This window comes from Natrix helvetica (genome assembly GCF_964273705.1).
Source record: "Natrix helvetica genome assembly, chromosome: 1".
In the NCBI taxonomy this organism is placed as follows: domain Eukaryota; kingdom Metazoa; phylum Chordata; class Lepidosauria; order Squamata; family Natricidae; genus Natrix; species Natrix helvetica.
The window spans coordinates 216,707,697-216,953,671 of record NC_138548.1 but is presented as its reverse complement, the minus strand read 5'-3'; the positions used below and the strand labels follow the sequence as shown (position 1 = coordinate 216,953,671).

Genomic DNA, 245,975 nt, shown 5'->3' with positions numbered 1-245,975 from the left:
GTGTCAGAAGCACTGTCAGATTATAGACATATAATATTCAACACTGAGCAAGTAAAATAGGCACCAAATAGGTCATATAAATCTACGATGCCATACGAGGAAAAATGATGCATTGTAAAGATCACTTGGAGGTGGGAGATACTTCTAGTGTAATCTACTAGGTGCCCTGCAAGGATCGCCCCTGTGATTCTGTAGGAGAGACGTGGAGGAAGCTAACCACCAGTTTGCAAGAACACAAGCGAGCAATCAGTCGAGAAGACCCAAACTCATTGGTAGCCTCACACTGCAATAAACAAGGACATACATTCAGTTTTGCAGTTGGCAAGATTGTTGGCCGAGCAGGCACAAAAACAGTCAGGGAAGTGAATAAAGCCTGGGAAATGGGGCCCTCATCAGTCAGCAAGATTTACTACCAGCTTATTAAGTACTTAGGAAGCAAGGACTTGATAGCAAAAGGAAAGAGCAACCAACAACTTAATAGCCAGCCATCAGCTAATGTTTAGCTTAATAGAAAGAAGGACTAGGGGAGACATGATAGCAGTGTTCCAATATCTCAGGGGTTGCCACAAAGAATAGGGAGTCAAACTATTCTCCAAGGCACCTGAGGGTAGAACAAGAAGCAATGGGTGGAAACTAATCGAGAGAAGCAACTTAGAACTGAAGAGAAACTTCCTGACAGAACAATTAATCAGTAGAACAGAAGTTGCCTCCAGAAGTTGTGAATGTCCCAACACTGGAAGTCTTTAAGAAGATTTGATAGCCATCTGTCTGAAACGGTATAGGGTTTCCTGCCTAGGCAGGGGGTTGGACTAGAAGACCTCCAAGGTCCCTTCCAACTCTACTATTGTATTGTATTGTATTGTATTGTATTGTATTGTATTGTATTGTATTGTATCAACACCCCAATCAACATCTGAAAAGCCACACACAACAGGCACCATATAAATACCCAAAGTACACACTTTGTTAGAAAGAAGTTATCTGAGGATGGGCTGCAGCAGCATGAGTCCGAAAGCTTGGAAGACTAAACCTCTGATCCCAGTAACTGACTCATATTGGATCCATAGAAATATAGCAGGTGAAAAAGGTATGTAAAAAAAAAAGGATTAACAATAAATGACATTCGCCTAGTATTGGGCCACATCGCTAGCATTTTCTCACCAGTACCTTCCTCTATACTTGTTGAAGGACATTGTATAAACTGCAGCATAAATGAGATGTTCTTCTCCATAGTCACACAGAGTGTCTTTTATTGGTAAACCCCATTTTCTTACATTGCCCTTTGATCTTCCTAAAAGTAAAGGTTCCTCTGGAATATACGTGCTAGTCGTTCCCAACTCTAGGGGATGGTGCTCATCTCTGTTTCAAAGCTGAAGAGCCAGCACTGTCCGGAGACGTCTCCGTGGTCATGTGGCCGGCATGACTAAACTCCAAAGGCGCATGGAACACTGTTACCTTCCCACCAAAGGTGGTCCCTATTTTTCTGCTTCCGTGCTTTCGAACTACTAAGTTGGCAGAAACTAGGACAAGTAACGTGAGCTCACTCGGTTACACAGCACTAGGGATTCGAACCGCAGAACTGCCAACCTTTCTGATCGACAAGCTCGGTGTCTTAGCTACTGAGCCACCACATCCCTCTTTCTACAGCGTCCCAAAACCATGCTGGATTGGGCCGAGGACCCACTGAATCCAGCAGTCTGTGTGACTCTGTGGCCAAATGGATATATTTGGGAAATATACCCATTCATTGGAAGCTGATAATTTTCCTTCCATCATCACTTCCTGGGAATCAGTATTTAAGGCAGGTTTCAGAAAGTAGGAACTTATAGGAAATCAATGTAAGGGACTATTAATATCCTGATACTCCATAAACTTGTCTAGGACTGGTCTCTTTTTAAACCTACCCAAACGGGCTGTCATTAACACAATCGCTGATTGCAAATTTCACAGTTTAATTGTGCGCTATTTAAAAACCAGTTTCCTCCTTTTGATCTTAAACCACCCTGCATTTAGTTTCAGGGGATGAGTTAAGGTTCTGACCTTGTCAGTGAGGCAGGGAAAACTTTTTCCCAGCGGTGTTGCCTGCTCTATATATAATTTTTTTTATAGCTCTGTCATGTTTACTCTTCCTCTCTTTTAAGTCTTCTTATTTGGCCCTGGTTTCTCCTCACTGCTTCTCCTTACCGCTTCCCACGGGGCAGACTACACCTCTTGGGCAAGATAGGCCCATGGGTGTGCCTACCTCGTTGGGTGGTGAGGATAGTTGTGTGCCTCCACATGGTTCTCTGTTTACCTAGATGCAGCTGCCAAAAATACTTTGCGGTAATTATAGCTTTGGGGAACCAGAATTCCAGCACCTGTGAATCCTGTCCTGCCTGCTTTGGAGTATGTAGCCTGGGAGACACTGGCTGTTCTATACTTTTTCTCTCTCTCTCCTTTTTAACATAGATACGCCCTTGCCTAGTGTCAAAATCAGATAGGGATGGGGTGATTCAAAGAGCAGTGGCTTTGAAATGTGACGTTCTCAGGAAGTGTAACTGACAGAGTGTGTACGTGTGTGTGTGTGAGGGAGGGGGGAGCTGATCAGGTTCATGAGAGTGAAGTGGGCACTCTAAGGTTGCCTGGGGCCTGCTTAACTTCCCTGGTGAAGAAAAGACAGGAGGTTGCACCATGGGCTGAGATCCTGAGTCACTTCTGCCAACAACAGATGCACCATGAATTCGCAAAGGCCGTTGATCTCTGCAGCTATCCGGGCTGAAGCCCGAAGGTATGAGGGGATCAAAGCGCAGCTCAACAAACTTTTCCTGCTGGCAGAGCAGGTTGATGATCCTCTGCTGAAGAACAACTTCAAGGTGTCCCTGAGCATTGTACGAGGTAGGTGACGTGGGCTTTCCATAGGATGGAGGGTAGGTGGCTAGCTAAAAACCTTTAGTGGTGCTTAGGACTTTCTTTGAAGCTACCAAGAGGGCAGATTTGAACTGATTCACTCTTCTAAATGCTTCAGGACCTTAGAAAAGGCCTCCTGCAGTTCTAGGGGGAAGGGACTTGCAATATAAAAGATCACATGAGGTTTAAAAAGTGGAAATGAAATTCTGACACCTGTAGGAAATAGTTACGGAACATTTTAAGAGTAAAAGCCTCTGCTTTTTACAACCTGAGAAGAAAAGGCATTTCTTCAGGAGGCATCAGTGCTTTATCATCTCCACTTGTCATGTTAAAGAAATGATGAAAAGCAATTTTGCAATCATTGGAGTTTTCCTGTTCAGTGGGGAAGAATTGGGGGAAGGCACCAAAGCCCCATGGAGGAAGTAGATCTCAAGGGCGGAAGGCAGGATGAGGGAGGCAATTCCAGTCAATGGGAATCTGCCTGGTTCTGCCATTCCAGAGACATCATGTTGGCCAATTAACTTCTCTGAATGGTTGGAGATTTATGGCATTGTGGGGATATATGAATGTGTATGTATGGTCCCCTTCGTCTTTATTTGCAGCAGAAGATAAATAGTGAATGACGGTGCTAAACTGTGTGCTGTTTTTTAAAAAAAAAGCTTCACTTGCTAACCGCTAACTGCTTATCTAGATTGTGTTAGAGGCACAGCTTCTCCTTACAACTGAGGTGGCAACCTATTCAACTGTAAGGTCACAGAATTCTCTTGCTTCTGGTCCGCTTCACATTAATTGGGTTAGGCAAGGAACTTTAACCATGAAAGTTGTAAGTGACCAATTGTACTGCCTTTCATAGAGCTTGGTTTGTCTTCATCTTCTATTAAAAAAAAGGAGGAGGTATGGTCAAGCCCAGGTGTAAGTGTGTTGAATTCCCAAAGGAATCAGTGGAAAGGCCTTAATCATGTGTGAGATGTTTCTCTATTCAATCGCTGGGACAACATAGAATGTATTTAATTCCGTTGAAGTAAACCTATATCTGGATTTCTCTGAGCAGCCCAGCCACGGGTAATTGCTTAATCCATTTTAAAATGTTCAAGAATTAGGCTGGTTATATTAAAGGCAGCCTGATCCCACCTTCTCAATACCTCTGGCTATCAGCGTGCATGGTGTAGTTGGAAGAAATGTCCTTCTGGGTTCAGTTCCAAGTGGGGGAAAAAGACACTGCATTTATGGAGGCTGATTGGAAAGATGGTTTTTAATGGTGGACAGGATCTCATGCCTTGAAGATGTTGGGTGAAGAACAAGAAAAAGGGAAGAGATGCTGGGAATGCCTGAGTTTTACGCCCTCACTGGGCTTCTGAATTTGAGCTTGTATTCTGATTGGTTGTCAGCCTCCCGTGGGGCCACACAGGGGCAACTCTGTAGGATGTCCTGAGTCCCAGGCTTGGCTGAGCCTTGCTGGATGATGTAATCTTCCCAGGTGCCATGTGGTGAGATGGGTGGAGGGCTAATTCTACTTTTGTTGGATCTTGGGTGAGGGCATTTGCCTATGAATAGACCTAGCTACCTCTTTATCTCTTACGTGCGGACATCTGCTGTGGGCTATTGAGGAGGGTGGGGGGGTATTAAGACTAGTGAGTCTGTTTCCTACTTAAAAACATGTTTCTCCACTTCTCATCCAAGGAAATTAATATTCTGCCTTTTTAATATTTCCTAGAAAAAAAATCATTTTTCTAGGAGAGGGGTGGGTGCTAACTTCCTACAGTGTCAACAGTTATGATACTAGAGCTTTATGGAAAATGGGACAGTTCTACAGGAAACAAGGGTCATATCCAGATCAAGGCTTTTTGCTGGTAAAAGCAGGCTTGACTTAAAAGATGGTTTGCTATCTAAGATATAGGACAAAATAATACATGCATCATTCATTTTATAGTAGGGGGGGTAATTTTATAGTAGGGAAAGTAAATTTTACTTTCACGTTGATGTGTCTTGTACCCGTCCTGAGAGTAGAGATTTACTCCGTAGCACATAAACTGGGATCCCTGAATATCACCTCAATCTTTCTCCTTCAGCGCCTTCCTACACACACACACACAAAACCTGCCTCACCTCAATACTTCCGTTGCTTTCCCCACTTCCTGCCTACGTTCTGAAATTCAGGGCAACTGGAAGGGGAGAAACAAAAGCCCCAGTCATTTTCACATTCACATTTCCAGATTGGCTGTATGTAGCTGCAGTTAGAAACGGTATATACACCCCTTGCTCCTTTCTGGTAGGCTAACCCTGCCAAATGATCCCCCTGAACTGTGGCAGGTTTCAGTCCCCTAAATTGCTCCCCAATTCCTTTTGGGTAATCCTCTGCTCACATTTTGTTAATGGGGCATACTAGAGTTAAAAGATACTGCTCATGCATGATGAAAAGAAGGAAGGGAGGAAGGGAGGGAGGAAGGAAGGAAGGAAGGAGGAAGGAAGGAAGGAAGGAAGGAAGGAAGGAAGGAAGGAAGGAAGGAAAACCAAAAGATATTTACGTAGAATCTGCATATGCAAATATACATTTACAGATGCCCACTTATAAGGACTTCTGGGGAAGAAATGGGAAACTGAAGATAGCTCTGCTAAAAGTGGAGCCAATTACCACCACAGAATAGAGAGCCTGTCAAGTACTTGTCTGAAATGGTATAGGGTTTCCTACCTGAGCAGGAGGTTGGAGTAAAAGATCTCCAAGGTTCCTTCCAACTCTGTCATTCTGTTACGTAGAGCGGCTCTTTGTGATTCTTCTCTGGACAAGGAGTGGAATTGAGATTGCCCACAAGTGCTCCATACGGTTGCCCCTTGTGATGAGACAGTGTGTCAGCAGTCTCTGGTGGGTTTAGAGCTCTGGGACATGAGAGAATAACCATCTTTTTGCTCAAACCATAGTTAGCATCTCCAAAAAGGACACTGGGTTTGCATACATTACTTTTCTAGTCACTTTTGGATATTGCTTGCTAACTGCTTTTCAACTATTAGGAATCTTGGGATTAACAAGTTTTATAGCACCAGGTGAGTTTCCTTCAAGGAGTTAAGCCCCAGGCTAGAAACCAAGAGGCCTTGAGCTCTTATTTTAGGGATGAAAACTGTCTGGGTGACTTTGAGCCAGTCATTCTCCCTCAACACAACCCACCTCATAAGGTGGTTGTTGTGGGAAAAATAGAAAGAAAAGGAATATTAGGCATCTTTACTATCTTATGTTATTTATTTTAAAAAAATTAAGAGTAGGATATAAAAAAGGGCTTAAATTATTTTGGAATAAACAGCAAAAGGATGTTTAGAACTTTGATTCTGGAATGTTACAATGGATTAAACATCCAAATGGATTAGAAATAAAATGTTGGGATTATTTGTAAGTATCCTTCCCCAAAAATATGATAGAATGAGACTTTGAAGGTTGGACACTAGAGGGAAGGAACTAAAGGTTTCAATTAAAGGAAAAGAGTCCTTAAATTTGACTTACAGCTCCATATAAACAATGGAACAAAATACTAAACATTGTGCATGTTGAAATATATTTTTAAACAATGGACTCAGAAGTTAACTTTAAGAGGATTAGGGTGTATAGATCAACTGTTTTTGTAATATGTTAAGGAAAAGGAACACGTTTACCAGACAAGACTGAGATTGATCTGAAAATGGATCTAAAAATGACAAGCTACAAGAATAATACATATGGAAAAAGAGGCTACAATGGATATACAAACTAAACTGGCAGACATTCTACTAATTTAAAGAGATATATAAATAACAAACCAAAAGAGTGACTTGGATAATTTTCCTTTATTGGATTTACAAAAGTGGCTTGTTAAAGCTTCGAATAATTTTTTGAGAAGGGACAAAGAAAAAAATGAAATGAAATTAAACTCTAGGACATTATTTGAATGAACTAAAGATCAAGATTGTTAAAAGTAAAAGGAAGCAATACAAACTTGGTTTATTTGATCAAGGTTAAAATAGTGTTGTTTTCCCTGGTAAGACTCAATGAACTTTTGCTGATTATGACTGAATGACAAGGCTTTGCAGGTTTTTTTTATAGTTAGATGGGATATGGAAAAAAATAGATCATTTGCTATATTTTAAGAGAAGTTGATGTTATTAACATGTTTATAGTTGTGATGAAGGGGGAAGTCATTTCTTTATACAGTATACTTCCTTTCTTTTTCTTTAGTATACTCTTTTTATCCATTTCCCCTGCACTTTCATTTTTTCATTTTTCTTTTGAGTTTAGTTTTTATCTTTTAATTGTAATGTTTAATAAAATTACGATAAAATATAAAGACCCATTTAATTTTTTTTTAAAAAAAGGGGGTATATTTTCCTCTTGTGGAGAAAATTGTGATCTGTATATTGGCCTGTTCTGCTGTGCAAACGTTCCCAGCAAACGGGCAAAATTGCAACCTTTCCCTGGTTGCCTTCTTTAAATCAGAGGATCTTTCAATTAGATTTTTTTTTTCCTATGAAGTAATTCTGGAATAGACTTTTTTTTAAAAAATCCATTTTTTTCCCTCCAGGATCAGAGTAGCTTATATGTATGCAAATTGATGGACTGAATGACTTTACTGTAAATGACTGTGATGCTGCCACACTCCCTAAAAAAAACCTGTGGTTTACGACAAAATGAAATTATAAAAATCCCCAATAAAGCAATACATCATAAAAATTTATAACCAGGTATCCCCAGATGACAGTGGTTTTAACCATTAAAACCTCTTCCCTAAATATTGGAAGAGATTGCATCATACAGATCTCTGAGGACAGGGCCCCCCAAAGTGTTGGGGCCATAACTGAGAAGCACTAGATTTTGCACCCCAATCTCCCACGCCAGGGAAGCCTCAGCATCTTCATCAAGATATGTAGGCCCGAGGGGTAGATTCTCTTTAACAATGCAGAGATGGACTTCAAAAATTTCAGCAACAGGTTCTCTGCCCGGTTGCTGGGTGGGGGTGGCCTAGTTGACCTCCTGCACCATTGCTGGGGGGGGGGAGTTTTCACCTTCCCCAGGCTCCGGAGGCTTTCCTCAAGCCTCTGGTAGGGTGGAAACTGCCTCCCTGGGCTCTGGAGGCCCTCTGGAACTTCCAGGAGGCCTGTTTTCCCCTCCCTGAGCCTCCTCACAGGCCCTGTACTTACCTCACGTCCAAAATGGGCCACGTGGAGACTCCCGAGAGTGGGGAGAGCGGGGTAAGCAAGGGGTGGGATTTGGAGGTTCTCCGAACCAGCTATAACGTTAGCTATGGGTTCTCCCAAATCTGGGCAAATCCATAGCAGCCCATCCCTGAAACAATGTGCATATATATTACAGTTCTCACTCACTAGGGAGGGGTTTGTTATATTTTGCATCAACAGAATTCTATTGCTTGCAGCTTTTATCCCACTCAGTTCTCAAAAGTACTGAGTATGTCTACCACTTAATCTCAAGCATCAAAAACTGATTGGAGAAGAGAAAAGTAAACTTATAAAATCACAGTAACTTAGATACATTATTCCATCCTGTTCTTCTCACTATTAATTTGTTAACATATTTATGAATATAACTCTATTCACTATTCTAAAAGGGGAGGAGGCTCTTTCCCCAAATGATTTCCCCAAAAGCCAATGTATTTGCAGCTCTTTTTGGAAGCCCAATAACGTAGGAGAAGTCCAGGTGTTTAGAGACAAACTTTCCCATGGAAAGGGAAAGCCCCTGTACATAGCAAGACCTCTGTTCCAAGTGTCACTGAAAGGGCACATTCAGTCCAGACAAGATGACTTCATAGGATCCAATCCCTGAGCTATAAAGGGCTTTAAAACTGACAACCAGCACCTTGGATTGTATCCAGAAACTAGCTCCCACAATAGCAGTCACATTGGAATATCTAGGTGCATCCATAACTAATTAGACTGCTGCACACTGAACTGATTTAGGAAGGGGACCAGGCCTCAAGGGCAGCTCCATGTAGAATGATTTGCAGTAGCCCAGCTTCTTCCCATCTGGATCCTTATAACCTTCAATAACTAGGCCAAATCTTCCACTGCATTGCCAGCTTAGCTTAGAGCAGAGAACAATGCCCCCAACTCCTAATCATTACGGGCAGACCAATAGGCAATCCAGAAAGGTAGCATGAATGGTGGTATTGTATACCACTAGAAGGTCTAAAAAAAATCAGGAGGGATGCTGTCCCTCTATCCATTATCTGATGTGTATGTCAATCACCTAGCAGCACAAACACAATCTGTGCAAAATTTATGTCCCGTGGCCAGCTCTGAAATGTAATTGAGAAGATAATCTTTTTCCACTAAGGAACCCTGCAGTGCAGTTCTACCATGCTCTTCTCCAGAAAGGGCATTTTGGGGACTGGGCAATAATTATCCAATGTGTTTGGCTCTAGGGAAGGCTGGCTGAAGACAGGAGAAACCACTACTTCTTTCATGGTGGCCGCCATCACTGGCTCTCTCCAAATAAGATGTTGCTACTAATCACTCTGAGCCAGTTACTAGTTTTCACTAACTTCATGATAGAGTCAAGGAGGGCATGGCACTAGCCTTTATGTGGTAGAACTAATATTGCAGAGCAAAACCACAGCCACTTCTTCAAAATCAACAAGATTAAGTGAAGCCATGTAAATGACTATCAAAGTCCCTTGCAATGCAGAGTCTGCAGTTCATTCTATGACTAAACTGTACTCTCAGCTCCTAATACAATTATTATATTTATAATACACTATTATAAGATAATATAGAAAGCTTTTTAAGTGTATTAGCCACATTAAAAGCTTTTGCACAAATGAAAAACAACTGTTAACAGAATAAATGAATACAACATTTGAAGTCAAGTTACAGTATATCTTGTTACTAGCTGATAACCCAGCATTGCCCGGGTATTTGTTTATAGGGGGAAAATGTCTGAACCAAACATAATTTCTAATGTTGGATTTTTCCCCTTACCACAGGGAGGCCCCTTGTGGAGTACTGTGATGCCATTACCATGGCACTCCACGGTACAGTAGAAGCCACTTTACGGCAGTACAGTAGAAGCCATTTTAAGGCACAACAGGCTGTATCTTAACATACCCGAGGGGTGTTAGGGGTGTCTTACCCCCACAGTATCTTTTTCCAGAGTGTAAGTCATCTGTGTATCAAGTTTGGTTGAAATTACTTGAGGCTCTCTCTCTCTCTCTCTCTCTCTCTCCCTCCCTCCCTCTCTCTCTCTCTCTCTTACACACACACACACACACACACACACACACACAGCCATTTTTATATAGCTAGATTTCTGTTTCTCTACTAGTCGAGGACAAGACTCACAAAACTATTTATGCCATGAGCATAAATTACAGTTACCAATTTTTGAAGTAATCACTGTATTATCAAAAGAAGAAGAAGAAGAAGAACCCTGTGCCAGATTTAGACTCCATACATATCTTACTTATTTTCCTCTACCAATTCTAAGCACTCCTTCCGTAACACTTCTGAAGTAATTAACAAATGATCTCACTCATCTTCACTTCCTCTTCTTCAAAACTAGGTATTTGTGACTTGGTTCCGGTTCATCGTTTTCTTAGAAGCAACAAGAAAGACATTCTAGTTGAAATTTCAGAGCATCTCCTTGGGGGTTTTAGTTTCCCTTATGGTAATGATTTACATTGACAATCCGGTATGTGTTGCAATCAGACAACACAGCTAAAAGAAAGCCACAAATAGTGGCAGCAGCACTGTGCTCCCCAAAAAAGTTAGTACTGTAGATTCTCATTGTTGTAGCACTTCTACACAAGTATTTTGTGTCCCTCTGAAACAATTTCTGGACCTCTGTGTCTTCATGACATTGGCTGGCTTTCTGATTCCAAAATGGGCTCTGCAGATTGTCCCAAAAGTGCTTTTTCAAGAGGCAACTGGAGTTTCTGGTTTTTCTTTGAAGATGTTTCGCTTCTCATCCAAGAAGCGAAACGTCTTCAAAGAAAAATCAGAAAGTCCAGTTGCTTCTTGAAAAAGCACCTTTGGGACAACCATGACCTGGATGACCGAGAATCTCCATAGACATCTGGCTCTGCAGGCTTGTGAGCAGAGTCCCACTCAAGATTCCTGGATTCAAAGCAATCCCCTGCTCCTTACATTTAGTGTATTATTCATTTAGAATATATCTTCCCTTGGAGTGGAACCAAAGGTTATGGGGAGCAACATCTGGTTGCAGAAAGGCCAACGTGCTTTTTCTTTCACCGTTATCAGGGTGGGGGGGCAGTTAAATGCATGGAAAAGTGGCGTGGTGATTTTACAGCTCCCCTGTTTGCCACTGTTCAGATTGAAATAAATATGCAAGGAATGAATTAAAATGTGGATTTGGAGGTAGAAAGTGCTAGCAATGTATTATCTCTCTGTTTTAAGTGGTGTTTGAGAGTAAAGTGGTTTTATTTTGTTTACACCTTGGTTGTGGTAAATTGGAACACTGACTGAATGATATTCTCAGCACACACACATTGGTCAGCTAGAGAGAGCATGGATAAGTGTGTTCTTGAAGCTTTGAGATAAGCCAAATATACAAGTGACCTCCTGGTTGCTCTGAAGCAGTGGTTCTCAACCGCAACAACTTTAAAATGGCTGGATTTTAACCCATAGAATTTTCCAGCCGACTTTGCTAGCTGTGGGAAGCCCACATATCTTAAAGTGGCCAACATTGAGATACACTGCTCTAGAGGGATTGGTGAAAGAAAGAGATAGCAATGTGAAAATGTCCCTACTTGGTTTGGTCATCCAGGCAGCCCCAGTACTTTTAATCCAAGATATTAATGGCCTTAAGATAGTAGTGCACAATCTCCAGGCTGCCTCATATAAATAATAACAACAATCCTACTAGTCTATGGAGATTCTTAGTCATCCAGGTCATATTTGTCCCAAAGGTGCTTTTTCAAGAGGCAACTGGACTGGTTTTTCTTTGAAGATGTTTCGCTTCTCATCCAAGAAGCTTCTTCAGCTCTGACTGGATGGTGGGGAATGGAAGGATTAATTCTCCTAACAACCCTACTAAAAATGTAAGTTTTTAATGAACAGAACACAAGTAGTTCTTGACTTATGGCCACAACTGAACCCAAATTTTCCATTGCTTAGCAAGACAGTTGTTAAATGAGTTTTGCCCTGTTTTACCACCTTTCTTGCCACAGTTGTTAAATGAATCACTACAGTTGTTAAATTAGTAATATGGTTGCTAAGTGAATCTGGCTTGCCCATTGAATTTGCTTGTCAGAACGTTGCAAAGAGTGATCACATGACCTCAGGAGCCCGCTACCATCATTAATATGAGACCCGTCTCCGAATTTTAATCACATGACTGGTTGTAATTGTTGAAAAACAGGTCACTTTTTTCATGCCGTTGTAACTTTGAATGGTCAGTAAACAAATGGTTGAAAATAGAGGACTATCTGTAGAGTCTCTGGCAAGTGTACTAAATGCACAATTGGCTTGTCCTATCAGGGCAACCACTAGAAAGCAGCAAAGCAGCAAAGAGTTTTCTCTTTCTTTTCCCTGCCACCTAATGGTCACCCACATCTTTGCAGATTGTTATCTGATAGCTACACAGTTGTCCACCCCAAAACTAAGAGTGATGTCTATCCTCTATTTATAATTTACACTGCAAAGAGAAAATACAGGTCACTAGAGGCTGAAAAAGGGGGGATTTAATTTACGTTTTCATGCAAATTAAATCAATATTCATTTATTAGATTTATATCTAGCCTTTCTTCCAAGCATATGTTGCATTACTGAATTTCCATAGAGGATTTTTCTCTCTCCCCCACAAGCAATCCTCAGGCGGGACTGAGCGATTGTGTCTGCCCTCAAATCATCTGCTGAACTTCCACAACTGAGGGTGGACCCAAGTGTCCCCTTATCCTGGTGGTTGTCTCACCAGAGATGGTATTCAGCAGGTTCTGACCATTTCTGGAGAACCGATAGCGGAAATTTTGAGTAGTTCGGAAAACCGGTAAATACCACCTGTGATTGACCCTGCCCCCATCTATTCTCTGCCTCCCGAGTCCCAGCTGATTGGGAGGGAATGGGCAGTATCCTTCCCCTGCCACGCCCACCAAGTCACGCCCACCAAGTCACACCACACCCATGATGTCTCACGGTGTTGCCAGGATGAAGAACTTGCACTTGGTGAAATGCTGAGCTCCACCTTATAGGCATGGGAGCCTTGTTCTGTTTTGCATGTGGTTATTATTCTTTGGTTGTACATAAAAGAATGTAGGAAGCCGTCTTCCGCAGCCACGTGAGGTTAGGCTTCCTTTGCAACAAAACTTCTTCTCTCTTCAGCAGTGCTGCTGAGAGAGCGTACTATTCCCCTGGCTTCAGCAGTGAGCTCTAAGAAGTGTCAGAGATGGGGAAATAAGGTTTCATCCTATTTCTTTCCCACCCACCCTCCCAAGTCCGTGAAGCTCAAGAACAAAGTGCAGGCTTCATCTGCAGCCCTTGCTTGGTGCCATTTTCACTACAGTTGTTTAAAATGTTATCTGAAAAAGGCACTCCCAATCCTAAAAGCAGTATTGAGGAACTTTCCTCCATAAGGGTTCACTGTGGCGATAAATAGCCCAGAAAGTAGATAGCTACCGCCTAATATCAGTGGCAAGGTGCTTATTTGAATCCCAGGCAAACAGGCCATAAACACCAAATTTGATCCAGTTCTGGAACGTGAGGTCACAGATGAGAGAAAGTAATAGACAAAAGGAAGAATTTCCCCATTCAGGGTATGGTTAAACAATAGGATTCCTTTAGGAAGGTGTACTAACAGCCAACACAAGGTACAGTTTTACAAAATGAAAAGAGGAATAAGGGAAATGTCTATCCGTAATTGTAGGCTATGTGTTACCTGCAAAATGAGAGTCAATAAATTTCTCAACACATTTAAAATCATTGCTGTCTAGGTGAGGTTATGCTGATCCCACAAATATTTATTGGGGGAAGCTGATGAATCTGAAGTAAATGACCTATCTGATTCAGTATTTTTAACTGGAATTGTTGTAAGCTGCCCAGAATCTAAAAAAGGTTTTGTTTTGTTTTTTAAAAAAATCTGTTTTATCTGGACTTGCTGAGAATAAGATGTAATAGACAAAAAATACCTACCCATTATCCTCTTTCCCTATGGTATGCAGTATCATGTTTCGACACAGAAATAGAGTAAGAAATGGTAAGCCAAGTGAATGAATAACTAAAATGAACTTATTTAATCTTATTCACCACATCTCTGCATATCTTTGTTTTGAATAGTTTATTCAATTTATTGTAATGCTTCTTTTAATTTAGCATAAATTTTCTTTTCCTGTTCATTAATTGTTGAAAAGCAAAAATCTGGTCTGAATATTAATGTTAAGGTTTTTGCGCTCATTCTTGCCTCCTTTCCCTTGATCTAGGGAAATGGTGGGGAATTCTGGCCCCTTTATGACTTGTGGACTTCAACTGTGGCTGGCTCAGGAATTCTGGAAGTTGAGGTCCACAAGAACCATAGTTCCCCACCCCTGATCTAGGGGAACAATAATGGTGTTCCTCTCAACCTTAGGCACAGATGCAGTCTTCAAACAAATTACACAACCACTTTAGAAACAACAACATCCATGTTTAGCAGTTCTGCAGTTACACCGACTACACCTGCAGCCTTACTATTTTTCAACATTCTTAGAGCTTTTCATTACATTTCTTCTTGGGCACATTTATAGCTTTCATTAATAAAGGAAAATATCTCTAGATCAGGGTTGAATGATGGGTCCTTGGTGTTTGCTGAGCTTGCTTGTTTTCTTGCAAACATTCCATTACCCTAACTAGGTAACATCATCAGTGATAGCAAGCAAGCTTAGATAGCACCAAAGATAGCATTAATTTTTGTTCTAAACTCTGCAATATGTCTGACATATGACATGTCTTATACAGATGTTTAATATATTCCTTCCAACATTTCCTCACTTTAGCTTCATTCCAAATTGTTTCATTGTTTTTATTCCATTCCTGATGGGGACTCCTTGTTTAGCCTTTATAAAGCTTCATGCCAAGCTCGGCAATAAATTTTAACCCTCTTGTAGTCATCTGATTTGGCAGAAGGTTTTCAGAAATGATTGTGCTAAATTAATGAACAAATAATTAAACAAGGACTACCTATATTAGTAAAGGAGTTGAAAGCTTGAGGAAGCTATGAGAGAGCTGTTAAGGAAGGAAGGTAAGAGCAAGCCATTCAGAACTTAGAAAAGAGATTATCCAGTCCAGAGATAGAAAGAAGCACAAGAAAGAAACTCAAAATTATTTTCCTTGATTTTGTTTAGTATAAGTTAAGACAGAGAGCAACTTGGAATAGGTTTTCAAGATTCTCTTACAACACCATACAGCAATAACATAGCATTTGTGGAATTACTGTGATGTGTCTTTCTAGACTTGTCTTGCTGTACCACAAAAGACTGACAACATTTCAGGATTTAAATTCTAGACTTTTTGCTCCTAGTTTTCCAGGTCAATAGATATTTGACTTTTCTGTTGATGGGTTGGAAGACATCTGACATAGCATGACATAATAATTCTCCAGAGGATGGAAAAGTACTGGTTCTTACTCTGCCAGCCATTTTTTTTACCTATTTTCAAACTGATACGGTATTTTATTACTATAAAAATGAACCACACTTTTTCTGCCTCTTTCAACCTTAACTTTGTCTCTTTGTCTACATTTTATGTATGTATCTTTTCTTCCTGTAACACATTATACAGTATCTTTCTCTCGTCCTTACAGTATTTTTGCGACAGTCATTCTCTGATACTCATTTTTCTCATTTACCTCTTTTACTTCATTCCTCTAAACATCCTTTTTCATACTTCCCTAATATAACTTTAAAGCTATATTAATAACTGTGCTTGCCATTAATTTAATAATCCCCATTACCAAAATATTGTACTTTAATATATTTGAATACATTAAATATATTTGTGGAACTCTGTAACAGAGTTATTTTCAGCTAGTTTACATGTCCTATTTCCTTTTATTCTAGTAGGGGATTGTTTTATCTTTTAATGGTTTTTGAAACATAGGTGTTGTATTTTTCTCTTCTTGCACTTATTTTATTTTTTAGGATTTTTTTCTCCTGCTCCCCCTCCCATTCCCCCTCATCCTTCCCCAAGATCTTCTTTTGACACTACTAAAGCCTGGTTTGTCCCACATTCAGAATCTCTCATTACTATTCACTACTTCATAGGCTTTCATCCTAAACAATAAAGCAGACATCCTTTTAGATTAGTATTCATTCCTTTGACGTGGGTATATATGAATAGTCTTAGGGTTAAATCTTGTTTTTAGAATACACATAACTTTCCGAAGCAGATATTCACCATAATCACCATTCTCATTCGTTCTGGCCTCTGAATTTGGCCAATAATTTTTTCTGCACCTTCTCTTTTCATTCTCGCCCACCCATTGATACCTCCCCCCCCCATTTACATACTTTGAGAATGTTGCATTGTTTTTCCAAAACTCATCCATGATTCTTACATTAGCACCATTTAGTAGAGTTTAATCTGCAACTAGCACCAATGCAGGATTCCTACTTTCATATGAACCCATAACAACGTGGGTGACACCAATTCATACTTTCTGACATGTATATATATTTTAGCATTTTCATCCTCAGTCAAGTCAACATCTTCATTTTCCTGCATATTTGTCAATTCCACCCTACAAAATCAGTCTACTTTCATGCAAAACTATTACACTGTACTCTTTCCTCTCTGTTTCACAAACATATCTATTTTTCCTTAATTTCATCTATTAACTGATGCTGTTTGCCATTGGCTCCTCTACTACTCTTCTATATCCTGTGGTTGTCATCTGATGCTGGTGTCTACTAGCCATCATGGCTCTGGTCAGTAGAAATTTTTCCGTAACACATTAAAGATGTAGTGAGTCGTATCCATATCACATATAGTGACAAGGAATTGTGATAGAGATGGGGGAAAAAACCTGAAAAAATTTCCAAAGCTGTTTGGAAAAAAAATGGAGATAGGCCTTCCTATCTCTAATTGCACAGCATCTGTCCAGAGTAAGTGAGACACTGACACAAACCTCTTGTCTTTTATCTAAATATAAATATATATAATATTCAAATTTACAGCAGACTTTGTCATCATCTAGAAAAGGAAGAATGTAAGAACACAGGAATAGCATGAGGTAAATCTAAACAGTATACAGAACACACAGAGGAAAAAAGGAGGGGGGAAAAGGAAACTCTCCCTTTTATACTTGTGGCAACCCATCATAGCATAGATTGTGTCATGCATGAGACAGCACTCTCTAACTCAAGGGTGTCAAACTGGTGGCCTATGGGCCAGATGCATGACGTGCAGGCCACACCCACCCCAGCTCCGTGAATGGGAAAAACATGGCGAAACATCATGTGATGGCAACATGACGTGACGAGTTTGACACCCATGCTCTAATTAATCAACTAAAACTGTGTGTTCTGGCCCTCTGTACACTTTACTGTTCCAGCTACTAAATTCAATGCCCTAAGACAAGGGTCCCCAATCCCTGGTCCGTGGACTGGCACTGAGCCGCGACATGCCAGAAACCAGGTTGCGCAAACAAGCGAAGCTCCATCCACGGGATGCAGGCAGCATGCAAAACCACACCCCCTCTGGTCCACGGAAAAACCTCTCTCCACGGAACCGGTTCCTATTGTCCAAAACATTGGGGGCCGCTGTCCTAACATATAGCATATCCTCGTAAAGGTAATTAAAGTACCAATCAGCTTCAGCACATGTTGGGCAGCATGCTACAAGCCCAACCATAACCCAGTTTTATGCCAAGTATGCTGAGGCTATTTTATGCAAGCTAGGATCTCCGCTCCAGAGACTAGCTTCCATGCCAAGATGTTATTGTTCATACCAAACCAAGCAGTTGGTAGACAGATGCAGTTTGCTCATACACACTCTGAAAGGAAGGCAAATAATTTTGCAGAAGCGTGCTGTGCTATTGACCTGTTACTGCAAATTCTACACGTCAAACTGCAGAATATGGAAACAGAGTCTAAGAAAAAAGGAAATGAGAATATGTCATCATTTCACTCAGGCCCTTTTCACGCATAAGACACACATCGATAGACTTTTTCCCTCCCCTCCAGATGCCAGAATGCAGCAAAAACAGTACAAAGAATAAAGCATGATCGGTTAATATATGAATGGGTGGCACAAAGGTAACCACAGGGAAGTACCTCAGGAAAACAGCTCACATATTTTTTCACCCCTCACATGCTGCAGATGCAGATTTCAATGGTTAACCATGTTTGTCTTTGATTCTTCAATTTGAGCAGCTTTTAAAAACAGCAAAGATCATGGTCACCAGTTTGGACCACTAAGCCTTCCACAAACCCAGCTTTTTGCTGACTCTGATTATGTAGTGTTTCTTTGCTTCATTTGTATCCACCCCTCTGTTTCTTCTAGCGACATCCTCACCAAATGCCTAATGACTGCTTCCCTGGATGCAAGCAGCCTGTGACTCTGTCTTTTAGGGAGATGGATACCATTCCTGCCAAAATTCTGTGCCGAAGGTACAGGTGGTCCTCGACTTACAATTGTTTATTTCGTTACCACAGCACTGAAAAAGTGATTTATGACATGACCATTGCAGCATCTCCATAGACATGCGATCAAAATTCAGACGTATAGTGACTGGCTCATATTTATGACAGTCGCAGTGTTCTTCGGGTCATGTGACCACCTTCCACAACTTTCTGACAAGCAAAGTCAATGGCTAAGGCAGATTAATTTGAAAAACTTTGTCATTAATTTAATGACTGCAGTGATCCACTTAACAACTGTGGCAAGAAAGGTCGTAAAATGGGCCAAAACTCACTTAACAAATGTCTCATTTAGCAACAAAAATTCTGGATAAGTCCTCGACTTATGACCAGGTGTGGTCATAAGTCGAGGACCTATATATTGAAGTGAAAATAACAGCTTGGGGAATGCTTAATATGATAGTGAAGTAGTTATTTTGATCGTGAAATAGTAAAATATTGGAATGGCTCTGCCGAGGTTTCTGGAAGAAATCTCTGAGCTTGAAATGGATCGTATCAGCCAGTGTGGAAGTATTTTAAGCCTTGAGCCCTTCTATTTAGGGTTTAAAATGGGGCATGTTGGGGCTATTCAAAATTCTCCAAGTAATCTGTTTTACATGAAAACCATTTAAAACACGAGAAAGGCCTTGCACAACCTCAGCATCTAGTGAACTAGAGTAAATGAATTTTAGGTTGCATCTAGTCTCAAAGTATTGCTCTAATGTTGGAATGAAAACCTGCAAACTTTCAAATATAGCTGAAACTGAACACCAAGCAATCCTGGCCAATATGAAGAATGGTGGTTCAGCAATCTAGACAGCCACAGGTTCTGTCATCCAGCACTCATACAAGAAAACAAGGGCATTGTGGGATTTTTAATTGGTATCATTCATCCAGTGCATATAGCTTGGGGAAGCAAGGGCTGTTGGTCTTTATTATTAATTTTTTGCAACTATTCATAGTGCTGCATTTCCAACATTTGGTGAAACTCTGAGGTAGCATGTAATGTGAGTCCAGAAATGATTTGCTCAGAGTATAGTAATGTATCTGGAAATCAGCAGGAATTTCTTGGCAGATGAAAACATGCTGTGAGCATGTAAACTTCCTTGGTTATTTTGCCAGTGGTGATTATCAGTTGAGCAGAGTGAAATTCAAATGGCCTGCTTTTGTACATCAAAGGACTCTAGATATATGAAATTAGCAGCTGATAAGATTCATCCTAAGAAGTGAGACATCTTTTCTTATTGTGTTAATATTGCAGATTGATGAGTTTGGTCCTTATTAGCAATGTGGTTTTGAGCAGATTCTTAACTGTGTCTTTAAAAAAACACATGATGTATGAACAACTTTTAAAATGTATTTGGTGTGTTTTAAGGTGGTTGCTGAATGTCATTGCCTTGGTGTTTAGCAGGGGACAATTGAAATGCATTTAATATGAAACTAAGCAGTTCTGTAATATATGATTGTGGGAGATGATCAGAAGATGCAAAGCCTGTTGTTTGACTGGTTGAACTATTTTGTAATGTAAATATTTGTTGCAGTAAATTATATCTTTCTTAAAACAACTAAATGAATAATAATATAATAAATCACATGAAGTGTTAATACCACTTTATAGTGCCTTGGTAAGGCCACACTTGGAATACTGCATTCAGTTCTGGTCACCACGATGTAAAAAAGATGTGGAGACTCTAGAAAGAGTGCAGGGAAGAGCAACAAAGATGATTAGGGGACTGGAGACTAAAACATATGAAGAACAGTTGCAGGAACTATGGACTATGGCTTTCTCATTAACATCCTGTTTTAATCTGCTCCAATACCATCTTGAACGCCTCCTTAGATATATCTAGCTAGTCGGCTAGCCCACCAACTTACCCTTTCCATCTAGGGTAAGGACAATTTCACGACAAACTATAATTCCATCTTCAGCACTTGAAATAATCTTGCCCCGTGATATAACTGTATGATTTTTGTATGATTCTCACGCACACAAGGTCTGACCTATTGCTACTGCGAGAGTCCCCCCTCTCGCAGGTTTGGCCTCCTGCCCTTTCGAGGGCCCACCTTGAGGACGGGTTCATTAACCCAGAGAGGTGGAGGAAGCGCACATTGAGGGGTTTTTTAATTAATAGCTTTTTAAAAATTATAAGGGGTTCCAGGGATGGGGGGGGAACAGGTCAGGAGGGATGGGAGAGCCAGGCATCTAGGTGTGGTCGAAGGAGGAGGGAGCGGAGTGGGGGAGGTGAGGGGATATAGCATTCCTGTGCAGGGCTTTTTGATACCAACGGTCGTGGGGAGGGGCAGGTGCGAGGACAGATCAAGAGCGCATAGTCGGTTGGGAGACCGGGGTTCTTGGTCATACCCGGTCGTTTGTACCAACCCCTGCATACTAGGTGGTCAGGATCTACAGACCCAAGGCCTGAGACTGCTGTTATGCAACGCGAGGTCCGTTGTCAATAAGGCCCCCCTCATCCACGATCTAATTTTGGAGGGGGAGCCGGACCTTGCAGGAATAACCGAGACCTGGTTGGGCCACGAGGGAGGCTTACCCCTCGTGGAAATGTGCCCGCCAGGTTATCGAGCATTTCACCAGCCTCGGGCCCAGGGAAGGGGCGGAGGGGTAGCAGTGATTATCCGGGAAGACTTGGAGCCGAGAGAGTTCACTGTGCCACAGACATCCGGGTGTGAGTCCCTTGTCGTGAGATGGGGCCCAGGGAGGCAGTTGGGCCTGCTGATAGTATACCTGGCTCCTCGCTATACATCAGCGGCCCTGCCTGAACTCCTAGAGCTGATCTCATCGGTGGCGGTTGAAACCCCCAAACTCTTAGTGATGGGGGATTTTAATCTGCCGTCGATGGGAGAAGCGTCTGAGGGGGCTCGGGAGTTCATGGCTTCCATGACAGCCATGGACCTGACCCAATTAATTCAGGGCCCTACTCACGAGGGAGGCCACACGCTGGACCTTGTTTTTGTCTCTGTTTTGTGATCTGGGAATAGGGGATCCAACTATTATTCCCCTGTCATGGTCAGATCACTCACTTCTCTGGCTGGACTTCCCCGGTGCTACCCCCGCTGCGGGGAGGCGGAGCCAGAAGGTATTAGATGGTTCCGCCCCAAGCGCCTGATGGAACCAGATAGGTTCCAGACGGAGCTTGGGCCACCTCCTGTGGACCTGACCCGCCACCGAGTGGAGGACCTGGTAGACGCATGGAATAGTGCGACTACCGGGGCCCTAGACCGGATGGCGCCTTTGCGGCCTCTCCTGCGGCGACGAACCACCCTGCCCCCCTGGTTTACCGAGGAGCTAAGGGTGATGAAACGCCACAAGAGACGCCTAGAGAGTCGTTGGAGATCCTCCCGTTCCGAATTTGACCGAGCACAGGCACGAGCCTATTTGAGGACGTACCTTGTGGCATTAAGAGCGGCCAAACGTCAATATTGTGCCGCCCTTATTGCGTCCGCAGATAACCGCCCTGCCGCCCTGTTTCGGGTGACTCGCTCCCTCTTGTTTGAGAGACCGCGGGAAGCCCCTTTACAGGGCAGAGCAGAGGAGTTTGGGAAATATCTACAGGACAAAGTCGCTCAAATCCGGATGGGATGGGCCCCTTTCAGTGGTCCAGCTGAGACGCCCGCGGCGAGTCTTGAGGGACCGCTTTGGGAGGAGTTTGACTCGGTTGCCATCGAGGGTTTGGACAGGTTGCGTGGACGTCTGCGACCTACCACATGTTTATTGGACCCGTGTCCCTCCTGGCTTGTACTGGCATCCTGGGAGGTTACACGCGACTGGCTCCTGGGCCTAGTGAACGCTTCGTTGGGTGAGGGGCTCCTACCGACCGCCTTGAAAGAGGCAGTGGTGAGGCCCCTGCTCAAGAAGCCTTCCCTGGACCCAATGGACCTAGTCAATTATCGTCCAGTCTCCAACCTTCCTTTTTTAGCAAAGGTTGTAGAGAGTGTGGTAGCACAACAGTTCCCACGGCACCTGGAGGAGAATGATTATCTAGACCCGCGCCAGTCCGGCTTCCGACCCGGGCATAGCACGGAGACGGCCTTGGTCGCATTGGTTGATGATCTCTGGAGGGCCAGAGATAGGGGCTGTTCCTCTATCCTGGTCCTATAAGATCTCTCGGCGGCGTTCGATACCATCGACCATGGTATCCTGTTGCACCGGCTAGGGGGGCTGGGAGTCAGGGGCACCGTTCTACGGTGGTTTGGCTCCTACCTCTCTGACCGGACGCAACGTGTGTTGGCAGGGGAGCAGAGATCGACCCGGAGGCCACTCACATGTGGGGTGCCTCAGGGGTCGGTGCTCTCGCCCCTCCTGTTCAACACATACATGAAACCGCTGGGCGAGATCATCCGTGGTTTTGGGGTGGGATATCATCTGTATGCTGATGATACTCAGCTATACATTTCCACCCCGAACCACCCCAATGAGGCCGTCGAAATGATGTCCCGGTGTTTGGAGGCCGTACGGGTCTGGATGGATGACAACCGACTAAAACTCAACCCTTCCAAGACGGAGTGGCTGTGGCTTCCGGCCTCCCGGTTCAACCAGTGGCTTCCATCTCTGGCCATTGGGGGCGTGCAACTGGCCCCCATGGAACAGGTCCGCAATTTGGGCGTCCTCCTAGATGCCCGGCTGTCCATGGATGACCATGTAACAGCCGTGGCAAGGGGGGCGTTCCATCAGGTTCGCCTGATGCGCCAATTGCGCCCCTTATTGGACCGGGATGCCCTACGCACAGTCACCCATGCGCTAGTGACATCTCGCCTGGACTACTGCAATGCTCTCTACATGGGGCTTCCCTTGAGATGCACTCGGAGACTACAGTTGGTCCAGAACGCGGCCGCGCGGGTGATTATGGGGAGGACTAGATACTCCCCTGTAACACCTCTCCTGCGCGAGCTGCACTGGCTTCCTGTAGTCTACCGAGTGCGTTTCAAGGTTTTGATTATGATCTTTAAAGCGCTTCATGGCACAGGGCCTAGTTACATGCAGGATCGCATCCTGCCCCATACATCCCTACGACCAATCCGCTCACACAGAGAGGGACTTCTTCGGGTGCCGTCCGCCAAACAGTGTCGGGGGGCGACACCTAGGAGCAGAGCCTTCTCTGTGATGGGCCCAGCCCTGTGGAATGACCTCCCCCGTGACATCAGGACTACTTCCGATCTCCGCTCCTTCCGTGTACAGCTGAAGACCCACCTCTTTCAATTATCTGGCCTGGCTCAACCGTAAATTTTTCTTACTCCTCCTGACAGTCCTTTTAAATCTTAAATTTTAAATTTTAAATTGTGTTTTACAATTGGGGTATTTTAATGGTGACTTTTAATTGTCCTGTGATGTAATTTGTTACCTCCTCCGTGCATGTATGTTCTGTATATATGTATGTTTTTGTGTTTGTATATGTTTTATATGCTCCATTGTACGCCGCCCCGAGTCCTTTCTGGAAAGGGAGCGGCTAATAAATTTAAATTTATTTATTTATTTATTTATTTATTTATTTATTTATTTTTTATTTATTTATTTATTTATTTATTTATTTATTTATTTATTTATTTATTTATTTATGTTTAGCTTAAGAGAAAGAAGGACTAGGGGAGACATGATAGCATTGTTCCAATATCTCAGGGGTTGCCACAAAGAAGAGGGAGTCAAACTGTTCTCCAAGGCACCTGAGGGTAGAACAAGAAGCAATGGGTGGAAACTAATCAAGGAGAGAAGCAACTTAGAACTGAGGATAAATTTCCTGACAGTTAGAACAATTAATCAGTGGAACAGCTTGCCTCCAGAAGTTGTGAATGCCCCAACACTGGAAGTCTTTAAGAAGATGTTGGTTAGCTATTTGTCTGAAACGGTATAGGGTTTCCTGCCTAGGCGGGGTTGGACTAGAAGACCTCGAAGGTCCCTTCCAACTCTACTATTGTATTGTATTGTATAATGGCATCTGATATTTCTCTTTGCTGAAATATACCTTTTTTAAAGAAAGTTAAAATTGGTGCCTTAACAAGTAACATAAAATTATAAGAATGTTGATTTAAATATATTTATTTGATTCAAGATTGGGTTTGGCCTGTGGATTAATAGAGATTGTTTTTCAACATATCTGCAACGTGCAATCTCCTATGGCTATTCAATGAATGAGTCTTTAATGCTTGCAGAAAATCTTATTCCTAAATAGAAACATATGCCACTCCCCTTGATGACATCCAAGGAATATAACAGCCCCGTACATACATTTAATGATTACAGTTTGCCTACAGAATTTCCTGGTCAGAGGTTTGGGATCACAGGACTAGCTTCTTTAATAGGAAGATAGCAACCATAATACACAAACAGGGGCAGTTTTAACTATTTGGCTTCTAGAGTTTCTAACTGATTTCTACTATATGCTGCTGTAAAGTCCTAGGATCTCTAAGCAAAGGGTGTCTGTTGTGAACCGTTACATACTTTGATGATGTGGAGAGAAATATACCATGTTACCAGGAAAGATAAGGATCCGGAATAAAAGTAAATACTGCTCAGCTATTTTTATTCCTTGTCTTATTCCTTTAAAGAAGTGGAAAGCTGGAAAATGTGGACTGGAGAACAGATCCTGATCCTGCTTCAGCTTTTTGATGCAAATGGAGAAATAGTCTTCACAGAAACTCAGCACGCATTAAACAGAGCTTCAGATCCAGTGACTACTTCCTGTTCCTGCAGTGGTTGTGTTATATTATGATATTTCCAGCGGCTAGTGGAGGACTCAATGCATATTACCAACTAAATAGAGAAAAAAAATCCAAACCAGGCTGGCTTTTCTCTTGAGCTTTTAAAAGCAATCTAAAATCAATATCTCCCATGATGAAGCATGATCACTTGATAGGACATCAAGCTGCTGTAAAAACAACCAAAGCAATACCCAAGCCCTTGTAATTCATGCCTCCAAATTACAGGTAGTCCTCAACTTACAACAGTTTGTTTAATGACTGTTCAAACCAGGGGTGGGTTCCGGCAGTCACTACTGCTGGTTCACTCATGGCCACGCCGTGTGCGCTTGATGCGCGCTGTGCACGCATGCGCAGTGCAATAAAAATTGTTCTGCACATGCGCAAGAGCAAAAAACAAGATGGCAGCGACTACAGCGCCACCCGGAGAACCTGTTCAGGGATGTGGCAGGCCTGGGTCGCTTCTGGTACCAGCGACCCAGGCCGTCAAACCACTACCGGTTCGGCTGAACCGGGCCGAACCGGTAGGAACCCACCACTGGTTCAAACTTACAACCACTGAAAACAGTCACCTAGGATCACTTTTCACACTTAGAACCACTGCAGCATCCCCATGACCATCTGACCATTAATCCTAATGCTTAGGAACCGGCTCATATTTTTGATAGTTGCATTGTCCCAAGGTCACATGATTATCTTTGGCGACCTTTTTACAAGCCAAGTCAATGGGGAAGCCAGATTCACTTAACAATCTGGTTACTAACTGAAATGCAGCAGTGATTCACTTAACAACTGTGGCAAGAAAGGAAAAAAACGGGGCAAAACTCCCTTAACTAATGTCTTGCTTAGCAACAGAAATTTTGGGCTCAATAGTGGTCGTAAGTTGAGGACTACCTGTATTCACATCTAAAGCCTGAAGGTTGCCAACATCTTACATGCCAACTAAAGAGCTCCTTCACCCTTAACTTCACTCCAAGGGACACAGATTAAACAGGTAAAGTTCCTGATCCCCTTCCATGGGGATCAAAACTGACAAGAGTTTCCTTCTTATAAGCGAGCAGATTTCTTCTAAAAGTACGGGAATGATGCCAGAGGAAAAATTGGCAAACGTCCATGATAACGGCTTGCTTATTTAACTTTCAGAACCATTCCAGGAATTCTTACTTCCTGTTTAACATAAAGCAAGAAAACCTGTTTTTCTCTGATCATTAAGCACATGATTTCATTCTATGTGAAGAAGAAGAAAATAGCAGGAAGTGGCTTGCTGACTATTGTGCAGTTAGGGGTATGGCAAATAGAGTACCACAAGCCCTCCGTTTTTGAGTTGCTGAGCACTGTGGTTTTCCTGCCAGACACAGCTCTCTGCATCTTGTACTACTGATCTGACAAGTTTTCTTACTTTCTCTCTCTCTCTCTCTTCTAAATTGAGCAGTTTATTGACTACCTTCCTCCTTTACCTTTCATAATAGGAAAATCTGTTCTTTTCCAGAACAACTGGGGAAGGGGAAATAACGGTTAGGCTACTATTTTGTTTTTTTGTGTGTGGTCATGCACAATTATGATTACTGGTGTTCTCTGTGCATTTTTATCCTTATATAATGGGCATCAACTATTTGGGATCCACTAGTGAAGGAGGAGGATACATGGCAGGTTACTGAACATCCAGATAAGCACCTGGTTCTTGTGAACAGCTGGATATTATATTTGTAATCCAGTTTTACTTTACCGTTAACATCTTTCAGTTGTCTGCTTTTTTATGTCAGTTTCCTTGTTGCTAATCTCTACCAAAACCAGAACTGGGTGATCTGTATAAAGTAGGAAACCTGAGAAATGTAGACTATCTATTGGTGTTTCTACTTGGAAAATACTGAGTGTAGGGCTTTAAGAGAAACAGTTTGGTGTCATAGTTATGGCACCAGGCTAGAAACCAGGAGACTGTGAGTTCTAGTTCTGCTTTAGGCACAAAACCAGCTGTGTGAGCTTGGACCATTCTCTTTCTCTCTTAGCCCTAGGAAAAAGACAAGGCACACCACACTAAAATCTATCTATCTATCTATCTATCTATCTATCTATCTATCTATCTATCTATCTATCTATCTATCTATTATCTATCTATCTATCCATCCATCCTTCCTTCCTTCCTTCCTTCTTTCCTTCCTTCCTTCCTTCCTTCCTTCCTTCCTTCATTCATTCATTCATTCATTTTGTTGTGTACGAGATAACAGGCCTAAGTATAAACATGGACACGCACAGGAAATGGGTACGAATAAATGGGGACAATAGGACAGGGACAGTAGGCATGCTGGTGTGCTTATACATGCCCCCTTACAGACCTCTTAGGAAAGATGTGATGTACATGCTAGACAGTTTAAGGTTAAAATTATGGGGGTTTGAGGATGTAACAACAGAGTCAGGTAGTGCATTCCAGGCATTGACCACTCTGTTCCTGAAGTCATGTTTTCTGCAATCAAGTTTGGAGCAGTTTACCTTGAGTTTGTATCTATTGTTTACCAGTGTACTATTGTGGTTGAACCTAAGGTAGTCATTGACAGGTAGGATGTTGTAGCAGACAATTTTGTGTACTACACTCAGGTCAGACCTTAATCGGCGTAGTTCTAGGTTGTCCAAGCGCAAAATGTCAAGCCTAGTGGCATAAGGTATTCTATTGTGAGCAGAAGAGTGGAGTACTCTTCTCGTGAAATACCTCTGGACTTGCTCGATTATATTAATGTCCAATATACAGTGTGGATTCCAAGCAGACGAGGTATATTTAAGAATTGGTCTGGCAAAAGTTTTGTATGCTCTAGTTTGCAGTACAGTGTTACCGGAGAAGAAGCTTCGCAAAATTAGGTTAACAACTCTTAATGCCTTTTTAGCAATGCTGTTACAAGTGAGCTCTAGCACTTAGATCATTTGAGATGAGTGCTCCTAGGTCTTTGAAAATTGCATGGACTAAGAAAATTGCACAGACTAAGCAGTCACTAGAAATCAGCACCCAGTTCCAACACCAAAACAAGGGCTTAAAGTTATGCATCATATTAGAATTCCTATCCCACTCTTCAGCCCCGCCCCCACACCTACCTATCTTTTTTCTCTGTCCAGATTCTCAGGGGTGTTTCAGAATGCTTACTTTCGAAAGACAATAATCTCCACTTTCTTGTTTTTACTGTTTCCAAATGGAAGAAACCAACAACATGTATTTTGAATCTTCCAAGAAGGTACATGTTTCTCACCAGGATTTAAAAAAATACCATCAATGGTTCCTGTATTTACTTTACGAGGCTTCAGTTGTTATTCTACTTTTCCGGAATGAGGTCCTAGAATTTGAATTACCTGTATTCTTAATGGCAGCCACTATTCTGGGTATTAATTGCCATACATATTTTTCATTGCCAGCCATAGCAATTCATATACTTTCTATGTCTTGGATTGCTTGAAGGGTGAGTGCAAAAATTATATATGAGAGTCACATCCTAGCTCTAGGAAAAAAAATCCATGCTGCATATTTTTAAATAGAAAATGGGGGCGGGGACAATTCCATTAACACTTAGCTGTGATGACTGGACAGCTTATGGGAGCCCTGGTGGCACAGTGGTTAGAATGTAGTATTCAATTCTGACAGACTAAAGGTTGACTCAACCTTTCATCCTTCCTAGGTCAGTAAAATGAGGACCCAGATTGTTGGGGGCAACATGCTGACATTGTAAACCACCCAGAGAGTGCTGTAAAGTCACTATAGCTTGCCATAGCTATTATGTGAACTGGAGTTCAACTGTGTCCAATATGGCTTAGGTTCCTAAATTTTGTCCTCAAATTAATTCAAAAGGGAAAGACTTGTCATGGCTAGCTTAACCATAGCAGAAGAAAACAAAGGGCTAAGCAAGAATCCTTTCCTTGATCTTCATTAAGCACATTTCAGTTTATTGTTCTAGAGAAACAGAAGAAATCTGCAGCTTTTGCGGCCACTGAACTATAATGATTCTGCTTTGATTTTTCATTGAAAATGGACATCCTGAAGTTGAATATTTGCTGGAATGAATTTTAGGGAGCCAGAGTGTTCTGAAATCAAGCACATCCATATGTTCAACGGAAATGCCACATTCCAGAATTAAGAACATTCACAATAACATCAGAGACATCTGACAAGCCTGACACAAGGCCAGACAAGTGGGACAAGAAGCACCCGCAAGATGCTATATTATAAAGTCATCCCTATTCATCAAAGCTGTAGTTAATTAGGAGTGCACTTGGTTCACATTGTATATGGTCCCAGTGTTGGGCTTTGGTTTCTTCGGCTAAAAACATCCAAAAGCAGGAGTAAGATAGATCTCTTTCAGCTTCATTTTAAATTGTCATTGTGAACTGCAATTCATGGAATGGGATTGAATAAGCCAATGATCTGAATCAGTTTAAGATACCTTATTTCTGTAACCAGTTTCCAAAGGTAGTCCAGCTGAACACAACAGAAAGTCAAAACTGGAGGAATAGAATAGAATAACAGAGTTGGAAGGGACCTTTGAGGTCTTCTAGTCCAACCCCCTGCCTAGACAGGAAACCCTATACCATTTCAGACAAATGGTTGCCCAACATCTTCTTGAAAATTTTCAGTGCTGGAGCATTCACAACTTCTGGAGGCAAGTTGTTCCACTGATTATCCACTGGAAGGAATGGCTTGGAATTACACCACCTTTCCCCATTGTTTTAATAGGATCCTCTCCTTGTGCATGGCAATCCTGAATGCTAAAAAAAAACCCACCCTTTTCTCACCTGGCATTTGGATTATCTGTATGTTATAGATAATTAATATCCATTGATTAGTCTTCAACAAACATCCATTCTTACCTAGTGGGTTCCCTAGATGTAGTGTCAGCATTTATTCTCCCAAAAGTTTGGTATTAATTGTTTAAATATGATATTTAAAGTACAAGATGTTTTGGGGTGTTTTCACAAGGGGAAAGTTGTACCATGGTGGCTTGCCCATGAATGTACCCTACTGAAGTCATGGGTTTTCAGGAATTTTAATGTAAGAAATCTGTTTCCTGGACCTTATTGTTTCAGCTAAGCAATTGGTTCTACTCAAGGTTGCCTTTAGTTTGGGTCTTGGCTTCATTTGGCTGGCAACCCACTTTCAACAAGAAAGACGTACCATGTGGCTGTCACTGCAAAGTCTTGGGCCAGAGTTACTATCTTTAAGTTCTTGATGTTGAAATCCCAGTGCATTTGGAAGATGTCAGATTGTAAAGGTTTTTTTCTCACTGGCAGAGGGCCTATACTAGGATTTCAGAGGAGGAGACATTAAGCACAATACTCAAGACAGATGCCCTGCCACTGACTTGTAGTTTTGTAGCTTTGCAGTACAGGTGATACAAATGTATGCATTTCTTGGTTTTGGTTCAGTAAAAGCTGCTTTAAAGACATGATCAGGAGGAGAGACTGAAAAGGGGCTGCCTATAATTTTTAGCTGTGCTGAAAGGGACTTGGGGAGATGGGTAGCAGGAAGGGACAAATAGCAGACAGTTATGTAAAGCAGAGGAAGAAAGATGTCGAAAAAGTGACAAAGAGACCATGCTATCAAGGTCAGGAAGATAGAGAACATAAAGAAAAGGACCACCAATTTTAAATTACTCTGCACTATACAACATCATTACAGAGGGCTACTGTTTCAATTTCCATGATTTGAAAAAGCAGACAACACAGAAGCACTGATTCATATGGTGAATCTGAATTCTTTCCTGTGGACTGGCTCCTTATTAATCAGCTTAGTCACACTTTATCAGGTTTCGGTGTGCAACAGTGTTCTCTAACCAGCTCTCTCAAGATTTTCTCAACCCAAATTACCATATTTTCTAGCCAGCAGAGCAGTATTCATTAAAATTTGTGGAAACTGTAGTAGGTCATATCTGGAGGACTCTATGTTGGAGATCGCTGCTGTGTGATAAGCTTTTGAAATTTATTTGAATGAGAGGAGGTGTGTAATTTATCCATGATTGGTATACATCCACCTGATACCTCTAAAAACCAATTGTAAATCTCCTGCACCTCACCAGACAGCTGTCTTTTTAACATAGTGGTAGTCCTCAACTTAGGACCATTTTTGGTGACTGTTCAAACTTATGACAGTGTTGAACAAAGGGGTCTTTACAACCACACTTGCACTTATAATCCTCACAGTGTCCCGCAGTCACGTGATGTCCGTTTGGGCACTTGGCAGCCAGCATTTATGTATGATGGTCAGTTGTAGAGTCCTAAGGCCATGTCATAGCCATTTGTGACCTTCCCAGCTGGCTTCCTACAAGCAAAGTCAATGGGTAACCACGTGATTCGCTTAATGACAACGTGATTTGGTCGAACAACTGCAGCAAAAAAAAAGTTTTCAAATTGGGTGTGATCACATGTTGCCTTGTTTAACAATTGCACCACTTACCAGTGAATTTTTCCGGTCCTTATTGTGTAATTGAGGACTACCTGTACTGTAATTATAGCTGACATTAATTTGTTTCTAATTCTTCAGCCTCTCAAATTTCTTCTCTCCTTGCTCATTTCCCAACCCCATGACTCACTCTGTGAGTCAAGACTACTGTCTCCCATATGCAGCTGTCATTTCCCTCCACCCCTCAGCCTCCAGCTGTTCTTCCAACTCCTGGCTGGCGCACTTGTTCTGCCAGTTTTGCGTTACACCATTTCTCTCATCTCCCATGGAAAGGAAGGCTACTGGGAGATCTGGCTTGTTACCCGGCCTTACACTTTTCTTACACCAGCTTCTTATGTCCAGCATATCATCCACCTGGCTTTTGGCTTCACCACAAAGAATACATATCTGTCACCCTCCCTATTTTTCCCTCCCTTTCTACCACCCCAGTCATGCTGCATCTGCTGTTCTAGACAATTGCTGCCATCTCCCACATAGCAACCTAATGTTCTGCTGCCATGACAACCGGACAGGGTGGGAAGGATGGAGGGTTGCTAAGAATGATATGTGGCACCTTTCTCAGAGGTGATTCAGCCATAGCCTGAGTACAGTAGTAACCTCAACATGACAGTGGAAGGTATCTTGATTAGAGAGAGGTTTATACAAAACATTAAATATATTTATTAGAAGTTTACTTTCCCTCCCAAAAGCACAAGGCAAAAAATCTTGTGCGTCAACTAGGCAAAAAACTCCAGAACTATCTACAATACACCTTTTAAAACAGGGTATTATGACATGGTAATCTCTAATCTTTGTAAACAGATTCAGGTTGTTCTCTCTGAATGCGATTGGCAGAACATCATATGAGGTATATATTTTTCTTTGTTTTTTTCCCTCTCTTGCCATTTTGATGTCCTAAAACTGATTTATATACAGATAATTCTAAGTGTAGCTTTTGCATCCTTTTTCAGAAAATTCTGTCTGCTGGAATAGGAAGTATTTCTATCCAGGTGGAACCTTTGAAAACTACTGTTGGTTAAAATCATGCCAGATCAGATGAACAGTCATGTATAAAGCAGTTTCTGATGTTCTAAGAAGATATGTAGAAAAGGGGTCACATAATGTCTCCGCCCCCAGAAAATGTGGGTGTGTCCTCAAAAACTCCTCCAAAATGCTATCAATTTTTCTTTTCCATGTGGTAAAAGGAAACATGGTTAAAAACATGGGAAGTCACACTGTTGCCTATATAATTCTAATTATAAAGGCTGCCTACTTGCCTTCACAATCAAGAATACTATATAAACCAGAATTGCTAGATTGATAGAGCAAGCCAAGCCATAACACTTTGTTTATATTCATTTTAAATGAAAACAATATTTTTGTCTTGGCCTTTCCCTTCTTTTTGTCTTAATCTCACCACATTTTCATTCTGACCTAGTCTGCCATTCAGGTGTATATTGAATACTTGTAAATGAATTTTCATGAGGAAGCTATGTCTGGGCTCTTCCATTCTGCTAATCCATAGTATAATTTGTGGCTTGTGGCCACTGTGGTTTATGAACCATGTTTTATAGTTTGGCATGCTGTGTGAATCCAGCAAGTAGTGGTTTAATCAGTAAATAATGATTATGCAAATCAAGAGTAGTGTGATGTGTAAACTCGGTCTGTTGGTCTTCTGTCAGCTGGCATAATGTTGACCTTGAAGTTAAGTAGACATGACTCTCTAATGTGCACACACACCTAGTCATTTGGATATTGTTACTTTTTCCACAAGCACATCTTAAAACAGCAGTTGAATCTTCCAGGTGTGGAGTAGATGGAAATCCCTGTTTTCATATACACAATATAAACAATCCAAAATTTAAAAAAATACAGACTAATGTATTTAATTTGCAGGTTTATTCTCAGTGCAGTTTCCATCATCCTCTCTTGTTCTGTACAATATGAACACGTATTTGTGCTTATTCATCATTCTTTTGAGGTCAACCTGGTCTTTCCCCATTATAGATAGCATTGCAAAATTGTCCTAAATCTCTTGGTAGGCTCAGCAATGGTTATTGTGCTGTACCTGCCGAGATCAAGGGTGTAAATCTGGATAACTCAGCCCATTTATCACTGAAATTTTGGGGAAAATAGAAGAGCAGGATAACTGGGTATATTCCCTGCTGTCTCCTGCTTGGAGGTGACATGGGAAGAGAACTTAGGACAATCCGTTCTTCCATTCCCAAATTTGAAATCTGATCTGCTTTCATTTTTTAAAATTCATTTGCAGTCCTGGTTTGCCAGATGGAGCTGCAGATCTGGCTTGCTTGGTTGAATCCTGAGGCCTGCTGTGCAGGCTTTGTGCCCTCCTGTGATTCCTCTCTTCTGCTACCCTCAAATGTGCCAGTGAGATGGGGAGTGGGGGTGGGTAGAGAAATGCCAGCCTGCTGAAAAAGAAATAAGAAAGAAAAAAGATCTGGAGACAGAATAATATAGTTTAAATTAATATCTCTAAAAACCAACAGCAAAATCAATGAGGTCAGAGAGAATGCCAAGCCTTCTAAGTCGTAGATTTCACCTAAATTCTGTCCTTGGATTATACATCTGGGGAAACCTTTAACTTGCAGCATCCTGGCTCTAGCTAGCCATACCTGAGGATGTACAATTATTTCCAGATTTGCAAATTAATACCAAGAGCCCGAAGCTGGAGTTTGAAGTACACCAAGCAGAATGGAAAGGCAAAAGGGCAGCTTTCTGGTATTTGTACTAGAACAAGCATACTGACCCCAGACTAGACTGCATTATAATTAGCATGTTGTGTGAACCCATTCACCTTGACTTATTTATTAAGTTGCAGTTAAACCAGCACTGATTTAATGCAGTATTTGAACCCAGTCATTGCCTGGGTTTTATTCTATTCTACTTTGTGTCTGAAAAGGTCTCTGAATTCAACAAGGGCTCCTAAACTCAAAATCAAGCAACCCGTGGTTGGTTGGTTTGTTTTGCGCCCCTGCTTTTTCTGATTAGAATTGTTGAAAAGCTTATCAGTTGTTTGGTTTTTTTTTTAAAGGACAATTTCCCCCAAAACCTGGAAAATAAAAATTTAAAAATCCCTGGCTTGCTTATTGGCACCATCAGTCTAGCCCAGGGGTGTCCAAACTTGGGAACTTTAAGACTTGTGGACTTCAACTCCCAGAATTCCCCAGCCAGCCATGCTGGCTGGGGAATTCTGGGAGTTGAAGTCCACAAGTCTTAAAGTTCCCAAATTTGGACACCCCTGGGCTAGCCACTGAAGCTCTCACTTCTCCCAGAAGAATTGGGATTCCAGTCACAAAAATCTTGCATGTTCCTGGTATAATCTCTCTTGAGAAAGCTGAAATTTCAATGCTGTTTTCCCCCCAGTACAGGTCCTTTAGAGTTATTTTGATATACTTTGCCAGGTATCCAGGAACTTTCCAAATAATTTTCTCCCTTAAATATCAGCAGGTAATAGAGGTTTTATAGTTAAGACCCTCACTCAGGAAGAGAAACAGCCAATTCTTATTCTATCTCTCTATAAGCTATTAGCTATAAGGATGGAATATACCAAATATACCATTGGGCATATACCCCAAACATGCTATCTCAAATCCTGATAGCAGTTTCAGAAGAGGGTACTTTAGACTGGGAAAACCATTGGAAGAGGAAATATGTTTCAAGCAAGCAAACATCATTTCATCTATATTGTGATCTTGATTGGAATTAGACAGGGCTCCAGCAGTGCTATCTGAAGAAAGATGGGTGTCTCAAACTCTTGAATTATTCTAGCACCGCAAATGACAACAAAAGAAAAAAAAATCTGAATGGACGGGTTACAAAAATGATTAAAACTAGAGTAGCCTCTCTTTTTTTGTGCTGGTTCTCCGATTTGGAATAACTTGTTGGCTTTCTCATAAAATGGCTGACACAGGAAACTTTGCCTATTAACAAAATGGCTGCTGATCAGCATAGCCGTCATAAAATAGAGAATTTCCAGAAGAAAAGAGCTGACCGTCTCCTACAACTTTTCCCATTTCCCCAAATTTTTTTTAAAGAATCTCTCTCTCCCTGTGTTTTTTTCTTAGCAGAAGGCACATTTTCAAAGTATTTTGATCAAAAACCATCTACTGTATGAATGTCCATAACTTTTCTTCTCAGTACCGCTTACTATAACGTGGTGTCCAAACGTATTCTTGTAAATATATATCATGCTACAGCTTGGAATTTTGTTTGCAGTGCACCTGCTTTCTAGTTATTTTCTACTTAATTCAAATAAACTTAACAAAAGAAAAATGGGCAGGGAGCCTAAAAGGAGTTATCCAGAGTCATCACATTGCATATTCCTAGTTAAGATGTCAAACTATTTTCCTTGTGACTTTTGGACCACAAATATGAATTAAATCTCATTGATACAATGTCCTGCTTGCAGAAAATGTTGCAGAAAGTGCCAGAAGAGCAACCAACCCTCCCCCCCTCCAAATAACATTTTTGAAAAGGTCATACCACACAGAAGTATAACTGACATTTTTAATGGGATGTAGCGGCTGGCATTACACTTGCCAACTTGGGAGAGACAAGTTTCTATGTATAACACAAAAACCTTCAAGAGGATTATAGAGCACATTATGCTTGTAAATCCCGCCTTGCTTTCTATCACTAGGTAGTCATGCGGAATGCCTTTCTTCTTGGCCATCACAATAGTTGGTGATGCGATGTCATAAACAAGTCTTTGTCACTTCATGGAAGACTGGAGGTCTCAAGTACACCTGGAGAACTTAGTTCAGGAGAGGTGTCAAATGCTCGTTTGCTGCCCAGAGAGTCTTTTTGCAGGAATGCATCAGGCACACAATCTTTCCCCACAACATTGCAGCCCCTTTAAGGACGTCCTTGTCTCGTGTGCGCGGGGGCGAGGGCTGTGCTTTGTTGCGATGCATGGTGGGGAGGGAAGGGAGGCGTGTGGCAGAGCGTGACTGAGAGTCCCATCCTACACAACTTGCTTCCTTACCTGTCAAAAGCTGACAGGCGGATGGGGAAACCAGCCCCCTAGAAGAGCTCCAAGGAAGGAGGGGTGGGGATGGAGGAGAGCAGGGAAGACAGATAATTCTCAGCAGGCTTTTCAGTGTAAAAGAATGGATCTTTTGCTTAGGGGGAGCAGGTAAGATGTGTCTGCTTTAAACAGGGCAGAAGGCAGGGATGAAGCAATCTGTTGCTGGAGGCTAATTCTGGGGGTCCCATTAAGGGCAACAAATAATTTGCCCATTACAAATTATTTTGTTGGTTGAATTTTCCATCTCAGTTCTTAAAAAGTCTTAGATCATGTCTGGAGATGTTCTCCAAGCTTTTCAGGTGTAGATCCATGGCTGAGAATTCTGGAAGTCCAATTGGGTTGGGAAAACACTGCTGTAGAGGAAGTTCTGTGATATGGGACTACAGGCAGTCCTCACCTTACAACTTCAATGAAGCTCAAAGTTTACATTGCTAAGTGAAACAGGTGTTAAGTGAAGTCGGCCCCATTTTACGACCTTTCTTGCCACAGTTGTTAAGTGAATCACTGCAATTGTTAAGCTAGTAACACAGTTGTTAAGTGAATCTGGTTTCCCTATTGACTTTGTTTGTCAGAAAGGTGTTCCCTGGTCACCGCAACACTGCAACTGTCGTAAATATGAGTCAGTTGCTAAGCATGACCACGGAAATGCCTGCAGCAGTCATAAGTGTGAAAAACAGTCCTAAGTCATTTTTTTCAGTGCTCCTGTAACTTTGAATGGTGACTAAATGAGCTGTTAAAAGTCAAGGGCTACCTTTATTTTTACTTACATTATCTTATTATTTACATTATCTAGGCATCTTTGAAATACTTTTGTTAGATGGGCCAGTTTTACCATTTCCATGTGCAAATGTCCATAAAACTCCCTCCCTTGTGGCTTTTGGAAGGCCTTTAAAAGGTAGTTTCATTTCACTGACACACACACACACACACACACACACACACACACAAAATCCTGCAATCCTAGTTAGGTTTTATTGGTGCCTGTCATAGGGAATATTGATACATGATTATTATGTTTTAAAATATAGAATTTAGATGTATTCTATTTATTCCACCATTAAAAGAGTTGAAGGATTTAGGAGAGCAACAGTAACCCAAGCTACATAGTAAATTGATATGCAAGATGAGATTCAGCAAAGTACAGTAAAATCCTGATCGTAGCTTGTCATATCCACTTCAAAATACAATACAGCCATAAATTCGCTGAGCAATATTAGACAAATCATTTTCTCAGCCATAATTCTGATTTTTTTTTTAAACCAGATGAGAAGATACATACATCTCTTTAAGCGCTTAACATTCTATGGGAAGTTCATTACGATGAAGTAACTTCTGAGTTTCATTTTAATATTCATACTCGGCTTTACACATTCTTTTAATGCATTTGTGTTCTCCAAGTGGAAATTGTAATAGGCAATGGTGAAGATGAGACGATGTCTTGATAATTTAATGGTGGGAAAAATCATCACATTTAAATGATCACTTCAGCTATAATGCTTTTGAATAGTGGCTCTTCACTATCTCAGTTTTGACTGCATATCATTGAAAAATGAATGCTGAAGAGATGAGAATCTGTATATGAGTCAGTAAGAAGTAGGAAAACAAGAATGGTTGCTTTCTGAATTCATTCATTAATGTGGAATAAAAATGCAGCATATTTTGTATATCCTGTATGGGGTGTGTGCTCTCCTTCACCTCACTTTCTAGCATGACTCCCTCTCCTCCTCCCCACTTTCCATTCAAACATGTTCAGTTCTCAGAGACTGCCTGGACAAGTCTTTATGTTTTTCTTGGCAAGGTTTTTCAGAGGTAGCTCGATATTTGCCTCCTTTCTGGAGCTGAGAGAGAGTGACTGGCCAGGATTAGAATTCACAACTCTTCCCGTTTCTCACCTGATGCCTTAAGCACTGCACCAAGAAGGCTCTCAGCATTATTCTATTTAATGGTTTTTTGCAGCCTTGCTATTCCTATAGCCTTGTTAGTTGCCTTGAGCTGAGAACTTGAAATGTGAGATCACAAACTCAAGTTTGAATAATTTGCTCAATTTAGTCAATCAAATGGAGCTTCCCTTCAGTTAGCAGTCCTAGCACCAATCTTCCTCACCACCATATCATTTAATATGTCTCATTGTAAGAAGGAACTATACTTGCCATCATGGATTCAGCCCAGGGGTGAGTTTATTACTGCTGGTTTACTCATGGCTGTGCCGCATGCACATGCACAGTGCAATAAAAATTGCTCTGCGCGTGCACAGAAGCAAAAAACAAGACGGCGCTGCCTAAGGTGCCACCGGGAGAACCGGTTCAGGGGAGTGGCAGGCCTGGGTCTCTGCTAGTTCCAGCGACCTAGGCCACCAAACCACTACCAGTTCGGCCGAACTGGGCTGAACTGGTAGGAACCCACCTCTGATTCAACCCTAGCTTGATGGGTTATCTGAATCCTTAACAACTTTTACAGTTGTTCTTTTGAACCTTTCCAACGAGGAAAATACATTTTTGTATTGTTTACTACACAATCATTTCTATACCACCTACTTTTAAAGACTCGAGAACCAGTTTATATAGCAAACCAAATAGCAAACAGGATGATGATACCAATCCAGGTGTACCATTTACATCAAAAGTTCAGCAGAACAATATTGTTTTTAAAGTCTTAATGAAAGTGAACAGAGATAGCGGGCGGGCAGACTGCAAGAAGCAGACTTCCATAATGGGGGGTTGCCTCAGTTGGGTAGGTAGGTATGTTTCTGCACCATCATTCTTTTCATCTCATATAATGTGGACAATTTAAGCAGACAGAGACTGGCCAGGCTGAATTTGGGCAGGACAGATGGTCCTGTAATTAATTGGCTGCCAAGTCATAGAGAACATACATTGGTAGTCCTCGACTTACGATAGTTCATTTAGTGATTGCTTGAAGTTACAACGGCATTGAAAATAGTGACGTGATAGTTTTTCACACTTACGACCATTGCAGCACCCCCATAGTCACATAATCAAAATACAGATGCTTTAGCAACTGAGACATAGTTATGACGGTTGTCCCAGGAGTCATATGATCTCCTTTTGTAACCTTCTGACAAGCAAAGTCAATGGGGAAACCAGATTCACTTAACAACCATGTTACTAATGTAACAATTGCAGTTATGCACTTAACAACTGTGACAAGAAAGGTTGTAAAATGGGGCAAAACCCACTTAACAAATGTCTCACTTAAAAATGGACATTTTGGGCTCAATTGTTGTCATAGGTTGAGGACTACCTTCAGGCTGTTAGCTATATAGCCATGGCTTTTTTGATTAACAAAATTCTAGGTTTTTCTTTTAATTATGCACCAGACTCATCACTCTTCCCCACCTTCCATCAGCACTAATAATGCAAGCTCTGTTTCCTAGTGTCTTTTAAACCTCCTGGATATGTGTAAATTGTGCTAGGCAAAGGCTTGCTTGTTTTAACCCTGATTTGTGAGTAAGCTTTACCTGCAGATTTCATATCTTGAACTTTTATGAACCATAATGGCTGTGTTTGCCCACCACTTTTAAGTTGAAACAAAATGAACCACAGTGTGTCATAGCATAATGTGTCAATCCAGTGATTTGGCTCAGATCTTAAATAAGTGGACAAATAGAAACTATCAAGTCTCATTTATCCTTTTCTTACCACTACCACCCATCCTAAGTATATTCCTAGGCATCGTGAAAATCTATTCTTTAGAGCGAGGAAAAGATGCTCTGAAGGATACAGAATGGATTATTCTGCAATATGGTAGAAGCAAATTATATTTCTCAGTGTGAAACTAACATTAGGTAATTTCCACTGATTCAAAAGTTCTCTGACTATCCAAAGAATTGCCTTATAATGGTTGTAAGGGAGAGCAAACAGTGTCAATGAACTTCAAATTATGACTTATATAACAAAAAATAATATACAGAACATATTGGACTCCATTACATTTATATACAAAAGGTCTGTCAGAAACAGCAATTTGTTGGAGATCTAATAAAGATAATGCTTCTTTAAAAGATGTGTTTTGACAATGTTCTATACTTACTAAGTCTTGAAAGAAAGTAGTGGATTATACATATATAATTGTATGCCAAAACTAAAATTTAACTTAAAAGTTTTTTTTTAAAAAAAAGCTGAATGTTTGGTGTTCTGTAGTTGCCAAACAAAATTACAACACCCTGAATTCTTTCCAGGTGTGGTCTGGCCCCACTAACAGTTCTTCGAACCACTTGCCACTGATGACATATCTGATCAATGGACAATAAAAAATGCCTTTCTTAATCTTGGCATCAACTATTCTTGGAAACATCTGTCTCAAATAGTGAAAACCTTCACCTTCCATGTTCATCGCTTTCACAATTTTTTTTTTCATCAGCTTGAGTTTTATTTGAAGCAGAGCAAAAGGTCTATGGAGATTCTGTCATCCAGATCATGATTGTCCCCAAAGTGCTTTTTCAAAAAGCAACTGGACTTTGTTTTGATTGAAGATGTTTTGCTTCTCACCCAAGAAGCTTCTTCAGTTCTGACTCAGAACTGAAGAAGCTTCTTGGATGAGAAGCAAAACATCTTCAACCAAAACAAAGAAAGCTTCTGAAAAAGCACCTTTGGGACAAGTAGAGCAGAAATAACTTCGTTGACTCAACCATTGGCTCATTTGCCATGTTTTCTGTTCTGGAACTAAATTCTGTTGGAATAGCCATTTCTTTTTGATGTGATGATACTCTCTTGCACAGCTGTCCTATTTCCATATATAAGAACAGTACTCGGTATATCTGAGCTGCATTCAAGTAGCAGAGCCACTACTTTTAGATCTCTACAAGTATTTTCAGTTGTACCTGGTGCCCTGGATGTATGTCAACAATTCCATGTTTTTGTATGCTTCTTTCATCAGCGTAGCCAACAGGTACTGAAGGGTGTACATTGCTGTTGTGTAAAAACAGAATATTTCTATTAAAAGGTACATGGTAGTTTAAATTATTGATAATTTTCGTGATTAGCAGCCACAAATCTATATGGAACACCCAAAAGTGTTCAGAAAGCAAAATCATTGTTGTCCAGTGTTTTCAAAGGATAATGTTATCTTGAATTACATACCTAGTACATGGAATTTGACAACCAGATAATGTAAATGTATTCTTCATGCCCTTACTGCTGTATAGCCAAAAGACAAATGTTGCAACATCAAAAAGATAAATGTATGGCCTCTTTTACTCAATGGATAGAAGCCCTGATTGCACTTGCCACCTAAGAATGGATTGCCTATAGATGAAGACTTCGTGTGGACAAGTGTAATGAAATATGGGACTCATTTATACAAAACACAGTAGGTTAAAACATTATTCAGCTATGTATATGTTTGTAATGCACATATAATTATCATGTGCATTAAAAATATGTACATACTTGAATAATGTTTGCATTAGATAAATACAGAAGTGTAACTGTTTATTGTTATAATGATTTATCATATTATGGGGTTTCCCCCCTCCTTGTCATATTTATTTGCTTTTTGCTTTTATTAATTGAAGAGCAATAAAATTAATTTTAAAAATAGTGGTTGTCAGGGAGAACAAACAGAGGAAATCTTTTTAGAAACTTAATTCCACTTGGATCTCAGGATCCAAGGCATATTAAAACTCTGTTGTAATTCTTCACACATATACACATTATGGTAATAAGTTACACGTGTTATTTCATGCATAGTTATATCTATATCTGTCCAATATATTCAGACCAAATCTTCAACTTTGACCATAGACCAGCATAAAATATAACCAGGGAGAATTACCTCCATTTCAATAATAATACTGAAGAGATAGAAGATAACTAAAAGCTAGGATTGCTACCACAATACTATAAAATCAAAATGCTATGATACCCCTATTAAAAATTCTTAATAGTAAATCAGTGGTGGGATTCAGCTAGTTCGCACCTATTCTGGAGAACTGGTTGTTAACTTTCTAAGCAGTTCGGAGAACCGGTTGTTGGAAGAAATCTCATTTTGTTTTTTTCCACTTTACAGGGCTAATCCTGCAAGGAAGGCAGGAAGGAAACATTCTGATGTTGTTTCTAGCCTAATCTTTATTGCCCTGCTTACAGAAACTGCCTCTCCGGTTAACCCTTATTACATTGTAACAGCTAAGGCGAAGTGCCCATCGACAGTGGTTATTAGGGCAGAGAACCGGTTGTTAAATTATTTGAATCCCACCACTGCTAAAACTATGGATTTAAGGAGGGCTTCTGAAGCCGGGGGGGGGCGGGGGGCGGAAGAGAAATTCTTTTTTTAGCACCCTTAATTATTTGTCTACAAATTGTAATTGCTACCAGGCAAAATCTAGTGGATGTTGTATACAATGAATGGTCCCTTACCAGGGAGGAGAAAATCAAGAAGAAAACTTTTATTGTGGCTATAACTTGTGTCACTAAAGGAAGAATGGAAGTTTCTCGGGTAATAGTAGAAGGAGTGTCAAAACACGTTTCTGATCTCAATAGCATTTGTGCAACATGGACGGGGTTCTCCTCATACACATGGGGACTCTTAGAATTATAGAGGATAAACATTAAGCCTAGCTCTGGGAAAGGCTCTTTGTTGTGCAGGAGATGCTAAGGACATTAATCTGTCCTGTTCCAAGCTGTATGAGATCTAATAGCTGCCAGCCCTTTGAGGTAGCTTAGACAGGAAACAAAGACCAGGAAAATTGATATCATCTTTACTGTAAGGTTTCAGTGACGGATGCTTGCCTTTTCCCTTGTCTTTATTTTCCTGAAAGCTAGGGAGCTTCCCTTCTGAAATGCTTTCTCCACCCCCATTCTGCCTCTGGGCTGAGAAATCTCTAGTCTGCTTGTTGCCTTGGTTGCGGCCCTTCCTTCTATTTCCCAAGGTTATTCTCACAGCCCATTACATCACCTCCCCTGTCAGTCTTAGAACCCTTTCCGAATTCCCAGAGGAATCTTAAGTGAGGCCATGAGAACAAAGTACGGCTGGTTACTCCCTTCTCCAGCTGGTAACTCGCCAAGATCACTCGAGCCACACGGTAAGGATACCTGGAAAGATGACATTGTTTTGTTTTATTTATAACCTGCCTTTATTACTTGTATAAATAGCTCAAAGCGGCGACAAGGCAGTTCTCAACGTACGACCACAACGGAGCCCAAAATTTCTGTTGTTAAGTGAGATGCTTGTTAAATTGTCCCATTTTACGCCCATTCTTGCCACAATTGCTAAGTGAATCGCTGCCGTTGGTAAGTTAGTAACCCGGTGGTTAACTGAATCGGGCTTCCCCACCGACTTTGGCTTGTGAGAAATTCGCAAAAGGTGATCACATGACCTGGGGACCCAGTCATAAATATGAACCAGTTGCCAAGCATCTGAATTTCGGTCACATGATTATGGGGATGCTGCAAAGGTCATAACTGAAAAATAGTCATGAGTCACATTTTTCAGCGCCTTTGTAACGTTGAACAGCCACTAATGAACTGTTGTAAATCGAGGACTACCTGTCTTCCTCCTCTTATTTTCCTCACAATAACAACCCTGTGAGGTGGGGTGGGTTGAGAGAGAGTGACTGGCCCAAGGTCAACCAGTAAAATTTCATGGGTAAGGTGGGACTAGAACCCGCCCTTCTCCTGGTTCTAGCCTCATGCCTTAACCTTAAGAGAAGAGGGTAAAGACTATTTTAAAACTGGAACAGCCAAAGATAATCTTAAACTGCCTCAACTATAGGCTGGTGATGAGTCGAAGGAGGACATTGGTTGAGGGGACACGTGGATGAGTGCAGAAACAAACTAAGAACAGGATACAGAGAGAGCTGTAGAATTTACAGAATTTATTTCGCTCACATAAATATCTAGTAAGAACAAAGCTGCAGTTCTGTCTATAAGGCACATGTCTGTGCGTTTCATCAAGCACAATGCTGAAATAAATAGATTTTTTTTTCACACATCTTCCAAACACCTTCTGGCCCTCAAACCTGTTGCTATCGTTGATGCCTAATTTTGCCCAGGATATTTCTTTATAGGGAGACCCTTCTTCAGGACTCTAGTGGGAGTGGAAATAGATGATAAAGTCAGCAGGAACCAGGGACAATGTGGGTGGGTCGCTATGGAAACTCCAGCAGCACTATCATTGCAGTAAAGGTTGCCATTCTTCAACCCTCCTCCTCCTCCTCCTCCTGATATGGCACAATACTGGTTACTGCAGGAGATCCCTGCCCTGGGGGGGAAAAAAAACCCTTAACTACTCTCCCCTTTCTGGAATATGAGATATAAATGGGACAAGGAACATTTGTCAGCTTCCCTTAGGTTTCTACCTTTCACAAGACTTGGATTTTCACAATCTGTAGAAAACTGTGGTAGCAGAAGTGGAATAACTTTTGTAATTAGGTAAATATTTGCCAAGCTGGTTAAAACTGATATTATATAGGTATTTCTCAACTTACAAACATTCATTTAGTGATCCTTTGGAGTTATAACAACACTGAAAAAAGTAACTTATGGCTATTTTTCACTCTTACGGCCGGTGCTGCATTCCCATAGTCACATGATCAAAATCCAGACACTTGGCAACTGACTCATATTTATGACGGTTGCAGGCTCCTGGGTCATGTGATCACTTTTTGTGGCCTTCTGACAAGCAAAGTCAATGGGGTAGCCAGATTCACTTTACAATTATGTTACTACTGTAATGATTCACTTAACAACTGTGGCAAGAAAAGTCGTAAAAATGGGGCAAAACTCACTTAATAACTGTCTCGCTTAGCAACAAAAATTCTGGGCTCAATTGTGGTCGCAAATTGATTATCTGTATCTACTTTTCAGCACTCAGGTTTTCTTGATGTTGGATCTAGATTCTATACAGCCAGTCAAACATAGATGCAAATGTCTGGAAGAAGCAAAATTATTCTTAGTTTTTCAATTTTCTGAGAATTAAACTAAAAGTAGCTTTGCTTATTGCAAACAAATCCATGTGTGGCTGGCTGTTTTTTCTTCTGCTCCATCATTTGGAGTTTGAGCCTGTAATCAGCAAGGTAAAGCAGATTTAGTATTAGGCCTAGCTGACATATAATGTTAAACCAGGTGAATGATTTGTTTTTGATTTAATATATCAACCACCCATTATGATGTGAATCAATCTTATTCCATGGCTAAAATCTGGGTTGTTTGGTGTGTAATCCCAGCCTGCCTGTAATGGATATAAAGGAATATATATCTTCATTATGTTCTCAAAGCATTTATAAAATCAACCTAATAAAACCAAGTTGCTTTAAATGGCAACATCCCATAAACTCTAAACTGTGACCATCCAGATTGGGATTATGGAAATCTAATCCAAAATTTCTTGTGGGTGCCACTTACCTATGTCTGCCTGAGAGAAACAGAACATTAATACTATATATCCTTGTGTGGTAGCTGGGTTTACTCATCATATAACACTATAACATGGATTGCTTAGTTTTTGCTTACAGTAGTATAATTGTGAACCTAGCCACTGCAGTTGTAAATCATGGGGTTTTGCTATAGCTTGTTGTAAAGTTTCAGCCAATTGTGGCTTATTAAACATGGTTATGACAATCCCATGGCTTGCCACAATGTGTAAATTCCTCCTAAGACTATATGTGATCCTATAAAAATGCATTTACATACGGAATTTTAGAATGCCCTAGTAATCCCATTTACCAGTTGCACAATCCCACAATCAGTGGCGTGAAAAGATGTTATTATCTAAAATAGTGTCTCTTTCATGTACAAGGAAGAAATTTGACAATCGGGATGAGAAGTATTGAATAAGAAGTGTGAAAAAGAGACTTCATTTTAATTCCACTTCTGCACTAAAACTGGATCCAAATCAGGATAATCTCTTTCAGTGTTTGTGAGAGAAGATTTGGCTGAGATCAGGTAAAGCTTTGTTTGCTGCCTGACGAGAACGATGTGCTAGTTCTGGAGGACGCAGCAACCTCTATCCTACAGACAGGGTGAAATCATTGTGCTGTCAACACAGAAGTGAATTGTCTAGCAAAAGAATGTTTTAACCCTTATTGATGTGGATATCAAAAAGGTAATGCAGGACATCCCCCACAGGTAGAATAGGACGTCTGTGTTTTTCATACTTTGTCACCAAGCTTAGGACTCCCCTGATTTCTTCTCTTTCATTTTAAATGTGCATGAACAGGTTTCCCAGCATCACCTATCCTTTTATCATTACAATATTGTCATTGTCTTCCATTCCCCTTCTCTAACAAGACTGTTATTTTACTCCGCATGAATATCTGAGTTGTTTGTATGATTTGCTGGTAACGTAGGCTTTGGAATTCCCATTTCCAAAATGTTTTATTATTTTTCAGAGCAAAATGCCCTTCCCCACCCAAACTGAGAAATCGGCTTGGGGAACAAGCAAACATGCCATATTATTAATGTCATATTGATTGGCATACAGCCTAGGCCTTTGGGGAAACAGAAGTGGTGTTTCTGTTTTATACTAAGTTGCCTTGCCTGCTAATTCCATTGTACCAGCTCCCTCTGAGTGTCAATGTTCAAGAGATGAGGGAGGGAGGGAGGTGCCTATAAATAGGACATCCAGAAAAAGTAAAAAGGAGGTGGGTGCTTGGTTTGGTCGGAAAGAAGAAGGTGAAGGAATAAAGGAATAATTTGCATTGATCTCCCAGTAGGAAAAGAGCTCTGTCAGATTAAAGAGAAAGGAACTTTCTGTTTTGAAAGAAAGATTATGAAATGTGCAGGCAAAAGGCCTACAAAAATTAGCAGAAAATCCCAGCATCTTTGGGGTTTTCTGTTTCGAGATGTTAAGGCTCCTGTTACTGCCTTAATTTCACCCACCTGTAATGAACATGTCCCCTTTTCAACGCAGCTGGGACAATGGAGGCAGGGCTGATGTTTTTTGTGGGACTACTCCAAGGGTGGTGCCAGTTGCTGCCAGTTCGGTGCGCACTTGCCTGTAAACAGGCCTGCGCATGCGCAGAACAGTAAAAATCTCAAAAATACATGCCGCGGCAACCGAGGAACCGGTTCGGGGGCGTGACGAGCCTGCCATCCCTACCGGTTTAGCGACCCAGTCACAATTGCCACTATTGGTTCATGCAAACCGGTAGCAACCCACCCCTGGTCTACTCCCTAGCTAAGTTGCTTTGCAAGTATTTTTCACAGTTAAGCATGGATATTCTTCCTTCTATTAAACATATTTGTTACCAGTAGTAGAACTTGGCTCCTTTTCCTTCTGGCTTTAATAGGTTCTGTACTTTATCACTTTCCATGACACTATGTGTACACAAATGGAACATCTCCACACGTATAAGAGAATATTTACTTGCATACTGTTATTTGACTTAGAAAGTGAGATAGAATTCAGTAGCCCACGGAGCATGTTCTTAGGGCACCCCAACATTCTGATTCCAATAGTTTAGTCTAACCACTGTTTCAGCAGTATGATTAGTTGCATTTTGACACAATAAGGGACATTCTTTCTATCCTTAAAGCCCTGCCAATTCTCTCCCTCGCCCCAGTAATGTCAGTCCCACCCATCATGGTGACATAGCTATGTGACTGGATATGCTCTTTTTTTATTACAAAACCTGCATGCAACCTGGAAATCTAAAAGATTGCTGAGCCCTGCGTCAGCAAGTCTTATGGGAGCCAGCTTGCTATTGAGATTGTACTGTGGTAATGGCATAAGCCAGGCCTAAGAGATAAGAATATCTCTCGGAATTGGTAGGTCCATCAGTACTAGGAATAAGTAAGTATAGATCACTGTATCTGTGTGTGTTAGATTAGAAGAAATAGGGACTGGAATTAAAATTGCTGGCAGAACCTTAAATTATGCTGATGATCCAGTTTGGGGTCTAGGATGCTGAAACACCTCCCCAACCACCCTTACTATTGATCGCATTGGCAGCTAGCTGATTGGCTGGAGGCTAACTGTGCTGGGCGGCGAAAAGCCCAGGATGAACCCTGCTTCAGCAAATGGGCTGTGGCGAAGTGTGTGGGATGGAGGGGGCTGTGGCCCACTAGCCAGGGCAAATGGATAGGGGCATGTCAGCTGAGGAGAAAAGCTAGAGGAGAATCCCCAAGGAGAAACCGTGGCGGAGAAGCAGGCGCAGCCAAGGGTAGGACCAGAAAAGTCCCATTCCACCACCTTGATAGCTGGAAGTGAGGAAGATTCGGGGAATCACTTGTTGAAGTTGTGGAGAGAGGGTGCACAAGCTGGTCTGCAGCTCATTATGCCCCACTTTAAAAAACTAAGACGTCAACAAGCTATGCTATGCCGTCCCACTCCAAATAAGTGGACAAGAAGCTGCAGTAGAAGCAGAGTTTTTATCTTAGCTCAAAAATATACAGGGATGGTGACACAAGATGTGAAATGAAGAAATAGCTGTTAGTCTAAAACTAACACAATGTTAAAGTGCAGAGACATCACGCTGTCCAAAAACAGGATGTATTCTCAGAGATAAAGTTTTTCATGTTGTAACAGATGGCTATGAAAGTGCCTATCATCAGGAAGGCTGAACGAAGAAGGCACTGATGCCTTGGAATTGTGCTTGAAAATATTATTGAAGTTTTCTTTGTAGCCCGAATTACCGCAATGAGATTACTATATGCACAGAGTTGGAAAGATTCAGCCCTACTCACTGTGGTCGGTGAAGTTGAAGCTTGCTGACATGGATAAATAAACTTCTTTGATTAACTGCATTTATTGGTGACTGGAAGAAGTCCTCATAAGGACTTCTTGCATAAACATGGAAAATGTATTTGTGATCTATGGCTTTGATGATTAGACTGGATAGGTTATAGAAAGAAGAGCAATATGAGGTAACAGAGAGAGGAGATAAATATATATTTGTACTTATAACTGCTGTGAAGAAAGTTGGAAGCCACTTCTTTATTTCTTTTTTTCCCTTACACTTTTTATATTTTCCTTTTGAATTTTTATTTTCCTTTTTTCTTCCTTACTTTATATTAGTTTTAGTTTTTATTTTAAATGTCTTACAATATATATACATATATGCATGTGCATATACACATACATATACAGTACATATACATATGTATATGCATATACATATACATATTCCTATGAAGCACCATGGGGGGGGGTACACAGGTTGAAGGATGGAAATCTCTACTTCTTCTGTCAAAAGTCTTCTGGACCTGCTCCTTCCTTGACCATGCCTTTCATAATGCAGCTGATATATTGTCCATGCTGCCAGCTATCAATTGGGGATGGTAGTAGTTACCTGTATGTGCACCCTTCCTCTTAAACCAATGTATGAGAAAATAGGAATCCCACTGGCAAATAACAGGGAAATAATAGTAATAATAATTCTACTTCTCCAATGGAACTCAGCAAATACCCGGAAGTAATTAAAGTCTTCTTGACTAAGATCCAAGCCCAGTCCTTTTTGGAGTTCAGTTGGGATCCTACAGGTCGAGTTTTTGTTTTTGTTTTCTCTTGAGAGAGTTCAGCCCAAGTTCTTGAGATCAATTTTTCAAGTACCTCGCTGCATTCCAAACTTGGTGCTTTGCCATGAAGCTGCCTTACTTAAAATAGAAACTTCTGCCTGGATTTTTATTTTCTTCTGTTGACTTAAGTTCTCCTTTATTTTAGTTGGCTTGGACCTTCTAATTATAACCAATAGCTTTCAGACTTCCTTGTGCTGGGCAACATGTGCCAAATTGCAACGTTATGGCTTTTCATGGCCAGCCATTACTCTGATGGACTATGAATGCACACTAGCTGACCTCAGACAATGAGCCATTGATTTAGAATTGCAAGCAGACGTATCAATTCTTCCTGGAAACATCTTCGTAAACTTCTCTGCACACCTTCTCCAACCAACCAGATACCTTAGCTGCATATACCATTTCCAAATTTAGAAGAACTTTATCCTTGGTCAGATTTAATGCCCTCTCAAACTCTATTACTAAAGTGGGGTACTGAAAGATCTCCTTTGAACAGTGACTGTTGTCCATGTGATGGGAAAACAATTAAAACAATGGAACACATTGTTATATATTGTCTCCTCTACATGGATGCTTGCTGCCAGGAATTATTATTAACATTCCTTATTAAATACCCTGGTCACTCCAATTGTTTTATCTTGTTATTATCACATAAATTTGATTTTATTTCTTTGACCACAGTCGAGCACTGTTCTGTAGTTTGCACAGTATGCTGTATTGCTTCTTTTAATCCTTTTTTAAATTTTAGAGCGATATTTTTTCTTTGTTATCCTAAATAATTATGATTTTTTTGTTTCTTTGCTGGTCAATGACCAAATAAAAATTGACTGATTGATATATCTGTGGAGATTCTCAGGTCATGGTTGTCCCAAAGGTGGTTTTTCAAAAGGCAGTTGGGCTTCCTTTGTTTCCCCCTGAAAATGTTTCACTTCTCATCAAAGAAGCTGCTCACCCAAGAAAATCCAGATGCCTTTTGAAAAACCACCTTTGGCATGGATTAATTCATATAATGGTAATAATACTGGTGCAAAAGGGCAGTATGTTCTGTTGTGCCAACTTATGGCTTTCAGCCTTATGAGATGGTCCAGATAGGAAGCATTCTTGGATGGTTAAATTAAGAGAATCTTGCAAATCTGAAAGTACATTTCTCCCCTGTTTTCTTTGCAGCCCAATAAACTAGGGAGGGTCCCTTCTGAGATGTTTGCCACACCCCCATTTATTTTGCAGGTTAGACTGCCTCTTACCTGACCATTCCCCTGGCTATGGCTCTCCCTTTCCCCCATCTTCCATCACCTGTCTCCCAAGGTCATTCCCATATCCCTTTACTCTGATCCTGTAGCTTTTAGAGAAGCAAGAACATTCCCCCTTTTTAGAGTCATATATACAAAGGTGTTGGAATAAAAATCTGGTCCGGTTCCAATCCAGGAGACATGGAGGCAGGCTGCATGGAAAGAGGGTCTCTGTTTATTAGTGAAGGCAGCATGTTTCTGGGGTGGCTGACCAAATATGGTTGGGATAGGTGGGCTTTTATACATTCTTTGGGGCTTTGTGATTGAGATGCCTGTTCCTGTGTAAGAAGGTGTAAGAAGTAAGTAAGTAAGAAGGTGTAAGAATAGTAAGAAGTAAGTAAGTAAGAAGGTGTAAGAATAGTAAGAAGCCATTACTATTTTAATGGCTGTAGTCAGATTCTTATGGGGTTGTGTAGGGGTCATGGCTGGCTCTTCAGACAAAAGGGGAAATGCAAATCCTACTTGTCTGTCTGAGCTAATCTTGTCAGCTTGCCTAATTGTGTTGCTTATTTGGAGTCTCTGTTTCCTCTTTGCTTCTGAATAGATTGGCCCAGTCTTTCTGAATGGACACAAAATCTCCATTCCAAAAAAATAGCCTCTTCAAGCTTCTGCTTGAAGCTGTTTTCCTATGGCAGGAAGACTGGGGCTGCTTTCTGCCTTTAAGAACATGTTTCTCCATTTCTCCTTTGGGGAAATATAATATTCTGCCTCTTTTTAAATATTGTTTAAATATTTAAAATATTTCATTCTCTAGGAGAGAGGGAGCTTCCCACAAAGGAAAATTAATTCCAAAAAATTAAAGCTAAACTTTCTTTTTCTACAAATGGGAAAGAGAATATAAAACTTCTTTGGAAAGGAAACACATGGAAAATATTCAGTGGTAAATAATATAGAAGTATAGTGTTGCTAAAATATAGCAAGTGACTCCAGAGAATCTCGCCCTCACAAAAATAATAGTAAGAGAAACCTAAAATTAGAAAAATCTCAGCAAAACATGAGATGGCATTAATTCACGAGAAGAGTACTCCACTCCTCTGTTCACAATAGAATCCCTTACGCCACCAGGCTCGAAAATTTTGGCTTGGACAACCTGGAAATACACCACCTTTGGTCTGACCAAAGCATAGTACACAAAATTGTCTGCTACAATGTCCTGCCTGTCAACGACTACTTCAGCTTCAACCTCAAAAACACATGGGCAAACAATAGATACAAACTCAAGGTAAATCACTCCAATGTTACATCCTCAAACCTCCACAGCTTCAACCTTAAACTGTCTACTGTGCACCTCACCCCATTCCTAAAAGGTCCGTAAAGGGGACATGCATAAGCGCACTAGCATGCCTACCGTCCAGGGGTCGGTTCCGGCAGGCACTACTGCCAGTTCACTTGTGTGCGTGCTGCCCACATGTGCTTGATGCGCTCTGTGTGTGCATGCACAAACCTAAAAAACAAGATGGCGCCACCTATGGCGCCACCCAGGCAACTGGTTCAGGGGCATGGCAGGCCTGGGTCGCTGCTGGTTCCAGTGACCCAGGCTGTCAATCCATTGCTATCCACCACTGCTAGCGTCCCTGTCCTACCGTCCCCATTTATTGGTACTCATTTCCTTTGTTCATGTCCATGTTTATACGTATATCTGTTACCTTGTATATGTTGGACAAACTAAATAAATGTGTTAATAATCACAGAGAGCTCTGTTACTTAGAGATTTAAAGGGGTGGTAAACAAACCTAAACACTGGATTTGCATAGATTAAAAAGAAAACCCTTCGGACCACAATCATCAAAACCAAAGGAGCAGATTTAAGTATACCCAGCCAAATTAAGTCTCCACATCTGGTAGATTTCTTGCTAAACCTCCTCTTATTGCTTGAAGGCAAAAGTTCCTGAAGCAAAGGATCCACTTTGCTTCCCTGAACCTTTTGAGGGTTTGGTAGATTGCAATCGTTTCGCAGGGCCTCCATTTCCTTGCCTCAGTTTTTCAAAGCATCTACTATGTTTAATGGAACAACAGGGTTTTTTTTTTTTGGCAAAAGAGGAAGGGGTCTATGTACAGTTAAGTATGAACTCTCCTACCTGAGATAAATGATGACTTCCTGACAGGCAGCTGACAACCTTTGATGAGAGGCCAGGAGTCTGGGGGAATGCAAGATAACTGAGCTCGCTTCACAACAACCTGAACACATGAACAACCAAACGTTCCATGTCAGATGAAGCACCAAGAGGGAAGCTAAAGCTTAGATTTTCTGAACACAGAATGAAAAAAATCAACAGTCACTGTGAAGCTTAGAAAAATGAAAGAATATCAAAAGGAGATCAACAGAAGAAAAGATGGCGAGATTTCCCACCAATGATATAAGCAGTTACTGTCCAATAACTGACAAAATGATGGTCTATCGGGTCATGAAGAATCAGAAGTAACTAAACCACAACAATTTGTAATATCAGTGCTCTTATTTTTAGAAAATCCCTTGTGAGTTTCTGTTTTAGTTACTTCCTTAGTTTAACTGTCATTATGTTGAAAAATATTTAAAGCATACCATCAGACCAGTCACCAGACTCTTTTGGAGTCTTAAATCGTTTTCTAATATTTTCCATCTTTTTATAGAACACACTTATAGAACATTGTGTTTAATAGAACACTATTTTATTACAGGTTAAAATAAACAAATGTGATATGAAAAGATTACAGAGAGCTTAGAGTGGCATGGCATTCACACAAGCAAACTCACTAATACAATCCTATATCAACTTAGAAAATTATTATTTAACAGGGCTATATTAAAGAGAGAGAGAGAGAGAGAGAGAGAGAGGGAGGGAGGGAGGGAGGGAGGGAGGGAGGGAGGGAGAGAGAGAGAGAGAGAGAGAAATGAAGGAAGGAATCTTATACTTCTTCAACTCAGAATTCATTTCATTCAACTGAAATAAGTGGCATTTTTTTCTTAAGGATTTTCTATATTTGATTCATTGATATTTTCATTCTATTAAATTGTGCAGGTAGTGCTTCCTCTATCATAGCAGAAGCATAGCTTTATGATAAATATCAGCTTGTCGTGTATCCTGTTTGATTCTGAAACCTGGAGAACAATTTCAAAATACATCACGACATAGCATCTTCAGATTCAAGCTTTGTTTTCAGAGGTTTTACAAAACTTATGGTACTGTGGGATACAGATGATGCTTATTTCCTGGATCCTTATCAGAATGGGAGTGATTAGCTCAAATGAGAATAGAGAAAGCCAAGCCAACAAGCCATATTCACAAAACTGAATGGCTGCTTCATGTTCTCCAGAATAGCATGAGATGTTCTGCAGCAGACTATGATTGAGGAAGCTGGATTGTGGCAGAGCACTGAAAAGCAGCAGGGAAGCTTCAGTTTATAAGAAGAAAGTAGCAGGAGGGAAAGCTTAATTCTCTGTGCAATGCTTCTCCCCTGCATTGCTTTTTTTTTTAATAAATAGGGTGACAGAGCAGGCTGCTAAACCTCCTGTTTTATATTCCAGAGTCAGAGCTGCTAACATAGATGATCATCTCAGAACACTAAAATATAAAGCAAAAGGGGCTTCCCATCCCCATGATTTTATATCCTTGGAGAATAATAGCTGTCTTGCCCGGAGTTCCCTTTTATTCCTTCAAATCACCACCAGATCTTGAACTTTACAGAATGATTTTGCAATTTACTGAGGTTGTCCCTTGAATCTGATAGCTAGACTGGGTCTTTTATCTTTGATGGCTGCCTTAAGGTGATCCCTGAGTCCACATCGTGTTAAGCCAATTCACCATGATTTAAAAACCACAGTTTATGTTTCATGCTAAATAGTAGGTAGCAACAGCGCTTAGACTTATATACTGCTTCACAGTGCTTTACAGCCTTCTCTACGCGGTTTTCAGAGTCAGCCTATTGCCCTCAACAATCTGGGTCCACAATTTACCCACTTCAGAAGGATGGAAGACTGAGTCAACCTTGAGCCAGTGAGAATCAAACTACTGTCAGTCTGCAATGCTGCATTATAATCACTGCACCAACATGGCTCCATTGGGTGCCAGTAGAGAGGTGGTGGTGGACAACATAAGTATCAGGGCAATAAAGCTATAACAGCCTACAAAATGAAAGTAAACAACAATGTAAACATTACTAAGTGGCTGAGATCTCATTGCCCAACGTTATTCAAGATATAACATGAGAATATTGAACTCTGAGTTGATTTTGTCAGGCCTCAGATAAAACAGCTACCAACATTCAATCAGCTTCAAGAGTGGCAATGGTCAAGAGACCTGGGGAAGTCCATTCTCATTGTGATGGAAGTTCTTGGGCTTCCAGGTTTGAAATCACAATGGGAGTTGGAACAGGTTTGAGCAGGGAGTTAGACTAGAAGACCTCCAAGGTCCTTTCCAACTGTGATGATGTTCTTCCAACTGTGATGATGTTCTGTGTTCTAAGGCAGTGGCCCAGGGAGAGAAGTAACTTGTGTTTTGTGGCTGCTGTGTGACCAGCCATTTGGAGCAGTGGTCACTTAGAGCTTTTGCCATCTTCTTCCTTGCTCTATTTCATGAACCTGAAATTGGACTGGATAGGAATCTGTCGTGCCTGTTACACTGGTGATTTTGAAGCGGCTCTTGGTTTCTGTGTCTCCAAGGATTTGTGGGAGAATTGTGGCTGGAGACTTGGATGTTAGATGGTTTGGAGAAAATATGTTGGAAAGAAGCCAGAACCATTTGCTCCTTTTCAGATGAAAGATGGGATGGGAGGATGTGCCTGGCTGGTTTGGAGGGGTGTGGGAAAGAGTTTTCTCCTCTGATCCACTGAGTAAGAGCAGAAGAGTTGTGGGATGGGAGGGTGAATGTATGAAAGAAGGTGTGGATAGTCAAACTGGCCATGTGTAGGGGTGCTGGGCAGAGGCAGTATTCAGCCAGTTCTCACTGTTCAGATGAACTGGTAGCGGCAGCTGTGGGAGGCTCCGCCCATCCGCCCCAATGTCATGCATGAACACTGCCCATGTGCGCTCACATTTGCGAACCGATAGGGAAGGTAACCACCGTTGGTGCTGGGAGTGGCTATTCTGCTGAACTATTTATACTGCAATGGGGCCTTTGACGTCCATGGATCCAGCTAGTGATCCTGTTTTGGGTGACTCGGTCTCTCTTGGGTAAGCTGAGTCAGTCCTTTGTAGTCAAGTTTTAAAATGAGTATCATACCAAGTTGTTTGGATTCCCTCAGAATTAGATTGCAGCTATGCTGGTCCTGTGAAGAAAAGTTACTAACCTCTAGCTTCACCATTTCTTTAAGCATGGTCAAAGGATAGCATTCACGGCACAGCCTGATTCACACACAAGTGTTAACCTAGTATTCCCTGCCACTAGTTAACACGCAGCTCCTGAAATCTCAAACTGATTCTCTAACACCCAGGATGTTTTTGAGCATGATTCACTAAATAAGGCATATATTGTTCACATATAAGAGTGGGATTTCTACGAAAGAAATTACTCATACAAGAAATCAGAACAGGCAATTCATAATTTGTGGTAACCGCATATCTCCCCCCCCCTCTCTCACACACACAAATTATCCTTTATGAACTGTGTAACATAGGTCTGAGCACAAGGAAGTCATCCTAAAATATGATGTGCAGGGCAGAATTGGATTTACTGTACCTTCCCTTACCTGTTTTTCCACCATCCAATGAGAGCATAACCTAGAAATCCCAATAAGTGAACAATGCCTGAGGAAAAGAGGAGAGAACACAGTAGAGAGGATGTATGCATTGTTTTATCCATGCTTCTTATCCCTCCAAAATTTTCCTCCTGCACCGCTCAATAAAGGTGTGCTGATGAAAACCTAGAAGTATGCAGATTTATGACTAGAATTTTTCACTGCTGTACAGGTACAGATATACTCAGAAGAGAGCCATAATTAACTAAAGTTCCCTATTAAATATATTCTAAATTACAAATTGCAATAGCTAAACACTCAAAAGAATGTCAAATATTGAGGTTTTGGGAGAGGAGAGAGACATTTTTGTTTTGTCCTTTAACAAAGATTGTTGTCATCGCTTCTGTTTAAAAAATGAGATTTTTTTAGATTGTAGATAAAGGAATTATTAATTTTGAAATGAGAGACAATACATACAGCTAAATGCTACGGTTATCACAGCCAGCGATGATTATTATAAAGACCCAGAGAAAGGTTACATTCATACATCATGCTTATCCACACTTAACTGAGCTATGATTTGAATTAATAAATTTGGATTCACGCAACACACTGAGCCATATACTAGCCAACCAGCTTGTAGGCTAACACATCAGGTGAATCCATCCAATGAGCTCTTCAAATATGATGTGCTGAATAAAACCAGTTAATTGAGTTTGCCATGGTAAGCCAAAATCAAACCACATTATGGCTTAGCAAAAAGTCCAGTTGGTTTCTACAAGCAAATGCTGCATTTAGGTAGCATCAAACTCCCCTAAATTCATCAGCTATTATCATCTAGTATAGGTATCAGACTTCTTCTTGCTCACCAGTAAGCTGAGCAAAAAATGCATATTTAATCAATGAAACATAAATAAAAGAGATGTGATTAAAGAGTGTAAAAGAATGCATACTTATTGCTTGGATTTAATTAGTTGCGCATCTCAACCTTGTAACTCTAGGCATCTCACAATGCAAAAGCATAAAAAGACAACATCATGAAAACAATATTATAAATTATATTAGTGCAATTGAAATCCTATGGATGTGATGCCTGGCTTCAAAGATGAGGTGAAAGCCATGTCTTCAAAGCTTTCTGGAAGGCTACCCAGATCTTGTGGAGTGGTAGGTCTTCTTACAGAAAAGTACAAGCTCCCTGGGTCCCACTAAATCAGGGGTGTCAAACTCAATTTCATTGAGGGCCACATCAGAGTTGTGTTTGACCTGGTGGGGGGCGGGGGGCATGGCCGGTGAGTGTGTGGTCAACTCGATGTCACTCATTTCGGGGGCACCTGTGGTGGCCAAGTGCTAAGGCAGGACTTCCCTCAGACCCTCCCTCCCTCTCATTATAATCTCCTTCCCTCCTTCCTTCCTTCCTTCCTTTCCTCTTCATTCTCTTTTCTTCTTCCTTCCCCTCTTTCCTTCATTTTCCTCCCTTGCTCTCTTCCCATCTTTCATTTTTTCCTTTGTCCTTCCTCTTTCCCTTTCTCCTTTCCTGTCCCTTCTTGGAAGCTCAAATGCAAAAGGGGAAATACTTCTCCATTTGTTTTGTTTTTAGTTTGTTTTGCTAGCCCTCTACCAGCGAAAACAAAGCCCAGGGGGCTGCATGCGGGTCCCCAGGCCACATTTTTGGGCACGATGACCTGCAGACCTCTGCCAGCAAAAATGGGGTCCCAGGGGTCCATGTGCACACGCACACACACACACACACACACACACAACATTTTTGTTGGCAGAGGCACCACAGGCCAGTCCTTCCCTGTTTCCAGGTCAGCTCTGCAGGCCAGATTTAAGCAACCCGTGGGCCAGATCCGGCCCACGGGCCTTCAGTTTGACACCCCTGCACTAGAAGATACCTTTCATGGGATGAACCCAGAGCACATTCACTCTGTCAACTCTAGTGGGATGGACAGTTCCAAACAAGGATAGATGATCATACAAATAAACTGGTCTTGGACATGTAAGCCTTGTAGCTGACCACAAAACCTTAAACTGAATCTTGAAGCCTTCCAGGGCTAAAGTCACCCACAAAGCATACTTGTTCGTGAAGTTTGAGCACCGAATTAAGATATAACATTTGTTCATTTATCTATAATTACTGATGGGGTTCGCACACTGTACAACATCATGGTATGTTTCACTAGGGTTTATTAGATCAATCCCAATCAATTTAGCATAACATGCTAAGCCAAAACCAAACAAAACCATAATATTGCTTAGTCCATCGCGTGGCTCCGAATACTGTAGCGGTTTCTTTTTTAAGAGCTCTAAAGTATAGTCTTTATAATCTCTGGCTTCTAATTTCAGCTGGAGCACATGAATATTAATTGGTAAGGAAATAGTACTTACCATAAAGTTAGAAGCGCTCTTCCTTCCTCTTTCTGATTTTGAATCTAATGCCTGGCATTGAAAGCAGGTCATTGAGATACATTTAGCTCATTGTAAATCCAGACATCAGTTCATAGAAGATATAGGACTATGCATGTGTTTAGTAGGTAAATCCACACTCCAGTTTTGCTGAAACGTGAATTATTAACTTGCTGATCTGAAGGGTACTAAGTAGTTTAAAATCATAACTTGGATGTGTCTGGATTAGTGGACACTAAGCAGCCATGTCTTCCCGCTCCTCCTGCCTGCCCCCCCTCACAACCTGCTCATCCCAATGCCTAGAACAAAGACCAGTTTTCAAAAGCCTAGCAGCCCTTAGAGTTGTATGTTGGTGCCAGTCCATCCTCTTTCAGGCAACCCCTACCAGCTGGCCTTGGCATCAAAGAAACAAAGAGGAGCAGCTGGATCTGTGCACCTGCTGCTGAGATTTTGTTTGCATGGCTTTTGTGGGCCTGCATCAGCCATTCAGTGTGCCGAACACACCTGACCAGCCAAAGGTATTCCCTGATGTGGGCTTGCAATAATAATTTTTTAAAAGCCCTCGACATTTATCGTTTCTGGCTTTCAGAAAAAAACTGCTGGGCTGCAGTTGCAAATTAACAAATCTTTGGAATAAATGTAGCTGGGTCCCCCTCAGCATGCTGGTTGAGATCTGGATGGCTAGTTGATGGTTCCATATATTTGCCTGAAGATTGCCTTGGATTCTTTAATTATCTTTTTAATCGTTGAATACCTGCCTACTCTTTTAGATTGGCTGGGACTTTCTTTTCAAGTAGACAGCTATTTGAAGTTACAACTGCCAAGACATCTCAGGGAGATATTTACGAGCGAGATTCGAACAGCTTGACACAATGTTCAGATACGGGAGATTCCATTCTATAGCCTACAATGAGCGTCTCTGCATTTGCAGGTAGAAGACCTGGCTCACATGCTATTTGACTGTTGCATGTGTAAGGGGTTGAGAGACAGGTACCTTGGTCCATATACCAAACGAATGACCCATTGGGATCCCCATATCAAAACAACTTACTTTATGGGCGGACAGAACCTGAAAATAACATTTAACACAGCACAGTACTTAAACAAAATGGTTCAATTGAGATCTGCATCTGTGAGAGTGAAAGGGGTAGATTGCAAGGGTGACACCAAAATATAATTTTATGTCATTTTATTCTATTTTATATATTTATGTATTAAACTATATTGTATCTTATCCTATAACTATTGTATTTTACCTTACTCTTATTATAAATTGTTTGTATAAGATTTTATTTGCGATGTGTGTTTGAACCTTGTGCTTTGATATGGCCTATAGGCTAGTCAATAAAGCTATCTCATCATATCATAGGCAGGGACTTTCACAATGCGGAGGGAGGTGCCATCATCCAGAAGGAAACTCGTGCTCCAAGAAGTCCCAAACTTTGGCAAGTTATCATTGAGTATAGAATAAAAACAGAAACTAGAAAAGACTAAAACCCACCCAAAGGAAGGTTGAATGTTTGAGGTGCTCTCGAAAAGGGAATGCAGAATTACTGCGTTATTTTTCATTTGGATGTACAAGTAGTCCTCAGCTTACGACCACAACTGAGCCCAACATTTCCATTGCTAAATGAGACACTTGTTAAGTGAATTTTGCCCCCATTGTATGACCTTTCTTGCTCAAGCCCGAGCTCTGAGGGAAGACACGGAGGCGGAGTTGCTTAACTGCTTTTAATAACAACTAGAACGTTAACAACAGGAATGGCCATTGCTCTCTGACAACGCTTTTATACCCCAAGCTGTCAGAGGATCAACCAATGAGGTGCCTTGGATTCTCCTGTCTAGTTGACAGTGCGCCGGAACCAATGGGGGTGCTTTCTGAATGACAGGCAGCACTTCAGAGGACTTAGCACTTCTTACCACAGTTGTCCAATGAGCCACTGCAGTTGTTATGTGGCTTCCGCATTGACTTTACTTGTCCGAAGGTCGCAAAAGGTGATCACGTTACCCCAGAACATGGCAACTGTCATAAATATGAACCAGTGGTCGCCAGTGTGAAAAATGGTAGTAAGTCATCTTTATCAGCGCTAGTGTAACTTTGAATGGTCACTGTTGTAAATTGAGGACTACCTGCACTGCAAGAGTAAGCTGTTTGGTGTGAAGACAGTTTCGGTAAACTGGTAGGAAGAATGTTGCTAGAGAGAAATAGCTAGAAGGTCATGAAAGAAGATTTTTTTTTTAAAAAGCCAGTCATTATATCCACTACATTGGAAAACACAATAAAAATATAATCCCAAAGCAATTATCAGAAAGTTGTGGTGATTTGATTTTAAAAAGACAAATAAGCCTTCACTGAGTACAGATGGCAGTTCTAAACAGGATGGCAAGCTCTCCCAGTACTTGTCACCACCAAAGATTTTCAAGGTTCAGTCAGGTCTCACATTCTGGATATGCCTACAGCAAACCATGGAAGTACTCTAAAAAGCATGAAAATAATATATAGCCCCAAGAATTTGTTTATGTGACTTTTGTCTCGGTATCTCAGAGACAAGCAACACATTGTTCTGAAGCTTCAACAAAAGAAATTGATGGGAAATTTTATGAATCTTACTCTCCCAACGCAGTTACTGTAACTGGATACGTCAGGGGTTAAGCTAACATATATTAAAATGGAATCCATTGACCCAATCAGCGAACCCTTGAGATATTAAATTTAACTCAAAACAAACCCAGTCAAGCACAGAATGAATTTGCAGTATCCTGACTCAATTGTGTTGTGAGGGCACAACTCAGTGGTGGGATTCAAATTTTTTTACTACCGGTTCTGTGGGCGTGGCATGGCTTGGTGGGCATGGCAGGGGAAGGATACTGTAAAATCCCCATTCTCTCCTCACTCCAGGGGAAGGTTACTGCAAAATCCCCATTTCCTCCCAATCAGCTGGGACTCAGGAGGCAGTGAATAGATGGGGGTGGGGCCAATCAGTGGTGGTATTTACCGGTTCTCCAAACTACTCAAAAGTTCTGCTATCGGTTCTCCAGAACTGGTCAGAACCTGCTGAATACCACCTCTGGCACAACTGTCAGTTGATTGTTTTGGACTTCCAGAATTCTTTCCAATGCTTTAATGACAACATTACCCCGAGTCATGTGATTGGGAAGGACTTAATAATGGAATGTTGGTTATCTAACTAACACTTCATAGGACACTAAAGTGTCACTACAACAGATCCTCCATCTTGGTGCCAGCCAGTTGAAGCTGGATCAAGGATATGTAGCAGGAAACTGACGGTTTCCATTGAAAAACCCAAAACAACCCGTTATGCAACTATTCTGACAGAGTAGGTGCCTAAGACAGGTTACTTAAATATGGTTTAATTAATTGGGATGAGTTTTTTTTTAATGTTATCTGTATTGTTAGAAAGCTTTAAGTTAATTTTGTTTGTGTAACATGAGTATATATGTATACGCAGGTATGCTGGGGTTTTTTAACTAATGCTGAACAATATTTTAAAGTCGGTAAAATATTATGGACTAGATTTGAAAACATGAGAATGAATGATATGTTCTTTCCCACAGCAAGGGGAGCTGAGATGTTTAAAATGTTTCTTTTATCCAAATAAAAGATTATATTTAATTTTGTGTCTAGTTCGAAATTGCTTCCGGATGTTGTGTTTGCAATGAGTGGGGGGGGGGGGGAATGAAACTTTGATTCTGTTTTTGTAAATTAGACAGGCTTATTGTTATAGAAATGGCTTGCATGTATTGCTGTATAAAAGCAAAAAGTTGTAGTCATGTTGTTACCTTTGACTGTGCCAAAGAGAGTCAGAAGTTGGTGCCTTTTTCCTCCCCCCCCCCATTATACTATACCCCCTCTTTTTTCCCTTCGCCTCTTCTTACTTTTCCATGTGTTTTTTTTCTTTGTATTTTATACTTTGACAGACTAATTAAAAAGTTTTAACTAAAAAAGAGTAGGTGCCTAAGACCTGTTTGCTGCATGACTTCCCTCTCCCATCCATTGCTGAGCCCCAGTGCCCCTGTGACCATTTCTGTTTGGGTTACCAGGGAGAACAGAACCTGCCTAACCACAAGACTCTTTAGTTTTCTTTGGGAGGAATAGGGATTCCATGAGGTTTCTATTCATATTTTATTTTATTCTTTTCTTTTATTATTTTATTTAGTTTGTCACTCGTGTACAAGATAACAGGAATAAGAATAAACACGAATGAGAACATAGGAAATGGGTACAAATAAATGGAAACATTAGGACAGGGATATTAGGCACGCTGGTGCACTTATGCACGCCCCCTTACAGACCTCTTAGGAATGGGCCGAGGTCAACAGTGGACAGTTTAAGGTTAAAGTTATGAGGGTTTGGGGATGTAACAACAGAGTCAGGTAGTGCATTCCAGGCATTGACCACTCTGTAGCTGAAGTCATATTTTCTGCAATCGAGTTTGTTTTGTTTGTTTTGTTTTGTTTTTATTGGATTTATATGCCGCCCTTCTCCCAAAGGACTCAGGGCGGCGTACAACATTAAAAAACACACATCCCAAAAGTTAAAAAGAAATTAAATACATATCCAAAAACAAAAACAAAAACCGAATGTATAGGACAATACATTTAAAAATGAGTTAAAATTAACAGGCCAGGCAGGCTTGCTGGAAAAGCCAACTTTTTAGGGCGCGTTGGAAGGACCGGAGGTCAGGGATTATGCAAAGCTCCGGGGGCAGCTCATTCCAGAGGGAAGGCGCTCCCACAGAGAAGGCTCTCCCCCTGGGAGTCACCAGCCGACACTGTCTGGCCGACGGCACCCTGAGGAGGCCAACTCTGTGGGATCGTACTGGACGGTGGGAGGCTACTGGTGGCAGTAGGTGGTCTCGCAGGTACCCTGGGCCTAAGCCATGGAGCGCTTTAAAGGTCATAATTAATACCTTGAATTTGGTGCTGTTTACCTTGAGTTTGTAACTGTTGTATGGTCGTGTATTATTGCGGTTGAAGCTGAAATAGTTGTTGATTGGTAGGACGTTGTAGTGGATAATTTTGTGTACTATGCTTAGGTCAGACCATAGGCGGCGTAGTTCCAGGTTGTCCAAACTCAAAATTTTGAGTATAATTACTAATTACAGTAATAACTTCTGCTGCCATTTCCTACCAAGTGGTTCCTGTCTCCATGGATTTTTCTCCTACTCAGCAGGCAGAGAGATTTGTTACGGGGGGGAGGGGCGGGGGGAAGGTGGGTAGGTTTTTCTCTTCTCCAAGTATAGATACTTCACACATACACACACTGATCTCCACTATATCTGTTTTTGTCTCCATTGCACCCTCTAGCAGTAGTAACAACCATTCTCACCCTTGTGTGAGGGCAGCAGTTTTCAAAGAGGTGTGCTCTCGCTGGTGATGTGGAGAAAAGCCTTCAGATATGGATGTTGTGGAAATAGGGTCATGCATACCACTGAAGACATTAATAGTAAAAAAAGGGGGGGGGGACGATACCTATCTCTTTCAACAATGATATTTCCTGATGGATTTCTATCTAGGAAAAGAACCTATAAAAAAAAATCTTAGCGAAAACATTTCCTTCCTGCAGTGAATCAATTTTAAGCCTTCCAAGATGCTGCAGTTCAATGGTTAAGTATGAATTGCACACTTGAAAGGATTCTTTCGGGAAGCCCTTAAATGTTACTTCATAACTCACCACGATGGTGACAATGAACTGTTTCACTCAGGCTTCACAAAATAAGAGGCACTGGTAGTCCATATAGAACCTAGAAAATTAGGCTAGCAAATGAATTCAAACTGTGTTCTGCATGCTTTCATACTATGGTTTAAGAACTTTAGTAGGTCACTTCAATGGAAGGAACCTCCAATCCACAGAACAGGATCCCTGAATCCAGTGACCTTTTGGTTCCTACAGCCAAGGGGATTCTCTTCCTGGTTGCTGGGTGGGTGTGGCCATTGTCGGTGTGGCCTAGTTGGCCTCCTGCACCATGGGGGGGGGTTCCCTCCCCAGGTTCCAGAGGCTTTCCTCGAGCCTCTGGGAGGGCGAAAACTGTCTCCAAAGGCTCCAGAGGTCCTCTGGAGGCCAGAACCTTCCAGTAGGCCCACCTTTCACCCTCTCCGAACCTTTGCATGCGTGCTGCACTACCTGCATCCAAAATGGGCCACGTGGGGACTCTAGGGAGGGGAGGGGCGGCTGGGTGGGGCCAGCCAGGAGTGGGATTTGGGGGTTCTCCAAACTCACAGAATCTTAGCTAGAGGATCTCCCGAACCACTGTGAACCCCATTAGCCCACCCCTGCCTACAGCATGTATCTCCATCAGAGGATAAAGCTTCTGGCCTGATCCTACGCACCTCACTTTCCCTTGTCTTTCCCAATCTTCCCATCCTTTCCAGAGGAAAAAGCCTTTCCAGGGGAAAACCAAGGACAAAAGAACATTTAGCGACAGGAACAGCTTAAAAAAAAGTTTGCAGAGGAAGTGGAACATTTAAAAAGGGATTTGGAGTGGCAGATTTCTGTCCCTTGCTATGATACATCATGTGGGCACCTGTTGGCACTTTGCATCACACTATCAATCATTTTGAGAAGAAAATAGGTATACTATCTGTCAATATTATTGTAAAAAACTTTCAGAAAGCAAGACTCAAAATTTGCTCAATTGCAGCTAGTCAGAAAGCTAGATATTGATCAATCAGTTGTAAACATCAAATTCTAAGGATGTTTCAGTGTATACGAAGCAAAAAATATCCCATTCTAAAAGTGGTACTTGTACCTGAACCTATAAGGAGAGTTGATTTGAATGATTCATTAATACTTTTGCTAGAAACACTACCTTTAAAAATGTATATTTGATAGATATACATGTCTGATGAGGAAGTGAAAATTTCGGCTTTGACACCAACTACTCAAATTGCATGGTCAAGATGCTGAGCGTGTCGATCAGAAAGGTCGGCAGTTTGATGGTTCAAATCCCTAGCGCCATGTAACGGAGTGAGCTTCTGCCAACCTAGCAGTTCGAAAGCATGTAAAAAATGCAAGTCGAAAAATAGGAGCCACCTTTGGTGGGAAGATAACAGTGTTCTGTGCGCCTTCGGCATTTAGTTATGCCGGCTACATGACCACAAAGACATCTTCGGACAGCACTGGCTCTTCAGCTTTGAAACGAAGATAAGCACTGCCCCTTAGAATCAGGAATGTCTAGCACATATGTGCGAGGGGAACCTTTACCTTTATTCAAATTGCAAGGTTTAACTGTTAGGCAATCTGTGCTTTTTCATTTTGTTAAATATGCTTTACATATTTAACATATCTAATGCTGTAATGTTCTCTGTGGAATTCTTCCAGTTTGGTTAGAAAAACCCACCTGGAGGAAGCTTCTTAGAAAATTCAGCAGCTCATGCTGCAGCTGTAGCATATGGAGAATACACATTGAAATACACATATTTACACCATTGCAGAACCAACTCTACCCCTCTGCATTCTCACACTATCATCCATGTTCAGCAGCTGAGTTGATTTATTTCTAGCTTGGCTGTGATGTCATCTAAACTGGAAAAAAGTAATATTTCTCTCTACAACAATGAAAGCTGGTAGGTGGCCAATGGTGCACTGAAATATTTATTTCCCTATTCCTGAGCCTGATGTGTTAGCAAACGGAATATTTTTTCCTGATTTCTTGACGCACGGAAGGTCTCTGATTCCAGAACAATTGTTGAGGTTTATTCAGCTAACCAACTTTTGGGGAATTTGCAGACTCTAAAGGAGACTATTTCAGCTAGCTGAAATGTTTCAGTGGTAATATTCAGTCATGATTTACTAAATAAACTATAATTGGCTGCTTCCACACAATGCATTAAAACAAACTGTGGTTTTACAAACCATAATGGTTGCATTCACATGCTAAGAAACAAGGTAGCAAACCATATTTTGGCACAGTGAAAATCAGTCTTTTCCCCCTCAAGAAATAGAATAGAATAACAGAGTTGGGAGGGACCTTGGAGGTCTTCTAGTCCAACCCCCTGCTTAGGCAGGAAAACCTATACCACTTCAGACATCATCTTAAAAACCTCCAGTGTTGGAGCATTCACAACTTCTAGAGGCAAGTTGTTCCACTGATTAATTGTTCTAACTGTCAGGAAAATGCAGCTAGTATTTTAAGAACAAGCTGTATATACAGTATATGAGTTATTTCTATTACTACATAATGTACTAGGCATTTATGTTTATTCAGGGATTGGAATTGTGTATGAGCCTAACCCAAGAGTCTTATCATTCCTTTAGGTAAAATGTAGCTACCCAATGTTGAACCTAGCTAATGTAGTTGTTTATGTTGTATGAATCCAACAACTAGATTAAATTATTAAAATGTGGTTAAGCAAACCATTATCCAGCATATTAAGTAAACACGCCTATTGTGGCATATACAGTATATCTTTAAATGCATGAGTGAGTGAGTGAGTGAGTGAGTGAGTGAGTGAGTGAGTGAGTGAGTGAGTGTTTGTTTGTGTGTGTGTGTGTGTGTGTATGCTGGTCTTGTTGTATTCGGGTCTTTTCCCATGTGAGATTGAGATTGTCTTGGCAACGTTTCGGCAAGGTCTCACTCGCCATCTTCAGGCAGGGTTTTGGCCTTAAAGCGTGGTCGGAGCTGCCTTCTTTCTATAAATCTTGGTGGGGTGTGTGTGGAGTGCTGGCTTTGTTTCAGTAAGTGGAATGATTGGTTGTGTGAGTTCTCGCCAAAACGTTGCCAAGGCAATCTCAATCTTACATGGGAAAAGACTCAAATACAAAACCAGCATACCTACACCTGTGAAAATCTACGAAAAACTCATATATATATATATATATATATATATATATATATATATATATATATATATATATATATATATATATATATATATATATATATATATATATATATATATATATATTCAGATAGTCTGGTGACATTTCTCTAATATATATATATGTGTATATATATATATATATATATATATATATATATATATATATATATATATATATATATATATATATATATATATATATATATATATTAGAGAAATGTCACCAGACTATCTGAATAACCTGCAACAGAACTATAGGACCAAGCAGAATATTACATGTTTGTGACCTGCCCCAATGTGTGCATCCAGCCACTACCGCAAACTACGATTGAAACAAACGATGGGTCAGTTAGATTTATGAATCTAATTTGAATCTTATAGTTTATGATCTTGGGAAATAAAATCAATACATTCAATGTAAAATAAAAAGGGCTTTAAAATGTTCTTTGGGAAGGGCAGCAGATTGAAATCAATACGCACACTATGAATATGCTAGGTCTTTTCTGCGTAAAACTTGAAGCTCTCACACACTTTCTTAGTTACATCTTGTTGCTAGGTTACGATAGTGCTGAGCACATATACATTTTAAGGCTGTAAAGAGAAAGTACCTTTTTTATTTACACTTTCTTGGTGTGATCCCTTGCTGTTACTGTACTAAAAAAAAATTGAGGACTGCAGGAACAAGGCTTCTGAGGCTGGATTTCACTACCTGCTGAACTCTTCTGATGGTATAAATCTTTTCGCCTTTGTAGTACTTGCTAGCCAGGATTTGGAGACACCGTAGTAGCTGTTGTCAGAGAGCACATTTTCCTGATGTAGCCTTTATTTCATTCTCAGCCTACTATGGAGTCAGTCCTTAGTTGTTCCAACAATGCTTTCCATTTTCTCCTGCCATGTGTCTTTATGCAAATGATTTCTGGGACTTTATGCATGAACTTAGTGATGACACAGTCAAAGGTTGACATATAGGCTGATTGAGCATTCAGGCATGGCTCCTCCCCCACCCCCAACCCATTCTTAGATGCTGCTTAAGGCTAGATTGGTTGGTCTCCTACAGAGACACCTTCACATGGAATGCATGACCTATGCTTTACAAAACGCTGTCAAATCATTACGCAGGTTCCTAACATATGCAATGGTGTGCACAGGCCTTTGAGAGGACTTCTAAAGCTGTTATTAAATAACATCTCAAAAGATCAGGGAATGTATCTATAAATGAAGAAAGATTTGCTGAATAATTTAAACTGGGAAAAGAAATGAATTGCTGGTTCTGTCCTAAGTATTATTAAACTTTTTCTACAGCACTTATTAACTTGGAGTATTTTGAAATTGGGATGAAACTGACAATTAGTCTATTTATATTATTAATATTATTCTATTCTATTATTATAGAATGGAATGGAACAGAATAGAATAGAATTACATACATACAACAGAATAATATACATATTATACGTACATAATATACATATTCTTCTATTCTATTGAATTCTATATTCTTGTATTCTATTGTATTCTATATTCTTCTATTCTATTCTATTCTATTCTATATTCTTCTATTCTATTCTATTTTCTTCTGTTTTGTTCTATTCTATTCTATTCTATTCTATTCTATTCTATTCTATTCTATTCTATTCTTTATTCTTCTGTTCTATTCTACTCTACTCTATTCAACCCTATTCTATTCTACTCTACTCTACTCTACTCTACTCTCCTACCCTATCCTCTATTCCTATTCTATTCCCAAAAATATTATATACTATTCTAGTTCAAAGAACAAGAAGAATGCTAAACTTGTTTACCAATCTTCGGGAACATGGGAAATGAAAAAATAACCCGAACAACAAGTTGGTAGAATGGAGGATGGGTAGGGTTCTAGGGGGGGGGGGTGGAGCTTTCTCAATGTCCTGTGGGAGCTCCTCCAACTTCATCCCACTCCCCTCATCCACTCTCCTGATCTTCCAGCAAGACTATTTTTAGAGACAGATCTCCTGATCTTCGAGAAGACTAGATGCCTGTTCAGAAATAGCCCAAATGACAGGGGATGAATGTAGAGTATCTCTGCATGGGCATCCTGTCAATTGGACATGTGAAAGTTGGCCACATTCTTCCAGGTTATCCTGCTGCACTTAAGATAGTTATTTCCTGCTGGCTACCGACTCTGGATGCGAGGACAAGCAAAGCCAGGGGACTCTACCGATCACTGTCCTTAAAAACTCCCACAACAAAACCATAATTAATTTCATTGTAAGAGATGCAACGACAATAAAGTACTACTACGTAAATATAGACTCCCTCACCTTGTTACTGAGCCTTGCAATTGAGGCTGATTACAACACGGTTGTCAAGGCAGCACACATTTTATCGGCATGTTTTCCTGTTGAGTCCAAGAGTGGAGGAATGTGGCTGCAAGGAAGATTCCAGTTTTTAAACAGATGTTTTAAAGACGTCTGCAGCTAGGGACACCATTGTTAAGGTTTTTGTTATTTGTAGTTTATCCCATTTCTAAAGTCTGGTAAATAACAATTTGCAGTTACATTTCTTTGGTTGTTTCCTTTGGCTTTTTTTTCTGGTGTTCTTGCCTGACTTGTCTCGCCTTTGCAGCAACAACTTTTCTTCATTCCGTACGAAGTACTTTGCACTGATGTTAAGTGCAGTAGAGGAATAAGGTTAACTCAAGGGGAGAAACAGCAGTGAAATACTACTGGAAACAGTGGTCCAAGTCATGGCTTTTGTTCTTTGGCTATCTAGGCAAGAGAAACCCAAGGCTTCTTAATTTTAGTGTGCTCCCCACCACTACCAAATTATTCTGGCCGCACAATAGTGAGCAGGCAATGTGGTTACTTAGCAACTATATCTACTCTACATACCTGTGATTCTGGCCAAAAGAACATGGTTGATCAGATGAGAGTAATGAATTCCCATGTATGGTGGAAAGTAGGAGTCAATAAATATCAACAGCGTCCTCCCTGGTGCTACTATTGCTCTGAAGAAGCAGGGGAAATGCTTATTTTGTTACCTGAGTGTGAAAAGTGTTAGACGGTAAGGCAATCGAAATTGGATTTGTTCATTACTGTACAGTGGGATATCCTGTGATCTCTCTATGACTCAGCACCCTTCTGTTCAGCCTGCCCTTTACCGCCTCCCCAGCCTGGAAATCTGATGGCCAAGCTCTTTGAAGGCCTGTTGCAAAGGCAACTGGGATGGGAGGGCACTTTTTACCTAGCAAAACAGCACTTTCCTGTAGACAGTTAGAAGGGATCTTGGAGGTCTTCTAGTCTAACCCCCTGCTCAGGCGGGAAACCCTATGTCTTTTCAGACAAATGGTTGTTCAATCTCTTCTTAAAAACTTCCAGTGTTGAAGAATTCACAACTTCTGGAGGCAAGTTGTTCCACTGATTAATTGTTCTAACTGTCAGGAAATTTCTCCTCAGTTCTAAGTTGCTTCTCTCCTTCATTTGTTTCCACCCATTGCTTCTTGTTCTACCCTCAGGTGCCTTGGAGAATAGTTTGACTCCTTCTTTTTTGTGGCAACCCCTGAGATATGGGAACACTGCTATCATGTCTCCCCTAGTCCTTCTTTCTATTAAGCTAAACATACCCAGTTCCTGCAACCGTTCTTCATATGTTTTAGTCTCCAGCCCTCTAATCATCTTTGTTGCTCTTCTCTGCACTCTTTCTAGAGTCTCCACATCTTTATTACATGTGGTTTTTTACATGCATGTCTGATTCCTACACTGTATGTTGTTTGCAGAATTTAAAAGGTTGTCCATGCTGGTTAGCATCAGTTAGCTTATTTAGAATGGATCCCTGATGGGTATCCATAAATCATCATTGTTTTACTAGTCAGGGAAGTTGAGCTGCATGCTGCTGTACGTAGACTCATTCATTCTTTTTTTTTTCCTTTCAGAATTCATAAGTCTAAAACTCTAATAGCAGCAGCTAACTTTGCATTAAATGGTCATGAAAATCAAGTTGCATTTTGGCATAGTGCAATACATGAACCCAGAAAACTTGGTTTTAAGGTTTGTTTATTCTTTGAGTCTCGTGTGAATCCAACCAACTATGATTTATTCAATTCAATAAACTGTTCCTTAGCAGGATGAATGAATTAGATCATAGATTGGATTTATTATGCTAGCTATAATGTGTTTAGGGGTGAGAATTGGCTTGAATGCTGTGAGCCCAGGCATTGTGGCTTATTCAGAACATCATAGTAAACTATGATTTAGCAGGCTAAGTCAACCCAGCATAGTTTCATGGTAAAATGTGTTTGTTTCTTCAGACTTCTCAAGCTCTGTATTTCTATTGCTATATTTCTTTTGTCATGTAAAGGCAAAAGATTCTCTGCTTTTGTAGCTGGCTTGATAGCTGTGCTACAATCTATTTAATTATTTAAATAGATCTATTTGATAGGCCTATTTTTGCCTTTTGTTTGGGGACATTCACTGTCTTTCCAGGCTTCCCACATATCACCTCCCCATATATTCAGTCTCTGTCTTTGATGATGTGAGTACCTTTTACTGTTCACATTAATGTTGATTTCACCGCTTCGTTTAATTATTCCTGCTGTTTCCCTACATTTTCACAGCTTTGGTTGCTATAACAACAAAATCTAGGATTTTTATTAAAAATCTAATGCATGTATTTGTTAGCTTCTCCAATTTAGAAAGACGGCTGGATTTAACAAGGATATAAGTGGTGGAAATGTCCGGGACAATGCATGATCGGCAGGACGTTCTTCGCAGTGTGGCTATTTATTTATTTCTTAATTTCTAGGCATAAATAGGAAACAGGTTTCTGCTCTTGGGTCTAATAGTCCCATCTGTAATCACTACTGCATGGGCTTTTGAAAGGCTCCAGTTAGCAGCACAAAAAGTGCTTATAAAAATCTGACCTGTGGTAAAAAAAAAAAAAGGAAGAGCTGCTTAAAGCTAATTCTAGTGTGGTTCTTATGGGGCGATTAGTTGCTTGAGAAAGAGCATGGTTCAGTGTTCTAACCTGTTTAATTTGGGTATATAAAGAGTCAAACCAAGACTTGGAAGCCCTAAAGCAGGGGTGTCCAAACTTGGCAACTTTAAGACTTGTGGACTTCAATTCCCAGAATTCCCCAGCCAGCTGGCTGGGGAATTCTGGGAGTTGAAGTCCACAATTAAAGTTGCCAAGTTTGGACACCCCTACCCTAAAGGAAAAGCCAAGACCAAGAGGCAATGGGTAGCAGAATACTAACTTTTCATCAATTGATTAGAACAAATTACAGATCTGTGGCAGAGCAAAAAATAAACCAAATAGAACCTCCGAGGTGCACTTAACCGTTGTGGTGGCAGCAGAACAGTGGTTAGAGTGCAGTATTGCAGGCAGACTCTGCCCACAGCCAGGAGTTCGATCCTGACCAGGTCAAGGTTGATTCAGACTTGCATCCTTCTGAGGTTAGTAAAATGAGGGCCCAAATTGTTGAGGGCAATATACTGTCATTTGTAAACTGCCCAGAGAGTGCTGTAAAGCCCTGTGAAGTGGTATAGAAGTCTAAGTGCTAATGCTAGTGCTATTCATGACAGATTGACAAGATCGGGTCTGAAGTTTCACTTTAACTTTTTCCTCCATTCATTCTGTTCTGTAAAGGAAAAAAAAACATGAAAGCTTTCCCAAAGGCAGTGATATCTAAGGTGTGCCATGTGGCTGTGGTTTATGGGTGACTTTCCTAAGCCTAATAATTGTACATGTGGTTTTGTTTGTTTGGAAGACTATAATATAATCTAGGAGGAGACTGAGTAGCTTGGGGAGGTGGTGGAAATTATCTAGCATTGTGTGTTTCTATCATAGCCAATAGTGTTGTACTACTTGGGATGGCATGAGGAGTGAAGAAACAGCAATATGTTTGACAATGAGATCTGGGTAGATTATTTAGTGAAAGCAAAGTGCCCTTCTACAGCTGTTCATTGAAAGTCTAAAGAAGCTGAAGCCCAGAAGATATTAAGAAGGCTTTGAACAATTGCACTTCTTTGCCCCTTTGACAAGCATTCATCTTCCTATGCCTAATGGTTATCGACTCCTTCATATAGTTGGATAAGTACAAAGAATAACAGAGTTGGAAGGGACTTTGGAGGCCTTCCAGTCCAACTTCTTGCTCAGGCAGGAAACCCTGTACCCTTTCAGACAAACGGTTGTCTGATTTCTTCTCAAAAACTTCCAGTGTTGGAGCACCCACAACTTCTGGAGGCAAGTCGTTCCACTGATTAATTGTTCTCACTGTCACGAAATTTCTCCTTCATTCTAGGTTGCTTCTCTCCTGGATTGTTTTTCATCTATTGAAATGTGGATCTGGTCGGAGATTCTGACAGTGGGTCTCAATTGTATTGAGTACAATTTTGTATTGTGTATCTCAAGCATTTTGTGCATTGTGTAACCATGGTAATCATCTAAAGAAGTGCTAGCTTACTTCTTGCTACACCAAGACAGACAGTAATATTCTTGTATCAGCTCAGTGGAATTCATGGGGTAGGCAGCTTTGTACGTAAATCTACCATTCTTGTGATTTGAGCTAGACTCTGAGCAGTTTTCAAAATTGTTGGCATCTTGATATTCCATCAGTTAAATATTGTTATACCAATCTTGCCTGTATACTCCATAAGGCCTTTGTCCCTTGCATCTAACCATGACAGAAACATGTTCTAACATCATTTTTTTGCCATGGCTCTGTGATATTGCCTTCAGCTTAACCATAACCTATGGGTAAAATATGCTTAAATCATCCTTAGCTGTAAGAATGTTTTATATTTTCTCCCTTCTTCCAATACTGTTGAAGGATAGCCTCAAGGTATGTTTGTCACTCGTTGTCTTGAAGAGGTGAGGTCAGGGGTGGGCTTCAAAACTTTTAGCAGGGGTTCTCTGCCCAGTTGCTGCGTGGGCACGGCCATAGTAGGCGTGGCCTAGTCAGCCTCCTGCACCACAGCAGGAGGGGGTGTTTTTGTCCTCCTCGGGCTCTGGAGGCTTTCCTTGAGCCTCCAGCAGTGGTGGGATTCAGCCAGTTCGCATCTATTCGGGAGAACCGGTTGTTAACTTTCTGACACTTTGGAGAACCGATTGTTGGCAGAAATCTCCTTTTGTTTTTTTCCACTTTACAGGGCTAATCCTATAAAGAAGGCAGGAAGGAAACACTGTGGTGTTGTTTCTAGCCTAATCCTTATTGCCCTGGTTACAGAAACTGTCTCTTTGGTTAGCCCTTATTACATTGTAAAGGCTAAGGCGAAGTGCCCATCGACGTGAGTGACATTGAGTTGGTCACACCCACCCAGTCACATGACCACTGAGCCACGCCTATCCAGCTGGTCATTAGGGCAGAGAACTGGATGTTAAATTATTTGAACACCATCACTGGCCTCCAGGAAGGGGAAAATGGCCTCCACGGGATCCAGAAGCCCTCTGGAGGCTGGAAACAGGCCTACTGGAAGTTTGGGAAGGCCGGAAACGTGCCCATTTCCAGCCTTCCTGAATTTCCAGTGGGCCCATTTTTCGCCCTCCCTGAGCCTCCACGCGCGCCCTCCACTTACCTGCATCCAAAACAGGCCGCGTGGGGACTCCTGTGAAGGAAAGGGTGGGGTGGGCGGGGCCAGCCAGGAGTGGGATTTGGAGATTCTCCAAATGGCACAGAATCTTAGCTAGAGGTTCTCCCGAACCCCTGCGAACCCCCAGCAGCCCAACCCTGGGTGAGGTGACTGGGAACAGAGTGAACACAGGTAGGAGAAGGATTAGTCATGGGAATTTCAAGGTAGTATAGTTTTTTTCCAGCACAAGAATAGATGGACAAGCATTTCAGCTCAGCAGTAGGAAAAGGCTCAAAAAAGTCTTCGGATTGCAGCCCTGAGTTTTAAATGACATTGGAATCTTGTGTAAATCCTGCTATGAGGGCAGGATTTAAAAGTGGTACTGCACATGTTCTCTTATGTAAGATTTCTTCCTCCAGCTAGTTGGGCAAACAGGATCCATTTGTACAGGTAGTCCTCGACTTACAACAGCTCATTTAGTGACCGTTCGAAGTTACAACCGCACTGAAAAAAGTGACATGACCATTCCCCATGCTTACGACCATTGAAGCATACCCATGGGCATGTGATTTACCTTCAGATGTTTGACCACTGAGTCACTTTTAATGATGGTTGCAGGGTCCCAGGGTCATGTGATCTCCTTTTGCGATCTTCTGACGAGCAAACTCAATGGGGGATCCAGATTCACTCAACCACTGTGTTAGTAACTTAACAACTGCAGTGATTCACTTAACAACTGTGGCAAGAAAAGTCATAAAATGGAGCAAAACTCACTTAACAATGTCTCACTTAAAAACATAAATGTTGGGCTCAATTGTAGTCATAAGCTGAGGACTACCTGTATTTTCATGACATTACAGGTAGACCTTGTTTAACCACCACAAGGAGGACAGGCCACTCAGTCATTAAGCAAAGCGGTTCCTAGGTGAAACTCCAACCATGCTTATGATCTTATTGCTTTGCTTTACTGTCCTGTGAAAATCGTATATGAAAAAAATAGTAACTTGGTTTTCAAGTTACTATTTTCATCTCCATTGTAAGCGTGGACAGTCACAAAAGGAAGACTGCTTGCACTTCATAGAAATGCAATGCAGAAAAGGAGTGAGAAATAGCGGACAACATAAATTGTAGGCAGGAGATAAGAAAAAAAATATTGACACAAACACTATTCACTAAAACTTTCTATATAACTTACTCTCCTTGCAAACTATCCTTATTTCCATCACGCTTACACAATGCTTGCTTCGTATATGTCTTGTGTTTTCTCTCTCTCTCCCTCTCTCCCTCCCCCTCCCCCTCCCCCTCCCTCTCTCTTTGAGAATCTCATTTATTTATTTCAGCCACAATTTTCCCAGGCTTCCACTTTCTCTCAACTCCTTCACTCACTCTTTATAAATTTGTTTTACAATTTGATTCTCATTCATTCTCTCTGTACGTCAAGTCCCTTCAACATAATTCTTTCATTCTGGCCACTCACTTTTCTATTCAATCTCCATTCACTCATCAACCTATTTATTTTAGACACTTTTTTTAATCACATCCCCACTCACCTTCTTATAGTAAAATGGACAGAACAACACTCCGCTATAAAGTCATTTTTGCTTTTTCGACAAACGTATATTCCTCACAATACATTATCGTTCTTGCAGCATTAGCATAGCTTAAAATTTCTTCATCTCCCCCCAACATAGATTTCACGAAAATAAGACCTCCCCGGATAATAAGCCCCATCAGGCTTTTGAGCACATGCCCTAAAATAACCCCTCCCCCCCCAAAAAACCCCTTCCCTAAAATATTTAAACACATGCGTAGACAGTCACCATTTCTGGGGGGGAGGGGACAACGTGCCCCACATGCCCCACATATACCTGCCATCAATGCAAATCCTAGCAAACCCCTTCTCTTAATGGTGGCTGCAAAAAGAGTAGCAGACCCAGTGATGCTAGGGCTGGCAAGAGTGTGCCAGAAACACAGACAGAACTTCTGGCCCTCTCTGGATCAGCTGATTCGCGGGCCGCAGGCCAAGGTTAGGGGGCCTTTTGCCCCTCAAAAATAATGTGACCTCCCCCAAAATAAGGCCAAGCACTTATTTCAGGTGTCAAAAGAAAATAAGACCCTGTCTTATTTTCAGGGAAACACGGTAGATACACAAATGCATCTACTAGCTCTAGTTATTTACCATATATGTAGAATTTACTGTTGTTTGCTCCCTTTTCCCTGACACAATTATCATGGTCTTCCTGTATTTCTTGTTACATCAGATAATCTATCTAATATTCCCTGAAAATCATTCAGGTTATATATTTATCCATAAATATGTTTAAGAATCTAATTATTTCTCATAGGTTTTTTCCCCCTGTATTTATTCTACTTTTGCTCTGGCTTTTGCTTCTTTTTGTTTTTTCCACATCTTTTTTTCTGAAAACCTATTCTCCATACTAATAGAAAATTTCTATCTCATCTTCAGAACTATTCAACATCCTTGTAACATTTAGTTCTTCGCAGTCTATCACATAATCAAATCAATCGTGTTTTTAGGTTTATATTTATTCTTTTGCCATGTGGCGAATTTGCCAGCCTGAATAGACCAGTGCTTACACTATATATTTGAAATTAACAGTTTCTTCTAAGCAAATATTCATCAATCGCTATTCTTATTCATTCTGCAGCTTTTGAATATCTCAATCATTCTTTCTTTACTCTCTAGCCTTGTTCCACCCTCCATTCATATCACATAACAGTTCCCCCCCCCCTCCTCTTCGATTACATATAGTCAGAATGTTCTGCAATTTCCAATCTCTGTCTGGTCCTTATATCCATACCTAAGGGCCCATCTGATGTTGAGCATAGCATATGGCTTGGAATTTAAGAAGAGTAAATTCTAAAGAGTATGAATTGATTATTGAAATTAAAGATATATTGTGTATGATCCAAAGAGAATTGGAAAAGACGTGTTAGATCTGAATGAAGCTGTCCGATCTTATGGAGCAGAGTTCATGAATATACAAGAAAGAGAAGGTGTAAATTACAAATTAAAAAGCAAAAATGTATATGAGAAACCATAAACAGATTTAATTTAGGTTGTTATAAGTTCAGATGTGCTGTAAACTGCAACTATCACAACCTCTGGATCCTTAGATTCATCTGAACTCATAACAACCTAAATTATATCAGTTTATGCTTTCTCATATACCATGCATTTTCGCTTCTTAATTTGTAATTTAAACCTTCCCTTTCCTATATATTCATTGTTCTATAAGATCAGGCAGCTTCATTGAGATCTAACACATTTTTTCCCAATTCTCTTTGGTTCATATCCAATATATCTTTAATTTCAATAATTAATTAATACCCTTTAGCCTTTACTCTTCTTAAATTCCAAGCCATATGCTATGGTCAGCATCAGATGGGCCCATAGATATTGGCGTCTGCTCTTCCATTATGCTTTTGGATATCATATCATTCCTGCTAGTGAGAAAAGGAAAGACTGAATTAATATCCCTTAGCCTTATGCTATATGTAATATTCCCCGCTAACTGGAAGAATAGTTAATTTTGGCCTATATGAGCCAGGATACAAAGTATAATCAAAGCTCAGCTTTACCCCAATGCAAGCTACGATTTCTAATTTATTTTGTAAACCACATACAGTGACCCATACCTAGCCTAAGATACATGCAGTGACTTAACATAAGTCTTTGTAGCGTTGTGGCAGATCACAATCGTGACTTATTACCGTTATATCAGCAATAATAGTTAGTTTAAGACACTAACTTAACTACTGGAAAAATCGCTATAGTTGGGAAGTGATTCAATTCTACTCAAATGATCGCCTTTATCTTCTGTTTTAAACCAGCTATAGAATGCCCCCATCACTTTAGCAAGGATATGTGAATGGCAAATTTTGAATAGTCGAGAAGCAAAATAGAATAATCTTTGATAAAAAGAATTTTTTATCAAAATATTACATCAAGCATATCAAAAAGCCCTAATGTGGCATTCCATTTAACAATGATTCTAATTAGAATAGGAAGGAATTCTTTTAAAATTAACATTGTTGTCTTCATATTTCACAATATGCAAGATGGAAGCATGCTATTTTTCAGACCTGCAAAGAGATCAGGATGCATCCAGTAAAAGGAATATTGGCAAGAAAAGAACAGTGACATGTTTTGTCAAAGTGTCATTAAGTGAACTGTGGTTTAAAATGCTATATAAATCTAATTTTTGATGCTAAGTCAAAATGTCATTGGTTTACTTTTGGGTTAGTATATTATATGATCTCAACTACTATGGTTTGTAGGTTGTGGTTTACAACTCCCAAAGGATGCATCAACTTAGCCCTTGAATCACTGTTAAAAAATTCTTACTTCCAAGCTGTTTTGGCTTCCTCGGTCACTCACACATCTCTTGTGCAAAAAAATAAAATTAAAAATAAAAATCCAGAAACTAGCATAAAGATTTCACATGGAATGCACAGTAGGTATTTCGAGATTTGAATACAAATGGTTTTGCCTACAGTAGCAACTTCTGATTCTGAATCCATTCTACATTGTTGCATACCTGCTCCTAAATTGAGCAGTGGATTTCTGTCCATGTGGAGATAGCTCCTGGCAGATTTCAGCCAAGCGTGTCAGGGGTGGTTTGCTGCCGGTTTTACTACTGGTTTGCAACCCGTGTGCAACCCTCACACACGCTCGTTTTGCACACACGTGTGCTGTTCAATGGAAATTGTTGTGCGTGCATGCGCAGAACAATTTACAGTAAACTGTGCATGCGCAGTCACTAAAATCCAACATGATGGCAACATCAGCGGCGGCGAGGGAACTGGTTGGGGGCGTGTCAGGCCTGGATTGCTACCGGTTCTGCGACCCAGGCCTGAATTCCACTACCAGTTTGGCCGAACCGGGCCGAACCAGCAGCAACCAACCTCTGAAGCATGTGTATGTAGATAATCAGTTTTTCAAATGGAGCACCATGTTGGTTTAAAGTAGAGTAAGTGTGCCCATATCAGCTGCTTCTGGAAGCAACCTCCTGGAAGAAAGTGTTTTCTGCAGTGGCAGCAACTATGTGAATATGAACATATCCATGTGAAAGCTTCCTCTCCAGCATAGTGAAATAACTTGCAACCCATGTAGAGAATTGTAGTGATTATGATGTAAGTACAATTGGCTAGAATTGCTCCCTCAGCACTTTGGAAAGGAAACAGCCAGTGCAGAGTAGAGCAGGCTTGCTTTTTCAGTATGAATAATTTTCAATAGTGCTGTCAATTGGGATATTTAGAGGCAATTAGCATTAATTGGCCCCTTTTTCTGGCAATATCATATTATCGGTTGGGCAAACACATATAGAAACTCTGGAAATGGACACATATCAGCAGGACTTAAGAGATAAGGAAGTGCTTGTGGAAAACATGGCCCTTTGACCTAAGGCTTCGGCATTGCTCCTGACATGGTGCCACACCCCTTGGTCTCAAGCTGGCATCATGGCAAAATGGCTTTCCTCTGGTTCAACTGGCCAAAATCTATGGTTGCAAAACTTCCACTTTTCTTATTATCCTGGCCTTTTTGCAATTTTGAACTACCTGTTGAGAAGGAGGCAACCCACTTATATACTTATGGACATGATAAAATAATGAAGGAAGGTACTGCTTTGTTGATATTTAAAGAGGCATTAATGATTGGCTCAGGTCCCATACAACATTAAGCCGTGTTAGGGTATTTGTTTGTTTTTTGCAGACTTTGGCAGATTATGCTGATTCAGTCACTGAGGCCTATTAAAATGGGCTTTTAAATTACAGCTAATTGAACATAGCCAATTATGGCTTATTATAAACCATGATTATTGTAAACATTTAGTGAACTAAGTCACTACTGGATTAGATTAGGAATAGGCAAAACGCTGCCCTTCACATATTTTTGGACTAACATCCATCAAACTAGCTGGCCAATAATTAGATTGTAGTGACTATATTACAAATATCGGGGGTACCTGGCTATATAACTCTGAAATAAGTTCCCCATAATAGAAGACTATAATTGGGTAATGGATAGGCACACGCAGGCTTAACGGTAACAACAGCTCTTTATTAAGTACAACAAATGAGAACAATCCAGCGAAGGTTGAGTCTGACAGCAGCCCTTTTATAGGGAGCTGTCAGACCCTTCAACCAATAGGATTAAGCCTCTGTTCCCGCTGGAACATAGGACCTTGGTTGAAACCACTGAAGTTAGAGCAAGTATCTAACACCCCTCCCCTCTTGGATGGAACAATCCTACTAGTTATGTAGTCATGCAGGCAGGCGGGCTTTTGAGTTGCTCTGCCTGACCTGTTCAGTAGGAGGGGTTTCCTTGGACAGGTCGGATGGACCTATTTGTTCCGCAGCTCCACTTGGTGGAAGCTCCTGGAACCTTTCACAGGCCGCGGCTGGAGCTTCTAGAGCTGGTTCGCTTGGAGCTCGCTGTGGGCCTGCAACAAAACCAGATAAGTTTCCTGGAACCCTCGGACTTCAGCTGGCCATGGGAGGAGTGAGTATTTGCTCCATTTGGGTAGGGCTTTGGCAACTCGTGCAGGAGTTACCTCTGGTTGTCTAAGAGTGGAGTTGGAGAGGCGGCCACGGAGTTGGTCAATATGCCTTCTCCAATTCCTACCGTCCTCGAGCTCTAGGAGGTAAGAGCGAGAGCCGGTGATGCCTATCACTGTGGCAGGAATCCACAGATATAGTTGTGGGTGTATACCGAATCCCCTATGCTAAAAGTCCGAATCTTGCTTGCGGAGTCTGGGGGCGATGAGGCAGAATAATTGGGGTGTAGCCGGTCTAAGTGGGACCTTAGCCAGTGACCCATGAGAAGCTTGGAGGGGCTTCTCCCTGTAGTGGCACTGGGTGTGATGTGCTGAATTAGCAAATAGTGGTCAACCCATGTTTGCCAATCTCCCGGACCCATCCTAGAGAGGGCCTCTTTTGCAAATATCACCATTCTCTCCGCCTGACCATTGGAGGCCGGATGGAATGGCGCAACCAGGGCATGCCTGATTCCCTGAGCTGCTAGGAAGGTCTCAAATTGCATGGCCGTGAATTGGGGCGTGTTGTCAGAGACCAAGATGTTGGGCAGGCCGGTTGTGGAGAAAAGTCTCCATAGCACCTTGATGACCACTTCTGCCGTAGTGGAGGTCATCAGGACTACCTCTAACCATTTCGAGTAGGCATCCATAACTACAAGAAATCTCTGGCCATGAACTGGGCCAGCAAAGTTAATGTGCACTTTAGACCATGGTGCTTGAGGTCGCTCCCACTCCTTAGCGGGCACCTTTGGGGGAGCTGGTCTGGACTCCTGGCACGGTGTGCAGGTAGCCACCCATTCTTCGATCTCCCTGTCCATGTTAGGACACCATACGTAACTCCTAGTCAAAGACTTCATTCTGACAATTCCAGGATGCCCTACGTGTAAAGCCTCTAATATTGCAATGCACAGTTTGGGTGGAACAACAACCCGGTCCTCCCACAGTAGACAGCCATTTACAACTGATAACTCAGCGCGTTTGGCAAAATACATTTTGAAATCATCCCCAACGGGCCCCTTGGGGCACCCCCTCCACACCCACTTCAAAATTTGCTTGATGGTGGAGTCCTTTGCAGAGTGACGGGCAATGTCACTGGACGAGACAGGCCCAGTCTCCAGGCAGTCAATGAGGAGGACTGGCATCTCAGGGGTAGGGTCAGTGAGAAGTTCAGGCAGCGGGCAGCAGCTGAGAGCATCAGCATGCCCCAAAGTGGAACGTGGTGGGTGGATGAGACAGTAGGAGTAGGCAGCTAGGAAGATGGTCCATCTGGTCATGCGAGGTGATAATGACACTGGGGTAGGTCGGTCCCCAGCCAGTAAGCCCAACAATGACTAGTGGTCCATAACCAGTTCAAACTCACGGCCATATAGGTACTCATGGAATCTCTTTACTCCAGCCACTGCAGCCAAAGCCTCACGGTCCAGCTGGCTGTAGTTCTGCTCGGCAGCGGACAAGGTCCTGGAGTAAAACGCAATAGGAGCTTCGGTTCCGTGGGGCATGTGGTGGCTGAGGACGGCGCCAATGCTGAATGGGGAAGCGTCGCAGGTCAGCACCAATGGCAGGGTCTAGTTGTACTGAACCAGGAAGGAATCCGCCGACAGGAGTCGTTTTACCGCGGCAAATTGCCTCGGCTTTGCCCCAGGACCACTTCGCACTTAGCCAGGAAACAGTGTAAGGGCTCAGTAACGGTGGCTTTCTGTTTAACAAAGACGCTGTAGAAATTAAGGAGCCCAAGGAACACCTGCAGCTCAGTTTGATTGCGAGGTGTGAGGGCGTTCTGAATTGCTTTTAATTTTTGTGTGGTCGGGTGAATCGCAGAGCCATCGATTAGGTACCCTAAGAATTCAACCCTTGGCACGTTAATTTGGCATTTCTCCTTTTTGAGACGGAGGCCTTTGTCTCTAATTTGAGCCAAAACTGTTCGTACACATTTTAAAAGTTGCACCTCGTTTGCAGCCGATACCAAGATGTCGTCGAAATAGGGGACGACTCCTGGAATCCCCTGAAAAGCTGGTCTATGATGCTTTGGAACAGTCCAGGGGTGATACTAACGCTAAAGTGCAGGCGGTGACATTTGAATGCACCCCTGTGCATCACAATGGTTTGGGCCTCCGCCATAGCACCATCTACAGGCAATTGTTGGTATGCCTGCGCCATGTCCAATTTAGCGAAAAAATTTCTGGGGCCTAATGAATGAAGGAGGTGCTGTACAATGGGTACAGAGTAGGCGCTTTGTTGTAGTGCTTTATTTATTGTGCAGTTGTAGTCTGCACAGATGTAGACAGACCCGTCAGATTTGACAGGTGTCACTATAGGGGTCTTCCAGCGTGCGTGATCGACCGGCTCTAGGATTCCCTGGCCTACAAGCTTGTCAATTTCCCTGTCAATTTTGGGGCGGAGAGGAAAAGGTACTCTCCTGGGCTTTAGCCTTATTGGGGCTATGTTAGGGTCCAAACTAAAGGAAACTGGAGTCCCCATATACTTACCCAGACTGGTGCCGAAGACGTCCTCGAACTCCTTAAAGATAGCGTCAGCACCGTCGTCTTTCAAGGCGTTGATACCGGTCACCTCTAGGCCCAGGGCTTGGAACCAGTCTAGCCCTAGGAAGCTCTGCAGGTTGCCGCTGACCATTGTCACTGGGAGTTTCCCACTGAACTGCTTGAACTTCACCTGGAAGGTGCCTTGGCCCACGATGGGGACCCAGTTTCCCTGGTAATTGCATAGGCAGATGTCAGGGGTGCGAAGATGCTGCTTCTTTAGGCTAGGGATAGTCTGCTTTAAGGTAGACCATGGTATGATGGTCAGTGATGACCCGGTGTCGATCGCCATCTCACATGGAGAGTCCTCGATGAGGACTGTGACCTTCAGCTTTTTTGGCCACCTGGTACAGACTTTGCCGATTGACGTGTGGTGGGTGACTCTATTGTCGCCCTCTGAGCGCCGTGGTGGCTTCTGCCAGGCCTCTTGTCTGGGCCTCTGTTGGTGGTTTGGTGCGCTTCTAGGCTGCCAAGTAGTGGCATGGAATTCGCTCTGGCAAACCTTGGCGATGTGCCCCTTTCGCTTTCAGTGCTGGCAGGTTGCGTCGTGGAAACGGCAAGCCAATCTGACATGGTCTCCTCCACAGCTAGCGCAAGGTGGGAGATGCGGTTTGAATTTGTGCGCCGGCTGGGCACAGCTACTGTGCATGTGGCAGCTGTCATCTTCTTCGCCTTCTGAGCTCTCGGGCTCTGCAGCCTCGCGATGTACGCACGTACTCTTCCGCGCATCTTGTGAAGCGCTTTGGTGCTGCAGAGTCTCAGTCGATTTGACAGCTGATTCGGACACCCTGGCTTTGTCCAAGGCGATCTGTAGAGTGAGGTTAGATTTAGCGAGTAACCTCCTCTGTAGGTTAATGTCTCGTATGCTGCAAATTACGCGGTCCAGAATCAGCCACTCCAGGTCTCGGAATTCGCAGTATGTTGCAGCCTTGCGGAGCGCCGCAACGTACTCATTAATTGACTCGTCCTCCTTCTGGTTTCTGATGTTAAATTCATGCCGGCGAACGTGCTTAGACGGCTTGGAGGCATAGTGAGTCCTTAGCGTCTGCTGAAGTACAGACCAGGTGACTGATTGTAGCGTTGTCGGCTCAGAGAGGTCTTTCACCGTCTCGAACACTTCCTGGCTACAGTACCTGAGCAACATGTTCTTCTTGCGGCCTTCAGAAAAGCCCATGAGGTCGTTTGCCTCGATGAAGCAGTCAAATCGTAGCATGTACAAGTCCCAGTGCTCGGTGACTGGGTCATGCGGAGTCGGTGGGGCGTGCATGGCCATTTTGTTTTCAGAGGGCGTTTTGAGTTTGTCGCTCAAAAATGGTTGCTCGAAGCCACGCTGAGCTCTGGGCTGGATGTACTTGCTGGATTGCTACGTTCTTTCAGTTCACCTAGTTGCCTTCCAATCCCATCCTCGTCACCAGTGTTAGATTGGGTAATGGATAGGCACACACAGGCTTAATGGTAACAACAGCTCTTTATTAAGTACAACAAGTGAGTACAATCCAGCGAAGGTTGAGTCTGACAGCAGCCCTTTTATAGGGAGCTGTCAGACCCTTCGACCAATAGGGTTAAACCTCTGTTCCCGCCAGAACAGAGGACTTTGGTGGAAACCACTGTAGTTAGAGCAAGTATCTAACACCATACACACACACACACACACACACACACACACACACACACATATATATATATATATATATTGTTAAAAAATATTCATTTCATATTAACATATCAGACATAATGCAACTATCCTGGCGTTATCTCCACCATACACACTAAAATGTAGAACAAATATCATATATACTCATCATACTTTACCAATTTACTAATACAATTATTCTGCCCATTTATATTCATTTGTATTTACACATATTACATTACATTTCTGGTCTACAAATCTTGTTTATTTCCTGTTCCAACTTCTACCTCTCTGTTCCAACAATTGGTAAAATCTATTCCATATATCATGATATTCTGTCTCTCCTTTATTCTTTAATTCTAACGTCAATCTATCCATTTCAGCACAAACCAATATTTTCTTTATTATCTCTCTTTCTGAAGGTATGTTTTCACATATATATTTTCACTATATATACAAGGCTTCTGTGTGGCTGGGTTCACAAAACACAAACATGCTAGGCTAAACTAATGTTCACTTTTGGGGGATGTTACTTTTTGGTATGAAACCAGCCAATGTGCTATGAAAATACAACCACAAGGACTTATTGCTACTATTTTGTATGTATGTACAGATAATCACGGGTTATTTTTAGGTTAAGATTAATTGTGATTGGTCTGGATTTCACTTGACGTGTTATCTACATAGACTTTGTAATATTCAGCAATCATTTATTGCTGTAACATGCATCTAATAAATCCAATAAAGTTTAATTTTATTTATTTGTAAAATTTATATGGTTGCCCATATAGCTATGGGTTATAACTCTGCATACTATGAGTGCTTAATAAACAATAAATAGAAGTCACATTAATTTTTGTTTAAAAATGCAATTTTTAATTTCATAATGAAGCAAAGTATATCTTAGTGTGATTTATAAAATTCAGGGTTTTGTTTGCATACCATTTTAAACCATAGTTAACTGAATTAATACAATTCTTCAGTTCATACCATTCAGACATCAACTAATTATTGGCTGGATTGGCACAAGACTTTCACTGTTTTTTGTTCATTTGTGACTTAGTATTGCATGAACTACTAATGTAGTTGATAAAACATAATACATGGATTAGTGTATTGGGAAAACCCACCCAACAATAGATTACAGAGTAGTTAAGGAAAATTGTGCAGCAGCCTATGCAATCGCACCCTAACTTCCCCTTATATCCTGAATGAGGTAATGTGGCAATGCATTCTAGGAACATGGTGAATCAAATGTCTGGAGCATTAAAAAAAACCTGCCAGCCATTTTCCAATGGTTAGACTTAGGACTATGTAGGGAAAAAAGAGGCAGAGTCTGGGGGCGGAGTCAAGAGAGGAACAGCCCAGTCATTACAATCCCACAAGTGAGCCAAGTCCTTGACTTCCATGATCTAGCACCAATTTAGAGCCGATTCTTGTGCATGAGCAATAAGTCATCTTAATTGGAACATGGGATCCTGATTCTCTGCACCTGACAGACTATTAGATCTGGCCAAATGACCAATGATCACGTAGTAGCCACTGAGATTTTTGCAGCCCAGATTTGGTGCTGCTGCTACACCCTGGCATATCCCAATGGATGAAAACGCACTGTTCCCCCAGGGCAATATCCCCAAATGTTGGATGTTCTCCACCGCATCAAACACTTGTTGTGGCTAAATCAATACTGCATTAAAAAGGCATTCAATTTAGATGACCAACTCGACACCTGAACCTGTCTCTCTTGCCTGATGGAGCCATCCCGCTTGTCTGTGAGAAAGGAAGGGGAGCAGGGCAGGCTCCTAGCCACCTGTAACTACACAGGCAACCCCCTTTCTCTCTAATTACCCCACCGATCCCATGGCAGGCAGGCAGGCAAGGTGCGAGTGCATTAGGCAGCGGAGGCTAACCTCCAGATGTGGGCCTTCCCAGCACTTTGCAGTAGATTTGACTGATGACCTTGGCAACCGAAGAAGTCAATTAGCGTGGCTAATTTAGCTCTGCGTCGAAAGATGTCACATCTGCGCTCGCCGCCCGTGTCCCCCCCCCCGCCCACCTCTCCTTTTGGCCAGCACCGGAAGGGCGTGTTAGGTTCAGACATGCCCTATCTTGAATAAGGACCCCGCCCCGTGTAATGTCTGAAGACTGGCTGAGAAAAGGGAAGAGATCTTGTGTGCTGGAGATCCAGTCCGGGATTTCCTTGTGTCTCGGCAAAGAAAAAAGAAAAAAAAAGCAGCCCTCACTTCTTGGCGTGTGTATGTTCAATGTGATAACTCTCCAGATCTCGTCTCTCCCGCCTCCCCCTCTTCCTCCCCTTTTTTTTAAAAAAATATTTTAAAAAATCCTTTTTCCTTCTCCTCCCATTCTTTTGCTCATCACTCGGGACCGTCGGATACAGCAAGCGATCGTGACACAGGGAAGAGCTTCCATCTTTTTGTTTTTTATTTTATTTTTCGGGAATCAGCCTCAGCGAAGGGGTTGGCTGCTAGTGCTGACATAGCTCTCTTTTTTTTTAATGATTTCCACGCGTTTTTTCCCCCACCCACCGCCGCGATCTCCGCAGTTCTGCCTGCCGCTAGCCGCTGCTTTCGCCAGGGCTCTAGAAGCTGCTTGCACGGAGCGCGTGCAAAGCAAAGATGCGCTAAAAAAAGTAGAAAACCACCCCAGGGGAGGGGGAACAGAGGACCCCCCCTCTCCTTCCAAAACCAACGGAAGGAGGGAATTGCTGCAGCAGAGGCGGGTGATTTGAGGGGGGGGAGTGTGGGGGAGAGCTGAAAGAAGGTGTCCGACTGGCCTCTCGCTCAGCTTGGGCGGATTACAGCAAGCTGGGAGGCCGACGAAGAGGGCTGGGCGTCGGGCGAAGGATGCACCGTAGGAGCGCTGCAAATGACAAGACCGGAGGGGGAAAGTGTGAAAGATCCTGGCAACTCGCCAGCACTATGAGGTCTGCACTGAGGGGCTATCGAGGTTGCCGCAGCACCACAAAAGGGGACTTGCTTGCATCGAAGCTGTGATATATTTTTTTTTTGCCTTCTCCCCCCACATCTCCTCCCTTCTTCTTTTTCTTCTTCCCTGCGCCGGCTTCCCTGCCCGGGAACAGCCACCCCCCCCTTTTTTTTTTTTTTTGCCTTCTTCCTTCTGCCTCTTCGGAAGCCACCGCATCCCACGCTGGGCTCGGTGTGGTGGCTGAGATTTCTTCCTGGAAAGAGGCTGAGCACCCCACCCCCTTTGCCCAGCTTTCTGGCATTTGGACTCTTCCGCTGGCAGGAGAGGGGGGGGCTGCTTGGAAGATGCTCCCCTTCAGGCCTTCGGCAGCTGAGCTGCAGAGAAGGGGATAAGGAAGGTTTGGGAGAGATGCTCCGGCTCCTGCAGCATTCCTCTGGAACTGCCCTTTGTGCATGGACAGAGCAGGGGAAGCGTTAGGGTTCCAGCTGGCGGCTGGCATCCGCTGCCATCCAGAGGGGGTGGCAACCACCCAGCCAGCGGCGGCAGCAGCAGCAGCAGCAAGAGGAGAAACGTCTGGCAGATGCTGGCTAACGGTGTGGGCACTGCCGCCGTCCGTTCCCCCAGGCACTCATGAGCAGAGGAGCAACCCTGCAGCGAAGGACGACCTACCTGATCTCCCTGACCCTTGTGAAGCTCGAGTCCGTTCAACAGCTCCAGCAAGGGGAACAGCAGCAGCAGCAGCAGCATCCACCACCGCCAGAAGATGAGAAGGCAAGGGCTGAGGATGGGGCTTGTCAGCCGGAGGGCAGAGCAAGCAGCCTCCCCTCCAGCCCTATGGCTTTTCCATCAGTTGCCGAACCCTCCGGGTTAAAGAGCCACAAGGAAGCTGAGGAGGCGGCCAAGATCAAGAGGCAAGAGCGCATCTTCCACCGGCAGGATGCGCTCTGGATTAGCACCAGCAGCGCCAGCACTCCCGACTACCTACTGCAGTTGTCGCCAGGCTGCCCTGAGACGCCTGGCCCATCCCCATCCCCCGATGGCACTGGACGAGCTGGATCTCTCTGGACCCCACCTAGCAGCAGCAGCAGCCAAGACAGCCCTTGGGATCCAAACCTCGGATTAACAGCAGCTGCCCCCAAGGCCAAGGCCACCATCAGCTTGGATGCACCAGCCATGATGCCGAGGTCTGAGGTGCTGGGAACTTCAGTGGCTCCAGTTGTGCCCCCCAAGCCTGACCCACTGGTGCTCCCTGTTGCACCAGCTGTGCCCCCCAAACCCGAGATGGCGTTGACCTCCAAATCTCAGCCAGCTGTCCCCTTTATTGCTCCGCCCCTGGCTCCTAAACCTGAGCCTGTGGTGCCCTTCCAGCGTGAGGCATCTCTGCCATGCATAGCCCCAGTTCTGCCACCCAAACCCGAACCAGCAATTCCCTCTATAGCTCCCATCATTCCTCCCAAACCAGAACCACCTGTGGGCATTATCTTTTCATCTGCTCCTCCCAAACCTGTGATGGTCGGCCCTTCGATCTCCTCCACTCCCCTTTCTAAGCCTGAAGGTACTTTTGTCCCATCAGCTCCTGCTGTAGCTCCAAAGCCCAAAGCCATTTTGGTTCCAGTCCTGCCCAGTGTGCCGCCAAAACCAGAAGTGGCTCTGATCCCCTCCAAGGCTGGCTTGAAGGAAACCTTGGAGATCCCTGGAGATGAGTTGCCAATCCCTCCTCCAACCACTGCCAGCTGCTCCTCCAGCGCCGCTGCACCTGGACGCCGGATGTTGGTCAGCCACGCTAGTTGGGGTGGCCCTGAGCCTGGGACCATGGAAATGACGGTGAGCCGGGTGGGTGTTTCTTCCTTCTCTCACTCGGGAGCCTCCTCTCCTCACCCCGCTGCTGGAAATCGGCGCCTCCGCTTGGCCACAAATAAGCCTTTCAAAACGGTGACCACCACAGGGGCTAAGGTGGGTATAGAGCCAAAGGCCAGCAAGGGGAGCCACAAAGGGGGTACCCCAAATCGCCTGTCGTGGCCGGAGAGTGAAGTCAAGGGCCGCATGAAGGTGGCAGTCAAAGGGAGCGGGGAGACTGTCCCCCGAGGAGGGTCCAGGGCGAAACTGTCACCTCATAAAAACAAAAGCAAGACTCTGGACAACAGTGATCTCAACCATGGCCCAGTCAGCTTAGCCTCATCTGGTTCTTGCTCCTCAGAGGCCGCAGTAGGGCTGAAGAGAGGCCGGGAGGGTGGAAGGGCCTCCACTCGTGACCGAAAAATGCTCAAGTTCATCAGTGGCATCTTCACCAAGAGTCCGGCTTCCACTCCCACTCATCCTGGGCCTGGCTGGAGTCTGAGCCATAAAGAGTTGCTTAGTGCTGAGCTGGCCAAGGGAGAATTACCCAGTAAGTATTGGATCCCACTTTCTGGATGAGAGCGCGGGGATAGGTGGGGCCCCCTATCCACCGATCTTGAGGGTAGATGCTCTAGGCTAAATAATAAAGAGGGCTTGAGGACCTGAATGTTTAATATTGTGATTGTGAAATGTTAGACTCCCAGATCTTGGTTTGGAAGATAGGAGGGGAAAGAGTAGACAGATTTCCTCAGCCTGTGAAACCTTCTGAGATGTTCCCAGAATTCTAACTACTGGGGGAGTTCTGCGTGTCATAATTCAATATAGGCAACAGGTTGGCATGCTATTTTTTTTGCAAAGAGTTGCAGTAGTGGAAACATAGGGTCCCCTCCCATTGCTAATCATGGTTCCTTTGTAGAGTCTCTGGAGAACCTCTTGTCTTACCTGATCCTGTATTAGATTTCTCACAGAAGACCCTACTGTTTCTCTGAGAAAGAAATTCTGGGCAACCTAGCCTTGTTGCCAAGGTGATAGTAGATCATGGCCACCAATAAATGTCTATACTCACATTGGGAAAGTGTTGAGGTTAGAAGGGATCTCCTGCTCCCAGCTGAATGCTACTGCAACTGAATCAGTTGGGGATATGCCCTGAGATTTTCAGATGACCTCCATGTCATCACCCCTGCGAGAAACTGGTGGGGAAATATTATTAGCACCTTTGATGGGAATATGTAGATGATGTGAAGGATTCTTTCTCAAGATTGCATGGAGTCAATCTGTATTAGACAAGCACATGGAGCAGGGGTCACCTCAGGCTCCTACTCACACCCAGCCTGGAACAGGTGTGTGGGCTACAAACAGTGGAGTGAATCCCTGGGTAATTTCAGGAGCAAATCTCAGGGTTCTGGCAAACCAGCTTCTATTTTCGCAAGCCAGAGTTGGTAGTTTTCTAAAGGATATGATCGTCTGTTTTTTTTTTTAAAAAAATCTTCCCCTTATGAGATTAACTGGAGCCATCTAGGATCCAGCTCTATTCTTTAGAGCTCTACCAAGGATGGATTTCATAGCAAGCTGTTTCTGAATTCCTTACCATGCCAAACAGATTCAAATTTTGCCAAGGCAGAAGTGGCAAGCACAATATGGAGTCTATTTCTACAGCAAATTGTTCTCTTGCTTGTTGAGTTCAACCAAATGATGATGATGATGATTACTACAAGTTGCTTCAAGAGAATTGTGTGAGAAAATGAGATGGGGGTGTGAGGTGTGTATGTATAACATAAATCTATACAGATGATGATGACGTTGTGATGCCAAAAAGTGTGTTTGACTGTCAATAAAAACCAAGTACCACATTTTACTGTTTTACACCAGGGAGAAATTATAGACATTCACCTTAATTAACAGGCAAGTAAAATAATTAAATATATAAATATCAGTGGTGGTGCTCAGTTGTTCGGTAGTAGAGATTTCCAGTGGAAACATATTATGAGCCTTCTGTAGGTTTATACGGGCATTAAAATCTATATGGAACTTGATTTGAAATTTGATAGCCTCTCAGAGGTGTGCTTTGCTTTCTTGTTAGGCAGGAAACATGCAATTTTCATAGGTGTGAAGCTCAACGTACATTGTCCCATCTCCCTTGTGCAAAAGGCCATTCCTTTGCAAGGCTCTTTGCTACTTGTGAGATAGCCTCCAACTGCATTCTTTTTCTGCTGCTCTTTCATTCATTCATTCATTCGGAAGGGAGCATGGCCAAGCAAGAGAGAGCATGCTTTCTATACTGAAGGTCCCAGATTCCGTCTCCAGCATTTCCGGGTAGAGAAATTGAATACCTGGAGATGTTCCCAGAGAGTTTTACCCCCTCAGAGTAGATTATACTAAGTGGAAATATTCATGGTGGACAGCAACTTCCTGTAGGCATGTTTTCGATTGGTTTAAAACAGAGACACAGTAGAAAAATCTGCTACAAAATAAATGAATATAGCTAGTTTTTTGGTTACGACCACAACTGAGCCTAAAATTTACACTGCTAAGCGAAACATTTGTTAAATGAGCTTTGCCCCATTTTACCACAGTTAAGTGAATCATTGCATTTGTTAAGTTAGTTACACGGTTGTTAAGTGAATCTGGATTCCCCATTGACTTTGCTTGTCAGAAGTGATCAAAGAGGATCTAATCACCCCGGGACATTCCAACCATCATAAATATCAACCAGTTGCCAAGCTTCTGAATTTTGATCATGTGACCATGGGGATGCTACAATGGTTGTAAGTGTGAAAATCGGTCATCAGTCATTTTTTTTTCAGTGCCGTTGTAACTTTGAACAGTTGAAATGAACTGTTGTAAGCTGCATTTGTAGGTAATATAGGAAGATATTTGCATCCGTTAATGTGTCATTTTCCCTTATTAAAGAGCAAGAGTAGGATTTCAGTTCCCTTGGACTGCATTTTGAACTTCGGTTTATATTAGCTCTGGCAAGCATGGACGGTGACAGTGGAATTTAGAAATGCTAATGCAAAACATCTGGAAGAAACAGGTTAGCTTTTGATTTCAAAGTATAAATCTGAAAATCACCACATTAACATCTAACACTTCTATCAACCGATGACTAGAAATACTGTGCTAAATCAATCCAAGTTTTTATATGTGCCATATTTGGTTAGGCTACCTAGTTCCCCCAGATGTGTTTCCCCATAATCCCCAACCAGAATGGCCAATTAGCTTGGAATTGGGGGTACTGAAGTTTAGTTATTTGGTGGAGAGCCATTTGAGTCCCTGGTGCTGGTTTTAGTATCCTCCCTCCTATCTGCTAACTCGTTTTTTAATAATTTGCAGAAAGCTAATAGAGTGCAAGTAGGCCAAATTTCTTGGGGGGGGGAGGGGCCAGGAGAAAAGAGCTGTCTACAAACCTCCACCTCATTTTCCTTCATGAATATTGGAGGGGCCTAAGCAATTTCTCCCAAGATGTCTGGTTGCGGTAGGCTGAAATTGGGTGGAGATGATGTCTCTGCAGGTGCTCCGGGACCACCTGCATAGGACTCTCAAAGTTAAAAATTGGCACATTGAATTGCACTTAGAAACTAATCTTGAAACACCTCAGGGCCTGCAGGAGGGGTATAATATGCTCACAATGGTATGGATCTACCAATAACTGGGCTGATCAATTGAAGCTTCCAAATGGTCCTCAAAGGCTGAAACGGCCTAGCAGAGGTGGGGAACTAAGGCCCCTTTATGACTTGCGGACTTCAACTCCCAGAATTCCTGAGCCAGCATGGCTGGCTCAGGAATTCTGGGAGTTGAAGTCCGCAAGTCATAAAGGGGCCTTAGTTCCCCACATCTGGTCTAGACAAATATTCATTGGGGCATACATTACTGCTACAAGGGTCTTTAACTTTAGGTGGGCCTAGTATTTCTAAGTGTCAGGCACAGCTTGATAAAATCCCCTGGCCATAGCTCCTACTGCACATTTAGCAGTGGTCAGAAGTTCAGGAAACCTGTTAGGTCATGAACCTATTCTTTCAAGGCCAATGCCTCCTCACAAGGAGACAATATCGGAAGCCTTAAGAAACCTGAATGAACAAACAGCAGTTTCAGTCTGTTTCATCCCAGCCATATCCTCTTTTTTTCATTTAAATATTTTAGAGGAGGAATTAAAAAAGAGATAAAAAAAACATATAAAGAGAAGAACTGTTTTTAAAATGTATTAATTATATATTTGGAACTTGTAAGCGCCCCGAATCTTTTGGAAAGGGCAGCCATAAAAATGTTATAAATAATAATAAAACAATAATAAAAGAGGATACAATTAATAAACTACCAATAAGTGAGCAAGGGAAGGGAATTGGAAAGTAATGGAGTTCTCCAATATCACTTTAATTATTTATGAACTATAAAATGTTATGTTATTTTAAAAATCTAGGAAGCACTCTTAAGCTTTAAGAAAAGAGTGTGCATAAGGAACCATAGTGAACAAAGTTTAAATCATGGAGTGAAATTATAAACTATAATTAATAATCTATTCAGACTGGATTATCTCATGAATTTAGATTTTATGCAAAAAACCCTCAAATTTAGGTTGAGGTACAGACCCATCTATTGCGTTATCATCCACAAATGGTTTCCAATTAGAATTACATTTTTACCACATTTACTTTTAAGATATTTTGGATATCAAAGCATTTTCCTATAACTTTGTTAACCATTTTTCCAAGGATGGAATCAAACAGCCTTTCCAGCAAGAAGCATTTAATATTATTTGGCAATTAACATACACAAAGCTAGTTCAGTATCCTTTGAAATAATATGTGATTTAGTAAAAATTAATAACAATATGACAGGTCAACGTGGGAATTTGGTTTTTAAAATGTGTTTCTAATGTAAATCGTTTTCCAAAACTGAGCTTTACAACTGTCAGCCTCCCAAGTAGACCAGACAGGAAACATGACAAGATAAGCTAATTCTACTTTAATATAAGGCTACATTAGCAGAATCTTTCAAGTTGAAAGTACAGATCTCCCACTGTCTCTTTTTACCACCTGATTAGTTGGGGGGCAGAGCTTTTCTAAGTTCCTTGCTGGGGAGAGTTGTGGGAACCTCCTCCTTTTATCTAATCATTCTCTAGGCAGCATCTCTCCCCTCCAAACCAAGATCATTCTCACATTCCATTACAACATTGCTACCACATATTCGGAGGGAGGAATCGAGCTTGCTCATTTCACTATTCAGACCCTCCCTGCTTTGAGACACCTCCAGGCTGGCCTAGCAGAGCAAGATAAAGCTGGGTGTCATCAACATATTGATCTTCCTCGGGGATGTCATATACTGTGGATATCAAAAAGCAAGGGAGAAAAGAGCAAACCTTATGATAGTCCATCAGAAAGGTCAGCAGTTCGGCGGTTCGAATCCCTAGTGCTGCGTAACAGAGTGAGCCCGTTATTTGTCCCAGCTTCTGCCAATGTAGCAGTTCGAAAGCACGTAAAAAATGCAAGTAGAAAAATAGGAACCACCTCTGGTGGGAAGGTAACAGCATTCCATGTGCCTTCAGCATTTAGTCATGCCAGCCACATGACCATGGAGATGTCTTTGGACAGTGCTGGCTCTTCGGCTTTGAAACGGAGATGAGCAGGAATATGTGCGAGGGGAACCTTTACCTTTCCCTATACTATGATAGTCCATAAGTAAGTAACCACTTGACTGATTCCCCCCCCCCCCCCAATTCTTCACCACCGTCTAGAACTGCCTATTGAAGAAAAAGTAGAACCAAGTTATACAGTACAGGTAGTCCTCGATTTATGGCCACAATGAAGCCCAACATTTCCGTTTTTAAGTGAGACATTTGCTAAGTGAGTTTTGCCCCCATTTTGCGACTTTTCTTGTCACAGTTGTTAAGTGAATCACTGCAGCTAGTAAATTAGTAACCCAGTTGTTAAGTGAATCTGGTTTCCTCATTGACTTTATTGGTCAGAAGATCACAAAAAGTGATCACGTGATCTTGGGACACAGTAACGGCCGTAAATATGAAGCAGTTGCCAAGCCTCTGAATTTTGATCACATAATCACGGGAATGCTTCAAAGGTCGTAACTCTGAAAAATGGTCACAAATCACTTTTTTCAGTGCTGTTGTAATTTTGAACAGTCACTAAGTGAACTTTTGCAAGTCGAGGACTGCCTGAAACAGCAAAAACAGCAAAACAAAACTGGGGCCATTAACAAATAGTAAACATTGACTCCAGTCCCCAAGTCCTAAAAGTGGCCAGAAGGCTAACATGATTGATGGTCTCAAAAGTTTGCTGAGAGTTCTAAAATGGCCAGGACAGAAGCATCCATATTTTCATCCATCGTACCACGACAAACAACCATCCACTGATTCCACCAATGCTACCTCCATCCCGAGCCCAGTTCTGAAAAGAATCCAGATAACCTGCTTCCTCTTGGGTGCCTTACTGGGTAGTTGTATTCCACTTGTGATCCCAATAACCTTCCCTAGAGAGGCTAGAGATCGTGCGATGAATTCAAATAAATACAAATCCAGAGAGGGCCTCTTAAGAAGAGAGTGAATTGCAGCCTCTTTCAAGCGTTCCTCCTCTCTTTATTCGGGACCACTTTTTTTGCCCCAAGCTCTCACACACCCTCCGGACCCTCAGAAGAGCCAGGAGATGCAAGGATCAAAAAAGACAAGTGACTAGGGACAAATGACAGCACTCTTCATCAGTTGCCATCACTTACTAAAGTGCTTTCTCTCTTATAGAGTTGATTGAGCGTTCAATCCTTCCGAGGTGGGTAAAATGAGGACCCAGATTGTTGGGGACAATATGCTGACTCTGTAAACCGCTTAGAGAGGGTTGTAAAAGCACTGTGAAGCGGTATATAAGTCTAAGTGCTAATGCTATACCTTTTGCCTTAAAAAAAAAACCCTAAATTATGAGATGGGCAACTCTTGGGCCTCTCTCTATATATGGACTTGCTTCTGGGTTTGTTCTTGTTGTAGGAGGAATGGAGGGAGAGAGACAGAGGAGATGCTACTCCAATTGCTCTCTGAAGTGAGATGTTAATTGAATTGGAAAGTTGAATTAAAGGATATATTGTAAGAAATAGAATTACTTCTCTCCTCTGATGAACTAAGGGAACTGCTCTGGCAGCATGAAACATCCCTGCACACATCTAGTCCTGCCAACAAAGAAAGTACAGTAATTGCGTTTTGTCAAAAAATGCAAAGTCTATCACAGATTATATGTTGACCTTTATTAACTACTCAGAAGTCACACACACAAACAAAGATTTCAGGTTCTTAATCTCTCCTTAATCAGATAAGAGGTGGGAGAAAATCTGAGAGTGATGAAATTTGCATGATCAAAATACTATTTCACCCGGACGTCTTGCCAAAAAGAAGTAGAGATTTTGTGAACGTCCATCATACAGCTTTCTCCCCAAGATAGAAATGCTGATTGAAAATGTTGAGCTTTTCTTAAATCAGGCCTGGGCAATCTTTGTTGTCCAGTTTGGCTCTATAACTTCCAAAGGTTCTTGCCATTAGCCAAGCCTCACAGGAGTTGATATCCAAAAAATACCCAAAGGACACCTGGTTTCCCTATTGGACAGGATAATTTTCCTCTGATTTGGTGTTTTTTGATAACACAGAACCTCTATCAACTGGGAGAAAATGGAGAAATGGCAGGGGGCTGTCAGAATACTGGTAATCCTCGACTTACAATAGTTCATGTAGTGACCGTTCAAAGTCACAATGGCACTGAAAAAAAGCGACAAGATGATTTTTCACACAACCGTTGCAGCAATCCCCATGGTCATGTGGTTTATATTTGGATGCTTGACAATTGACTCACAATTACAACGGTTGCAGTATTCATTTGATCCCCTTTTATGACCTTCTGACAAGCAAAGTCAATGGGGAAGCCACATTTAACAACCGTGTTACTAACTTAACAACTACAGTGATTCACTTAACAAATGTGGCCAGAAAAGTCATAAAATGGGGTAAAACCCATTTCACAGATTTCTCATTTAGCAACATAAATTTTGGGCTCAATTGTAATCATAAGTCAAGGACTACCTGTACTGAGCAATTTCTTGACAGAGGAAAGAATTTGGGATGCTCTTCTATAATGATATTTGTGATTGTTGTTGTTAGTTGAGAAGTTGTGTTCGACCCATTGCGACCTCATGGACAACATTCCTCCAGGCCTTCCTGTCCACTACCATCCTCTGGAGTCCATTTAAGCTCACGCCTACTGCTTCAGTGACTTCATCCAGCCACCTCATTCTCTATCGTCCCCTTCTTCTTTTGCCCTCAATCTTTCCCATCATTAGGCTCTATTTGTGATATTTTTGTGATATTTTTGTGATATTTCTGTGATATTTAAGTAATATTTAAAAGTGCTCAAAAAGTTGTTCCTTTCATTGAAACCCTAGACTGTAACTTGTAGGCCCATGATGGCAGGTGAGATTACCTACTTACACATTTTCAGCATCCTCAGTGAATTATGCTTCCCGAGGTTCTTTAGAGAAAACAAGATTGTCAGAAGAGATAAAGCTGTGATTAAAAGTTGCTTGTGAAAGTAAGGGAGTAGAATTACATTGTAAATTCTCATTTTTCTATTGTAATGAATCCAACTCATGACCTCCACCTTAATGACCTTAAAGCATATTGAAAACTTGGCTCATCTCTTGGGGCCTGGCTTAGTATGGTCATATGGTCTGACCATACTTTCAGTCTGTTTTTTGTCTCCACTACTGGGAGAGAGAAGTTGGGGGTTGTTCCTTCCAAGTGATGCTATCTGTTGGGATTTATTACTGTTTTTATAGCTTTTATATATGTCAAATTGATCAGTGTCTTGTGGAGTTGGGAAACCTAGATATCTAATAAATAGCAATAGATGGAAAAATAATAGTCATACTACTTCCCATAGGTTCCTTGTAGGTCTTGAAACTGTCCAGAAATTTATTTCATATATATTATAAAAAGAAACAACTTCTAATATTTTGGGTACGGTCTCTGTATTTGACAGCCCATTCTACCAAAATGTTTAAACCCAATTATAGCAAGAGCTGCTCATCCTGTGCAAATCTTGGAGAAAATTACCTTTTGTCTTTTAAGGTTTCCATTAGACAGCTCTTAGTATAATTGATAGTCGGTTGAGAGAGAAAAAGAGGCTAACAATAGTCCAAGGAATTGGCATGTAACTCACCCAACACAATACAGTCTCCCACCCAAGCATTCAGGTCTATTAAGTGTTTGTTGGTGCCTCCTTCCCATTTTTTGCAACCTCCAGGAGGCAGAAGCAGGAGGTCCTCTTGGCTTCCAAGAAACTACCTTCAGCTTGGTGAACTAATGATTGTCTGGGTCTTTGAGGTGCTTTCCATGACGAAGAGTATCATTTACCAGGAGCATGGTGGAGCAGAGATTAAAGTGCAGTATTTCAGGCAAACTCTGCCCACAGCCTGGAGTTCAATCCTGATGGGCTCAAGTTTGACTTAGCCTTCCATCATTTCAAGGTTGGTAAAATGAGGACCCAGGTTGTTGAGGGCCATATGCTGACATTATGAACTGCCCAGAGCATGCTATAAAACACTATGGAGGGGTATATAAGTCTAAGTTCTATTCAGTGGTGGGATTCCATTTTTTTTACTACCGGTTCTGTGGGCGTGGCTTGGTGGGTGTGACAGGGGAAGGATATTGCAAAATCTCCATTCCCACTCCACCCCAAGGGAAGGTTACTGCAAAATCCTCATTTCCTCCTGATCAGCTGGGACTCAGGAGGCAGAGAATAGTTGGGGGCGGGGCCAGTCAGAGGTGGTATTTACTGGTTCTCCGAACTACTCAAAATTTCCTCTACCGGTTCTCCAGAACTGGTCAGAACCTGTTGAATACCACGTTTGGTTCTATTGCTATTTTAGGTTTTTTTAATATTGTCCCCTTCCCATGCTTTTCCACATATGAATATTGTAAAGAAATTTCCGGAAATTTATGCTCTTCATTTCCGGAAACTGTATATTTTTCCATTGCTCGCTTTGTGTGCACATCACAAGGATTTAAGTGGAAAAGTCAATTGAAGTGCGAAAGAGCCTATAGGGCCACTACTAGCCAAGCTGGGATTAATCATGATGCTTGAGACTATTGCAGCCAGATTCATCCCAGAGCTGTGCAGCTGCTGGGAATTTCAAGGAAATTGTGAGCTTAAGTATCGAGCCTGCCTTGGTGATGAAAAGTCAGTGTCCAAATACTTGCTGTTTTAGGAAAGGAGCCACAATTCCTCAGCTGCTGTTTCTTGTTTTTGCTTTAAATATGTCAGCCTAGGGACAGTTTCTCCTGTCAGACCAGCCAATTCTTTCTGAAGCTTTCATCCCAGTGAAGCTTCTTAGGATTAATGGAGGCTGTTAGAGCCACAGACAATGATCTGGGTGCATCATTTCTTGTATAAGAATCACTGAGCCATTTACCAAGATTGACCATTATTATTTAAAAAATTGCCTCGTATGTTTGCTGCCTCATTTCATTTAGAGAAAACTGAGGCATGGACTCAAGACAGAGCCTTTGCCATTATTTCCTGAAGGTCATCTGGGGGTCATCTAGAAAGTGTAGAGTAGAACCAAGCAACCTTGCTTCTGCCCAGGGGTGGGATTCTAACAGTTCGGACTGGTTCAGGTGAAGCGGTTCGCCCTGACGATCAGATGGGGCCACTCGCCCGCCCGCACTATTTTCCTACCTTTATCTTCTCAGCTGATTCATGCGGCAGAACAGATTGCCATGCGAATCAGCTGGGTTACTCCTCCAAAGATACCCGGAAGTGAAGATTTCTTCAAATCTGCGCACACAAATTGTGCAATCACCAAACTGGTTGTTGGACCAGGGGGATCCTACCATGGCTTCTACCAATTTCTTTCTTGGAGTGCTGAGGTGACCCGTATCTGTTTCTTTTTAACCCTGGTAGTTCTTTTGTAAAAATAATAGGTTCTGAAGCAAAGACCCTGAAGACCCCAATGTTGGGAAAGATTGAAGGGAAAAAGAGAAGAGGACAGCAGAGGATGAGAAGGTTAGGTAATGTCATTGATGATGTAATGAATATGAATTTGGGTAAACTCCAGGAGACAGTAGAGGACAGAAGGGTCTGCCCCACAACATTGTTCATGAGGTTGCAAATTGGACATGACTTAGCGACTGAACAATAACAACAACAATAATATAAACTAGAATTCATAGACATCAGACTGAGGAGTCTGAAAATTATGAGGTATGAGCTGAAGTAGAATGTACATAATTCATCAGGCTGGTATGTGAAATGGGTTTGTCTTTACTAGACTATTAGGCTTCCTTTCTGTGATTGATGTGTTTGTGACTCTAAAGCAGGGGTGTCAAACTCAATTTTATTGAGGGCGGCATCAGGGCTGTGGTTGACCTTTTGGGGGGGGTGCATGGCCAATTGGGTGGGTGTGGACAGCTTGGTGCCACTCATGGGGTGTGGCTGACTGGGTGGGTGCGGCCTGCTCCCCAAACTGCTGGCATGTTTCCTCTTTACATTGGGGAGACCAGACCAAAGCCACACTGACCCGATGTTCCCTCTTCGCATTGGGTAAACCGGGCTGAAGCGATGCGAGTAAACGGGGCTGAAATGATGTGGGTAGACCAGGCCGAAGCGATGCAGGTTGGCCCCTTACATTTTCCAGGACAGCCCCATGGGCCGGATCTGACCACATTGCGGGCGGGATGCAGCCCACAGGCCTTGAGTTTGACACCCCTGCTCTAAAGAAAAGAAATTGCAATCAGATTATCTCTTTTGTACCAGGTTTAAGAAATGGTAGCTTTCATAACAGTTCATTAGATACTTGTTGCAATAGTCTACATTGGTGGTTGGGAGAGTTCGATGTCATTAAAGCACACATAAGCAACTTCTGGTGATCCAGACCTCAACTTATTCTTTGGTGGTGATGTTGCTAAATGGCCCTATATATGGAGAAAGTTGAGTGTGGGTTTTATCAAATGAGTAGGATTTTCTGAATGATGGAAGTCTTTTTAAATATTTTCCACTTCAAACTTCTGTTTTCTAGCAATGCAGTCAGAGATGGCTTCAAGAAAAAAAGCTTACGTGAAGTAATATGCTGGTTTTATTGACCCTTTTTCTCTTGTGTGGAAGGAGGCCAGTATTTGATAGCCAAGAGATAGTCAACTTTCTAAAAAGCTGCTCTCTATTTGTGTTTCTTAATCATTCCAGTTTTGAAACTATTGAGTTTTTCATCTACCATGAATTCCTAATAACTATGCTCCAAAATTATAGCAAGTTTGGAGGTTAATTATTATAGGATTTCTAAAGAAATCCAAGAGTCAGTTTTTTTTCAGGAATTTGGTTCAAAAGCTAAAGCACTTTGCAGTTGAAATCCCCAATCCTTCTGCCTTCCAATAACTGGCAGATTTCACATTCCCAGGATTAAATATGTATGGCAAGAGAATAGCTATTAAGCAGTCAAATCTTGTGCAGGTTTACTTGGATGTAGAGTAAGCCTCCCCCCCCCCCAGTTTTTCAGTTATATGCTCTTCCAGAAATCTGTACATAATTTAAATCTAGTTTCCCTGTAATAAAACAGTTTTGCTATTTGGTTAGTTGTACTGTGGGACTCATCAAAACAAAATCTGCTTTATCCATGAAAACAATGGGGAAGTTGTTTCAACACAATGTATGTTCTACCAATTGTGCAGTTTACCAGCTGCAACTCCTGTACCAAAACACATTATTTCCCGTAGTCTATCTTGGAATCTGCCTCCTTAAATGTTAAGGTAATACGTGAGTTTTTGTCCAACTTTCCAAACTGAGAATTTAAAAAAAACTACATTTGCCTTATTTTCTATAAAAGGATGAAAACTTGAAGTAACTGATTGACTCGTAATGATTATTTATCATGTGAGAACATAGCTGGATATATAGCGTGACATACAATGATTTAATTTAGGTGGGCAATGCAGAAGATGGTAGGTAGCCGCAGGTGAGTCAACAGGAGATAAGGGGCAAAGCTCAGCAACTAGACAATCTTGGAGTAAACCTTACAGTATTCTGTCCTGCTTTGTCTCCTCTTGCATTTGCCAAATTGGAGGTACAGAAAAAGTGCTTTCTAGAGCTATCAAAAATGCTGGAAGCAGTTCCTGGCAAATCTAATGGGTGAAGCTCTTGTTGTTGCTGGGACTGTTGTTCTCTTCCTAAATTAGCTTTCTCGGGAACATAATTGTTGACCAGGGAGCTGGACTTTGGATAATAAGCACGTTTCAGATTGATTTTTAGTTAACTGTACAGCTAAATGCTACCCTTTATTAATTTTATTCAATTATTATACAGTAGACTATTTTACTATAACCATGTTATTGTTGAGTTGTTAGTTGAGATTTGGTTTATTTTTTGCATCTATGCACCATGCCAGGGTTTTTCTCTTTTCAGGAATAGTGCAACGCAAATTAAAATTAAAATATGAAAATGTGCATCAAAAATCCACTTTCATTTGTTTTTCATTTGTTATGCTTTTAATCCCACTTTTTCTTTTTCTTTCTTTTTTTTTACATAAATCAAAGTAGCCAACAACATCCAACGCAAGGCAAAGTCATATTTAGTGTGGAAAGCAGGTCTTTCTCACTCAGAAATCCTGGAGCTGTTAAATTTGGGGAATGTGAAGAGAGAGGGAATAGTTGTATGCAGATAGTAGATGCATGTGTGTTGCTTTGATGAACCTGGAAACTCTGAGTGAATTCTTTTTCCTTTATGAGGCTGTAGTACTATTTTATAACAATAATAGTGACAACATCCATAAATTGAGAATGCAGTATATCCAGGGGTGGGATTGAAAAATGTTAGCAACCGGTTCTCTGCCTGGTTGGGGTGGGTGGGGCCATGGTGGGTGTGGCCTACCCAGCCTCCTGCACCATGCGGAGAGGGGTTCCCTTCACTAGGCTCCAGAGGCTTTTCTTGAGCTTCCGGGAGAGCGAAAATGGCCTTCCCGGGCTCTGGAGGCCCTCCGGAGGCTGGAAACAAGCCCGTTTTCGGACTTCCGGTACTTCCAGTAGGCCCATTTTTTGTCCTCCCAGAGCCTCCGCGCAGGCCCTGCGCTTACCTGGCATGATGAACTCCTGAAGACTCCTGGGAGGGGAGGGGCAGGGTGGGCGGGGCCAGCCAGTCCTTGCAACAACTAGTTCGGCTAACCGGATGCAAAATTAACATCTGGTTCTCCTGAACTGGTACAAACCGGCTGAACTCACCCCTGAGTATATCTCAGGTAGTGAAATAACCCCCTTGAGACCTGCTTCAGGAGGTACCAGTCCTTCAGGGTAGACCATGTAGGAATAGACTCTGAAAATGTGTCTGGGGAAATACTTAATAGGTAATCCTTGGTTAAAGATGGCAAATGGGACTGGGATTTTTGTCACTAAACAACACAGTCATCATAAAGCATGACATATGACCGCACTGCTTAGCTACAACAGTTCCAGCACTTCCATTTGGTGTTGATAGCAACCACCGCAACATTGTTAAGCACCATTTGGGACCTCCTGCTGGTTTCCCCATTGACTGTGTATGGTCAGAAGCCAGCAGTGAAGGGCACAAATGGTGATCATGTGTCTGGGAGTTGCTGGGCATTGTCATTGTGACTTTGTTGCCAAACCTCAAGAACATCATCCCATGTCTATGGAGACACTGTGATGACTGGAATTTTAAGGACTGGCTGTAAATATTAGTCATTCAGCACTGTCGTAACTTCACTGAGCAGGTGGTTGCTAAGGGAGGACCACTTGTACTTCTATAGGTTATAGGCATGTGTAGCCATTTGTCAGGGCATGTGAAGCGTTGCCCTGTCAGTGTGCATGCGCGCGCTGGCCAGCTGACTTTGGCCTTCTTTTAAGGCCATTTTTTGTCCTCCAGAGGCTTCCTTGAAGCTTCCAGAGTGCGAAAAACCGGCCCTATGGGCAAACCGGAAATTCAGGAACAGACTTCTGGTTTGCTCGTAGGGCCGGTTTTAGCCCTCCGGAGCCTTCAGGGACTTTCAGGAGGCTTCCCTGAAGGCTCCGGAGGGCAAAAAACGATTTGCTCTTAGGATCATTTTTTTGTCCTCCGGAGCCTTCAGGGAAGCCTCCTGAAGGCCCCTGAACACTTCGGAGGATGAAAAACAGCTCTACGGACAAAACGGAAGTCACTTCCAGTTTGCTCGTAGGGTCGTTTTTTGCCCTCCGGAGCCTTCAGGGAAGCCTCCTGGAGCCTTCTATAAAGCCTATGGAGCTTGGGGAGGGTGAAAAAAGCACGGAAAAAATGGGGGGAGCGCTGGTCATGCACGCATGCGTGCTGGGGTCCTGCACATAGCATGGGTGTGGCACGGCTGCACATGACCCCTCTGCGCTCCCCTCGCTTTTGGCATGTGAGCCAAAAAAGGTTCGCCATCACTGGGTTATAGCAACAGAATCTTGAAAGAGTGACTTGAGCTTTTCTTCTTAGGGAGGGGTTTGTCTTCTATTTCTCACATTTTTTCTGTTCCCGGGGCTTAGAGGTTCTTTGGGCAACCGTTGTCTCTGCCTCTTTCCTCCAAGATTATCACCTTGACTTAGTTTGGAAGAAGATATTGACTCTTGTTTCTGCTAAGGACTAAGCTATATTTTGGGGGGTCCAAGGAAACTCATGAGAATATATCTGTCTTGTAAATCCAGTGAAGATGTCTTTAAACTGGTGGTTATTTGTATGAGGTTTAGTTTCTACAGAGCTGACATTTGCAAGTAACTCTAGGGATGATTTCTCCTTTACCAAAAACACCCACCAGGGCTTGAAAATACGACCTTCTTGTTTGCAGGTAGTTCATATGCCCCTCTCCCATGCCCCATTTCAACAATTAAATCTCCGGCAAATTATTGCTATTGCTTCCAGTGGAGTTTGTTAATGGCCCAATTCAACTACATTTATCTGACAGTTTTATTGGCATGTTACATCAAACAGCATTGATTCCGTTTCTGAGAGATGAAAGCAGTAAATCATACCCTGTAACTTAAAACAAGCTGAAGATGTGGATGTGACTTTGGTTACAGAAGTTAGACTCTGGTCTTCACGATGGCAAAAAAAATAAAATAAAGTAGGCTAGGGAAGTCATGAAAGTAGCATGTAGTTCAGCCACATTCCCGGCTTTAGACAGTAGCAGATGCAATTTTACCAATTGTAAGGTAAAGGTCTCTGCCCGGTTGGGGTGGGTGTGGCGATGGTGGGTGTGGCCTACTCGGCCTCCTGCACCCTTGCACATATGTGTTAATCGTTCCCGACTCTAGGGGGTGTTGCTCATCTCCGTTTCAAAGCTGAAGAGCCAGCGCTGTCTGAAGATGTCTCCGTGGTCATGTGGCCGGCATGACTAAATGCCAAAGGTGCATGGAATGCTATTACCTTCCCACCAAAGGTGGTGCCTATTTTTCTACTTGCATTTTTACATGCTTTCGAACTGCTAGGTTGGCAGAAGCTGGGACAAGTAATGGGAGCTCACTCCATTACGCGGCACTAGGGATTTGAACCGCCGAACTGCCGACCTTTCTGATCGACAAGCTCAGCGTCTTAGCCACTGAGCCACCGCGTCCCTCAGCAATTGTAGATAGTAAAATAACCGCTTAAGCCATAGGGATCTTATTTGTGGGGTTCTTGGTGCTTTCTGAGCTTGGTGGATGGTGGCAGTCTTGCAGATGTTTCATTACCCAAACTAGCACTAGCACTGGTGATGTTACCTAGTTTGGGTAATGAAACGTGTGCAAGAAAACTACCAAGCTCAGAGAGCATTTCAACCCCAAACTACAAATCATCTCCTGTATTGATCTTATTTGTGAATTCCAAAGCTTTGCACAGTTCCAGCGGCGGGAACATATTTGCCTTTACATGTGGTAGACATCTCTGTTGCTTCCTACTAAGTAGCAGCAGTGAAATGAAATACGCAGAGATGTAAGTATACCCCCTCGCAGGTTCCTTTTAGGCTTAGATGTGTAGATCTGTTCATTGCATATACAAGCACAAAGACTGTACCTATAAGCGGAAACAGCTAATGAAAGGCCTCTGCGCTCGCAAATGCTTTGTCAGGAGAAGGTTCAATTCTATAAGACGTAACGTTCACATCCTGTAATTGCAATGTGAATATCAAATCATTTCCACATCCCCATTAAAGTCCTGGGGTGTTTCTGAACAGAATCCATTCGGTATTCAGAGCATCACAGAACGGAGGGAAATGTCTGTGAGGGTCTCTGTGGTTAGCCACACATGCAGGGAGAATGGCTCCATTTATCAGCAGCATGCCAGCTGTACTTTAAAAGGAGATGCATTTTGTATTCTGCTAGGAGATGATTTTATAGCTGTTATGGGATGCCAAATGAGGGAACCGTGGCATTCTGATAGAGCGAAACAGATACAGAAAGGATGCCCTATCTATGAAGTTGGGTGGTAATCTCTGTGGTCAGTCGGGGAGATTACACCTTGCAAAATGGTGTTCTACCCAAAAAAATCTGTTCCTAAGAAAAACCATACACAAGTGCTGGGGGGAGGGGGGAAACAGTTGTGAAGAATCTCAAAGAACAATGGGAAGAACAAGAATGGTAAAGGACTTTCTGTATGCTGTATGTCTACCATGTTTCCCTGAAAATAAGACAGGGTCTTATTTTCTTTTGACACCCCGAAATAAGTGCTTGGCATTATTTTCGGGGAGGTCTTATTATTTTTGAGATACAGGAGGCCCCTTAACCTTGGCCCACGGCCCACGGATCAGCTGATCCAGAGAGGGCCAGAAGTTCTGTCTCTGTTTTTGGCACACCCTTGCCAGCCCTAGCGTCACTGGGCCTGCCGCTCTTTTTGCGACCACCACTAAGAGAAGGGGCGTGGTAGCTAGGGTTTGCGGTAGCAGCCTTCGTAATGCATGTGGGACATGTTCCCCCCTTCCTCCCTGGAAATGGCATTTAAATGTTTTAGGAGAGGGCTTATTTTTTGGGGAGGACTTATTTTAGTGCATGTGCTCAAAAGGCCGATAGGGCTTATTATCCAGGGAGGTCTTATTTTTATTTTTTGTCATAGTCAATGCATTTAAAGCAGCCCAAATTTTGTCTGAGATGAAGGAGTGTCAATATGCTCACCCAGCAGGATGTATAAGAAAGTCACACATATGGACCAATGGTATTTTCAGAGATTAAAAACCTTGCTCCACCTGTCATGTCATGTAATTGATTTTGTGCTGTGCTATCCAGAGAAAGGCCATTCTGGATTTTTTTGGGAAGATGATGGTGGAGAGTTGAAACTATCTGGTTTTTGAATAACTTCCCCATGATCATTGTGTGCGCATGCTAAACCTTGGGTTTTGTGTTTCCAAATTGGAATTACCTTTTCTGTGAAGGAGCCAGTTGGGTCCCAGTGTCCTTACATAGAAATGTGGGAAGGTGTTCTGACCGAGGCTTCCCAAGAGCATGAAGCAGACTCCTCATCCAGACAAAAACCCCTTTTATTAATTTACTGAGAATTCTGCTCATTCACATCCAGCAAAGTCTTTCAACGGAGGATTTATAGTCACAGACCTTATCTGGCTTGGAGAGCTGCCAGGCCAATATGTGCAAAACTCAGCAAGGAGTCTCAGAGAGTCACCAACCAATTAAATGAACTAATTGTCTCCAGCAAACTCCACTCCCCTTTCGCTCTTCTTTTATTTCCTCTGGGAGGAGCCTTTCATCGCCCACCTGTGGTCTTACTCCCAAACCAACCCCTGTTCTTTAGCTGTTCCCTTCGTCATGCGCACACTGGGAACAGCTGTTTGTCTGCCTCACTGATGTCTGACTCTGAAGGCAGCTGATAGCTGGCATACGGCTCTGGCCCCCTCTCTGCCCCCAACACAGAGCCCTCATCAAAGCCTTCCCCAGACTCCAGGACTGGCCCATGTTCCTCCCCAACCTCCTCACTGTCCGAATCTGCTGCCAGCTCTGCTGGCCGCTGGTAAGCCACAACAGAAGGCTCCTTGGAAACCCTGAAATCTGTGGGGTATGTCAGAGATGGCTCCTGATTGAAAGTTATCTTCTTATCTCTCTCCACTCTTATTTCATCAGGCCCCACCCCAAGCCGATTCCTTTGCCTGCCTTGCAATTAGCCTGAGTGGCAGGCAGGCACTGTGCCAGGCAAGCCATCTTGCAATTTGCTGTCTTAGGTCCCAACCGACCTCTTGGTTTACAAGATAGGAAAGAAATACAAGCAGTCTCTTGGCAGAGTTCAAATCGCTTGGTTGGCATTGTGTTTGTGGACACAGGGTAGAAGGCTTATGCTTCCTGGAGAACATCAATCACACATCTGGCAATAGGAAATCAATGGAAAGTAAAACGCTTGCCAAAGTGGCTTAAGGTATTGGAGAAATTTAAGATAGGGAATGGGGGAAAAGTATGAACCGGTGGTTGGGTTGGTAGACCACACTGAGATGGCTTCAATGTGAATTTGCAGCCAGGCATTTTATAATGAAGTCCTTAAGTCCACCACAAGTAACAATAGCACTATAGCACTTAGATTTATATACTGCTTCACAGTGCTTTACAGCCCTTTCTAAGTGGTTTCCAGAGTCAGCATATTTTCCCCAACAATCTGGGTCCTCATTTTACTGACCTCAGAAGGATGGAAGTCAACCATGAGCCAGTGAGGCTCGAACTGCCAAACTGTAGGCAGCCAGCAGTCATCAGAAGTAGCCTGCAGTACTGCACTCTAACCACTGCGCCAGCACTGCTGAGCAATGCAGAGAAGACCCTTCAGTCTCCTTTACGGAGTTTAGAAACTGTGAAGCAGCAAAGATGTTATTTCTTGAAGGAAGATTTCTAGGTTATTTAAATAAAGCCATCTGCTGAAAAATAGAGAGGAGGTTATTTATTTTTATTTATTTCTTAGATTTTTAGACCGCCCCTCTCCCAGAAAGGGACTTTCTTAGATTTGAAGCTTTGTCTTCCACCAGTATAGTATCACTTCCCTATTCAATGTGCCCCTCAAAAGAACAGCCTCTGGCTAGAAGATTATGTAATTGTGAAAAGTTCTCACATACAGTTGGTACCTAGTATCCTACCTCAGCTTCTAGAATCTAGACAGTCCAATCCTCTGAGTGCCCCCCAAGGTAGTTGGATGTATAAAGCCTTGACTCTCCCATTTGGAGCAGAATAAAGAGGGAAAAACCTAATCAGTGAAATACAACAGAAAAATGTGTGTGCAGCACCCAGCAGTGTGCAGCACCCAGCAGTGTGCAGCAGCTGCCAAAAAAGCCAATGCAGTCCTAGGCTGCATCAACAGAGGGATAGAATCAAGATCACGTGAAGATAGAATCAAGATCACGTAAAGTGTTAATACCACTTTATAATGCCTTGGTAAGGCCACACTTGGAATACTGCATTCAGTTCTGATCGCCACGATGTAAAAAAGATGTGGAGACTCTAGAAAGAGTGCAGAGAAGAGCAACAAAGATGATTAGGGGACTGGAGACTAAAACATATGAAGAACGGTTGCAGGAACTGGGTATATTTAGCTTAAGCGAAAGAAGGACTAGGGGAGACATGATAGCATTGTTCCAATATCTCAGGGGTTGCCACAAAGAAGAGGGAGTCAAACTATTCTCCAAGGCACCTGAGGGTAGAACAAGAAGCAATGGGTGGAAACTAATCAAGGAGAGAAGCAACTTAGAACTGAGGAGAAATTTCCTGACAGTTAGAACAATTAATCAGTGGAACAGCTTGCCTCCAGAAGTTGTGAATTCCCCAACACTGGAAGCCTTTAAGAAGATGTTGGATAGCCATTTGCCTGAAACGGTAGAGGGTTTCCTGCCTAGGCAGGGGGTTGGACTAGAAGACCTCCAAGGTCCCTTCCAACTCTACTATTGTATTGTATTGTATTGTAAATAAAATTACTAGGGCATGCTAAGTGGTGAAGCCCAGGGAGAATTGTTGGCGCATTCTGGGAGATTGGTTGAGGTGCCAGATTTTTAGTTTTCATTATATGATTTTTATAGTTTTATTGTTGTTGTGAGCTCTGTGGAGCTACAGGTAGTCCTTGACTCATGACCACAATTGAGCCCAATTTTTTTTGTTAACTAAGACATTTGATAAGTGAATTTTGCCCCATTTTACGACCTTTGTCACAGTTGTTAAGTGAATCGCTGAAAGTGATAGGTTAGTAACCCGGTTGTTAAGTGAATCTGGGTCCCACATTGACTTTGTTTGTTGGAAGGTCGCAAAAGATGATCCCATGACCCTGGGACACAGCAATGGTCATAAGTATGAGCCAATTGCCAAGCCTCTGAATTTTGATCACATGACCATGGGGATGCTGCTAAGGTTGTAACTGTGAAAAACTATCCTGTCACTTTTTTCAGTGCCATTGTAACTTTGAACGGTCACTAAACAACCTGTTGTAAACCAAGGACTACCTGTATTTTAAGATGGGCAGCTGTATTAAATACATACATACATACATGGCTTGATGGGCGTGGCAGGTGAAGGATACTGCAAAATCCCCATTCCCTCCCGATCAGCTGGGACTCAGGAGGCAGAGAATAGATGGGGGCGGGGCCATTCAGAGGTGGTATTTACCAGTTCTCCAAACTACTCAGAATTTCTTTCTACTGGTTCTCCAGAACTGGTCAGAACCTGTTGAATACCACCTCTGATACAAACCTGTACTGTGTTTTGATATAGTATAGTATAATGTGTGCCCATTTGCTTTTTCTGCTCAAAGAAATGTTTAGCAATGTAAGGCATTTCTTCTTTTAAAATAGTTATAGTCTGGCCCTAAATTTATATTCTACCAGAGAAAGCCCAGCTAGAAGCTGAAGATTCTTGTTAGATTAATCTAGTTTTGTACATGTATGATTTGTCAATTGATAGGCGTTCCAACTTGACTCAAATGAGTATTTGAGAAGATTTCTGACAATGTGGAAAGAATGTGTCAAGGCTGGCCTGGAGCACATCTCTAATTGTGTGTGAATTGAGTGTGTGGAGGGCGGGGTGGAGAGTGTCAACTCTATATATTCCAAGGGCATGGTGCAATTTAATAACTTTACATTGGTTTATATTAATATAACAAATTATTTACAATAATAACTATATCATGCCAAATAGGTAATATCAGTCTATCTGAGGTGTAAGAAGTTTCCTGTGCCTCATCTTTGGATAGATATAACACCATCTAAAAAAAATATTTCCATAATTCCAAGCAATCCCTGATAGCATCTCATGCTGAAAATTTACCTTTCTACTGTATATACCTGTTTTCTATTTTAAAAACAGATGCAAATATACAGGAGAAGGCAGCTTCGCATATACAGAAGGCTCAAATCATTTAGGACTGTATAGATCAAAATAAAACTTTAGATCGTTCTACATGCAAATACTGATGAGCTACATGGATCTAAGCACTGGCCTGATGTATCTTGTACAACTCTACTAATTAAATGACCCTGACCATTTTCAGGTTACCTGAAGTGTTCCTAGAACTACCTAAAGGCCAGTCTATGTTGAATTCAGTATGTTAATCAATTGATTTGAATTGATTTCTACTCAATTCAGGTGACTGGAGAAAACTAAGCATTAGTTCAACTGATAATATAATGTATTCTGCAGGGTTATGGCCATTCTCATAAATAATCTCCTAAAATGTCTATTGTGTATTATTAACATAATATGAAAATTCTTTTTCCCATGAATTTTATCAAAACTTTTCTTCATTCTCATAATTCAAATACAGAAAAGACAAAATGTAGCAGCTTGGGGGGGGGAGGGAATTGCCCCTTCTAGGTATAATAATGGCCATTAGATTAGATGGCTTTTAAAAATAAATTTAGATGAATTGATAGATAAGTCTCGGTATATTAGCAGAACAATAAAATGGAGGAGTTCAGAAAAAGGAACGTTTTTTTTGTTCATGGACAAACAGGATATACAGTAGTCATTTCCTCCATATGTTACCTTGATTTATTTATTTTTAAAATTTTCAATTAGAACATGCCTGGGAACAGGAAGCTTAGCTGGATGGTCTGTTTTAACTGCTGCTCGTATGTTATAACTGAAGCTGTCCATTAAAGAACCCAATTCTGACAAAATCAGCTGATAACATGCCATGAATAATTATAAAGATTAGAAAGTTGATTTTCCTATGTAGCAGTATAAGAAGCTTATATATATGCATCTTGTACTATATATATAGACCAGTGGTGGGATTCAATTTTTTTTACTACCGGTTCTGTGAGCGTGGCTTGGTGTGCATGGCGTGGCTTGGTGGGTGTGACATGGCTTGATGGGAGTGGTTTGGTGGGCATGGCAGGGGAAGCATACTACAAAATCTCCATTCCGACCCCACTCCAGAGGAAGGATACTACAAAATCCCCATTTCCTCCCAATCAGCTGGGACTCAGGAGGCAGAGAATAGATGGGGGTGGGGCCAGTCAGAGGTGGTATTTACCGGTTCTCTGAACTACTCAAAATTTCCGCTACCGGTTCTCCAGAACTGGTCAGAACCTGCTGAATACCACCTCTGATACAGACATAGACATATCTTCTCTTCAAATTCCCTGCTGTTTATCTAAATAGCATTTCAAGTGTTCTTTTGGCTAAAAGTTTGAAAGCAACCCTGATGATATCTCCCGACTTTATAAATTCAGGAGATCATATGGAACTGAGTAAATGAAAATATGAGTGACGCTTGGGAAGAAGATAGTAAGAAGCTGTACCTCAGCCATTAGCCTGGTTAAATGGGAAAAGTGGATTCCGAATTCACTTCAGTGCTTAATTTTCCACTTGCATGGCCCCTGTTCTCCCATCTTTCCTGCTGACTGCCCTTGTTCAAGCAATGCACAACTGAGAAAAGCCAGATACCATTTCCCGAACTCCTTCTGAGTGGTTGGACTTCCTCAGGCAATTTCCACTTCTTGAATCTGATTTGATGAGACACACTTTCATTTTGCCAGCAAATATAATCACTTCTTAAGTGTTCTGTTCCCTGATGCTCGCTTGAAGGGAACTTTTGCCCTCTTCCAAAACTTGGCCAAAGCAGTCTAGAATTGAAGAGAGAGCTTACTACAGAGATGGTTTCCATAAAACCCACAAAATGTCAGGTTTGCATAGGACCCACCAGGATTTCATAGCAATCTTTTATATCTCTGCCATGCTCCCATGTAGAATAATAGCACAACCCATTCTTATTTCTCCTAACAGAGTTGTAAAGTTTGCTGGGAATAACCTGTGTGAAGCATTCTAAACATTTGGGGAGAAAATGTATTAGCATGCATGTTTCAACAAAAACTGCAGTCACATGCTAAGACATAAATATGTGGTCATGTGATCAGGTAATCACTTTGCTATGGATATTTTCAGCCCTGGAATGTCCCAAATAACATTTGTCCCTACAAATTGAAGAATAAAAAAAAATAAGTCTCAGTACCGAACATGTTTACAAGTCTTTTTTTTTATTTTGTTTTTTCAGAGAAGATGCAGCAGCTCTGCACTTTCTCTTTTTATTGTTTTATTAGTTTATAGTGTACAAAAATATAAAAGAAAATAGTAGAAAAATAAGGGAAGGAAAAGGGAAAAGAATGTGTAGGGCAAGGGGAAAAAAGAAAGTAAAGGCATTGACTTCCAACTCTCTTTGCTGCAGTAGAATAAGATAATAGCATCAAACCTCAACTTTTTACTTTTACATAATAATATAAGATAGGCATGTCTTTAACAACAAACCTATCTGATTCGTAAAATCCAAAATCAAAGTTTCCTTTTTTCCCCTACCTCAAGCACAAACTCCAGAAGTGATTTCCAAGTAGAAACGAAATTAATTGCATTTTTCCTTTGATAAAAGCAGTCAATCTGGCCATTTCTGCTAACCCCATCAACTTTTGCAACCATTTATCCGTTGTAGGGATTAAGGTGTCCTTCCAGTTTTGTGTTTAAAGTAATGTTGCTACTGTCAACATATAGAACATCAACATTCCAATTTTTCCCCATTTTTTTCCATTAACCACCCCCCCAAAAAAGTTTCTGATTTTATCTTTATATTCACTTTTAGAATTTTCTGTATTCTGAAAATTCACATCTGTGAACACACCTGTCTTAAGATGTGAATCCTACACCAATATTTCTTTATCACATCACCACCATAAATCATAAAAGGTCCCTTCTTTACATTTGCATTTCCAACATTCATTTGAAATACATTTATACATTCTTGACAACTTTTCTGATGTCAAATACCAAAGATACATCATTTATAAAAATATTCTTGTAAATTATAATTTAGTGTAATTTTTAGACCTTTTGTCCATATATTTCCCCATTGTTCAAGCATCATGGTATATTATATCCAAAGTTTCTTGTCTACTAAGTCATGCAATGCTTTATATATTCATTCTTCAAATTCAAATTCAGTAACAATTTATAGACCTTAGAATCATGTGTTTATCACTACCGTGCAGTGGGATTTCCAGTTCATTTTTCACAAAGTTAAACCCAAAACTCTTTCTCTCTGACTTAAATCTTTCTTTCAATTGTAAATATGTAAACCAATGGCAGACACATCTTTCTAATTCTACCTTCTCTTTAGATTTGAGGATAAGAACACCAAAATTAAAAAATATTATTTGACCATAAGTCCAGCAGTCTGGCTTCGTCACCATTTCCTTTCTTAAAAAAAACTTCTTGGGGGGACCCCAGGGAGGCATTTTCACAGAAAACCTTGTTTTGTGTTTATTCCAAACTCTTAGGATGACATATCTAACAAAATGGTTATTATAATCGACATTTACTTTAACCTTGTCATACCATAAATAGCTGTGCCATCCAAATCTTAATTCATGGCCCTCTAAATCAAATAACTTCTTATTCCTAAGATTAACCAACTCTTTTAGCCAGACCAAACAGCAAGGACCGAATTACAATTTCAAATCTGGTAAGCCCAAACATCCTCTTTTCTTAGCACTGATCATATTTATAAATCTCGAGTGGGAAATTGTACCAGTTTTACACCATAACAACATGTCAATATAGGTTACATTAAGAGTTAGGGCAAACTTCTTTCCTTGGAAGCTTTGCAAAAAAATTCTGAGTTTGCAGGTTTTTTTAAAGAGTTAGCCCATAAATATATTCCAAGCTATTTTTAAACATTTGTTATTTTGTGGTGTTTTCTTTTGCTATGTGTTAGTAAATTTAAGTTTTGCTTTTGCTTCTATGCAATCCTCAAGCAATTTCCCAGTCAAACATTCACTAGACATGGAGATTCTAAGCTTCAGCAAGTTGGCTGCATCATATGCCCTCAGGCCATGCCCTGGGTGTTGTCAAACAACTTAAATTTGAAGAGAATTATGTGCTACTTTGATTATGTTGGCCAAATTTAGGGAAATGCTAGAGTGTAATTTTTCCTCATTCTCTTGTAAAGTGGGCATAACCATCTTAAAGACCGCAGTGATTTCTTGGAACTTTCTAAGCATGATTATCTTTGTGCATCTTGTCATGCACAAAATTTAAAGGATAACAAATGTTGCCATAAATAATGGTTTTGAAAAAGTCCAAGATTGACTGTGAAAACAAGATGTGGTTAACAAATCCACAGTAGCTTCTATGAAACTGTATTCAACTAGAGATTCTAATGAAAATTGGCTTATGAATATAGTTAAGTCAAAAGAAGGCCAGATCCTGAAGATGAAACTCAAATACTTCAACCACCTAATGAGAAGGAAGGACTCACTGGAGAAGAGCCTAATGCTGGGAAAGATTGAGGGCAAAAGAAGAAGAGGACGACAGAGAATGAGGTGGCTGGATGGAGTCACTGAAGCAGTCGGCCTGAGTTTAAATGGACTCCAGAGGATGGTAGAGGACAGGAAGGCCTGGAGGAACATTGTCCATGGGGTCGCGATGGGTTGGACATGACTTCGCAACTAACAACAATGTCAAAAGTGTTCCTTGAATTCCTATTTGTTTACATGTTGTAGCCTTATCGACTGCTTCAGAACCATTTCGCACTCCAATATTTCCTTAGTCTGAGATTCTCTTTTCTGGGGAAAAATATTATATTTTATCTAATTTGGCTATACATGATGTTACTGAAAGCAAAGAATTTAATTTAATTTAATTTAATTTAATTAGCACTTCTAGACCGCCCCCTCTCCCAAAGGGACTCGGGGCGGTGTACAGTCCATATCAAAAACATCATACATAATAACAATTAAAAATTAAATACATAAATAAGAGGAGGATAAAATAGACAGAACTGTAATTGCTAAATAAATAATTTAAAATATACAAAATTTAAAACCCCAGTGTACAAGTCCCCTAAAAAACCAGTAGGAAATATATGCCAGGAGGTAGACGTTATGCCAGACCAGCCAGTCGGAACAGGTGTGTCTTCAGTTTCTGCCGGAAGGAGCGGAAGTCAGTGGTGGTTCTAATGTCGGGGGGGAGGTCATTCCAGAGGGTTGGGCCCATCACAGAGAAGGCCCTACTCCTTGGTGTCGCCCGTTGGCATTGCCTAGTGGACGGCACCAGGAGAAGCCCCTCCCTGTGAGAGCGAATTGGCCGCAGGGATGTATGTGGGAGGATGCGATCCCGCAGGTAACTAGGCCCTATGCCATGGAGCGCTTTAAAGATGGTGGTCAAAACCTTGAAACGCACCCGAAAGACCACAGGTAGCCAGTGCAGCTCGCGCAGGAGCGGTGTTACGTGGGAGTACCTAGTAATCCCCATGACTGCCCGCGCGGCTGCGTTCTGGACTAGCTGCAGTCTTCGTGCGCGTCCCAAGGGAAGCCTCATGTAGAGAGCATTACAGTAGTCCAGGCGAGACGTCACCAGTGCATGAGTGACCGTGCGTAGGGCATCCCGGTCCAGAAGGGGGTGCAATTGGCGCACCAGGTGGACCTGGTGGAACGCCCCCCTAGCCACGGCTGCCACATGGTCGTCCATTGACAGCCGGGCATCTAGGAGGACGCCCAAATTGCGTGCCCGTTCCACAGGGGGCAGTTGTTCGCCCCCTATGGCCAGCGTTGGAGTCAGATGACTGAACCGAGGTGCCGGTAGCGACAGCCACTCAGTCTTGGAGGGGTTGAGTTTGAGTCTGTTGTCCCCCATCCAGACCCCGACGGCTTCCAAACACCGGGACATCACTTCGACAGCCTCGCTGGGGTGATTTGGGGTTGAAACGTACAGCTGAGTATCATCAGCGTACAGATGGTATTCAACCCCAAAACCACGGATGATCTCTCCCAGCGGCTTCACATATGTGTTGAACCGGAGGGGCGAGAGGACCGACCCCTGTGGCACCCCACAAGTGAGTGACTTCAGGGTCGACCTCTGCCCCCCTGTCAACACACATTGCGACCGGTCGGAGAGGTAGGAGCCGAACCACCGTAAAACGGTGCCTCCGACTCCCATCCCCTCCAGCCGGTACAATAGGATACCATGGTCGATGGTATCAAAAGCCACTGAGAGGTCTAATAGGACCAGGATAGAGGAACAACCTCTATCTCTGGCCCTCCAGAGATCATCAACCAGCGCGACCAAGGCTGTCTCTGTGCTGTGCCCGGGTCGGAAGCCGGACTGGCGTGGGTCTAGATATTCGGATTCGTCAAGGTGTCGTGGAAATTGCTGTGCCACCACATTCTCAACAACCTTCGCTAAAAAGGGAAGGTTGGAGACTGGACGATAATTAGCCAGCTCCATTGGGTCCAGTGAAGGCCTCTTGAGCAAGGGCCTCACCACCGCCTCTTTCAAGGCAGTTGGTAGGAAGCCCTCACCCAATGAGGTGTTCACCAGGCCCAGAAGCCAGCCTCGTGTCACCTCCCAGGATGCCAGTACCAGCCAGGAGGGACACGGGTCCGTTGAACATGTGGTGGGTCGCAGCCGTCCACGCAACCCGTCCAAATCCTCGGGGGCAACAGAGTCAAACTCCTCCCAGAATGGTCTCACAAGACTCACTGTTGACGGCTCGTCCGGCCCACTGGAGGGGGCCCATCCGCTCCGGATCTGAGCGACTTTGTCCTGCAGATATTCCCCAAACTCCTCTGCTCTACCCTGCAAGGGTGCCCCCCGCGTCCCCTGTGACAGGAGAGAGCGGGTCACCTTAAACAGGGCAGCAGGGCGGTTATCCGCGGACGCAATAAGAGCGGCACAATGTCTACGTTTGGCCGCTCTCAATGCCACAAGGTATGTCCGTAAATAGGCTCTTACCTGTGTTCGATCAGACTCGGAGCGTGAGGATCTCCACCTGCTCTCTAGACGTCTCCTATGGCGCTTCATCACCCTTAGCTCCTCGGTATACCAAGGAGCTCGGGTGGATCGCTGCCGTAGGAGAGGTCGCAAAGGCGCAACCCGGTCCAAGGCCCCAGCCACCGCCGTATTCCAGGCGGCCACTAGGTCCTCCGACTGAGCGCGGGTCAGGGCTACAGGTAGTGGCCCAAGTTCCGTCTGGAACCTATCCGGTTCCATCAGGTGCTTGGGGCGGTACCAGCTTGGACAGGCTGGCTCCGCCTCCTCGCGGTGGGGGGTAGCGGAAGGGAAGTCGAGCCGGAGACATGAGTGATCTGACCATGACAGGGGAGTAATGACTAAGTCCCCTATTCCCAGATCACTTGTCCACTGTTCAGATACAAAAATAAGGTCCAGTGTGTGACCGCCCTCGTGTGTGGGGCCCTGAATTAATTGGGTCAGGCCCATGGCTGTCATGGAAGCCATGAACTCCCGAGCCACCTCAGATGCTGCTCCCGTCGACGGCAGGTTGAAGTCCCCCATGACCAAAAGCCTGGGGATCTCAACTGCCGTCTCTGAGATCAGTTCGAGGAGCTCGGGCAGGGCCGCTGATGTATAGCGAGGAGCCAAGTATACAATCAGCAGGCCCAACTGCCTCCCTGGGCCCCATTTCACACCTAGGGATTTACAACCGGGTATCTGAGGAACAGTGAACTCTCTCGGTTCCAGACCATCCCGTATAACTACCGCCACCCCACCACCCTTACCCAGGGCCCGAGGCTGATGGAATGCACGGAAACCCGGTGGGCACATTTCCACGAGGGGTAAACCACCCTCGTGGCCCAACCAGGTCTCCGTTATCCCTGCAAGGTCCAGCTCCCCCTCCGAGATCAACTCGCTAATGAGGGGGGCCTTGTTGGTTACGGACCTTGCATTGCAAAGCATCAGCCGCAGGCCCTGGCTCTGTAGTTCCTGACCACCTAGGCTGCGGGGGTTGGTACAAACGACCGGGCGTAGCCAACAGCCACGGTCTCCCAACCGACCTTGTGATCTCCTCTTGTCCTCGCATCCCCCCCTCCCCGCGACCGATGTAATAAAACAACCCTCTACCGGAATAATTTGTTCCCTCTCCCCCCCCCACCCCGCTCACTTCCCTCCTGGACTCACCTGTTCGACTGGCGCTGGCTTCCCTCCCGGCCTGGTTAACCCACCCCCCCTCCCTGGAACCCCCTAAAAACAATGTAAAACATTTGACTAAAAATCCCCTCAGCTTCCGTTTCTTCCACCTCTCGGGGTTCACAAACCCGTCATCAAGGCAGGCCCTTGTAAGAGCCAAGGGCCATACCTGCGAGAGAGGGGCCTCCCACAGGCGGAGCAGGTCTAACCTTGAATAAATTGATAGAATATTAAAGCCCAATTGGGTAAGGGTGCTGGTAGTAAAAGTCAATAGCCGGAGGGCTAAGGTCTTAATGGTAGTACTTGGAAAGAAGGCGGGGGGGAAATGTTCAAATATTCCCAAATAGTGAAGCAAGGCAGAGATGTCATAAAAATGGGAGACAGTCTAAGGTGGTTGAGGATAGATATAATCACAGATGTGGGATCCTTAGTGGGGGGGGGGCATTCTGAGCCAGTTCTATGCAAGGCTGGTACTTCCCTCACTCTAAATAGTCCCTTTTCCCTTCAACCTCCTTTCCCAAAGTACGTTTAAAAAAGCATCTTTTCTAGAAAGCAAAAAAGTGTATTAAAATAATCTATTTTGACCTGCATTAGAATTTCCTGTTTCAACTCTAAATGTGTACTGACTCTCTCTCACTATATGTGTGTGTGAGTTTGTGTGTGAATAGATTTTCACCACACTTTGTTTAGCATGGCAAGTAGTAAAACAAAGTGTTGATAAGAGATTTAAATGAGCATGAAAGTTAAATAATACACATGCTGTTATGTCTTTCATCTAAAAGTAAAGGTAAAAAAAAATGAATGCAGGTGACTGCGCTTTTTTTTTTGTTCTGTTCAATCGTGTCTGATTCTCAGAGACTGCCTCTGGACAAGTCCCTGCAAATTTTCTTGGCAAGATTTTTCAGAAGTTGTTTGCCATTGCCTCTTTCCTAGGGGTGAAAGAGAGTGACAGATGCAAGACAGACCTTAGGCACTAAGCCATCCCCCACCTGCCTTAGTGCCTAAGGCAGGACTAGAACTCACAGTCTCCTGGAAGAACACTGGGGAAAGAATCCAGCATGCCACCCCGTGTTTATTAAAAGAGAAGAAGGGGTTGATAATGAAGAAACTCTTATTCCGAGAATTAGAAAAAGAACATTTTGGGTTAGCTTCATTTTCCTTTTGGACATGCTTACTTTCCACAAGAAATTACCCAAACCTGACTTCTTTTTAACTGGGCACTTCACACATTACAGATACACAAAGCATCTAGGGCAGCACTCCTCTGTCTTGTGTATAGTCAACTTTCTTTTACGTAGTGCAGTAAAACTGCAGTTTGAGATGAAAAATCCATATAAAGGGGAGGAAGAAGTTTTTTTCCCCCACATCCCTCTGGGCAAACCTTGCATTTTCTGGAATACATTTTTAGAGTGCAAACCAGTTACACACAATAATTAACCAGGGAATGTAATCACATTAACTAGATGTAATTTTAATTTAATTTAAATGCAAATGAAATCAAATTTAGTTTTTGTCTTGACTCCCACCTACTTTTTTGAGCACAATCACAGGCATGGTAGCCAAAGAACATTTGTAGTTCTTGGCCCAGAAACGTTATATGTCCCTGTTTAAGCAAAGTGTGGCCTGCTGATGAAGATCCATGTGTCTAAAACCTTTAAAAGGTTACGTGGAACATTTTGTTCAAGCATGTGACTCTTGAATTTGTCAGTAACTATGAAGTTTCCCACAATTGTGAAGTGGCTTATATAATACTATTTATTATGGCTTTTAGTTGGATCAGAATGGGTTTCCTTTTTCATTTCTTTTCTTTATAGAATCCTAGAAATAAGATATGACGTGATCTATAAAGAAATAGATGTGTTGTACATTTACATTTTCCTAATTTTAAATGTGCTTAAATTGATTAGAATGACAAGAGGGCATGTTGTAGGGCACAACGTGAAGAAAAAAAAATAAGTAGCAGCTGACAACTTTCTCATTGTGGACAATTTGAGAAGCTTCATTAAAAAGGCCAAATTTTGAACGCTGACCACAATCATTTTAATCAGTCCTCTCCAATATATATGTCAGCATTTGGAAGAATTAAAAAGGTTTACTTCAAGGCAGTACAGCTAATTACTTAAAATATATCATCTCAATTGAGCTTTTACAGTATTTTAGGAACCAACACTGTGTAGCAGGGCATTGACCTCAGAGAATTAAAAAGAAAAATGGGGAGGAAACTTGCCTTGAGGTGTGGTAAGAAGAAAGAGAATGGGGAGATTTGAATGAACATTATACTCCTGAGCATCTCAGTGTCTTTAAAAGGGAGGTTATTTTAGGTTATGTGTGTGTGTGTGTGTGTGTGTGTGTGTGTATGAGAGACAGAGAGAGACAGAAAGAGAGAGGTAGGTAGGTAGCAGAACTGATTTTAACAGTACTTGCATATTCTATGCCAGTTTAAGACCAGCTCTGGACATCTGTGATTCTATAAGATCTGTTTGACATTTATTACTGACTTATCTGTAGTATACAGGTAGTCTTCGAATTACGACTACAATTCAGCCCAGAATTACTGTTGCTCAGGCATTTTTTACATGAGTTTGGCCCCATTTTATGACCTTTCTTGCCACAGTTGTTAACTGAATCGCTGCAGTTGTTCAGTTAGTAACCTGGCTGTTAAGTGAATCTGGCTGCCCCATTGACTTTGCTTGTTAGACAGTTGCAAACAGTGATCAGGTGACGCCGGGACATTGCAACTCTCATAAACACGAGTCAGTTGGCAAGCATCTTAATTTTTTTTATCACGTGGCCATGGGCATGCTGCAATGGTCGTAGGCGTGATAAACGATTGTAAGTCACACTTTTCAGTGCTGCTGAAACTTCGAACAGTCACTAAGCGAACTATTGTAAGTCAAAGACTACCTGTAAAAGTAAAACTGGTTTGTTTGTTTATAGTGGTAAGGTTCTGTAGAGATCGTGTGGAGGGCCATTTCCCCTTCGGCAGAAATTCCTACCTAGCCTTGCTTTCCACTCCCAGTTTGATTCTGTTCTGGATCTGATTTGTAGGAAGTCCAGTGCATTTTTTTATGCACAATATGCACATCTGCATAGAATGTGTCAACTCTGAAGCGAACCTGGCTGAAGCCATCTTGTGCTTCCTCAGAGTTGCCACGAAGCCTGAGAGGCGGAAGTGAAGGGGGAAGTAGATAGCCTGGCTAATAGTCATAATACATAATACATAATACAATAGTAGAGTTGGAAGGGACCTTGGAGGTCTTCTAGTCCAACCCCCTGCCTAGGCAGGAAACCCTATACCGTTTCAGACAAATGGCTATCCAATATCTTAAAGACTTCCAGTGTTGGGGCATTCACAACTTCTGGAGGCAACTTCTGTTCTACTGATTAATTGTTCTAACTGTCAGGAAGTTTCTCCTCAGTTCTAAGTTGCTTCTCTCCTTGATTAGTTTCCACCCATTGCTTCTTGTCCTGCCCTCAGGTGCCTTGGAGAACAGTTTGACTCCCTCTTCTTTATGGCAACCCCTGAGATATTGGAACACTGCTATCATGTCTCCCCTAGTCCTTCTTTCTCTTAAGCTAAACATACCCAGTTCCTGCAACCGTTCTTCATATGTTTTAGTCTCCAGTCCCCTAATCATCTTTGTTGCTCTTCTCTGCACAAAATGAAAAGTCAAAACGAAAAGTTTTCCTGTGGGAACCAAGGTCATTGTAACAGGGGGCTGTGGAAGGAGGAGAAGAGCCTGCCATTCATCTTCATTGGACAATGTGACCGGTGACACCTGGGAGAGGGGATTTTACTCTTTTAATTAGATGAAAACCGCAGGAACTGTTAGAGTTGGTTTTCATCGGCTGTGCCAATGCGATATATCCAATAAACATGTTCTTTGGGGAATCTACCTGCTTTGGAGTTCTGCTTTCAATGGGTGCGTTACTCGGAATGCTGACAGAATGAAGTAAAAACAGGTTTGGGATACAGCATTTTATTTTTCCTTTTGTGTGAGGGGATTTTTTTTTCCCCCTACAGGCTCCATGGCAACTCAGATTAGGACACTATTTGTTCTGACCACTTCGACACTTTTGAAGTGACCGCAGTTTAATTTTCAAGTCCTTTTTGAAAAACTGATGAATGGAAGTGCCCCAAAATTTTATCTGGCGACTTCCCTACCAGGAAGAGGCGCGGACTCCTTGCCCCAAGCAGGAAGCTGCAGCAGAATCAGTCACAATAATTTCTTGTGATGATTCCATAATTGCTCCCATCTACCCGGGTGCTGTTTTGGGTGCTGCTTGGCGTTTCTCTGCTTAAACTCCCACTCAGGGGCGTTCCCACCCCATTGTCTTAGCAGCCTTTAAAAAAAAACAGGAGCTAATGATGGACAGGGGATGAACAATGGTGGTGGATCACCCCCCCATTGCAGTTCCACCCTCCACCCGTTCCTCCCGGTGCCCTCGCTTCCACCGAGTTTGGCAGGGCCTGACACTATAATGAGCTGCTTTGAGGGTGACTCAGAGCTTTGGAGCTGACAGTTACTTTTCAGTTCTGAAACCAACGTCATCACCCACAATTGTGCCTTTGAAGGTCTCTTTCCTCCGCTCTTTTTAGAGGAGGTAAACAGCTGCTCTTCTGTGTACACAAAGTCCTTGATCATGCCTCATGTTCTAGGCTGCGTTGTGAGGAGATGGTTGCCGGCATCATTAGCCCACAGCCAACCACTCTATTTGTCTTCTCGCAGCTCTACCTGCCACTTCCAAGGGGGACCTTCTCTGAAAGTTAGAATGGTTGGGCAACCTTAACAAGATCTGGCACAGGGACTTTAAAAAATGGTTAGACTCCAGATATTGGCATTGGCCCTTCCCTTTTCTCTTCCTTGTTTTTCCTATCATTTGCATTTGTATTTTCTTTGGATGCATTATAAACTAATAAAAACTGAAATATAAAAATAAAAACAGGCATTGCCAAGCAATTCAGACTGCAACTCCTGTCAGTTCCAGACACTTGGGCGACCTCAAGAAATTGTGGGAATTACAGGTAGTCTGTTCTGACCTAGGTGTCCCCAAAAAGCATGAGGCAGAGTCCTGGTCCCGACAAAACCCCTTTTATCAAATGAATGTGAATTCCTCTCATTCACATTCAGCAAAGCCTGGCAAACCATCTTTCAAAGGAGTAATTATGACTACAGGCCTTACCTATCTTGGAAAGCTGCCATGTAAATACTTTCCAAATGAGGTGCTGTGCAAGGAAAGACTTGGCACAGAGTCTCTGAGATTCACGGACAGATCTTCACACTCCTGAAAGAAATCTAACGAAGGTGCCAATCACCTTCCACCTGTGACTTTACTCCAAAGTCTATCCTGATTTCTGAGTTGTTCTTTTTCTTCTGGCAGCTCTGTGCATGCTCACACTGGGAACAGGCTCCAGCTGTTCCTCTGCCTCACTGCTGTCTAGCTCTGTAGGCACCTCATCACTGCCAGACGGCCTTGGCCCCATCTGTGCCTCCAATGCAGAATCCTCGTCCAAGCCTTCCCCGGCCTCCAGGACTGGCCCACGTTCCTCTCCAACCTCCTCACTGTCTGACTCTGCTGGCGGGCCACAACATAGTCCTAGTACAAAGTGACAGTACAAAGTTACAACAGCACTGAAAAATGTGACTTACTGTATGACTGTTTTTCCCAGTATGACCTTTGCAGCGTCCTCATAATCATGTGACCAAAATTCAGTTGCCTGGCAACTGTTTCATATTTAGGACTGCTGTGTCCCAGGCTCATGCGATCACCTTTTGTGATCTTCTGATAAGCAAAGTCAATGGGGAAGCCCGACTCACTTAACAACCTGGTTCTTAACTTATCAACTGCACTTAACTACAGTGGCAAGAAAGGTTGTAAAATGGGGAAAATTCACTTAAAAGATGTCTCACTTAACAGCAGATACTTTGGGCTCAATTGCGGCCATAAGTCGAGGACTACCTGTATTCAAATTGGGATGGCACCGGACTGCTTTCTTTGTGTGCTAATTAGAGGATATTTATTGAGGGCATTTGGGTTTCATGTGATCCTCAGCTTCATTTTGGTGGCTCATAGGGATCCTCCTCCCAGCTGCACTGTCAAAATCCCATAATAAAACAACAATTTTGGCAGCAAAATTGTGGGGGTCTTCCCTTCCCCCCCCCCAAATTGAGCCCTAAAATAAACTCACTTGGCCTTTGAAAGGGGTTAATAAACTTTTTTTTCTCATTTTAACAATAGGGTTGTGCCAATTCCAGGGATGTTGCAAAATTGCCATGGCTCTCAAAGTCTTTAAAATATGTCTTTTACATAAAGTGAAGAGCCTGACCATTGATCCAAAATAACTGCCAAACTTTTGTATGGGGGATTTAAAGGCAGGGAAAATTCAGTAGCATCAGCTGTTACTGTGGAGTTTGCCATAGATTTTTAGTGCAGTTAACACCCCAACAGGATATCCTGCAAGAAGCTATTTCTAAGGTCATTGTAAACCCTGCTGGAAATTTCCCTCAATTACCAATTTTCACAGTTGTTTGAAAACAGCTAATATAATTACTCCTGATGAATAAGGATCATTTTACAAGCAGGGAAACATTTATGAAATGAATGAAAGTTTTTTTCCAAGTCACCAACGTTTGCTAAAAGCCTTATGAAAGCTGATAGATTTACGACTTCTCTAAATCTGTTTGGAAACTAGCGTGCAGCGCTGGAGGCAGGCGGGTGTTGGGAGAAGATCCTAGTGAAATATATAGGTGAAGATCACAATTTAGGTGGAACCTGCAGTGAGGTGATTAGGGCAGTAGGGAAGGAGACAGAGTTCTTATGGGGGTCATCCTATACTTTGGGGAGTACTGGAGAAAGTGTAGATTTCATTTTGTATGTGTGCATGTATTGAAGGATACGAGGGAAAAGGATTCTTTCTGAAGTGGGGAACAGGTAGTCCTCAATTTATAAAATGGTCATTTAGTGACCGTTCAAAATTGCAACGGCACTGAAAAAAGCAACCGATGACTGATTTTCACACTTACAACCATTACAGCATCCCCAAAATTCAGATCCTTGGCAACTGGTTCAGATTTATGATGGTTGCAATGTTCAGGGGTCATGTGATCAGCTTTTGCGACCTTCTGACAAGCAAAGTCAATGGGGAAACCAGGTGCACTTAATAACCGTGTCACTGACTTAACCAATGCAATGACTCACTTAACCTCTGTGGCAAAAAAAGTCATAAAGTGGGGCAAACTCACTTAGCAAATGTTTCACTTAGCAGCATAAATGTTGAGCTCAATTGTGGTAGTAACTCAAGGACTATATTTTTCAGAGTTATGTACTGTGTTTATTGAAATGGAAAAAGCTTCTTTTTAAGTCGAAGACTTTACTTTACTTTACTTTATTTGGACTTTTATACCGCCCCCTCTCCCCAAAGACAATGGTTTATATCAGGGGTGTCAAACACACAGCCCGTGGGCCAGATCCATCCCATGATAGGCTGCCGAATTGGCCCACACGCTGTCCTGGAGACAGCGAAGGACTGCTCCCTGCCACACCCAGCCAGTTGGCTGCAATAACCAGGCTATGCCTCCCGGCTCCCCAAGGGCAAACAAAATCCTGACGCAACCCGCAACGGGATCGAATTTGACACCCCTGGTTTAGATGGTCCTTCTATGAGCAGAATAGCTCCTTTTATGTGAAGGACTTTCCAAATTCTGGGACTATTTTACTGGCAGAGAATCGTTAAATAAGCACTAATTCCTTCTTCTTGCTGTCCCCATTCTCTTCCCCTCCCCCAGATGTGACCAAGAGTTAGGTTTGGGAAGGTGGCACAACCTGTTGAGAAGATTGTCATGCTGGTTTGCTTATTTGTGGCTTATTTGTGCTTATTATTAGCATGAGGTGAGAACCCAACACTTGGAAAGCACAGTTGATAGCAGAGAAATGGGCAATTTGAGGTGCCAGCACTGCATGCAGATCCCAGGGAAGCTTCCCAATAGACTTGCTGAAAAACCTACTATTTTAAGTTGGGAGAAATACAGAAATTATACTATAAACACCAAAATACAGTTCGTTTAAAAAATTAAAACATGTGGGGCAATGAAAATCCCAGAAAAGAACAGAAAATACCAACCTTACCTATGTGTCAATTCTAGCCTCATTTATTTTGCATCACTAGCCCAACCATAGTGTAACTTAGATCCATCACCAGAAGTGCAGCTTCTAAGCGCTTACTAAGCAATTGTCCAATTGGTTAGAATAATGTGAATTCAGGGAGTTGCATTCAGCAAACCAAAATGTTAAACATGCCATGGCTTAATATATGACCTAGTCACATGGACACAGCTCACTGCATTACATATAAAACCTCAAATATCTTTGTGCTACACATGGAACCATATTTTACCTCTGAAATGTACAAGTTCTTTTCTCAATTGAAAACAAGCCCTCCGCATTCTGAAACGAAATTAATTGGTCCAATTTTAAAATAAGCATAAATATTCATGTTAAATATATTTAATTTAAAAGTAAATGCTGCTAGTCTCACAACTTTTCTCTTTCATCACTTTAGAATTACAATTTGATAACAATTTTCAGAGATTTCTGAAGGCCTTACTTCTGCTTTAAACTCAGGGGGCATTTTACTGATTAATTGATTTGTTACACTTATAATCCCAAAGAACTCAAGAAGCACATATCACATTCTTTTTCCAATATTTCACTAAAATATAATTGTGTAAACCGGGATGGGCAGAGGTACAGTTAGTGGTCCCAGTGAGCTTCCAGGGCTGAGAGTGGACTCAAACCTGGTTCTTCATGGTTCCAGTTAATCTCAGGGCCACACAGATCTCTTTGAGTATATAAAGCAACAACATTATTCAGGAGAGAACAAATATGTGCTTTTGTCCCAGAAATGTAATATGAGCAAAGTGAAGTCCAAAGTGAATCTGACTCATGAACATACAGGAATCCCATGCAAAAAGAGCAGCAAGACAAACCCTGATGTCCAATCTCAAAAATATTTGAGGGAACAAGTAATGTATATATTTTCGAATACACAGATTTTGGAAAGTGATATTGTGCTGTGTTAGCTCTGCTGTTTTTGATGGAGGATACGGTTTTGTTAATCATACTTACATTCTCTATCATTAAAAAGTCTATTATGATAACACAGCCTAATTCGAAAGATCTTTGTTCAGAAATAAGTTCCCTAGTAAATGTGTACAATGGACCATTTAAAACAGAGAATAATAACTGACTTTAAGGACCCATATGTTGCAGACAACCAGATAGGAAGCTGCTTTACAAGTCCTGGCCTAATGAGGTGTTTAGCTGCGAAAGATTGAATGCTTTTCTTTATGTCCCTTAAATGTCCCCCACAAAAGATTTTTTTGAATGGGTGCTCAATCATAAACCAAGTTTCCATACATGAATAAAGTCCCATGGACTGTATTGTGGTATCTTCCATACTGTGTTTTTAACAGATGCCTTGTCTCTGTCATTGGAGAATATTATATAAAGATTGTCTGGGTGTAGCAGAGTTATCCAAGCATAATTTAATCTGTCCAAATATAACAGGATAGTAGTGATTGTGAAATAAATACCAAAAATTAAACAGAAGCAGCAAATAATGTATAACCAGGAGACTCTAATGTAAACAATATCTGCAAAAACAAAAACATTTAATTTGTATGATTATGTATTGTCCAGTCATTTTAGCAAGAATAAGAGATAAAGTCTTAAGTATGGGTGTGCCTCACAACTTCCTAGGACTGGCCCATATAGTATTGAAAAACTGACAAGAGTCTTTTCAGTACCTTGGAGAGCGCAACATAGTTGAAATTGGTCCGTGTTCCCCCTGGATGTATTGCCAAACCAGTAAGAAGCAATTTGTATCAAAGATACAGTACATACCCTGTTAACAGTTCACTTCCTCCTTAAGCCACTAGATACTCCCACATAACACCTTTGCTGCGCGGGCTGCACTGGCTACCTGTGGCTTTTCGGGTGCGTTTCAAGGTGTTGGTTATCATCTTTAAAGCACTCCATGGCACAGGACCTAGTTATCTGCGGGATCGTATCCTGCCCCATACATCCCTTCAGCCGATTCGCTCTCACAGAGAGGGACTCCTCTGGGTGCCGTCCACTAGGCAATGCCAGCGGGCGACGCCCAGGAGTAGGGCCTTCTCTGTGATGGGCCCGACCCTCTGGAATGACCTCCCCCTGGATATCAGGACTACCACCGACCTCCACTCCTTCCGTAAGAAGCTAAAAAGCCACCTGTTCAATTTAGCTGGCCTGGCCTAATTCCCAATTTTAGTCCCTCAATCCTGCGTTTTTAAGTTTTTTAGGGGTATGCTTTTTAGTTGCTTTTAATTTTTACTTTTCTGTACAGCTGTATTAGGTTTAATTCGTTTTTAAGGGTATAGGATATTTATCTTTTGTATTCGTTTTAATGAGACACCTGTACACCGCCCCGAGTCCCTTCGGGGAGAGGGGGCGGTCTATAAATCCTGAAAAATAAAATAAAATAAATAAATAAAGTTCAGAAATAAGAGGAGAGTCTGAAAAGCCCAAAAAATAATGGCAGTTTTACTAAAGAATCTAGAAATGTATTCTTATGCAAATAGGTTAAGATGGTGAGGAGGGAAATCCTAGCTTAACTGCAATGAAAGTTAATAAACATCAGTTTAGGGTGATGTGTGAGCCCATTTATGGCTCTAGTTAAATATCTAAATTTCATTTTCATCAGACTGACAATGGTCTTGCAGTTTGGGGTGCCTTATTTCCATTTTGCAGATGAAGAACTACCTATGTCAACAAGCAGACTAAGATTTGAATTTATATTATTGGTATTTCAAATATTTGTATAGCCTTGTCTGGCTCCCTCACCTCTGGAAAGTGGAATACTAAAATCTGGCCTCAACTGGGAATTTGGGGGAAAAAACCTTTTTGGAAGAAGAAAGTACCAGGTTGCCTACGTAGTACAGTACTGCAGGCTACTTCTGCTGACTGGCACTGTCCATAGTTTGATTCTCACTGGCTCGGGTTGACTCAGCATTCCATCCTTCTGAGGTTGGTAAAACGAGGACCCAGATTGTTGGGGGCAAGATGCTGACTCTGTAAATCACTTAGAGAGGGCTGGTAAAGCACTGTGAAGTGGTATATAAGTCTAAGTACTATTGCTATCTGAGTCAAGAACCTGCTGTGATCTGCCAGCGGCCAGCAGGGCTGGCAGTAGATTCAGACAGTGAGGAGGTTGGGGAGGAACATGGGTCAGTCCTGGAATCTGGGGAAGGCTCTGATGAGGGCTCTGTGTCAGAAGTAGAGAGAGGGTCAGAGCCGTATGCCAGTTATCAGCTGCCTTCATAGTCAGATATCAGTGAAGCAGTCGAACAGCTGGAGCCTGTTCCCAGTGTGTGCATGCGCAGAGTTCCTAGATGAAGGGAACAGCTAAAGAACAGGGCTCGACTTGGGAGTAAGGCCACAGGTGGAGGATGAATGGCCCCTCCCAGAGGAAATAAAAGAGGAGCAAAAGGGGAGTGGAGTTTGCAGGAGACACTTAGTTCGCTTAATTGATTGGTGACTCTCCGAGACTCCTTGCCAAGTTTTTCAGATATCACCTTGGCAGCTCTCCAAGCCAGATAAGGTCTGTGACTGTAAATCCTCCCTTGAAAGACTTTGCTGGATATGAATGAGCAGAATTTACAGTAAATTAATAAAATATTTTTTGTCAGGACAAGGAGTCTGCTTCATGCTCTCAGGAAGCCTGGGTCAGAACAGAACCATACCAGAGAGACCTACAGAAGGAAAATACTTATTTAGACTGTGCTGTTTTTAGTATATCAAGTTACAGCCAATGATAATCAATTCCTATGTCTATTCATACAGAAATAGGACTTACTAGACATCCCACGATCCATTATATCATTTCAAAGTTATTTCCATACTTAATCAGAAAAATAGAATCATCATGGATGGGAGCAACTTCTAATCTCTTGCCAGCTTTCCCATTTGACATTGCTTGTGGGAAACTCAGAAATCACTTCTCTTCCTCATCTTGTCTGTCAATTTGCTGAGGGGAAAGGGAACAAGGGAGTCATCAACCAAGAAAAAGTACAGTCCCAATCCCCATCCTGGCATGTCCTTAAGGATAACTTCCCTCCAAGGAGGATGGGGGCTCACCTGCTAAGCACTAGTGCTTCCCAGGCAGCCCAGCCTCACAAAGCAGCCAATCGCCATTCACATGATGGGTGTTGTTGTCAGCTGATTGGGCCCAGCAGTGGAGCGGAAGTGATTTCTGACTTCCTGCCAGCTTCCCCATTGAGTTTGCTTGTGTCAAGTTGGCAGAGAACATCAGAAACCACGCCTCCTCTTCCTCAGATGACTCATGGAACTCTAGAGGGAATAAAAGAAGTCAAAGACTACAATGAAAACTGCATACCCATTCCCAATCCCACCATGTCCCAAAGGGTCCCATCCCCCCAAGGGGGAAGAGGGCTCATCCATTGACTACAGGCACTCCCAGTAAGTCCTAACTCATCAGCAGGCATCCAAGTCACTCCCTTGTCCTTCCTTTGCTGCCCACCACTGTTAAAAGATTCCAAATTTCAGTCTCAGTTCCAAAGCAGCCAATTGCTGTTCCTCTATCAGGTCACGCTGCCCACCAGTTGGTTACAGGAACTAAAGGGAAAACGGGCAGACCCTCCCCTCTTCCTTGTGCCACATAATCAATGGGTTTCTGGGAAGCATAAATGGAAGGTCTGGTAGCTTTGAAGCAGCCACAGCTTCCCAAACTTTCATTCCCACGGGAGTCCAGCGTTCTGTAAATTAGCCCATTTGAGTTACCTTAGTAACTCAATAATTTCACACAATTGAAAATCATAAACAAAAAGACACAAGAGTTTTTAGTAATATACTGTCGGGACATTATTTCAGAGATATTTCCTTACCAGATTCCTCAATGCCACAATGGCAAAGCTTCTAAGGTACTGGAAAAATTCTTAAAAAATTAAGGAGATCATTAAGAGATATCTGTGCCTCGAAAGTACATTCTGTATGATGTCATAAAATACTTTATGATGGTTTTTATGCCATTAACTTTCTATAAAATTTGCCAAATTTCAATTCAACGGGAGTAATGGATTCTGGATGCATTCTGTAAGTTTCCCCATTGGAGCTATGTTGGTTGAAATATTTTGCTCTATAATGCACTATTTTACCCAGTTAAAGGTTACAGACAAAGGATTTGGTAGTACACAGACAGAGTTCAGTGGCAACCTAGTTCCAAATAAGGCTCCATAAAATTGTAGTTAATTTGATCTAAATAAAAAGTGGACTGGAGCAAGGAAATTATACCAGCTTTGAGAATCTTCTGTCTAGTTCAGCAACTTTATCTGATGTAAGCAGATTCATGTTTACATCACAAACCTATATTACTGTCAAGTCATGAACCTCTTAATCTGAAATTTGTCAAAAGTCCACAGGATACTCATTAGAATTTATCACAGAAGGCTTGAGATTGGGTTACATGGTCTTATGAAACTCTTATCTCTCTGCTTTTATTTTGGGTTGGAAAGCAACCCATCATTTTTTTGGGAGTAGCATAGCAGATTATTAAAAAGAGTAATTTTGTAAATTAAATGGAATACCCCCGGTTAATACTATTGTAGTTCAATAATACAAAGCCCACTTCATTTCACACTAAGGTGAAATAAACTTGTGGTATTTATTGGGGGTGAATTAAATTGCCAAGTGCAGCCAGTCACTGCCCTCAATTAAGAGTGCATCAGTTATATGTTGTATGCTTGTGGCATGTGTAGTTGTTTTCTTTAAAAAAAACAAAAACAAAGATGCATGCTTAAAATGATTGGTGGGATTTCTTTTCCTTTTCCTTTTATAGTATTGACATTCTTCTTGAGGACATTTCTCCACTTAGCAAGCTCTCTGAGTCTTCACAATCAATCTCTTCAGCTTAGGTCAAATTCCAGACTGTACATGTAGAATTGTAGTATTTATTTTTCATATTGGCTTGCATTACCTGGCAATCACTGACCCACCCTATAGAATATCCTCTATTTCTGTTTCTTCTCCTTACACTCCACTGCTGTTATCTCCACATAAGGACAATAGGCTTTCATCCTTCAAACAGAAGCCTGGGTACAATATCCAAATTCTGATGGCAGATATTAAACATGACATAGCTCTTATCATCCACTGCTCCCCTTTTCCAGCTAATGCTTAGCCATACCATATGGCTTTTTGCAAGACAAAGGGACATATAGACCAAGTAAAGAAACAAGAGACTGAGATCGGTGGTAGAAATAATATTCCCTGGACACATGTGCCAGACTGCTTTTGATGGCTCTCTTCCCTCCCCCATCCACCCCCATTTTCTCCCTAGCAATAAGCCTCTGTCTGAGCAGATGTGTTCATCAGGACGAATTATAAGGGTGTAAAATGACTTCTTCAGTTTTCTTTTTGATCCTCGCTGATTGACAGCTTAAAAAGAAAAAAAAGGAACCGGCCCGGAGAATCAGTGTGCAGCAAGCTTAGGAAGAAAAAGCAGGGGGAGGGGAAGAATCTATTATAAATACGCTTTGTTTTGAGTTCTCTGGCACCCAATCATACTTCTAAGCCTTTACAAACTGGCAACTAGCAGCTGTCAGCTCTAATCATCCTGCATAATCGACTGAAACCTGCACATCAAGCCGATGGGAAGGGCTGTGGAATGCGCTTGGCTCCCCAGAGTGTTTTGTGAGACAGAGGCCACAGATAAAAAATGTTTGGGTCCCCAGCAGATCTTACTGAGAAGATCTGTTGGGATTTCATTGGAGGCAGGCCTGGCACAAGTTCAGCAATTCTTTACTGAACCCCCAAATCATGGAATAACTGAAGTGAATATGGGTAGTCCTCGACTTAACAACAGTTCGCTTAGCGACAATTCGAAGTTACAACGGCACTGAAAAAAAGGACTTGTGGGACTGTTTTTCACACTTATTACCATTGCAACATCCCCATGATCATGTCGCTAATATATGGATGCTTGACAACTGGTTCATATTAGCCCTTAGCAATAGCACTTAGACTTATATACCGCTTCCCAGTGCTTTGCAGTCCTCTCTAAGCAGTTTACAGAGTCAGCCTATTGCCCCCAACAATAATCTGGGTCCTCATTTTACCCCCCTCTGAAGGACAGAAGGCTGAGTCAACCTTGAGCCTGGTAAGAATCGAATTGCCAAATTGCAGGCAGCCGGCAATCAGCAGAAGTAGCCTGCAGTACTGCACTCTAACCACTGCACCACCATGGCTTATATTTATGATGGTTGCAGTGTCCAGGGTCACATGATCCCTTTTTGCGACTTTCTGACAAGCAAAGGTATTGGGGAAGCCAGATTCACTTAGCAATCGTGTTACTAACAGCTGCAGTGATTCACTTAACAAATGTGGCGAGAAAAGTCGTAAAATGGGGCAAAACTCACTTAACAAATTTCTCGCTTAGCAACATAAATTCTGGGCTCAATTGTGATCATAAGTTGAGGATTACCTGTACCAAGGTCTGGTTTTAAAGGTAGTCCTCAACTTAGGAATCATAGTTAGGACCAGAATTTCCATTTCTAAACAAGGCGGTTGTTAAGTGAGTCATGCAGATTGTATGACCTTTTTTTGCTAGGGTTGTTAAGCAAATACTTGCGTGGTTAAGTGAAGAAAGTGGTCATTAAACATTAAAACTGATTTTTCCCTTTGACTTTGTTTATCAGAAGATGACTGGGAAGGTCGTATGACACACCACAATTGTCGTAAATACATGCTGGTTGCCAAGTGCCTGAATTTTCATGTGACTCTGGGGATGTTGCTGTAACAGTTAAAAGCAGCATTTCAGATGGTCACTAAAGAAATGGTTGTAAGTCAATTAGACTACCTCTGCTGTAGCATTCCCCAACCTTTTGGGTGTGGCCGCAGCTGGGGGGGGGCAGCGATAGTTTCGTGCCTAGATCCTGCACATGCGCAAATGAAGCTTTGCACACTCACCCACCACTTTGCATGTCCCGGTTCCCAACAGGCCACAGACCAGTACCATCTGTGGACCAGGGGGTATCCCTGCTCTACTGGATATACTTCTGCCTTACCTTTTTTGGCTCACGTGCCAAAAGCGGGGGGAGCGCAGGGGGGTCGTACATGGGCGTGCCACACCATAATCCTATGCGCATGACCCCAGCGCACATGCACGCATGACCAACACTCCTCCCATTTTTGACTCCAGAGGCTTTATAAGAGTCTGGGGAGGGCGAAAACAGACTCCCCCCTGGAGGCCTTCCGGAGGCTTCAGGAGCTTCCTTGAAGCCTCCGGAGCACAAAAAAACGGCCCTACGGGCAAACCAAAAATTCGGGAACTGACTTCTGGTTTGCTCGTAGAGCCGATTTTAGCCCTATGGAGCCTTCAGGGGCCTTCGGGAGGCTTTCCTGAAGGCTCCAGAGGGCAAAAAATGACCCTATGAGCAAACCAGAAGTTTTTTGTCCTCCGGAGCCTTCAGGGAAGCCTCCTGAAGGCTCCTGAATGCTCCAGAGATCAGAAAAAGGCCCTATGGACAAACTGGAAATCACTTCCAGTTTGCTCATAAGGTCGTTTTTTGTCCTCTGGAGCCTTCAGGGAAGCCTCCTGAAGGCCTCTGAAGGCCCCAGAGGGCTAAAACCGGTCCTATGAGCAAACCGGAAGTCCATTCCTGAACGTCCAGTTTGCCCAAAGGGCCGTTTTTTTGCACTCCGGAGGCTTCTGGAGGGCTAAAAATAGCCTCAAAAGAAGGCTGAAGTCAGCGCATGCGTGCTGGCCAGCTGACAGGTCAATGCCTTGCGTGGTCTGACAAATAGCTCCGTGTGCCACCTGTGGCACGTGTGCCATAGGTTCGCTATCACGGCCCTATACACTACCTAAAATTCCTATATAAATATATATTGGCCTTTGGTATTCAGTCATAATTTACCCACTGAGATTTAGGCAGAAAGACTTTCCAGTGCAAAGTTGAGACATTGAAACAGGGTTATTTAGAAACTAGTTGTGTGCTACTAAATTCTAATTCAGTAACCAAAAACATTTGTGTATACAGTAAAACGGTAAAATAGAATTCCTATAATCTTTGTGGTAGTTATTTCCTGGCTTGCTTTAAAGCAGGCCTGTCAAACTGGTGACCCATGCTTCACACGCAAGCCACGCCACCACAGCTTCCGCAAAGGCAAAAGCGTTGCGATACGTCACATGACATGATCGAGTTTGACTCCCATGCTAGATGGATCAAGATGCCTATCGGCACAAATACAACACACACACATATGTATGTATGTATGTATGTATGTATATGTATATGTATATGTATATGTATATGTATTTGTGTTACAACCCCTGGTATGCCCAAATATGGGAGGGAGCTCACTACTCCCCCTTTCTGTCCTTCGGCTCATTACAGAGGACCATCCAGGCAGAAAACCATATTTTTATTTTTAATGTTGCCTTTTTATTTATTTATCAGCACAAATACAACACACACACACACACATTTATATGTATGTATGTATGTATGTATGTATGTATGTATGTATGTATGTATATATATATATATATATATATATATATATATATATATATATACACACACACACACACATACACACACACACACACATACAGCTGTGTGTCTTGTATGTTCCAGCATAAGTGTGGAACTCCTTGAGCAATTGGTACACAGATGACTTAGTCTCTGGAGAAAATACTGTGGGGTAAGACACCCCTAACACCCCTTAGTGTGTGTGTTCTGTTAAGATACAGCCTGTTGTGGCATACTGCTGTGCTGGCTTCTACTGTACAGGGCAGTGGAGTTGCCATGGTAACAGCTTCACAGTACTCCACAAGGGGGCTCCCTGTGGTAAGGGGGAAAATCCAACATTAGAAATTATGTTTGGTCTGGACATTTTCCCCCTATAAATAAATATCCGGGCGACATGAATAGTATATTCTATACTGGCCTATGCAGCTTCTTCTCTTTTGGCATTTCTCAAAGCCGTTGAAACAATCCAACTCCACCTTGCTTTTAACCAGAATTGATAGCCATATTGGGTTTACAAATAGAATTGGTTTTTTTTTAAAAAATACTTTGGCCTCCAGAATCTGTAGATTTTGGCAGGTTGCCCAAATTGTTAAACAAATAAACAAACGGAGTTGATATTTTCAGCATGGGTTCTGGAGATTTGGGGCTGTTGATGTGGGGGTTGGATTCATACTGCACATTAAGCCAAAATAGATGAGACACACAGGGTTAAGTAAGTTATAGCACTCCAGATGTTATTGAACTATAACTCCCAACATCCTCCGTCATTGAGAAAGCTTCCTGAGAATGCTAGAGGTTGCAATCCAAGACTAAGCAGACGTGCCATGAGTTGAAGACTACAGATTTAATTAAAAGCAAGAGGATAAGTGGACCTTTTAGTAAGTAAAGAACTCAGAAGAAAAGATCTTAAAAACACTAATCTCCTTTGGGTCTAATCTTCATTTTAAAATGGTAATTAACTGGGTTTTTTTAAGCAAAAAAATAAAATAAAAGCAAAGCATTGTATATAAACTGAGCGGTGAATAAATAATAAATAATGCATTACTTTGTCAGTGACGCTATTTCACAGCAAATTTGGACTAAGGATTATTGAAGGAAGTTTTGGAAATGGAATTGCCTTATATCACACATCATGCTACAATTTGAGTGTAGACTGACCTTGGAACTTGATTTTCACAACAGATAAAATATTTCTTGATGTTTTAATTATTGACTTGTTGAATCTGCTGATGTAAAATGTAGCAATCATAACCTATTGCTTTCTTGATAACATGGGGCTGACTGCACTGAAAGGTTGTGACATGCTATGCACTGCAGGCAAAGCTACCAAGTGGTTGACTAGGCAGCCATCTTCTTCCATTCATACACGTATTGCCAAGACTTTGATGATTCAGTATCTTTTATAGCTCTGTTTAAGCTGTTTAATGTACGGGAACTGCCACTAATCTGGGAAAGATGGACTAGAAACTAGCTACTTCATTCCTATTGGCTAGTAGGAACTCAAGAGTAAATAAGAGGATAATTAGTCCCCTAATGGCAATAGATTGAAGACCTGCATAGTTCACCTGTGGTGGTTTTATTAGTGAGATTCATATGACCACTGATTTGAAATTGTTTCAGGCTTGTTCTCGAGATTTCCCCCACCACAAAAGGGTCCTCTTTCATTCCTTTGTTTAGATGCCTGCCTGTTGGTTTAAAGTGTGTAATTAACAAATTGTGGGGGGGCACTAAACTGGCAGCTTAAATCAAGGCCATCGTGTATCAAATGGCTCAGTGGTAGTTGATTTGTTTTTCTCGATTAAAAAAAAAAAAAGCCCTAGCATGAGATTTCCCCAAAGGGTAAGCAGAGATAGAAGTGCTACATCCCCACCAAACTGGTACCAACCCAGCCCTGAAGCCGAGCTGCCAAAACTGAGCTGCAAAACTATGGATGACTGCCAGATGCCCAGAATTTGAGTTTTATAGCAGTGCGTTGCTGCCATTTAGTGAGTGCCTATATTTCTGCAGCACAGATCTAATAGTCCTGCTGTAAGGCAAGATTATGTTGTTTGCCTTGATTGGCAGGATTTTGAGGCAGCAGGCCTCATTTTCGGGTTTCCGCTTTGCAAAAGGAAATTTTCCTGCATAACACCTTACATCCAGGGGTGGGCTTCAAAAATTTTAACAAGAGGTTCTCTGCCCAGTTGCTGGGTGGGCATGGCCATGGTGGGCGTGGCCTAGTCAGCCTCCTGCACCATGGGGGGGGGGCGTTTTTGCCCTCCCCAGGCCCTGGAGGCTTTTCTCACGCCTTCCGGTAGACCCATTTTTTGCCCTCCCCGCACACCCTGCACTTACCTGCATCCAAAATAGGCTGCGTGGGGACTCCTGGGAGGGGCGGGGTGGGCGGGGCCAGCCAGAAGTAGAATTGGGGGGGGGTCTCCAAATTGCACAGAATCTTAGCTAGAGGTTCTCCCGAACCCCTGCAAATCCCCAGCAGCCCACTCCTGCTTACACCTTCTCTCAGTCATACCAACAGTGTTGGATCTGAATTGCTCACTTGCTTGTCTGGTTCCTCTGGGCCTAATCCATAATTTGGAGGGAGACAGCTGGTGCTGCCCCTTGCTCTTCACTTGCTTGGAGGGTGGGTGATTAGAAAATGGGAGGAAAGAGAAAGAACGCTCTCTAAATATGGGTCTCTCAACATCAGTCTGACAGTATTAATCCCCGTCTCCAGTCCTGTGGGGATGCATTAATGAGTTGCAATTGCCAATTATCTCTGAACAGTTGGCACTTTCCCCACGTCTGGGAGTGTCATTTGGAGATTACACCTCAGAGAGCGTAAAGTCTTGGGGTATTTCTACTGCTTTCGCACCAGAGGATATTTGTCAATGAAAATCAGGCCCAAGAGGAATTCTAAGGCCAAAAGATGCATATGCAAAGAGAGCGGGTATCTGTACATGAAAACAGTTTTGGGTACAGTCAGGGTAAATATAAGACTGATTGAAAGAGCCAATGCCGCCCTGTTTTCTGCCCTTTTTAAAATTCACTGAAAAGGCAGTACCGTAAGAAGCTATTTCAGACAAGCCTTGTCAAAGCAGTTAAGCAGCTCCGCTTTTGTGGCTTTACTGATGATTTTGCATTCATTTGGGGATAGTTCCCTGTCTCCGCTGATATCCTGATGCCAAAATACAAAATAAGCATTTTTGTTCACTAAGTCTAACCTCAGAACAACTTGAAGTAGGCATATCTTCGGCAGTTAGGATGTGAGCCTATTACACATACAAATATTCTTCTCAGTTGCTAAATACTAACTAGGCCTTCTCCTATCTAAAATGGGCTTATTGGCAATTTTCCACCCCTCTCATTCAGAGGAATAAGCAGGTGGCTTGGATTTCCCTGATGACCATCTGGCAGGGACATTTTTGATCTTCCTTCTTCCACTTATCTCCTGCACAGCTTTGTGATATCAGTATTGGTGGGTCTTCTGGTGCTTTTCACTGGGTTTGCCTCCAGGTCTAAACCTCAAATCCTTGATGGATTTCGCTACATAGAACCAACAATATGGTTCCGACACTATGGCAGGGAGAAGGCTCATTCCAGCAAGGGTGGGTTGCTGCGGGTTTGCAAGGGGTTCGGGCGATCCTCTAGTTAAGGATCTGACCAGTTTGGTGAACCCACAAATCCCATCCCTGGCTGGCCCCACCCATCCCGTCCATCCCCTCCCAGGAGTCTCCACGCAGCCCGTTTGAGATGCCAGGTAAGTACAGGGCCCACACGGAGGTGCTGGGAGTGTTAAAAACAGGCCTCCCAGAAGTTCCAAATGGCGGTAATGGCCCCGTTTCTGGCCACTGGAGGGCTTCCGGACCCAGGGGAGGCAGTTTTCGCCCTCCTGGAGCTCGAGGAAACCCTCCAGAACTTGGGGAAGGCAAAAACGCCCTCCCCCCCGTGGTGCAGGAGGCCAACTAGGCCCTGGCACTATGGCCACGCCTACTCATCAACCGGGCAGAGAAGCCTTTGCTAAAATTTTTGAAGCCCACCCCTGGATTACAGACTTATTTTTTGTGAGCATTACTTGAGTGAAATGATGTAGACAAATTCATTGGAATTTAGAGAGCATGTATTGAGCATACTCCCCAAGTGCCTGTGATGAGAAAATTGTCTCTTCTGAACATAATCACCATGGTTACAACAATACAGGTAGTCCCTGACTTATGACTATAATGGAGCCCAAACTTTATGTTGCTAAACAAGACAGTTGTTAAGTTAGTTTTGCTCCATTTTATAACCTTTCTTGCCACAGTTGTTAAGTGAATCACTGCTACTGTTAAGTTAATTAATTTGGGGTTTTAAACGGGTTTTAAAATTGTTTTTTAATTATCTAAATTGGTTTTGGGGTTTTATATACAGACAGTGTGTGTGTGTTGTTTCTGCTCTATGTCTTATGTTATTTTCTGTTGTTTTGATTATGAATGGTCTGTACACCGCCCCGAGTCCCTACGGGGAGAGGGGGCGGTCTATAAATTAAATAAACTATAAACTATAATAACGCAGCTGTTTGTTGAGTCTGATTCCCCATTGACTTTCCTTGTCAGAAGGTCCCAAAAGATGAGTGTATGACCCCAGGGCACTGCATCTGTCATCAATATGAGCCAATTGCCAAGCATCAGAATATTGATCATGTGACCATGGGAACACTGCAACAGTCATAAATGTGAAAAAGAGTCATATGTCACTTTTTTCAATGCCATTATAACTTCGAATGGCCACTAAATGAATTGAGGATTACCTGTACATTTACCAGAAGATGAACAATCTCACCCGCCCCCCAATACTCTTTCCCAACCCAGTGGGGCCTTTGTGGGATCTCCAATCATTACTGCAGTTAAATAAGAGGCAAGTAGGTAGTGCTTTGCTTTGCAGTGTCAATATAATATTGGTTCATTTGAAAAGAAATCGTGTAGGATTTCTCTAATCAGCACTAAGAGAGGTAAAGAAGCATGGCTGGCTGGGGAATTCTGGGAGTTGAAGTCCACAAGTCTTAAAGTTGCCAAGGTTGGACACCCTTGCTCTAAAAGGTTTTTGAAACCCCTGTGGGTTTCTCAAAACCTGGAAGGAAAATGGGAACAAGGCTCTCCAAAGAGTTAACCAGAAACGAACTTTGGACTGTGTCCTGATATGAGTCGTAGCCCTTGGTTCTCCATATAAATGAAAGAGTAGAGCTGTATCCTTGCACAGAGAAGAACTGAACCCTACAAAGGTTAAAGGTAAGGGTCTCCCTGTCCAGTTGTGTCTGACTATAAGGTGCGGTTGCTCATCTCCGTCTCTTAGTCGAGGGAGCCAGAGATGTCTAAAGACATTTTCCATGGTCATGTGTCCAGTATGGCTATAGACTAGGGGTGTCAAACTGAAGGTCTGTGGGCCAGATCTGGTCAATGGGGTGCTAAAATCCAGCCCACGGGGCCAGCCTGGAAATATCAAAGAACCGGCTCGCGGTGCCTCTGCCAGTGAAAATGGGCCGAGTGAGGGCCCCCACATGGCCCGTTTTGGTCGGCAGTGTCCATCCCTTCTTCCCCCCACTGCCCCCCCTGGCCCGCAAAGGAGAACTACAATGCTGATCCGGCCCTCAAAGAAATCCAGTTTGACACCCCCGCTATACACCAAAGGTGCATGGAACGTTGTTACTTTCCCACAGAGCAATCTATTCAAATTTTCATGCTTTCGAACTGCTAGGTGGGCAGGAGCTCAGGCAGGAATGGGAGCTTACCTGGTTGCGCAGTTAGGGCACAGATATCTAGATAATCCACTAGCTTCCCTTCCATTTAATTATTCCTGTTCATACTAGTGGAAATGCCATTTGAGGTGTCCTGGATTGGAAAATACAGGGAGCTAAGCATGTGTTTGCATAGAAATTTATTGTCATGGTGATCTAAAATTATAAACAGCGTTCCAGCTTTGCACAAGCCTACTGAGCAATATTCCTTTCACAGCCAAAAAAGGAAGAAACAGAGGGTGTAAGAGAGGAGGAGGGTGGACATGTGAGTTGTCCCCATCACAGCCTATCTTTTTGCACATTTGAGTTCAGGTTTTGACATGGCATCCCCAGAAGAGAGACTATTGCAACTTTGAGGGGAGTGTTGGATGGAGAAAGCTGCCAGCCTCCCTGTCCACCCTGCCTGTTCTTCACTTACCTCATAATCTGAGAGAACAATGTCAGCCCCTGGCAGTCACTCCAAAGAGAGACCCATGTTTGAGTAGGACCTTTCCTTTGTAAGAGAATTATGTATGGACTTTAGGGCAGCTGTGACAGTGGATGATGCTTTCGTTATACCCATACTTAATGTTGCTACCAGGAGCTTCAATCACAATTTCTCATCCATCTCTCGGCCCCATCAACAGAATAACTATATTCAGGCTGAGTGGTAATTTTTTGTATAGTAAGATGAAATGTATTTAATGCAGGAGGAGGGTACTTTAAAGTATTTAAACCAAATAAGAATTATGCAAATGAAATTTACTGGTTAAAAAGATGATGGAACATGTGGAAATGCCTAAATTAATCTCTCTTTTTTTGGAAACATTTTTTTATTATTTTAATTAAACAAAAACAAAAAAAGAATCATCCTTCATTACATCTTGTAGAAAGCATGTCGATTGGTTACAAATAAATTTCGTTCATTACTATCACAATCATTCTTTATACCTCCTTCATATTTTTTGATTTACATTTTAAATCGATTTTTTTTTTTTGTATTTTGCCATCAATGTACCATCATTCTCATTTAGCTATAATTATTTAAACGTGCTGGAATCATTTGTATTTAAAGACACAACCATCTACTGGCATTCTTTAGCTATTCCTATTAACTTCCAATAATTACCCTTTTATAGCATAAATATCATTAAACGTTATCCATTAACATTTCCTTATTATTATTGTAGTTATCTAAAGAAAGAAGAAAAAAAATTTTTAACCGTTTATATCACATCTCCTCTCCTCCAACCCAAGAAAAATTACATCTTTATAATAAAATCTAAACAAAAGTTTGTTAGTAAAGTTTATAAGTACCCAAGAGAAATTAAATGTTTATAACAAGATCTAAGCAAAAATGTATTAGTAAAATTGATAAATCTTTTTCCCAGGTCTCGATTTACAATTTATATCCAAGTTGTTTTTACTAATTCAGATTATTATTTCATTATTATCATCATAATGAGTTATTAATTAACAAATAAACATTTTAAAGAAAACATTCTAAAAGTGTCTACAAAATCCTACTTATTAATCACCAAAGGTTAGCTAAATTTTGGATTATCAACCTTCATTATCAACCTGTGTCTTTCCAGTAAGAAAACAATCTTATCTCTTTAGCCAGTTGTTGTGTCAATTCTCTTATGAACTTCTTTATAAAGTTTTTTAAAACTTCTCTCCGCACTTTTTTGCTTGCAAGATCTCTCATATAGTCTCGTTGCCCTTGAACTGGTATTAAAATTAACATATCTTTGATTATCAGATGTCTTTATAAAACTGTTTCTCTTCTTAATTCCATCATCAAATCCATATCTTGACAGGAGGGGTAGAGCTCCAGATCATCAAGTGTATAATAATAATCAGGTTCATTTTTCCATGTTCCCTTCTTTCCACTTTCACTCATAGGTGCTCCATTATTAGGTTCATCTGTTATCTTATCTTTATCTTCTATGTCTTCACTCTCTTCTTTAATTTTTGAAGCTCCAGTCCCTTCATCTTTTATTGTGCCAAACAACAGTCTATCCAACTTCTTATCAAATCTCTCAAATCCGTCCAATATATTTAAAATTCCATCCCAAAAATCCTTGTAACTTAGGTTTTCTTCATCTGTATATAAATACATATTCCCCAGAAGAGAAGAAAAAGTTTTAAACCCACTGCCACTCTCGCCTTCAATGTCTCTTTTATGTATAAAAATATTTTTGTTTTAGATTTGCTTAAACATAAGATTCTTTTAATTTTTTCAAAAAAGTGAGGGTTCTATCTTTTCTTTTCCTTCCCTTCCCTTGTCCGAAATATTCCACAAAGACACCTGCAAGGGAACAGTCCATGTCCTTGAGACGTTATCAGTCTCTACAGATAAGCTGCAAACCCTCTAGTTACAATGTCAATAGAATCCAAGAAAATAGAGCAAATGATACATTATTTCAAAAAAAACCAAGTTCTGGCTTCCGAATGGCAGATTCAACTTTCTCTTATTTGTATCAGACTTAAATGTCTCTAAATGTCTTTAATAAAATTTAATAGACAGTAAGAGGAAGGATTATTAAAGTAAAAAAAGTTTTAAATCAACCAAAAAATAAAGTAGCAAAGAATAGGAGAAAAAATCAATTCATTCACTTAAGAGGAGAAACAGGAAGCGTTCCAATCACTTCAATCCACAAAACGTTGTTACATAGAAAAAGAGAAAAAAAAACTTTCTAAGGCAGTCCAATAAAGATAAATTTCGCTGCTTTATTCTTTTGCTTAAAGGACTAATTTATCTTAATAAACTAATTTTTAAAAAATTATTTGGGCAATCATTCTCAAAGAAAAAATCTCACCAGCTGGACTCACTTTCACTGCCTTCTTCCGCAACCGTCTCAGACTTTGTCAGCCTGGGGGCTGTCCGTTTACCGCCGGCTTGGAGAACTTCCCTTGGGTCGATCAGGGACTGCGGTGTCCCTGAGACCAGCAAGGATTTGTCTCTCTGTCACCATCTCTTCGAGAAGGTTTAGGTCCATATGGATCGTGCAGCAGGTAAAATAATCAATGGCGGTCTCGGACTTTCGAGACTGCACGTTGTGTCGTCGTGACGTCTGGCTCTCCACCCTAAATTAACCTCTTTGATTAGAGGGGGGGAACAATAATTACATTTATGGCTGACTGGAAAGCCCTTATAGATTTTTAACATAAAACAGGAGGAGGGGGGAATGCACATATGATTTTTGGGTTGGATGGGTTAGAAAAAATCTGGATAATAGAGTGAGTTCTCTTTTGTAATCATAGAGTAAGAGATAATTTTGTAATTGCACTTGTATTTGCTGCAAAGGAAATTGGAAGCTTTTTTCCTGTTACTTTTTACTCTTTCTTTCTGCAGTTTTTCCTTTTCTTTCTTTGCTGCTTTTACTTTTTATTAGTTTGTGTTGGTTCTTGGTAAAACTTTCAATGAGAAAACATTTTAACAAAATGAAGCAACATTAAAAATGGAAGACTATCAAGGGATTAAAATTGGGATTACCAAGTGGCACTGTTTGCTTTCAGAGGAAAAGCAACGTGGGTGGTAGAGCTGAAATCTTTACCAGTCAAAAAATGGTAGTGTACGGCTGTCACCAGATAAACAATTACGATCAAAAGTAAGCTTAATTGTCAGTCGGTGCCTGTATACATTCACTTTTCTCCAAACTTGTGGGCTCCCAGAGGTATTAGGCTCTCATAAACTGTAGCCAATAAGATCAATGGTACTGATGGCTAGGAATAATGAAAGTACAAATCCATAATCTACAGATCATCAAGTGTAGGAAAATTGCATTAAGGAAGGGTGTAGATCAGAGGTGGGTTGCTACCGGTTCAGCCCGGTACGATTGAACTGGTAGTGGAATTCAGGCCTGGATCGCAGAACTGGCAGCAACCCAGGTCTGCCACACCCCTGAACCAGTTCCCTTGCCGATGCTGGGCGCCACCATTTTGTTTTTTTAGTGACTGCATGTGTGCAGTTCACTGTAAGTTGTTCTGAGTATGCACAAAGAACAATTTACACTGAACAGTGTGCACACGTGCAGCATGCATCTGGCATGCATGCAGGTTGCGAACCAGTAGTAAGACCAGCAGCAACCCACCCCTGGTGTGGATGTATGTTATATTCAGAAGAAGCGAGAGCCTTCAACTTGGGTGCAGAATTACATTCCGTCATATCCTTTTTCAAAGTTGAGTCACCTTGGAGTCAAGCTTGACTCTTGCTGAACTACATAGATGCAGTGTCCTTGGTAAACATGGAAGCAGTTTGCCATTGCCTTATTTCAGGGTGTTGTTTTGACTTCTAACTTTAGCTCACAGCCCTGGATGGCTCCATCCAGGTACTAACCAGAGTCAACCCTGCTTGGCTTTCTAGATCAGCCAAGATCAACAAGGTACACAACCTAATTGGGCTTTCCCTTTACTGCCCCCCCCCCCAAATAATTTGGTGGGTCAATAAGGTAGTAAAAGGAAAAAGGCACTTTTGTTGCTGTTATTGGTTTTGAAAAGGGACACTTGACCTGCCAGTGGGTGTCAAGGAGATAGGTCAGATTTGCAGGGGGTTACATTGCTTCTGAATAAGTAGTAAGTGATGCCCTTTGGGGTTCTGTAGCAAAAGACTAGCAGGGTCTGCACTCCTTGTCCCCTTTTCTCTTTGGTTACCTTGGTGATATGCAGGGAGCTGTTGCTAAGCAACAGTTTCAAGTTAACACACAGGGAGAGCAAGAAAAGGCTTTAGCTGTGTTTTTGTGTATGGCCGTCTGCATTTACCTTGATGCTCAGATGCACAAGGTAAGAGCAGTTCTGTCAGAGAACCTTAAAACCAGGATTCAAATATAGGGAAACCGAAGGAGAAGAAAGCTTTCACTATTTTTTCCACTCCAGTATGTAAGGACATACTTTGTTTTAAAGGGGAAGAATCGGTTCATATATTACAAATTGTACTAATATTCCCTACAAGCCGTAATGTTTTGAATGTGTGCTGGTTTGTAGTCATTTCTATTATCATAGCAACTTCCCACGCCCCCTCCCCCCCCCTAATCCTGGTTTTAAGGTTGTTGGTTTGTCAGTGTAGGTCCCTCACAAACTTTCACATGTCCAATGTAACAGTAACCAAACCCTTCTTCACAGGAGACCACAGACAATAGCCAACCATTTTAATGGCAGAAATAACTCGTTAGAAGCAATATTTTGTATAAAGAGGACAGGGCTGGAATAAGGTTTCAGTTTGATTCAAGCCATTCAGTGAACTCATACTTGTCTTGGCCTTAATCCAAATCCACCATGTTACCTCAGAAATTTGGAAAGTATTGGATATATGGTCGATGTATTTGGGTTTATAGTAAGAGATTTCCTTTGCTTGACAGTTCACCTTCTTTCTGGTCAGGCTTGCTTTCAACTTCTCCTGATTCAGGTCTCATATTGAAGTTAATTTTTAGGATGGATATGATTGCAAGTCAATTTAGTGCCAATCTTACCGTTTCCTTTTGTAATTTAGGCATTCAGTACATTCTCATGAGAATTCACATAGCACCCTTGGACAAACATGAATCACAGTCCGGTTCTGCTGTTCTCATTTCTCCAACACAATAGCAATAGCCTTTAGACTTATATACCGCTTCTCAGTGCTTTACAGCCCTCTCTAAGCAGTTTACAGAGTCAGCCTATTGTCCCCAACAACAATCTGGATCCTCATTTTACCAGCTTCGGAAGGAGGGAAGGCTGAGTCAATCTTGAGCGGTCAGAATCAAACTGTCGAACTGCTGGCAGCTGGCAGTCAGCAGAATTAGCCTGCAGTACTGCATTCTAACCACTGCGCCACCACAGTTCAATCATTAATATACTGTCCCGTATGCTTATTTTTCAGGCATTTCAAGTGGTCTTCTCGATTCCAAGCATGCTCAAAACCTTGACACATTAATGTTTAGAAATAAGGACAGCACGGTCTGAAAATAAATACAAATGACCACTTAGCCCAGAGTGCACATAACTACAACTGACAGAATGATGGCAAGAATGATAATTGGTTTCAAAAATGGCTGGGAAGTGAACTTCAATGACCTCAGTGGCTGCAGTAGACTCTTCAAAGTGTATTTTGCATACAGAGAACTCTGCAGGTGGCAGGGTGAGGCTGGTCTACTACTTCCATTGCTGGGCATCTTACATGAATATGCAAATAGCAGAGCCATGTTACACAGATGTTTCTATGAGTCTGGAAAAGAGCATGGATGCACACAAGCATCCATGGTTACATGATGGATATTTTGCTCATTGGTTCATGTATTTTAAATCTATAAAGTCTGCTGCCCTCCAGATGTTCTAAACGCTATCATTTCTACATCTTTTACAATTAGCCCCATTGGCTATGGCTAATAGAATTTGACGTCTGAATTATCTGAATCAAATTGCTTACCTTGACAGACGAGAAAACATAAATCTACATGTTCGGTGCTGATAGGCAGACCAATGTCTGCATGCTTTTTTCCCTTCATTCTGTTACTAATATCCAAGAAGAGTGATATTGGAAGAAGAAAATTCTGTTTGGAAGCCCACTTTGTCTGACTTGCAATACTTCTGCAGATTTGTTTTAGTGAGGAAAAGGTTTATGTATGCTCAGAGACTTCCTCTTCAAGATTTAACAATTTAAGGGACATAAATGTAGTGCTAAGATCTAGTTAATTTTAGACATTTATCTGGTTTGTTCCCCCTTCTATGTATGGCAACATTTCTCTTTGATTTGCTTATATATCTATGGCCTCTTTATATCTCCTCATACCATCTCTGTCAGTATTGGCAAAGATCTTTCCTTCCACCCCCCAAGTAACTGAATGCTTTAGAAATTGGGTAAAGCTAAACCTTGGCCACCAACAATGAAGTAATCGCTCAGACTTGTTTCTCAGCAGCTTTTCCAAGGTATCAACACAAACACCTGCCTGTAGTTTCACTTTGTGCATCCCCTGCCACTCAAACCTCTTCTTGAGAGGACACTTTATGCCCTGTTGAGTGCATCCTTTTTCTCTGACACTTGTCCCAAAAACACTGGAAGGGGGTTGCGCACCCAGTCGCAGCTGCCCTTCCTGTTCTTCCTGGTCGGGTGAAAGTAGCACAAAGAAACGACTGTTGTGCGTGGGAGAGCTGAAGGTTTGAGTGAGTTGTGCTTGCAGAGCAGCTGATGGGACATGAGGAGAAGGACCCCATTGCTGTGTTTCTCTTTAGCATTCCTGCCATCGCACTGAGCCCACAATCAAGTATTTGGTCCTGAATTTCCTGTCTGCTAAGGGGGCTGAAAATGAGGATCTCGTAAAGATGTTATTTCACTCTGTGTGGAGATCAAGAGGGAATGGCTTGTCTCGTTGGGTGGGTGTTGATGGGAACGTAGTGTCCCAAGTCTGAACTGCGAGCCAACATAGTTCAAATTAAAATTGTGTTTTACGGTGATTGGGATCTTGCTGTGTGAGTGCTGACTATTTGCTTGAAGCTTCTTCTACCTGCAGTGTGGGAACAGCCACAGATGCCTCACACAGCTGTTGCAGGAACTGTAGAATTATACTTAACTATTTATTATTAATCTTTTTCTTCCTTTCTTTTTTTCCTTTTAGAGGCTGTGGCAAATAGCCAAGAATGGACACTTAGCCGCTCTATACCTGAGCTACGCTTGGTAAGTTTGTTCCCCTTTGTTTCTAGGTTTTATCTGACTCATGGCGCCACATGTTTATTCCTTAAATTGCAGCTCTTCAGGACAAGAATCTGTCCTCTGAGGCTTTTGTAAATGACCAGTCAATTTGATGGAGTTAATTCAGAGATAGGACTACGTGACTCTTTTAGAAGTTGACCTACAACTTCCAGAAGACCTAGCCAACAAGAGCAATAGTGAGGACTGCTGGGAGTTGTATTTCAACAAGCATCTAGTGAGCTACAGATTCTCCAAAATTGGCTAAGGAAGTGACACATCTCTCGATTATGTATCCAACTTTGTCTCTATCGTTATCATCTATCTGTCTACCATGAATATTCTCTAATATTACATAAATGCTGTCCTAATACTGATGTTAATACAAGTTGTCCTCAGCTTATACCATTCGTTTAGTGACTGTTCAAAGTTATACATAGCAGCACTGAAAAAAGTGACCTTCGACTGTTTTTCACATGACTTGCAGCCTCCCCATGGTCACATGATGAAAATTTGGATGCTTGGCAACTGGCATGTATTTATGATGGTTGCAATATCCCAGGGTCATGTGATCACCTTTTGTGAACTTCTGACAAGCAAAGTTAATGGGGAAGCCAGATTCACTTAACAACCCTATTACTAACTTAACAACCGCAGTGATTCACTTAACAACTGTGACAAGGAAGGTCGTAAAATCACTCACTTAATTAACTGTCTTGCTTAGCAATGGAAAATTTGAGCTCCATTGTGGTCGTAAATTGAGGACTACCTATAATTAAGTCTCAAGTAATTGATACATAATAGTGCTTTTGGAGGTGGTTTGACCTCGGGAAAGAGTGATGGAATGGGTGGGCAGATGAATGAGTAGCAAGCATTGCTTCATCGTTAGACCTTTCTGTTCCCTGGGCTGCTGCTTATTAAAAAGCAAAGGATTGAAGAATAGGATCTTTCCAGATTTGATTACAAACTGATTCAATCCTAGATTCACGTGAGGATTGAAACATAGACTTCCAACAGTTTTCCACAAATATCCTTGGCTCCCACAGCTTATTAAAATACGCTTTACAATGCATTTTGGTAATGGGAATACTGTGAATATCAATAACAAATAACAGCCAGTTTGATCTAGTGCATGGGTGTCCAAACTTGAGAACTTTAAGACTTGTGGACTTCAACTCCCAGAATTCCCTAGCCAGCATGGCTGGCTGGGGAATTCTGGGAGTTGAAGTCCACAAGTCTTAAAGTTCCCAAGTTTGGACACCCCTGATCTACTGGTTTAGGCACCAAGATAGAAACCAGAAAACGTTTGAGTTTTAATCCTGCCTTAACGTAAATGCTGGCTGGGTAAGTTTGTGCCAATCACTCTGTCTGCACTTACCTCAGCTCAAAAGGTGGTTGTTGTGGGGAAAACAGGAAGAGGAAGGAGTATGAGATATGTTCACCACCTTGAGTTATTTATAAAAACAATAAAGGCAGAATTAAAAATATCGAATCTAACAACAATACTGACCAGAATTTTTTTTTTTAAATGCATCTCCTCTTCAGGGGATCCTATCAGAAGGGGAGTTATCACTCTTGAGAATCGCAGACTTGGTGATGAACCATTATTTGGGGGTGAAGAGTAAAGTACCTGGGTAGTGAGGACAACAGATCCTAAAGCATCTTGCTTTCACCTCACACCACCCATTGGAATGACAGACCGCAGCTCCTGTCGCTCCCAGCCAGCATATAGCTTAGAGGCCCTACCCACATTGGTTAGCAATTGGATAGAAGTTGTCCTCCAATGAGTCAATGGAGAGCATCAAAGTTGAGGGGGGGAAATGCTGTCTTAACTGCTCCAGAAAGCCAAGGACGATGAGTTTCACCCTGAAATGACTTGTGCTCTTCAACCTCCACAGGGCGTCCTTGGGACCATCAAGAGTGGCAAATCAGCCCTGGTTCACCGCTACTTGACCGGATCCTACTTGGGCCTCGAACCTGCAGAAGGTGAGCTGCCTCCCTCCCCAAACTGAAGCATCTTCTCTGTGGCCATGCCTTCATTCGGCCCTTTGGGGTTTTTCGTTTCCTCACAAAGCTGAAACACTGGAAAGCCCAAAGGGGACAGAAGGGGTGTGTGAATGGAGAAAAAACAATTTATTGTATTTAGATATGTAATGTGAAAAATTATAGAAAGCCTGCAGGACTTCTGGAATCTTTCCCACTTACTTAATAGCGGTAGAACTCTCAGTCACATGACTGGGAGGGAGGAGGGCTTGGAATAGTTCCATAGAGATAGATGCTCCCGGGGATTTTTAATTTTTTCCCCCCCTTCACATCCTTTGCCTGATTCTGGCCCAATTTTTAACTTAATCTTTCTTTTGCTGACTTTTCCCCTTTGTTCAGGTTTGGTTCCATTCTGTTCTTTTGGGGAGAGTATTTCTGCTGGCAGGCAAGCAGGCACATAGAGTTCTGAATCTCTTTACATGGTTTCCTCCAAATATTTCATTAGGTTGGAAAGAATAAAAAGGGGGACAGACAACTTCCTTTTCACCCTCTGCCATAATCGCTCAGAGAGGTTGACTTGGGATAATTTATATCAGCCCACCCTTTCCTGTTTGGGGGCAGGGGGGCAGAGAGAGTGGGATTGGGGAGGGAGCTATATGCAAGGAAAGAGTTGATATAAATCTTATAAATCGATTCACGCATAAATATTTTGCCTTCTATTTTTCAGGGGGCCAATTCAAGAAAGAGGTCGTAGTGGATGGGCAGAGCCATCTTTTGCTGATTCGAGAGGAAGCTGGGCCACCAGATGCTAAGGTACAACTCCCTCGTAGGCCCAAATCTTGCAGTAGGCCGAGACCTAGAGCACTTTAGCTATATGTGAACAATTATAGTTGATCCTGCTTTAAATGCCAGGAGGACATGATTTATGGAACAAGCTTGTTTTTCTGTAGTAATGTTTCCCCTCATCCAGGGACCGAGGGACTGTAATTCTGAAGATAGGAAATAGATTTAGTTTTGAAATGTACAGCTATGCTGGCCAGGCTAGAATTTGCATACTTAGCCCTGGGTCGCCCCATGAGCTATTTCTGAAGCAAATGTGGTCCTTTAGCTGGCTGGTAGTTAACACAATCTTCCCCATGTACTGTCTCTCACGGCGCCTAAGCTATCATCCCCTGTGTAAGGGGAAGGCTCTTTTCAAGCCAAGTTGTCATGGAGGGAAAACTGTTGCATGCAGAAAGGTCACAGAAATAGATTGATATCTGTCCTCACCTTTAAAAAAATATTCCCCCATTCCAGCAGTTATCGTTTAAAAAAACAAACGAATACCATGTAAAGTTTTTATAATTTTTTTTATAAAAGGAATTTTCAGTCGTACTTATGATACACATTTCACTTGCAAATTTGAATGAAATACAGGTAGTCCTTGACTTACAACCATTCATTTAGTGACCATTCAAAGTTACAATGGCGGGGGGGGGGGAATGACTGACAGGTTTTCACATTTACGACCGTTACAGCATCCCTGTGGTCACGTGATCAAAATTTGGCCATTTGGCAAAGGCAGTGGGGGAAGCCAGATTCACTTAACTATAAATCTGGCCTTAGATTCTGCCTCAGTTTAACTTCCCAATAAGCAACCGAGCTGGAAGATCATTTAAAAGCAGTTCATTGGGGTACCCTGATAAAGTGGGATCTCTCTATGAAAAAGGAGAAAGAACCTTGAGCCCCATCCTACATTCCTTTATATAATTAATACAACAAAGAAAAATGAAAGTTTGGACAAGATAAGAGTAACCCCCACTTTGCACAGTAAATCAACCACAAAGCTTGTTTGAATTAAGATAATCAGATATCAATTGACACTTAGAAATGTCTTCTTACCAGAAGATAGTATCCAGCCATCCTTCTGTAAATTCAGTTTTCAGTTTAGGAAAGTTAAAAGGTATCTTATCAATCCATACAACCATAGGATAAAGGTTTTCCTACATTCCAATTTTGTAATGAGCCTAAACATAGAAAATAAGTCAAATTAATAGACAAAATAATTGTGTTACTTAACAAATTACTAAATCCATGTCATGTGTCCCTCAATAATCACTTAACAACTGCAGTGTTTCACTTAATGGCAAAAAAAGTGCTGTAAAATGGATGTGATTCACTTAACAATGGTCTTGCTTAACGAGATAAATTTTGGACTTCATTTTGTTCGTAAGTCGAGGACTACCTGCATTTAATTACCATAATCTGGAAGTCACAGTGCAGTGCTATGGGCACCACAGAATCTTTCAAGTCTTAGAATGAAACCACAACCTCCCTGAATTCTTAGATTAGAATTAATTCCAAATAATTACAATGGCTAAACATCTCACAAAATCATTACATCTTCTAGGGTAGGTAATGGAACCTGAATCTGAAAAGGTGTCTGTGAAGTGACCACTCACAATTTCTATTCAGGACCAGTGCTATTCTTAGAGAATGAAGAAGCAACCTTAGGCCATCAGTGCTGGGATATAGCGAGGTCTAAAGAAGATAGCATTCTGTATGCCACACAGTTTGCCTTAACCAGAAACAAATTTCCTGGTACCTTCCAGATGTTTTGGACTACAAGCCTCACAATACTTTGCCATTAGCCATAGTGGCTGAGGTTGATAGACATTGGAATCTGAAACATCTGAAGTTTGTTTACTGCTGCCCTAAATTAATTTCTTTGGAGATATCTCCACTCTGCATGCATGGAGACCTCTAGATATATGCAGACTCGTTTGAATTTCCCCTCCTTCAAAAAGAGGAAAAATTGTGGAATGATTTATAGATCTCCACATGTGACCTTTCATGGAAGCCCATCAATTGCTTGCAGAATCCTAGGTCTGTGAAACACACACTTTGGAAAACTCTGGTCGACATCATAGCTTATCTTCTCTTTGCCAAACAAAGCATTTTGTTGGGATAATCTGGAGGTGTTGGGGGCCATGGGCTGAAGTGTCTGGTGCAGGAGGACATGTACATTCACTCCTCCACCCTACAGATGAGCCCAGTAACTGTCTGCCTGTGTCTTTCAGGCAGCTGTTCTTTTTCTCAGCTTGCTTACGATAGTCTGGGAAAGGCTCAAATTATTCATAGATGGAAGAATCTGGAAATTAGAGCCCACTTGAAATCCTGGCAGTTCTAATGAAAAGGCCACCCCATGTTTAGCTTGCATTGAAAACAAGCTCTTCCCGTTTCAAGAGAAATTCTGTGGACCCCATCAAACTTGATGGGAGCAGCCATGTCTACCATTCAGCTGTCTGGCTCATTCATGTAAAAAGAAAAGATGGTAGAAGTGTGTCTGGTTTTCTTTCCAAAGGAGGGTGTGGGTGAGGGGAGCTCATTTATCACCCCAACTCTTATTAATCAGCCTGGCTAGGAGCACAGTGTCTTGGGCAACTGCACGTAAGGAGGAAAGAAAAAAGAAAGGTCTCAAACTTCTTACCACACACACTCCCTTTTGATTTAAAATTGGACATCTCCTCTCCAGCTTATGGATAAACAAGCATGTCAGTATAAAACCATGATGGCGAACGCATGGCACATGTTCCAGAGGTGGCACGCAGAGCCCTCTCTGTGGGCACGCGTGCTGTCGCCAGCTGCTCTTCTGGAGGCCGTTCTTCAAGCCTTTTTCAGGCTGTTTTTTGGGCCATTTTCAGGCCGTTTTTCAGGCTGTCGAAAAATGGCCCTAAAAACAGCCTGAAAGCAGCCAAAAAAACCGGGCTGAAAACGGGCCGAAAAACAGCCCGAAAATGGCCTAAAAATGCCCCCAAAGTAGGCATGCCAGCTGGTCTTCATGTTTCCAGCACTCCAGTGCACACACATGCCCGTGCTTTCTGGTTTGGGCATTCGGTGCCGAAATGGTTCACCATCACTGGTATATAAATAATCAGTGTGATTTAACTCCATGCAGCACTAATTGTGGGAATCAAGAGATAAAAGTTTCAGAAACAGAAGAAATAGCCAGTTTGCTCCTAGTGGTTAAGGCACTAGGCTAGAAAACAGGCAACTGTGAGTTCTAGTCCTGCCTTAGAGCGGGACTAAGGTGACTGGGAGAGTAAGATAGCTGGGAGACTTTGAGTTAGTCATTCTCTCTTAGTTCGAATCACCTGACAGGGTTGTTGTTATGGGGAAAATAGGAAGAGGAAGGAGTAGTAGGTATGTTCACTGCCTTCAGTTGTTTATAAAAATAATAATAAAGGCAGAGTTAAAATAAATGAATGCTTGGCTTGATGTAAAGTTCTCAAATCTTTAATAATCTCTCTGTTTGGGCAGAGTTTGGAGCCAGTCTCATTCTCCCAGTCCCAGACCTATTCTGAGTGTGGAATAAAGGCAGTCTAAAGGGAACTGCCTGGTACTGATCTTTCCCCCTTGCTTTTCTTTCCCCTTACAGTTCGCCAATTGGGCAGATGCCGTCATTTTTGTCTTCAGTCTGGAGAACGAGGCCAGTTTCCAAGAGCTGACTCAGTTCTACGGGCTCCTCACCAACTACCGTGCTGTTTCCGACATGGCTCTTGCCCTGGTGGGCACTCAGGGTGAGTGGGGGGAGAGGGCGCCTTCAGGAAGTGCACTCTAAGGGTTTCAGAAGATGTTGAAGTGAAGGCAGCATAGCAGAGTCCTAAGGGCTACCGAGAGTTGTTTAAATGAAACAGAGTCAAATCTCTAGGTAAAGAGTTTCTGTGGCCTTGGCCTTGGCCTTGGCCTTGGCCTTTATTCATTACTAAGTCAATTGTTCTCCCTTTGGCTCTTTACTGATGGTTTGGGTTCCAAAAAGAGTGGATGGTTTTTCCATCTATTCAGCACATACCTTTATGGAACAGCTATGGACTTCTGATCTGCGTGAAGAGCAGTGAAAATGGATCCCAGATACTACCTGGAATTAATGCAAATTATTTATATAAATAAATATACATAATAAGATATTCATTATAATTAAATATATGTATGTTGGTATGTATATGTATGAATATGTACACACACACACACACACACACACACACACACACACATATATATATATATATAATTTGTTTTCGTAGATTTTCATGGGTGTAGGTATGCTGGTCTTGTTGTATTCGAGTCTTTTCCGATAGATAGATAGATAGATAGATAGATAGATAGATAGATAGATAGATAGATAGATAGATAGATAGATAGATAGATGATAGATAGATGATAGATAGATAGATAGATAGATAGATAGATGATAGATAGATAGATAGATAGATAGATAGATAGATAGATAGATAGATGATAGATAGATAGATAGATAGATAGATAGATAGATGATAGATAGATGATTGATAGATAGATAGATAGATAGATGATAGATAGATGATAGATAGATAGATAGATGATAGATAGATAGATAGATAGATAAATGATAGATAGATGATAGATAGATAGATAGATAGATAGATGATAGATAGATGATAGATAGATAGATAGATAGATTATAGATAGATGATAGATAGATTATATATATATATATATATATATATAGATAGATAGATAGATAGATAGATATAGATATAGATATAGATATAGATATAGATATAGATATAGATATATATGTAAATGTAAATTATACATTTATAGATACATTTTATAACATTTTATAAAATTATATATGTGTGTGTGTTTATAGCATTTATAAATGTTATAAATTGTATCAATATAAATTTGTAATTTGCATACACACACACATATATATATATATACATACAAACAATATATTTTATAATATATTTATTATAATTAAAATATAAAAAAATAAAGTAAAAAGATAGGGCAAGAGATTGGGCAATATTAGCATAGAAAATGAAGGCATCCTTCACTCACATAATGAACTGGATGTGTAGCTGAGTTTCACTGAATGAGTCATTAGAGTAAAGCACTTTTGCAGTGCTCTGTTTGCATAGCTTGTTCACAATTGGCATCATTCACTCTTTCCTGGAGAGGCACAGATCGTCTTCTGCCAGGGTCCCCCAGAATGATGAAGCTGCTCTCCAGCGTTATTTAAATATCTTTTCTCAACTACTTGATTGACAGTTGTATTTAAAAAGACTCAACTAACTGAAATTCTGTGCTCTCAGATATGTTCATATATATTCTTAAATTATACGATCGTTTCCACTTGTGCTAATTATGGATTGCTACGTACCGCAAAGCGTATTAGATCACTGGAAATCCTTGTGTAGTTTGTGAGGTTCTATTAGGTGATTGCTCTACAATCCCCTCATAAAAAGAAGCGATCTACTTCCATTTCCTGAATATTAGTGCAATAATAGCATACTGTATGTAGATCCCTGACTGCTCTGTAGTGGGATTAGAGACCTCACTTTGATCTAGGAATTCCATATAGCATTCAGGACATCTGCAGCTACTTAACAATGACCCAGTGCCCTAGTATTTTCCAGACACTGAAGTGGGTTTGGTAATGCCTTGTAAAGGCTTTGACTTGGATCCCTTCCAAAGAAGCCAGTATGATCCTTCAAGGCAGACTGCGTAGAAGCAAAATTAAGTCCAAACAGGTTTATTATCTCTAGGTCACACGTCCACCTGTGCCAAAGTGCTGCTGACAAGAGCTGGACTGGAGTAAGGAGACACAGTTGAGTTCCGGAACCAAGAGGGAAGCGGAGAGCAGTAGAACAATAGCACAGCGGAATACTTGGAAAACTCACAGCAGGGATGGGCCAGCAGATAAAATAGGTGTCTCATTCATGCAAAGGAAATGTATACTGCCCTTTCTTTCTGGTTTTAGGGTAGCCTTCGCTGCACGTATTTTAAAAGCTTACAGAATGAGAATTAATGCAAGAATATGTTTTGTTTGAATAAAGTCAATAAACTGTTAATAAAGCAGAGAAATAATTTTGATCGCACCCTCTGCAAGATCGTTTGAAGAAACCTCTGTGGATTATTCCGCGTTTCTTTCCACCTGAAACACAGAGGGGGGATTATTATTATTATTATTTTTTCCATTCAGACAAAATCAGTGCCAGCAATCCACGTGTGATTGAAGATTCCCGAGCCCGGGCTTTATGTACAGAAATGCGGCGTTGCCTCTACTATGAAACCTGTGCCACCTATGGACTGAACGTTGATCGGGTCTTCAGTGAAGGTGAATATCTACCTAGAATGTATCCTGAGTAGGTAGAAGAGAGGGAGGCCAGGTTGTATGTCATGCATGAAATGTGTGTGTGCATGAAAACAAACATTCTTCCCAACATATAAAGTCTGCAAGTAGTATGGCAAGGGGAATGTATTTTTGATATTTTACTTTATATATGATAGGTTCTTATTGTCTGCTGCAGAAGTGATAAATCATATTAGCACACTCAATAGTACCGTGTTTCTCCGAAAATAAGAGAGGGTTTTATTTTCTTCTGACCCTCGAAATAAGCACTTGGCCTTATTTTGGAGGAGGTCTTATTATTTTTGGGGTGCAGGATGTCAGGGGAAAAATTTCACCCTGAGCTAACGAGGTCTAGAATCGATGGCTTTCCAAACAGCATATCTTCAGAAGAAGCAAAAATAAAAATCCGAGAACATGTTCTAATTAAAAACAAGCTTTAATACAAAAATAAGAAAATAAACAAATCTATCTAATTGTTACATTGTGGCAAGAGCAATTATCATCCACCTACTTGGCAGACGAACAAAGATCAAAAGGGAAGAAGTCTCTGGAATGTGTGATGTATTATGAAACGTGTTAAGAAGCATGCGCAGTAAATCATTGCTGATAAGACCTATGATCTGCCTATGACCTGCGCAGTAACTCTTCAGTTCAGCTAGCAAACAATTAACGCAGTGACACAGGAGGCAGCGAGTGTGGTCACCTCATGGCTGCTGACGTATTGCAATATTTTCAGAGAGGGCTCATTTTGTGGGGAGGGCTTATTTGAGCGCATGTGCTCAAAAGCCCAATTGGGCTTATTATCCAGGGAGGTCTTATTTTCAGGGAAACAGGACAGAGGTTGGTTCTTACTGGTTCGGACCGGTTTAGCTGAGTAGGTAGGAACTTGGCCTGCCACACCCCCGAACTGGTTCTATCAGCAGTGCCATAGGCGGCGGCACCTTGTTTTCTGTTTCTGCGCATTTTTTTTAGTACTGCGCATGCACGCATAGCTTGCATCAAGCACGCACACTCAGCGTGTCCCTGAGCAAACCAGCAGTAGCAGCAGTCAGAACCCACCCCTGAAACAGGGTACTTGCACGCTTTTCTACCAGTGTTTAAATTTGTGCCATCCGTTTCTGATGTCACTTTCCCCCCTCACTCACCCCCACCCCTCCGCAAAAGAGTATGCTTATTTTGTTGTTTCCGAGGAGTTGCTTCTTACCATTCTAAGCATGGGAAAAGTTCAATACACATGATACAACTAGACTTTGATAGTGAACCTGACCTAGAGCTGCTCCTTCCCTTCTTGTGTTGAGTTTGCACTCTATCAGCCCCCTGAAACCTATCACTTTCAACAAACAAAGGCAAAGAGGAGGTTTGTGGAGGAGTTCAACATTTTCAGAAGAAATGCTCGTGTCGTAAAATATTGAGGCAAACTGCTAATATTGGACACACGGGGGCTTCACACTGAGAGTTACAGAGATAAGACCCTGTGGGGATAAGTTACTGACCTGCGTAAGGTTTCATTCCTGTAATGACTGTTCTGCTGTTTCCGGGGTGTTTTTTTCGGTTTCAAAATGTCTATAAAGTGCAAGAACAATCAGTTTGGTCCTATAGCACAGAGGCCTCCAACTTTTTGGGCACCGGGGACCGGTTCCATGGAGAAAGATTTTTCCGTGGACCAGAGGGAGCATGGTTTTGCGTGCTGCCTTCATTCCGCAGGGACGGGGCTTCACTTGATTGGCACGGCCCAGTTTCTGGCATGCAGCGACCTGGTGCCGGTCCATAGACTGGGGGTTGAGGACTCCTGTTGTAAAGGATATGGGAGTTGCATATGTATAGTATCCCCTAGGATTGGAGGGAAGAACATCTTCAGAATGTGTCTATGTGAGGGAGGCTAATCACACTGTGTTTTATTTTAACCTGATCATTATCTTCCCATCAGGGACTTTTCACAGGAAGACACATATGATCTGTCCCACGCATACGACTATGTTCTCACATACTTCCCTCTAGTACAAGATGACAACACATTGAAGTGATAATTGCTGGATGGGTTCACAGAGTGAGTGGGTGGAGAATCAAAAATCTGTTCATTTTGTGACCTGGTCCTTAAGGGGGGGAACAATTATGGGTTGGATAGAATCTCAGTTCTCTTATGACAGGTCTCTCCGTTGCTCTTGGATGGGGCAGTTGGAAAGCCTCAGCCACCATCTGACTTCCCTACCCGTCTCTGCCTTCCTATTCCAGTTGCCCAGAAGATTGTGAACATGAAGAAGCAACAGCAGCTGCTTGCATCCTGCAAATCTTTGCCCAGCACACCCAGCCATTCAGCAGTTTCTACACCGGTGGGTGGCATCTACTCTGTACAAATGCAGGTCGTGTCTTTTTCTTCCTTTCAGGAGTCATGTTTCTTCGGAAAGGATGTAAATGTCCCCAGGTCCCTAGCATCTTGGAAGGAAGAAGCTGGCTTGGTGGAAAGACACCGGGTTCTCTTCTCAGAGATTTAAATCCCTTCCATGTAGGGCCTGTGCAAAAGGTGAAAAAGAGGTCCAAAGGACCCACAGATTGGAGAAATGTCTGCCTGTAGTGCAATTGCAACACCAACCTAGCTGCCATAATGCCAGTTAGGTAAAGTTTGAACCAGAGATTCAAAAAAACAGTTAAAGATTTTTTAAAAATCTGAAATCAATTTTGGGATTAATGTAATGTGTGTGTGTCTGTGTGTGTGTCTATGTGTGTGTATGTATGTGTGTGTGTGTGTATGTATGTATGTAAGTATGTATTTATGTATGTATGTATGTATGTATGTATGTATGTATGTATGTATTTGTGTTACAACCCCTGGTATGCCCAAATATGTAACACAAATACATACCTATTTCCCTGGCTCAGCTGATAAGGAGGAGAGCCTGTGGCTTAGTGGCTAAGACTCCTGCCTAATATGTAATACAGCCCAGGTTCAAATCCCAGTAAGGGTATGGCTAGCTGATGAGAGCTAAATAGCTTGAAATGGATCTATACTAGTCTCCCTTTATTTATTTATCAGCACAAATACAACACACACACACACACACACACACACATATATATATACAAAAACAAAAGTTGAAATTGATATCTTGCAGTTCATGTGCCATCCCATGGAAATCCTTCCTTAGATTGCCTGCCTGGCAGGTGGGAAGAGTAACAGGGTTAACAAAGGTCGTAGTGTTGATCAAGGGTTGTTCTAGGGTAAATCTATGCAATATGTAGAGATGTGAAGGCTTGGCGGAAAATAGAAGTGGGAGAAAAAACGCTGGCTTTTTTTTTCTTCTTCAAGAGGCGTGAATGAAAGGAAGATCAAAACGTGGAGCAGTATTTTCCGCTTAACCTTTCCAGTTTTGTTTTTGGCTTGTTAGTTTTTGGGGGTTTTTTTAAGGGATGGATTGCATCTCTAGCTTGATATCATCATTGGAAGAACCCAACTAAAAGAGAGAGAAACTCCCATAGAGACTTGTACAGCCAAAGATCCCCTAAGATGGAAGACCAAAGAAGAAAAATAATGCCTTAAATAGCTTCCTGTTTTCCCCAAAAGCTGGAATCGGCCTAACTTGCCCTGATCCTGTGCAAGGTCAAAGATAATTGTATTTATTAGGTAAAAGTAAAGATAAAGGTTCCCCTCGCACATATGTGCTAGTCATTCCTGACTCTAGGGGGCGGTGCTCATCTCCATTTCAAAGCCGAAGAGCCAGCGCTGTCCGAAGACGTCTCCATGGTCATGTGGCTAGCATGACTCAATGCCAAAGGAGCACGGAACGCTGTTACCTTCCCACCAAAGGTGTTCCCTATTTTACTTGCATTTTTTAGGTGCTTTTGAACTGCTAGGCTGGCAGAAGTTGGGGCAAGTAACGGGAGCTCACTCCGTTACGCGGCGTTAGGGATTCGAACTGCCAACCTTTCTGATCGACAAGCTCGGCATCTTAGCCACTGAGCCACCGTGTCCCTTATTTATTATGAGTGCACTATTAAAACAGCCATAGTTTTCCATTGATATATTGTTGTTGATATTATTATGAGGCTGCTGGTCAAACACTCGTGAAGGCGGGACCTATTAAAAACACAATATAACAGTAAAGAAGAGTCCAAGCTAGCAGCTTCTATGCAAAGTTAATGTGACAGCCTTGGCTCTTAGCTCTCTGCCTTTAGTTCAGTGGCAATTCTATGAAAGCAGATGCCTTGGTCTTCCTTTTTTTCCCATGGGGCAAGGATGGCCTATTGCTAGGCTCCATGGGCCCCACAGCAAGAGGCAGGAACACTTTCAAAACATTAGTTTGAGGGCATGAAGGAATAACAAAAACGAAATGATGATGATGGCAGGAAACACTTGACTACATGCGTTTAATACAAATATTCTTGAGCTCAGAGAGCAGACAGAACGGCTGAAAATATTTTGGGAAGCAGCTCTACCTTGCTGAGTCATCCTGATAGCCCATCAGCATCGTACCAACTGAATTTTGGCAAATGACAGATGAAATGTGAAAATACTATATGAGGTAGTCCTCGACTTGCAACAGTTCGTTTAGTGGACCGTTCAAAGTTACAACGGCACTGAAGAAAGTGACATTTTTCACAGTTGCCACCTTTCTAGCATTCCCCAAGGTCACCTGATCAAAATTCAGAGGCTTGGCATCTGATTCATATTTATGACCGTTGCTGTGTCCCAAGGTCATCTGATCACTTTTTGCGACCTGGGGGAAGCCTGATTCACTTAACAACCGGGTTACTAACTTATCAATGGCAGTGATTCACTTAACAACTATGGCAAAAAATGGGGCGAAACTCACTTAACAGGTCTCAATTTACAACAGAAATGTTGGGCTCAATTGGGGTCGTAAGTCGAGGACTACCTGCATTGTACTAGGTTACATTTGATGGCACACAGGTGGCATGCCAGCCGTCTCCCAAGCCCAGTTTCACCACACATACACATGTGTGCCTCTTGCTGGCCAGCTGGTCTTCGGGTCTCTGCTGTGAATGCATGGGGGGGCGGGGCACTTACATTGCATTTTGGGGCCACACACAGCACCCCTGTGCCCCGTTTTGGCTTCCAGGTTGGTGCAGGAGGCCTTCCAGGGCCAAAATGGGGCACCCATTGCATTACGGGTGTGGCTGCACATGCGCATTCGGCGACAACAAAAAGGGTAGCCATCACTGACCTAAGCGAATGCTCATGGATATTCAAAACAAAGTAGAACTGTGTATGAACACTTAGCAATCAAGGTGGTTGCTCTCATACTGGGGCTTTCCTCCTTCCCGTAGGCCTAAGTGTTTCTGGATTCTTTTCTAGGCGAGTAATGGTGGCCATACAAGTGACTACTCTTCATCCCTTCCTTCCACACCCAATATCAGTCATCGGGAGCTGCGCAGTGAGGCTTCAGCTATAATTGGCACACCCAGCTCCCTGCAACGTGGAACCAAACGCCGGACCAGTCTGTTCACTGTGAGTTTCTTCCAGAAGTCCCTCAGAATGGAAGACTAGGGAGAGAAAGCCAAGGGCTGGATGACCTTAGTCAGGTCAAACAAGACACACTCATTATAAGGGCATTTGGCCAGATTCCAGCTGTTCATTGATTTATCCAGGGCAAAGGAAAGCTGCTTTCCTCTCCTAGTCATTTAGCGCAGGGCTTTGGGATGGATCTATCTCTGCCTGTGTTCTTGTAGACGGCAGCTTCCAATCTTGATAGCTCTTTTCTGGATTCTCTGGTCTCCCGACCCTCTTTTCAAAGATGATCTAATGATAGACAAGCTCAGCAGCCGAGTTCTCATGGCAAAGTCAATTATAAACATGCTAAGCTTGACCACTTGTCATTTGGGTAAGGTTTGTGTGGGGTCCAGAGCAGGGGTGTCAAACTCAAGGTCCAGGGGCCGAATCCAGCCCATGGGGTGCTTAGATCTGGAAACAGTGATGGACCGGCCCACAGTGCCTCTGCCATCGAAAATGGAGCTCAGGATAGCTGCATGCAGCACTCCCGAGCTCTGTTTTTGCTGGCAGAGGGTTGCAGGAGGCCGTCACAGCCTAAAACAGAGCTTACGAGGGCCACAGGCGGCACTCCCAAACTCCATTTTTGCTGGCAGAGGACTGCAGGAGGCCGTCACAGCCAAAACGGAACTCGGGAGCCCATTTTGACTGGAAGAGCACTCAGGCCACCACAGGGGCCACCACCCCATCCCTGACATGGGTGACGTCAAACTGGCCACACCTGCCTTGGCCACGCCCCATGCCCCCCCCCCAAGGTGAAACACAACCCTGATACGGCCCTCAATGAAATTAAGTTTAATACCCCTGGTCTAGAGTATTGTACAAGCCCAACCTGTTTGGCTATTGTTCAGTGTGTAGCACACACCCTAGAAAAATGGTTAATGAAGTAATCAAGTATGGTGTGAAGTTGTCTCCATCATTCCTGGTATCCAAAATGCTTGAAGCTTCTTTCTTTAACACCTCTTAGCCTGTTCCTAGCTTGGTGCCTTTTGGAGGTCAGATTCCTGTATTATTATTATTATCCTGAATAATAAGCATCTGTGATGCTTATTATTCACTCAAAGCAGCACCTATTTTTAAAAATTGTTCCTGGGACACGTGGCATTTTTCAGGAGGTCTCAAGAAAGACATAAATAATGCTGAAGATTAAAAACAATTTTTTTTACGGATATAGTAAACTTGCTCCTTACTATCAATCTCTCTCTCTGTCTGCAATGCATGTCTGTTGAAGAGTGTTGGGTATATTTTGGGTAATTCACGTAAGTCAGTGGTAGACAAGTAAATATTATCCCCAAAGCATTAGGTGGGGGCAGATGTTTATCAAAGGAAGTTTTCGCAAAAACAATTCATAAGTTTGCGCTCTAAAAGGTATCCTAAGGCTACAGCCATTACATGACACACCTAGGATTAAGTCTTGCTGAATCCCAGGGGGGGGGGGGGGGACAGACTTCAATAAAACCTACACCTTGTGATCTCAGAAGCAGGTAACATAAGCACCATTTTCAATTCCCATTGTTCTCTTCACTTTCAAGTGCATCTGATGGCGAGAGGCAGGGAGACTTGTTCCAGATCCAAAGTCTAGAGAATCACACATCCCTGGTTTATAAAATATCTGAGTTCAGAGGATGCTGTTTCTAAGCAAGGGGAAATCAACCCGATGCCCTCCTTTGGCTAAAGGCTAATGAAAGCCAACGTTCAAAAAAAAAATCTATATTGTATTACAATGTGAACCCCATTTTTAAAGTGAATTATTTTTATAGAAATGTCTCCTGATAAATCCCAGTGGTGGGATTCAAATAATTTAACAACCGGTTTTCTGCCCTAATGATCAGCTGGGTAGGCGGGGCTCAGTGGCCATGTGACCGTTTGGGTGTGGCCAACTCAACGTCACTCACGTTGATGGGCGCTTCGCCTTAGCTGTTACAATGTAATAAGGGTTAACCGGAGAGGCAGTTTCTGTAAGCAGGGCAATAAAGATTAGGCTAGAAACGACATCAAAATGTTTCCTTCCTGCCTTCCTTGCAGGATTAGCCCTGTAAAGTGGGAAAAATATAAGGAATATAAATATATAAGGAGATTTCTTCCAACAACCAGTTAACAGCCTGTTCTCCCGAATAGGTGCAAACTGGCTGAATCCCACCACTGGTACCAACACGGCATTTTGGGCACGATATTGATTTGTGCAGTGATGGCTTGTTCGGTAAATCATGGTTAAAAAAAGCCATAGTTCAACGCAATTCATAAACGAAGGGTCCTTGGTGCTCTCTGAGCTTGTTCGTTTTCTGGCAGACATTTCATTACCCTAACTAGGTAACATCATCAGTGCTAGTAAGGGTTGTTTGCTGTCAGTTTATATTCTGGTGTCTTAGCCTGCCTGTGTGGGTGTGGGGTGGTCTTAGGGATTCTTTGGTTGGGCTGTTTACTGGTGGCTCTTTGGCAGTTTATTGATTGGGGTATTGTTTACTTCATAGTTCAGGGGTGTCCAAACTTGGCAACTTTAAGACTTGTGGACTTCAACTCCCAGAATTCCCCAGCCAGCTCTGCTGGCTGGAGAATTCTGGGAGTTGAAGTCCACAAGTCTTAAAGTTGCCAAGTTTGGACACCCCTGTCATAGTTGGTCTGAAGTTGACTTTGGAGCTAATTTACGCTGATCTGGGTTGCTGATTCCTGGTGGAGAGGCGCTGGAGCCTTTTTGTTCTCTTTTGGGCTAAAGTCAGCTGAGATATTTGAGTTGTCTCCTTGTAGAATCGCAGAGGGAGTGATACAGAGAAGCGAAGCCTGGATAGCCGAGGTGACAACACGGGCAGTGGGAGAGCTATACCCATCAAACAGGTAAACCTTCCACTTTGGCTTGAGCACCGTTCGTCAGTCCTCTTAATGCTTTGCCTTAGCCAGGGAAGGCATGGGGCAATCTTCATTAAGTCTGAAATGCTACCCAAAGATTGCTTCCTTTTTCCAGGCTTTGGGGGATTTTATTTTATTTTTCTTGCTTTCAGTTGTGTCTTCCCTCCAGTCAAAGCCGTTTTCTAAAACATCTCTGTTTCTAACTTTGCTTCAGCTTTTCAAATATTGTCGCGGCTTTCATTCCTTCTGTAGCTGCTTTTAATTTACATTGTTTTCTCTTGGTTTTTAACCTTACTGTTGTCTCGTACCGTCCCAGCCGCTTTGATTTTAGGGTAAACAAAACGAATGAAACTCTGGCTTGGCTAACGACCATTGTGTCTCCTGATAGAGCTTCTTGCTGAAACGAAGTGGGAATTCTCTGAACAAGGAGTGGAAGAAAAAGTATGTCACTTTGTCCAGTAATGGTCTTCTCTTCTATCACCCCAGCATTAATGTAAGTTCCTTGTCAGTAGAACAGAGTGTGACATGTGTCCCTAGATGATCTGATCTGATTCACAGAATAAGCAAATCGGTAGGATTTTGATAGGAACCCTTGGGAGAAAAACACGGCTTTTGTAGCGAACTGTAAGATTTCAGCTACAGGAAGCGTGTATCCATGCCCATTATTTTCCTGCCAGAAAGAGAGCTACTAAAACCTTGAAATGCAGCCTTTCCTCAGCATAGCGCCTTTTAGAAGTCTTAGGGCTTCAGTTCCCATCATCTCTGCCCAGCCTATTTTTTCCTTATTACAATTAAACTACATTCGTCATGAAGGATCGGGTGTTGTATTCCACAGTATTGATTTTCGTTGCATTCCACGGGAATTTGGGGGTGGGTTTATCCAAGGCAAGCGCTCCTTTAGAGGAAAGGAATCTCAAATATCTTGCCGTATGCTCCATTTCATGGATTCCTTAAGTCAAAAACCGATTGAGGAATATAGTGGAAAATCACTGATATGTGAAATGTGCAAGATGTCATTTGGATTTAACTCCTCTCCCCCACCCCTGATCCACTTTCTTCCACCTACTTCCTTTGATGCCAAACCCCAGGATAGCTGGGAATTGTGGAAGTTGTAAATCAAGTACATCCAAATGCACAAAGATAAGAAAGGATTGTTCTTGAGCAGTGATAGCTAACCTTTTTGTCACTGCGTGCCGAAACCTATAATGCAATGCGTGTGTGACACCCCCCCTGCACGTGCCCTGCCCGTATATGTGTGCGTGACACCCCCCCCGTGTGTACCCTGCCCCCACGCATGCATGCACAACCACCTCAACCCCCGCGCATATGCGCACTCACCCCACGCATGTACGTGTGACCCCCCCCTGTGCTCCCCTGCCCCCCATGCATGCACATATGACCCCAACACGTGCGCCCAACCCTCTGCGCATGCACACGCATCTCCCGCCCAAGCCCCTGAGCATGTGTGGCAAAGACCCGAAAATCAGCTGGGGGAGGCGCTCGCACATGCATGGTAGAGCTGAGCTGGGGCAATGGCTTGTGTGCCTGCAGAGGGGGCTCTGCATCACACCTATGACACACCTGCCATAGATTCGCCATCGTGGTTCTACAGCTTGTCATTTTTTTGTGCACACGATAATTGCCCTCAATGGCTGTGAAAATAGCATCTGACATGACCTGGAGAGAAATCCAGGTTCAAGAGACACCTTCTCAGGGGAACCATGGAATCAGGCTGGTTAAGAATTCCAGAATGAGACCACTTCAAAAGCCCATGTTTGGCTGATGTCCAGCTTCCTAAGTTTTCCCACCTGTTCTTCCTGCCTCCCCAGGATTATATCCATGGAACCCATGGGAAAGAAATGGATCTCCTTCGCACCACTGTAAAAGTACCGGGCAAACGCCCACCCAGAGCCATCTCTGCCTGTGGTGCCTCCTCAAGTATCAACGGCCTGGTGAAAGACATGAGCAGCGTTGGAGTTGGGGACAGCAGTAGTAAGTGAGCTGTGCTATCTCAGGCAAAATAGACATAGGGAGAGAGGATTCAGGGGCTGGTTGGCATCACTGCTATAAGAAAGTCTGCCAGGCTGAGCGGCAGCGCACTCTTATTGTGGCAGTGAGAACTAAGACTCTGGTAAAACAGCCCAGGGAGGAATACTACAAGCTTTTTGCCAGCCAAGGTGCGTATATAATTACTTTGCGAACTCACACTGTGATTCATTGTGATGCCTTCATTTACAGTTTTCTGTGTCAGAGTAAGGAGGGAGAGTCCCCTGCACTGTCCCTCCTCCTCGCCTCCTTTTGCACTACAATGTGCCAGTAGTCACACCTTTCTTTAGCCTTACTTGGCAACAGCCCACAAGAACACGATAGAAAGAATGTATGAAGAACAACAGGCGGTGTTTTTAAATGAGGGTATCCTCAAGCATTACAAAATTGTACCTGGGAGAAAGCGGGAAGAGAGAGAAAGCAGATATGATTAAGCACGGATTTTTTTCCCCCCTAGTGGGTTCAGGGTAAGAAGTTGCGGCCAACCAGTTTGTAGATCACATCTACATACTTTTTGTACAACTGCATATTAATGTGCATATATCTGTGAGGCTACATACTTGGGAAGATTGTCAAGTGTTAGGATCAGCCTTTTCTTTAAATGCTTTCTGCTGAAAATGTGATAGGGAACGACACCTTTAAGGAGAAGCTACCGGTACTTCGACTGTTTTCTCTTTCATACAAATTTGGCCAATGAATGATCTAAAGCCTTTGGCTTTCCTGGCTTTTGGCTATTATTGCAGATTTCTCCTCCTGTATGAGAAAAAATATATCTATAATCAAATAGCAGTTTTTCTGATTAATGTTCAATCTGGACAATTAGCTGAACATCAAACCAAATCAAATTTGACATAAAATTCCTAACGCTTCCTGTTTGAGTTGCAACATTAATTGAAGCAAGTGATTGTTCAAATTGAATTCATAAAGCTGGAAAGCCATGTGTTCCCCCACCCCACCCCGTTCCTCCCCCCCCCCCCCAGCTCCGGTGCAGAAACTGTGCACAGTATAATAATCCAATAGTGACATCTACAGGAGACCTTCCCATTCAATAGCAGCTGGGACATTATTTGGAAAAATGAAAAGCCATCTTAAATGACCATCGGTTTTTGCTTTCTGATTCATGTGGGGGGGGGGGCGACACTGTTTGGCCATAGATAAGACTGAGCAGTGGGCTTAGTCCAGGCCACTTTGCTCAGAGATAGCCATCTGCAGGGATCTTGAAAGGTTCCTTTTCAATTATTGCCTCCCTCCTCTGGAGTAGCTCATGCCCAGACATTAGAATGGTCCCTTCCTTCCTGGCTTTTAGAAAGTCCATTGGAACCATGGCTGTTCTATGAGACTGGAATGTTTTTCCTATTCCCTCTAGTGAGGAAGAATATTTTAATTTTTGGTTTATTGATTGTGGTGGGGACTCCTGGGGATTTAAATGTTTTTTTTTTCTTTTCCTATTGATTTGTTCTATTATTATTTTTGATATACCCATATTTTTCAGAGTATAAGACACTCCGGAGTATAAGATGCACATTAGTTTTTGGGGTTAGGGTTAGAAAAGAAAAAAAAAAATTCTGCCTCTGCCTACCAGCATCCATCGGTATTCATCTGGCTAGCATCCTTGCAGCAAACAGCAAACAGCTGGTTAGCTTCAGCATATTATCGCAGCCTGATTCAGCATGAGCAGCTGATTGGCGATTGGATTGGCCACCTGGAATACCCCCAGTCACCTGTTCCAGGCTGGGGGATCACCACAGCCCATTGCCGCCTCAGTGTGTCTCATTTTTGGCCTCCGTGCATCGTGTTTTTGGCCTCTCTGTGTCACTTTTTCAGCTTCCACACACTCCATTTTAGACCTATTCCAGGCTGCAGGGATCGCCACAGTACATCGCTGGTAATCGCCCACTTTTAAGAGGGGGAAGTCCATCTTATACTCCAAAAAGTACAATAACTATGATTAATTATTTGTTTGTCATCTGAATTTCCAAAGATGCTGCTTAGAATCAATGAGAAAGGCTTATGAGCCTGAAAAAAATAAGAATACTTCTTAAAAGATGGAGGGAGGGGGGGCTGTGACAGGAGGTAATGCTGGTTTATCTCAACAATATCAAGATGGCAGCTACAAACATTTCTTCAGAATATCCTTAAAAGAGCTAATTAATCCTTTAGTTGCGTCCCATGGAATGCTTCCACCACTGATAGCCAATGGGAGATGTGTTACTGTAGTCACTGGGAAATTGGAAGGTGACTTCAGGCTCAATCCTAGGTAGGTTGAGATTCCTCTGTAGTTCAGCATAAAAGCCCTGTTTGATTAACCGCCTACAGCTTCCTGGTGTCCTCCTCGTCCTTCAGCTCTGGTCAAAGAAATTAGAATCCCATTACAAGCTTTAACTTACTTCTGTGCATACGACTTTCATGCAGGAGACACCTGGCCGCCTTCTCAACTTCTGCATCTTAAAAGACCTCCAGTAAATGGGCACTTAAGATCAAACCTATCTGAGATGTCAAATATTGTAACAAGACCAAACCAGCTACACATTGATTCTAACAGGTGCGTGTGCTTATTCCTTCTTCTCCGTAGCTAGCCCTAGTCCGGGCCTGCTGAATCCTCCAGTTGACCCAGCAGTCAAGCTCTTAGGCAAACCGGAGCGTTTGCAGCGCTCGGTATCTTCTTCCAAAGCTGGTAAGTTCGGAACACAACAAGAATCCCCTCCCAGGAGCAGAGAGGGTGCCAAGAAAGGCTAGCTTCTCTGAGCCAGTGGGAACGATTAGCGAGCAGACACATCATCTGTTTCTCCTCCCTGTTCCTGCAGAAGTATCCATGGCTGCAGAAGGACTATCCAGTCCTGGCAGCAGTGGCAAAGACCCTCCTCCATCTCCTATGATTGACAGAAAGAAACACAGGCGGAAGAAGCTCACCACACCATCCAAAACTGAGGGATCAGCAGGGCAGGCGGAGGGTAAGAGGCCTCTGCTCTCAGGCATGATTTGGAAAGTCGAAAAGAGTCCCTTTTTAACCACAGTTTGGGCTGTCAACTGGGCATGTTAGAACATCTTGCTTTCCAAGGAAATAGACAGAAAAAGTTGAGTGACATCTCTAGGGGGATTTTCCTCAGCTTGGTGCTCTTTCCACATTGAGGGCCTGCAGCTGTCAGAACGTTCAGCCGATACGACCAATGCAGAGGTGAAATGCTACCAGTTCAGACCGGTTCACCCGAACCAGTAATAAAAATGCTACCAGTTCGCCTGAACCGGTAGTAAAAAAAATGCTACCGCTTCGGGCGAACCGGTATTTCCCACAATCACCTATGACGCGTGATTTATATTAACTAGAATCGTCAGATTTCCTGCTTTTTAGCTAATCTAAATCGTGTGTCACAGTGATGGTCAGAAATCAAAGGTCCTGCGCATGCGTGGTGGTGCGCGCGCTCACATTTGCGCGAACAGGTAGCGAAGGTAAGCTGGGCTGCCTTTCCAATGTGTATCTTTAAGATGTCTCTTTACAAAGCCAACCAATCAAGACATTGCCCTGCTACCGTTGACAGTAAACAGAGCCATTTTGGGGGGAGGGGGCTAGATTCCAGGTCATATATCTGCTGGGGTGTCAGGAGAGCAAAGACTCTCTTCTAGTAAGAGGGTCTTGAATCAGGCAAAGTAAGAGAGTCTTGAATAAGAGAGTCTTGAATGAGGCAAAGTATTAGCCAGGTAGTCCTCGACTTACGAACATTCATTTAGCGACCATTCAAAGTTGCAGTGGGGCTGAAAGACGTGACTTACAACCAGTCCTTCAACGTAAGACAATTGCAGTGCACTTACAAACCAGGGGTGGACTGCTGGGGGTTCGCAGAGGTTCGGGAGAGCCTCTAGCTAAGATTCTGTGCAGTTCGGAGAACCTCCAAATTCCACTTATGGCTGTGGTCCATTTTGAATGTAGGTAAGTGCAGGGCATGTACAGAGGCTCGGGGAGGGCGAAAAACGGGCCTACTGGAAGTTTGGAGAGTTTCCGGCCTCCGGAGCCTGAGGAGGCCATTTTCACTCCTCCTGGAGGCTCCAGGAAAGCCTCCAGAGCCCAGGGAAGGCAAAAAAAACAACCCGCCATGGTGCAGGAGGCTGACATGGCCACGCCCACTATGGCCACATTCACCCCGCAACCGGGCATAGAACCCCTTGCTAAAAATTTTGAAGCCCACCCCTGCTTACAATCACATGATCACAATTTCAGCGGCCAGCAACCAGCAAGTGTTCACCACAGTTGCCGTGTCGCCAGGTCGTGCGATCGCCATTTGCAACCTTCCCAGCCGGCTTCTGACAAGCAAAGTCAATGGATTCACTTAACAGCAAAAAAAAAAAAAAGATTCTAAAATCGGGTGTGACTCATTTAATGACCGCATTGCTTAGCAACTGAAGTCCCGGTCCCCAATAGTGGTTGTAAATCGAGGATTATTGGTATGAAGTTAGCACTTAAAAAAAAAAAGGAGTGGGAGGGTCATGTTTGCTTCAGGATTAAGCATTTCCACAGTTCTGGGGGTTGCACTGGATCCTGTCTCTGGGTTGCAGGAAGGGAGGAACGCTTGAACGGCGCTCATTATTTCCTGAACTGAAACGTAACCCAAGATGGCTGAGGCGCAAAACTCAAAGAATGCCTCCCAATGTTGATGCAAAGGCCAGAGGATTGTTTTCAACCAGCCTGACTGGGTGGGGGGAAAGTAGCATGGGAGTCAGTGAGGGGAATTCGGTGAGGAGCATCCCAGCAAAAGGCTGTGGGGAGGCCATCCTGCCTACTGCAACCCCTGGAAAGGAAAGGAAAGGAACGGGGACGGTCCTCTCCTTTTGAGAAGGGGTTGGGGCCGTGGTCAGAGGAGCGGCCCACTCCCACCCTTTTCTCTTAGCTCTGCCTGCACTAAGCAGCTGTTGCCAAACCTTTCACTTCTGCTCTTGAGTTTGCACCACACGGGGCCTGTGCCCTTCACAGCTTTCTCCCTCACTGTCCCTCGCAGCGCTTCACGCATCCACCACCCCCACTGGTGCTTCACGCATCCACCACCACCACCCTCCACTGGTGCCCGAATCCAGGGATCTGGGAGTTCTGATAGCCTCTGCTTTTATTTATTTTTTTAAATTATTTTCCTTTTCCTCCTCTGAACTCTCTCCCCTTTCTTCTTTTCCTCCCTTCTCTTTCTCTGCCTCTCGCTTCCTGCTTCCCCTCCGGACCCACTGCAGCCAAGCGTAAAATGTGGAAATTAAAAACCTTTGGTAGTTTAAGAAATATTTATAAAACAGGTAATGCGCGGCGGTGGCAGGTGTGGGCTCTTGTGTGTGTGTGTGTGTGTGTGCCATGGCACCCATTGCATGCAGTTGTGCTTACTTTGTGACGTGTGCCCTGCTTTGATGTCTGCCCCTGATGCTCAAGGGATATCCCTTCTTGCTTCCTGGTTAACCATCCCCAGGCCAATAAGAGTGTGTACAAATGTTCCCCTTTCCCTTGTACCTCCATTTCCTCCCAAAATGGTTAAGTGTTCTGACCTAGGCCTCCCCAAAAAACACGAGGCAGAGTCCTGGTCCCGACGAAACCCCTTTTATTAAACGAATGTGAATTCGCCTCATTCACATTCAGCAAAGGCCTGGTAAACAGTCTTTCAAAGGTGAATTTATGACCACAGACCTTATCTATCTTGGAAAGCTGCCATGTAAATATTTTTCAAATGAGATGGTATGCAAGGAAAGACTGGGCACAGAGTCTCTGAGATTCACGGACAGATCTTCACACTCCTGAAAGAAATCTAACGACTGGACAAATTAATTGTTTCCTGCAAAAGCCCACTCCCCTTTCGCTCCTCTTTTATTTCCTACGGGAGGGGCCAATCACCTTCCACCTGTGACTTTACTCCCAGGTCTACCCTGGTTTCTGAGTTGTTTTTTTTCTTCTGGCAGCTCTGTGCATGCGCACACTGGGAACAGGCTCCAGCTGTTCCTCTGCCTCACTGCTCTGCCGGCTGCTGGCAGGCCACAACATTAAGTTCCTAAAATTCCTTCAGAATGAGAGTTTTTGAACTTATTCTGAAACTTGATCAGAACTCCTTTGGGAGGAATATGTCAGATCATCAGATGAGCCCCAAAAGTCCAAATAAACAGGACCGTAAAAATCAGTAGATTCTCCGAGAGGCAACTTTTCCAGTACTTCCAGAGTGTCCTGCTGTATGCAGCGAAAACAATAGAAGGTTGTGTTTTAGCTCCGTGTACTTTTCCTACAGGTGCCTATAACGATCAGACCCATTTGCATTTCGCACTGTTTGCTGGAGAACATAGGGCTCCACAATTTTTGGCGGTGCACAAGCAGGCTTCTTGAAAGACAAATGGGTATAGAAAGAAGAGCCCAGAAACCTAGAGAGCCTTTCCCCATTTGTATTTATTAGCAGTAGGTTCATGAATTCTTTATAGACTGCCACATGATGTGGCAGTGGGCTGCTGGGGGTTCGCATGGGTTCGGGTGATCCTCTAGCTAAGATTCTACCCAGTTCAGTGAACCCCCAAACACCACCCCTCGTTGGCCACGCCCACCTCATCCCGCCCCTCCCAGGTGCATCCACGTGGCCCGTTCATCATGCCAGGTAAATGCAGGGCCCGCATGGAGGCTCGGGGAGGGCGAAAAACTGGTATACCAGAAATTCCGGAAGTCCAGAAGCGGGCCTGTTTCCAGCCTCTGGAGGGCATCCGGAGCTGGGGGAAGCAGTTTTCGCCCTCCCAGAGGCTCAAGGAAATCCTCCGGAGCCTGGGGAGAGCGGAAAAACACACACACACCGGCGTGGTGCAGGAGGCCGACTAGGCCGCGCCCACCCAGCAACAGGGCAGCGAACCCATTGCTGCAATTTTTGAAACCCACCCCTGGCCACATCCCCATGATTCTGTCTTCATCTTGCTTCCAACCCATGAGTGAGATAGGCTTAGGATCATCCCTGGCTGTTCTGCAGGAGAGTGTTTTCTCCCTCAAGTAGATGGTAAATTTATAGCAGTTCCAAGGTATGTAAAAACTGACACATTTTGCAGACTATTCTGTTGGTGGTAGAGTCATTTGACCTGTTGAGGAGTGGGAACAGGGCTGAAACCCCTTGGTCCTTTATGCTGAAGATGCAGGTATGGCCCTTTCCCCAGACTCCCACTGACTCTCCATTTCCATTTTCTTAATTATTCTTCCCAGAAGAAGTGGTCATGGATCACTGAGTGAAGATTTAACCTTGGATCTCCTGCTCCAAGTCCAGTGATAATCAATACTTCAGTATTCCACCACTGGCATTAGAAATAACTCTGAATTTTTGCCCCCACTGTGGTCTTTGATTTTGAAGCTTTACCCAGCAAAGACAATTGTGGGAGCAAAATAGAATCTGATCCATCTGACATAAAAGGGATCCGCCAGAGATAAAAGGGATCCATCAGAAATAAAAGTAATGTCAGAGTTCCAAGTAACACCCCCAACCAAGTAAAACTCCGAGGCAATCAATTCCTTGAAGATACATTTTATTGGAGATATCATATTGGCAGTTCTGGGAAAACCCGAATCTGAAAGCTCCTGGGTTTTCCCCACCCAGAAGAAAGTCCAAGCACCTTCCCCTGCACCCCACGTGTCCATCACATGTTCCAATCGATCCATTGTCCCAACTGGAGATGCCTCCTAGTCACGCCACTCCAGGTGCAGGCTGAACGTCCCAGAGAAAAGAATGTTGTTATGGCTAAATAACTCTACTAACTCTATGCAACACCCCTCCCATTTTCCCACAGCACCAAGTGTGGAAGCCCTTAGGATCCAAAAGAAAAGATGGCCTCCAGGGCTGACAAGTGATCCATCTGAGATAAAAGTGCTTAAGCTTTGCTGATCTCAAGGGATGCCTTAGCACTTTTATCTCAGATGGGTTGTGATCTTTTACCATTCCAACCAACCAACTAATTCCCACTTCCCTGCCCTGATTCTCCTGCAAAAGGCAGAGAAGGGAAGCTGGCATTGCAAGGATTTCTTTTTATGCAATCAGCACATTCCCCTGCCCTACCTCACCCATGGCTTGGGCTTGCTTGCAGAAAGTTCTGCTCCCTACCACGGCCCTAGTTCTTGTCAGAGCCCTCACCTGGTGAGGAATTGCCTGGCCATCATTGATTATCATTCGCTGGCCATTTGAGCTGAGGTGGCGCAGTGGTTAGAGTGCAGCACTGCAGGCTACTTCAGCTGACTGCTAGCTGCAGTTCGGCAGTTCAAATCTCACCAGGCTCAAGGTTGACTCAGCCTTCCATCCTTCCAAGATGGGTAAAATGAGGGCCCAGTTTAGGCTGACTCTAAACTGCTTAGAGAAGGCTGTAAAAGCACTATGAAGCGGTATATAAGTCTAAGTACTATTGCTATTCCCTGCCTCCTGAGCTTGCTGTTCTGGCTGGATCTTGAGTGGCCCCAAATTCCATCCATGTTCAAAACGAAGTGTGAGGCTGGAAAAGAGGAGTCAAAACCTCCTTTATCCTATAAGAACCACAGCCAAGTGCTATTGTGTTTCCACACATTAACTCTGCTCTCTAGTTCAGGAATGAGCAGTGTTAAGCCTACAGTACTGTGGCAAGCAAATGCACAGGAGCAGAGGTGGTATACAGCAGGCTCTGACCACTCCTGGAAAACCGGTAGCAGAAATCTTGAGTAATTCAGAGAACTGGTAAATACCACCTCTGACTGGCCCCGCCCCCATCTATTCTCTGCCTCCCGAGTCCCAGCTGTTCGGGAGGAAATGGGGATTTTGCAGTAACCTTCCCCTGCTATGCCCACCAAGCCATGCCACGCCCACAGAACCGGTAGTAAAAAAAATTGAATCCCTCCACTGCACAGATGTGCTCTGCAATTAAAAGTGCTCCATAAATAACTTTAAAGTTGTAAATATCTTGGGAGCTAATGAAGTGCTGATAGAATCAATGGGATTCCCCCCATCCCACCCCCCTCCAGAAAGGGACAGCAACCATGTACAACTCTTTCAGGTTCTTGCTGTGTGTGAATTTAAAATGTTGGCCTGGGTCAACGCTAGATAATTGTGTCCCTAATACTAATCGATCATCTCCCTACAACTTTTCCTAAGCGTCTGCGCTACAAAAGCAACAACAACCCAAGCCTCTTTTGTGTTCATTTAACTTCTGAATGTCTTTTCCCGCCTCCCCCCAGATTTTGTCCCAACACCAGTTTGTGACTGTAACATGGTTTGAACTTCAGGGGACTGTAAGACAGTTCGAGCTTCATTTCATTACACCTGAATGCCACTCTTTTGCATCCGCAGAAGAGGAGAACTTTGAGTTCATCATCGTCTCCAGCACAGGGCAGACATGGCATTTTGAGGCCAACAGCTTCGAGGAGAGAGATTCCTGGGTCCAAGCGATCGAGAGCCAGATCTTGGCCAGCTTGCAGTGCTGTGAAAGCAGCAAGAACAAGGTATTGAACCTGTCCCTTTCCCTATTGAAGCCCGCCTTTAAGTATTGATTGCCTCTAAGGCTGTTGTGATTTTGGCCATTTCAAAAAAGATGTTGAGACTTTGGGGGAAAGTGCAAAGAAGAGCAGCTAAGACGATTAAAGGCCTGGAGACAAAAACACATGACGAACGGTTGCAGGAACTGGGTATGACCAGTCTAGAGAAAAGAAGGACTAGAGGTGACATAAAAGCAGCATTCCAATATTTGAGGGACTGCTGCAAAAAAAAAAAAAAAAAAAAAGGGGGGGGTGTCAACCTATTTTCCAAAGCACCAGAAGGCAGAAGCAATGGATGAAAACTAATTGAGGAGAGAAGCAACCTGGAATTAAGGAGAAACTCCCTAACAGTGAGGACAATTAGGAAGTGGGACAGTTGCCTTCAGAAGTTGTGGGTGTTTCATCTCTGGAGGTTTTTAAGAAGAGACTGGACAGCCACTTGTCTCAAATTGTATAGGGTCTCCTGCTTCAGCAAGGGGTTGGGCTAGAAGACCTCCAAGGTCCCTTCCAGCTCTATGCTGATTGATAGATTGATTTGTAAATGCACTATCCATATTTGAGTTACCAGATATTTGAGGAGGCAAAGAAGGGCATGGACAATGCTGTTGTAACTTTGTATGGTCATTTACAAATCACTGTAAGTTGTTTATCTTCCAATGCTATCATTCCAGTAATCATCACATACAATGGATGGCTGGAAACAAGGCAGAAGGAGTGGACATTTGAAAATATAATAAAACTTTAGTCAGATGGTTGAACTATGAAGGCCCAGAAAGTCCAGAGGGAAAGAATAAGCAGGCAAAGAAGAAGTTTTAAACAGAGACCACAGCCTCTAATATTCAGCACACACAGAGAGAGCAAGTTATTAGGATGAGAGTTGGAAAACAGGCTGGGAAGATAAATATCCCCAGGCCTAACTTGAATTAGGCATAGAACATTTTAAAGGATGAAATAATAAATGTAATTTACCAATAATTACAAAAGGACATTTGCAAAATATTACACAAAAACATTTGCAAAGTATTAAATATTAGTATTAAATATTACCGTATCACACTTTTTATTTGATTGACTAAATCTATTTCTGGACTCTTCATTTTTCAACTCTGGGGTTCAGACAAATGAATTATTTTCCATTAAAACATTTATGCATATAATTTCAATGTCTTAGGCAGAAGCATTTGAGCTACCTGCCCATGGCATGCCCTTCCCTCCCTTCCTTCTTTCCTTCCTTCCTTCCTGAATTCTATCACTCAAAGTGATTTAGCCCAGTCATAATTCTCTTATCATGGTAAGAAGAGTTTGAGCATTATTTGCAAATGATTAGCGGTTAATTAATGATTGAGTTGCAGTTCAACCACATTTGAAACAATCGCTGTAATTCACACAAACTTTTTAAAAGCAAGAAAAATAGAAGCCAATTACACACACAGAAATTGGAAAAAAATGGGTTGATCTATTGGAGAGGGAAAACTGGGTTTCCCTTCTGTGAATAGCCCCACAGAGTAGGTCCTGCTGAAAATAAAACTAACTTTTGTGATTCATTTTGATTTGTTTATTTGTTTCATTTATATTTGCTGCCCAGTGCCCATCTCATTTCAAAATGACTCTGGGAGGTTTATACCATTATTATTTTTTTCATATCAAACATAAAGAAATGTAGGGAAGGGAGAGTATCCTCAGGGATTCTGTTGTATTTGAGAATGGAAGTGGAGTATAATCCAAAATTTTCATACATGTTTGGAAGATGTGTTTCAAGACATAGCAGGCAATAGCTTACCCTGCCTTGCAAGGCCTCTGTCAAAATTAGGGCAATCTGTGAAGTAACCCCTGGATCAATGGACATTTTAGCATCTATCTGTCTTCTGTCTCCCCAACAGGCCCGGATGGACAGCCAGAGTGAAGCAGTGGCAATCCAGGCTATCCGAAATGCCAAAGGAAATTCTTTGTGTGTGGATTGTGGGGCGTTAAGTAAGTATGTGGCAGTTCAGAGTTTTTCAACCAGGTGCGCTCTTGAATTTCCATCCCACATAGCTAGTGGCATGAATGGCTGGAGATGATGGAAACTTTAGTCCAGCAAAGCTGGAGAGCACTGAAGAGAGGAAGGTGGACAGGCTGACTTGTTTCAAAGGATTTGGATGACATGCATATCTTTCTCTTATTACGGTGATGGACTGAGCCAAATTGGGGGCTATCAGAATAGCTTTATGAAACAATAGGATTTGAAATGTTCTTTGTGCTTTAAAGCCAACATTCACTAAATCTGGAGATGATGGACCGTTTTAATCCCAAGAGTCACAGTAATGAATGGTTTCCCAGAAACATAGTGTCCTCTCCAAAATATATATGAGACTGTCCTACATTCATTCTCTCTCCCTGAAATAATATCCTGTATTAAAACTGAGAATACAAGTAATAGGTGATCTATATGGATAGATTTAATAATACTGTACATTAAAGGATTGAGCTGCATTTTTATGCATATCTCGTTTCTTCAAATGTCACTCAGTTAATTGTTACAGGTAGTCCTTGACTTACGACCACAGCTGAGCCCAGAATTTATATTGCTAAGTGAGAAACTTGTTAAGTGAGTTTTGTCACGTTTTACAACTTTTCTTGCCATATTTGTTAAGTGAATCACTGCAGTTGTTAAATTAGTAACACGGTTGTTAAGTGAATCTGGCTTCCCAATTGACTTTGCTTGTCAGAAGGCCCCAAAAAGATGATCACATGACTTTGGGATACCGCAACCATCAAAACTATGAACCAGTTGTCAAATGGTCCGAATGTAAATCACATGACTATGGGGATGCTGCAATGGTCGTAAGTGTGAAAAATGATAAGTCACTTTTTTCAGTGACGTCGTAACTTTGAACGGTCATTAAATGAACTGTTGTAAGTCGAGAACTACCTATACTTTATACATTCCCTTTTTTTATTAGCAATGTTGTATTTTTGGTTGCACTTCATCATATCTTATAGTTTTTATATTTTACCAATACAATATTTAAATCTTAAGAAAAGGAAAAGAAGACAAGAGGCCGGACACACCAGAGAAATAGGAACGTAGTTTGATTTATTTCCACCTGCACCTTTAAGCTTTTAGGGACAGACTTTTTTCTTTAGTCTCCTTTGAAGCTTCAATCAGACAATTACTACGTCAAAAAAGCCAAGACAGTTCTAGGCTGCATAAACAGAGGGATAGAATTAAGATCACGTGAAGTGTTAATGCCACTTTATAATGCCTCGATAAGGCCACACTTGGAATATTTGCATTCAGTTCTGGTCGCCACGATGTAGGAAAGATGTGGAGACTCTAGAAAGAGTGCAGAGAAGAGCAACAAAGATGATTAGGGGATGGAGGCTAAAACAGATGAAGAACGGTTGCAGGAACTGGGTATGTCTAGTTTAATGAAAAGAAGGACTAGGGGAGACATGATAGCAGTATTACAATATCTCAGGGGTTGCCACAAAGAAGAGGGAGTCAAACTATTCTCCAAAGCACCTGAGGGTCGAACAAGAAGTAATGGGTGGAAACTAATCAAGGAGAGAAGCAACTTAGAACTGAGGAGAAACTTCCTGACAGTTAGAACAATTAATCAGTGGAACAGCTTGCCTCCAGAAGTTGTGAATGCCCCAACACTGGAAGTCTTTAGGAAGATGTTGGATAGCCATTTGTCTGGAACGGTATAGGGTTTCCTGCCTAGGCAGGGGGTTGGACTAGAAGACCTCCAAGGTCCCTTCCAACTCTACTATTGTATTGTATTGTATTGTATTAAATGATAATGTCTAGCTATAAAGAAATAAGCCATTTCAAGCATGGATGTTTCTGTCCTTTGGCCTGTCATTTCCCAGCAGACAGGTTTGGCCTACCAGCCCCAGCAAAGGAGACTTCAGCGACTCTGCCTTCTCCTATGCGAGACCTGGCTCCTTTGCGTCCCAGCCTGCACTCTTTTTTAAGGGAACAGATTGATTCTTCATAGGAAAAGGGAGCTGTTTCAAAGCTGGGTCTCTTTAAAATATTGGAGAGGGAGACTTAAAGGAGCTCAGAAGAACAGTCCCACTGCAGAGTCCTTTCCACCCTTCCCTTTTGCTGGTCAGCTTGTGGTGTCTCTCTGTCTCTCTTTCTCTGTGTCTCTGTCTCTGTCTGTCTGTCTGTCTCTCTCTCTCTCTCTCCTTTGTCTTTCCTTTCTCATTCTCTATAAAAGGAAGGCCTCCAAGCCCAAATCCGAAAATGCTCCCTGATAATAAGGCTTACTCCCAAGAAGGCTGGGTTTTCCTCTTTATTACATTGGGATATCCCTCACTTGGCTAATTACCACCTCTCATCCTGACTTGGGTTGGGTATGACTTAGCACATCAGAACAATTCCTTTAGTTTAGAATAACAGGTCTTTGCTTTGAAGGGGAAGGGCAGTTCCCTGTCCTTCATCCTACTTTCTAATTCCTCCCTTTTCTTCGCTCCAGATCCAACCTGGGCCAGTCTGAACTTGGGGGCGCTGATTTGCATTGAATGTTCTGGCATCCACCGGAATCTGGGCACCCACCTGTCTCGGGTGCGCTCTCTTGACTTGGATGACTGGCCCCTGGAGCTCACCTTGGTGCTCACCTCTATCGGGAACGAAACAGCCAACAGCGTTTGGGAGAAATGCACACAGGGACGCCGGAAACCCACCTGTGAGTCATCACGGTAAGTGCAGATAATCACATTATGTAGTGGAAGTATAGCCTCAGAGACTTAGGCAGGCCTAGTGTGTCTACGTACCTGGGAGTAAGCATTGTGGCACACATACTGGTATTGATCCAATACATATGCTGTATTGGATCAATACAGAGAGAAGTTAAATTATTAACGCATGATGTAGCTAAGGTTGGGCACATTGCAGCGTTGCGGCCTTGGTGTGTGGGAGAAGGGAATCTATTGGGGGTAACCAGACTCAAAAGGAATTAATTCTAAATATACTTTTCATTTGGAGAATAAGCATTCTGTCCTTCTCTCTGCCTAAAGCAGTGTTTCTCAACCTATCTGAAAGAATTCTGGGAGTTGAAATCCACACATCTTAAAGTCACCAAGGTTGAGAAACACTGGCCTAGGAGAAGAAACTATGCAGAAGTGGGGGAAGCTGTTGACATCCACACCCTTTCCAAAAAGGGAACGGGACAACTTGCCACAGCCAACTTGCTGTGGCCAACTCACCACGGCCAACTCGCCATGGCCAACTTGCCGTGGCGAACTCGTCGCAGCCAACTCATCACGGCCAACTTGCTGTGGGACAATGTAACAATTCTATTTAATGATTTAAAATAAATTTACAAATATTTTAATTTTTGCCATTCACATTTTATTCTGTCCCTCTTTTTGCATCCTTTCTTTAATGATTCTATTCCACCATTTCTTCGATATTAGTGTAAGTCTTCTTCCGCATTAAGTTGTCCTGTGATGAGATGGCCGTGGCGAGTTTTTCTGCAGCAAGTTGGTTATGGCAAGTTGGCCGTGGCAAATCGTTATAAGCCCATTTGGGACCTGAGAATCATCCTAGCTCTTAGATCAGAAGATGTCCATATAACTGCCTTGAATTTTTCACCATAGAGATAACTAGCAATCAGTATATGAATATCTGGATTTTACTCCTTTTCTTCATGCTTATCTTCCATTCCTTTGACCATCTCTCTCTGCGTAAGAATCTCCCGTTGTTGTTTTTTTCTTTTCAACCTTGTGTGCTTTTCATAACAGGGTGTCTCTGAGACTCTTATAGCAAACTTTTTAAATTTCCTTTTTTAGGGAAGAGCGAGAATCTTGGATCCGAGCCAAATATGAGCAACGACTCTTTCTGGCACCACTACCAAACTCTGAACTCTCCCTCGGGTGCCAACTGTTCCAGGCTGTCTTGGACCAAGACTTGTGGGCTGTGCTGCTTTTGCTAGCCCACAGTGCCAAGGAACAGATCAATGCTCCTACTGGGGACAAGGATCGGCGCACAGCTCTGCATGTGGCATGTGACCTTTCACACGTGGTTATCACCCAGCTTTTGGTCTGGGTAAGTTCTTGGCAGTAGAGGCACTTTTAAGTCCGTGTTTAACTACCGTGTTTCCCCTAAAATAAGACAGGGGCTTATTTTCTTTTGACCCCCTGAAATAAGCGCTTGGCCTTATTTTCGGGGAGGTCTTATTATTTTTGAGGTGCAGGAGGCCTCTTAACCTCGGGCCGCAGCTTGTGGATCAGCTGATCCAGAGAGGACCGGAAGTGCTGTCTCTGTTTCTGGCACACTCTTGCCAGCCCTAAGGTCACTGGGCCTGCCTCTCTTTTTGTGGCCACCACTAAGAGAAGGGGCACGGTAGCTATGGTTTGTGGGAGCAGCCTCCACGAGGCTGGTGCATGCAGGGGGCATGGGGCATGTTCCCCCCTTCCCCCCAGGAAACAGTGGGGGCCAGCTGTGCATGTATTTAAATATTTTAGGGGAGGGCTTATTTTCGGGAGGGAGCTTATTTTAGTGCATGTGCTCAAAGGTCCAGTTGGGCTTATTATCTGGGGAGGTCTTATTTTCGGAGAAACAAGGTATTCAAAACTGAACAATGATGTGGTTCCCCCCCCCCCCCCAAAAAAAAAACCCAGCACCTGCAGTGGTTTTTCCTAGCCTACAGCCTAGCCGCATCATAACAACCAACTCACACTGTTCCTCCAATGGAAAGTCATTAAGCTCCTTCTGGAGGTATAGAAAAAAAAACGTTGCTTGTCAGAAGTTAGGAACAGCCATAGCATTGGGTGGAAATTTTGGACAGATAATTTTACCCTGTCTTTGAAAAGACTGGTACTGATGGAGCTAGAGAGAACTGGAACAGGTGTGTGTGGGGGGGAATGAAGTGATTGGTCTGTGTAGCTTGGTTTTGTTTAATTATTTTCTGCCTTTGAGCTTTTCTTAATTCCTGGTGACTTTTCTTGGCAAAGTTTTCAGAAGTGGTTTGCCGCTGCCTCCTTCCTGGGCCTATACGACTCAACAATGTGTAACTTGGGGGAACTATAGAAAAAAATATCAAAAATAACAAGGGCTGGGGAAGAGAATAACCCTTTGAGAGTGGCAGTGGCTGCAGCACATTCCACTCCTTACTGAAGCTCTAGATTTCCAGCTTTCAGATGAAATCCAATCATGCCTACACAACAGCAGAACACAACGGACTTGTGTTTTGGAGTTCCTAACACTAATCCGTCTTTTTTTCTCCCCCTCTCACAGTACGGTGCTGACGTTAAGGCCCATGATGCTGTGGGGCACACCGCACTCTTCTACGCTCGCCGAGCAGGAAGCCAAGAATGCATTGACATCTTAATGCAACATGGTTGCCCAAACGAAGGCTACAGCACTATTGCCACCCCAGGCCTGCGCCGGAAAAGCAGCAGTGCCAGCATGGGAAGGACCGAGGCCCGAACTGCCCTGGTGTAGCATGCCGGGGGGAGCCTCTTCCCCATCCCAACGGTGCCAACAAGGGTGCAGTGACTGATGCCTCCTCTCCTTAAGGAGATCCCACTCCCCTCTGGCACATGGACTGTAATGCCAAGGAGCATAGATCATGACTTGTGTCATGCAGAGGAGGTGGCGGCTCCCACCCAGAGCCCGGCTTCAGTGGTTTCTGCTTGGCATAGGCTGCCATCACCAAGACTCACAGCTCTCTCTACTGCCAGGCCTTGAGCTGCTCTGCTGATATCCTGGGCAAACAGCCGTCTCTCCAGACAGGTCATCAGAAAAAGCCTACAGAGAACCGAGAGCAATGCGTCCCAGTATTTGGAGTGAATAAGAATTAGGACCTGGGCTGACGTTGTCGTCTTCCCAATTAAGACTTTGGGAAATGAGAGGGACAAGTGTTTACGTGGGGTCAGCTCCCCTTTTCTTTCTGGGTTTATAGGAAAGTGTTGAAGGCGAAATGTATATCAGCATTGCTGACGCGGTTGGTGACTGAACTGCACTAACCACTTCTATGGAGCCCCAAAACATGACAATACAGGGGGGAGCGGGGGGGGGAGTGTTGAAGGGTCCAAGAGCGTTTGTCACAACAATAGCACTGAGGGAAGAAGGTTCAAGAGAAACCTTTGTGTCACTTAACTTGGCTAAAGTGAACCCCTCTCCCCCTCGTGTTAGGGTACAGGGCTTAGTGGATGCACTTGAGCTGTGGCGCACTAAAGGGGTTGTAGGCCAGCCTCCCTCATTTCTAGGCAGGAGCGTGTACAAAAACAAGAGTGAAGATGCTTGCTCAAATCCAGCGAGGACATGTATTTCATGGAGAAACCTGTTTCCATTATTCATTTTCCCTCGCCCTTTCAACAAATTGGGTTTTCTCTTGTAGAACGCCGACTCTTTGGGGCATTTTTCTTTATCCGAGAGAGAGAACATATTTTTATTTAGCAGACACAGCTCCTAATGGCTGTTTTGTGAATCGTTTTAATTTGAAATGGGGTGAGGCCGTTGTGAAGCCCACCCGCACCCGGCCTGTCCAGGTCGAAGCGGGGGAGGCTGAATGAATTAGGCCAAGACACCCATTAGCAGCAAGTCTCCACCTATTGCCTTGCCAGACCCCTTTAGTCTTAGACTCAGGATCACCCTGCTATCACTCGGAAACACCAAGCACACTCCTTCTTCAAGCCGCACTGAAACACATTCCTTCTGCTAACTTTTCCTCAGGTCTGGCGCCAGATCGTTGCACTGAAATAGCTGTTATGTCTTTACACTCTTTCGAAGGCCCCAGGCTGCCTCCTTCTCCTTAGAAACCTTTCCACTCTTTCAGGCCGTTGAGAGGAGGTAACGAATGGTTGAGGCAGCTGGTTACGGGCCAAGAAGGGGGCTCAACCACGGTGAGGCAAACACTGGGCATCTCTGAGGAATTCAACAAGGCCATCTTTTAATGGATGCTGAACGCTCCTCCTGAAGCTATAGACATTTACTGAGCAGCCAGAGGGGGAGTTCTTCCAAAGCAACACAACAGCCTGGCTGTTAAAAAGAAGAGTCGTGGTTTTTTTTTAAAAAAAAAAAGAGAAAGAAATGAAGGAACATTTGTAAAAAGCTCCTTTCTTCACTCCTCCCAGTATTATCTCCCCTTTCTGACTTTTGTCCTGGTTTATTGCTTCATTTCGAGAAGGATGAAATCCTTCCCACTCTTTCTTCTCTTTCTAGTTTGGCAGCTCTCCTGGTGCAAGTGTTTACAGGCCTCGCCTCCACTGTTGTGGCAGGGGCATCTGTGTGGTTGTGATGAGTGATGTGGTCTCAGGCTTTATTTCAAATCTGTGATCAGGGTAATGCAATTAATCCTCCCTCCCCAGTGTGGGCAGACCTGGGCTGGAGCGGCCATTACAATTGCTGGCTCCATCCCACTGGCCTCTGGTCAAACCCAGCCTGATCTCATTCCTCTGGCCGCTGGTTTGTACCATGAGAACTGGACGTGCAGGCAACGGGCACAAGCCCAGCCAGGCCACATCACCTCTTAAGACACCTCGGGCTTTCTTGCCCTTCTGAATCTGAACAAGTTCTTGAATGTACTGGCGATTGTGTTGCACGAGATCCATGCCCCTTAGCTGTCAGATGGAACCCGACAGGCCTGGCCCCAAGAGGATAGTTAACACACCCACATTGTTGCCAGCTTCCCCATGGCATGATGGATGAGCATGGCAGGCTGTTGGGAAGGGAACTGGCTGTGCATCCTGGCTTCCGAGCACTTTGGAATCCAGCCTTGAGGGTCAGAAGGCGGCAGGGGGCACTGATCCGTCAACACTGAATGTAATTTATGCTTTGGGGCGGCTGGCAGTTCAGCACAAGTTTCTGGGAGAGCCTCTTGTGCAAGCCCCAGATTTGGGACTCGAAAAGTAAGGTGGGTGGAAGTGGGGGGGAGGGGATGTGGAAGTGCCAGAGCTGATATTATTGGCCCTGTGCAGCTGTTGTAATCTCTTGGATTGTACCTTGTAAGTATGTGACAATGTAAGAAGATGTAATAACAGTGACTGATTATTCCTTCTTGTGATAGCTTTCCAGAGTTGGATTGCCAAGTGGGTGGGAATATTTCTGTTGGGGGTTTTTTTTTCTTCTCTCTTTACAGCAGCAGCAAATAAGGAAGAGCATTTAGGAGAAAGTAAATGTTGCCCCCCTTGGAAATTACTAATGCTGAGAAGGAGAAGAGGAGAAGGAAAGGGTTAGCAACGGAGTTTGTAACAATTGGTCAAATGCAAGCTAGGGACATGATATTCAGGCGATCTCAGAAGTCTTGCTATGTTCCCAGGAGACCACGAGGAAGTGACAGTACTCTTAATTCTCTCCACTTGATTCATCTCCTTGCCTATCTTTTATCCCACTGCAACAAAATCTAGTGTTTAATATGACAGAAGTAGAAAAAAAACTCAGCATATAGATGGACAGGAAGATTCCTAAGAGCATTTGCTTAACTTGTATTGCTTTGCCCCTTATTACTTAGCGCCCGTTGGTGTCTTGCTGTAGTATTATACAGAGACAACTAAGCACATCTATGTCCATTGAGATCTTCATCCACCACATACTCAAATGCGTGTGCTGCATGATAAATACTTCTCCTTCTAGCCATTCTCACCTGTTCTAGCTATCGCAATGCCTTCATTTGTGAACTGCTGCATGAATGGTCCATTGTAGGAAAACCTCAATTTAACAGACGAGGGGGGAAAGGTGGTCCATTAACTCAAAATGATGTCAATTTCCATCCATTTACACTGTTTGTGTGACACTTGTCCAGATTGCTTCAGAAATGGGCTTTTGTCTTATTGGTGGGGGAAGCAAAAAGAGAAACGTTATCCATCACCTCATAAGCCTGCTGAATTGAGGTTTTACTGTATCTTCATTTAAAGTATGATAATTGGTGATCTGTAAATTGAGTTGGTAGATAGGAAGTGTGGTTAAAACAAGTAGATTAAGACTTATTTGGGGGGGAAATGCCACTGAGCAATAATCCATTACAGTTACAAGTAGTTGTTGGCCTCCTCACCCTAACAGGCTTCATACATTCAGTGGGTTTTATTTGCAGCTGCTGCTTAGTGTCAGTCCTGAATATGGCTCCTTCTGTGTCTCCATTAGCCCCTTAAAATAAAAAATCCATTTTGATAAAGAAAAACCAGAAGACTCCTCAAAGGGGGAGATTTAAGGGTTTATTCTTCATTTTAGGAATCCAGTCTGCCAAACTGAAAAAGTACAGATTCTAAATGAACATAAATTCCCCCATCATTGAAAGTAAAAAATAAAATTTAAAGTTTACTTCAAGTTTAAATAGGTTTCTTTTTCTTCTTCAAGAGACTGTAACAGATGAGTTAGAACACTGAAACTTTTAAAGTGCTATAATTGGTATTTGCAAAAAAATTAAGATTATTTCCTATAGACATATCTTTGCCCAATTCCAATGTTACTTTTTAAATGTATATCCCACACTAATCTTTTTAAGAAGCCGTACTACACAGCAACATTAAGATTAATCTCTTTTTGCAGAAAACCAAGTATTCCCACCCCCTACCAAAATCTGCACAATCAAACTCTTCTGTGCTAATAATAAAGGCCAGCTAAGCCAGTGTCCTCCCAATTCAGAGACTTTGGAGATCCACAGTTTAAAAAGTGCTCACCACTTCTGTGAAAACCTGAAGAGTCCTTCTTCCACCATGCTCATTCTTGTAGGCAAAAAAAAAAAATCAAAGTACTCTAGATTCATCAAATGTGAGAATTCTTAATTCAATTGTGTGCTCTTTAGAATGACGTGTGCAGGGAACTATCGTAAAAGTTGTATCAATGAAAAGATACATATTTATAGGGATCTCACATATAAAGAGTGCAACTCGCTACCTTCAGATGTTTCAGTGGGACTTAGGCGATACATATTCTTGGTTTCTCTGACAATAAGACAGGCGTTTTAAAGAGTACACAGAAACCTTTCAAAATTATTTCCCTTTGTACAATTGGACAATAGCTCCCTTATTGGCAGTAACCACGTCAGAAGGCCATTGTCTTCAAATATGTTTCATGGTTAGTAGGCTAGCCGAACATTTTTAGAAACTTATCCCTTCTTAAATTTTAATGGAAAAACTTGTAAACATGACAAATCTTATTCAGAAACTAAGTCAGTCAATGGGGGATAACAAGAAAAGCACAATAGCATCTGAAGAAAAGGTGGGGACTGGGATTAAACAAATCCTCTTCAAATCAGCACCAAGGCTCAGGCCAACTGTCCGTGAAAAATTGTGGAACGAAGGCCTCATTCCCAGCCCTTTCCTTGTGCCAAGGGCTAAAACAGCTCTTCTTTCTCCTCATAACAAAAATTCCATCATAAGTTACAGAGTAATGGAAGCCAGTTGGTTAGGATCACCAGTATATGTAGCTGACTTAAGCTGCCCTTCTCTTGAGCTTCATCTCCCAGAGTTGGGGGCTAAGGGCCAGAATGGGCAGCTGTGAAATTGGCGCCACAATCAACGTAATTGTAGGTCTCCAAGGAACTTTGAGATGTGTGGCCAATGTAGGAGATTTTCACTGACGTTCTGAAAGGCAGAAAGAAAAGAGAAAAGGATGAATTTTGTTTATAAACCAAAAAGTAAGTGGAGCCCTCGCAACATATATCTATACTGAAATATTAATATTATGGGCCAGAATGTTTATATCATTCAACATACAAATACAGCAGCTCCACACTGGACAATGCTCAAGTTAAGCTGCATTCAAAAACCATCTGCAAAGTTATAGGGCAACATTGTACGTATCAATAAAACTATCTTCATTTAACATAAAGGAGAGGGATGCTACCACAGCATATTTTGCCATTTGCCATGGAGACCAAAGAGGGTAGGAATTAGAAACCAACAAGATCTAGAGGGTCACAGAGTCCTCACCTCGTTTAAATTTCCTGTAACTCCACTCTTCTCCTTCAGAAGCCCAGAAAATACAAGTTTGCTAGGTAAGGCAGTGGTCAAGTTCAGACAGTAATCTGGGACCTACTGACATATAAAAAAAAAAGACAGACCCTCTCTCTGTTCCTACCAAACCTGGGTTATTCACCGGCTGTTTTTATATTAAAGCAATCAGATAAAGGCCTTAAATGTGGGAGAAGGGGAGTGTTCAATTTTTGGAGAGACTTTTATTATGTGTTAAGACTAATCCAGGATATATATAACAGTTTGATTGTCTTTTCCAGTTGTTTTTTTTTAAACAGCAAGCCATAATACCAGCTTTTGGCATTATGGCTTGCTTGTTAAAAAAAACACAACTTCCTAACTTTTCCATCTTTCCCAGCTTTTGGCCACTGTGCCATCAAAAATCAGCAGAATTATTAAAGGGGGTTCTGGGATTAAGAAAATGATTTTCTAGTATTAGGGGACAATCACCAAACTACTTAGGAATTTATATTTGGAAATATAAAACAGGAGGAATGTTTTCAAATGTGTTTCTAACCCAAGAGATGCAAAGATTTTTTTAAAAAAAATCCGTAAAAGTTACACACCTCATAAAAATCACAATATTGTGCACTCGTATCTTTGGCAGCGTGCAGAAGAAACTGAAAGAGAAAATCAGAAAATCTTAAAATAATTTAGAAACTAAATGACGCAAGCAATCTTGAAAACTATTATTTATATCCAGAACATGGTATAGCCAAATTTAACCTTGAGCAGATGTTATTGCCAAATCTGTGTTTAGCTTTATTTACCATAGGTTATGGACTATTTTTCATACCTATGGCTTTTGTTAAATCAGTCACAATATAGAGATACCATTTCAGGTAGAGATAGCATTTCAGTAGAGATACCATTTAACAGTAGCATATTGACACAGCAACATCTTTTTAGGAATAAATTTACTTTTGGAACAACTAGGAAAATATTCTACACATACTTTTCAGACTATTTAAACAATTAAAATATTTTTTAAAAGGTTGGGTTCTTCCAGTGATTTGAAGCAATGAGAAAGATTATGGCTTCTGACAATACTCCCAATTTTTTTTTTCTTTTAACATGGAAGCATGCAAGGAAAAGCTTTCAAATTTATACAAATGGGAATAAGAAGGGATGATACTTGGAAACCTATAACACAAGTGAAGGCTTACACATAAATTATAAGCCTAGAAGGAGCTGCCATAGATCTACTGCATATATAAGATAAAATAACTGAAACTTTATTAGGGAACCTAACAATGACAATTATCTCACAGTAAATATTCTATTTCTTCATTAACGTCAAATGCCAAAAACACAAATTACTCACTATACATAAGGTCCACCCATTTCAGCTTTCATGGTGAAATTTACCTGGAAAAACACAGATTGTGAGTTAACTATAAACCAGCAACAGTAAAGGACTCTGAAGCAAACGTTTGCTTCTTCACACAGAGGTTGCCATAGTGGATGATGCCAATCACAAAAAAAAACCTCCAAACAAACTATGAGGCACTCATGTCCCCACATACTCTCAACATTCAGATTATTTTTCTTTTTTAAGGGGTGGGGGTGGGGACAACAATAAATAAAGTCAGGCATTGCGTTTTTTTTTTTTCAGAATAATTATGGGGTCTATTTTAAGTCAAGAGACATTCCTTATTCATAAATTTCATTTTAAAAAATTATAGAGCTTGTCATCTGAGAGCACAATTTTGGGTGGCAATAGATATGAACACTTTAGACTTTCCAAGTTTCCCATTTATTGACTTTTCAGTAAAATAATTTAAAAATACATCTCATATTACAAGGAGCCATCAGAGGAGTCCATGGTCCGGGACACTGGTTCTTTTAGGAGCCAAATTGCCTTTCACTCTTGAGTTAGCTAGAACAGGTGTTCCCAATCCTGGCAACTCTACGACGCGTGAATTTCAACTCCCAGAATTCCCCAGCCGTCATAGCTGGCTGGGGAATTCTGGGAGTTGAAGTCCATGTGTTTTAAAGTTGCCAAAATTGGGAGCCCCTGAGCTACAAGATTATCTGTTCTTACCACACCTAGCCCCTGTCACCATAAATCTTAGTTTCATGTAAAATAATTGCCATACCAGCTGATCACTCAGTGGCTGGATACGAGTAACGTTGTTGATTTGTTGGGTCCCAACCACAGTGTTCATGTATTGCACCTGACTGGACAAGTTGGTCACTGCTACAGAATAGAAATTGGAATTCCGGATCCGAAGGGTGGCCTATGGACAGGAGAGAGGAAGGAAAACTGCTGAAAACAGTTTTCCAGTTACCCTAGACATCTAACTTTATGAAGATTAATGTACTGGACCTTACCGTGATGGAAAGAATGACTAGGGAGTTTTTTTCATCAAACCAGACTGTAACCACCTTGATGCCATTGTCATCCACAAGCACTGAATGTGGAAAAAGAAAGAAGACCACCAGTCCTGATGCTAGAAGACAGAGCAGCACTGACACAGAGACGTAGAGCTTCCTGCAGAAGACAAGGCCAATAGTTCAGACAATTTGCTGTGCTCGGGTCCTGCAGGCAGATCTTGCTGTACATTGCAAAAGATTCCGTGTTCTACTTAGCGATAGAACTGGAAGACCTTCCACTTTAATATTTAATTCATTAATGCATCTCAGCATTGTATTATTGTTTACCATTTGCAAAATTCTGAGACTGCATTATCAGACATCATAAGATCTGGAGAATGATCAGGGGAATCTACTCAGCCATTCTAAGATTCATCTTAGTTTTTCTGGGGACACAAATCAAGTTCCGACAAAATATTTCATCCTAGCCTGAAAATAGGCAAATATGTCAAATACTTTTTGTTCCCCGAGACAATTTGGGGCAGGGCTATATGCAATCTTAAGCGAGAATTAGATTTCCTATGCCATGATTAAGACGTCAATTGATTTCTGACTATAATTTTTTAAAATTAAAGGTAAGCCTCTATTTTAATCTTTCTGTAACACACTACTACTTTTAAAATTGCTTTAGCTATTCTGATCATTTTCAAATAAGATTTCAGTGAGGAAAATGAAAATCATAACCCAAATTCTCAATTCCACTTAACAGCCCCATTCTATGTAACATATAATAAGGGGTACTGAAAACTGTTAAGCCAGTAGCATGCGGAAGAATCATCAAGTTCTCAGTCCTGCTTCAATTAAAGCAGTGTTTCTCAACCTTAGCAAGTAATCTGAACTTCCATTTCCAGATTTCACATCTCAGCCAGCATGTTGGCTGGGGAATTCTGGGAGTTGAAGTCCAGATATCTTAAAGTTGCCACGGTTGAGAAACTTTAATCTAAAATATTCCCTTCATGAAATTTCATTCCCAAAAGTAATGTTTCCCACTTTAGTCCTTGAAAATGCCTCTCCCCATAGACATGTCAATCAATATTCTTTGTTGTTCAAGGGCATTTCCACATTTAAGACTTAAGTTATTTGAAATGATACCTATTGAAAATAATCATGAACAGACAGATAGGGAGAGGGGGAGGGAGAAAGAGAGAGGGAGGGAGGGAGAGATGTTCTAAGCTGCACTGAAAAAAATGAAACATTGCCTTCCCATTAAGACGCCAGAATTCACTTGGTAATTATAGGGACAGACTGAAGACAGCAAATTATATTGGTCATTTGATCACATTAAGTTGTAATCCAGAAGCACCCATATACTTTAGAGATTAAAATGATTTCCAAGTATTCTCAACTGACATGGGTGGAGTTGGAAATACAAGTCTGAAAAGCTTCAGCTGAATATTCATTTGTGTCATGCCCGTGCAACTTATATACATTACACAAGAATAGGAATTAATTATTCCTGTATACTTACGTTCTTTGAGGTTTTAATCTTTGATCATGATATGGAATCAAAGCAACCAGTTCGTTAACTTGCTCTGGAGACAAAAGCAATAATAACCATGAGTACCAACCTCTCTGTGTCATGGTGAGAAAGGACCATTTTTAGAGTCTTTTCTTTAAATGCAGTGTGAGTGGAAGTGAAGAACACGTCATTTTAAAAGTCACATTTCTGTCTTCATACCAAGAAAAGACAACATGTAACAAGCTTAGTAAAACGCAGGAACCTCTCTGGAGCACAAGACTATATATTTCTTCCAAGGGATTTTTAATCTAAATAAACAGATGGTAATAGCTTAAGCAAGATTTTCCTTCATGTGGCAAAAATGAAACAGGCCTCTAAGCCACTGTTTTTGAGTATATGCAATATACTAGTGAAATTTTAAGTCTCAGGCACCAGACAAAAGATATTACATCTAATGTCAGCAGCAATGTAAGTTTAACGAGTAAATTTAGGCTGAATCGTTGTGCTAAGCTGTACACCACAATTTACAAGTCGAAAATAGCAGCATTTCATACCACAAGGAAACCATGCCTTAGTGCAGAGGTGTCAAACTAAAGGCCCGGGGGCCAGCTCCGGCCCATGGGGTGCTTAGATCTGGCCCACGGAACCACCGGTCGACATTGCGTCTGCCAGCCAAAAATGGAGCTCACAAGGGCCATGTGTGGCCTCCTGAACTCTGTTTTCACTGACTGAGGATTGTAGGAGGCCATCACAGACAAAAATGGAGCTTGGAGCCCATTTTCACTGGCAGAGCACTAACGCCACCACTGATGCCCTGCAACACAAGTGATGACATGCTGGCCATACCCACCTTGGCTACACCACCCCGGCCCTCCCAAGGTCCTGATCCGGCCCTCAATGAAATTGAGTTTGACACTCCTGCTGTTGCGGCCGGCTGAGCTGTTGGTGAACTCTGACAGCGATGACCATTACGGGACTGCTCTGGAGGATGAGGAAAACTCTGGAGGGTGTTTGGAGTCAGAGCAGGGACTAGACAGGCCTGTTGGCCACCAGGTGGCATCTGAGTCAGGGAGCAGTGAGGAGGAACAGAGGGAGGTTGTCCCTGATGTGCGTGTTACGTAGAGCTGAGAGGAGAAGGGAGCAGCTGTGGAGAAAACATCATAGAAGGAAATAGGGACAGCTGGCTACAGTTGTGGCCCCTCCCAAAGAGTTTATAGGTGGAGCGATGGGAGGGGAATCTTTGCAGGAAACAACAGTCCATTTTACTAGCTGTTGAGAAAGCATTCCGTAAGTCTAATCTTGGTTTCTTGAAGATAGCGTTCTAGGCTCCTAGCCAAGGGGTGGCTTTATCTCTGTAATTAGTCGTGGCAGACAGCCAAGCCTGTGTCTGCATATTCATTGGAATCACGGGACAGAACACCTGCCTTAGTGTAATACGTAAACCAGATCTGTCAATGCTTTTACTTCAGGAGGAACTTGATTTCAGGCAGATTAACCTCCAGAGCATTAGTAATTGTATGTGTGATTGTGGCAACAAATGGGGGCAGAGACGGGAGGAGGAGAATCGAAAAAATTTTATTCATTTATTCGTATTTAGATGGCCACACATCCCACAATCACGTGATTCTAGGTGGCGTACAACAAACTTCTAAACAATATTAATATTAGAAACTTTAAAATTGTAAAAGGTATGACAAAGTTTAAAAGAGGTCAGGTGAAGAGTACATTTTAATTAACCAGGAGTCATTTTAATATTTTGCCAGTCCCCTGGATGCCTAGGCCTCAACCGGTCTTGAGGATGTCCACAAAGTTAAAAGAGGAGGCCAGCCTTACTTTGTGTGAAAGGGGGGAGGGGGGGGACACAGCAGAAAAATCCTGTCCCTTAGGACCAGTGGTGGGATTCAAAATTTTTACTAACGATTCTGTGGGCATGGCTTGGTGGGCGTGGCAGGGAAAGGATACTGCAAAATCCCCATTTCCTCCCGATCAGTTGGATTCGGGAGGCAGAGAATAGATGGGGGCGGGGCCATTCAGAGGTGATATTTACTGGTTCTCCGAACTACTCAAAATTTCCGCTACTGGTTCTCCAGAACTAATCAGAACCTGCTGAATATCACCTCTGCTTAGGACCCATCAATTAAACATGATCCATAGGATGAGCAGATGTAATTAGGCAGAGGAAGTCCCTCATATAACGCAGCCCCATGTCATGTAGGTAAGACAAAGTGCGATGGAACAAATTCTCGAAACCGGGCCCTGAAGATTATGATAGCGATAAGATTATAGGACTCTATAGCAAAAAAAGATGGCGAGAATTCTGTCCTGAAACAAAATTCTCCAAACAATCCTAACCCCATTATGTCGTCATTCCTTGTGTCAATCAAGGAAACAAATGATAAACACCACACAAAGGGTTCCTTGCAGAGCAAGCAAATGGTTCAATACATTCAAACCAAGCTGGATTAAAGAGATAAACCCAATCACAGAACGGAAAGGAAGTTTTAAATAACACCCATTCATTTGACAAGAAAGTTGTTCTTCAACTGTTATCATTACACCTCTAGGTAAAACATGAAACAGCAGCAGGAAACGGCGAAGGTAAGAAGTGAGGAAAGAATGGCATGCTAGGACCATGAAATGTTCATGTCCAAAAGGACTCACCAATTAACCAAAGCAGGGCACATAAAATTACCTGTGGGAATGCAGCCAGTGCCTTGGCAGGAGGGACAGGTGATGCTGTCTCGTCCAGTGAATTCCACATATGGAAACTTGGCAATATCTTCTTCTCGATCTTTATTGGTCAATAAATCCTCATCATTCTCTTTCTGCCTCCTGGAGCAATGGTTACTTGAATCCACAGAATGGAAAGACCCCATTGCAACTAGTATTCAGGGTAACCCCACATGAAACTGTAAGTAAAATAGAGGGGGGAAATGTACACAGGAGTAAGAGTCTTCCACCATTAGCACAAATTTCACATGGACAACACGGTCTTAAAAACGTATGCCTTCCAATAATCCAAATTCTGAAGGAAAACATCCAAAAAGATCTGCGACCTATACACAGGATGTGCCTTATTTATTTATTTATTTATTTATTTATTTATTTATTTTAATTTTTGGGAGGAGGGGGATTCACAGTGGATTATGTTAACTAAACAAGAGAAGTGATTATCACTGTATAATTATATTAGAAAAGAGGGAGGGAGGTATTCCATTTATCCAAGATTAGCCTATTCTATAATCCTATTTAGGAACAAGATAAGCATTAGAATAGGGAAGGACACCCATTGCTTTCTAAATATTTTGGATTATGGTTACCCATAAGCTCAAGAGAGCATTATCAGAATTAAAGTATCTGAAGAGGCCTATATCTGACTAAAGATATATTTCTGGAGCCAGAAAAAGAAGATACAAGAACTGTCAACCAGTATCAAGTAATCAAGAATAAAGATTTTATCACATTATAGAAGTTCCCTTTTTTTCATATGTACACCATTTAATAGTTGTACAAGTTATAAAATCGGTGGATTTTGATCTACAACATGAAATGATACAGCAACTGAAGTTATGAACTCTTTGGACTTTTCTTTGAGGGAAAGTCTAATGTTCAACTCTCCTTTGAGGGAATTGAAAATGTTTTTATTTTCTTGAGAAAGCTTCCCTAAATTGGTGTACTCCATGTATTTAGTTAGTTATAGAGTCTATAATAATATAGACTGCCAAATTGGGAAATGCTGCTTTCAGGCAGGCTGTATAGGACATGCGGCAAGAAGGGGTGAGGGGGAGGGGAGAATGGTACACTTCTTTCTCTTCAATAAATGGGATAATTAAGATAATTAAGCAATCTTTGGAGGATGGCAGGCACAGCTGAAATTTGAGGAATGTGTCATTGGTCCACCCTTGCTCATGATCAGACAAAGCACTTACTTTCCAGAAAGTGGTCCTCTGTTATTACCTTTTTGCCCTCAACTTGGTCTATATCATCCAGTTTAATTTCCTGTCTATTTTTCTGGGAAAGTAGACCTACTATCAAGCACTATGCTTAACTGCAATCACCACCGGTTTTCTTTCAAAGGACTGCAAATCATTCTGGTACGAGATGAACCTGATGCTTCACTTCTCATTATTGTATTTTATTCAAGAACAGTTTTGAGGTGGGGAAAAAAACTAACGTTTGATTTTAGGTTTTGCTGATTAGATGGATTTGTTTTCCCAGAAATGGCTAGTATATGCGATTATATAGAAGTAAAAAGTTAAGGGATTTATGTTACTACCTTATTCTACTGCATCAAAAGGAGTCGGAAATTAATGCTTTTCTTTTTCTTTTCTCCTTTACTTTTTTCTCTTCTCCCTTTCCTCCCTGTTTCATCATTATTTTATTTTTTGTTTGTACTTTTTAAATGTTACAATAATCTGGTAAAATATTTAAATTGGGAAAATAATTGTTTTGAAAGTTAATTTTTTTTTAAAAAAAAAGTTAAAATTGGATGAAGCAAGACATTTTGATAAATACTGAGGAAGGTGGCTGCTAGGTAACTACTGACACCACCAAGCCTACTTTTGAATTAAGCTCAGCTTTTAACACTTTTAATAGAAAAATAACAAGACCAACGTTTTTAGGGAATGTTCTCTATTGTAACTCTCCTTTAAACCACACCTCTGTAACAGTGCTAGAGCAGTGCTAATTAGTCATTTTTATTTAAAGAAAACTCTAGCACTGAGGCTGAGCCCAAAATATAAACTACAGTGCTGTGCTGCATCAAAACAACGGTACAAGCAATAGGAGGGAAAGTTCATACCAAAGGATCTGACCAAAATAATGCCATCACAATGCAAAGGAAAAGAGTTGGGTGAACAAACAATCCGCATGTGGAATTCTGCAACTTGGGAGTTGCAACTGAATAAACGCAGCTGCTGTGGATACAACACAGCTTCTATTACAAAATGAATGAAGAAGAAAAAACACACGGACCCTCCAACCCAACCCTCTCCCGCTTTGCCTCCAAAGTAAGACAAAGACAAGAACCAGTCCTATTCTTCTGCCTGCAAAACAATACTTCGATTGTAAACTTCCTCCATCCCCCAGTTAAGCCCGCCCACTGCATACACTGCAGGAAAATTTAGGACTACAACTGGCAGAGACTACAGCTATCAATACTTCACAAACAATTAAATGTTCTACTGACAGAAGCAACCAGAGACAGGGCAGAATTCCAATAAGAATTAATTTCTTCCTAACTGGTAGCACTGTTCCGTAAAACACGCTTGGGAATTCCATCACCTCAGCTCTGGTCTCCTCCTGATACGTTAGGCTAAAACAACCTTCATCCTCAGAGTGGAACAACTACTATGGTTACTAATAGAGGTAGTATTAGTTTGATTTACGACCACAATTGAACCCAACACTTCTGCTGCTAAGCGAGACCATTGTTAAGTGAGTTTTGCCCCATTTTTAAGGACCTTTCTTGCCAGAGTTGTCAAATGAATCATTGCAGCGGTCAAATTACTAACACAGTTAAGCAAGTCCGTCTTTCCCATTGACTTCGCTTGTCAAAAGGTGGCAAAAGGTGATCGCGTGACCCAAGGAAACTGCAACCGTCATAAATATGAGTCAGTTGCCAACTATCTGAATATTGATCACATGTCCATAGAAAGATGTTGCAATGGTCAGAAGTGTGAAAAATGGTCCCAAATCCTTTTTTTCAGTGCCGTTATAATGTCAGTCACTAAATGAACTGTTGCAAGTCGAGGACTACCTGTAATAATAGCAATAGCACTTAGACTTATATACCACTTCACAGTGCTTTACAGCCCTGTCTAAGCGGTTTAGTCAGCCTATTGCCCCCAACAATCTGACCTCGGAAGGATGTAAGCCTGAGTCAACCTCCGCAGTATGAGCCTCAACATTCAGCCGTAACACTGAGTGGAGAACCCCCATCCCGTTCCTGCAGCCACAAGAAGCCACCGTCCCACCTAACAAGGATGCTGTGAAAATCTGCCAGAAAATCTTGACCTCCTTGGAAGGGAGGCAGGCTCAGGGGCATATAAATAAAAAACAAACCCAAGCGTTGCTTTGCAGTCTATGCAACCGGACACCAACGGCCTTTAAGGACGTTAAGTTTTTGCTGCTGCGACTGCTACACCCACCGTCCCTGTTTGCCTCCCCCCCAACTTAACTTCTGGGAGCCCCTCCTTGCTAGTAAGTAAACACACCGACAGCCCTCCTCCCCTGTCTTTCATTGCCATCGTTAAACCTTAAGTCTCCCGCCCCGCAAACCAACCTGCAGCCGCCGCACCAAACTCTCTCACTGCGGAAGCCGCTCTTCTCTCTTTGGAATGTTGTCGCTACGGCCCCTTATTATGTCACCGCGAGGAACTCCCACTCCCCTCCCCTCTCCTCCCCCCCCCCGCACCTTTCTCAAAGCAGCAGGACCGACGCGAAAGTGGCCAGAGAACCTCAGCCGCCGCGCCTGCTACCCACTGCGCATGCGAGGCGCGGAAGTGTGGGAGCGGGGGTAGACTGTTGTTAGGTGTGCGCCGGACGTCGGAGCTTTCTAGTCACGTGAACGCTGCTGCCTGCGGACGTGACCCTCGGGCCTTTCCCTTTTGTCTGCGTAGTTTCCTATGCCACGCTAACCCACCCCGGGCGATTCCGCGCAATAGGTTAAACCGCGATTTACCCGTAACGACGGCGAAGCGAAGGTCTTTTAAGCGCCTCGTATAAAGCCAGCTCATCATCTGAAGCCGCGGGAGACCGGCTTATTCGCGGTTTATCCACCGTTTTGCACGAAGCTCGCTCGCCACCCTTGTTGTGACTAGAGTTTAGTTGCTGCAATGCCCAGAATGTCTATTGCGATTCTCAGTCATCCAGGTCATGTTTGTTCCCAAGATGCTTTTTCAAGAGGATAACTGGACTTTTTATTTTGAAGACGCTTCGCTTCTCATCCAAGAAGCTTCTTCAGCTCTGACTGAATGGTGGAAATTAATTCAAAAAAAATTTTTTTAACAGATTAACTGAGTTGGAAGGGACCTTTTAGGTCAGTGATGGCGAACCTTTTTTTGCCTCGGGTGCGTGCGTGCGCTATTGTGCATGCTCACATGCCCACCCCCATAATTTAATGCCCGCGCCGTGCCTCCTGTGCATGCGCACGTGACACCCACACCCCCACATTGCCTTGTGCATGCGAGCATGGCTTTCTTGGAGCCTGGGGAGGGCGAAAACAGCCTCCTCTGCTCTCCAGAGGCAAATAACGGGCCATTTTCTGACTTCCGATGGGCCAGGTTGGACCATTTTTCACCCTCCCCAGCCTGGAGGGTGAAAAACAGCCCAACGCGCAAACCAGAAGTTTGGGCATTGGAATGGGAAGCCTCCAGAGAGCGAAAAACGGGCAAAAATCAACTGGCCAGCATGCACATGTGTGATGGAGCTGACAGGGCAACACCTCACGTGCCCTCCGCATCCATAGGTTCACCATCATGGTTATAGGTCATCTAGTCCCCCTCAAGCAGGAGACCCTACACCATTTCTGACAAATGGTAGTTCAATCTCTTCTTGAAAGCCTCCAATGATGAAGCTCCCACAACTTTCGAGGGCAAGCTGTTCCTTTGGTTGGTTGTTCTCACTGTCAGAAAGTTCCTCCTTATTTCTAGGTTCTAGATTTCCAATCCCTCCTTGGTCAGTTTCCATCCATTATTCCTTGTCTGGCCTTCAGGTGCCTTGGAAAATAGCTTGACCCCCTCCTCTCTGTGGCAGCCCCACAAACATTGAAGCACTGCTATCATGTCTCCCCTGGTCTTTCACTAGACTAGACTTCACTAGTCTGGTGGGGAATGCAGAAAAGCCCTGTCACCTAGGATGACCATTCGTCTGCAAGGAGTATAAATCCTTCCATTTCCCTCCATCCAGTCAGAGATGAAGAAGCTTCTTGGATGAGAAGCAAAACGACTTCAAACAAAAGCAAGTCCAGTTGCCTCTTGAAAAAAAGCACATTTGGGACAATGCCCAGAATAGACTTCAGGGCATTGTTTACTTTGTATAGCCAGACTTCCGTTCCATCCCACATCTATAATAGAAATAGTTTTATTTTTAAAAGTGGGAAGTTGCCAGTTTGGTCTAGTGGTTAAGGTGCCTGATTAGAAACCAGCAAGAGACTTGGTTTGGGCATGAAAACCGGCTGGGTGACTTTAAGCCAGTCACTCTCTCTGTCTCAACCCAGCCCACCTCACTGCGTTGTGGTGAAAACAGAAAGAGGAAGGAATATTAGTTATATTTGCCATTTTGAGTTATTTATAAAAATAAATAAATAAAGAGGGGCTATAAATAAACACCATGCTGAAGGACTCCATTCTGAATTTTTAGGAGAAAGGAAATTAATAAACTGGTGGTGTCCCCTTGCGAAAAATTCTTTCTAGAAATTCTATAGGAGAAAATTGACAGCTGTCATCCTGCATTCTGGTAAACTAGAATCAATGTAGGGTGACACTAATATGATTTGCATTTTGACTGCTTTTGTTTTGGAACACGTGGTCTTATTGTTCTACTATTCCCATAGAACTTGAATGCTGAAAATTGTTTTGAGACTAGGCAAGCCACCCAGTAACTATTTAACAAATTTAACCATAATATCTCAGAATTTGAAATATGCCTAGAGGTCTAAAAAGAAGGGGAGGGCACTGTTTTAGCATGTGTGATCACAGCTTTTAACAAGTATGTAATGGCACTAATATGCTGCACCTGTTCCATTCCCTCCCCCAGATGTTCCAAGCATTCTTTTTGCTGCTTGTATAAGATCCAGCATTAATTTGACCTTTGTTTGCAGTAGACAATCATTTGGGTTTGCATGAAGAATGAATCATACTTTTAATTGCACTGACTAGATTTGTATGAAAAAAAGACTTAAACTGATACTCACACTTAGCGACTGTTGCCGCTTCTCCACAGTCACGTGGTCAGAATTGGAGTGTTTGGCAACTGGCATTTACAACTGTTGCACCATACCAGAGTCGCATGATCCCTGTTTGTGAACTTCTCAAACGGCTTTCCACAGTCAGTGGAGGAAGCTGGATTCGCTTAATGACCACATGATTCATTTAGCAACTGCAATGGTTTGCTTAACCACTGCTGCAAAAAAAAAGGCTGTACATTCAGATGTGTCTCACTAAAGAATCACAACGAAAATTCTGGTCCCAGTTGTGGTTGTAAGTACCTTTACTAAAATGATGTTGATTTGTTTATGGCTCTTCATGCGTATATGGGACACGGTGGCTCAGTGGCTAAGACGCTGAGCTTGTCGATCAGAAAGGTTGGCAGTTCAGTGGTTCGAATCCCTAGCGCTGTGTAACCAAGTGAGCTCCCATTATTTGTCCCAGCTTCTGCCAACCTACCAGTTCGAAAGCACATTTAAAAAATGCAAGTAGAAAAATAGGCACCACTTTGGTGGGAAGATAATAGCGCTCCATGCACCTTCAGCATTTAGTCATGCCGGCCACATGACCATGGAGATGTCTTCGGACAGCGCTGGCTCTTCGGCTTTGAAATGGAGATGAGCACCCCTAGAGTCAGGAACGACTAACACATATGTGTGAGGGAAACCTTTACCTTTACATCATGCATATGTGAAACAGTCACGTTGCTTTCTCTGATTCTAGCTAAAATCTGTGTTTTCCATGGTATTTATTTCCTAAACAAAGGGAGGTTTGCTAACAAGTCAGTTATGCAGGGAGAATGTTATAAATATACTCCCATTCTGCTAGTACTTCTCTAGCACTGATTCAAAAGACAAAAATATGAGGAGAGGAGAGACTATAATATATAACACAATATATTATAAATGTATTTGTTTCTCTTTTGTAAGATTTGGCAAATTTGGCATATTTTGAAAGGATTAGTTTTATACGCTAATTTCAAATTTAGCAAGTAGTGTTCACTTACTTGATAAATTCTAATCCAATAAATTTAACAGTGAATTTCCCTCGTCTGAATCCAGTGCTACCCACTTGCAGCCACTGCTTCCTACTGTGATAGTTGGCCTGCCTTATGTGTGAGGAAATGTATACATTTGAAATTTTCCTTTACCCCAACATTTTAGATACCTTCCTTTACATTATATAAAAAAGAAGAAAGCAGACACGTCAACTCAATCTTTTTTTTTATGTTGGTCCTTTCAGATGTCTTAGACTGCATCTTCCATCATCTCCAACAACTGTTTTCACATACTGACTTTGGGTGATAGGAATTATTGTCCAACATCCAAATTAACTTAGATGGTTTTACAAAGATAGTTCTATTAAGGATTATTCCCTACAATTCCTAAAACTAGATGAAGAGAGCTCAATTAAACAAATGAGTCGAAATATTATACTCATTCAGCAATTCTTTTGGGGTAAGAATCACATTTAAGTATGTTCTTATTTCTTTGAGGGATGCTATGAATGGAAAAGTATTGCAGCGCAAGCTACATTATATCTCTTAGTGAAACAGTGTCTCTTTTTCTGCACTTGGATTTGAGGGGGTTTCATTATTGTTAGCTGTGTTGTACAGCTTATAATACAGGTTTTGTGTGGTTCACACCTCAGAACTGCATCAGCCAAATTTAGCAGCATGATCAGTTGGCAGAAAAATGTTACTGCATCCATCCTGCTATGGGGAATTAAATCCCACAGCCATCACTTCATATTCCCCAACATAGATTCCCTATATAAGTCCAATTTTTCCATCCAATCATTCACCATCCAATTGCTGGATCTCCATCTCTTGCTCTCATCCCCTATCCAGGAATAGATAAACTGCCTGATTATTAACTCATTAAATAAGAGCTTTACCATAAGACATCTCCAGTTGAATTCTTGATTGATTCCTTTATATCTGTCACCCCCTTGAAGGTAATCCAGATAGGAAACTATTACTACCTTTATTGCAAAGTTGCAATAACAGAATCTTGCAAATACGAAACACTTCTCCCTTCCCTTTACTTTTGGGAGAACTAGGGTTTTTTGTGAGATGCTTTCTCCACTTCCATTCCTGCTGTGGGTTGAGATATTTCTTATCCAATTGTTGTTCTGGCTGTATTTGTTTACCACTATCTCTCAAATATTGTTCAATGTTTTAGGCAAATCCTTAAAAGTCATTCAGTAATCCCAATGAACTAACTATACTCATTTATCTATGTTGTAAATGCAGATATTTTGTGCCATAGATTTCTTCAAAGTAAACTTTATAGTAATAGTGGTCTCAAATTTGGTGCCCTTCGGATGTATGGAACTACTCTTATAATAATCACATTGTCATGTTGAGTGGAAATTTTAAGCAGCGTAATTCCAACTTCTAGACATTTCTAATTGCCTTAGAAATCATGAAAAATAATAACCAACTTGCCTTCCCATCTCTAAGAATTAGTAGGAAGGCAACCGGAAATGAGTATATCAGTTGTAGTTTACTTACCTTTCACTAGATGGCTCCAGATGCCAGGGGAAAGCCTTTGAGTAAAATCAGGCCTTCCTTTCTCATGTATTTAGTTTGGTCAGATGTTGCTGAATTCCAAGTTCGAAAATTGCCAGAATGGCCAATGTTGAGAAATGTAACATCTGGAAGGTTCCCATGTGCACCCAGAGATTGAAAGAAATGTATATAAAATACAATTGTATCAGCTATCCCAGTATCAAATGAAAAATGTATTTCTTTCTGTCTTCCCATGTAAAAAATGTAAATAAATAGTGAGTATCAGAATAAACACTGACATATATCAAAGGATCTTTCCAGGGGTGGGCTCCAAAATTTTTAGCTAGGGGTTCTGTGCTGGGTGGGCATGGCCATGGTGGGTGTGGCCTAGTCAGCCTCCTGCACCATGGTTGGCGGAGGGGGGTGTTTTTGCCCTCCCCAGGCTCCTAAGGTTTTCTTGAGCCTCCAGGAGGGCGAAAACGGCCTCCCCAGGCTCCGGAGGTCCTCTGAATGAAATGACCCATTTCTGACCCTCCCGAATTTTCAATAGGCCCATTTTTTGCCCTCCCCAAGCCTCCATGCGCACCCTGCACTTACCTGGGGCTGTGTGGAGACTCCTGGGGTAGGTGGGGCCAGCAGGAGTGGGATTTGGGGGTTCTCCAAACTGCACAGAATCTTAGCTACAGTTTCTCTGGAACCCCTGAGAACCCCCAGCATCCCATCCCTGGGTCTTTCTATTCCTTGCTACCATTTTTAAACTGAACAGGGATTGCTTGTTTATTTAATTGATCAATCTCAGCAGCTATTCTAGGTATATTGTATAATTATGAATGAAACAATAAAGCAAGAGATTGCTAAAACATAACAAGAAAGCAACAAAGCAAGCTATACACCATAAAATGTAGATCAATAGGCAGGATCACAAACCACTCTGACCTAAGGCCTGCTGAAACAGGTCTTTGTGGCTTTCTAAAACCACAACAGGATTGGGCCCACATAGATGAAGTGGGAATACTTTTCCAGAGAATATTGTAGTTGCATTGATCACAGAGGAGGGTTATCTCTGAAGTCTCCCAATCGCTTCAAGGTTGGACTTAAAAGTGTTCTAATCCTGCAAGAATTTACCAGGAGGGGAGAAACAGCTGAAGGAGGAGGGCATTTCCACAAATATCTGGCATTAAGCCACAAAGAACTTAATAACCAACACCTTGATTTGCACCCAGAAACCAACTTGTTACCAGTGGAGGTGTCACGTGGAAGCAATATTTACTATCGTTACTTACACCACTGCCTTCTGGACCAATCCTAGTTTCTGAATGGTTTTGAAGATCTTTGTTGTATTTGTGTCTGCAGCAATTTTATCAGAGGTGTATTCAGCAGGTTCTGACCAGTTCTGGAGAACCGGTAGTGGAAATTTTGAGTTCGAAGAACCGGTAAATACCACCTCTGACTGGCCCCATCCCCATCTAATCTCTGCCTCCCGAGTCCCAGCTGATCGGGAGGAAATGGAGATTTTACAGTATCCTTCCCCTGCCACGCTCACCAAGCCATGCTCACTAAGCCATGCCACGTCCACTAAGCCACGCCCATAGAACCATTAGTAAAAAAAATTGAATTCCACCACTGAATTCTATGAAGCAGGTTATTGTTGGTCTCGTTTCCCAAGCAATAGATCTAAGAAGTAGCCAGCTTTAAGAAAGACTGCAGGATTGTTAAGCCTGTTCCTTTACGTGTGCAAAGAAACACAGTTTAATCATATGGGCAATAATAACTAGAGTTTTAGTAGCAGAAAGCTACTATTCTATAATCATTATAGCATTAATATAGTTTTGCTATCATAACCTCTGTAGTAACTTAGATTCTTTTATTATGATGTCCGCTTTTGTGGACTTGAACCAACATCACAAAATGCAAATTTTCATTGGACTCAAATTCTGTATCCTAATCAGTGTTCATGCATCTTTCCTGTACAAATTTGCTGCACTGCATAGAAAAAGACACTTCCATCCCCATGTTTGGTCTAGTAAAACCATTTATAAAGGGGGACATAAGATTGTCCCAAGGTGCTTTCAGTTTACTGAAGATACTTAGTTTTTCTTTTTTTCAAGAATGATCTGATCATGGACGAAAAGGAAAGTATAAAAGTATAATCATTCACAAGAAGAGAAAGTAAATATGTGTCTCCTAAGGAAAAGAACATAATTACAGGGGGGGGGGGAGACTTGGAAGCTACTTGGACCAGAACGAAAAGAATTACAGAATGTGACAGAAATGTGTCAGAAGTGTGAAAAGAGGTGTTTCATAGACTGATGAAATGGAAGAGGCTCTGGATAATGAGGAAAAACAGACATTAGAGAATGATGGCTACAAATATGAGGAAAATATATTATGTAGAAAGAAAACTTTAGTTGCAATGCATTTAATAAAAGAGCAAGAGGTTAAAAGAGGCAAAGAAAAAAGAAAGTGATTTTGACGGAAATATCAAAAATCTTCCATGCTGGCTGGGGGATTCTTGAAGTCCACATATCTTAAAATTGCCAAGATTGAAAAACACCGATGTGGAGTAATGAGCTCAGCTGGAGAGTTGAAAATAGGAATACATGGGAAAACTCAAAGCTATCAGGGACACTGAGGTCTTTATGAGAATGGCTTGTTTTTCTGAAAGATAAGGTAGAGATAAAAGGTTTCCCCTCGCACATATCTGCTAGTTGTTCCTGACTCTAGATGGTGGTGCTCATCTCTGTTTCAAAGCCGAAGAGCCAGTGCTGTCCGAAGACGTCTCCGTGGTCTTGTGGCCGGCATGACTAAGCACCAAAGGGGCACAGAACGCTGTTACCTTCCCACCAAAGGTGATTCCTATTTTTCTACTTGCATTTTTTACATGCTTTCAAACTGCTGGTTGGCAGAAGCTGGGACAAGTAACGGGAGCTCACTCCATTACGCGGCGCTAGGGATTCAAACTGCCAACCTTTCTAATCAACAAACTCAGCTTCTTAGCCACCGAGCCACTGCATCCCTTTAAACATCAGTAGCTGGCAAGAAAACATCTACCAATCTCTCTCTTTAACTTGAGTAGGGCTAAGATGGGACTTGGGAGATATTTATTTTGATAGATGACTAGACTGTCAGACATTCTCTGGTGTGTGTGTGAGTGTGTGTGCAAGTGTTTTGCATGGCTGCATTTCAGGGGAGCCTGACTATCAGCTGATACCAGTAGAGAGATGGATCGAATGGGACTGTTCCAGAAGAGTACAAAACGTACATTCAAAAATAGCATCCCTTTCTGAAAGGTAAAGAATTCAAAAATTATAAGAGCAATACTAGAAAAACCCTTTGAGGACATAGTTGCATGACCGAATTTTTCACCTGAAAGAAATCCATCATATCCTAAAGACAACCTCCTCTGTTCTCTTAATGATTGTATGTATCAATAGGATACATTATTAATAATACTTTGCATAAATGTGAATTATACTAAAGTGAAATGTTGCTCTTGGGCATATTGCAATCCTGCAATATAGGAGTCATTATTCTGACCTTTGAGGCAGGGGAGGGTTCCTGCCAGTTCTAACCTCTTCTATAGAAGAGGTTCCACAAATCTACCGTGCCGCTTAGAACCGGTTCCAGTTCCCTCCCCCCACCTTGTCCGCACATCATCAAGATGAAGAGCGAGAGGAGGAATTCTGGGAGTTGAAGTCCACAAGTCTTAAAGCTGTCAAGTTTGAACACCCCTGGGTTTTTTTTTCTAAAGGGTTAGGGGTGCAAGGGTCTTGTAATTTGACAGCTTTAAGACTTGCATGCTTCAAATGCCAGAGTTTCTGAGCCAACATTTTGGTTGCTAAGCAAGAGCATTGTTAAGTGAGTTTCACTACATTTTACAAGTTGGCCACGCCCACCCAGTCACATGGCTGGCAAGCCACTCCTACCCAGTCACATGGCCATCAAGCCACTCCCACAAAGCAGGCCACACCTACAGAAGAGGTTCTAAAAAAATTTGAAACCCACCACTGCTTTGAGGGGAGCATGGTCAATTTCACCGAATAGTCCTTTCACTCTCTACATAACAATGTTGTACACAATGTAGGTTAAGAGTGACAGAAGCAAATGCTAATTCATGTTACAACTGGATAATTCATTCCTGGGGCTGCTCAACTTTTTTCTTTAACACTGGAAGATTATTGGAATTGGAAGAATTGGAAGGAATTAGGTTTTGAATGAAAACTTGCTATTTGTTTGTTTGTTTGTTACTGTGTCTGAAAACGGAAAACTTGGATAAATTCTCTTCGGAGAATTTGTTGGCAGTGTTGTGTTTATGATCCATGGCAAGCTCCATGGCTTGGCCAGCTCACTTATATTTCCTATTTTCAGCCTTCTGAATACGGTTGTTGGGTAAACAGCACAACCACTGCTTGCAATCCAAAGCTAAAGATAGAAAATTACAGAGACAGCTGCCAAAGGAAAACATTAGATCTAGAGCAAAGAAAGCAAGTTGCCAAATTTCAAGTTCTTACTTGGAAAGAAACTGATGATGGTGGTGAAAGGGACTTTATTTATTTATATAGCATATGGCATACACTGTCAGGGAAATCTACACATGGTAGACACAATGCAGTCCTGACAGCCTAGATTGCTAGTTTATTTTGTTTGACTCTTGTAAGCCTATCCGTGGTGCACTGCGGGGGGCAAAGTAGCTTTACACCAATTAGCTAGCAGCGCTCCGGTTGCTGGCTTTTCCAGGCTCCTCCACCAGTCTCACCTCGCCTTGTGTCGCCATGCCTTATGTTCGGCCAGGTCAGGACTGGCTTCCACTCTCTGCACACATGAACACAAGTAGGTTTTTCCCACTGAAGTGGTACCCATTTATCTGGTTGCAATATTACATGCTTGTGTGCAGGAGCTAGAAGTCGAGCAATGGGAACTCACTTCGTCTCACAGAGCCGGGCTCAAACGGCCAGAGTTGCAAACCATTTCTGGCCAACAGTTCCAGCATTATGAAACTGCTGTGCCAGTGCGTCCCCTAGTGAAATTGAGTGTGATAAAAAGATAGACATTTAGGTGGCAGGTCTCCCACTCGTAGTAGATAAGATTACTTAAACCAGGGGTCAGTAACCCGTGGCTCTGTGGCACATGTGGCTCTTGCATCCCTCTGCTGCAGCTTCTTATTGCCGGCGGCTATACATACATACATACATACATACATACATACATACATACATATATATATATATATATATATATATAATACATTATACATTAAAATAACATAAGGGAATACAGGATTGTGAGTATTACCGGTAATTGAATCTTCTTTATCACAGCTGAGTTTAAGTATTACCCACCAGTCCTTCAGGTGGCAAAAAAACCTACTGTATACATTTGCAAATAAGCCAACCCATGAATTTTTAACCAAAATACCATGAACAATGCCATCCATAGGTAAACCAACCATCTTTTTAAATGATATTTTGGTTAAAAATTCAAGGATCAGTTTAGGCTTATCCATAAATACATTATATAAAGGAAATACTTGAAAAAACTATTAATGTATATATACTCAGAGATAAGCCCACTCATAGATAAGTGGAACCTGATTTTGGGGGTGCCTTTGGGCACCTACAATACTTGGAACATCAGGAAGCATATAAGGTGTACTGGCATAAAATTTGAGATCCACACCATCAATTCCTATCCTATCCTATCATAGGATGGTGTCCCCAAATGGTTTTCCTTTATTTAAGGTGTGCAGGACATATTAAGGAATTGGTATTGCACTTAGTTATGTCTTTTTCCCCTTCCAGTAAACATCAGTAGCTGGCAGGAGAACATCTGCCAATCACTCTCTTTAACTTGAATAGGGCTAAGATGGGACTTGGGGGATATTTATTTTGATAGATGAATGTCAGGCATTCTCTGGTTTACTTTTGTGTGGGTAGTCTGTAAGTGTTTTGCATGGCTGCATTTCAGGGGAGCCTGACTATCAGCTGATACCAGTAGAGAGATGGATCGAATGGGACTGTTCCAGAAGAGTACTAAACGCACATTCAAAAACAGCATGAATGACAGCTGATAGTCTAAAAGCAGAGCTTTGCCATGAAGCAGCAAAGAGAAATAAAAGGACAACTCTCCTACTTCACGCTATAAAACCTCACTTCTGCCACCCCTAGTAATTAGATTCTGATTCAGGTTTCTGAGCTGCAGGTTGATTTGGAATTCGGGCAGGTGGAGAGAGATTCTGGTTTGAAAGAAATGGATTCTGCCACTAAGAGGGAAAGAGGTATCCTGTATCAATTTGACATGGTCAAGAGATACTTGGCTGATCCACTTCCAGAGTTTCCTAACAGAATGGCCTGCAAAGCGCATCAGAACGTATCTACAGCAAAACCTATATTGGAAAACAATTCTATTTTAACACCATTGCATCTGAGGATGACTTAAAATGGTCTCCGGCAAGAATTGGGAATCAGGTGAGATTAATGTCTTCAGAATGCAGCAGAAAAGGAGTTTGCCAGAGTTTGTTGCAGATGAAGAAGAAAGGTGAAGAAAGGCTTTTAGATGGGGGGGGGGGGCGGCTGGGAGGATCCACAATTCTCTGAATGATAGTTCTGAAAAAACTATCAGACTCCTAAGTGGAATCACTGTGTTTATTAAAATTACTAGGATGACAGGCCTATCATCTAGACACTGGTGGCTTTATTTACATTGCTTATATCCCACTCCAGTCTTGTTTCTTAAATACTTGGTGAGAAGATCAAAACTGAAGATATTTTATTTTTACTGTACTTTCTTATGGGATTCGACATAACATTGAATAGACCACTATAATTTGGGAAGCGGGATGCTAGAATCAGGGGTGGGCTGCTACGAGTTCGCCCAGGTTCGGGAGAACCTGTAGCTAACGTTATGGCCAGTTCGGAGAACCTCCAAATCCTACCCCTGGCTGGCCCCACCCACCCCTCCTCTCCCAGGAGTCTCCATGCAGCCCATTTTGGATGCAAGATAAGTGCAAGGCCCGCACGGAGGCTTGGGGAGGGGCAGAAATTGGCCTCCCGGAAATTCCGGAGGGCCTCTGGAGCCCAAGGGAAGCAGTTTGCGCCCTCCCAAGGGAGGCAGTTTGCAAAAGCCTCCGGAGCCTGGGGAAGGCAAACAACACCCTCCTGCCATGGTGCAGGAGACCGACTAGGCCATGCCCACTGTGGCCACGCCCACCCAGCAACCGGGCAAAGAACCCATTGCTGAAATTTTTGAAGCCCACCCATGGTCATTTTAATGCACTAAGGACTTTTTATGGTTTAGATTAGACCACTTCCATACATACTGTAGTTCCCCTTCCCCAATAGAAATTGGCATGTGGTGAAAATATTCTGTCATCTGGGTGTATAACATATGTATGTTTCAGGATAGACACTTATTTTTAAGAGTCTGTTCCTCTGTTTAATATTAGTCCTGTGATGTGAAAGTGGGGGGGGGGGACATTATTGTTTGCTCTATCATCAACAATCACCATCATCATTCATTTCAGTTACTCAGTAGCTCTGTTTAAGATTCATCTGACCCTTTTTCCTATACTCCCTTTATTGTTTGAACCTCCTTTTTTTCCTTTTACAATTGGAAAGGTCTTTTATGGCAGAAGAAGGCCTTAGATTAGCATCTGGTGTTGGCACTAATATGCTGGAATGCCTGTTTATAATGGCTAGGTTGAAAATAGTATAGGCCAGCCTTTCTGAGCCTGGTTCTCTCAAGATGATATAACCTTACAGTTCTTGGAATTCTCAGTTCTAAAGTCAGGAAATAAAAAAAGAATCAAGTTGAGGGTATTGAGTGGCTTCCAGGTGTTCCAGCACATAGGTAGATAGCAGTGGTGGGTTTCAAACACCCACCTACTCTGTAGGTGTGGCCTGCTTTGTGGGAGTGGCTTGTCAGCCATGCGACTGTGTGGGAGTGGCTTGCCAGCCATGTGACTGTGTGGGAGTGGCTTGCCAGCCATGTGACCAGGTGGGAGTGGCTTGCTGGCCATGTGACCGGGTGGGAGTAGCCAAGAGGATGTCAGCATTCCCAGTCAAGATGGAAGTATAAATTAAACAGAAAGGAAAGAAGCATCCATACACCTGAATTTAACTTCAAAGCAGTGGCAACAACTTAAATTCATTAAATAATAATGCTTGTTAGGGCTATGCACTGTTTTTGAATATATAAGAATGTAAAGCCCACAGCATCTACTTGATACTTTTTAAAGCAGCGGCACTTTTTTCCTGGATTCATGAAATATCTACTTTAAAGAGTTGTGTGTGGAGTACTATATTTACAGTCTTGTATTCTTTTCAGTACTTTGTTTGGAACAGAATCCAAAGTACCATGCAGTCCTAGCATTTGTACTAAAGCTAGGCAAGTTATTTTACAGGGCTCTGAGCACTCCTCCAGATCTGGTCAATGAAGCAGATGTTCCAAAGTACTCCCACAACTTTCCAATGCTTTGAAATCCCACCAAATGATTTATACAGACCTATTTCATACTTTCTTCTATATGGCAATCGGGGTGGTTTTAAATATGGTTCACAGGAGATCTATTTTCCAAGTACTTAGAGGGCCAGGAACTGCCTTTCCTAGATTGCAGCTTTAGCTTCCTTGAATGTTAACACACCTTCAGGCCATTCAAATATAGACTAGCTCTGATCCTGGAACCATATCACATGCTTTATATATTAATATCATATTCAATGTAATCATTGTTGCTAAAAAAACAGGTAGCAGTTAGACTAGTTTGTAACAAAACATGGGCAATAAACAAAAAGTTGATTCACCACCACCCCTATTTTAGCTTGTTTCTGTCTTATCTAATATTTTCCTGCAATTCTTCCATAATCCAGACTACTAAAAAGAGTTCTACATAATGATACTTTTAAAATAAGTTTGATGTCCAACAGATTTCCTACTTATTAATATGAATAGGTTCTGGCCTGTTGCTTAACAAAATAAATTCATAAATTTATCCCCAATAAAAAAGAATAGTATGTTGGAGTACTGAAAAACTCAGCCAAATGGGAAAATCCAAAGAAAAAAATATTGGACTTCCTGCTAAGAAGTAACAATTTATATATAGTATGCACAATTCTTTTAGTTAAATTATTGCTGAACAATTTATAATAGTTGTATCAAAGTATTATTCTAAGATATTTACCACTACTACCCTACTTCCTAATGTTCACTATTGTTTCTCCCCCTCCCCCCACCCCAAGATTTAAGGGCATGTGAAACAGTTTTGATGAAAGTTGCATGATATGAAACTTCTCTCCTTTGAAATAAGGTTTGGTTTTAATTCTCCAATGAATCAAAAGGAATGTTTCATGCTTCCTTGTTACACAGCATTTGTTTTAGCTTTCCATAGCTCTCCCCAAAACCAACCAAGGAAGATAAAACCACAGAAATCTAATACTGTTGTGTACAGCTTTGCACTAAATGATCTGTATGGTAAGCCAAAAATAGTTTTATAATTAGCCCACCTGTTTCCCCCATTAACATGCAAATACATTTTTCTTGTTCAGAGACTGCATGAGAGATTTCCCAGTCCTTGCAAAATATCACACATCCACATAAAGAGAGCAGCAACTCCTCTGTGAAAGGAGGGGGGAGAGTTCAGCTTCTCTCTGCCATTTAAAGGCAGCCGCAGGGAGAATCCCAACTTTTTTCCTCCCCTTCCATTTACAGAGGAGCTGCGGCTCCCTTTATGCCCCCCCGCACCCTCCCTCCCGAGGGTTGAAGGGCCTGAAAGGGACAGGCAGGCTGCCACAGCTTTACTGAGAAGACATTTCTGAGAAGAGAAACTTCTCCAGTCTGGCTGCACCCGAGCTGGTGGAGCGCCCGTGCAATCGGAGCAACCATGCAGCTCACCTCACTGGCTGTCTCCCTGGTGACGGGCCAGCAGTTGCGGGGGCTCCACTAGCTCGGGTGCAGCCTGACCGGAGAAGTTTCTCTTCTCAGAAATTGAGAATTTCACACACATTGCCCAGTAACCCTAACCTTTGCGCTCTTATCCGCGCTCTCCTCAGCTCCTCATGACTGCAATAGATGTCCAGAATCGGCTTTTGGAGCTAGGGTTTCCAGCCCCTGCCACTTCTGGATGTCTATTGCCATCGCAAGGAGCCGAGGAGAGTGGGAGAAGAGCGGGAAGGTTCTTGGCGCTCCGGGAAGCCATGAAAGTGGCTGGGAGAGGCGCGCCGCTTGGTTTAGCCTCCCTGGACATCACAGCAGCAGCCCCAAGTGCTCCGATCTCATCATTTTTTGCATCAGGGCCTGCTGCAAGAGGGGGGGGAGTGAAGACCTTTTTCAGCTGGCACAAAGGACTTCCCCGGACTTGCTTTAGTGAGCACGGGCCCGCACCTCCACCACCAACAATCCGGAAAAGGTCTTTACTCCCTCTCTCTTGCAGCACACCCCGATGCAAAAAACGCCGAAGCCTTTCAAGGTCCCTGAACTTGGGCCAGCTGTGCCATGTAAACTCCTGCCACTGTCCCCACCCCCGTGCTTTCTGGCGGCCCTGCGGCCCTGCGCTATAAGCGAGCCCAGGATCCTTGCAAGGCCGCAAAAGATCACCGGCCTCACTTATAGTGCAGGGCCACGGCAGGGCCCCCCCCTGCCCCACGCTTAGTTGCAGCTAATTACCTCCTTGGAGTTGGCAGGCAGCAGTAGAGAGCCAAACAGGAAAAAAGGTAAGTGGGTTTAGATAGGGTTCTTAGAGGTGAGCGGGGCAATTGGTGAGGTAGCCAATCAGTGAGCAGTGGGTGGGGCTAGGATAGTGTGCAATGGAGCGGCTTCTGGGTGGGTGGGGGCGAGTGGGCGAGCAAATAAGCGACAGGGCCGGGACAGGAACTTACTTCCGGGTCCATTGACCAACCGGTTCGCCCAATCCAATGCAAACCGGCAGAAACCCACCACTGGTAATAGGTAGAAAATCAAATTTGTTTCCTACTGGGTTTTGTGGGCGTGGCTTGGTGGGTCATGTGACTGGGTGGGCGTGAGTGACGTTGCGTTCGCCACACCTACTCAGTCACAGGACACCCCACCACTAAGCCATGCCACTCCTGCAGCACTCGGCAGCCCATTTTGAAGCGATATGTACGTCTTATTGCTTATTGCTTTTGGAACTTAACTATTTATGAACTTATTTTTTTATGCCCACAGAACCTGGTAGGAAAAAAAATTGGAATCCCACCACTGGTGCAGGCCACACCCACCTCAGCTCCGCGAAGACAAAATACATCCCGATATGTCATGATACGGCCCGCTATATGATCAGGTTTGACACCCCTGCCTTAGACTGAGGACTTTTTTTTCTTTTTCGAACACCAGAAAAGCAACAGGAATCTCTGGCTCCAGCTATTTAGCCCAGGGCTACCTATTGTATGATAATAACATACAGGTAGTCCTTGACTTACAGCAGTTCATTTAATGACCTTTCGAAGTTACAGCAGCACTGGAAAAAGTGATTTGTGACCGTTTTTTCATCTGCCCATGGTCACACGATCAAACCTCAGGTGCTTAGTGACTGACTCATATTTGTGACAGTTTTCAGTGTTCCAGGGTCATGTGATCATCTTTTGCAACCTTCAGACAAGCAAAGCCAATCAGGAAGCCAGATTCACTTGACAATCGCCTTGCTGAACCTACCTGCAATGATTCACTTAACAACTGTGATAAGAAAGATTGTAAAATGGGGAAAAACTCATTGACAAATATTTCACATAGCAAGAGAAATGTTGGGCTCATCTACTGTATGGCTATTGGTATCAGCATGACTATGAAGAATGAACCAAATGAGAACAGTTAACTTAAAGCAGGGGTGTCCAAACTTGGGAACTTTAAGACTTGTGGACTTCAACTCCCAGAATTCCCCAGCCAGCCATGCTTGGACACCCCTGACTTAAAGGGATCAAGATGGTGTCATTCCTTCAAGGTTGTGCAGACCAAGAGGCCAAAATTATGCATGTTAACCAGGGGTGAGATTCTATTGGTTCGGACCAGTTTGGGCAAACTGGTAGCTCCGACGACCAGGTGCCTCCCCCCCCCTGCGCTATACTGATCTATTTCTTCTCAGTTGATTCGCGGGGCAGAGCTGATTGCTGCGCCTCAGCTGTGTTACTCCCCAGCAGTAACGCGGAAGGTAAGTTTTCTTAAAACTGCACGCGATCACCGAACCAGTTGTTAAACCGGCAGGATCCCATCACTGATGCTAATACTATTTGTATTATAAAGTTACAATAATAGAATCTCAGCAAGTTTGAATGTACCTTTCTCCCTCCCTGCCTCTGTGTTCTAGGGATCTAGGGAGGATCAACTCCTCTCTAGATCCCTGGGTATGTCTAGTTTAATGAAAAGAAGGACAAGGGGAGACATGATAGCAGTGTTCCAATATCTCAGGGGTTGCCACAAAGAAGAGGGAGTCAAACTATTCTCCAAGGCACCTGAGGGCAGAACAAGAAGCAATGGTTGGAAACTAATCAAAGAGAGAAGCAACTTAGAACTGAGGAGAAATTTCCTGACAGTTAAAACAATCAGTGGAACAGCTTGCTTCCAGAAGTTGTGAATGCCCCAACACTGGAAGTCTTTAAGAAGATGTTGGATAGCCTGGACTACTGCAATGCTCTCTACATGGGGCTTCCCTTGGGACACGCCCGAAGACTACAGCTAGTCCAGAACGCAGCCGCTCAGGCCATCATGGGGAGTACTAGGTACTCCCACGTAACACCTCTCCTGCGCGAGCTGCACTGGCTGCCTGTGGTTTTTCGGGTGCGTTTCAAGGTGTTGATTACCATCTTTAAAGAACTCCATGGCACAGGACCTAGCTATCTGCGGGATCACATCCTGCCGCACACATCCCTGCGACCAATTCGCTCTCACAGGGAGGGACTTCTCCTGGTGCCGTCCACCAGGCAATGCCAACGGGCGGCGCCTAGGAGTAGAGCCTTCTCTGTGATGGGCCCAACCCTCTGGAATGACCTCCCCCCCCGACATTAGAACCACCACCGACTTCCGCTCCTTCCGACAAAAACTAAAGACTCACCTGTTCCGATTAGCTGGCCTGGCACACTCATAGTTTTTACCCCCTGGCAGATATATTTTAATTGAAATTTCTGGGGAACCATTTTAAATTTAATTCTGTGGGGTATTTTTAGGGGTCTTTTAAGATTGTATTTTATATACTTTACTTGAATGTACAGTTCTTTTAACCTCCTCCATCTAAGCATTTAATTATTTATGTATTTAAATATCTAAGTATTGATTTATCTATGTATTCTTTTTATGTATTGACTGTACACCGCCCCGAGTCCCTTTTGGGAGAGGGGGCGGTCTATAAATATGAATAAAAGTAAAGTAAAGCCATTTGTCTGAGGTGGTGTAGGGTTTCCTGCCTAGGCAGGGGGTTGGACTAGAAGACCTCCAAGGTCCCTTCCAACTCTGCTATTGTAAATTGCAAATTCTAAGATGCTTCCTCCACCTGGGCTTTGGTTTTCGGTTTCTCTTATCAGATTGTTGGTCAGTCTCTCAAAGTTATTCACACAGCCCATTACAGATCGGGTTACTCACACAGTGACAGTAGATAAAATTTTAAAAAAGTTTTTTCAAAGTGAAAATTGATTTCCCGTCCTTGCCTCTGGTGGGATCCGTAGAAGACTAGAAAGCAAAGGGTAATTTGCTAGATGGAAACCAGTGCAGGGACAGTCTTGCTGTATAGTGAAGCAGGTTGTCAGTCTCATTAGATAAACCAGATCAAGAAGTTACCTCCTCCGGAAAGTTAAAGCTACTTTTATTGAGATTAGTTTCTAACAATATATCTGATTGTGATGTGTCTCTTCCTCCTTCTACTACCGCTAATCAGGGAGGCATCTGCTGAATCATTTCCAAATGTTATCTGATTGTTCTTGTCTTTAAAAAATATACCTGCTCCTTCTTGCCTAGTTTCCAGGTCTTGCATATCTCCATCAAATCGATCTTTTTTACTCTTTATACCAAGGTTTCTCAACCATGGCAATTTAACTTTTAAGATGTGTGGACTTCAACTCCCAGAATTCCCTAATCAACAAAGCTCTACTGGAGCAGCCATCTTGGGCTGGATTGGGCAAGGTCATCTGAATCATGGTCTTCCTGCCTTTTGTAACTTAGCTTGCTCTGTTCAGGTGTATGAAGACAGTTATCCTGTTGCCATAAGCTGCATAGTCAGTCAGCCACTATGTACAAAATTAAGGAATCCTCATTTGTCCTTAAGAGGTAGCAGATTGTCTTCAGAATGGTATGCAGGGCTTCTCTTTGCTCTGCCCTCTAAGTAAACTCAACAGGTGTCATCCTTGCCCAGCTGAGCAAGCCTTAAGCCACCATTTTAATGATTGCATATAAAGCAGTCGTGTTCTCTTGGTGGTGTTGGAAGAAATGTCTTTCTGGGTTTAGCTCCAAGTGGGGGAAAAGACACTGGAAATATGGAGGCTGCCTGGAAAGATGGTTTTAATGGTGGACAGGACATGGCTTGAGGTCCTGAACAGAAAAGGTGATCAGATGCTTCAAGATGTTGGGTGAAGAAGAAAAGAGAGGCTGAGATGCTGAAAGTTCCTGGTTTTATGCCCTCTTTGGCCTTTGATCTTGATCTTGTATTCTGATTGGTTGTCAAACTCCCATGGGGCCATGCAGGGGCAACTCTGTAGGCTGTGTTTTGAGTCCAAGTTTGGTTGAGCATTGCTTCTTCCCAGGTGGCCTGTGTTGAGATGGGTAAAGAGCTAATACTATCATGCCTTAATCCCTTCACCCTGGAATTGAAGGGGGGAAATCTTTGTTATGTAGATTAGGCTGGCTCAGGCCTCTTAATGGCCCATTGACAAAGGTGGGGGCTATTAAGAGTGAGTCTGTTTCCTACCTAAAAGCATGTTTCTCCATTTCTTCTCCAGGGAAATATAATATTCTGCCTCTTAATATTTCCCAGGATATTTCATTTTTCTAGGAGTGGGGCTGGTTTTAACTTCCTACAGTGGCTTTAACAGTCTTCATGTGAATTTAATCTAGTAATCCTGAAGTCTCAGATCAGAGAACATAGGGGCAGGTGTGGTGTGTGTATATAATACTGTTGTTTAAGCAGTTTTGTTCCCCGGAAGAGCCCACATAACAATTATGATAAAACAGTAACCAATATAAGGGTAGGTAGTGATACTTTGTTTGGGTGTGACTGCTTATAAACTATAAGGCTCTTATGATGTTCTTATCCTGCTACATTTTTAAAAAATTCTATAAAAACTTTACCAGTTAGAACTGGGATGTGGTTGGATATTTCTGCTGAAAACCACCATGAGTTTATATAAGCTGTGCTGGCTGGGTGCAATTGAGTAAATGTGCTAAGAGTTTAAAAGGCATCTCAGATTTTCTCCTAGCCTTGATCTTCCTTGTGACATTCCCAGCAGACTTCCAACAAGCAGAATCAATGGGAGATGCTATTTACTTAATAACAGTGAGATTCACCATGGTGACTCACTTAACAGCAAAAAGGTAATAAATTCAGATATGACTCACTTAATGACTGCCTCACTTAGTGATGAAATGTCTGGTCCCAATTGTGGTCATAAGTTGAGGACTATCTGTATATAACTTGGACATCTGAGTTAATTTTTTCCCCTTCCTGTTCCTTATCTCCATCCCTGAAAAATCCAAATGATCTAAAACCAAGGGTGTCAAATTCGTGTCCTCACGTGAGGTATCGCAACTTTTTCCCCCTTCGCTCAACCGGGGGTGGGGGTGGCTAGCTTGTGACCCAGCCGGCTGCAAGTTTGAAAGCCCTGATCTAAACTCTTCTATAGCAGACAATTTGATACAATATATACCAGATATCTCCAAATGCCACCTACATAAATTTGCATATGCAAATCTGTTTTTGTTTAATAAACTATAAGGGCCATCCAAGCATCCCTGTGAGTACTGTAGAGATAAGTCAGGAAGAGGAGCTTCTGTTTCCATATGCCTTTCTTTATTTTAGGCAGAGCAGAAATTAATTAGTTTACCCTAAATTTAAATATTGCCAGGGTCAGCTCAGCCCATTGATGCAGACAAAGGCAGGTATTAATTAAAAATATATAGTTATTGGCACAAACATAGTTAAACACATTGGTACATCTTGCCAATGTAAATGTATGTCTGGAAGCCATTTTTTTCAATCTAAAATTCTTTCTCTTCTTTTAATCTCACACATGCTGGGGAAAGCTTTTCTGGACACATAGAGAAGTTTATTTCAACCAAGCTTTGCTCAGAATCTGAAAACTTGCAAGAGCTTGAGAGGGTATATTGAGTGAAGGGAATATTCACCCTGAATGCCATCATCATTATTGGAAGGCTACCATAGAATACCTTGAAACATAGAAATGCTGTGCTGTTCCTGGTACCAAGAGTAGGGAGCAAATACTCTCTTTTGTACCTATTTTGTTTCTGTTGCTCCTAGCTGATCAAGATGCCAGACCCACAAAAACGTTTGGTGGGATATAGCAATTCTCTTCACATTCTGTTTTGGCCGGCCAGCAGAGCTGGCAGCAGATTCGGACAGTTAGGAGGTTGGGGAGGAACATGGGCCAGTCCTAGAGTTTGGGGAAGGCTCTGATGAGGGCTCTGTGTCGAAAGCAGAGGGGGGGGCAGAGCTGTAAGCCAGTTATCAGCTACCTTCAGACATCAGTCAAGCAGACAAACAACTGGAGCCTGTTTCCAGTGTGCACATGTGCAGAGTTGCCAGACGAAAGGAACAGCTAAAGAACAGGGGTCGACTTGGGAGTAAGTCCACAGGTAGATGATGAATGGCCCCTCCCAGAAGAAAGAAAGGAGGAGTCAAAGGAGAGTGGAGTTTGCGGGAGACAATTAGTTGGTTTGTGACTCTCCGAGACTCCTTGCCACATTTTGCAGATATTGGCTGGCAGCTCTCCAAGCCAGATAAAGTCTGTGACTGTAAATTGTAAATCTTCCCTTGAAAGACTTTGCTGGGCAGAGTTGAGCAGAGTTTACAGTAAATCAATAAAAGGGGTGTTGGATTGGGTAATGGAAAGGCACACAAGGCTAAAGGCAACAACAGCTCTTTAATGTAACAGAACAAGTATGTACAATCCAGAGAAGGTTGAGTCTGACAGCAGCCCTTTTATAGGGAGCTGTCAGACCCTTCGACCAATGAGATTAAACCTCTGTTCCCACCGGAACAGAGGACCTTGGTGGAAACCATTATAACTGTAGCTAGTATCTAACACCTCTCCCCTCTTAAATGGAGTAATCCTACTAGTTACGTAGTCACGCAGGTAGGCGGGCTTTTTGGTAGCACTGCCTGACCTGCGCAGTTCAGTCGGAGGGTGTTCTTCAGACAGGTCGGACGGACCTGTTTGCTCCGCAGCTCCGCTTGGTGGAAGCTCCTGGAACCTTTCACAGACCGCGGCTGGAACTTCTGGAGCCGGTTCGATCGGAGCTCGCTGTGGGCCTGCAACACAAGTAGCTAAGTATCCTGGTGTCTTCGGGTTTGAGTTGGCTGTGGAAGGAGTGACTTCATGCTTCTTTTGGGTAGGGCTTTGGCTAACTCGAGCAGGAGTTATCTCTGGCTGCCCAAGAGTGGAGTTGGAGAGGCAGCCACGGAGTTGGTCAACGTGCCTTCTCCAATTCTGACTGTCCTTGAGCTCTACGAGATAAGAGCAAGGCCCGGTGATGCCTATCACTGTGGCAGGAATCCACAGAGTTCCCACGGCGTAGTTGTGGGCGTAAACTGAATCCCCTACGCTAAAGTTCCAAATTTTTCTTGTGGAGCCAGCGGGCGATGTGGCAGAATAGCCGGTCTAAGTGGGACCTTAGCCAGCGACCCATGAGAAGCTCGGAGGGGCTTCTCCCTGTAGTGGCACTTGGCGTGATGTGTTGAACTAGCAAATAGTGGTCAACCCGTGTTTGCCAAACTCCCAGGCCCATCCTGGTTAGGGTGAAGGAAAAGCCTAAATGAAAAACAGCAGCAGTGGGGGCTGTTTTGGCAACTACAGTTCTGACATCCTGGCAGAAATGGCAGCAATGCCAGCTCCACCTCTTCCACCAACTTTGCCAGAACTGTAAAATGTAGAGTTTATTGCAAGAAAAAATGCTGGCAATAATCTTTTCATATGTACAGAGCAGAAGGAAGGCTTCCCCTCTCGTTCCCAGCGCAATGGCAAATCATTGATGGAAAGTTTCAGCCTCATTAGCAATTGCCTTCTCAAAATGTCAAATAAGATGTTTATCTTATCTCCCTCTAACAGCCTGTTCTTTCTCCATTTATACCTAATGACTCTGGGATTTATTTAGAATCGGCATCTGCATCAAGAAAGGTGGTGTCTGCAGGGTTTGTTTGAGGTGGAATCTGGAAAAACAGAACCTGAAAGCTTGAGGTGACGATGGTAGAGAAATATTGAGAGACTGATTGTATCAAATATAAACTTTAGCCTTTGCAGGAGCCTTCATCCAAATGTCCTGGAAATTGTAGTTTTGGTCTCCAGCCCACAATCCCCACGTTCTCTGTGAAGGACAATTTTTCCTCAAGTTTATTATGTAGTTAGGGAGGCTCAGGAGAGCAAAATTTCAGTAATTCTACAAGAAGGGAGATAGGAAAACAAATGGTGAGCAGACACAGCCAATTAAAAGCAATGCCAGAGCTGAGAGGTACCAGGTGGCATCTTGAGAATCTACAGGTCAATGCGGTTTAGTGGTGAAAAGGTTGGACCAGGAGCAGAAGATTCTGATTTTACTTTCAGCCACAAAAAGTGGCTTTCAATCAGTCACTCACTTGCATCCCAACTTCCCTCATGGGTGAAGGATGGGAGGAGGGAGTGGTATGCAGGTGGCCTTGATGTAGAGTGGAGTGGAGTGGAATAAGAATAGGGAATGAGAATGGGAATGGGAATAAAATTGGAACATGAATAGGAATAGAATTGGAATAGAATAGAGCTGGAAGGGACCTTGGAGGTCTTCTAGTCCAGCCCCCTTCTCAAGCAGGAGAACCTACAATCCCAGTCAAGTGACTGTCTAGTCTCTTCTTAAAAACTTCCAGTGATGGAGTGCCCATGATTTTCTGATATCTGAAGGGAACAGAAATATAACTATAGGAAGTCCTCAATTTATGACCAGAATTGAGACCAACATTTCTCTTGCTAAGCAAGACAGTTAAGTAAGCTTTATGATCTTCCACAATTGTTAAGTGATTGACTGCAGTTGTTGAGTTAGTAACATGGTTGTAGAATGAATCGGGCTTGCCACTGACTTTGCTTGTCAGAAGGTCACAAGTGGTGATCACATGACTCCAGGACACTGCAACGGTCATAAGTATGAGCCAGTTGCTAAGCATCCCACTTTTGATCACATGATCATGGGGATGCTACAATAAGTGAAAAACAGCCACTTTTTTTCAGCGCAGTTGTAACTTTGAATGGTCACTAAATGAAAGTTTGTAAGTTGAGAACTCCCTGTAAACATTTTCATCATTTATTACGGAGAGACAGTTTGGTGTGGTGGTTAAAACACCAGGTTAGAAATCAGGAGATTGTGAGTTCTAGTCCCATCCTGGGTACAAAACTAGCTGGATGAATCAATGGGTTGTATGGATAAGTAACACATGGGAATAAAATAAAATAATTTAAAGATAATAGAATGAAAGTCCAGAAAACAAGCCAAATAAAACAGTCTCTGAATGGAAGTTACTTAGTGTGGGCTGTTCCATCAACACCCTAATGTCCTTCTAATGCTATGACTTCTTCCCATGCTTTGTTTTTTTACTCTTTTTATGATGTTGATCCTTTAATTCACTAGTCAGTCACCATAATAAACATTATCTATCTATTATTTTGAACTGTATACCAAATGGTTTGAAAAGTAACAGGAAGACAATGAAAATAGATTTTGTGCACTTTTATGGTTAGGAGAAAAAAAAATGTTCCACAGTTAGAATGACACTCCTAATCAAACACATATAATTGGTGGAAGAGTTCACGTCATTGTCCATATTTGAATAGTATTTTAGGCCATTCAAACTGCATGTATTATTTTAGATGCTGAACTTTCCATTGTTTTCCATTAACTGATTTTAACCTAGGCATGGTGTGTGTGTGTGTAAGATTAAATGTGCATGTTTTGTGGGCCTCCTTTTTTTTAATATAATAAATAATAGGGTTATACAATAATACAATGCAATAGCAGAGTTGGAAGGGACCTTGGAGGTCTTCTAGTCCAACCCTCTGCCTAGGCAGGGTTGTTGTTGTTTTAAAAGCAGGGGGACATTCCCCCCCCAAAAAAACCCCTACCCTGCTAATCAGTCCTGAGAGTCTCAGAATGCACCATTTGATATCATCCTGGATGAATCTGTGGCTAAAGGGCTGAGCAAGATGGCATCAAAAACGGCTCACGCCCTTTGAAGTAACACACTAGAACTGGTGAGGCTCTTGTAGCCTACCAAACTCTCTTTTGCTTGCTGCCATCTTTCCCTGGGAATAATACACAACTAGTCCTCGACTTATGACCAGTCACTTGGTAACTGCTTGAAATTATAACAGACTTCCCCAAAGTTACTTACGACGAGGTTCTGAAGTTCCAACAGCTGCTACCACCACTCCACGATCACATGATAACATTTATGCCCATGTGCATCATTCTGTTGGCCTAGAGCAGGGGTGTCCAAACTTGGGAACTTTAAGACTTGTGGACTTCAACTCCCAGAATTCCCCAGCCAGCCAGCTGGGGAATTCTGGGAGTTGAAGTCCACAAGTCTTAAAGTTCCCAAGTTTGGACACCCCTGGCCTAGAGACTAGGAGTTCTAGTCCTACCTTAGGCATGAAAGTCTGCCCAAAATCATCCTTAAGGCAGTAGCTCATAGTCTCCTAGTTCCTAGGCCAGCACCTTAACTAAATACCAAACTGGTTTTTTGAAAGTAAATTTGCTTTTTGTAAGTAAACTTGCAGCGACTGACACATATTTGGCAGCTGTGTGGTGGTTTCAGTAGGCATCCGGTCCAATGTGCAATTTTGATAGAGATATGAAGGCACCATTAATTTTGATTTCCCCCCTACTTCCCAGGATGGCACTAAAACCTCATTCAGGCAGGGTTCCTCAAGATCTCTCCACTCTCCATTTCTAATTATTGTTCCATTCATCCATCTATCCATTATTTTATTTATATTCCTCCTGCCAATTGCTGACCATGTTCTCTTCCAAATACGGGTTCTCCTCAACTACTACTTGTTGAGCTGCCATATATATATAGTTTAATCCAAGCATGTTTATTCAGAAGGAAATCACCTTCTGATGGATGGGATTAAGTCTATAAAGTTCTGAAGGAAGGCCCTGTTTTCATGATTACATTTTGAAGCAGGTTCTCTTTCCATGTTTTTAATTTGACCTCCTTGTCACTGAGTACAGAATTTTAATTTTAAACTATGTCCCTCTACAAGAAACAGTTAAAAGGCAGTTGACACTGGCAGTTGCAGGGCAGATGGGAATAGAGAAAATTATATCCAACAGAGAGTGGTTTAGATTTTCCCGTCCAAGAACGATAGGAGCAAGTTACTCTAGAATAGGGCTTATGATTAGATAGTCCCCATCGCATTAGATTTTATTTTTAGTTATGCATATACAGTTTGTTCTCTGTGTTCATTTTTGTGTGCGGAAACATTCCCTAATGGCCACTGTGGGTGAATGTCAATATTTTATGGAGAATTAAAATAATATTTCTGCACTCAGACTGAATTTGGACATTCGAGGGCTGGTCCCTTCAGCACCGTGTCACCTGCTAGGCCTAGCTGTTGAGATTTCCTACAACAATAATATATATCTGAAAATGAAGAGAGAAGAGTGACTTTGGCAGAATCTAGGAATGGAGAAGAGACCCCTCCTTCAACTAAAACAAGTAATAGCAGCCCACCAACAGAGCGGGTAACTGCTCCACTGCAGCGGGAGGACTCCTTGTTCAAGAACACAACAGTTCAGCAACCCTCAGGACAGTGTTTCTCAACCTTAATAACTTTATGGTGTTTGGACTTCAACTCCCAGAATTCCCCAGCCAGCTATGTTGAAGGCCACCCACCTTAAAGTTGCCAAGGTTAAAAGTGGCGACAATGGCTGACATTGAGGAGAAGGGACAATAAGTTTTAAATAATGACTGTAGTCAAATTTCAGGAAGAGAAATGGGAAGGGTGGGAGAGAGTGATGGCATCAAAATAACTTTTGCCTATTTCATTCCCAAAATAGATTAAAAAAAATACTTGTACACATCCCTCCTCACCAATAGGAATGGTTGCTTGGGGGATAGAGAAACATTCAAGAATCTAAAAGATCTTGTTTGTTGAAGAAAAGGGGGAAACAAGTTGAACTCCGGTCAGTTTCATTCTACCGGTCTTCACCCTGGTTGGGTAAAAACAGTTGCAAGGATCTGCAAAGAATCAAAGCAGGCCAGGTTAATACTAGCTTCATTTTAAAGAATCAGTGTTGTCTGACTGCAAACAAAAACATCTGAGTTATTGCCATGAAGGAGTATATTCAAAACCAGCAAACCACCTTGCTTCTTTATGGTTTATGTAATGTATTAAGGTTGGTGGCAAGGCAAAGGGGTACCTGTCCTGACCTAGGCTTCCCAAGAGCATGAAGCAAATACCTTGTCCTGACAAAAACCCCTTTTATTGATTTACTGTGAATTCTGCTCATTCACACCCAGCAAAGTCTTTCAAGGGAGGATTTACAGTCACAGACCTTATCTGGCTTGGAGAGCTGATAGGCCCGATAGCTGCAAAACTTGGCAAGGAGTCTCAGAGAGTCACCAACCAATTAAGCAAACTAATTGTCTCCTGCAAACCCCACTCCCCTTTCGCTTCTCTTTTATTTCCTCTGGGAGGAGCCATTCATCGTCCACCCGTGGCCTTACTCCCAAGTCGACCCTTGTTCTTTAGCTGTTCCCCTCATCTGGCAACTCTGCGCATGCGCACACTGGGAACAGGCTCCAGCTGTTCATCTGCCTGACTGATGTCTGACTCTGAAGGCAGCTGATAACTGTCAGACGGCCCTGGCCTCCTCTCTGTCTCTGACACAGAGCCCTCATCAGAGCCTTCCCCAGACTCCAGGACTGGCCCATCTTCCTCCCCAATCTCCTCAATGTCCGAATCTGCTGCCTGCTCTGCTGGCCACTGGCGGGCCACAACACTACCTGTCCATGGCAAACAGAACACCCAGAAACTCTGGGAAAGTTCATTCCAAACACAAGAGTATCCCCTCCTCCACTCCCCATGCCCTAAGTTTTTTGTCTTATCTACACCATAACAAAGACCAAAAAAAAATATCAGTGCATTCACCTGCCGCATATACATTTAGATTAATGTGTGAGAGCACAGCCAGTTTAGGAATGAAAAGTTCACATGAAAATGCCTTAAGCTTAAAAAAAAAATAAGCAGATGTCTTTTCTATTGTTTTTAAAATTTTACACAAGATTCTGTAGAATCCGTTAGCCACTTGATAGTATTATTTTTGGTGGGAATAAATGTAACAAATTGGTTAACTGTGATAACCAAGAAGCACACGTTTCATGATTTCAGAAATAGTTTTAATAGATCCCTAAAGGGATACACAATGAACAAGAACTAAATAGAACAGAAGAAATAGCAGTAGCACTTAGACTTATATACCGCTTCACAGTGCTTTACATCCATCTCTAAGCGGTTTACAGAGTCAGCATATTGCCCCCCAACAATCTGGCTCCTCATTTTACCCACCTCGGAAGGATGGAAGGCTGAGTCAACCTTGAGCCTGGTGAGATTTGAACTGCTGAACTGCAGCTAGCAGTCAGCTGAAGTAACCTGCAGTACTGCACTCTAACCACTGCACCATCTTGGCTCTTAATCGCAATAATGCTAATAAAAAGGAGAACCAAAATCTTTCTCGAAGAGTGGTAGGAATAGCAAAAACGAATGAATTCAGGGAAACAGCACTTGCCCATTGAAGCAAGGAGAAGAACATGAAATGGCTCTTAGAACAGGGGCAGCTGTATCCCCAAGAACAGGAAACATTTTAGGCTAATAGGATACTTTGGGAATTTTGAGAACAGGTTGCCAGGGAAAGGGAAGCTATCTGTTCACAATACAGGTAGTCCCCGACTTACAACAGTTCACTTAGTGATGGTTCAAAGTTACAGCGGCACTGAAAAGAATTGACTTTTGACCATTTTTCACACTTATGACCGTCGCAGCATCCCCCATGTTCACAGGATCAAAATTCAGATGCTTGGCAACTGGCTCATATTTATGACATCTGCAGTGACCCAGGGTCCTGTGATCTCCTTTTGCGACCTTATGACAAGCAAAGTCAGTGGGGAAGCTACTGACTTTGCATTTAACTTTCATTTAACAACCGTGTTGCTGATTGAACACCCAGAGTGATTCATTTGCTGAAAGAGAGGTTGTAAAGTGGTGCAAAACTCACTTAAGAAACCTCTCATTTAGCAACAGAAATTTGGGGCTCAATGGTGATTGCAAGTCGAGGACTACCTGTATGGCTATTGAATTGGGGGAAGGGCACAGCCAGTCCTTCCTTTCCTGAAAAAAAAAGTATGGTGAAATTGGAAATTGGTGAGCTGCCCCCTTTTCCTGCACCCTCTGGGATGAAATCAGCACCTGAAGGCAGCCCCCCCACCCTCCCCACCCTCAGCATCCCTGTTGCCTTTCACAGTTTGCTTGTAAAACATTCTACAAACAGCTTTCCAGCCTTCGGAGAGAAACAAGAATGCAGAACCAGACAGTCTAATGTAGTGATGTAATGATCGCTAAGCTTTTTTTGGATCGCATACCTAAAGTGGGTGGAGCATAGGGGGGGTCATGCACAGGTGTGCCACGCCCATAATGCTATGCGCACGACTCCAGTGTGCATGCATGCACGACCAGCATGAACACACACCGCCTCCGGAGGGCAAAAAAACGGCTCTACGAGCAAACCGGAAGTCACTTCCTGTTCCTGAATTTCCAGTTTTCCCATAGGGCCGGTTTTTCGCCCTCCGGAGACTTCAAGGAAACCTTCAAGGAACCTTCAAGGAAGGCTGAAGTCAGCTGGCAAGCGCACGCATGCACGCTGGAGCTGACAGTGCAACGCCTCGCGTGTCCTAACAAATGGCTCCGCATGCCACCTGTGGCACGCGTGCCATAGGTTCGCCATCACAGGCCTAATGTAAGCGATGCCCATTGAATTGAATTCTTTTTTTATTGGACAAGTGTGATTGGACACCCAAGGAATTTGTCTTTGGTGCATATGTTCTCGGTGTACATAAAGAAAAAATAAAATAGAATACATTAATCAAGAGTCATAAGATACTATACTTAGTGATAGTCATAGGTTACTGATAAGCAATCAAATTATACTAGGGAAAAAATAAAATAATATAAATTTTGCATTGCATCAATTGCATCCCTTTCTGAAGCGGCAAATTCAGATGAATCGGCTTCAGGCCATTATCCGCCTCCCCATACAGAATACAACTCTCTTTTTATTTGTGATAGAGAAGAAACCGTAGATGATCCTGAGATAATCAGGTTTCCACAGGGAGAAAAGACAATCGTTTTGCACACATGAAAGGTGATACGACCGGGGAAGAGCCGGGCCCGTGCTAGCTTTACCATTCCCTCTCCCTGCATGTGTGTGTGTGTGTGTGTTTAAATGTCTCAGTCACTGTGAGGTCATGGAATTTTCCAGCAATATCATTTCCTAGAAAACCCAACCTGTTCTATTTCTGAGGAAAGCAAAGTGTCACTTAGAGGTCTATAGAATAAGACACCTTCCTTGCAAAGTGCAGACTTCTGGTATTCTCATCTGTCCCCGTCCACAAAAGTTGTGGTGTCTTTTTTTCTGGCAGACGGTGTGCTTTCCTGTCGTTTGGCCCCACTCCCAAACTGGATTCCATATTTACTGGGCAGCAAGATCTTCTACCTAGAAAAACCACCGCAAGAATTCCATTCTAAATTTGGTCAGCGTCCCACTCGGTTGGCCTTGTGTTCCTCAGGGCGGTCTCTCTGCCCACGCTGCTTATGTTAGGAATAGGCTTTCCACAACTTCTGAAAATCCTGCCTTCAACATAGCCTCTCTTTCCCTGCCACACTCATGTTGTGTGGTGAAACCTGATTACAACATGCAGACCTCTGGACTGAGGGTAACCAAATGTATTTTATTAACAGGGTTTTATTTAGTTCCTTGGCATTTAATTCCTTGACAAGCTAACAGCTGCTAATTGTGTACCTGTACTGAAGGCATGATTGTTCTTTCAGTAAATTCAACATACCTTCAATACAAGTCCCCATTTGACACACAGAAAGGTGCTATAATTTCCCCTTTTCACAAGCCCTATTCAGATAGTCCTCATGAGCATTTATGGCCATTTGTTTAATGACTATTTGACTTACGATGGCTCTGAAAACAGTGACTTCCAACCAGTCCTCAAACCTATGACTGCCACAGGATTGCTGCGGACATGTGATCAAAATTCAGGAGCTTAGCAACTAGCATATATTTATAACGTGGCATTCTGGGGTCACTTGATCATTTTATGACCTCAGAGGGCTTCTGACAACAAATTCTACAGGGCCAGGAGGAAATTAAGAAACAGTTAAGGGAAATGAAAGATGAAATTAAACAGAACCAAGCCCAAATCTTTAAGAACTCACAGAGACTGGACCTTGTGGAGGGTGGGGTGGCGGAGGCGAGGGGGGGGTAGAGGCTTTACAGAAGGGGAACAAAGAACTTGACATCCAACAAATGAAAATAGAGTTTGAGAGAATGTCCTTTTATCTTAGATTTCAAAATGTAATAGAAGCAGATGGGGAAAACATAAGGGACATTATGACTAATATTTTAGCTGAATACATACACAAAGATAAACAGCAGATGGAATGGGAGATAGACCTAGCCTATAGAGTGAATTCAGCATATGCCAGAACACATAATGTACCCAGGGAGGTTCACATTAAATTCCTTAGGAAAACCACAAGAGATGAAATTCTGGGTGTACAAAGGGGGCAAACATTGACATACTGTGACAGGGAGATAACCATTCTAAAGCAGATTCCCAAAAAAATTAGGGAAAAAAGGAAAAGCTATTCGCAATTGGCGAATAAATTATACCAGAAGGGGGTGTGGTTTAGATGGTTGATGCCTGAAGGTATGCTGATATTCTGGGAGGAGACAAGAATCAGAATTAATACACCCATAGAGGCACAGGCCTTTATGGAAAAAAATAAAGCCAACCTAGAAAAAACAGAAGACACTACAACGGTCATACAGGACACGGGAGGGGCCGGAGCTCTGCCAGCGGGGGGTGAAGGGTCAACACCAAGAAAGCTCAGATCACAAAAATAAATAAGAAAATCACAATGTTATAAACAGACCGAAAGTAAAAATGAATTTATAACTAGACTATATATTATAATTATATAAATTGATTGAAAATTATTCTTTCTAGAATTAATATGCTGACTTTTTATGATCATGTATTAAGATTTGATATTTTGATGTAACCTAGGAGTTTGGAGGGAGGGGGCGTCTGCCACACTTGCAACTGCCAAAATTTGTAATTCCACCTACCCTTTTCCACATAAATGTTTTTAAAAAAACCAATAAAACTTTTTGAAAAAAAAAAAAATTCAGGAGCTTAGCAACTAGCATATATTTATAACGTGGCATTCTGGGGTCACTTGATCATTTTATGACCTCAGAGGGCTTCTGACAAGCAGAGTCAATGGGGAAAGCTGGATTGGCTTAACAATCACAAGATTCAGTTAACAATTGTTCGCCTGGTGCGCCAATTGCGCCCCCTATTGGACCGAGATGCCCTTCGCACAGTCACTCACGCGCTGGTGACGTCCCGCCTAGACTACTGTAATGCTCTCTACATGGGGCTTCCCTTGAGATGCACTCGAAGACTGCAGCTGGTCCAGAACGTGGCCGCGCGGGTGATTATGGGGAGTACGAGATACTCCCATATAACACCTCTCCTGCGTGAGCTGCACTGGCTTCCTGTGGTCTATCGGGTGCGTTTCAAGGTATTGATTACCATCTTCAAAGCGCTCCATGGCACAGGACCTAGCTACATGCGGGATCGCATCCTGCCCCATACATCCCTACGACCAATTCGCTCTCACAGAGAGGGACTTCTCCGGGTGCCGTCCACTAAGCAGTGCCAAAGGGCAGCGCCCAGGAGTACGGCCTTCTCTGTGATGGGCCCAGCCCTCTGGAATGACCTCCCCCCGGATATTAGGATTACCACCGACCTCCGCTCCTTCCGTTCAAAACTCAAGACCCACCTTTTTCAACTAGCAGGCCTGGCTCAACCATAGTTCCATTTTATTCCCCCTGGCAATTTTTAAACTTATAATCTCTATTGGGGTTTTAATTTAACTTATTTTAATATTTATATGTTATTATAATATTGTATTGTGTTTTATACCTCCTCTGTACAATGTGTACAATGTGTAATTTTTATAATATGTGTTTTATTTATTGTATGCCGCCCCCAGTCCCTTTGTGGAGAGGGAGCGGCTAACAAATTTAATAAAATAAATAAATAAAATAAATAAAAAAGTTCATAAAATCAGACACAACTCAATAATCACATAGCTTAGCAATGGAGGTTCTAGTCACAACTGTGGTTACAAGTCAAGAACTACCTTTATAAAGGTTGTGAGACCTGCACAAATGAAAAATAACCACCTCTGACCTATAATGGTTATACAATCAAACCCACATGAGTTTTGCTTAAAATATTATGTGGTTTATAATTGAGAATAATTCTACTTGTTTCTCATTGACAAGAAAAACCACAAGAAATAAGACATTCCAGGGGGAGAGGAGCCGATGTCGCGACGAGACAGCGTGCGATCTCAATGCTCTGAGATCGCAGTCGATACTTTTGCCGCTGGGTGGTCCAAATGGACCTAAACCATCCCGGAGAGACGGTGAACAGGAAGAATACGTCTTGCTGATCTCAGGGACATCGCAAACTCCCTGATTGATCCAAGAGAAGTTCTTCAAGCCGGTGACAAAAAATCCAGCCATTAGGCTGATGAAGTTGGCACGGCTCCAAAATGGAAGGATACAGAAAGAGAAAGTGTTTCCAGCTGGTGAGGAATTTTTACCGTTTTAAAAGAGACTGCCTTTAAAAAACTTAAAATTAATTTAGAGAACAGAATTATATATAAAGGTTAATAAAAAAGAACTAAGTTAGATACACTTAAGTCTTGATTATTAGGGGGGAAATGTTATAATATAGGATGTAGTTAAATAAAGGAAGGATAATGATAACAACGTATACACAGGTATGGGTACAACATAAGGAAATTGGATGTAAATTGTAAACAGTGATTTGGAAAGGAGGATTAGAAAACTTTGTTATTAAATATTATGGATGTTTAGCTAGAATAGGACATAAGGATTCAGTGTTATTGGAGGATTTTAGAAATAGTAAATGAAATGCCAGTATGTGGTTATGTATTAAATCTTGGTATATTTTATGATGAAGGAGGTTTAAGCAATTATAGTCAATTGAAAATGGAGGTATGATGATGGTTATATGTATAAATATATCTGAGTTAAAATACTTGAGTTAATATGAATTATGTTTGTTGACTGTGGAAGAGATGTACTTAAGCCTTTTTGTAACCAACTGATATACTTTCTACAGTATGTAAAGAAGGATGTGTTGTGTTTGTTTTGAAAATTAAAAAATTTTTTTTTAAAAAGAATTAAGACATTCCAACTGACAGGGCCAGAGTGTGCCATCTCTGCTATATAGCTCCTAGATAACCCCAAATATAGGTAGCCCTCAAGTTATGATTACAATTGAGCCCAAAATTTATCTTGCTAAGTGAGACATTTGTTAAGTGACTTTTGCCCCATTTTATGACCTTTCTCACCATAGTTGTTAAATGAATCACTGAAGTTGTTAAGTTGGTAACATGGTTGTTAAGTGAATCTGGCTTCTCATTGACTTTGCTTGTCAGAAGGTCGCAAAATACGATCATATGACTCCTGGAACTCTGGAACTGTCATAAATACATGCCAGTTGCCAAGCCTCTGAATTTTGATCATGTGACTATGGAGATCCTGCAACAGTCATAAGTATGAAAAATGAACATAAGTCACTTTTTTCCAGTGCTGTTGTAACTTTGAACGGCCACTAAACGAACTGTTGTATATCAATGACTGCTTGTATTGTTTCAATATTCTGCATGTCTCACGTAGGAGGCCTTTGTCCCTGGTCCAAGTCAATCCATTGCCTTTTGGGGTGACAATGGGCAGACATATTGGCCTGCCTATAACACAGTACTTCAGCCAGATTTCTGATAGTCTAAATTAACCCTCTATAACCCCTAATAATTTTTTATCGCATAATAATATCAAATGGTATTATTTGATATTAAATAGTATTAGGATATTGATGATTTTATACGCGTTCTTCATGGCTTCAACGCAAAAGGGATTTACTTTTCCTGAAGGGATTACAGGAAAACTGCTGCAAAGATTGAACTAATTTACATAAATAAATGTTATAATAGAATATATTCACAATGAATGTAAACCAACCATCAACTGACTGTTACCAGTTTTAATTATTTTGATTTTATTTGCTGAAGAATATTATTTATAAATATTATTAAACACGCCTGGAAATGCATCCCATAGCATCTAGCTTCTCCGAGTATGTGCTTGATATTCCAAGCTAAGTATTGATATTGTTACTCATTAAAAAAATTGAGATAATAATAATATCAAAAGGATCTTTGTCACCATATGGATTTGTCAACCCATATGGTTGTATCGTTGTTGTTCAAAACTGAGAGCCTTAGAAGAAAAGGTGGTATTCAGCAGGTTCTGACCAGTTCTGGAGAACCAGTAGCGGACATTTTGAGTAGTTCGGAGAACTGGTAAATACCACCTCTGACTGGCCCCACCAGCCAGTTCTCTGCCTCCCAAGTCCCAGCTGATCGGGAGGAAATGGCGATTTTGTAGTACCCTTCCCTTGCCACACCCACCAAGCCACACCCACCAAGTCACGCCCGCAGAACTGGCAGTAATTTTTTTTGAATCCCACTACTGCTTAGAAGCAGTGTCAATCACAGGCTCTGAGAATAAGATTAATTGTTTCCTAGAAACTGTAATGGTTTGCGGGTATGGCTTGGCATAATGTAAGAGGAAGAGCCTCACACTGGACAACTGTCATGCAAATAATATCTCAGCCCACAGAAGAAAATAGGGTGTGGCAAGCATCTCAGAAGGGACCCTCCCTAGTTTTTTGGAAAGTAAAACTGAAGGAGGGGGAAAGTGCTATCAGACTTGCAAAATTCTGCTAATGTAACTTTACAAACATAGTATTATTACTCGCTGTCTGAACTTCCTCAAAATGCTGTTGCCTGGCCACACCCACCGATTTGACACTGTTCTCGCTTCCTCTTGCCATTCAATCTGTTAGATTGGGTAATGGATAGGCACACACAGGTTTAATGGTAACAACAGCTCTTTATTAAGTACAAGAAGTGAGAACAATCCAGCCCTTTTATAGGGAGCTGTCAGACCCTTCGATCAAGAGGATTAAACCTCTGTTCCCGCCGGAACAGAGGACCTTGGTGGAAACCACTGTAGTTAGGGCAAGTATCTAACACAATCTTTATAATATTTCTGATTTTAGCAGAACCCCTATCTTCTCCAAGTTTGGAGGCTAACAGAATTGGGTAATTGGGCAGCACCTAAATTCAAATAAATAAATATTTGGATGAGGGACCATCAAGGACTTCTCGATTGGAGACTAGATTTGAATGTCAAAAAACCATCCAGAAAGAAGCAAGGGTCAACTAATTTCTCTACTGCTGGAAAACACATTTTATGGCTGTGGCCCCGACATCACCAGAAGTCACATTTGATCCCCCAAAGACCTTCCTTCTACTTAATTCTCAGGGCAAGAGGAGAGGCAGTGATCTACATGCCTATTCAAGGTGCTGTATTGGTATTGACCACTACTGAGCATTTTCATTGGTGGTTCTCCCTCTTCTTTCTTGCATTGCTTTATCTTCACATTTGACCTGGAATCAACAGTCCGTTCATGGTGAATATTTTCACACAGTCTTCAACCAGACCATCAATTGCAGGAATATAGTCTGGTTATTATATGTGTAATACACTTTACACACATGTGATGATATATATGTGGAGTTTGAAGCCTAAGATATGTGCCATGGGAAAGTCGCACTATATATTGATACCAGTAAGGTATCAATTAATTGTTGTCCCCACCTTAAACTCCTTAGGTTTGTCAGCTTGGATTTCGTAAGCATCATCTAGCATCATCCAGGGCCTTACAAACAATTGACCAAGTGTTTTGCAACTCTGAGATCCATTCTTTCAAGGAAGGGACTACTGGATCTTTTACTGAGGTGACTACTGGATCCTTTAAGAGCTGAGGCGGCACAGCGGTTAGAATGCAATACTGCAGGCTACTTCAGCTGACTGGTAACTGCAGTTCAGCAGTTCGAATCTCACTGGCTCAAGGTTGACTCAGCCTTCCATCCTTCCGAGGTGGGTAAAATGAGGAGCCAGATTGTTGGAGGCAACAGGCTGACTCTGTATACCGCTTAGAGTGGCTGTAAAAGCACTATGAAGCGAAATATAAGTCTAGGTGCTATTGCTATTGCTACAGGCAGTTCAGGCATAGGCTTAAATTGTTGTCCAGTAGCGACTTGGAAACGGAGTGAAAATGAGGAATCCAGTTAAAATAAGAGTGCAGTGTTGGGTCACCCTCTTTTCTGTGGCCCTGCAGAGCCTCCTGAAATTGCATCTCTGTGGCCACCACCATCCCAGGACTAAGGCAGGACACATAGCCCTGCTAGTCCCTGACGTGTTCATCAAGAAAAGTGCAGACTGAACGCTGCCTGAAAAACAATGTACGGCACTTAGGTTTTAATTACCTACAATGACTTACAAACAATGAAATTCCTGGCAGAATGGCGTGTTCCTTGCTGTAATGGGGATTATAGTATGTCATTTGGAAGCACAGGTTAATTTTTTCCCCTTATCCAGATAGTGCTCCTATAACAACCGTCTTTCTGTTTTTGTTGCCCACAAAAAACAGAACTCTGGTCCTGATGTCAGATGCCACGCTGTTCTTCCTCGGTCATTAGACATCATCCTAGTTTTAAAAGCACCCCATTGTGCCCCTTCCAGGAATGGATTGTGAAGAGCTGGAATTAAAATAATAATAAGGGACTGCCGTAGAAAGCTGCAACATTTCCTTTGTGCGTCCATGCTGAATCCTGACCTTTACTTCCTTAATTTCAACTTGCCATGCCGATAATTCAGATTTGTCTACCCTGTTCAAGGCTGAAGATTGAAGCTGATAATACAGTTGTTGCTGGTATCTTTAAGTGTATTGTTTGTTATGAGTCATACTGCTTGCGACATTCTCATGTGAAATGGGAAAAATAATCCTCTTCTTTTTAAGCTTCAATCTGGCCTGAAATTAGTGGAAAGTCTTCAGAATCCACACACATGGGGCTGCAGTTGCAATGCCCAAATTTAATACATGAAAGCTGAGGTAGGACAAAAGCCCAAGAGGCAGAGGTTTGAATTGGAGAACGGGCTAAGAGTCATGCCTTAGATCCAGATCTTATGCAGCATATTTTAAACATCAGAAATTTATTTGCATTTATTGGCATGCATTTATTGGCATGCAAAGAACATTGTGCTTTGGCTGTGATAAGCACCATAGAAGTGGCCTCATTATTTTCTATTGGATTTGCTTTGATTGCTTTGACATAGAATCACATTGCAGGCTCCCACAAACGCATTATGCAGAAGCACATGTGTACCAGTCCTTAAATATAGCATTTTTTCATGTTCATAATTGCCAGCCATTTTATTCACCTCTTCCCACACACTGCTCTAATTCAGATGTTTATTGAGCAGAGATACTGTAATTTCCTCTTGTAGTAGTTTCAAAATGTATCTACAGTAAATTATTCTCGTTTGTGGGCTTGCTTGCGTATGGGTTCCTTCCTGCTTCCTCTTCATCTTTTACTTCCCCTCCTTCTCCTTTTCCTTCTTCTCTTTAAATGCTCTTCAGACTACAGTGCAGGAAAGCATAGTGAGGGCAAGGCTCAGTCCACAGACAGAAACAGCAATTTGGCAAAGGTCCCAAATACCCTTGGGATACCCTTCAAATAGGTGGGACTTTGATTCCCAAGTAGCATTTGGGAAACTAGTCTTATCCATCTGGAGAACACTGGATTCAGCAAAGTGAGGTTAAGGCTTTCTTTACTCAGACAGGAGATAACTCTCTGTCTTTCTTCCTCCTCCATTCATCATTATTATCACAATTATGATGAATAACAATGTTTATAATCCAACTTCTTGACTGTTAAACGAACTCCAATATTATATGTCTGGAAGCTGAAGATTACTTATATTATGCAACTAGAAGCAAGGAAACATATTTGTTTGAAAGGGGGGGGGGAAATGACACATGAAACTTCTGAAGAGGCAATATTGAAAAATGCCTCTTCTATAGCCTCAAATATTTCTAAAAATAAGAGAGCTGGTGTAAGATAGGTAAAGGTAAAAGTTCCCCTCGCATATATGTGGTAGTTGTTCCTGACTTTAGGGGGCAGTGCTCATCTCTGTTTCAAAGCCGAAGAGCCAGCGCTGTCCGAAGACGTCTCTGTGGTCATGTGGCCAGCTTAACTAAACGCCAAAGGCGCACGGAATGCTGTTCCCTTCCCACCAAAGGTGGTTCCTATTTTTCCATTTGCATTTTCTTCGAACTGCTAGGTTGTCAGAAGCTGGGACAAGTAACTGCAACCTTTCTGATCGACAAGCTCAGCGTCTTAGCCACTGAGCCACCGCATCCATTGGTGTAAGATAGCAGTATCTTAATTAATGGTCTTTTGAGATTTTACAGAAAACATAACAAAGCATATCCCCAAAAATTACACAGCAGCTAGAATCAGAGAACAGTGTGAGCTCCTGGAAAGGTAGAATATCTCCTCATAAAGTAGCTGGAAAAACTCCCTTTCTTGGGGAAGGAAATTGGGAAGCATGAAGTCAAAAGATCTTCTCTCCCATCTTAGGGTTTTCCCCACACTGCTGATTTTTCTCTGCCCTTTCTTGATTCAATAACAACAACAACAACAACAACAACAACAAAATCCAGAATGAAAGTGCCTGTAACTTCATCACTAGCTCCTTGTTTTTTCCAAATCACCATGGTCCCCTGACTTCCCTCAAAGATAATGGATGACCAAATGCGAAATAGACTTCAACACATCTTCTGGTTGCCCTTGGACAGTATTGGAATAGTAGAAATAGGTAGAGAATACTATTTTAATAGCAGGAGAGGTTTAGCCTGTCTCAAGGGAGATGGGGATGAGATGAAAGCAAAGTTATTGAAATATTGCCAAATAAAAGATAATAATCAGGCATGTTTGTGCCATGATGAGGTATGAATGGGGAGAAATACTTTTACCTAATACTGCTGTTGGGAGGTGGTTGCTGATAATTCAACAAACAAGTTTCAATTTGCAATTAGCTGTTTTTTGCATATGGAGACAGAGCCACTGCTTAGGATTGTTGGAAGAAATGTCCTTCTGGGTTCGGCTCCAAGTGGGAAAAAAGACACTGGAGACATGGAGGCTGCTTGGAAGGATGGTTTTAATGGTGGACAGGACCACATGGCTTGAGTCCTGAACAGAAAAGGTGATCAGAGAAGAGAAGGGAAGAGAAGAGAGTGAAGAAGGGCTTGCGGGGCTTTTTATAATCTGTTCGGCCCCACCTATCTGTTTCCTGTTCCTGTGTAAGAAATGTATTCTGATTGGTTGCCAGACTCCCATGGGCCCGTGCAAGGGCAACCCTCTAGGCCCGTGATGGCGAACCTATGGCACGCGTGCCACAAGTGGCACGCGGAGCCATTTGTCAGGGCACGCGAGGCGCTGCCCTGTCAGCTGGCCAGCGCGCATGCGCGCGCTGGCCAGCTGAGTTCACCTTTTTAAAAGCTATTTTTCGCCTTCCCCAGGCTCCTATAAAGC

At 42.4% G+C, this 245,975-nt stretch overlaps 2 protein-coding genes across 4 annotated transcripts; one reads left to right on the top strand and one right to left on the bottom strand.

Moving 5' to 3' along the window:
• The first annotated feature begins 2,568 nt into the window (after positions 1 to 2,568).
• Positions 2,569 to 194,013, top strand: AGAP2 (ArfGAP with GTPase domain, ankyrin repeat and PH domain 2). 3 transcript variants are annotated; one of them, XM_081937625.1, is made up of 19 exons: positions 2,569 to 2,874; positions 152,638 to 152,696; positions 154,607 to 154,694; positions 155,419 to 155,504; positions 159,109 to 159,250; positions 161,701 to 161,835; positions 164,083 to 164,180; positions 167,162 to 167,314; positions 170,099 to 170,185; positions 170,586 to 170,690; positions 172,027 to 172,189; positions 174,816 to 174,917; positions 175,048 to 175,194; positions 177,455 to 177,514; positions 181,528 to 181,679; positions 183,593 to 183,683; positions 186,179 to 186,401; positions 187,494 to 187,749; positions 188,941 to 194,013. In XM_081937625.1, exons 1-19 carry the CDS (start codon positions 2,715 to 2,717, stop codon positions 189,145 to 189,147), a joined length of 2,514 nt encoding a protein of 837 aa, XP_081793751.1. In that variant the 5' UTR covers positions 2,569 to 2,714; the 3' UTR covers positions 189,148 to 194,013. The 3 variants fall into 3 exon arrangements, with proteins under 3 accessions (XP_081793751.1, XP_081793749.1, XP_081793750.1); XM_081937623.1 differs by lacking the exon at positions 2,569 to 2,874 and adding an exon at positions 89,778 to 91,894; XM_081937624.1 differs by lacking the exons at positions 2,569 to 2,874; positions 177,455 to 177,514 and adding an exon at positions 89,778 to 91,894.
• On the bottom strand, positions 190,727 to 204,876 carry TMEM106C (transmembrane protein 106C). The gene is made up of 8 exons (XM_081937660.1): positions 204,737 to 204,876; positions 201,146 to 201,362; positions 198,463 to 198,526; positions 196,953 to 197,112; positions 196,718 to 196,858; positions 195,943 to 195,986; positions 195,185 to 195,238; positions 190,727 to 194,228 (listed from the first exon to the last, which is right to left on the bottom strand). The coding sequence occupies exons 2-8, from the start codon at positions 201,327 to 201,329 to the stop codon at positions 194,120 to 194,122; spliced, it is 756 nt and encodes a 251-aa protein (XP_081793786.1). The 5' UTR covers positions 201,330 to 201,362; positions 204,737 to 204,876; the 3' UTR covers positions 190,727 to 194,119.
• Positions 204,877 to 245,975: the final 41,099 nt, after the last annotated feature.

Bases quoted from the DNA above. Each gene is read 5' to 3' on its own strand.
- AGAP2 (XM_081937623.1), top strand. From the start codon at position 90,139: ATGAGCAGAGGAGCAACCCTGCAGCGAAGGACGACCTACCTGATCTCC. The intron at 152,697-154,606 runs GTAAGTTTGTTC...CAACCTCCACAG, and splicing joins CTATACCTGAGCTACGCTTG to GGCGTCCTTGGGACCATCAA. The intron at 172,190-174,815 runs GTAAGTGAGCTG...TCTTCTCCGTAG, and splicing joins TGGAGTTGGGGACAGCAGTA to CTAGCCCTAGTCCGGGCCTG.
- TMEM106C (XM_081937660.1), bottom strand. From the start codon at position 201,329: ATGGGGTCTTTCCATTCTGTGGATTCAAGTAACCATTGCTCCAGGAGG. The intron at 197,113-198,462 runs GTAAGTATACAG...TGTCTTCTGCAG, and splicing joins AGATTAAAACCTCAAAGAAC to GAAGCTCTACGTCTCTGTGT. The intron at 194,229-195,184 runs GTGTGTAACTTT...TCTGCCTTTCAG, and splicing joins AATATTGTGATTTTTATGAG to AACGTCAGTGAAAATCTCCT.